The sequence below is a fragment of the Rhinatrema bivittatum genome, chromosome 8 (assembly GCF_901001135.1).
Source record: "Rhinatrema bivittatum chromosome 8, aRhiBiv1.1, whole genome shotgun sequence".
NCBI lineage: Eukaryota > Metazoa > Chordata > Amphibia > Gymnophiona > Rhinatrematidae > Rhinatrema > Rhinatrema bivittatum.
In genome coordinates this window covers 220,881,500-221,162,353 of record NC_042622.1, presented here as the reverse complement: position 1 = coordinate 221,162,353, position 280,854 = coordinate 220,881,500, and the positions used below count along the sequence as shown (strand labels likewise).

The 280,854-nt window shown below is 48.0% G+C and overlaps 3 protein-coding genes across 8 annotated transcripts; 2 read left to right on the top strand and 1 right to left on the bottom strand.

Moving 5' to 3' along the window:
- Window positions 1-37,685: 37,685 nt before the first annotated feature.
- PRSS57 (serine protease 57) lies at window positions 37,686-41,943 on the bottom strand. 2 transcript variants are annotated; one of them, XM_029613771.1, is made up of 5 exons: window positions 41,742-41,943; window positions 40,199-40,352; window positions 39,790-39,934; window positions 38,227-38,487; window positions 37,686-38,031 (listed from the first exon to the last, which is right to left on the bottom strand). In XM_029613771.1, the coding sequence occupies exons 1-5, from the start codon at window positions 41,806-41,808 to the stop codon at window positions 37,879-37,881; spliced, it is 780 nt and encodes a 259-aa protein (XP_029469631.1). In that variant the 5' UTR covers window positions 41,809-41,943; the 3' UTR covers window positions 37,686-37,878. The 2 variants fall into 2 exon arrangements, with proteins under 2 accessions (XP_029469631.1, XP_029469630.1); XM_029613770.1 differs by lacking the exon at window positions 41,742-41,943 and having other exon boundaries at window positions 40,199-41,140.
- A 17,251-nt stretch (window positions 41,944-59,194) lies between these two features.
- PALM (paralemmin) lies at window positions 59,195-140,649 on the top strand. 2 transcript variants are annotated; one of them, XM_029613585.1, is made up of 9 exons: window positions 59,195-59,361; window positions 79,907-79,952; window positions 81,146-81,226; window positions 84,132-84,262; window positions 89,939-90,068; window positions 94,734-94,755; window positions 106,902-106,961; window positions 135,746-135,877; window positions 136,751-140,649. In XM_029613585.1, exons 1-9 carry the CDS (start codon window positions 59,357-59,359, stop codon window positions 137,335-137,337), a joined length of 1,194 nt encoding a protein of 397 aa, XP_029469445.1. In that variant the 5' UTR covers window positions 59,195-59,356; the 3' UTR covers window positions 137,338-140,649. The 2 variants fall into 2 exon arrangements, with proteins under 2 accessions (XP_029469445.1, XP_029469446.1); XM_029613586.1 differs by lacking the exon at window positions 135,746-135,877.
- Window positions 140,650-143,786: 3,137 nt separating this feature from the next.
- Window positions 143,787-186,151, top strand: LOC115097651 (A-kinase anchor protein 2-like). Of its 4 annotated transcripts, XR_003858307.1 has the most exons (6): window positions 143,787-144,658; window positions 164,167-166,717; window positions 168,593-168,849; window positions 171,629-171,765; window positions 184,536-184,574; window positions 185,489-185,580. XR_003858307.1 is itself a non-coding variant. In XM_029613583.1 (5 exons), the coding sequence occupies exons 2-5, from the start codon at window positions 164,296-164,298 to the stop codon at window positions 185,573-185,575; spliced, it is 2,805 nt and encodes a 934-aa protein (XP_029469443.1). In that variant the 5' UTR covers window positions 143,787-144,040; window positions 164,167-164,295; the 3' UTR covers window positions 185,576-186,151. The 4 variants fall into 4 exon arrangements, 3 of the variants coding, with proteins under 3 accessions (XP_029469443.1, XP_029469441.1, XP_029469444.1); XM_029613583.1 differs by lacking the exon at window positions 171,629-171,765 and having other exon boundaries at window positions 143,787-144,040; window positions 185,489-186,151; XM_029613581.1 differs by lacking the exon at window positions 171,629-171,765 and having other exon boundaries at window positions 185,489-186,151.
- Window positions 186,152-280,854: the final 94,703 nt, after the last annotated feature.

The following is a 280,854-nucleotide window of genomic DNA, read 5'->3' as shown; positions in this document are numbered from 1 at the left end:
CTCTTTAGTCTTTTTTTCATAGGGGAATTGTTCCATCCCCTTTATCATTTTAGTCGCCCTTCTCTGTATCTTTTCTAATTCTGTTATATCTTTTTTTGAGATGAACTGCACAGAATACTCAAGATGAGGTCACACCATGGAGCAATACAGAGGCATGATGATATTCTCTGTTTATTCTCCATTCTTTTCCTAATGATCCCTAGCATTCTATTTACTTTCTTGGCTGCTGCTGCACCCTGAGAAGAAGATTTCAACGTATTATCAGCAATGACACCTAGATCCTTTTCCTGAATGGTGACTTCTAATGTGGAACCTTGCATTGTGCATCACTTTGCACTTGTGGAAGAGGAACCCAAATTATAACTACACAATGCAATAAATCCTCATACAGTTGAGCCATTGTTCCCATCTTCGGCAGCTCTGGAGCACTGGGGAAGTCAATTACACTATTCTTGGACTTGTCTTCTTCATGCTTATTTTTTCTCTTAAGCAAAGGAGGCATCACTTGCCACATAATTTATATTACATCCTATATGAGGATATTATGCAACACATTTCATAGAAGTGCAAGCGCCTGTCCCAAATATCTTAGAATCTAGTGTATATCTGAGGCAAAAGCAGCTCAGGTGACTTGCCTGATCTCACAAGGGATGCCAATGGGAGAAGCAGGATTTTACTTAACAGCCCATAGTTAAGTCCTTTCTTTTCTTTGGAATAAAACATCAAATCAAGGTGCTATCATTGGTGCAGGCAACATCAGTCTTGGACATGATAAAAAAAAAAAAAATGCTTTATCATATAGTCACTGACTGCGACAAAGCTCTTGATGTCTTGGGACATTCCTAAATCCCCAAAATGCAAAATTGCAAAACAGAAAGTAAGTTAGCCATGTTTTTGTTTACCTCTCAGCCTTTCCACCTTGTGCGGTAGGCTCATAGTCATACTGTATGTCCTGCCAATAGTTCTTGAAGCCTTCAGCTGTAGAGAGACGATTCACAAAACCCGGAATCCCTTTCAAAGCAAGATCCCCATCTCATGCTGCTGGCTACTGAGGGGTACACACTCGTAGGGGGAAGATGCATTTTCACAAAAGCTGACACTTGTTTTTAATGCCTCTGACTCTCTGCCTGACCTTGGACACAACACTTTATCTGCCTCTTCCCCAATTCATACCACTGTTCTTGAGTAACAATAATATTGAAATGTGTCTTTTGGTTGGAAGCCATCATGAGTTACAGTTGCTAAAGCAGGCCTTCCACACCAGAGCTGGCTGCATGAATATATCAGAGCGGCTGTGATTGTAAAGTACTACATGATCCTGTTTAGATGAAAAGGCTGTACAAGCAATACAAAAGCTTATTATTCCCATAAGAGGTCTGTTCTCTTTCTGCAAAACTCTATAGGCATCGATGGCTTTAGTTAGGGAAAAGGACTAATTGGCGGGGGAAGATTCTTTCACTTAAATTAAGGGAACAGATGTCCCCTGCCTATGGCTTGAAATGTGCTATACAGAACCAAAGCTTTCTGGCTCTTGGATGCAGGCTAGATTTCAAGCTCTCCTAATGACTTCCTTATGGAATGATCAGGTTACCAGCCCTGTGCTCTGAGCTCTCTTATGGAAGGGCGTAAATACCGTTTGTGACAGACTAGGGGGAAAAAAAAAAGGGAAAACTAGAGTGGGAGGCAGGATTTCAAACGCAAGCCGCTGAAGTGATGTTTTCAGTCTCACTGGCTCGTTGCAGAAGTTACTTGGCTGCCTCTAATTGAAACCTTCTGTACAATGAGGTGGAGGGAGAGCTGGGTGGCATGGGGAAATACAGCCGTCTGAACACCAAGGTGGAGGGAGAGCTGGGTGGCAAGGGGAAATACAACCGTCTGAACACCAAGGTGGAGGGAGAGCTGGGTGGCATGGGGAAATACAGCCATCTGTACACCAAGGTGGAGGGAGAGCTGGGTGGCATGGGGAAATACAGCCGTCTGTACACCAAGGTGGAGGGAGAGCTGGGTGGCAAGGGGAAATACAACCGTCTGAACACCAAGGTGGAGGGAGAGCTGGGTGGCATGGGGAAATACAGCCGTCTGTACACCAAGGTGGAGGGAGAGCTGGGTGGCACGGGGAAATACAGCCGTCTGTACACCAAGGTGGAGGGAGAGCTGGGTGGCAAGGGGAAATACAACCGTCTGTACACCAAGGTGGAGGGAGAGCTGGGTGGCAAGGGGAAATACAGCCGTCTGTACACCAAGGTGGAGGGAGCGCTGGGTGGCATGGGGAAATACAGCCGTCTGTACACCAAGGTGGAGGGAGAGCTGGGTGGCAAGGGGAAATACAGCCCTCTGTACACCAAGGTGGAGGGAGAGCTGGGTGGCATGGGGAAATACAGCCGTCTGTACACCAAGGTGGAGGGAGAGCTGGGTGGCATGGGGAAATACAGCCGTCTGTACACCAAGGTGGAGGGAGAGCTGGGTGGCACGGGGAAATACAGCCGTCTGTACACCAAGGTGGAGGGAGAGCTGGGTGGCATGGGGAAATACAGCCGTCTGTACACCAAGGTGGAGGGAGAGCTGGGTGGCATGGGGAAATACAGCCGTCTGTACACCAAGGTGGAGGGAGAGCTGGGTGGCATGGGGAAATACAGCCGTCTGTACACCAAGGTGGAGGGAGAGCTGGGTGGCATGGGGAAATACAGCCGTCTGTACACCAAGGTGGAGGGAGAGCTGGGTGGCATGGGGAAATACAGCCATCTGTACACCAAGGTGGAGGGAGAGCTGGGTGGCATGGGGAAATACAGCCGTCTGTACACCAAGGTGGAGGGAGAGCTGGGTGGCATGGGGAAATACAGCCGTCTGTACACCAAGGTGGAGGGAGAGCTGGGTGGCAAGGGGAAATACAGCCGTCTGTACACCAAGGTGGAGGGAGAGCTGGGTGGCATGGGGAAATACAGCCGTCTGTACACCAAGGTGGAGGGAGAGCTTGGTGGCAAGGGGAAATACAACCGTCTGTACACCAAGGTGGAGGGAGAGCTGGGTGGCATGGGGAAATACAGCCGTCTGTACACCAAGGTGGAGGGAGAGCTGGGTGGCATGGGGAAATACAGCCGTCTGAACACCAAGGTGGAGGGAGAGCTGGGTGGCAAGGGGAAATACAGCCGTCTGTACACCAAGGTGGAGGGAGAGCTGGGTGGCAAGGGGAAATACAGCCGTCTGAACACCAAGGTGGAGGGAGAGCTGGGTGGCATGGGGAAATACAACCGTCTGAACACCAAGGTGGAGGGAGAGCTGGGTGGCATGGGGAAATACAGCCGTCTGTACACCAAGGTGGAGGGAGAGCTGGGTGGCAAGGGGAAATACAACCGTCTGTACACCAAGGTGGAGGGAGAGCTGGGTGGCATGGGGAAATACAGCCGTCTGTACACCAAGGTGGAGGGAGAGCTGGGTGGCATGGGGAAATACAGCCGTCTGTACACCAAGGTGGAGGGAGAGCTGGGTGGCATGGGGAAATACAGCCGTCTGTACACCAAGGTGGAGGGAGAGCTGGGTGGCATGGGGAAATACAACCGTCTGAACACCAAGGTGGAGGGAGAGCTGGGTGGCATGGGGAAATACAGCCGTCTGTACACCAAGGTGGAGGGAGAGCTGGGTGGCAAGGGGAAATACAGCCGTCTGTACACCAAGGTGGAGGGAGAGCTGGGTGGCATGGGGAAATACAGCCGTCTGTACACCAAGGTGGAGGGAGAGCTGGGTGGCAAGGGGAAATACAGCCGTCTGAACACCAAGGTGGAGGGAGATCTGGGTGGCAAGGGGAAATACAGCCGTCTGAACACCAAGGTGGAGGGAGAGCTGGGTGGCATGGGGAAATACAGCCGTCTGTACACCAAGGTGGAGGGAGAGCTGGGTGGCAAGGGGAAATACAGCCGTCTGTACACCAAGGTGGAGGGAGAGCTGGGTGGCATGGGGAAATACAGCCGTCTGTACACCAAGGTGGAGGGAGAGCTGGGTGGCATGGGGAAATACAGCCGTCTGTACACCAAGGTGGAGGGAGAGCTGGGTGGCACGGGGAAATACAGCCGTCTGTACACCAAGGTGGAGGGAGAGCTGGGTGGCAAGGGGAAATACAGCCGTCTGAACACCAAGGTGGAGGGAGAGCTGGGTGGCAAGGGGAAATACAGCCGTCTGAACACCAAGGTGGAGGGAGAGCTGGGTGGCATGGGGAAATACAGCCGTCTGTACACCAAGGTGGAGGGAGAGCTGGGTGGCAAGGGGAAATACAGCCGTCTGTACACCAAGGTGGAGGGAGAGCTGGGTGGCATGGGGAAATACAGCCGTCTGTACACCAAGGTGGAGGGAGAGCTGGGTGGCACGGGGAAATACAGCCGTCTGTACACCAAGGTGGAGGGAGAGCTGGGTGGCAAGGGGAAATACAGCCGTCTGAACACCAAGGTGGAGGGAGAGCTGGGTGGCAAGGGGAAATACAGCCGTCTGAACACCAAGGTGGAGGGAGAGCTGGGTGGCATGGGGAAATACAGCCGTCTGTACACCAAGGTGGAGGGAGAGCTGGGTGGCAAGGGGAAATACAGCCGTCTGTACACCAAGGTGGAGGGAGAGCTGGGTATCATGGGGAAATACAGCCGTCTGTACACCAAGGTGGAGGGAGAGCTGGGTGGCATGGGGAAATACAGCCGTCTGAACACCAAGGTGGAGGGAGAGCTGGGTGGCAAGGGGAAATACAGCCGTCTGTACACCAAGGTGGAGGGAGAGATGGGTGGCAAGGGGAAATACAACCGTTTGTATACTGAGGTGGAGGGAGAGATGGGTGACATGGCAAAAATACAACCTTCTGTATACCAAGTGGAGGGAGAGCTGGTAGGCATGAGGAAATACAACTTTCTGTACAATGAGATAAAGTAAGAGCTGGGTGGCATGGGGAAATACAACCTTCTGTACATCATAGTGGAGGGAGAGCTGGGTGGCATGGGGAAATACAACTTTCCGTACACCAATCTAAGGGAGAGCTGGGAGGCTTGGGGAAATACAACCTTCTTCACATTGAGTGGAGGAAGAGCTGGGTGGTATGGGGAAATACAAACTTCTGTACACCAAGGTGTTATGGCTAACGTCAGTCTCGAGCAAGCACTCGAGGTTTGGCATACCAAGGCTCTCTAGGTGGAAGAGAAGTGAGGTGTGGCCTTGCAGTGGTGAATACAGTTCAAGTCCCGGCCACTCCACCGACCTACACGCCCCAGGAGACCACACTATTATGGTGGTCTCTGAACAGTCCTCTGACCATTCCCAGCCCTTTCGGATCTGCCACAGGGAGCAGCAGAGGTGGCAGGCCGGACGGAGGTAGGGCTGGCACAGGACTGAAGCAGATAAGGCAAGTCCTTGGAACTTGGAGCAAAGCACAAAGGAGTTCAGGTTGAAGACAGGAACAAGAGGATTGAGCAGGACCCTCAGGCACCTTACCAATCCATTGCCAACAGGCGGTCCCAATGGACAGTCGCGGACCACACTGTCTCCTTCGCACCCTACACAGCCAAGAGGCTGGTCGCAGACCACGAGAAGAGCAGAAGCTCGGGAAATCACTCAGCACAGGGTAGTGGAAACCCCTCGGGTCCTCCAGAGTCAGAACTAGGAATCAGAAGCAAGAGTCTAGGAACTCGGAACAGAAGCAGGAACTCTCGGAGGCATGGGTCCCACATCCTGGAGCATCAGGAAGTCCAAGGGAGACATAACCTAGGTAGACTAGTGCCAATGCTAAAGGAAGGACTGAGTGAAGAGGAAGTCCTTTTATAGGACAGGAAACAAGCAACTCCCTGGGAGGAGTCCAGATGGGCCACACCTGGCTGGCCCTATAACTGGAGAGAAGAGCTGTGGGCCGACCCCTAGGGAGAAGGGCATGGCCCAAACCAGGAAATCCAGGCAAAGACTGAAGCAGGCCTCAGGCAGGCCCCGAGGACGTCGAAGGCCTCCCAGGCCATGTTGCAAAACATGGGCAACCAGATCAGGCGAGGCCCCGGCTTCGGAGCGGCCTCCAGAGAAAGGTGAGAGGCCTCCCGTAACTCCAACTACGGGAGGGATCATAACACAAGGTGAAGGGACATCCAGGTGACAAGGGGAAATACAATCTTTTGTACGACAAGGTGGAGGGAGAGCTGGGAGGCATGGTGTTATGTGAAGGGAGGCCTTGAAAGGCCTTCGCAATCTGTGTTATGGCCGCTGGTCTCAGCAGTCCGCAACCGGGCCAGCCACTCACCCGCGGCATCGGGATGCTCCCAGGGCGCCTGCAGGAGCGGGCAGCCAGCTCCAACCCTCGACTCGCGGCCTTGGCCACTGCTGAGGCCTGGCCGCGTCCCTGACGACATTCTTCTGCCGCTGACTCCTCCCACGCCGAGCCTGCTTAGAGCCACGCGTGCAGCTAAGCAAGATTCTTAAAGGGACCACTACCGGATATAGTTGAAGTTCCTTCCGGGGAACTCCCCTGCTAGTTCACTATTTAAAGGCAAGGTCTGCTCCTCAGACCTTGCCTTGGTATCCTGGCTCCTGGTTGGTGTTGTTCCTGAGCTCCGAGTTCCTGTTTCTTGTTCCTGGACTCCGCTTCTTGTTTTCCTTGGTCTTGTCCTTCTGTTCCCAGTTCCTGCTTCTCCTCATGTTGGACGGACTCTTCTGGCTTCGACCACTGGACCGGCTTCCGACCCTTCTCCTGGCTTCGACCACTGGACTGGCTTCCTACCTTTTCCTTGGCTTTGACTTCCGGATTGCATTACGACCTGCTGGAAGCACCAGTGGCCTGGATCCCACGACCTGCAGGAGGTGCCTGCGTCCAGACCTATCTTCAATCTTCAGGAAGTCTCTTAAGTCCAAGTGGCTCGGGGCCCTACGGGCTCCTCCTGGGGGGACCGTGGCAAAGTAACTGTTCAACGTCTGATTTACCTGGCCTTGCCTTCCGACGGTAGGGACCTAAGAGAGTTTATTCTCCCTTAAGTAGCATCAACTCTACCTCGGACTAAGGGTCCACCTTCAGTTTCATAACAATCTGTTATGTGAAGGGAGGCCTTGAGAGGCCTTCGCAAACTCTTATATGTTATGACCAGGAGAGAAGTGAACCCTTGGACCGACGGGGAGTTGGTATGACCTGAGGAGATGGCTCCTTGGGTTCCCCTGTCGGGTGGCGAGGCAGAATCAAAGTAGGAGCTGGCCAGATCTTCGCCACTGGAAGCCCGCGGTACCCCCAGGAGGAGCCCATAGGGACCCGGGCCGCTGGGACTTAGGTGGACCTTTGAGAGGTTGAAGAGACGTAGAGTCGGTGCAAGGGCCAGTTGGATTTTCACCACTGGAAGCCCGAGGCCCCTCCGGGAGGAGCCCATAGGGACCCAGGCCGCTGGGACTTAGGTGGGCCCTTGAAGGTGGAAGGTCCGTTGAAGAAGTCCGAGGTCGAGTACCAGAGAGTCGCCGCTTGCCAGTCTGAAGTCACACACCGAAGAATCACCGCTTTCCAGTCTGAAGTCACACCTCAAGGAATCGATCAGGTAGAAGCAGGAACCAGGGACCTAAGGCACCAGGAGAGACTCACCGGAGCGAGCAGACTTGTTGCCAAGTCAAGGAGTGACTGGGGGTAGTCTCCTTAAGTAGTATTCTGTGCCTAGCCCATTAGGAGCAGGTGATAGCAATTTAGGGGACGAGGCCCCTTTAAATCTCCCCATGAGGCGCACCCTCGCACCTATGGGGAGAGCTGGCAGGCTGTGCCTGGAAGAGCCTTGCAGATTGGCCTGATGCCGCGGGAGGAGGCCCAGGGAGCGTCTCCCCTGCCGGAATCCCCGCGGAACCTCATGCCCAGGTTTTGGGAGTAAGGAGCATGCCGGGGGCCGACCCTGGTGCGTCTCCCAACCGTGGCCGCCTCCGCGGTGGCGGCCCCGATGTTGGGAGGCAAGGTAAGGGTTCCGGTTGCAGCCGCCTGTGACTGGGAACCACAACATTATGTGCACGCAGGCTTTGGCTAAATGTAGCAAGAGATGCCATGAGCAGCTGCTGCGCAAGAATAGGAGATGTGTGCCCTTGGACCTCGGTGAATCCAGAGAGGAGCTCTGGGGAAACACCGAGGCTGGTGAGACAGATCTGTGTCTGGCTTGATGCCAAGCCCGGGCCCCTGCCGACCTGCATACTCAGTGAGACCAACCATCCTTGCAGTAGGTGCTTGCGTCCAGACCTATCTTCAGTCTTCAGGAAGTCTCCTAAGACCAAGCAGCTCGGGTCCCTACGGGCTCCTCCTGGGGGGACCGTGAGCTTCCAGTGGCGAAGTAATGGCAGCAAGCCAGACAGGAGATGAGGGCAGATGAAGGCTCTGGAATATGAAGACTGAGACAGGAGACTTGGGACGTGAAGACTCAGACGAGAAGCTTGGGATGTGAAGACTCAGACGAGAAGCTTGAGCACGAAGACTCAGGATCAAGGTTCAGGAACAAAGTCAAGTAATGGGTTGAGGCTGCGACGCAGCGTGCCCTACACAGCCCACAGCCCATGGGCTAGTCGCGGACCATGCTTGAGTGCGAAGCAGACTCCAGATGAATACGTGGTAGTTAAAGCAGGAACATGGCGAAGATTCAATAGAAGCCTGTACCAATGCGCGCCCTACACAGCTGCCCGTGGCTGGTCACAGACCACGCTGGAATAGCACAGGTTCAGTCAGAGTCTTAGGCATGGACGGAGCAGCCACCAGAACATCCGAGGGCCGATACGCTTTCCAGGGTAAGGGACCAAGATGAGACTTGGCTTCGAGCATAGGGTGGGGGCCCAAGATGAGACTTGGCTTTAGGCATGAAACATGGGACCAAGACGAGACTTGGCTTCAAGCGAAGATGACCCTCCGGAGGCTAGCGCTGCAAACGAGAAGGCAGGCCCATGCCACGAGGTGACGAGACACGACATGACACGCCAGAGAAGGTAGCAATGAGGAACTAAGGGTCCAGGAAGCAGAAGCGGAGACGAGGCATCAGGAAGGAACTTCAGGAAGACCACGAGACATCAGGAAGACAAGGAATAATCCAGAAGAGACCAGGAACATGAAGAACAATGAGGTATCCCACGAAGAACAGGAAATACCAGCAGGCGTGAAGACGAGAAGTCCTGGAAAGGAACTAACTCCTTGCGAAGGCAACTAAGGACTGGAAGCTGGGCCCTAATATAGGGCTGAAGATCAGGAGACGCCCTGGGAGGAGTCCAGGTGGGGCCGGGAGGCTGGCCCTTTAAATCAGTGAAGGAGGCGTGGCCCGCATCTTAGGAGACAGGAGACAGGAAGCTACCGTGAGTAGCAGAGAAGCCGAGCAGGGCCAAGGAGCAGGCTCCGACTGTCAGCAGCGGCTCCTGCCGCTGTAGGAAGCACCAAGGGTGACTCCAGCCACCAGGAAAGCCCGGAGTCTGCGGCCTCTGGGCCGCGAGGCTGAAGATGGCGGCGGCAGCTCCAGCCGCATTGAAACCCCAAAGCTGCGGCTCCCTGTCGTGGTGAAGAGAGGAAACAGCTGACTGTAGCTCCTGCTGCGAAGAACGTTGGTGGCTCCGTGCCGCGTTGGTAAGTGTAGAGTCATAACACATGGGGAAATACAACCTTATGTATGATGAGGTGGAGGAAAAGCTGGGTGGCATGGGGAAATATAACTTTTAGTACAATAGGTGGAGTGAAAGCTGGGTCACGTGGCATGGTGAAATACAACTTTCTGTACAATGAGATGGTGGAAGAGCTGGGTGGCTTGGGGAAATACAACCTTCTGTACAATGAGGTGGAAGGAGAGCTAGGAAGCATGGGGAAATACAACCGTATGTATGATGAGGTGGAGGAAAAGCTGGGTGGCATGGGGAAATATAACCTTTAGTACAATAGGTGGAATGAAAGCTGTTGCAACCGTCGCGGCCCGACGGCTTCACTCCGCCTACCTTTCTTTTTCTGCGACTCCTCCTGCTCCCTGTGGACGTCTGCCCGCTGCGGCGTCTGCCTGCCGTCCTCTCTGGCGTCCCCGGACCGGCTTGTGCGCTGCCTCCCGCCATTCTCCTCAGGTACCTTAGGACGCGTGCACCGCGCAGCCCCCATTCTTATTTCCTCTATGGCGCGAACCTCTGAGGCATCCCCCTTGTGATGATGTCATGCTGCCCGGATATTTAAGCCTACTGTTTATTGCTAGCCTTTGAGTTAGCAAGGGTAATCCTACGGATGGGATTCGCTCTCCGTACCCAGCTACTCTGCCTCCAACTTCTATTTGGACTCTTTGCTGTTAATGAGGTACCCGCTCCTCGGGGGCCTCTCTGCTTCTTTCAGGTCACTATCAGGAACCGGTACTCGCTCCTCAAGGGCCTGCCTCTGTTCCAGCACCAGTACCATCTTCCACGGAGAACTGCTGCGTGAGTACTTGCCAACGAGTCTCTGTGCCCAGGGATCTGGTACTCGCTCCTCGAGGGCCAGCTCTCCCTATCTCAGGGCTTCTCCATACTGGGGACTCTGTGAATATTTCAGTGTACTCATTTTCTCAGTTCTTCTTCCTACAGCACTGCTACCGGAGAAGCCGCTGTTCCAGCGCCCTGAGGAATACTAGCCCAACTGGGCTCCATCTTCTACTCACTACCACCACCTCTGGTGGCTTCATAAACTGTCTAATAAAAGATATAATCTGTGTTTGTGTGTCCAGAGCTGAGCCTGACTTGTGGCCCCTCACGGGACTTCCCCCCATGGCCGTGGTCAGCTGCCACAGTGTCCAAGGGTCCACCCAAACCCTACAAAACATAACAAAAGCTGAGTCACGTGGCATGGTGAAATACAACCTTCTGTACACCAAGGTGCAGGGAGAACTGGGTAGCATGCAGAAATACAACCTTCTGTACAATGAGATGGTGGAAGAGCTGGGTGGCAAGGGGGAATACAACCTCCTGTACAACAAGATGGAGGGAAAGCTGGGTGGCATGGGGAAATATAACCTTTGTACACCAAGGTGGAGGGAGAGTTGGGTTATGTGGCATGGGGAAAAATAACCTTCTGTATACCAAGGTGGAGGGACACCTGAGAGACATGAGGAAATACAACCTTCTGAAAATGAGGTGGAAGGACAGCTGGTTGGAATGGGAAAGTACAACCTTTCATACAATAAGTTGGAGGGAATGTTGGGTGGCATGGGGAAATACAACCTTCTGTATACCACAGTGGAGGGAGAGCTGGGTCACGTGGCATGGGGAAATACAACTTTCCGTACAATGAGGTGGAGTGAGCCTTGCGTGGCATGTGGAAATGCAACCTTCTATACAGCAAGTTGGAGAGAGAGCTGGGTAATATGAGGAAATACACATTTTTGAACAATGAGATAGAGGAAGAGTTGGGAGGAATGGGGAAATACAACCTTCTGTACATGTTGGTGGAGGGAGAGCTGGGAGGCATGGAGAACTATAACCTTTTGTACACCAAGGTGGAGGAAGAGCTGGATCACGTGGCATGGGGAAATACAACCTTTTGTACACCGAGGTGGAGGGAAACCTTGGGCACGTGGCATGGGGAAATACAACCTTCTGTAGAATGAGATAGAGGAAGAGCTGGGTGGCATGGGGAAATATAACCTTTTGTACACCAAGGTGGAGGGAGAGCTGGGTAATATGAGGAAATACAACTTTCTGTGCCCCGAGGTTGAAGGAAAGCTGGGAGGTATGGCAAAATCAACCTTCTGTACACGGTGGAGGCGTTGCTGGTTGGCATATGGAAATACAACCTTCTGTACACCGAGGTGGAGGGAGAACTGGGAGGCATAGGGAAATACAAACTTCTATGCACTGAGGTGGAGGGAGAACTGGGAGGCATAGGGAAATACAAACTTCTATGCACTGAGGTGGAGGGAGAGCTGGGAGGCATGGGGAAATATAACCTTTTGTACACCAAGGTAGAGGGAGAGCTGGATCACGTGGCATGGGGAAATACGACCTTCTGTACAATGAGATGGTAGGACAGCTGGTTGGCATGGGAAAGTACAACCTTTCGTACAATAAGCTGGAGGGAGAGCTGGGTAGCATGGGGAAATACAACCTTCTGTACACTGAGGTGGAGGGAGAGCTGGGTGGCACGGGGAAATAAAACTGCTGTACACTGAGATGGGGTGGATGCTGGCTGGCTTGGGGAAAGACAACCTTTTCTACACCATGATGGATGGAGAGCTGAGTTGCATAGGGAAATAGAACTTTCTGAACACCGAGGTGGAGACAGATATATATGGGTGACATGGGGAAGTACAGGCTTATGTACACCAACATGGAGGGAGAACTGGGAGGCATGGTTAAGTAGTACAACCTTCTGTTCAATGAGGTGGGGAAGAACCTGGGTGGATTGAGGAAATATAAACTTTTGTACAGGGATCATGTGATGTATTGAGAGGACAATGACGTAAGCTTTGGTTGCTCCGGGGCCCCACTCCTCTAATGAAGCTGCATCTCCCATTTCTTTTTGCATCGCGGCAGAAGTGAGCCCTATTGAGAAACTATACCTTCCGCGGATAGCCTTATTGCAGTTTCCTGCTGCTGCCAGCTTGGGATAGCGGAAAAATTGAATGGAAAGAGAAACTCCGGCCCGGCATAAGTAAAATGGTGCCAAGCTGGTTGGCATTTAGGAGTGGTGAATCTGAGTGTGCCCCATCTCCGCCATCCGACACAGGACATGGCGGGCTGCTCAACATTCTGGCAACAATGAACTGAGAAAGAGCTGAGATGGCCCTCAAGGAACATCTGGTATCTCTGGAGCCATCAAAGACTATGACTTTTGGTATTTCTTATCACCTGAGAAGATCTAATGCTAAAGACTAGTACTCATACCAATGAGCTGATAATACATTAAACAGTTGGTGTCTTTTACCAAATGGGAGATCAAAGAACTGGTACTGAAATGCCTTTGAAACATCTAACTTGCAGAAGGATATATAAAGCATTGCATTTGCTTATTCTAGTTGGATGAGCTGAGAAGAACACAGAGCAAGTCGTTCTTTCAAAGTCCCCAGGCCCATAAAGTCCCCATATTCCCTATGAATACTGGCTTATATGAAGAGGACATATAAGGAAGGTGTTCTTTATTATTCTTTAATATTCTACCATTATTTCTGTCTGTCTCCTACTTACCCCTTTTGATTTATGTACAGTTTACTGTGATACTGTATTCAATGTTGATATTACTTTGCTGATTTATTATCCATATATTTACAACATTTAGTAAACTAAGTTTTGCTTTACCAGATTGTGTGTAGAGTGTTCTATGACATAATATAAAATATACCCTCACATGACCACCATGCACATTTGGCATCACGAACAGGATTATATTCATATTATGCCTTGTAACACAATATTGGGGATGGGATTAGTGATTGATTGTTTTTCAGAGTGTTAGATATATTCAGAAACTGACAAAAAGAATTTGAAAAGAAAATTCTTCTGGTTCTGAATCAACATAGCGGAACGTCTGTCACGTGACTAACTGTGTTTATAAATGTTTATTTTTTATCCCATTTATGTGTAATTAAATATTATAGATACTATTTATTTAGTGAAAGAACATGCAGTTAGTTTCTGAGTGCCTTGATCTTGAATAAAACAGATGTTTGAAGCTGTTTATATAGCGATCTGATATAAAAGATGAGATATTTGACAGCTTTTATTTATTTGACAGCTTTTTTATACCGACATTAAAATACACATCGTATCGGTTTACATCATAACGAAAGGTTGAAATTACATTGAACAGGGAGGGGGGAAACATGAGAACAATAAACAAAAGAATAGGGGCTCTGAGGAAGAGCCAGAAATCAAGTGAGGAAAAAAAGGGGGGGGGGGGGGGGAGGAGAGGGATATGAACATATTTACAAAAATTGAAAATGATAATACATAACAACATATTTACAAAAATTGAGGGTGGATATGAGAATAAGCTTCCTTCTTATCTTATTGCTTTTTTCTTTAAAAATTATAGAGAGGGATTTCCTTTTATCATATAGTTTCTTTTACTTAATTTTATTTTTGTTTACTTCATATCAGGTATTAATCCATACACATGCATCTGACTTAATGATGGGAGTGCAAAGGTTTTGCTTTAATGACAAGCTTCGAGAATGCTGCCTTGAGAGAACTGTACACACTATGACCGGGTGCAGGGAAACTCATCACATTCTTTGCCACAGAAAGACCCCTTCGACCTTTCTTTTTTGGACTGAAGTGCTTAGAATTTATGCAAAAGCTCTGTCCTCATGTTTTCTTGTTTTTATTTGTTTCATGAAGCAACATATCTCTACTTGAAATGTAATAACTGATTATCATGATGAAATATATTTATGATACACTTAGTTAATACTTAGTTACATACGCACTTGCAGATGCCACTATTTTGTTGTTCACATACATGATAAAGACTGAATTGAGGCAGTTTTATTAGTTCTTAGTTGCTATTCTCTGTGTTCCGGGTATAAGCTGTCTGTATGTTCTCACAACATTCAGAGAGTACTTTTTCTTTGTAAGAAAGAATCAGGATAGATTTTTGAAACAGGGGTTTGCTTTTGGTTTTCACCTTTTGTATAACCAGTGGGTGGAGAATGTATGCCACACCTGAGTTTAAATGTTCTGGATACCTAAAAATAATTAGCAAACTATGGGGGTCATTTACCAGACGGATCGCACGAGATAAGGGACGTTTCACATGCGAAAAGTCCCTTATTGCATGTGATACCAAGATGGGGGCGGAGTCGGCCCCGGAAGAGGAGGAGTTGGGGCGTCACCGGGGGTCAACTCCGCGAAGACGCCACGGCCGAAGAAAAGGTAAGGGCCTTTTCACGTCCTATTTCGCGCCCAATAGCTACACCTTCTATGGTGGCGCTATTGGGTGCGAAACCGGCAGCGATCGCTCCGTGGCGGTGCACTAGCCATGGGTGCACTAGCTGTGGCGGTGCACCAGCTGTGGGTGCGCAAGCCGGCAGTGCAGGACCGCCCCCCCATTTCAGCCCCCCGCCCCTCATTACCTAAAGTATCGCAGGCCTGCGATACTCTAGAAAATGAGGCCCTATACTGCCAGTGGGAGATGCTAATCGGACTGGAGACCATACTTCATCGCAGGGTGGAGAGACACCCCAATAACTGCACCTATTGAGCTTTTGTTATGCAGGCTACACTGAGCCGGACATTGAATACACAATGAAAGCTGACTTATATACTCAGGCGGGTGGCTCACAAACGTCAGAATAGGCTAACCATGTGTACAACTACCTGAGTGGAGACTGCAAAGAATGATAGAAACTGTGGACGCTTCTGGCAGATTAAAGGTACAATTTGCTATTTTAAATTGCTCAGTTTCTGGGTCAATTAAACTCCAGGTGTACTTAGATGGGGTTTAGGTAATAATTGATGAGGGTCATATTATCAATTACACAGACAGAGCAATAGACTGTGCTTTTCCTCTTTAGTTAAGGTACTTTGTACATTGAAGACAGACAGACATTGTTAGATCTGCTTATTTTTTATTTTATTTATTTATTATTTTTTATATACCGACATTCGATCTCAATCGAGATATCACACCGTTTTACATTCAGGTACTGTAGGTATTTCCCTATCCCTGGAGGGCTTACAATCTAAGTTTTTGTACCTGAGGCAATGGAGGGTAAAGTGACTTGCCAAGGTCACAAGGAGCAACAGCAGGACTCGAACCCTGGACTCCTGGTTCATAGCCCACTGCTCTAACCACTAGGCTATTCTTCCTCCCTCCGCGCCATTTTTAAAGATGGCGCCAGCCATCCAGTGCTCCCTCCATGTGACAGGGGCCAGCCAATGGCACGAATACCCTGTCACATGGTAAGGGCAAAGGCCATCGGCACCATTTTTATTAGTGGCAGCCGACGGCCCGAGAGTGGGAGATCGCTCCCAGGACCCCCACTGGACCACCAGGTACCTGTAAAAAGATTTTTGGGGGGGTCGGGAGGGTGGGGGAAGCTAAGGGATTCGTTTTAAAGGGTCGGGGTGGGTTTAGGGGTTATTTTTGTGTGCCGTTTTTCCCGCCCTCCCCCAAAATGATAAGAGAACCCCCACGAACAATTTCATGGGGTTTTCCTATCATTTTGGGGGAGCCCCCGATTTCTGAAGATTTTGAAAATATCGTATGATATTTTCAATTGTCCGAAGCCCGATTCACATCCCTACAAAAGACCTTCTATGCTGCATATTCTTGTTACATCTCTATTTTCGTGGACTACTTTATGAACATTCTATACAAAATGCTTCATTTGATTGCTTTAAAATTTTAATATTGCATTTTTATATGCTTAGTATTAGAATCATTCACAAATATCATAGATATAATAATTATGGTAACATGCCATGCAAACAGAGTAAGTGTGAAATAATTTAACCCTTTGGGATATTATTGGCTTTTTTTGATATTTCTTAGTTACACCATCTTATATTTGGCATATCATAGAATGTCCCATGCCATCATAGAATGACCAATAATGGCTAATTGTACATATAGTAATTTCTTCTCAAGGGGATATTAATTTAAGTTACTTTCCCTTTTGACTGAACTGAAAATGTATGCTTGTCTGCCCATTTCCTTTCTTAGTGCTTATTTCCAGACTTGTAATGAGAAATGCACTATCAGGCCGATTCAGTAAAGTCCGCGGGAGAGTGGGCGAACGCCCGCTTGCCTGTGCGCGCGATGCAGTATTTAAATTAGGTCCGGCGGTAGAAACGGGCAGAAGGAGGCGCTAGGGACACTAGCGCATCCCTAGCGCCTCCTTTTGGCCCGGAGCGGCGGCTGTCAGCGGGTTTGACAGCTGATGCTCAATTTTGCCGGCGTCGGTTCTCGAGCCCGCTGACAGCCACGGACTCGGAAACCGGACGCCGGCAAAACTGAGCGTCCGGTTTTTGACCCGACAGCCGCCGGCCGACTTCAAATTCTTTTTTCTTTTTTCTTTTTTTTTACTTTTTTTACCCTTCGGGACCTCCGACTTAATATCGCCATGATATTAAGTCGGAGGGTGCACAGAAAAGCAGTTTTTACTGCTTTTCTGTGCACCCTCTGTGCACTTTCCCGGTGCCAGAAGAAATTAGCGCCTACCTTTGGGTAGGCGCTAATTTCTTAAAGTAAAATGTGCGGCTTGGCTGCACATTTTCCTTTCTGAATCGCGCGGGAATACCTAATAGGACCATCAACATGCATTTGCATGCTGAGGGCGCTATTAGGTTCGGCGGGTTGGACGCGCGTTTTCCTCCCCTTACTGAATAAGGGGTAAGGGAAAACGCGCGTCCAATGACAGGTTAACAGTGCGCTCCGTCGGAGTGCACTGTACTGTATCGGCCTGTATGTGTTTTGTAGTCCGGTATGATTCCATGATCATTTATTTTTCTAGTACATTTTAGGATTAAGTACTCCTTTTGCTAGAAGTACTGGTAACTTGGTACCTTGCTGCCTACACAGGTCACAGTGCAAGGTCACATATACAAAGTGTTATGTCTGCCGGCTGCAGAGGGCTGTGACCGGCTTCCTGCACTCACCCCCGCCGCAGCGCGGCTCAGGCAGACCCCGGGACTCTGGGAATGGTGGGGAGCCGCTGCTGATGCAGCTCTTCCTCACTGGCTCCCTGCCGGACTGACGCAGCCGGTTCCTCCGGCTCCTCACTTTGCCGGCACACGATCGAACACCGCCTCAGGCCCCTCACTCCTTCCGGGCATCCTAGACGCACGCACGTGCCTCCTTTGAAGATTTAAAGGGACCGCGGCAGGAGAATGCTGCGGCCTCTCCCTCCGGATATCGGCGGCCCTTCCTACTTAAGGCAAGGTCTGGCCTGCACCCCCTACCTTGGCTACGTGGCTCCTTGCTCCTGGTTGTGCCAGGGATGCGTTCCTGAGTTCCTGACCCATTCCGTGCCCCGAACTGTCTTTGGACCTTGACCTTGCCTAGACACCGACCACGAGATTCGCTGCCTGCCTCGACCCTTGCCTGGACACTGACCACGAGCTTCGCCGCCACCCTCAACTCTTGCCTGGACATCGACCCCGAGAACTGCCGACTGCTATGACCTTCATCGGTACTCGGACTCCGCACCTGGCTCCAGCCAGGATCACCACTCCACCGGGATTCCCGAGAGCCCACGTTAAGTCCAGCCGGCCCCAGCACCCAAGGGCTCGACCTGAGGGGAACGTGGGCTGGTAGTGGTGAAGCTCCAGTGGGGTCTCTGCGCCTCCCCGGACTCACCTGCCTATGGTGGGGGGCCTCTGGGGTTCCTCCACGCAGGTGGTGCCAACTTCCCCTCGGCCCAGGGGTCCACGAACAGGACACAAAGAGGAAAACCTGTCTTAAGAAAACCACTTATTTAGAGTGAGACAGGATGCAACAGCTCTTTCCTAGTGCTGAGTGCTAGAATGAGTTGACAGAAATCTAAAATTAGTAATAAACTGATTATTAAGTTTTATGAACACAATTTAGTTTGGTGCATACACATTTTTAGACGTGATTTCTAGGAATTGGAAAGTAAAGTTGAATCTTTAAAGGTTGGGGTTCATAATTTTAGAAGTATTTTTACACATTACAGTGGAATCATAGAAACGTATCATTCAATTAAGAGAAATAACTTTGATTAGCACTGGATTTGCTGCTAATACCACCATGAGGCTTATCTCATACACTCTAAAACACTTATGCTTGTTAGTGTTGTGTAGTAGGGATGTGAATCGTTTTTTGACGATTTAAAAAAAATCGTCCGATATTTTTTAAATCGTCAAAAATCGTTAGAGTGGGCGATACAATAGAAATTCCCCTGATTTATCATGAAAAATCGTTAATGGGTTAGTGTCCACTAACGGGAGTTATTTGGGGAGGGCGGGAAAACCAGCACACCAAAACAACCCCTAAACCCACCCCGACCCTTTAAAACTAAACCCTTACCTTCCCCCACCCTCCCGAATCCCCCAAAAACTTTTTACGAGTACCTGGTGGTCCAGTGGAAGCCCCGGGACCGATCTCCTGCTCTCGGGCCATCGGCGCCATTTTGGCTGCCACTAATAAAAATGGCGCCGATGGCTTTTGGCAAGTCTTGGGGGACCCTCCTGACCCCCACAAGACTTGCCAAAAGTCCAGCGGGGGTCTGGGAGCGACCTCCTGCACTCGGACCGTCGGCTGCCAGTATTCAAAATGGCGCCAATAGCCCTTACTATGTCACAGGGGCTACCGGTGCCATTGGTCAGCCCCTGTCACATGGTAGGAGCACAAGATGGCGCCGGCCATCCAGTGCTCTTACCATGTGACAGGATCCGGCCAATGGCATGGCAAGGGCAAAGGGCCTTTGGCACCATTTTGATTAGTGGCAGCTGACGGCCTGGGAGTGGGAGGACGGCCTGGAGCGGGAGATCACTCCCGGGACTCCCACTGGACCACCAGGTACCTGTAAAAGTTTTTGGGGGGGGGGTCGGGAGGGTGGGGGAAGCTAAGGGGTTAGCTTTAAAGGCTCGGGGTGAGTTTTTGGTTTATTGGCTGGGGCCCAGCCGATAAACTAAACCGCGATCGGCCCGATGGAAAAAACCCCACATGTGAATCGCAACCGGAATCCAAACCGATTCCAGTTCCGATTCACATCTCTATTGTGTAGAAGTTACTGATGGCACCCCTATAGTTCTTAATGTAACCAAGCATTTAGAACACAATTATCAACTGTCCACTGTTGGCTGACCTGGACATTTTCCATTGACTCCCAATTGAGCTGCCATTATAGAACTGCCAAAAGATTTGATGTCACCCGCCGCCTACCGTCCAATCTCTTTGTTAGAATTTGGCATTAAACTTTTGGCAAAAATATTGGCCAACTGGTTGGCCATACTTATGCCTACTTTCATTGGGGAGAAGCAAGTTGGATTCATAAAGAGCCGTTATCCTATAAAAATATGCATAAGATAATTGTGTTCTTAGGGGTAGATTTTAAAAGAAGCGCGATCAGCCTACTTTTGCTTGCGCATCAGACTCAAGCAAAAGTACGCTGGATTTTAGTAGATACGCGCGGAGCCGCGCGTATCCACTAAAATCCTGGATCGGCGCGCGCAAGGCTATCGATTTTGTATAGCCTGCGCGCGCCGAGCCGCGCTGCCTCCCCCCGTTCCCTCCAAGGCCGCTCCGAAATCGGAGCGGCCTCGGAGGGAACTTTCCTTTGCCCTCCCCTCACCTTACCCTCCCTTCCCCTACCTAACCCACCCACCCGGCCCTGTCTACACCCCCCCCTTACCTTTGTCGGGGGATTTACGCCTCCCGGAGGGAGACGTAAATCCCCGCGCGCCAGCGGGCCTGCTGCGCGCCGGGCCGCGACCTGGGGGCGGGTACGGAGGGCGCAGCCACGCCCCGTACCCGCCCCCAAAACGCTGTCGACACGCCCCCGCAACGCCGCGCGCTCCGGCCCCGCCCCCCGACACGCCCCCCTCCGAGAACCCCGGGACGTACGCGAGTCCCGGGGCTCTGCGCGCGCCGGGAGGCCTATGTAAAATAGGCTTCCCGGCGCGCAGGGCCCTGCTCGCGTAAATCCGCCCGGTTTTGGGCGGATTTACGCGAGCAGGGCTCTGAAAATCCGCCCCTTAGTGTTACGACTATGGCTGCTCTGCAGCCTCCTCACCACCGGAGGTCCCTCATGAGCACGCTCTTGTGGCTAGCCCAGTCTGTCCTACCTATCGGCTCCATGTCCTGGACTTCCTATTTAACTCCGCTTAGCCCCTGCCTCAGTGCTTTGGCATCGAGTTCCTTTGGGCTCCCTGCTCTAGCCTCCTGTTTCCTTCAGTGTGCTTTCGGGTGTCTCGCTTCCTGTCTTGTTCCGTGGTCTGGGGCCCTGCCCTTTTTGTTCTGTCTCCTTGCCTTGCTGCCTTCGGGCTTTTGTGTTTTCTGTTCAGTGTAAGTCTTGTCTTGGTTTGTCTAGTCCAGTCATTGTCTGTCCTGGTGTCCCTGGTTCCCCCATTCCAGCTCACACTTACCTACAGTCAGCCTCACACTTACCTGCACGCTATCCTGACTCCACCCATACCTGCACCCAGTTCCAGTGTTCAGACCACGCTTACCTGCACTCACATCCACGCGTACCCCCATGCTGCTCCAGTGTTTCCCAAAGTTCACCCTTACCTCCACACACCTTGTTCCAGAGACTCCTTCCAGCCAGCACCTGACACCAGAGACTCCTTCAAACCAGCACCTGACACCAGAGACTCCTTCAAACCAGCTCCAAGCACCAGAGACTCCTTTCCAGCCAGCACCCAGCTCTACAGACTCCACACAGCCAGTACTGGAGATTCCTCTCCAGCCATTACTAGAGATTCCTGTTCGCCCTATCCTGAGTCACCCCTGTAGGTGGGGTTCACCACACCTGGATATCGCCCAACCGTAACAGCATGCCGAAGCCATCCACCTCCAGAGAGAAGGTCAGGACTCTGTACCCATCCAGTGAGTCAACTTTTTTTTCCACTGCCCACAACATGTCTCAGTCTCAATGGTTTTTTACCTGTGCTTGTTGCCAAACCCTGAAGTATCCAAGTTATCAAAACTGTCTAGCCTGTCAGCTCTCAGATCAGGAATCCTGGGTATGCAGTAACTGTCAAAGAAAGAATGCTTGAATTGCACCAGTCCTAGTCCAGGATGGTGGAAATGCTCCTGTATCCCTAGCCTATTACCCCCAGGCAAACCTTGCCCCCGTTGCACAGCTACCGGACCAGCTGCTTCACAAAAAACATCAGCCTGTTCAATTAGCCTGTGTTCTGCTCCTGGCCGGGTAAACAATGTAGTTACCATTGGCAGTATGTGGATAAAGAATCCTAGCACATCGTCTCATGAAACCTTGGAGAAAACCTTTCATAAAAAAAAAATCAAAATATCTCCCAGAAACTCCTAGTACTCACCTGGTCAGCAATGCTCCTGTGACTTCCATGCTAGGGCCTCAGAAACAAGTTTCTCTAGAGCAGAGAAGACTAATTAACCTAGCAGGGCTCTGCCTCCCACAGCTGCAGGTCAGTCAGGGCTGACGAGCTGCTTCCCGAGACCTTCCAGAACTGCCTGTGCTTTTCCTAATCTGCAACCCCACACATCAGGACCAGTGATCAGAGGACCGGCAGCTTGTCTCTATTCACCACGTGCTCTGCAGTCCGGTCTTTATCCTCCTTCCACTATAGCACAACCACTCCTACATCTTATGACCAGTCAACAACAGGCTTCTATATCCAGCCAGTTCAGCCTGCCGCAGTACCCCAGGAGGGGTTTGAGACTATTTTGTCACCCCAGGAAGGGGTTTGAAGTTGCCGTATCACCCCAGGAGGGATTTGAGCTTGCCGCACCACCCCATGAAGGGGTTGAATTACCCACATTACCCCAGGAGGGGTTTGAAGTTGCCGTATCGCCCCAGGAGGCGATACGGCATCACTGCCGCATCACTCCAGGATGAGTTTGGGACTGCTTCACTACCCCAGCAAGGGGTTTAATTTGCCGCATTACCCCAGGATGGGTTTGAGCCAGCATCAAGTTCTTTTGGGCTCCCTGCTCTAGCCTCCTGTTTCCTTCAGTGTGCCTTCGGGCATCTGGCTTCCTGTCTTGTTCCGTGATCTGGGGCCCTGCCCTTCTTCTCCTGCCTCCTTGCCGTGCTGCCTTCGGGCTGTGTGTCCTGCCTCCTTGCCGTGCTGCCTTCCGGCTTTTGTGTTTTCTGTTCAGTGTAAGTCTTGTCTTGGTTTCCCTGGTTCCCCCATTCCAGCTCACACTTACCTACAGTCAGTCTCACACTTACCTGCACGCTATCCGGATTCCACCCATACTTGCACCCAGTTCCAGTGTTCAGACCACGCATACCTGCACTCACATCCACGCGTACCCCCATGCTGCTCCAGTGTTTCCCAAAGCTCACCCTTACCCCCATGCACCTTGTTCCAGAGACTCCTTCAAACCAGCTCCCAGCACCAGAGACTCCTTCAAACCAGCTCCCAGCTCTACAGACTCCATACAGCCAGTACTAGAGATTCCTCTCCAGCCATTATCAGAGACTTTACTGAGATTCCTGTTCGCCCTATCCTGAGTCACCCCTGCAGGTGGTGTTCACCACACCGGGCTATCGCCCAACTGTAACACTTAGAAAGTATCAAAAATGGACAGATACAATATTTGGTGTTGAGCCTGAACGTGGAGAAGGCACTCAATCACCTGGAATGGGATTTTGTGTTTCAAACGTTACAGTGTTTTGGGATAGAAGGCTATTTTCTACAAGCCCTGAAACTATTGTATAATAACACGCAGACCTATATATCAGTCAATGGTTGTAACTCAGATCCTATTTATTTAAGTAGAGGAGTGAGTCAAGGCTGTCCACTATCTCCCTTGCTATTTATTCTTGCATTAGAGCCCCTCCTCATGATAATTAGAAACAACAAGGAGATTAAAGGGATCCCCCTTGATGGGAAGTGTAGATATGAGTTCAAACTAGTGGTCTTTTCTGACGATATTCTGTTACATATTGCTGACCCCAAAACATCTCTGCCTGTTTTGTTAAACGACATGATGGCATATGGGGCAGCAGCAGGACTGAAGAACCAGGAACTTGGAGAAACAGGAACACGAAGCAAGGCTCATGGAGAAGCAACGAGTACGAGGAAACCTGGAACAGGAGATCAAGGAGACCTGTTGCAAAGGCAATGCTTCAGTGTGAGGCCTGAGCATTTAAGCACTGAGGGAACTGATGTCAGCATCCGGGTCCACTGCCAGGTTCCCATCGTGGGCCCATTAAAAGTTTCACTGGTGTGTTGGCGGAAGTCCAAGGTCGGGACTGGCGGCCCGCCAGCGACGAGGAGCTGGAGCCCGAAGCTTGTGTAGAGAGGTGAGGGGGCTGCACCGCCCTAACCTAACAATGTCATTTCAAATGTCATTTCAAATGTCATTTGAAATGACAGGTACCAGCGCACCCAGGATACTGTATAGGCGCTGAATAGCGCTCTATACAGTAAAATGGATTGCGCGGGCCTAACCCTTCTCGGACGCTTCTCGGACGCGGCTTGCATTTGCAAGCTATTTAAATACAGTATCGAGCGGTAGGTGAGCCGGACTGTGTGTGCGGCAAACGCGGGTGCGCCCGGCACTAACGCAGCTCTTCCTACCGCTCCTTACTGTATCGGCCCGACAGTTATTGTGAGTTCTATTTCAGACTGCCTACAGGAACCAGTACTCGCCTGCGGCTCCTGTTCCTGAATACTGAAGACTCTCTGTTGCATAAGAAGACACTACAGATATCTACAATTGTGAGTGTATCATCTATCACTGGTTATGTATCCAGCATACCCTGTCTACTCACTACCTATAGTCTCTCCTTACAGCTCAGCAACTCAGAGATCGTAGTTCCAGTATCTGAGGTACTGGCACATCAGCTCACTACTGCTACCTCTGGTGGTTCTACTCCAGCCTAGCCGGTGGTCCTCTCAGGATCTCCACTTGAGGGCGCTGTCATCTGCCATCGGCCCATGGATTCACTATTTCTATTAAGTGTTACTCCTTACACTAATAGAGTGGTGTCATCATCTGCCACTCTGTGGGAGCCAACCCACATCAGACCATTACTCCTCTCACTGCGGAAGCTGATCCATATCAGATAGCTATCTCTCCGTGGGGATCATACAGGTTGCTGACTCATCTTTCTACAGGAACAAAGCATACAGTTGCTACTCCTTCCCTCTGGCTGAGCAGAGCACTAACAGATTGCTACTCCTTGGCAAGATCTGTAACAGATTGCTAAATGCTTCCTCCTACAGGAGCCAAGCCTATTAGACTGCTATCTCCTTCCCTTGGGAGGAGCTGATCGATACCAGATCGCTCACTCCGCCCTCCTGGCGGGGTAAGCGTTAACAGATTGCTAACTCCTCCTTCAACGGGAGTATCCAGCAGCCAAATTCATAACAGATTGCTAACTCTGCCCCCCTGGCGGGGAGATTCTTAACAACAAGTGAAAAGTCCACATTAAATTTCATCTGCCATTTGAAGCCCAATCTTCCAGTCTCATAAGTTCCTCCTGCAATTCATCACAATCCGCTCGAGATTTAACTACTTTGCATAATTTTGTGTCATCCACAAATTTGATCACCTCACTCGTTTTACCCCTTTCCAGATCATTTATAAATATATTAAAAATCACTGGTCCAAGTACAGATCCCTGAAGCACTCCACTGTTTACCCTTTTCCACTGAGAAAATTGACCATTTAATCCTACTCTGTTTCCTGTCTTTTAGCCAGTTTGTAATCCACAAATGACATTACCTCCTATCCCATGACTTTTTAGTCTCATTTAGGACTTTGTCGAACGCCTTCTGAAAATCCAAATACACCACATCTACCGGTTCACCTTTGTCTACATGTTTATTCACCCCTTCAAAAAAAATGTAGGAGATTTTTTAGGTAAATCCATGCTGGCTGTGTCCCATCAAACCATGTCTACCTAGATGTTTTGTGATTTTATTCTTTATAACAGTTTCCACGATTTTTCCCAGCACTGAAATCAGGCTCACCGGTCTATCGTTTCCTGGATCACCCCTGGATCCCTTTTTAATAGGTCTTACATTGGCCATTTTCCAGTCTTCAGGTACATTGGATGATTTTAATGATAGGTTACAAATTTTTACTAATAGGTCTGAAATTTCATTTTTTAGTTCTTTCAGAACCCTGGAGTGTATACCATCTGGTCCAGGTGATTTAATACGCTTCAGTTTGTCAATCAGGCCTAACACATCTTCAAGGTTCACTGTGATTTGGTTCACTTGATCTGAATCATCACCCATGAAAACCTTCTCCAGAATGAGTATCTCTCCAATGCCCACTTTTGCAATTTGGAAATCCTTGGGTTTGAAAATCATTTAAGAACATAAGAACATGCCATACTGGGTCAAACCAAGGATACATCAAGCCCAGCATCCTGTCTCCAACAGTGGCCAATCCAGGCCATAAGAACCTGGCAAGTTCCCAAAAACTAAATCTATCCCATGTTACTGTTGCTAGTAATAGCAGTGTCTATTTCCTAAGTCAACTTAATTAATAGCAGGTAATGGACTTCTCCTCCAAGAAATTATCCAAACTTTTTTTTAAAACAGCTACACTAACTGCACAAACCACATCCCCTGGCAACAAATTCCAGAGTTTAATTGTGCGTTGAGTGAAAAAGAACTTTCTCCGATTAGTTTTAAATGTGCCACATGCTAACTTCATGGAGTGCCCCCTAGTCCTTCTATTATCCGAAAGAGTAAATAACTGATTCACATTTACCCATTCTAGACCTCTCATGATATTAAAGACCTCTATCATATCCCCCCTCAGCCGTCTCTTCTCCAAGCTGAAAAGTCCTAACCTCTTTAATCGTTCCTCATAGGGGAGCTGTTCCATTCCCTTTATCATTTTGGTTGCCCTTCTCTGTACCTTCTCCATCTTTTTTGAAATGTGGCGACCAGATTCTTACTGATAAGGGGATGATTAAGAGCTTCCTGGTGTTAATGGAGGAATATAATTATTTAGATCAAAACCATTAATATGCTTTCTTACATGTTAGACACTATATTACATCCCTTGGAATACGGGACTGGGCTACAGACAATAGGGAGTACTTGTCAGATTTTTTTGATGTAGAGCACATGGTCAGACACACAAGCTCTTTTACCTATTGTTTTTTAATGAATAGAAAACAGGCAGTGGACTGTGCGCAACTATGCCAGAGCTGGAGCAGTGAACTAGAATTTGATATGACAGAGGAGCAATATATGGCCTGCTTTAAGCATATCCGCACCATAGCCTATAGTAGTGAATTTGTGGGAAATGCAATATAAATTTCTAATGCGGTTTTATGTATCCAGGCAGTTAGCTTGCAAAATGAAACTGACCTTCTCTGCAATATGTATTTAAATGTAATCAGGTAGGAGTGGTCTCAGCAGGCGTCAGACACAGCTGTGGAACAGAGTCTTTATTATAGAGTTAGAAAGCCACAGCCCGCGGAAAGGGGGGTGCAGGCGAAAGTAAACAGAACAGAGTACAGGGGTATACCCAGGAGGGGGATGCCTCAGATGTGGAGATCTGGTAGTGGCTTGCAAAGCGGGGTACGCTGATGAAGCCTCTCTGTAGTGGTGATGCGGTAGTGGCCTGCAGCGCAGGGTACACCGAGGGTCCTGTAGATGTAGCGGTAGTGGCCTGTAGTGCAGGGTACACCGAGGGTCCTGTAGATGTAGCGGTAGTGGCCTGCAGCGCAGGGTACACTGAGGGTCCTGTGGATGTAGTGGTAGTGGCCTGCAGTGCAGGGTACACCGAGGGTCCTGTAGATGTAGCGGTAGTGGCCTGCAGCGCAGGGTACACCGGAGCGGTCCCACAATGAGATAGGAGGTGGAGGTACTCACAGAGTAGTAATTGCAGCAGAGGTACCGGGGAGAAGAACAGATAGTGGACTAAGGCAGAAGGCCCTCCGAGGAGCAGATAGCCAGAGACAAGGAAAGGCCCCCCGAGGAGCGGGTACCCAGAGCGCCTCGCCAAAGTGTAGTAGCTGGAACAGGAAGTCCGTAAGATGAAGCAGATTCAGCAACGAGGGAATTCCTTGCTAACTCGTCAGTAGGCAGGGCCGGTCAGCTTAAGTACAGCAGGGTGAACACATCATCCGGAGGGGACGCCCCCGAGGTTCCCGCCATGATGTCTTTAAGACTGACCTGTGCGTGTGCGCGCACGCCTATGTGATCCCGAAGGCAAGATGGCGGTCGGCAGCGCCCACGCTGTGCCGGGAACGCCAGGAAGGTCGGCCTTCACTGGCGGAAGCCGCCATTCTCCCCATAGGCGACAAGGCAGCAAAGAAAGAGGTGAGCATCAGTGGTCGCAGCCGTCTGCGACCGACGGGCGTAACACTATGGGAGAGGGATAGGCGGATGCCATGGGGAAATACACTATCTGTATTCCATTAAGTCTTGGGGAAGTACGGGTCCTACAGTTCCCATCCAAATTAGGCAGGTGAAAGTTGGAATAATATTTGGTTTTCTTGTCTGACAGGTATGAGATATACTCATAGTCCACCAGATAGTAGGGGCAATAATGCAAGGACAACATTACTCACCTGCCGCAAGCCCACACTGCATGGCTCCCTCAACCCTGATATCACAGAGACCAATGTAAGAAAACTCTCTTTCCTCCTTTTTGGCAGTCGCATATGTGATGACAGGATGGAGCCCAGGATCCAAGCAGCAGAGAGGGCCCCAGCCTGACATCCCTGTCAGACTCCAGCTGGGAAACACTGCCAACTCTATCGTCATGATTTCAGGAGCTGACCTTGGAGGTGTGTTAAGGTCACCTCATACCCCACCAGTGTATGACCAGCTCAGCCACTACAGCAAGGCAGTGTGCACACAGAAATGACTCAAATCTGTTTTTCTTTGTGGGAGTGCCACAAAGCATTCTTTTAAAACACTGTTCAGTGGATATTTATTAACAATACTCTGCAGATGTGCCTTCAGGATGTGTGCACATGTGCATGAGGAAGAGGGTCAGGGTGTGCAACTGTATAACTGAGAACTGTGTTAGCTGGGATACAAAACGTGCACACCAGAGGTTTCACTTCATATAAAGCCTCTCGTTCTTCCCAGACCTCAACTCCTGCCGTCCAAAATAAACGTTCTCCCTACTGCTGCCCCTGCCCTCCTTGTCTCCCCCCTCCAGGATTAATCAGGTCGCGCAGTCTCTGCTCCTTCCTCCCACCCAAGATGAAGAATAAGGCTCCAAGCTCAGCATAAACGAGTTCTCTACCAGCGGTCCTGGGGGTGAGAACTAGAGGGAAGTCATGGCCTGCTTTCAAGGCTCTCCCTCCTCCACCCTAGTTATCAGTGTTAGCAGAGGATGCAAATCCCAAAGCAAAAGGATCCTCCCACTCCCCACATTTCACACACTTGCAAGTCACACCTGACCTGCCCGCCTGCAGCTCCCAAATACCAAGATCTCTGAAATTTGAGAGTCTGCCAGTGGTACCCACAGCACAGCCAGCCTTACGAGTGAGCGAGGTTTATTCCTGTTACGGTATGTGTGAAACTAACCCATCTGGAGCCACTACCCAGTGACAGGAAACATTATAGGCTCATGCTCATTGTATTATGCTTATTTATTATGCCTTATGTATGTAAATTATTTCAACAATCCTATACTTCAGAAGGGGAGCAAATAACAAATCCTTGTAATAAATTAATAAGCAGAAGAAAATCATCAGTAACCCCAGTCACAGTATTTAGATTGGAGAAGGGGATATTTGTCCATTCTGCTTAAGCCTTTGTCTATACACCACTTTGATAGGTATTTGAACAAACCCATCAATCTTTCTAGCAGCCAAGAATATGTTATTCAACTGTCAATCACAGCCAAAGAGTCCGTGAAACAGCCAAATGTCAGCCAATCATAGAGGAGCCATGACCTACAGGCTCTCACTAACAGTTAGCTGAAAGCCAATCATATCCAAAGAATCATTGACAGTCAACTATCAGCCAGCCTCACCCAAGAAATCAGTCACACAGACAACTAGCTGTTATGGTTTTGAGGTGTTGGAGTGGATTCTTGGGTACTGTGGAAGATGACCACGCCCATGGGGAGGAGCCCCGTGAGGAGCCACAGTACTAGGCTAGACTCAGGACGCACATACACAGAGATTTGTCTTTTATTGCACAGCTGATGTATACCACCAGAGGTGGCAGTAGTGAGGTGATCCAGAGGTAGCAGTCCAGGGGCCCTCGGCAGAGGGAACCCATCTCACCAAGATGGTACAGGGATATCCAGATGAAGGTTTCCCAGCACGGCAGAGCTGTAGATGAGACAGACTGAGAATTACAATTACTCACTAGATGGTAGCTGTAAGGTTGATGATTCCACCAGGCAGAAGTAGATGGTAACAGGCACCGAGGCAGGGAGAGCAGGCCCTCGAGGAGCGAGTACCTGATCCCAGTAAGGCACCTGAAAGAAAGCAGAGGGCCCCTGAGGAGCGGGTACCCAGGTTAGAGAAATACCCCGAAGGGCAGAGAGAGCTTCCAGCAGCAGCACGGAAGCAGCAGAGTAGCTTAGACCGGACAAGCCCAATCCTTGCTAACTCAACGAGCTAGCCAACAAGCATAGGCTAAATACTCGGATGGTGTGACGTCACTCGAGGGGGATGCCCCCGAGGTTCCTGCCATGACGTGGATAAAGATGTGGGTGGTGTGCACGCGCGCACCCTAGGAGGCCCTCAGGAGAAACATGGCGTGAGGCTTTACCATAGCCGTTCCGGGGACACCGGAGAACGTGGCTTGAAGACACAGCGGCAGCCATCTTCCCAAGGCTAGCGGGGAGAGCAGAGAAAAAGGTGAGGCACAAGGGTCGAAGCCGTCTGAGACCAACAGACACAACACTAGCAGCCAGTCACACCCAAGAAATCAGTCACACAGTCAAGAAATCAGTCACACAGTCAAGAAATCAGTCACACATTCAACTGTTAGCTAGTCACAGCCAAAGAGTCACTAATACATCCAAAAAGTAATTGACATAGTCAGACACTCATATCCAAGGAGTCACTGAAGCGCCCTGCCTGACTTTGGAATCTTCAAGTGAAAGTGATCTGCTCTGTTTAAAGACACTTTGTAGAAATGGGACCTTGTGCTAGTGTCCATGTTGCTCTTCTCTTTGTTTCTTTTCCCTTTTGAAGTTTTTCTTTTTCTTGTGTTCTTTTGGATGAGGTTTCTTTCTTCAGCTTGGTGGTTTCCTTCTGCTCCTTAGGGCTTCCAGCTTCATCAGAACCTGTCCCAGTTGGGGGATCCAGTGTTAAGGGCCTTCATTCACGGCTGCCTGCCTGTTTGCTCCTTCATCCTCCCGCTACTACTTATCATTTCTATTGTGCTACTGAATGCACTCAGCACTATACAGATATGCACAAGGGGGTTGTCCCTTCTCTATAGAGCTTACAATCAAATTAAGACAAACATACAGGACAAAAGAGACTCTGCAAATGTCTTTTATTAAGAAAATAGTTAGAACCAACAAGGCTGTGATCAAAAGAATCTGGGGTAAAGATTTAAAAGCAGTCTCAAAAGGGTGGATGCTGAATAAGGCCAGAGAGGGAGCCTGACGCACCAACTCAGGAAGCCCATTCTAGGTAGGCAGCACAGCAAGGAGGAAAAACATGGGAGTCAGGAGCAGGGCCGTTGAGGGTGGATGGGAAGAAGGGCAACAGCCTTAGGGGATCTGCACTGCCGTGGCTGCCCATCCCCATCAGTATAATTTCAGTGTACCAGGGCCCCGCACTCTCCTGAGGTCAGTCCTGGAGACAGATATGGATACGAGTGACTTGCCTGATGAGTGGAGTTCATGATGAGGGGTGGAGGGATAGGCAGGAGAGGAGGCGAGCAAGAGGAGCTTGAACTGTATGTGGAAACTGATAGGGGCCCAGTGCAATGAGACCGATCTTTAAAAAGGGCTCCAAGAGTGATCCGGGAAAGCACAGACTGGTCTGACTTCAGTGCTGGGAGAAATTGTAGAAATTTCTCTAAATAGCAAAATCACAGAGCATGTAGAAAGGCATGGTTTAATGGTTCACAGCCAGCATGGATTTACCCAAGGAAAGTCTTGCCTCACCAAGCTGCTACTTTTTTTTTTGAAAGGGTGAATAAACATGGATAAGGGTGTTCTGGCGGATTTATGTATTTATTTTATTTGATTGATTTATTTGCTTTTATATCCCGCCATTCGATCGAGATACCACATCGGTTTACACATAACTGAACGAATAAGGCAGGATCTGCTTATTTTACATTGTAACGTGGTAACTTGTATAAGAGCTGAGGAGATGCATAGACATTGCAACATTTATAATATATTTATATAATAACCTTTTACATTGTACCAAGGTAACTTGTATATTATAACATTTTACATTGTAACGAGGTACCTTGTATAAGAGCTAGAGAGAAACATTTCTATCATAACATAATATTGCTTGGGAAGATAAGTTTTAGATAAGGATTTAGAGAGAGTCTTAGGGAGGTTAACTGGGGTTGGAGTATTAGGGGAAGCTTATGATAAGTGGCTGGGGGAGAGGGGGGATGATGAGGGTGGGGAGGAGCTAATAAATATGGGGGCTGTAGGGGGGTTTCGCCGGGAGGGGGTTTCATTTTAGAGTCAGCTTGAATCCGGGAGGGGGGCTAAGTATCTGGCGAGAAGGCTTTTCTGAAGAGCCAGGTTTTGAGTTGTTTTTTGAAGGCTTGGGTGGAAGGTTCATTTCTGAGAAGGGGCGGGAGGGAGCTCCACAGTGTGGGGCCTGCCCTGGATATGGCTCGTTTGCGGGTGGAGGTGAGGTGCGCTGTTTTGGAGTTGGGAATGGAGAGGAGGCCAGTGTCTGAGGACCTGAGGTTTCTTTGTGTGGAGTGTGGGAGTAGGGCAGTGTTTAACCAGTTCATCTCGTTGTTGTTTATTTTTTTTTTTTTAGGATGAGGGTGAGGGTTTTGTATTGAATTCTTTGGCTGATGGGAAGCCAGTGAAGTTCTTTTAGTGTGGGTGTGATGTGGTTGCATTTTTTTATGTTTGTGATGGTCCTGGCGGTGGCGTTTTGTAGGACCTGAAGAGGTCTGATGGTGGTTTCGGGGAGGCCAAGGAGTAGTGTACTGCAGTAGTCGAGTTTTGAAAAGATTATTGATTGTAGGACTGTTCGAAAATCTTGTGCGTGAAGAAGGGGTTTGAGCTTTTTTAGTGTTTGCAGTTTGAAGAATCCGTCTTTGATCATGTAGGAGATGTGGTGCTTGAGGTTGGGTTCGTTGTCGATAGTCACTCCCAGGTTTTTTGTAGATGGATGTAGTGAATTTGGATTTTCAGAAGCGTTTGACAAAGTCACCCATGAGAGACTCCTGAGAAAAATAAAAAGCCATGGGATAGGAGGGGATGTTTTATTATGGATAGCAAAATGGTTAAAAAATAGGAAACAGGGAGAAGGATTAAATGGTCAGTTTTCTCAATGGAGAAAGGTAAACAGTGGATTGCTTCAAGGATTTGTACTGGGACTGGTGCTTTTTAATATATTTATAAATGATCTGAGAAGGGTATTACAAGTAAGGTGATCAGATTTGTAGATGACATAAAATTATTTCAAGTTGTTGAATCACAAACAGTTTGTGATACATTACAGGATGACCTTGCAAGAGTGTAAGATTGGGCATCCAAATGGCAGATGAAATTTAATGTAGACAAGTGCAAGGTGATGCAGATAGGGAAAAATAACCCTTGCTATAGTTACACAATGTTAGGTTCCACATTAGGAGCTACCATCCAGGAAAAAGATCTAGGCATCATAGTGGATAATACTTTGAAATCATCGGCTCAGTGTATGGTGGCGATCAAATAAGCAAACAGAATGTTAGGAATTACTGTATTAAGAAAGGAATGGAGAATAAAACAGAGATTGTCATAGTACCTCTGTATCACTCCATGGTGAAACCACACCTGGAGTACTATGTGCAATTTTGAGCACCACGGCTCAAAAAAGATATTGTTGAGTTGGAAAAGGTATAGAGAAGGGCGACCAAAATGATAAGGAGGATGGAATGCGTCCCCTATGAGGAAAGGCTGAAGAGGTTAGGGCTGTTCAGCTTGGAGAAGAGACTGCTGTGTGGGAATATAATAAAGGTCTATAAAATCATGAGTGGAATAGAATGGGTAAACGTGAATCGGTTATTTAAAACAAATCAGAGAAAATTCTTTTTCACTGAACTCACAATTAAGTTCTGAAATTCATTGCCAGAGAATATGGTAAAGGCAGTTAGCATAGCTGGGTTTAAAAGATTTGGACAAGTTCTTGGAGGAAAAATCCCTTAACTGTTATTACTACTTATCCCTGGATGTTAGCAGCATGGGATCTATCTTTGGTTTGGGATCCTGCCAGGTACTTGTTACCTGGATTGGCCACTGTTGAAAACAGGATACTGGGTCTGATGGACCTTTGGTCTGACCCACAGGCTGATACAGTAAAGTGCGGCCGCGGTTACCCTGCTTCTAAGCCGCTTTCTACTCACAATTTGGCCGCGTTAGTCCAACCCGCGATTCACTATCCCTTTTAACCCATCCTTACCGCTTCTTTAAATCAACTGGTAACCCTTTCTGCCCGCGGCATGTATTTGAGATGTAAACGCTCCGATTAGCTATTCCCTCCCATACAGCAATGTGCGCCCCGATTATCGCCTTTTTAACCTGCAGTTTTGCCGCGTGTTTAACCTGCTAATTTACCGCCTACCCTTACCCCTGCGTTAGTGTGGAGCGTCAGGCAAGCCCCGGCAGAGAGACAGCAATAGGCAGGCTCCGGTCAAAATCGACTCGACATGTTATTAAAGCAAATGTGAATAAAGTGCAACAAAAGTAAACTTACTGCATGTGAATGACAAACAGTCCTCTCTCCCCTCCTCCCGAGGCGCGCACCGCGGCTCCCCTGCCTCCCGGGGGCAGCCGGCGGCGAAAGCCGCTTCCAGCAGCCCCCGCCGGCGAAGGTGGATGAACGCACGCCTGTACGTGCAATTTGGGCGCTCAAGCCAGCAAAAGTGCATGACCGAACGCCGTGACGTCACGCATGGCATGTGCTCATGCGCCTTCGCTGCTTGAGCACCTCGGGAGGAGGGGAGAGAGGACTGGGGCTGCTGGAAGCCTGCAGTAAGTTTACTTTTGTTACAATTTCTATTTGCTTTAATAACATGTCGAGTCGATCTTCGCCCTGCGCCTTGCTTCGGGAGTGGGGGAGAGAGGACTGGCAATCCCCGATGCCTGAGCGTAGGAGAACCATCCACTTCCTGGTACCTGTATAGCGCTCTATTCAGTAAAATGGATTGCTCAGGCCTACCGCTTCATGGACGCGGCTTGCATTTGCGTCTAATTTAAATACTGTATCGAGCGGTATGTGATCCGAACTGTGCGCGCGGCAAACGAGGGTGCGCCCGGCACTACCGCACTCTTTCTAACGCGTCCTTACTGTATCGGCCTGTCAGTTTGGCAATTCTTATGTAGTGACTTGGGATGAGGGATTATATGGGTGTAGTGAACTGGGAATTAAACCCAGCTTTCTGCCACTAGCTTTGCAAAATTGTCCTGGTGATTCTCTCCTCCCCCCCCAAATTCGGGTTTTTAGTATATCTGCAAAGAATATTTAAGAGATTCATCTGTATGTACTGGATTTCCAAAGTATGCAAATCTATCTCCTGCCCAGTCACAGTGGATAGCCTGAAAATCTGACAGGGTGGGGGCAGGGGTCACTAGGCCATCCTGGAGACTTCTCTCTGACCTATTTCTGTTTCTTTGTTTTAGATTTGATCCTGCCTTTCACCCAATGGACCCAAATCAACTTACCACAATAAAAGATACATCTCTCCAACGTGCAGCTCTTATCTATGCAGTTTATTGGTGAAATAGCCCCTTGCTTTCCGCATGGAGAGCCTGCAGATGGGATGTCTGCAGCTCTTCCTTCGCTTCTTGTGCCGATCTCAGTGGGACTCTGCTTTCACTGCTCTTACCACTCAAAGCCGGTTTCCCAGCCTCCTCCCCTTACTGGTTCCATGTTTTTTGTTGGGGGGGAGGGGGGGGCAATGAATCATTGTACTATACATTCTTCAGACAGTTGGAAGCCGGAGAGTGGCTTGGAGCAATAACCCCGCCTGAGGAGCCTGGCAGAGAAAACTGAGCTAATGTCGCCCCCTGCTGGTAGGCTGAAAAACTTTGGTCTCTCTCTCTCTCTCTCTCTCCAATTGTATAGCGGGCAAGTCTCCATCACTTAAAGGTATACTCTGCAAGCACTCGTGACCTTGACCAAGTCGCACCCCCTCCATTGCCTCATGAACAAGCTTAAGCTGTGAGCTCTCTGGGGACAGAGAAATACCTACAGTACCTGAATGTTATCTGCTTTGAAGTGCCTGAAAAAGCTGAATATTAATCAAATAAATAAAAACAGTAATAACATTGTATTTGTTTATATTCACCTCACACCAATATACAAGATGTGTAATGCATCAACAGTGTACATTGCACTATACAAGATAATTCATGTCGCGATAATAATGTTCCACAGCGTAAGGAATACTGAGCCAGGAGTGACCCTGCCTGCATGGGTCAGCACTGTGATTGGATAACATCATTCTGCGAGCTAGATCTATTCTCTTCTAAAAACATAAGAACATGCCATACTGGGTTCAGACCAAGGGTCCATCAAGCCCAGCATCCTGTTTCCAACAGAGGCCAAACCAGGCCATAAGAACCTGGCAAGTTCCCAAAAACTAAGTCTATCCCATATTACCGTTGCTAGTAATAGCAGTGGCTATTTTCTAAGTCAACTTAATTAAAATCAGGTAATGGACTTCTCCTCCAAGAACTTATCCAATCCTTTTTTAAACCCAGCTACAGTAACTGCACTAACCACATCCCCTGGCAACAAATTCCAGAGTTTAACTGTGCATGGAGTGAAAAAGAATTTTCTCTGATTAGTTTTAAATGTGCTACATGCTAACTTCATGGAGTGCCCCTAGTCCTTCTATTATCTAAGTGGAAATGCAACTCTGTTTGGGTGTTATCGGCCAAAGGAGACAGCAGCTACGAAATGAATCACAGCAGGACTTTCATCAGTGTTTGACCAAAGAAGTTATCAGAATGAAAAGACCTCCAACATTAACAAAAGGAGGAACATCAACATTATATGCAACAGAGACAAGAACACTAAGATAATTCACAACCCATCAGAAGCAATTTAGTGTAGATTATTAACATCACATACAGCCTTTCATAATAACATCAAAAAGGTTTACAATTTAAAAATCATTCGATTCAACAATCAATAATAATTTTTTTTAATTGTCACATAAAGATTTCTTAATTGCTTATATTTGAGCCTGCCTGCAACATATAACTGATTTCTGTTTAACTGCGGCAACCATCGTCAAACAGAAGCCAATCCCAACCAAGATGGACAGTTTAAAAAGGCCTTCTGGTGTGCCAGGACCCAGTTTGGAAAGGAATCTGGGCCAGCCACAGCAGCACAAGATTCGGAGACTGCAACTGAACTTCCTCAGATCGGAAACCCATCATCAGTGGCTGGCTTTCAATCTGACCCCTTCCTTAATTCAGTTCCTTCCCTGGATTACTTGTATGGACATGATTTACACTGCAGTTTTACAGAATATTGCAAGGCTTGGAAAGGCAGTTTATGTAGACCTCCTCCTCGCTCAGGGATCCCGGAGTTTACCAGAACATCCCCAGCACTGCTAGAAGGCCGAAACACCGGAGAAGAAAGGACAAAGAAAAAGGCTTGTTTGCATTTTAGAATGTATGCGTCTAGCTAGCATTGTAAGTACTATTAAAGAAAAGGACGTATTTACCTTCATAACATTATTGGCTGACAGAGTGTCCCCCTGATCTTAGTTAATAGAAGGACTAGGGGGCATTCCATGAAGTTAGCAAGTAGCACATTTAAGACTAATCGGAGAAAATTCTTTTTCACTCAACGCACAATAAAGCTCTGAAATTTGTTGCCAGAGGATGTGGTTAGTGCAGTTGGGTTCAAAAAAGGTTTGGATAAGTTCTTGGAGGAGAAGTCCATTAGCGGCTATTAATCAAGTTTACTTAGGGAATAACCACTGCTATTAATTGCATCAGTAGCAGGGGATCTTCTTAGTGTTTCGGTACTTGCCAGGTTCTTTTAGCCTGGATTGGCCTCTGTTGGAAACAGGATGCTGGGCTTGATGGACCCTTGCTCTGACCCAGCATGGCAATTTCTTATGTTCTTATGATTCCTGTTTTTGCCTCACAATGCCTTTCCACTCCAGCATCAGTAGAAGAAGGGTCTGTAGCTGGCACTCCTGACCCGGAATCACCCGTCAGAACCTCTTCATGACTTCTTGCATCCAGCTGATGAAGTCTGAGACCCGTGTGTAAACATCTGGAAAGCGAGGGTCCGCACACCGGAATCCCGAGAAAGCCACAATCCCCACTGCTTGTCTCCTGCAGACGAGGGGTGCCCCCGAGTCCCCCTGCAAACCAAGGCCAGAGGCAGGTTAGTGCAGATCTTCCATGGAGAGAAGAGGGGGAGGTGGAGAGGAAGAGAGAGAAGAAAGGGTGGCAGGAATGGGGCATTTTGCTACCTGTAATGCTAATTTCAAATGAAAGAAGTGGAACTGTGCATGTAAATATAAAATAATAGAAAAGCACATCTCCCTGGTACTCACAGAGCAGAAGCCCCTGGGGACTCTGTCCGGGCTGGTGGCACACACCATGTGCTGAGTGATGCCTCCTCTCCAGGAGCTGTTGCAGGCTGCCCTGCTGATCACATCCGCGTTGGTTTCCATGAGGGCGCTGGGCTGTGTCTCAAAGTCCGACGTGTCCCCCCAGCCAGCAACTGTGCAATTAGTCCCAGGGGTGACATCCTCACCCTGGGTAGGGAGCGAGATTTTTCTGACAAAATTGTTCAGGGAAGCTGCCTTGTTCAGCTTAAAAAAAAAAAAAATCCCACAAAGACAAAACAAAACGGAAAATGATAACAAAATGTGCACTTCTACACAGGATCTGTAGGCAAACGCACCCAAACTTGGGAATAACAAGGTTTGCTGGCCAAGCTGCAGCTTTCAATCGTTCCACTAGAGGGGGCTCATTACACACCCTTCATCAGGTTAACCATGGCCGGCAGCCACCTCCAGGATGCAACGCCATAGACAGAAGCAGAATCTGTCAGACTAACAATCAGGAATTTGCTAACTCTAATTAAAATAATTAAAAAAAAATACATTAAACCTCACACATGGATAAAGTTTATGACTCGCAGAGCTCTGTGTCAGGTAAATCACTCAAGGTACACGGGGAGGATAAAGGGCTTGCAGAAAGCCATGTATTACCTGGGCACTGCAACCCCTGTTACACCCCACCCCCTCCCCCGTCCCTGCAACATGTAACAGGGCATGCAATAAGAGTCAGCAGACAGCCTCTTTGTGGAAGAATTCTGGCCGCAGCTTTATGTATAATTCCAAAGTACAATTACACCTTATGCATCCTAGCCATCTAAGGGTTCGGCTTACAATATATATATTCACTCAATTAATGGTCAACCTAGATCGTCCCGTGCAGCCGGCACGCCTGTCCGGCTGCCAGACCGACCCGGCCGCGGCGGGGAGTGCTGAAGCCTGCCAGACCGACCCGGTTATGCGTGCCCATGATTGTTTTAAATGCTTTTATGCGCGCAGCCTGCCAGACCAACCCAGCTGCTTTTTTTTTTTTTTTTTTTTTTTTGCTTGCGTCTTACAAGCTGCCAGACCGATCCAGAAGAGTTCTTAATTGAATCTGCTCAAATGAAACCTTCTTCCTCTGGCCTCATTCCAGGAGTCCTTAAAGTAGGTTAGGTCGCTCTGCATTCATCCTCCTTGAGACCGTTCTGCCAAAAAAACCTGCGATCTGCAACAACTCCTGCTAAGCTGCGACAAAAAAAAAAAAGCCGCCTAACTTAACCCAGCTGCGTGCGGAGGGCGATTCCCCCCAGCCAGCCTGCAGCAGAAGAAAGAGGAAGCCGCTGTGCACGCCGCATCCTCTTCATGCCGCTGCAAGGCTGCCTCGCCCCCTCTCCCCCATGGGTCAGTAGACGCGTGAGCAAGCCCGATCCTTCCCCCCACCCCTTCCTGACTCCCCCCCCTGCCGCGCTGGCCCAGCCACGTGGCCACGTTAAGGCCTCATCCCGAGCCCAGAGAAGAGCGGGGTCGCAGCTCCGCGCTCGCAACACGCGAGGAAGGAGACCCGGGACTCACTTTGAGCAGATGGACGTCATTCTCGCCGGTCTCCGGGTTGTAGTTCGGGTGACTGATGGAAGCCTGAACACCGAAAGTCTGCTGGGAGGATTCCTGGGCGGTCAGCGAGTGAGCACCGAGCACAACCTGCACAGACTCGGGCCTTCTGTGATCAACAACAAAAAAAAAAAAGAAAAGCCCCCCCAAAATGAAAGGGATTCCAGCTCTGGGAAGATGAAAACTAGGAGGGAGGCAGGCTAGGAACAAGCGAAAGGGGAGGAGAATATCAGGAGGAAGAGGGCGAAGAGATGAGTTCGTGTAACCTGCACTGTCTGCCCTTCCTCGGGATGTATCTCTGCTTAGCTAAGCAGGAATGGGGCTGTGTCACATGCTAGCTCTGGAGGGTAACTATAGAGCATCGGTAACTTACAGATTTTCAAAGCAGTGGGCAGCTGTAATCACCCACTTTCTCTGCAGCAGGGCACCCCCACAGATGTTCCTGCCCAGAGACTGGAGGGAAGCCATGTAGGGCAGGGAGTGTGGTTTGGCTTCTCTTCCTCCGATGATCCTGCCCTGCAGGGCACCTGTGGCAGATACAAGCAGCTTCTTACAGCTCAGCAAGGCTTCCTCAGTACAGAGACAGCGAACAGGACCAGCTCCAATACTAGAAGCAGCAACCACCCCCATCTCTAGCATTGCAAACAGAACCACCTGCAGCTCCATTAGCAGACCCAGAAAAAGCATCCAATCCAGTACCAGCTCCAGTTTCAGAGCCTGAACTAGCAAAGGCTCCAGCTCCCTCCAAGCCCAGATGCTGGACTAAAAAGACATTTCGGATGTGCTCACTTCTTTGACCTTAAGGACTAACAGTGCATTGCTAGATCCCCGAGTGCAAACATCACTCCATGTGCCAGCAGCAGGATGGTGTTCACCCCTCCCTCACTCGGGAGGCTTTTCAGAAAATCGCCTCCCTGTCCTCGACCTGAGGTCGCTGTAACGGTGTCAATGATTCCGCGCGGCGCCAGCGCTGTGACTTCTGGCAGGCAGAGCCCCCCTGCTCGTCGGCCTGGGATATAAACAGAGCAGGGCACCACATCTAAATTTATTCCGGTTCTGAATTCCTCAATAATCTCACTACAAGATGGGTTTTTTTTACATTGTTTATATGCTTAGAGTCATAAATTATGTGTTTCCTATGTGTTCCTATTTTGAGTTTGTCGCTTTTAAAAAGGTTTTTTTTAACAGTGAGCAGATTACACAAGGTGACATGTAAAAATGTTTTGCCAATAAAGTTATCTGAATTTGAATCAGTGAGAAAGATATTGTGAACTCACAAGCAAAGACTTTTGCAGTATGCAGAGAACAGATTCGCTACCCTAATCTGCATTATTAGCTTCAGATTACGAGGAGGGTGGCCAATTTACGCCAGATTTTTTAGTGCAGGCTGATCTGATCCTGGTTTTACCCCACTGCATGCAGGGACTTGAAGTCCTACTTTTCTAAAAAAACTGTAATAGGCAGTGCCTGGAAAAGCGGGATATAAATAGGTAAATAAAGCCAGAACTACAAGTCCCTACAGAACTGGATCAACCTGTCCTGAGAATCTCAATCCAGTTGGCAACCCCAATTACGAGTTACATCAATCTGTGTGCTCACTATTCTAAGCTCTTTGGAGCAGGTGATTTCTTGTGCACAGCCCTGTTCACTGTGTAGTGGAAATATACGTACAGTGGTGCCTCAGGGTTATAGCACATTGAAGTCACAGTCCCTGCAATAAGTTTTGTACGATATGTGTCACAGGGATCCTGTTAGGTATGACATATACTCTTTAGAACAAAGTGGCTTCAGGCTTGTTTTGTAATAAGGAGGAGGCTCTGCGACAGACAGTAATTGTCCATATTATTAGGTCAGTTGTCTGGCTCTACAGGTGAGAACAGCAGAGCCTTAAGCTTTCCGAATGCTATTTTGCTTACCTGCCTGCAGAGTGAAGAGGAGAGCAAAGATCCCCAGCACAAGCAGGAACTGACTTTGGCTGTCCATGCTGGATTTGGATACTGGAGGGTTTGTGGGATGTTCCACGCAGAAGTACGGGTGGCTCCCACGTGGCTCCTGTCTTTAAGTGACTAAGGGTGGACTTCGTGGTACAAGAGCTGCTCAGCACTGATCTTCCGTTGTCAGTGTTACATGCAGAAAGGTAGAAACCTCTACCAGCTCTCTCCCTCTCTTCCTTTTGGCCTCATACATTGTGAAATCTGCCGTTACACTCTCTTCCTCCCAGTGCTCTCTGGGAGCTGCTCAGTGTATCTTAGCAGGTAGAATGCAGAATTGTGCAACCTGTAGACCAAGATTCCAATCCCACTACAGCCACCAATTCACTTACATATCCTGGGCTCAGCATTTGACTGTAAGCTGTTTGGGGTGGGGGTGAAGGCCGGTAATCAGACCTGGGTCTAACAATCAGTACACAACTCAAGTCACCTGGGACCATCACCAGCGTGCAGGGAAGGAGAAGACAATAATGTGTATGGAGGGGGCATAAAGGTATTCAGCAGGGTGCAGAGAGTTTGCTTTGCTTTCACTTTCAGTAAGAAATTGTAAACCAGAAGTACAGATGACTGTTCTCAAGACCAGGTCCCTCTTGAAAGTTAGACAGGAATGCACCCATGAACCAATGGAAGTGGGCAAAAGTAATTATCAAGCAGAATTCATCTTGCATGCACTATTATTCACTCCCTGAACCTCAGAGGCAAGGGGAGAGGTGATAAGGAGATTTAAAAAAGGACACGATGTTAGGTTCCATATTAGGAGCTACCACCCAGGAAAAAGATCTAGGCATCATAGTGGATAATACTTTAAAATCGTCGGCTCAGTGTGCTGCAGCAGTCAAAAAAGCAAACAATGTTAGGAATTATTAGGAAGGGAATGATGAATAGAACGGAAAATGTCATAATGCCTCTATCGCTCCATGGTGAGACCACACCTTGAATACTGTGTACAATTCTGGTCGCCGCATCTCAAAAAAGATATAGTTGCGATGGAGAAGGTACAGAGAAGGGCAACCAAAATGATAAAGGGGCTGGAACAGCTTCCTTATGAGGAAAGGCTGAAGAGATTAGGGCTGTTCAGCTTGGAGAAGAGACAGCTGAGGGGGGATATGATAGAGGTCTTTAAGATCATGAGACATCTTGAACGAGTAGATGTGACTCGGTTATTTTCACTTTCGAATAATAGAAGGACATGGGGGCATTCCATGAAGTTAGCAAGTAGCACATTTAAGATTAATTGGAGAAAATTCTTTTTCACTCAACGCACAATAAAGCTCTGGAATTTGTTGCCAGGAGATGTGGTTAGTGCAGTTAGTGTAGCTGGGTTCAAAAAAGGTTTGGAGAAATCCATTAACTGCTATTAATCAAGTTTACTTAGGGAATAGCCACTGCTATTAATTGCATCAGTAGCATGGGATCTGCTTAGTGTTTGGGTAATTGCCAGGTTCTTGTGGCCTGGTTTGGCCTCTGTTGGAAACAGGATGCTAGGCTTGATGGACCCTTGGTCTGACCCAGCATGGCAATTTCTTATGTTCTTATGACAGATAAAGATTGCATGATCACCGGGAGCCGGGGTGGAACCAGTGGGCTAAAGCTGCCCAGAAACCAACCGTGTCAATGCCAGCAGGGTGGTGGTAGCTGGGTTCCATCCAGTGAGAGCACTGGGGGAGGGGGCATAAGTGGCCAGATGTTTAGACAACACTTGTTTAGACTATTACAGAGCTTGCTGGTAAAGCCTAGGGCCCCAGATGGAAAGGCGACAAAAATGGACTTGGCGAGCTTCTCTGGCTGGCAGCTAGGCGGCTGGGTTTTATCAGCCATCGTCTACTATGTTACTCTGTGTTAGGAGCGGTAAACCAGGGGACCAAAGGCGAACATGTGCAGCAACCAGTCAGCTTTGCTTTTCATTCGCAGAAGCAGTGCTTGGCTTGACGTGTTCAGGGAAAGCGAGAAGTCCAACTCGGAATGAAGAGGATTGGTGTCGCCTTCCTCTTGCACCCGGCGTTTGGCTTTCGCAATCCTCTTTCAGAATGACAGGGGGGGGGGGGGGGCCCTGACTCAGTGATCCAGCTCCTCATTTCCGGAGTCCGTTTATTGAAGGAAACCACGGTTGAGAAATTAAAAAAAGGGGAGGGGGGGGGGGGCTCGTCACTTCCCCCTCTTCAGCACCCAGCACGGAGGTTCAGTTTGAAGGACCGGGCCCAGGATGCTGTGTTTTATGTATAATGGCAGGCTGTGTGCGGGGGGGGTTGGGAGTGAATTTTTGAAGGAGAGGGAGCTGGTGTTTGTAGTCTGCTGAGGAATGGGGGAGACGAGCTACGGGAAAGTTGTACCAAGAATAAGCAGATGCAAGTTATGACCCAGGATTCTCGGGACACAGCCTGCAAATGAGGTGTTCAGGATATGTCCACAATTAATATGAATAAGATGGATCTGCGTACAACGGAGGCCATGCATGCAAATCTATCTTATGCATATTCATTGTAGATATTCTGAAAACCTTGTGTTGAAGGATGGGATTGAGAACCTCTTCCTTCCTGATAGCTTTTCCCTTTGTTGGTAAGTAATGCAGCAGAGAGAGATGGACACGGCTTCCAGAGCTCTTCCACAGGGCTATTCTTAGATCATTATCCATTAGGCCTTTCAATACACAAAACTTCTTGACTCTCCCCATTGCTGTGGCTGCGAATGCCTGCATCCTCAGCATTTCCAGTCTCCGGCAGTCTGAGATTCAAAAGCCTGAGACAGCTCTTGAGCTGCAGTGAAGGAGTGTGTCCAGCAGAGGGGGCTGCAGTGTTGGGCGCACGGAGTCAAGAGGCAGTGCTGGAACTGCAGTGCTGGGCAGTGGCTAGCAGGTGGCAGTGATGGGGCTGCAGTGCAGAGCAGTGTTGACAAGAAGCATAGGGAAGCAGTGCTGAGGCTGCAGTGATGGACAGTATTCGCCAGGTGGCACAGGGAACATAAGAAGATAAGAAATGCCATGCTGGGTCAGACTATGGTTCACTGCGCGCAACACCCTGTCTCTAATTGTGTCCAGTCCAGGTCAGAAGTACCTGGCAGGTCCCATAAAGTAGATCTATTTCCTGTTACTCACTCACAGGCAGGCTGATACAGTAAAGTGCGCTCCAGTGGAGCGCACTGTTAACCCGCGTTTGGCCGCGCGTTTTCGACCCGCTAGCTTTACCCCTTATACAGTAAGGGGTTAAGCGAAAACGCGTGGCCAATCCCCCCAAAACTAATAGCGCCCGTAACATGCAAATGCATGTTGATGGGCCTATTAGTTATTCCCGCGCGATACAGAAAGTAAAATGTGCAGCCAAGCCGCACATTTTACTCTCAGAAATTAACTCCTGCGAAAGGCAGTCGTTAATTTCGGCCGGCACCGGGGAAGTGTACAGAAAAGCAGAAAAAAACTGCTTTTCTGTACACCCTCTGACTTAATATCATAGCGATATTAAGTCGGAGGTCCCAAAATTAAAAAAAAAAATTAAAAATTAAAAAACCCAAATATTAAAAATCTGCCCGCGGCCCGCAAGACGGATGCTCAATTTAGCCGGCGTCTGTTTTCCGAACCCGTGGCTGTCAGCGGGTTTGAGAACCGACGCCAGTCAAACCCGCTGACAGCTGCTGCTACTGTCAAAAAGGAGGCGCTAGGGACGCGCTAGTGTCCCCGGCGCCTCCTTTTACCGCGAGCCCTATTTTACATACCTAGGCTTTCTGCATCGCGCGCCCAGAAGAGTGGCCTGTGCGCGCTCCGGGAGAGCGGGCGCTCGCCGGCTCTCCCGCACGTTTTTCTGTATCGGCCTGAGGGATAGCAATAGCTCTTCCAAGTCTACCTGGCTAATAAAATCCTATTAACTTTTCCTCCAGGAACTTGTCCAAATGTCTTCCAAAGCCTGCTATGTCCAGTCGCCTTAACCACATACTCTGGCAATAGATTCCACAGCTTGATTATGTGTTGGGTTATCCGTCTAACTGGCTTTTGAATATCGACCACTTACAGTCCTTTATTTCCCAAAGTTCAAAAAGCAAACTATTCCCTAGAATTGGCCCTGCTATTGAAATAGCACAGCTACGAGTAACCTGAAGATAAAATTGTTTAAAAGAGGGAACATTCAAGCTCTGCAGAGCAGAGTAACCGAAAGAGTATATATTTAACAAGCTGAGATGCATCATAGGGTGGGACCCACCCACCCAGGGTGGGACCCACGTGTTGTGAGCATGGACCCTTGGGCCGAGGGGGAGGTGTCGCTACTTGCAGGGAGGAGCCCTGCAGGTCCTCGCTGTTGGCAGGCAGACTCAGACGGGGGCAGAGGCCCAACTGGAGCTTCACCTTTACCAGCCCATGTTTCCCTTGGGTTGAGTCTTTGGGTACTGGGGCCGGCAGGTCTCAGGTGGGGGCCTCTGCTTGTGACGAGATTGTTGCGAGCGCGGAGGCGCAGTCGCTTTCTCAAGGGAGATCGTGAGCTCTTGGATCACGGCGTGGCTCAGGGAGGAGCCCCAAGACACACCACGAGAGGTGAGCGAGTACAAGCACGGGCGGAGCAGGAGCAAGGCTGGACTGAAGTCAAGGCAAGCAACGTCTGGAAGAGGAACAAGGCAGGCTCAGCCTTCCACTGGACCTATACGCACTAGTGAGATCCAGGAACGCAATGCTGGTCTCGAGAGTAGCCCTCCGGCCACTCAATAGCCTTTCTGGACCCGCCGCTTGGGAATGACAAGTGCGTGAGGCCAGACGGAGGCTGAGGGCAGGAACAAGACAAGACAGGAACTAGAAGACTCAGACGAAGACTCAGGATACTCGAGGACTCAGACAAGGTTTCAGGATGCTTGGAGGGTCTCAGGAGAAAGTACTGGGTGAGTGCTGCATCGCAGCGCACCCTACACAGCCGCCCATGGCTGGTCGCGGACCACACTGAAAGCAAAGCAGACGAAGCAGTGGAACTTGAAGCCAGGACATGACAAAGATTCAGGAGAGGCCTGCACCGAGGCGCGCCCTACACAGCCGCCTGTGGCTGGTCGCGGAACAGGTTCTGGCAGAGTCTTGGGCATGGACAGAAGCAGGCACAAGGAACTCCAAAGACTGGGACAGGATTCAAAACTCAGGATTCTCGGCATTTAAAAACAGGAGCCTTCCGGAGGCTTGCGCTGCAGACAAGGAGGTAGGCCTTGTGCCACGAGGTGCCCTACACAGCCCCCCATGGGCTGGTCACGGATTACAATTGTGGCACACCCAGAAAGGTGAACAAACAAGGAACCTGGGAACTGGATGAAGAGCTGGAGATGAGGAAGACGGAGTCAGGACTGGAGCATCGGTCAACAGAGACATCTGGATGCTGGGGCATCTGGAACATCAGGACATCTGGAACATCAGGAACAAGGAACAAGCAACGAAGGAGCTCCGACGAGGAACGAGACCAGGAACATCAAGACAAAGGAGACCAGGAACATGAACAACATGGAACGAAGAGCATCAAGACACAGGAAGACCATGGAGGACCTGGACCGTAAGGAAGACCACAGAACACTATGAAGACCAGATCCGAAGGCCCTGAGGGAAAGAAGCAGAGCCCTTTTATAGGGCTGATCCAGGTGAGGGCAGATGATGTCATCTGTTGGGGCCACAGGGCTTTTCCCACATTTGGCTCTTTAAATCTGTAGAAGAGGCAAACGCCCACGTCTATGGAGAGTCCAGGAGGAAGGCTGCATCAACGGCATCCCTACTGTGTGGGAGAGGAAGCAGGTAGCGGGGGCCGCACTATGCTGTGAAGATTGATGACATTGGCGGCGTCCCTGCCGCGTGGACGGAGTCAGCGGCGGCACCAGGCCACGGGAAGGGAGCGGCAGAGTTCTGGCAGCGGCGCTAGGACTGTGGAGGCACTGACCGAGGAGCAGGCCTCCAGCAGCAGCGGTAGGTGGAGGGTCTGTCCGCGGGATGGGGTCCATGGGCAGGTTCGTAACAGAGATCTGTGGACGTAGCAGGCTTGGAACAGGAGAAGGCAAGGTGTATCCAGTGGCAGGCTATGGATGAAGGCAGGCAGTATCTGGGCAGGTCCGAGAGTGAGGCCAAGGTCAAAATCAAGTATCTGTCCAAAGGGATCAGGAGGGACAGGTTGTCGGAATGGGCGGGCGAGGAGCAGAATAAGCAGGAGAAGGACACTGAGGAACTAAGGAGGTAATGACAAGGGCTGATGAGAAGGCAAGGTCCACGGAAGCTGGAGGCGAAGACTGAAGACATAGGACACTGGGCTGAAGACTGAAGACACAGGACATTGGACTTAAGACACAGAACTGGAATTGAAACTGGAGACGCAGGAACTGGAAGGCGCTGGCAACTCACACTCTGGAGACATAGATTGACTTGTGCTGAGGAAAGGACTAAGGCAGGTGAGGGCCTTTTGTAGGCCAGGACCTGTGAGGTCAATCTCAGAGGCCTTGGGCTTTTCCTGCCACGGTCCCTTTAAATCTTTGAGAGGTGCGTGCACACGTATGCCTAGGGAGACCTCTAGGAAGAGAGTGCTGGAGCGGCGGCATCTGCCACATGTCGGCAGCGTCTCATTGCATTCGCTGAAGCAGGCCTTGGTGGTGGTATTCCCGGGGCTGGAGGTAACAGTGACGGTCCGTGGGAGCAGCCCGTGGACTGCTGATTGCAACAGTATCCCCCTTCCTGAGATCCCTCCCGAGGGTCTGGGTTTGCGGAGGTACTGGTGATGAAAACCCCTGCGAGTACTCACGAGTTTCTTGGCTAAGGTGGTAGCTTCCACAACCAAACGATTGGTTTTCTCCCCATAGTTCATGCAATTCCGGGGACAGAAGCGGAGCAGCAAATTAAGGAATAGACTCCTCTTGGCTATATTGACGGAAGAGAGTCGCCTTCAGAGGAGTGGAGACAGAATTTGCCCTGATAGGACTGGAAAGAAGTATAGAGTTCCTCTCTTTCTCTTGCTGAAGTCAGATATAACTTGTTAGTATCTCTTCGGCTTTCTTACTGATAAAGGACTTGAGCTTTTTCTTGGCATAGTAGTATTCACTTTCCAGACTCTCATGCTCGGACCTCTCTGATAAAAACATAAGAACATATGACTTGCCATACTGGGTCAGACCACAGGTCCATCAAGCCCAGTGGCCAGACCAGGTCAAAGGGTGCCAAGGATCCCAGGGGGTAGACAGATTCCAAGCTACTTATCACAAGAATAAGCAGTGGATTTCTGAAACTCCACCTTAATAATTGTTAATGGACTTTTCCTCCAGGATCTTGTCCAAACCTTCTTTAAATGCAGCTACACTAATAGCTTTCACCACATCCTCTGGCAATGAATTCCAGAGCTTAATTATGCATTGAGTAAAAACATATTTTCTCTTATTGGGTTTAAATGTATTACCTAATAACTTCATTGTGTGTCCCCTGGTCTTCGTACTTTTTGAAAGCGTAAACAACTGATTAACATTTACTCATTCTATTCCACTCAATTTATAGACCTCTATCATATCTCCCCTCAGCCATCTTTTCTTCAAGCTGAAGAGTCCTAACCTCTTTAGCCTTTCTTCATAGGGGAATTGTTCTATTCCCTTTATCATTTTGGTCGCCCTTCTCTGTACCTTTTCTGATTCTACTGTATCTTTCTTGAGATGAGGTGACCAGAACTGAACACAATACTCAAGATGAGGTCGCAGCATGGAGCGATACAGAGGCATGATGATATTCTCTATTTCATTCTCTATTCCTCTCCTCGGTATATAAAAGTCTCAAATAAATAAATAAATAGATCTTTGTATTCTATTTGCTTTCTTGGCTGCTGCTGCACACTGAGCAGAAGATTTCAACGTGTTTTCAACAATGACACCTAGATCCTTTTTCTGAGTGGTGACTCCTAATGTGGAACATTGCCTTTTGTAGCTATAATTTGGGTTACTCTTCCCTAAGGCATCACTTTGCACTTGTCTACATTAAATATAATTTGCCATTTGCATGCCCAATCTCCCAGTTTTGCAGTGTCCTCTTGCAATTTATCACAATCTTCTTGTGATTTGACAACTTTGAATAATTTTGTGTCATCAGCAAATTTGATCTCCTCACTTGTTGTTCTCAATTCCAGGTTATTTATAAATATATTAAAAAGCAGCGGTCCCAGAACAGATCCCTGGGGCATTCAACTATTCATCTTTTTCCATTGAGAAAATTTTACCATTTAGCACGACTCTGTTTTCTATCTTTCAACTAGGACACTGCCCCCTATCCCATGACTTTCTAATTTCCTAAGTCTCTCATGAGGGTCTTTATCAAATGCTTTCTGGAAATCCAGATACCCTATATTAACTGGCTCACCTTTATCCACGTTTATTTATACCCTCAAAAAATGTAGCAAGTTTTTTAGCAAGACTTCCCTTGGCTAAATCCATGTTGGCTTTGTCCCATTAAACTATGCTTATCTATATGTTCAGTAATTTTGTTCTTTATGATAGTTTCTACCATTTTGCCTGGCACAGATGTCAGACTCACTGGTCTGTAATTTCCTGGATCACCCCTTGATCCCTTTTTAAAAATTGGTGTTATATTGGCCATCTCCAGTCTTCAGGTACCACAGATGATGATTTTGCTAGCTTACAAATTTCTAATAGCAGGTCCACAATTTCATTTCTCAGTTCTTTCAGCACTCTGGGATGTATACCATCTGGTCCAGGTGATTTGCTACTCTTTAGTTTGTCAAGGTTCACTAAAATTTGTTTCAGTTCCTCTGAATCATCACCTTTGAAAATCATTTCTGCATGAGTATTTCTCTTACTTCTTCCTCTATGAATACTGAAGCAAATAATTTATTTAGTCTCTCTGCTATGGCTTTGTCATCCCTAAGTGCCCCTTTTACCCCTTGATCATCTAATGGTCCAACTGAGTCCCTTGCAGGCTTTTTACCTCAAATGTACTTGAAAAAGGTTTTATTAGGAGTTTTTGCTTCTACGGCAAGCTTCTTTTCAAATTATCTCTTTGCCTTCCTTATCGATGCTTTGCATCTAACTTGCCAGTTTCCTGTTTTGTTCATTTGGATCCCTTTTCCATTTCTTGAAAGATGTTCTTTTAGATATTATAGCCTCTCTCACGTCACCTTTCAAACATGCTAGTAGTCATTTAGCCTTCCTTCCACTTTTTCTAATGCATGGAATACATGTTTAGTTTAGTTTATTGGTGTTTATATACCGGTGTATCAGACGAACCTTCACATCGGTTTACAAAAATACAGCACATTTAGAAATACATTAATTGATAAAATAGTAACAGCTAAAGACTACACATCTGTTCTCGGCTTCCAAGATGGTATTTTTAAACAACATCCATGCCTAAGCTAAACTCTTAACCTTTGTGTTGTGTTTGTGGCATTATGTGGACTCTTAGTCGCAGTGGAGATGACTCCTCCCACTGGGAGGGGGCCCCATGGGGAACCACAGCGATAGGCTAACCTCAGAGAGCAGACACTTGTAGGTGGAAAGCTTTATTGTACTGCTGTAGATAGATGGTATGAGGCAGGAAGGAAAAGCACTGAAGTCCGCAAGGTGCCAATGCGTTCAGACAGTCTCAGATGTAGAAGTCTCACCCAGATGTTCAAGGTAGCTAGGAACCCATAGTGCGGGCAAGGCCGAGTCTGGTGGGTGGAGTTGGAGCTCCGGATCGTAGAGATACCCACAGGAGCGTAGTGCGGCATCTTCCTGGTAATGAGGATGGTGGGACCGAAGGTCCATGGTGCAGGATACACAGACTGGTGGGCCCTCGAGGAACGAGTACCCAATAGTCCAGAAGATCCTGAAATAAATAGAGATAGAGAGACCCCCGAGGAGCGGTTGTCTAGTTAGTAGAAACCCCAAAGGGTGGTTGGAAGCGAGAGACCCCCGAGGAGCGGGTGGCTAGAGCTTCATAAGGAACGAGATCCCTGGAGGGTAGCGAGGCGTCTAAGCGAGCAGCGTAGAGTGGTCAGAGTAGCTTAAACCGAAGTCCTTGCTAACTCAATGATGGTAGGCGGAGGCTTTAAATACCCGGAGGTATCGACGTCATGCGGTGGGGATGCCCCCGAGGTTCCCGCCATGACGTGTATTTGAGCGTAGGCAACGTGCGCGCGCATGCCCTAGGAGGCCACGGGAAGGAGCATGGCGGACTGGGATGCCCATGCTGAGTTGGAGACGCCGAGGGTTTCGGCACTCGGCACCGGAGGCAGCCATCTTGCCCAAGGAGGAGGAAAAGGGAAGAAAAGAGGTAAGGCAGAGCGGTCGCAGCAATCTGCAACCGATGGACGCAACACTTTGCAGTTGCTCCTTTCAGTTTTTTCCTAAACATCCTGTGTTCCACTCACGATTAGGTCTAAAATAGTTTCCCCTCTTGTTGGTTCTTGTACCAGCTGCTCCATGAAGCAGTCATTTATTTCATGTAGGAACTTTACTTCTCTAGCATGTCCTGATGTAACATTCACCCAGTCGATACTGGGGTAATTGAAATCACCCATTATTACTGTGCTGCTGATTGTGTTAGCTTCCCTAATTTCTTTTAGCATTTCATTAAAATTCAACCTTGCATTTTATTTCCTGCAGAACTTTTATTCTGGTTGACTCAATGCTATCAAGAGAGAAAGAGAGCGAGAGAGAGACTATCAAACTAGGGCAAGATAACATAGTGGAAATCTCATCTTTGTGAGACTCTCCTCACTCCAAATGATGTCAAATCTTCACCAAGGTTACTGTGCAGTTCTTACATCTCACTCTGCATGGAAAACTGGCCCCTAAACTATCACCAACACCTCACCTCGAGCTATTAGCTTGCCCTCCTATAGGCATATAAATACTTGACTACTATAAAGGCCTTATAAATAGTCTCTCTCTCTCTCTCTCTCTCTCTCTCTCTCTCTCTCTCTCTCTCACACACAAAATAATTGCCATAATGCATTTTGATGAATGACCCTGTATATTTCTTGTTTTTATTAACAAGCTGCTTGTCAGTTGACAGGGGTAATTTGGAATCTTTCTGCACTTAAAGGCACCTGATCCCCTTTGGCATTTACTGCAACCTCTCTGCTGGGATGCCCTATTTTCCATGTTCTCTTAGCATCTTTCAAAGATACATCATTCCGAAACAAACGCTTATGGGCAACTTTGGCTTTTCCCCATTATCTAGTTTAAAAGCTGCTCTATCTCCTTGTCCCAAGCATGCTTGTATTTGCTTGTAGAGATCTTCAAATGTATTTTCCTGGAGCGGTTTGGGTTTCACTGGATTCTTTACATGGGATCAGAAGTCTCAGAAGGGTGGAGGCCACACTCAACGGACAGAATGACCTTTTGGAGTCCATACAGGATTCAGCACCTCTAGGGCCCCTCAGGATAGGTTCTGGAGTGGACCAGTCAAATCGCGGCTGGTGTTGCTGGAGCTACAGTAGGCCTAACACAACCGGGCTTACAGCTCTGGACAGAACCTGGAAGCTGATAGTCTCCATGTGGGAAGGGTCAATATGTAACATGAGTGGCACAGTAGACAGGATCAACCATCTTCAAAGACAGTATCCATAGACAGACAAGAGTGCCAGAGGAGAAGTTAGGGAACCGTAGGAATTTAGAATCGATCCACAAGTTCCTGCTGTATGAAATTATCCCCGGAGTCGGAGTCCACCAAGGCTTGAGTGGAAGAGTGCTGCAATGTGACTGGCATAAGCAACTGGGAGTCGAGGTAGTCAAGCCCAATGTCATTCCCCCGGGAGACTCTGGAAATGGCAAGGGTTTCCTTCTTTCTGGGCATCGAACTAGGAGGTGACCTTGAGCCGCACAATATAAACTGAGACCAAACTGTCAGCACTGAGTTCTCTCCTCGGGTGTCAAACAAGTGTGGCCCAATTGCATGGGCTTTTCTGGTGGCAGGGAAACTGGTGTAGCAGGCTCGGACAGAGGCAAGGGTTGAAATGATGGTGTCCAGATTACGTTCCTCTTTACTGCGTGACCCTCTTGGGCTCACTCCTGGAAGCGTCTATCCATCTTCCCCATGAGATCAATGAGCACTTCCAATGAGGTGGGCAGTTCTCAAGCGGCAAGCTCATCCTTAATTTGAGGAGAGACACCTTCAAGGAAGATGGTAAAGAGACAGTCCCCCTACCAATTGAGTTCTGTTGCCAGGGTTCTAAATTCAATGACGTATTCTGCCGGCGTTCTGGTGCCTTGCCGAAGGTGGTGCAGATCTGAGCTCATGACAGTCATGCGGCCAGGCTTCTCAAAAACTGTTTTAAACAGCTCGGTAAACTGTTGCAGGTTCTGTAGTAATGGATGTGTACGCTCCCATAGGGGAGGGGCCATTGCCAGAGCCTTCCCATCCAGCAACGAGAGGATGTAGGGTCGTCTTTGTCAGATCATCAGGGAGCAAAGGCACTCGTAAGGAGGCGTACACGAGGCACCGATTCAAAAATCCCTGATATTTCTGAGGGTCCCCGGCACACTGGGGTGGAGACGGTAGCTGATGTATTGACCTGTTAGTTCCTGGAGGTGGCACTGGTGCAGCAACTGGCAGTGGCGGAATGACGGGCGTAGTCAGGGCGTCTATCCGTGCGGGGAGGCTGTTCAGATCTATGGCTAGAAGCGCTACTGCCACCTGAAGTTCCTGGATGCTATGGGCTAAACCAGGGAAAGCCCGTAATGAGGACAAGTCCGCCGAGTCCATGGCCTCGGCAATCTGTTGCAAGCGTGGACCCTTGGGCAGAGGAGGAGTTGTCGCTCCCTGCAGGGTGGAGTCCTGCAGGTCCCCACCATCGGCAGGCAGACGCAGACAAGGCAGAGGCCCAACTGGAGCTTCGCCTTTTCCGGCCTACGTTCCCCTCGGGCTGAGCATTTGGGTACTGGGGGCCGGCAGGTCTTAGGAGGGGGGCCTCTGCTTGTGATGAGATCTGTGGACGTAGCAGGCTTGGAACAGGAGAAGGCAAGGCGTATCCGGTGGCAGGCTATGGCTGAAGGCAGGCAGTAGCTGGGCAGGTCCAAGAGTCAGGTCAAGGTCAAAATCAAGTATCCATCCGTCTGAAGGGACCAGCAGGGAAGGATAGACAGAATGGGCGGGCGAGGAGCAGAACAAGCAGGAGAAGCACACTGAGGAACTAAGGAGGTAATGACCAGGGATGATGAGAAGGCAAGGTCCACGGAGGCTGGAGTTGAAGACTGAAGTCACAGGACACTGGAATCGGAACTGGAGACGCAGGACATGAAGAAACTGACATCTCACACTCGAGACACAGATTGACCTGTTGCTGAGTCAAGGACTAAAGGCAGGCAAGAGCCTTGTGTAGGCCAGGGCTTGTGACGTCAATTTCAGGGGTCACAGGGGCTTTTCCCACCGCAGTCCATTTAAATGTTTGTGAGGTGTGCACGCGCCTAGGGAGGCCTATGCAAAAGGTGCGCTGGAGCGCAGGTGTCTGGTGCGTGTTGGCGGCATCTCGCTGCATTCGGTGAAGAGGGCCTTGGCGACAGCGCTGTAGTATTCTCAGGCCTGGGGCTGGAGGTAAGACTGGTGGTGTCTGCGGGAGCAGCCATGGACTGCCAATTGCAACACCCCTGAAGAGCTTTACAAACAAAGGTAATCATCATAAAAACACATTGCGCAACAGGCAACCAATGCAATTATTTTAGGCCAGGAGTAATATGATCCTTAACAGAACAAAATGCAAAGACTAGAGGACACTCCATGAAGTTAGTATGTAGCACATTCAAAACAAATCAGAGAAAATTCTTTTTCACTCAATGCACAATTAAGCTCTGGAATTCATTACCAGAGGACGTGGTTAAGACAGTTAGCATAGCTGGGTTTAAAAAAGATTTGGACAAATTCCTGGAGGAGAAGTCAATAGACTGTTATTAACCAAGCAGACTTAACAAATAGCCATTACTTATCACTGTGCAATAGCAGCATAGGATCTAATTGGGATCCTGTGTTTGGGATCTTGCCAGGTACCTGTGACCTGGATTGGCCGCTGTAGGAAACAGGGTGCTGGGCTTGATGGACCTTCGGTGTGACCCAGTATGCGTTCTTACTTTCTATGATTTGTTTTAAACCGGATAGTAGAAAGACTAGGGGGCACTCCATGAAGTTAGCATGGGGCACATTTAAAACTAATCGGAGAAAGTTCTTTTTCACTCAATGCACAATTAAACTCTGGAATTTGTTGCCAGAGGATGTGATTAGTGCAGTTAGTATAGCTGTGTTTGAAAAAGGATTGGATAAGTTCTTGGAGGAGAAGTCCATTACCTGCTATTAAGTTCACATAGAGAATAGCCACTGCCATTAGCAATGGTTACATGGAATAGACTTAGTTTTTGGGTACTTGCCAGGTTCTTGTGGCCTGGATTGGCCACTGTTGGAAACAGGATGCTGGGCTTGATGGACCCTTGGTCTGACCCAGTATGGCATTTTCTTATGTTCTTATGTTCTGTTGAATGTTAGTTTCATGGAGTCTCCCCTTGTTTTACTATTATTTGAAAGGGTAAATAATCATTCTTTATTTACACATTTCACCTCACTCATGATTTTATAAACTTCTCTCATGTCCCCTCTCAGCCGTCTCTTTTCCAAGCTGATACGTTCTAACCTGTGCAGCCTCTCTTCACAGTGCAGCTGTTCCTTCCCCTTTATCACTGTCGTCGCCCTCCTCTGCACCTCTTCTAGCTCTGCTAAGTCTGCCCACGATACTCAAGATGCAGGCCCACGATACTCAAGAAGCAGGCCCATCGTATATCAACACACAGGTAACATGATATTCTGCATTGTATTCTCCATTCCTTTTCAGATCATTCCTGACATTCTATTTGCTTTTTTTTTTTTACCAGCACACACTGAGCTGAGGATTTCAATGTATTGTCCATAAGGACTCCAAGGTTCTTTTCCTAGGTGGTGACTCCCATCAGAGAACCCAGCATCGTGCACCTGTCGTTGGGATTATTTCTCCCTATGTGCATCGCTTTGCACTTTTCCACATTAACAGGCCGATGCAATACCGTGCGCTGCAGCCAGCGCACAGCTCCACACGTGACTGGACATGCGTTCGTGACCCCCAATGCAAAATGGGGATTAGCATGTCCAAAACATGCGTCCAACTGAGCGCATAGCTAATAGCGCTCATCACATGTAAAGTACGTGTAGATAAGGCTATTAGCTAAATCCCGTGATGCAAAAAATGTCCCACATGGCCAATGTGCCCTCGCAATATGGCAAATTTTATGCCAGCCCTGGGCTGGCATAAAGGTCTGCTGCGTTCAAGGTCTCATTGTAAAACCCCAAAATTTCTGCTGTTATCCCTCCTATGATATCATCGTGATACAAAGTAGGAGGCACCACAGAAAGTGGAATCATGTAAAAAAAAAAAAAAAAATTGCGGAAAATTTTTTTTATGAGCGTCCAATGTATTCCCACAATATACACAGCATGGGTGGATATTGTGCTGGTAGCTGGAGAAAACAGATGCTCGTACTGAGCATCCGTTTCCTAACCTGCGTGGACAGCCACCTCTCCTGTGCACCCACTGTCGAGGAGGCACCAGGGACGCACAATTTCCCCAGCGTCTCCTTTTTACCACTGCAGCTAATTTTAATATTAAACCGGGCACCCAGGGGAGGTGGATTGGCACGCATTAGGAGAGCGGGTGCTCGGTCGGCCTGAATATGTCCTCTGCCAGACAGGTGAGCAGTCTCCTGTCTCACAAGGTCCTTCTGCAGTTCCTTGCAATCCGCTGCTGTTTTAACAACTTTGAATAATTTTGTGTTATGTGCAGATTTGATCTCCTCATTCATGGTTCCCTTCCAAGATCATTTATGAATATGCAAACCAACACAGGTCCCTGTGGTGCTGCACTAATGACCTTTCTCCTTTTGGAAAACTGACCATTTAGTCCAACTCTCTGTCTTTTAAGCAATTACCAATCCACAATAGGGCACTGTCTCCTATCCCATGACTTTTTCATTTCTTGAGGAATCTCTCATGGGTGACTTTGTCAAGTACCTTCTAAACATCCAAATACACTATATCAGTTGGCTCACCTTTATCTGCATTTTTATTTACACCTTCAAACAAATCTAATAGATTGGCAAGGCAAGACTTCCCTTTGCTAAAGCCATGTTGACTCTTCCCCTTTAAACCGTGTCTATCTACCTAGACAGTTATTTTGTTTTTAAGAAAAACTTCTACCATTTTGCCCAGTACCAATGTCAGGCTCACCAGTCTATAGTTTCCCAGATCACCCCTGGAACCCTTTTTAAAAATCAGTGTCACAATGGTCACCCTCCAGTCTTCTTGTACCATGGCTGCTTTACATGATAGGCTACAAATTACTAGTATCAGGTATGCACTTTCCCGTTTGAGTTCTTTTAGGACTTTAGCAGTGATAGGGTTGCAGTGACTGGCAGTGTTTGCCAGGTATCTGAAAATTTCTGTAACTTTGGGGACTGTGATGACAGGCAATGTATGGCAAATGACAGGGCTAGAGTACAGCAGAGGGCACTGTTCAGCAGCTGGTTATGTTGGAGAGTAATATCTGGCAAGTTGCGCTGCTAGGGTGCAATGGTCAGCAGATGGTAGTGCTGGGTTGCAATGCCAGTTAGTGTTGGGCGGGTGGCAGCCATGCAGTGCAGTGGCAGTCAAGGGTTAATGAGTGGCAGCACTGGGGTTAGCAGTGGTCAGTGACCAGTGAGTGGTAATGCTAGGAGGCAGTGGTGGTCAGTTGCCAGTGAGTGGCCTCAATGCAGTGCAGTGGCAGTCAGTGGCAGAGGTGTAGCAACACTATGGTGCAGTGACGGTCATTAATCAGTGGCTGGCAGTGCTGGGATGCAGTGGTAGTAAATAGTAGTGGGTAGCAGTTGTGCAGTGCAGTGGCGGACATTGGTCAGCATAATGGATAGGCATGTGCAGTGGCAGATGGGTGGCAGCCCTGTGGTGTAGTAGTGGTTAGTGGCTGGTGACTGGAAGCACTGCAGTGCAATGTCAGTCAGTGGCCAGCAGGTGGTAGCACTGGGGTGCAGTGATGGTGTATAGCCAGTGGCTGGCATTGCTGTGGTGATGTTGTGGCCAGTGGCTGGCATGTAACTTTAAAGACTATGCACAGCTGGAGTGCAGTGGCGTCAATAGCCAGCGGCTAGCAGTGCTGGGGTTTAGTGGCCGTCCGTGGCAGCACCGAGGTGCAGTGGTGGAGAGTTGCCGGTGGGTGGTAACCGCGTGGTGCCTTGGCAGTCAGATGCCAACCTGTGACGGTGCTGGGCTGGTGAGTGGCAGCGCCGCAATCAGTGGTCGGCAGGTGGCAGCGCTGGCATGCCGTGGCGGTCAGTGGCCGGCGGGTGGCAGCGCTGGGGTGCAGTGGCGAGGAGTGCCCGGCAGGTGGCTCTGGAGGCTGGGAAGCGTTGAGGCTGCCGCTGGCTGCAGGAGAACCGCTGGGGGATGCTGAGCTGCAGCAGCCCTTCGTCTCCGTCTCGTTCTCCGCCTCCCACCAGCGCAGCTCGGGGCTTTTGATCCTGCCGACGCCGCCGCCGCCGTCCCGGCCCAGACCGGAGCTGCAGGAATGGAGTGAGTACAGGGGCGGCGGCCGCAGCTCGGCTCGCGCTCCGGGGCTGCATCCGTAGCTGGGGCCGGGGCCGGGGCTGGGACTCTGCCTGTGGGTGTGGGTGTGACTCTGGCTCTGTCTGTTGCTCTGGCCGTGACTGTGTTCGGACTAGGGGGACACTCACTCCCCCGAGGCGAGTCGGGTTTTGCTGTCCCTTGGCTGACACTGGAGGAGGAGGGGGGGGGGACTAGGGGGACACTCCCTCCCCAGGGATGAGTCGGGTTTCCTGTCCTTTGGCTGTTCCTGTGTTTAGAGTTGGGGGACAGTGACCTCCCAGGTTTCCTCACACTGGCTAGCCCTGTGTGGAGGGAAGGGGGGCAATGGCTCCCTAGGTTTGAGTCGGATTTGCCTTCCCCTCCCTGACACTATGCTGGGGGGTCACTTACTCCCCAGGGATGAGTCGGGTTTCCTGCCCTTTTCTATTTCTGTGTTCACGGTAGGGGGGCCACTCACAACCAATGGTAAAAGGTCCCAGGAGGCGAGGGAGTGATACTGGATCTGGTATTTACAAACAGTGAAAGTGTCTCTGGTGTAGGAGTGACCCTCCGATGGAATGGTTTGATATAATGGCCAAGACAAGGAGGTGTCACCCAAAGCTCAAAATCCTGGATTTCGAAAATAATGAACCTGGTACATTGGGAAGCACCTTGAGGAGGAGGTGGGTGAAGCCAGGGCCAGATTTAAACTGAGCCATAGGCAAAACAGCACGGGGGAGGAAGGGGGGGGGGTGTCCCCTAGAAGTCATCTGAGGTGTGGGGGGGGGGGGGGGGGGCGCGCAGTCACCCCTATCCGGGTCCTCCCCTCTACGGGCCCCTTACCTCCATGTCACTGCTGTTCCTTTTCCTGTAGAGCGGCGCCAATCCCTCAGCTGCCACGCCAGAAAGACGGTTCAGCATGGGGCCGGTGGCAACGCTGCCCCCCTCCTCCCGCGTGGAGTTCCTGTTACCATGGAAACCCGTGCGAGGGATGGGACCCCGCCAAATTCTCTTGCTGGCACTGCAGCTGCTGCAGAGCTGGTGCCTTTCTACAGGACGAGTGGGGAGGGAGGAGCGGCAGGCCTGGATGGTGGTGGTGGCGGTGGTGGTGGCGGTGGTGACTCTCTGCTGTCAATGCTGATTTGGCACTGGAAACAGTTTCCTAAATTGCTTATCCCTAAATCCAGGCTTGGGGGAAAGTGGATGAAACAGGAGTTAAACTAAAGGGAATTCTAGGAACAGCAACAAATATTTATGAGAAGAAAGTATATAAAAGTAAGAGGAAAAAGAGGTACTGTAAAAATAGAAAGGAAGAAGATGAGCATTCGGAACATACAGGGGATCTCAGTGAAAGGAGCACAGAGGAAAAATATCTGGGAAAGGTGAAAGAGTCAGGGAAAGTCATCAGGGCAGCGCAGGTGAGAGTGGAAGAAAAGAGCAAGGAGGCGAGACTTTCAGGTATGTCAGGGAAAGGGCAGAGCTAGGATTGTGAGACTGAGAGAGAGAGAGAAAAAAAAAGGAGGAATGTGTGGAGGAGGATGAGGGAGGAGCAAGCAGAAACGTTAAACAAATAAATACTCGTGTTTGGTAGTCGCCAAAGAAAGGGATTGGCGGAGGGGGCACAGGAAGTTGGCCAGGAGTGAGGTGGTTGCCTCGGGTCCGCGCAGAACTGATAGGGTCCGTCCCAGACCATTAAGGGAGCTCAGAGAGGTTCTGCTGGGTCCCACTGAAGGACCCGCCCAATGGACCCTTGGAGACAGATGGGATTCCGTGGGACTGAAGCAGGGCAGGTGCTGTCCCTCTTCATACAACTGGTAATAGCGAAGCGATGTGGGGTATTAGAAGCCGGTTATTCAGGCCGCGGGGGTGGGAAAACGTAATGGAGACTCTGCTGAAGGAAAAGCCAGTGAACTATCTACAGTGCAGCGGGTCGCAGAATCCCAGGCAGCATGGATTTACCAGAGGGAGGTGGTGGGGTAAAACAAATCTGATCAGGGCCGTGCACTTGTGTGTGGTTGGCTTGCTTTCAGCAAAGCTTTGGATGCTGTCCTGCACAGGAGGCCCATGAATAATCTGAGCAGCCTGGGAGTGGCTCTCAAGGTGGCGGAGTGGATTAGAAGTTGGTTGACTGATAGACAAGGAAGAGGAGTGGAAAATGGAAGTCCCTCCGAGGAGAGAAGGGTGATTAGTGGAGTGCCTCAGGGATCTGTCCTGGGGGGATTCTGTTCGGTATCTTTGTGAGTGATAGTGTTGGAGGGGTTAGAAAGGAAAATGTATCTTTTGTAGACGACACAAAGCAGGGCATAGGAGCCAGCAGGAGTTAGTTTGGGTCTGAAGATGCTCCTTTGTGTTTTCGGCTAAGAAGCAAGCTGTAGAGGGGAGATGGTGAGGACAATTAAGATTAGCACCAGTTTTCGGTAGATGAACCTGGGACATGGATGCAGGCCACGATTGGAGGACTCTTGTGTGCTGACCTACCTAAGTTGCTGAGGTACGCAGAAGGAAGCCAAAAAGTGGTCGTGCGCTGTGGCTGGCAGCCGGGATATATCCTTAGCAGTGTGGCCAGGAGTGACTGGGGCGGATTGCATGTGCCTTGTGGTCTTTTCCTGCTGTCAGCTTTCTGTGTTACTCTCCAGGAATGGGTTGAGCTTGCTGTCCTCTGGCAGTGACTGTGTTTGGGGAGGAGGAGGGGAGGGGGTGGGACGTCACTCCTCTTGCCGTGACAGGCCCAGGGATAACAGGCCGCCTCATCTCGAAGGCGATGCACAGCTCTGTTGCTTTTGCTGGTCCCTCAGTCGAAGAGACTCGGAGCTGCTATTTCTGGTGCGCCTCAGCCATTGGCCGGAAAGCAGCGTGTGTCTGCCAATGAAGCCCCAGCAGGATTCTGTCTGCCGTGGCTCGGATTGGTTTCTTTTTCACCTGTTCTCCCTCCATCCATTCAGCTACTTGATCTGAGAAGGATTTGCATCTAACGTGACGTGCCTGTCTGCACAGCTCTGGGGGGGGGGGGGCGGAAAGTTGGAAGGGGGGGATGCAAAACTGTGTGTGTGTGTGTGTAGCGGCTGTGTGTGCAGGCAGGATGGCGACCTGGGATCTGTGCACTGGTTGCTCTGGGTGTGGACAGAGCTTGGTGGTCGCCATCAGGGTGGATTTTGTGGGTGTCGGTTCCTTCTTCCAGTGCTCCAAAGGTGGATGATCTGACATGTAGGAAAGCTGCAAGGCTCCAGCTGGCACAACCCTAGCCTGCCTCAAAAGGTTAACAGTAACGCCCGTCGGGTGGCTGTTATGGTATGGGATGTTCACTACAGTAGGGTCCTGCACTGTTGGGTCTCCCCTGGGACCTTGAATGGAAATCTGCCTTTGCAGTCCTGGAAGCCAGATCCCAGACCTGCACAGGCCCCCCCACAGTCAGCTGCTGACCACCTACGCCGCCCCTTCAGTCTTAGCCTACAAGTGGAGGGGCAGGGGGATTAAGGATAATGCAGGGAGTGCTGGCCATGGTGGGGGAGCTCACAGCTCCTGCAGTCCCCCACCTCTCCCAGCAGGTGGTGCAGGAGAGTTAGAAAGGGGGGCATTCACAGTTTTTCCCAGCAGGAGGCATGGGAGGGAATGGAGCAGGAGTGCTAGCTGTGGGAGATCTCACAGCTTCTGTGCTCCCAGCAGGAGGCGCTGTAGAAAGACGTGTGGAAGAGCCTTTATGTGAGGAGGCCTGTGGATCGAGTGTAAGAGATGTGGAGAATTCTCCCCCACACCTCCAAAATATAAAATACAGAAAGGCAGACATTGTGGCTTGTTGCAGGCTGTGCTGAGCTTTCAGGATGGAAACAGCAGCTGGTTTTTGGATCTGGAATCTCCTCCTGCGCTGTGTGGGTGTGTGAGGCAGCACAGGGAGGGAGGAGGCAGGAAACGGGAGATGCGATCGTCTCTTGTGCTGCTTGAGCCGTTTTTGGAAATATCTGTAATATTCTAATCAAACTCTTATCGGTTCCTTCCTTCATCAACCGTTTCTGGGATCCATTTTCTGCAGTCAGAAGCCTCTCTTCTCTGCTGTCTGCCTTCTGTCCTCTAGTTCACCTCCTCTCTCACAGCCCACAGTCTGTGACCAGCTTTTGGGGGGGGGGGGGTCCCTGTTTTAAGCAATGACCCCATCAGCCTGTCGCTGTGAATGTGAACGGACCTCCCTGACACTGCTGGGTGCTGGGAAGGTGCTGACTGCCTCGGGACGGTCCTGATAGGGAACCCCCTCCCTCAGACAGGACTGCTTACTGCTGCGGCTAGTGTTACTGTAGCACTATATCACTTCAAAATAGGCTGAGTGGCAGGGAGCGTGTGTGCTGCTGCGCCAGTCAGTCAGAAATCGACTTTCTGAAGCTCCTTCCTACCGGGCCCAGAAGGCCTGCCTAGCAGTGCTCCAGCACATCTGGCGCTTTTGCTTTTACGCACTGCACAGCTAGATGAAGCTGGAAAACCACTCGGCAGTCTAGTTTCGCTTATCAGGGCCCCTGCCTTTGGAATGCTTTCCAAGTCAAAGTACGCTTAGAGCTGAACTACCAGAAATTTAGGAGGAGCGTTAAGTCACGGCTCTTCGCTCAGCTCTTAAGAATTATTAAGGAGTCTGCGTGGAGCTTTATAACTGATTTATTTGCATGAGTTGGTGAACTGAACATCTTCCATGTGATGTTTTGTTAGGAATGTGTAAGTTTGTAGTCGGGGATCTTGTGGTTTAATATACTTAATACTTATCCATCAAAGGTCTAGGAAGGTGCAAAGAGCAAGATAAAGCACAGGGAAATTGAGTGGCTTGCTTGTGATCACTGATGGTAGGATTAGAACCTGGGTCCCAGCGGTTCGCATTAGCAGGGGGATGGGCTGCCAGCCCACAGGAGCGTCTGTGATAGGTCAGGAGGCAGGTCAGATCAGCGCAGAGTCCCAAGGGGATTATGCGGGTGTTTTACCTTCCCAAGCTTTCAGATCTAGGGTGAAGCAGGAGAGAGAAAGTGGAGGCAGCGTGAGAAGAAAGAGAGGGGCTGGATCTGGAGGCAGCGGCTCCTCAGACATTACCCAGTAGCAGAACTTTAGACCCATTCCTCCTGCCTGTGATTTCTTCTCGTAGGAGATTCTGCATGACTTCTCTGTTAAAAAAAAAAAAAAATCGGCGAACATCTGGAACGAGCTGGGGCGTGGGGGCATGCATCAGGCCGGTCATTGGAAGAGAGGACACTAGTTAGGGTAGTTTATTGTCTTCGATCACTTTTCTGTTATTACCTGTGTCAGAGACTTGCTCGTTTAGCACAGTTAAACCCTGTTGTGAGCTCTCGGAGTTTTGCAGGGCTGCTCTCGGGGAGCCCCGGTGTGGAAAAACCACATCCGAGCCATTTTTAACGTGTGCAGGCCCCAAGCCATCCGCAGGATGGGACCTGCAGAAAGCTGCTTTGTCCTCATTTGCCTTACGGTACAGCTGCTACGTCTTTCTGAGGACAGAAATCGCTGGGCGCTGAGGGTTGTGCCTGAGCAGTTCTGCTCTCATGACATGAAAGGAGGCTTCCAGGGTTACTGTCTCCTAAATGTTTGGGTTTAGAGGTCTGTGAGCAGAGCGCCTGCACTGGGGTGGGCGGACACAGGCTTTGTGATTAGCAACGTAGAAACAGGAAACGTGACGGCAGAAAAAGACCGTATGGCCCATCCTATCTGCCCATCCACCCAACTAATTTAGTTTTACAATTTCCATCACCCACTTACAGATCCCCTGTATTTATCCCATGCTTTCTTGAATTCAGATTCTGTTTTCCACTGGGAGGCTGTTCCATGCATCTACCACCCTCTCTGTAAAGAAATATTCCCTAGGATTACTCCTGAGTCTGCCTCCTTTCACCCTCACCCCATGACTCCTTGTTCTAGAGCCTTCTTTCCATTGAAAGAGGTTCACTTCCTGTGCATGGAAACCTTTAGATATTTGAATGTCTCCATCATATCTTCCCTATCCTGCCTTTTCTCTAGGGTACACATGTTTAGATCTTTACGTCTGTCCCTATGTGCTTTATAACAAGGACCTCTGACCATTTTAGTAGCCACCCTCTGGACCGACTCCATCCTGTTTATATCCTTGTGAAGATGCAGTCTCCAGAACTGTGCACAGTATTCCCAGTGAGGTCTCACTAGGGGCCTATACAGGGGCAATATCACCTCCCTTTTTCTGCTGACCACTCCTCTCCTTACGCAGCCAAGCATCTTTTCTGGCTTTTGCCATTGCTTTATCCACAGGAGATATCCAGCAATCTCTGGCCCCCTTCAGCAGTCTCCAGTCCCCATAAATCTTTGCAGGCTCTCTCTGGTTTCCTCCAGCTCTCTCTGATCCCCTCAGGGTCTTTCTGACCCCTTACAGCTCTCTTCAGCATCCTCTGGTTTTCTTCTACTTCCATAATCCCTCTTCATCTCTCTCTGGCTCACTCTCTGGCCCACTCAGGCTCTCATGCTCCGTGTCCCTCTCCACTTTCTTCTGTGGCAGCAGATGTCTTCTCTTGAGCTTGTGCTGCTTGTACAGCAGGACTTCCCAAACCTATCCAGGTGACTCCACAGTAAGTATACAGGGTGATGATTCAGATGGACTGAACCAAATCACGCTGAACCTGGAAGATGTGGTAGGCCAGATTGACAAACTAAAGAGTAGTAAATCACTTGGACCGGATGGTATACACCCCAGAGTTCTGAAAGAACTAAAAAAATGAAATTTCAGACCTATTTCAATTAATTTGTAACCTATCATTAAAATCATCCATCGTACCTGAAGATTGGAAGGTGACCAATGTAACCCTGATATATAAAAAGGACTCCAGGGGTGATCCGGGAAACTATAGACCGGTGAGCCTGACTTCAGTGCTGAGAAAAATTGTGGAAACTGTTATAAGGAATAAAGTCACAGAACATTTAGATAGACATAATTTAATGGGACACAGCCAGCATGGATTTATCCAAGGGAAGTCTTGCCTCACAAATCTACATTTTTTTGAAGGGGTGAATAAACGTGGATAAAAGTGAACTGGTAGATGTAGTGTATTTGGATTTTCAGAAGGCATTTGACAAAGTCCTACATGAGAGGCTTCTAAGAAAACTAAAAAGTCATGGGATAGGAGACAATGTCCTTTTATGGATTGCAAACTGGTTAAAAGACAGGAAACAGTAGGATTAAATGGTCAGTTTTCACAGTGGAAAAGGGTAAACAGTGGAGTGCCTCAGGGATCTGTACTTGGACCGGTGCTTTTCAATATTTATATAAATGATCTGGAAAGAGATATGACGAGTGAGGTTATCAAATTTGCAGATGACACAGAATTATGCTGAGTAGTTAAATCTCTAGCGGATTGTGATAAATTGCAAGAGGACCTTATGAAATTGGAAGATTGGGCGTCCAAATGGCAGATGAAATTTAACGTGGACAAGTGCAAGGTGATGCATATAAGGAAAAATAACCCTTGTTGTAGTTACACGGTGTTAGGTTCTATCTTAGGAGCTACCACCCAGGAAAGAGATCTAGGCGTCATAGTGGATAATACATTGAAATTGTTGGCCCAGTGTGCTGTGGCGATCAAAAAAGCAAACAGAATGTTAGGAATTATTAGGAAGGGAATGGCAAATAAAACGATGGATGTCATAATGCCTCTATATTGCTCCATGGTGAGACCGCACCTTGAATACAGTGTACAATTCTGGTCGCCGCATCTCAAAAAAGATATCGTTGTACTAGAGAAAGTGCAGAGAAGGGCAACCAAAATGATAAGTGGCATGGAATAGCTGCCTTATGAGGTGAGGCTAAGGAAGTTAGGGCTGTTCAGTATGGAAAAGAGACGGCTGAGGGGTACCTCAATGTGAAGGGAGCCATGGACAGTCTTTGGTGGGTGCAGATGATTTACTTAGGAGCCCAGAAAAAAATAAAATCTATTTAGTAATGATCTAAGATTGGAGTATCAGGTCAGAGATCAAGTAACACAATATAGCATTTTAAGGCATTCAATTTGATTAAACATTCCCCATTATAAGAAAATAAAAATGCTACAAGCAGTCCAGTAGCAAGATGGGAGCTATTTGGTCTTTTGCTCTGAATGCCACTTGTTCAGTTATCTGCCTGCAGGGGAGAGGTTGCATGTGTGCACCTAGTGCAAAGAGCTCTTGGCTCTCAAAGAGGCAAACACTAAAAACAACTTTTTCAGGTACATCAGAAGCAAGAAGCCTGCCAGGGAATCAGTTGGATCATTAGAAGATCAGGGGTAAAGAGTCACTAAGGGCCATAACATAAAAATAAATGAATTCTTTGCTTACGTCTTCACTGCAGAGACGTGGTCATTGTTAAAAAATACCATTCTAGAAGCACAGTCCAGATGTATTCCACACATTAAGAAAGGTGGAAAGAAGGCAAAACGATTACCGGCATGGTTAAAAGGGGAGGTGAAAGAAGCTATTTTAGCCAAAAGATCTTCATTCAAAAACTGGAAGAAGGATCCAACAGAAGAAAATAGGATAATGCATAAACGTTGGCAAGTTAAATGTAAGACATTGATAAGACAGGCTAAGAGAGAATTTGAAAAGAAGTTGGCTGTAGAGGCAAAAACTCACAGTAAAAACTTTTTAAAATATATCCGAAGCAGAAAGCCTGTGAGGGAGTCAGTTGGACCGTTAGATGATCGAGGGGTTAAAGGGGCACTTAGAGAAGATAAGGCCATCGTGGAAAGATTAAATGATTTCTTTGCTTTGGTGTTTACTGAAGAGGATGTTGGGGAGGTACCTGTAATGGAGAAGGTTTTCATGGGTAATGATTCAGATGGACTGAATCAAATCACGGTGAACCTAGAAGATGTGGTAGGCCTGATTGACAAACTGAAGAGTAGTAAATCACCTGGACCGGATGGTATACACCCCAGAGTTCTGAAGGAACTAAAAAATGAAATTTCAGACCTATTAGTAAAAATTTGTAACTCATCATTAAAATCATCCATTGTACCTGAAGACTGGAGGATAGCAAATGTAACCCCAATATTTAAAAAGGGCTCCAGGGGCGATCCGGGAAACTACAGACCGGTTAGCCTGACTTCAGTGCCAGGAAAAATAGTGGAAAGTGTTCTAAACATCAAAATCACAGAACATATAGAAATACACGGTTTAATGGAACAAAGTCACCATGGCTTTACCCAGGGCAAGTCTTGCTTCACAAATCTGCTTCACTTTTTTGAAGGAGTTAATAAACATGTGGATAAAGGTGAACCGGTAGATGTAGTATACTTGGATTTTCAGAAGGCGTTTGACAAAGTTCCTCATGAGAGGCTTCTAGGAAAGTTCCTCATGAGAGGCTTCATGGGATAGATGGCGATGTCCTTTCGTGGATTGCAAACTGGCTAAAAGACAGGAAACAGAGAGTAGGATTAAATGGACAATTTTCTCAGTGGAAGAGAGTGGACAGTGGAGTGCGTCAGGAATCTGTATTGGGACCCTTACTTTTCAATATATTTATAAATGATCTGGAAAGAAATACGATGAGTGAGATAATCAAATTTGCAGATGACACAAAATTGTTCAGAGTAGTTAAATCACAAGCAGATTGTGATAAATTGCAGGAAGACCTTGTGAGACTGGAAAATTGGGCATCCAAATGGCAGATGAAATTTAATGTGGATAAGTGCAAGGTGATGCATATAGGGAAAAATAACGCATGCTTTAATTACACAATGTTGGGTTCCACATTAGGTGCTACAACCCAAGAAAGAGATCTAGGCAACATAATGGATAACACATTGAAATCGTCGGTTCATGTGCTGTGGCAGTCAAAAAAGCAAACAGAATGTTGGGAATTATTAGAAAGGGAATGGTGAATAAAACGGAAAATGTCATAATGCCTCTGTATCGCTCCATGGTGAGACCGCACCTTGAATACTGTTTACATTTCTGGTCGCCGCATCTCAAAAAAGATATAATTGCGATGGAGAAGGTACAGAGAAGGGCTACCAAAATGATAAGAGGAATGGAACAGCTCCCCTATGAGGAAAGACTAAAGAGGTTAGGACTTTTCAGCTTGGAGAAGAGACGGCTGAGGGGGGATATGATAGAAATGTTTAAAATTATGAGAGGTCTAGAACGGGTATATTGTGAATTGGTTATTTACTCTTTCGGATAGTAGAAAGACTAGGGGGCATTCCATGAAGTTAGCATGGGGCACATTTAAAACTAATCGGAGAAAGTTATTTTTTACTCAACGCACAATTAAACTCTGGAATTTGTTGCCAGAGAATGTGGTTAGTGCAGTTAGTATAGCTGTGTTTAAAAAAGGATTGGATAAGTTCTTGGAGGAGAAGTCCATTACCTGCTATTAAGTTCACTTAGAGAATAGCCACTGCCATTAGCAATGGTAACATGGAATAGACTTAGTTTTTGGGTACTTGCCAGGTTCTTTTGGCCTGGATTGGCCACTTTTGGAAATAGGATGCTGGGCTTGATGGACCCTTGGTCTGACCTAGTATGGCATTTTCTTATGTTCTTATGTTGGGCAGATATCCACACCAGAAATCTTCTTAGAAGAAGATGATTCAGAAGAATTGAAACATATCCCTGTTAATCTGGAAGAGGAAATTGACAAACTAATTAGCAAATCACCAGGACCTGATGGTGTTCACCCCAGAGTTCTGAAGGAACTCAAATATGAAACTGCAGGTCTACTACTCGTAATCTGTATCCTATCATTACAATTTCCTACTGTACCTGAGAAATGGTGGGTAGCCAGTGTAAGGACAAATTTAAAAAAAGGCTACAGAGGTAACCAGTAAACTACAGATCAGTGAGCCTGAAGTTGGTACCAAGTAAAATGGTGGAAGCTATTGTTACGAACAGAATTACTTGGCACATGGCTTAATGGGAAGAGCCAAAATGGAAAGTTGTGCCTCACCATGGATAAAAGTAAGCTGGTCAATATTTGGAATTTCAGAAGGCATTTGACAAAGTCTCTCATGAGACTCTCAGGAAATGAGAAAGTCGAGGGATAGGAGACAATGTCCTACTGTGGATTGGTAACTGGTTAAAAGACCGAAAACAGGCTAAAACGAAATGGTCCGTTTTGCAGATGGAGAAAGGCCATTAATGGAGTAGCACATGGATCTGTGCTGTTTAATATATTCATAACTGATCTGGAAAGGGAAACGACGAGAGAGATGATCAGATTTGCAGACAACCCCAAATTATTCAGAGTTGTTAAAACAGCAGTGGCTTGTGAGGTACTGCATAAGGACTTGGTGAGACAAGGCGACTGGGCATCTGAATAGCAGAGGAAATTTAATGTGGAAAAGTGCAAAGTGATGCACATAGGGAAAACTAATCCCCACTGCAGGTACACAATACTGGATTCCCTATTAGGAGTCGTCACCACCCAGGAAAAGGACCTTGGAGTCCTTGTGGAAAATACGTTGAGATCCTAGCTCAGTGCGCAGCGGCGGTCAGTAAAGGAAAGAGAATGTTTGGCGTGATCTGAAAAGGAACGGAGAATAAAACCTAAGATATCATATTGCTTTTGTATTGATCCACGGTGCGACCGCACCTTTGAGTATTGTGTGCAGTTCTGATCGCCCCCATCTCAAAACGGACATAGCAGAGCTAGAAGAGGTGCAGAGGAGGTTAATAGTATAGCCCGAGTTGTTAAAAGGTTTAGCCAAGTTCTGGATGGACAGGTCCATTGATGACTGTAAAAATGTTAAGCGGTAGCAGGGATTGTTAGCCAGACAGACGTGGGGGTGGGGATTGTCCCCTTAGAATCTGCTGGGTCCTTCCAAGTGACCTGGGCTGGCCACTGTTGGAGGCAGGATGCCGGGCTCAGTGGCCCATCGGCACATCTCTGTAGACAGAAACAGAGGGTATTAATAGTGACTAAAGAGCCTGGGGCGGGGAACACGCCGAGATGTTTCTGACAAATCATCTTTTTCTGTGTGAGGGATCACAAGGTTGTTGTAAGGAGGGCGCGTGTGTGTGTGTGTGTGTGTGTGTGTGTGAGTGTGTGTGTGTGGCAATCTTGGCCCATCCCTTCTGCTCATCCCCTGCATCCCTGATGCCTGGTAAATCTCTGTTACCATGGCGATGTTACCACGGCACCCGCCTCCCAGCGGTGTAAGCTATGAATCACAAGCTTCCAGCAGGAGAGGGAGTGGGAAAGGGTGCCAGAGCCTGGATACGGAGCCAGCCAGAGGAGGGGCAGGAAGTCCAAATGCAGAGTGAAAACCTCCTGAGATCCTCGTGGGAAGGGGGGGGGGGGGGGGGTAAGAGGTCCTGCATGTCCCCTGCTGCCAAGCCCCCCTGGAGCCAGGACTCCCCGGCCTGTGAGCAGAACAAACATGCAGATGTGCTCCTGGCAACCTTCCTTTGGAAAACATCCCGTTTTTAGGGTGAGCTGGTGGGCAACCCTGGCCCTGGGGCCTGGAAGAGATGGTCAGGGAGAAAGCAGAGCCAGCTCCCAGGGGCAGTTCATGCTCTCGGCGGATCTTCTGTCCGCCCTGCATCCTGTAAGCGGCTGGCTTCCTGCACGCTGCAGTGTCACCGCCTAGCTCGCTCCTCCATGTGAGGTGGCCACTGATGGCCGCGCTGATGAAAGCCACAAGCCAGGAGGGCGCTGGTCACTGCTGCGATCTTTAGCGGCTCAGAAAAGTCTGTCGAAAAGTTCTGCCAGGGACACCCGGAAGTGTCCCAAGTTTTAGACTTCAGCACATGTCATTAAGCACCCCTCCCCCCCAAGGAAGCAGGGTGTCACAAGGGCTACTGCTCCCCTCACTCCCCCCCAAGGAAGCAGGGTGTCACAAGGGCTACTGCTCCCCTCACTCCCCCCCAAGGAAGCAGGGTGTCACAAGGGCTTCAGTCCCCCTCCCTACCTCCAAGGAAGAGGGGGGCTGGAAGGGCTGCCGTTCCCTCCCCCTGCCTCACAGAGCAGATTGTCACAAGGCCTGCAGCCCCTCCCACCCAGAGGAGCAGGGTGTCATGAGCTCCCCCCTCCTGCCAGCCTCTGCTGTTTTCGCTTTTCACTTACTTTCCGTGTCCTGCTTTTTGGCTTGCGTTTACCCTGATGTTTTGAAATCGCTCACACCCATGATCTCACTCGCCCAGGGGTGAACAAAACAACTGGAAAAGGAAAGGGAGCTGGCCGTCCATCTATCCATCCATCATGCAGCTCTCTGGGGCTCAGCGCCGCCGAACCATTTAAAAAGGGAGAGGAAGCAGCGGGGGGATGGGGGAGGGGGGTGTTATATATGCAGCCAGCTCTGCGTGTGACTGTGTAAGTAATTAGGCTCGACACTGCACGTCTGTGCCTGCGACTGGGTGCATGTGATCGTGCATACGTGACACCATGCGTGTGTGCCTGTGGCTGGGTGCATGTGATTGTGCATACGTGACACCATGCGTGTGTGCCTGCGGCTATGTGCATGTGATCGTGCATACGTGACACCATGCGTGTGTGCCTGCGGCTGTGTGCATGTGATCGTGCATACGTGACACCATACGTCTGTGCCTGCGACTGTGTGCATGTGATCGTGCATACGTGACACCATGCGTGTGTGCCTGCGGCTGTGTGCATGGGATCGTGCATACGTGACACCATGCGTGTGTGCCTGTGACTCTGTGCAAGGGATTGTCTCTGGTGCGTTTGCTGCTAACATTAGTGACCAGCACACAGCTGGAACGGGTTGAAGGCAAAGCCAGTCAAAGCTGGTTCTGTTCTTAAGGGCATCGCCTTGGATACCGGCACGAATGAGAGCGGGTCACAGGACCCAGTAACTCCTGACTTCCGGCCAGAGTTAACATGTGAAAGCAGCAGGTCCTCTTCCCCCAGGAGAAAGCCCAGCTGGAAAGGATGGACAGAGCCGATGTACGGGAGGGAAAAAAAAAAGCTGGAGAATTAATGGAACCCTCCAGCCCTGAAAGGTGGCCGAGCCCTGAGGCTCGTTTTGCAGAAGCTGTCTGACCTGTGGACAGGGAGCATCACTGAGAAGCTGGCACGTGCCCCCCTCTCCCACCCCTGTCTTGCCTGTCTCTTGGCTTTTCATCTGTTGGAAGGTTCCCAGTATAAGCTGAGGGTAGGGGTTGGGTCTTCACGGCTGACCTCTGGCCTCCATACAGAGTCAGTGCACGGCTGTTTGGCTTTTGCTTTGAGTGGCTGTTGCAAACGTACCCGGCCACGTCTGGTCTGGGACTTTAAAGGGCATGTCTTGGGTTTGGGAGCTGCTGTTTTGTTTGGTTGTTGCACGGACAGAGTGCAGATGTTGGCAGCTGGTGCCCTGGAGGCTTCGCCCTTAAGAGGCACGTGGCAGACAGTAGCTGGTGTGTGCTGGCGAGAGGGAGATGCACTTCACTGGGATTAATTCCTACAGGAGGCCAGGCGATGCCACAAATCCAGGGGAGGAATTCCAGCTACCGAAAGGCCTGCGACCCCAGGGGAGGGTTTTTTGTGTCTCAGTCCTTGGCACCGCACAGGAGACGGGAGAAAATCACACTGGCTCAGTTTAGCTGTTGTATCATCCGCGGGAAAGCGGTGATTTTAGGAGAGACACTCTTATGCTGATGAAAGTGACCACCCTTGTGCTCTTCAAATAAGAAGCATTTCCCCTCCGCTCCTCATAAGAAGGTCTCACTAATACACAGAGTATCAGAAATGACAAATGATAGAGCCAGCCCAGTGACAGTGCTGCCCACAGCCAGGAGGAAAAGTCCCCAGTCCAGTCCCTGGGTCGGGGCTTCCGCTCCCTGGGTTGGCTAGGGTCGGGGTCATGGTCATTGCTTGGCACCCAGTGGCCAGATCGAAGGCCCATGGCTGCAAGGCTCCAGAAGGAGGCCTGGTGCATGGTCCTCCGGCCTGTGACAGTGACTGGACTAAGCATTAATTAGGAGGAGAGAAATTAATAAGGGACAAATTCCCCAGGTAGCTGTGAACGAAGGCTCCTGGCGCCAGATCCCAGCCCTGGTGCTGATTGGGCTGGAAGTACAAAGGAGCAGAAGGGAACCGTCAGGTCAATAGAACTCCTCAAACTGATCGAGTATGAAAACAGAAGAAGGGCGGACATTTTTACAAATGTTTTCTACAATTTTTATGCCCATGGGAGATAACTCCAGACAGTTTTTTAACCAAACACAACAAAACGTAAGGCCAGAAAGTGACATCGTCACGAGCCGCACGTCCAATTCCAAACGCTATCTGACAATACAGAGTGCTGAGCAGGAGCAGGGCCTAAGCCCTCTCACGATGCCGCGCTCTTACTGTGTGCCGAGCTGCACCGGTTCTCAGCTCTGCTGTGCACTGCTGCAAAGCGTTCCCCACCCCTGCCCCTGGGACCTCTCGCTCGCTCTGCAGGAAGCAGGCGGCCGAGAGTGGTCACAGAGTATCTGGCACTGGAAAAATGAGAAGCTACTCCGTTAGGGCGTCCCAAGAACAATCTGCCCATGATCTGTGGAGAGGTGAAATCCCTGGACGCTGCCCTGACCCCGGCAGCCAGACTGCTCCCTGCTCTGGGAAATATCCTGACCCCAGTAGGGCACCTAAAGGTGCACGAGAAACCGGGTTGCACGCAGACGTTTGGGTGCACTGGGCCCGCTTTACTTTTCAAAGCATCACTTAACACGCGTGAAACCCAGCTTTCTGAGCGCAAGTCGCTGAGACAGTGCGGCCCATAAACAGGCCGATGCAGTATCGGCGTGCGGGAAAACAGGCGCGCGTGATTGAGCCCCGCTGTCCCAACGCGCGCCTGATCGAGCTCCCCGGGGGGGCCTGATGCAATATGCGAATGGGCTGATGCGGTAAAAAAGGAGGCGCGAGGGGAAATTCTGCGCCCCTAGCGCCTCCTCGGGCAGGAGAGGGGGCTGTCAGAGGGTTAGGAAAACGGACGCTCAGGTTTACGAGAGTCCCTTTTCCTAACCTGAGCGCCGGCACACTTTTTTTTTTTTTTGACAGTTCTCCTTTTTCAGTTCCTCCGACTTAATATCGCCAGTATTTTCTGCTTTTCTGAACACTTTTTGGGCTCCTCGAGAATGAATGCCTTCTCCAGGGCGGGCGTTAAGTTTTGAGGGTAAAAATGTGCGCTTCGGGCACACGTTTATTTGTTTACATCGGGGGAGGGAATAGCTAATAGCCTCCTCGATGTGAATTTACACGTGATGAGCGCTATTACCTCTATTGGACGCGCGTTTGGGACCCGCTAACCCCCGTTTTGCAATGGGGGGGGGGGGGGGTGTTATGGGCACGCGTCCAGTCGCGCGTTGAGCCGGGCGCCGCGGCCAGCGCATGGCATTGCATTGGCCTGAAATGTGTGAGGAGCCTTCCCTTGTGCTTGCCTGTCTGTTCTTTGGCTGACCAGGCACCAGCCTCCAGTGCAGCCGGAAAAGACGCTCCCTGGGGTCTGCGTTAATGGATGCGCACAGAACAAGAGGCACCTCCCCTCCCTGCTTACGCGTCATGGCAAACAGACGCACGTCTCACACACTCTCGCTTCTGCCCTCTCTCTCTGCACTGGGAGCAGCCAGGCCTGCAGGCATCCATCAGCCACAGCCATGCACAGCACAGGGCCGCTCAAGCACGTCCAAAGCAAAACTGACTGATACACGGGGGATAACCAGCACGGTGTGACAGAGGCTACCATGGGAAGCTTCCTGGGCAGACTGGTTGGGCTAATTGGTCCTTTTCTGCCGTCATTTCTATTTTTTCTCTGTTTCTATATGATGTGCTCGTCCAGGGGTCGGGAAACCAGCTTTGGCACTTACAGTCAGAAGTCTGAATCGAGATTCAAGAAACTTCCTTGGTCTGACAAGCTGTACGCGTGCTGTGCTTTAACATGCATTAGAGAGAGGATGCATGAGGCTATTAAATTACTCTGTGGATTTATAATGAGCTCGGAGTTGCAGCTCTGACATGTACCATGATATTCCCCTTAAGAGAAGTGACCAGGTTTATTGCTTATATACCCCAGAACCAGGCCGGATTTAAGACTGTGGGCGCCCCTTTGAAGCTGTGCTGGCACAGGGCACTCTAGCAAGCAGAAGCTGGCTTCTCATTGGCCTGGATATTTGGTGCCTTAAAAATTTGGCGCCAGGCCTATCTAGAACCAGACCCTAAGACCCGCCCAGCGCGGTGAACGTCGTCCTTCAGATCCAGTATTCCCAAGTGACTGTGTGTGTGTGTGTCTGTGTTTGCGGCACCTCTAATTCTGGGAGCGATATTCAGACCTTCTGCTTTTGGGGAAAGGTCTGTGGATGTGTTCTCCACATGGATTTTACACCCAGTTTTAAAGAGAAAGTAGCCGCATGCTTTCCCTTTGAAGCGTGCTGCAGGCGCACCGACATGCTAGTGGACTGTTGCCACCTGCCTTACGTGTGGCTGGATTTTGTAAGGACAATGCTGCCTGTAGAAAGCGTGCTCTTTTCCAGTTCCACCCAAACACATCCCCCTAGATGTGGCTAAAGCCCACATATCGTGGGAGGGCAGTTGTCGGCCTGTTTAGGCGGGTAAAATCCCTATTTACCCTTGGAAATGCCCGTGGACTGTTGCCCTGTGTGTGTGCTTGCAGGCGTGCTGATGATGTACCGGGAGTGAGGCTGGCTTGGCGCTGCACTTCGGCAGCTGGTGCTGGAAACTTTTGTTTAGATTTTGGGTGAAAAGCTGTTAAAAAGAAAAAAAAAAAAAAAAAAATCCTGAATGCTGTGATGAAATTAGTTAAGGCAAAGTGGCATAGTAGAGAAACCGCACAAGGCATACAAGCCAAACCTAAAATGTTTGTCTCTCCAGTGCAAATCCAAGGAGATTTCTACACACTCTCAGTTGAATTTTCCAAGGAGTTCAGCCTGTAAATGTGACATACTATTGTAGCAATTTTCAAAAGCCCACTTACACACACAAAGTGAATTTACATGCGTAAAATCCGATTTTAAGTGTGTAAATGCTTTTGAAAATCAGGCCCAGAGGGAACAGTTTGGGCTGGCAAAGGCCTCTGATGCAAAGTACATGCGTAGGGTTTAATTTAGTTCATTAATTTGCTAGACCACTTTTCCTGTGTTATGGTTTTGAGGTGTTGGAGAGGATTCTTGGATTCTGCGGTGATGGCCACGCCCACGGGAGGAGCCCCGTGAGGATCCGCAGTACTAGGCTAGACTCTATACACGCAGAGACAGAGAATTCGTGTTTATTATACAGCTCGGTGGTACTGCCCAGGAGGGGCAGCAGTGAGGTAACTTAGTAGAGGCAGTCCAGGGGTCCTCGACAGAGGAGATCACTCCCACACTCGAGCAGATGGTAGGCAGCACAGGGTAGTAGAGGAAAGTCCCGGATGCAGACTCTGAGCGCTGAAGCTGCAGATGAGACAGACTGATAAGATTAGTTACTCACCGAAGTTGATAGCTGTATTGATGAAGATCCTGGCAGGCAGAAGTAGATCAGTAAGGCCCAGAGTAGGGAGAGCAGGCCCTCGAGGAGCGAGTACCCAATATCCCAGATAGGCACCTGTAAAACAGCATAAGGGCCCCGAAGGGCAGAGAGAAGGCTTCCTGTGGCAGCAGGGAGGCGGCAGAGCAGCTTAGACCGGAGGCAATCCAATCCTTCCTAACTCACGGCCCGATACAGTACAGAGCGCTCCTGCGCAGCGCACGGTTAACCCGCGTTTGGATGCACGTTTTCGACGCGCTAGCTTTACCCCTTATTCAGTAAGGGGTAATAGCGCGTCAAAACCGCGCGCCCTCCCTCCCAAAACTAATAGCGCCCGCAACATGCAAAATGCATGTTGATGGGCACTATTAGTTATTCCCGTGTGATTCAGTAAGTAAAATGTGCAGCCAAGCCGCACATTTTACTTTCAGAAATTAGCGCCTACCCAAAGGCAGGCGTTAATTTCTGCCGGCGCCGGGGAAGTGCACAGAAAAGCAGTAAAAACTGCTTTTCTGTGCACCCTCCGACTTAATATCATGGCGATATTAAGTCGGAGGTTCCAAAAGTTAAAAATAATTAAAAATTAAAAAAAAATTTTTTTAAATCAGCCTGCAGCTTGAAAACCGGACGCTCAATTTTGCCGGCGTCCAGTTTCCGAACCCGTGGCTGTCAGTGGGTTTGAGAACCGACGCCGGCAAAATTGAGCGTCTGCTGTCAAACCCGCTGACAGCCGCCGCTCCTGTCCAAAACGAGGCGCTAGGGATGCGCTAGTGTCCCTAGCGCCTCTTTTTACCGCGGGCCCTCATTTGAATACTGAATCGCGCGCACAGGAGAGCGGACGCTCACCCGCTTTCCCGTGACTTTTACTGTATTGGCCTATCAGTTTGTTAGCAAACGAAGGGCAGGCTAAATACCCGGATGTCGTGACGTCACTCAGAGGGGTCGGCCCCGAGGTTCCCGCCATGACGTGGATAAAGATGTGGGTGGCTTGCGCACCCTAGGAGGCCCTCAGGAAATCCATGGAGAACACCGTCGCCGTTGCTGATCCGGGGACGCCGGAGAGAGCGGCATGAAGACGCGGCAGCAGCCATCTTCCCAAGGCTTGAGGAGAGAGAAGGAAGAAAGGTGAGGCACAGAGGTCGAAGCCGTCTGAGGCCAACGGACGCAACATCCTGGAGGGTAGGAAGGTGGATAATAAAGCTAAGCTTTTGACACATAATAGAAAATTAATTTAAAAAAATACAGCACATAGTATATCAAAAAACATGTAATAAAAAGTTCATTACAATAACCACCAAACATCTACAATAACCACTTTAATTAACAAAGTTGCCTACAAATTATTTTTTGACTAAAATTAATAAGAAACGGGAAAAGAGGAATACAACTGGCAAATAAACCATACTAGTGGTCTTAAAGCTAGCACAGTACATCGTAAAAACAGCAACTATATAACTGAGACAGTAAGTAAAACCTGACATGTATTGTATGAACGCACCGCTTCCCAGCATCGATGGTCTAACCTAACCACTGTGAAGCTCTGTGGGGGTTTGTCCCCGCTGAGGAGAGGGGGGATGTACTCGGGTAACTGCTTTGCTACCCCGGGCAGATCCAGTGTCTGCAGTGCTGAGATTAGTGAGTACGGCTTCTGCCAGAGAGCACGTCCTAGATCCTGAGTTTCCAGGACAGCTATCGAAAGACTTCGTGGGGCTTTCAGAGTTCTGTGGAGAGAGCTGACTAACTTGAGATGTAACCGCCGCTTAGCAGGCTAAAAGTGCACGCCATGTTTCACAGTGCATGTGCGCCTAGCCATGTTCCAGGGGGGCACGTTAAGGTCAGGGGAGAAAACCATGCATGCAGATTGGGTTTTCCGGGATGCACGTGTAGGTTTCCCCCTTGCAATTCAACCTGCAGAAGTTGGGGTAAGATACCTGGCTACTCGGTGCTCGCGAAACTTTAAAAAGAAACTATTAGGGTATTTTCTGTTTGAAAATCTTCTTAAAGTTAGGCGAGTAGCCGCCTGTGTTTCTGGCTTTAGTAAAACTTGCCTGCTGATGGATGGGTTTGTCCTGTCTGGTTGTGCTCCCTTTCTCACCTCCCTTCTGTCTTGCCCTGCAGGATTCATGAGGCCACCATCCAGCAGGAGAGGCTACAGGCCATCGCAGTAAGTCCTCCGGGAGGGATTCTCCGGGTGCTCTGTAGTCAGAGTTGGGGGGAAGCAGGCAGGGAATGGGTAGAGCTGGGCCCCGCAGGCTCCCTTTCCTGCAGCTAGCCTAGGAGTAAATCCCTAATTACTCCTCTCCTTAAAGGTTTTCCATCCTTCTTCCTCTCTCTCTCTCTCTCTCTCTCTCTCTGCAAATCTATCTGTGTGTCTGTAATCCTTCGGAGCTCGGTCTGTCTGTCTCTTTACATCTGCCTGCTTGTCTCAACCCCCCCCCCCCCCCTCTTCCTAGACCTGTGTCCATGTGTCCATAAATCTGTCTGTCTGTCTCTCTCCCTCTCTCTTTCTGTATATCTTTTGGTCTGGCTCTCTCTGTACTGTTACATCTCCTTGGGCTGATGTGATCTCCAGCTGTTTTTCCTGGGTGCCTGATGCCAAATTCAGAGCAGAAACATCTGATTAATGCCAGCCAGAATGAGCCAGTCTCACCTCCTCTGAACAGTGAGAGTCAGTCTGGCTGCACCTGCTGGGAGATCTAGAGAGAGAGAGAGAGCTCTAGGGAGAAGTCTCCTCCTGCTCTTATGGAGATATTCATCTAGTAGCATATTCACTTTATCATTCATTGCCATAACCTGTTGGATATCGCATGCCTGGTATTGTAGCCCACGGCTAGGAACAAAGAACCCTGAAACCTGGAGACCCAAGTTCCAATCCCACTTCTGCCACCACCAATCTCTCACCTTCAGCAAATCATTATTCCTCTCTATGCTCAAACTTAGGTTTGCATTCTTTGAGAGAAGACCTTGCAGTCCTGCTGTAGTGTTTACATGGATTGCTCTCTCCTCCCTCAGCCTGCTCCTGTGGCCAAGGCAAAACTTTCTGATTACCGGAAGACTCCAGCCAATCTCCCAAAGAGAAACACGTCCCACCCCTCCCTCCCTCCTCTCCCCTGAGAAAACTCCTATTGTTCAACCTTCCCCTTCCACCTAGGCCCAGCTGAAGGAAGCAGAGCTCAGATCAGTGTGTGAGGAGGAGATGTGAGGGGAAGGGCAGGGCAGGAGTCAGCTCCATCTGGGGATTACTCTGTTTTGGACACCTGTTGCGGTGCTGCTCCCGTTTCCTGATGTTTGCACTCTGCTTTGAGAGGGAGGGACTGCGCCTGGCTAGAAACTGACAGAGTTTCTCTGTGATTGCAGGAGAAAAGGAAACGGCAGACAGAGATGGAGAATAAGAGACGTCAGCTGGAGGATGACAGGCGACAACTGCAGCACCTAAAGGTGATAAAATATTCCAGGAGTATGCAGCAAGCACTGATCGGGGACTTTATCCATCTGACGGGGCTGGCAAGCGGGGAGACAGCAACCCCCCTATAAAACGAAGCGGATCCAGGCTCCCATTCCACAAATGGCACCCGCACGCATTCAGCTAAGTCAGAAGCAACCAGATTTTTTTTTTGGGGGGGGGGGGGGGGGGGGAATCACCTGCTGCCATTCTCCCTACGGTCCCAGCTCCAAACCCTCCGCCACCTCCCAACATTCCCAACTCCAAAACCTCTTCCATGCCCAACAGTGCCAACACCAAATCCTCTGCCCCCCATCCTAACCGTCCCAGTTCTAAATGCTTTGCCTTCCCAGTACGTCCAATTCCAAATCCTCTACCGCTTCCCACATTCCCAGCTCCGGGGCCTTAACACGCAGAGCCTGATCTCTGCAGTGCAGGTAAGCGGCTCTCTGGCTAGCTTTGTTCATTCCCCCCCACCCCTCTGGAGCTTGAACAAAATGAGCAGAGCAGACAGGATCTTCAGGAAGGAGGAAAAGGCCTGGGCTCAGGCAGGCTGTGTCCTTAAGTGCTTCTCCTGAAAGGTTTTTGTGGTGGAGCGGGGGGGGATCTATGCCTAATGCAAACCTTGCTGACAATCGCCGTGCTGTGCCTCAGGAGTGGCTGCTGGGGGGGGAGGGGGTTGTGAGGGTGCTGTGTCAGTTCTCATCCTCATGATTGCTGTGCTTTCAGAAAATACTTCAGAGCTCCGTCAGCCCACATTGCTAGTTACAGAGAGAGAGTGTGCAGCTGCCAGAGTGGAGCCCACTGCATTACTATAGGACGCAAAGGCTCCTAGAGCCAGGCTCTCAACCCGCTGAGACGTATGTGGCTCCTAAAGAAGTGGCCCTTATGTCACCGTGAGACATGCGTGGCTCCTAGAGCCCGGGCCCTTCTGTCACCGTGAGAAGTGTGTGGCGCACGGAGTCTGGGCCCTCATGTTACTATGAAATGCCTATGCCTTCTACAGTGTAGCCCTAGAATTCAACTAGCAGCTGGGTCTGTCTGGCAGGCTGCAAGCCCTGTAATAACTGGAAGACCTAGTGGAAACGCAGGCAACCATGCAGCTGGGTCTGTCTGGCGAGCATAGGAGGTTGGGTGTTTGGGCAACAGCCTTGTGGTTTGACCTGGAAAGGTACAGGGTGTGAAGTGAATAGGGACCCCCGAGATGATGAAGTACTTAGGAGGAAGACAACAACAGCCGTCCTGAATAAGGAGCCTGGCCTGCATCTAGAATATAACCCTGCAGTATGGACAGGAATAACTGGGCAGACTGGAGGGGCTGATGGGTCTTTGTCTGCAGTCATCTGCTGCGTTACTAAGGGGTAGATGATCGGACCCCTCGCAGGGTTTGCCAAAATAATCAAAGCAAAAAACTATCGCCTGGATTTTAAAAGCCCTGCGTTGCAGTAAAATCCGGGTTTTATGTGCGCCGAGCAAATTTTCGAAGGTGCCCGGCCACGTGCGTAAAGCCCGGTACATGCACAGGTGCCGGGCTTCTTCGAAGGGGCGGGCTGGGGGGGGGGGGTGATCTGGGTGGGGCAGGGGCAGGCCAGGACAGCGCCACTGTTTTCTGTCCCGAAGACTCGCGCGCCGGCAGCCGGCGCGCGCAACTTACTTCAGCTCGGGAGCTGAAGTAAGTTGCAAAACAAAAATGCAAAAAAAAAGGTAGGGTTTAGGGGGTGGGAAGGAGAGGGGAAGAGGGAGGGAGTTACGGGTAGGGGGGTTAGGGAAGTTCCCTTTCAGTCCGCTCCTTAATTGGAGTGGACTGGGAGGGAACTGGGGAAGGCCGGAATGCGTCGCCGTGCGGAAATTGCAAAAGTTAACCCCCCCTTGCGCACGCTGCCCGCACATACGTGTGCGGATTATAAAATCTGGCATGCATGTGTGTGCGGCCCTTGGATTTTATAACATGCGCGAGCGCGCACATTATAAAATCTACCCCAAGTGGGTAGTTTTGCTTTGCTTATTGCCCCATGAAGAGTACTCCCCGAAATCTGCGCCCGCTCCTTGTGTGGCTACATTGTTAGACAATTCACATGGGTGGCTTTGATCTTTCAAAAGTCTTTGCCTAAGTGCCTTCCCCCGCTCAAATCCTAATCCTTTGGAACGCGTGGCTGACGTGGGGGGGGGGGGGTGGTGGTGAGCAATTACCAAAAATTCCATTTCCACAGATAAATGACCTTTCGCTCACAGAAAGGCTTCGTATTGCCCTCTCTGTCATCAATTTTGAAAACATGCTCGTTGCCCAAATCTTAAGAGCCCTAATTTAGGTTGATTTTCAGCCGATTCTAAGGTTTAGGCCTGCAACTCGCCTGCCAAGATTTACATGCCTAGTGCTGGAAATCCAGGGCTAAGCTCCTGGCTTTTCCTCCCTGCCCTAACTCTGCCTCTTAGCTGCCCACATCTTAAGCTTCTAGATTTAGGAGCTCAGCTCCTAATCAGGGGGCCAGGTTAGGCCTCTGAACCCTTGGAAAATTCCTCCTTGTGTAAACAGCTAAGGATTCGACAGGGAATAAGGAGGCAGAGTTAAAGGAAGGAGATGTATTGTATGAAATTATATGTTACTGGTTATCTATTGGCACCTCTGTTAAAAGTACTAACATTTGTTTTGCCTATTTTGTGCCAGCCTGTAAACCGTTATGGTGGTAAATAACTTAATGACGGTATAGAAAAGATTTTAAATAAATAAAATAAATAAATGTACCTGATATTACGCTACTTTTCCCTCCCTCCCCATCACTGCTATAGCCGTTGTGGGGAGAAGACTGTACCATCGCTCTTACAGCTGTCCCTCGCCAGACGATCCGTATAGCTCTGAGGAAGGCTTGAAATAACACACTCTGTGTGTCTGTTCCCACCTAGTCCAAGGCTCTACGGGAGCGCTGGTTGCTGGAAGGAGCCCCGTCGTCCACCTCACAGGAGGATGAGGCCTTGAAGAACCAGATGCAGGAGGATGCGCTGAAGACCAAGTTGTTGGAGGAATCCATTCAAAGGTAAAGGGGCAGGGGTCCTTAGAGGGAGCAGAATGGGGTTATCCATCTTAAGAGGACTATGCCTTATTAATGATACCACGAACCATGGCCTGCTCCAGGTACTCCTCACCCCATTCTCTCTTACAAAGGCACTTCTGCTGGACACTTCTCAGCGTTCTTTGCCATTCGCCTTAGAAGTCTGTTAGGACAAAGTTTGCAGCGGGAGGGGGGGAAGGCAGGCACTTCAGGTTTCTGAGGGAAATCGGAGCTCAATTCCCTGTATGCATTCGCACAAAACCAGGACTGGCTCTGCCTGTCCCTGATGACCTGGATCCCTCTGCTAATCTTGGCCTCGCTCCATCCACGCCTCCTTTTATTCCTATGCACTATATTCAGCTCTTTCCCCTTCTCCATTATTCTCTCCATGCCAATTTACCAAGCATCAATGCCAGACAGAGCAGAAGTGAGTGAGACCCCCACTATCCTAACCTGGTTATCTCGCTGCCTAGTCAGCCCCTTTGCTGGGATTCACTAAGTCCTCTCCCTCTGCTCTTGCCGACAGTTTGGGGACTGATTTGGATTGCTCGGCTTCTCATGGAAGAGCAGCCCTCCTCCAGAGATGTGGCCGGCCTCAGGAAGTGCTCAAAGCAAAGAGTCAGTGGCAGAGGGAAGGGATCCGTGAGGCATTGCCCTGCATCTGGGTTTAATAGGTTGCTCTCACCCTCGCTGCTGGAATGCAGAGTTACTGGCACAGTCTCGCTCAGTGGCTGATGGAATGTGCTGAGTGTTAAAACTTTGCGCTGAAATTCTTAACGTACTGTCTAAATTTTGTTTTTAACCTCGATGCAGTAAGCTAATGGTATGCTAATGATATCAGGAGTTAAAAAAAAATGCATAAAAACCAGAAAATGTGTGCAAAGAAAAGGCTTAGTGTGCATAAAAACTTGATTTAGGAACACAAACCATATTTTCGGAGCATAAAATGACTTATGCGGACAAAATTTTTCAGCAAAGAAAGCATTTTTGTGTGCAAAAATCGTGATTACAGGTCCCAGCACCCATAGACTAACAGCCCTGGAAACTTTACTCCACCTCGGACTAGGAGTTAAGTATCCAATGCTAAAAAAAAACACAAGGTAAGCCAGAGCACTTCCATGTATTGGGGGCTAATAGCTAATGCCTTCATTAGCATGGGATTTGCATGAGAGGGCGCTAAGCAGTGCACACAGCTTTATGTTCACATTTCTTTTGTGCAAAACATCTGACTGCATTGGCAGTGAAGAATGCACCCAGAAATTGTGCACACAACTGTGGGTTAAACGCGGCAAGTGCACCTTATTACATCAGCCCCTCACTAGCCCATGAAATCCTCTCCTCCCATCTTCTCTCACTTCCCAGGGATCTGCACTGCCTCTCCCTCTCCCTGTCCCCCACGCATTCTCTGCCCAGGTGGGAGGTAGAGCTGCCATCTCAGCATTAACAGCCGGAGAGGATGGGGGCAGGCATGGGAGGGGTAATAAGGCACAGAAGAGAGAGCCTCCTTGCCAGGAAGTAGATTCCAGGGGAGGGACCTGTGCGTCTCTTTCCATCTGAGAAGGGGAGGAGGAAAAGATTGCTGAGAATCTGCTTGCCAGGTTGCCAGGAAACGAGGCCTTTAAAAGCTGTTAGTTGAACATTGCCTTGTAGCCAGGAACAGGGACAAGAGTCCCTTTCATACACAGGATCCAGCTGAATCAAACTTTTTTGAGTCTGCACTGGGATCCCCAGAAAGTCTCCATGACTGCAGTGTTAGCCTGATCAGTTCACCCCAGTGCAGGTCTTGTTTTGCACACTGCACTAAGAGAGCGAAGGGGAGTTAGGCTGGGACACCCTGCAATCATGTCCTGGATCTGAAGCCCAGGGAGGAGGGGTTCCCCTTGTGACTCTTATTTGTTGTGTATAAAAGGGCTTTGCTCAGATTTGCGGGGTGACCACTCTCAGGCTAGATTTGCGGGGTGACCACTCTCAGGCTAGAGCCATGTTACGCCAAGTTCAGAAAAAAACTTAAAACATGGCTCTTCCGACAAGCCTACCCTGATTAAGTACACCGTCTTCTGCAAGATCTTGCCTACGCCTTGTATATTCCTGTAAATAGTCCGTTGCAGTTTTTATTTATTGCTTTAATTCCTCCACCTCCTGCTCTTTGTATACTCCTCCTTGTTCGCCCTCCCTGTTCATTGTAATTTCTACCTTTAAAGTTACATTGTAAACCGGTATGATGTATGCATACTAATACCGGTATATAAAAGTTTTTAAATAAAATAAATAAATAACTATTGAGACCAGAAGCTGTCAGGATTCATTTGGAGGCACCTTTCTGGGAAATACCTGTGGGACTACAATGAATAGCACAAACCCTGGAGGTGAGGGCCTAAAGAGAAGGAAGAGGAGAGGGGGGGAGCGGTGAATATCACAGAAACATTCAAATATGTAAAATGCCGAAATATTAGATGAGAATTATTTTTCGGTGCATAGGAATTTCTAAAACAGGAAGCAGGACCGGATTTTGGTGTGGGTGAGCTGGGTGGTCACTCAGGGCGCCATTAGCTGGGGAGGGTGCCTGGGCATTGCCAGCATCACCCCTTCCCACTGCAAACGTGACCATGACGGATCCCAACCCGTCGCGGCCAAAGAGAGGCCCCGTGACCACAGCGATCCCATCCCACTGAGGCCGGAGAGAGGCCTAGGGGGTGCCATCAGGTGCGGGCACTTTTCACCTAGGGCGCCAGTTGTCCAAACTCCAGCCCAGGCAAGAAATCATGATATAAGATTGGAGAGAGGTAGGATCGGGCTAACACAAGGAAATATTTCTTAACAGAGGATGGTGGATACGTGAAATGACTTCCCATGGGAGATGGGGGGTGCAAAAACAGTACCAGAATTCAACAAAGCCTGGGGCAGACACAGAGGATCCTTAGCTGTGGGGAAGTAAGGGATAAAGCCTGGGATAAGCACAGAGGATCCTTAGCTGTGAAGAGTGAGGGGTAAAGCCTGGGATAAGCACAGAGGATCCTTAGCTATGAGGGTGTGGGGGGGGGGGGGGGGGGGAAAGCCTGGGATAAGCACAGAGGATCCTTAGCTGTGAAGAGTGAGGGGTAAAGCCTGGGATAAGCACAGAGGATCCTTAGCTGTGAAGAGTGAGGGATAAAGCCTGGGATAAGCACAGAGGATCATTAGCTATGAGGGTGTGGGGGGGGGGGGGGAGGGGAAAGCCTGGGATAAGCACAGAGGATCCTTAGCTATGAGGGAATGAAGGATAAAGCCTGGGATAAGCACAGAGGGTCCTTAGCTATGAGGGAATGAAGGATAAAGCCTGGGATAAGCACAGAGGATCCTTAGCTATGAGGGAATGAAGGATAAAGCCTGGGATAAGCACAGAGGGTCCTTAGCTATGAGGGAATGAAGGATAAAGCCTGGGATAAGCACAGAGGATCCTTAGCTATGAGGGAATGAAGGATAAAGCCTGGGATAAGCACAGAGGATCCTTAGCTATGAGGGAATGAAGGATAAAGCCTGGGATAAGCACAGAGGATCCTTAGCTGTGAAGAGTGAGGGGTAAAGCCTGGGATAAGCACAGAGGATCCTTAGTTGTGAAGAGTGAGGGATAAAGCCTGGGATAAGCACAGAGGATCATTAGCTATGAGGGTGTGGGAGGGGGGAGGGGAAAGCCTGGGATAAGCACAGAGGATCCTTAGCTATGAGGGAATGAAGGATAAAGCCTGGGATAAGCACAGAGGGTCCTTAGCTATGAGGGAATGAAGGATAAAGCCTGGGATAAGCACAGAGGATCCTTAGCTATGAGGGAATGAAGGATAAAGCCTGGGATAAGCACAGAGGATCCTTAGCTATGAGGGAATGAAGGATAAAGCCTGGGATAAGCACAGAGGATCCTTAGCTATGAGGGAATGAAGGATAAAGCCTGGGATAAGCACAGAGGATCCTTAGCTATGAGGGAATGAAGGATAAAGCCTGGGATAAGCACAGAGGATCCTTAGCTATGAGGGAATGAAGGATAAAGCCTGGCATATGCATAGAGGATTCTTAGCCATGGGTGAGAGAGGGGTAAAGCCTGGTATAAGGACAGAAGATGTTTAGCTGTGGGGGAGCATGAAGAGTGATGCCTGGGATAAGCACTGAGAATCCATGGGATGGGATAGAAGACCTTCAGACAGGAGGGGAGTTTGTGAAAATTTAAGCTTGCATAATTCATTTGACCTTAAATCTGGCCATGGGTCTCACATTAAGAGCTTTCCATGTTGGTGTGTCGTGTGCATGCTGGGCTTAAAATATCTTTCTATAGATGTGCTGGAGGAGCAGGAAGGAGAATGGGGAGGGGGAGGAGTAGAAATTACTAGAGATAAGAAAGCAAAAAGCAGTAAGAGGAGAGGCCAGTTAGTGCAGGAAATGCGGAGGAGGAGGCCTGCAGACTTGTGCACAGAGGGTCCTTAGGGCTCAAGTCTTCTCCTCGGGCCAGTGGAGACCCCAGGAAGCTTCCCGCAGTGCAGCAGCCAAGGTGGGGGAGCAGAAGAGTCAGCACAGGAGACCCACACAGGGTTTTGCAGGTGGACATGGAGAAGGTGTTTCTGTAGGGTCGGGTATTACAGATGTTTCCCTTCTGCTCCTGGGAGAGCAAGATTTTGGCAGGTGTTAGTGCCTGCAGGCAGAGGGAGGTGGATAGCTGTTCTTCACGTGCTCCAGAATAGAAGTGTAACTGTTTCATAATGAACTTTCTGCCTTTGAGAAGAGTGGCTGGCAGTGTTAGATGGCGTGTCCTTGAGCGCACGTGAAGGTCATGTGACTCAGAATGTAGCAGCCTCCTGGAGGGTGCAGCTACAGGCATGCCGGGGCCTTGTTAATTAATCACCCGAGTGGCGTTTTTCGCCTTTGTGGAAGGAGGGCCTGGCATGTAAGCACCTGAGCCATCTTGGGGAGGGCAGTGTGCGTGTGTGTGGGGGGGTTATGGTGTACTTTCCTCCATGTGGTCAATCAAACTGCATGTTCTCTCATAAGATGTTATTCCAGTCCTGGTTTTATAGCTCCTAAGCTAGTTGATATTATTTGCTTGCCAGTGCATTGGATGGATGTGGTCTCCCGCCCCTACCCTCCCACACCTGGACCATCTGGAATATCCAGTCTCAAACGTGTGGTAGCTATCAAGGGGCTAGCCATCACTTCTGCCTTTAGACCATCAAGGGTCACCCACGTTAGGTGGACTCTGCCCTTCTTCCTGCTGAAGCCTGATCCTCAAGCTCTGAGCTATCCAGTGCTGTCCCAGCATGAATAGTAATGAGAGAGACGCCCATGATTCCCAGGGCACCAGTCCTAGCTGTGCCCGCGCAGTTGCCCTGACAGCTACCCTCTGCTGACCCAGGAACCCAGGGCACCAGCCCAAGCTATTAGACTAGGGAAGTGCTCTGTCATCTACCCAGTGATGACACAAGAACCGCAAGGCGCTGACCCGAGCTGTGCCAGGGCAACAACCTGACAGGTACCCAGTGCTGTCCCAGCACCAATAGTAATGAAAGAGAGAGGCCCAGGATCCTCAGGGCAGCGGCCCTGGCTGTGCCAGCGCAGCACACCAACCGCTAACAAGTACTGACAACACTTAAGTATCGAAATTGTCTGGGTGGGAGATGATGGAAATCCTGTTTCTTCCAGGCTGGAGAAGGAACTGGAGGTGCTGGAAAATGGAGACTCAGCCACATCCACCAGAGAAAATCTGGCAGAAGACGCAATCAAAGAAGAGAAGAGAGAGGAGGTGAAGAAGGCGGCAAATGACGTGCAGAAGGTCAGGACAGCTTGTCTGTTTCCAGTCTTACACAAACACATACACACACATTTATATACCACACACACACATATACACACATATATACTGTGTTTCCCCTGAAAATAAGCCTTAGCTTGAGTTTTCAAGATTTTTGGAGTGGGCTTGAAATATAAGCCCTACTCCAAAAATAAGCCCTAGTTATAATTTAAACGAGGCTGTGTCTGTTATCGGCTCTTTGCTTCGCTACTTCCCGTCTTCCCGCCCAACGAGATTCCAGAATTTAGCCAAACTAAATATCCCAGCACCCAATCTGACTAAACTTTCTAGTACAAAAGAACGATCTTTCATCATTGCTGGATCAACAGTATGGAACACCATGCCCTCTGAATTAGCCAGGAACTCTGTCACAAAAAATTGAAACAAAACCTTAAAACCTGGCTATTTAGAAAAGCCTACTATCAATGATCTGAATCCTCAACTACTCTTCCTAACTGCCACAATCTCTCATATATTGCTTTTATTCTATTAATACAAAGTTATATACTATATTGTATTCGTTCAGTTACCATGTTATATTGTAAAGCGCAATGCTGAATTACTGTTTGAATGTAAACCGAGGTGATGTTATTTACGTACCCCGGTATAGAAAAATCTATAAATAAATAAATACTGGCCAGTGGGCCCTGCTCGCTCGACAGCGCGCCGCCTTGCATGACAAACAAGCTCTGATGCACACGTGGATGCACAGTTGCAGCACCCGCCGGTAACAGCTGTGTTGTGGTTGGCTGTCGGGCCCACTCGGTGGGTGGCGCTTCCTACCGTAGTTCCTTAGCTGATCTCTCACAGCTTAAGCAAGCACCACTCGCCATTGGACTCGGCGCCTAATCCGCACGCAGCTGCCATGATTCTCCACACAGTAAAGTACCGTGCATATGCGACATGTGACCGTGCTCTTCAGTCCTAATTGAATCTGATTGGTGCATGAAGGAGGAGGCGGGCTTAGCCTTGAACTCATTCACCAATCTCTGCTGCTCAAACTGCTTCTGTGTCTGGGGCTTGACTGCGGTGAGACGAGAGGACAGTTAGCAGTGCAGGGAGCTGGGGAAGTTGGGGTGTGTTTTGGGCAGGGGAGAATGATGTATGGGATACATTAAACTGTATTATTAAAAAAAATAAGACATCCCCTGAAAATAAGCCTAACCTTTTTTTCTGAGCTAAAAATAATATAAGACCCTGTCTTATTTTCGGAGAAACATGGTATATATACATCCACCAGTCATATATATATACACACACTCATCAGTCATGCACATACAAACATACACACATGCATGCACCAGTCATATATACACATACTTGTATACCAGTCATACACACACACAGTCACACTCACCAGTCATAAACCCATACTCACCAGCCACAATATACATACCCACATAAACACACACCAGTTATATACACAGTCACACTCACCAGTCATACACACACATTCAGCAGCCATATATATACACACCCACACCCACCCACCAGTAATATACACACATACTCACACTCACCAGTCATACTCACCCACATATTCATACATATTCACACTCACCAGTCATAAACACACATTCACCAGCCATATATATACACACACACATACTCACACTTACCAGTCATACACACACACTCATCTGTCATATGTATACGCACACATACATACATACCAGTCATACACACACACACACTCACCAGTCATACACGTACACCAGCCATATATATACCTACACACATACACATTCTCAGACATGTGTAATGCTAATAAAATACCAGGCTTTTCCTCAGTTTGGTCCTGCTCCTTTGGGTATCCATTTGAGTCTGAACCAGGGCTGGGATTTGTTGCCATGATCTCAGGGGATGTTTCCTGTTTTATAACACACACTTCCTGGCCCCTAATGTAGCTATTCTGGCCATTGCAATGATGGTCCTGGGCCGAGGGCCATACACCAGGGCTCTTTTCAAAATCTTCAGTCATGGCCTCTAATCTGGCCAACAGGTGTCACCCTTGAGCGATGACCCCCAGGAGCTCTGAATGCTTTCTCTGCAGGATTCCCAGCCCTGGATGACCCAGGAAGCAGATCTGACTCAGGGATTGAACTGGGGATCTTCCACATGGCCCCTTGCTTGTATTCCTAACCTTTCTTTACATTCATACATCTTCCATGGTAAATTCACTGATCCTGAAGGGATTTTTCTTGCCTTTTTAAAAACTGTATTTTTGTACGTACATCCAACACCGTGTCAAGATATACCTCTCACAGTAAAAATGTGATGAAAAGGAAAGAAAGCAGAGGAGGAAAGCAAGTTAATAGAATGAAACTATAGTTTATAAGTGAGCATTGATCCAAAAAGTCACAAGAAAGAAAACAAAATCAAACTTAAAATTAAGCAAAGATCGGAGACAAGTAGAGGGAACAGTTCCTTTAATTCAAACAGCAGGAACACTTGTCAGACTGGGAGAAGTTAGGGAGGGATCCAGTTCTGGCTTTAAGACCTTATTCTTCAGGAAAGTTTTCAAACCAAAAATCCAAGTCTGTCCCTGAAATACAACCCTGCATTTCCAAGGGGGCCTCAGAGGAGACAAAATTCTAATCTGAGGCATTTCTAATTGTAAGTCGGTATATTTTTTTAAAGTCTAGCTTGTATAGCCTGGGCTACATCCACATCTTCTGGTCATAAAACATTAAGGAGGCAATTTGCAGAAGGTCTGTGTGGCTGTGGAATCCACTCTGAGCTTTTAGCTCGTTTTGAAAGGGGAAGTGTGGGTGTAATTTTCCTTTGAAAATTACCTACAAGGTTTGTACCTGTGGACTTCCTGCAGGCAGCGACTAGATGGGAAAAGCAGCATGCTGTCCCCAGGTACACTGCCCCTCAATCCAGCTAACCGTACCGGTGCCCGGCATGGACTGAAGAGGGTAATCCTCAGCCAGGCCAGTTTCCCCGGGTAAACGGCTGAGAAAGGCCCGGATTTAGGCACAGGCAACATAGGCAACTGTCTGCTGTGCCAAACTTTAATAGGTGCTGGAGTGTTGCCGCTGCTCCCATGCCTTTCCCCCGGGCCTGCTTCCCAGCCGGCGGCACTCCAGTCTGGCAGCAGCAGCAGCAGTAACTTTAAAAAGGAAATTCAGCACAGGGCCTCCCGCTGCCCATCCTGCATGCAAGGCCCTGTGGTAGCTCTGCATGAGTTTCCATAGTAACAGGAAGCCTGTGTGGGAGGAAGGGGCTAGGTGCCGATGGGCCTCGAGGGTGCAATGGGCGGCGGGAGGCCCTGTGCTGAATTTCGTTTTCAAAGTTGCTGCTGCTGCTGCTACCAGTTTGGAGCACAGTTACTCTGGCAAACGGCTTAGATGTAAGGGGAAGGACCAGAGAGGAGAGGAAATGCACAAGGGCAATCTGGGATTTATTACCCCCCTCCCCTTCGCAATCCCACATACTTCTGATGACTTTGGGGGGGGGGGGCGGTGATTCAACCATCCCCTGCACCCTCCACTTAATTCAAGGGTGGGTGGGGGACAGAAACCCACAGCCCTTCCAGCCCTGCTGCCTCAGGGCATCCAAAATCTAAATCTGGCCCTGGGCTGTGAGAATTATCCTCTAGATCTTTTCTTCTTGAAACACAGTTTCAATTCCCAGTTACCATCAGGCTGTCATACAAAACTGAGCAGGAGAGTTGCTTTATTTCTTCACTAATTTGTAATCCTTGCATTGATGTAGCCCAGTTTCTCAAGCTCAGCCCTGTCTGATGGACACGGCTGAGCTTATCCTCACTCACCATCCATGTCCTAAAACAGTCCTTTGGAGCACAGGCAGATTGAGAGGAATCCTGCAACAGGCCAGTTTGATGCTTACCCTTTCCTTTTCCCCCATAAGCACTGTGGGGATGGCCAAAAAGGAACATTTTTAAGAGCTCCTTAGAGCGTCTCAGTAGCCTAATGCCAATTTGGCTCTCTTTTCGCTCAGTCCTAAAGGTTTTGGAGAGAATATTTTTAGCGCATCAGCTAATGCACCTGGTAAGATCGAGCCGAGTCCCAGCCACCCCTGGGGAGGGCAGATGCCCCTTCTTGCTGTAGATTCACTCAGATTCTCTCTGGTGTTCTGCTCTGGTTGAAACGGCAGCGCCCCCTGGTGGATCAGAGTTCTCAGATTCACCTGGACCTAGTCCATCTTTTCTCAGTTCTAACAGTAAGATGAGAAGTGATAGCACTTTCCCGGAACTGCTCACGTCGTCGTCATCTGCCTGTGGTTGGCAGATTAGATGACTAAGTGTCCCTGAGCCCGGTGTGAGAGGAGCCTGGAGCAGGGTTCAGTACCTGAGGGAGCAGGTGCCACTGTTATAAGGGTTTGAGACTCTTGTTGTAAGACTATTCATTTATTTAATTAAAAGATTTCTAGTCCACCAATGACTGCTGATCAAGGCAGATTACAAGAAAATAACATAAAACCCTTGAGACATGCATAAAAAATCAAACTGTAAAATCATGACACAAAACAATTAATAACCAATCATAAACAGTACACAATAAATAAACCATAATAAAATATGAGCAAACATCTCATAAATAACCTTATTCTCTCAATGAAGTTAATAGACTGGACACAGGGGGACCAGATTTACCATATTGTCTGTTTTTTCTTTTACAGACTCCTCTTGCCACAGTCAAAGGTAGGTCCTTTCAGAGGCACTTTTATTCTCAGTTTGACAACAGTTGGACTAGAAGAAGATTTTAATTGGGCACTGGGACTGGGTATTTCCTGCTGATTGGTAGGGACCTTTATTTATTGTATTTTTCTTGGGAATTTCTTGGTGTTTGTTTCAACAAGAACAAAAATGATGTTTACCTGGAGAAATGGCTGAGTCATTTTTTTTTTCCACCGATTTCTCCCATTTTTGTTTTTGTTGAAATCGAGCCTGATAAATTACCAGGAAAAATAAAAACTGAATACGAAGGTCCTCAAGGATGGGAAAGAAAGAGTAGGACTAAATGGTCAGTTCTCCTAGTGAAGAAAGGCAAACGGTGGCGTGCCCCAAGGATCAATGTTTAACTTATTCATTAATGATCTGGGAAAGGGAGCAAAGAACAAGGTGATCAGATTTGCAGATGGCAAATTCAAGTTGATTAAAACACAAGACTGTGAGGAACTGCAGAAAGGCCTTACCAGACTGGGGGATTGGGCATCTAAATGGCAGATGACATGTAATGTGGGAGAGTGCAAACTGGTGCACATAATCCTGGGTTCCCTGTTAGGAGTCACCATCCAAGAAAAGGACCTTAGAGTCCTTATGGAAAATACATTGAAATCCTCAGTTCAGTGAGCAGCAGCAGTCAAAAAAATAAAAAAGGAAAATTAGGTTCTTACCTTTGCTAATTTTCATTCCAGTAGTACCATGGATCAGTCCAGACAGCTGGGTTATGCCTCCCCTCCAGCAGATGGAGTCAGAGAGAAAACTGAAAGCACCCCCTATATACACTGGTGTGCCACCTGCGATCCTTCAGTATATGTGATATCAAAGCAGAAGTAATGAATTAAGCACTTTCAACACTGCCCCCAAGAATCCCTCTTTTTTTTTTTAACAAGTGACCAGATCACGTAGAAACATCCTTGAAAACAGATAAAACCAGACACAACAAATAGAACACCAAGAGTGTACAGCAACACACGATACACTGGTATGACTGTCAAGGGAACCTTAAACGTGCGGAAACCGACATAAGACCACTGAAACGGAAAAAATCAGAAAATACGAGCGGACTCCCAGAACCCTGTGGGCGGGCGTCTGGACTGATCCATGGTACTACTGGAATGAAAATTAGCAAAGGTAAGAACCTAATTTTCCTTTCCCAGTACGTACCAGGATCAGTCCAGACAGCTGGGATGTACCCGAGCCGCCTTAACTGGGGTGGGACCCTGAGAGTCCCGCTCGAATCACACTGCTCCCAAAGGACTCTGCAGGAGGTCCCCGGACATCCAGGCGATAATGCCTGGAAAATGTATGCCAGGATTTCCATGTGGCCGCCCTGCATATCTCTTGGCAAGAAACCAAGTGATTCTCTGCCCATGAAGTCGCTTGAGAACGCAGAGAATGAGCCTTAAGCCCAGCAGGAACAGGCTTACCACATCCAACATACGTGGACGCAATAGCACCCTTTAACCAGCGTGCAATCGTAGCTTTGGACGCCTGAAGACCCTTCCTGGGTCCATTCCACAACACGAAAAGGTGATCTGACTTTCTAAAGTCATTGGTAACCTCCAAATAGCGTAAGAGAATCCGACGGACATCCAGATGCCTCAAGTCCCGACCCTGAGAAGACTGTAGGTCCTCGTCCGAAAAGGAAGGTAATTCCACCGTTTGGTTGACATGAAACGCGGAGACCACCTTAGGTAGGAAGGAAGGAACAGTTCGTAGGGAAACTCCTGACGCCGAAATGCGCAAAAACGGTTCCCTGCAAGAGAGAGCCTGAAGCTCCGACACCCGACGAGCCGAGGAAATGGCTACAAGGAAAACAGTCTTGAGGGTCAGATCCTTCAAAGAAGCCGCCTTAAGAGGTTCAAACGGAGCCGCACTGTTACGGCTGTGGCTGCTGTGCTACCGCCTCACCACCAGGGGTCCCTCTAGTGCTGACTTTCCTGACAGGCCCAGTCCATCTCCTATGTCCACTCTATGCTCTGGGTGTGCCCTCTTAACCCTGCCTGACAGTTGCCTCGGTGCTTCGGCATCGAGCTCACCTGGGCTCCCTGCTCTAGCCTGCCTTGCGCGGCCTTCGGGCCATTCCTTGCCTTGCCTTGCCTTGCGCGGCCTTCGGGCCATTCCTTGCCTTGCCTTGCCTTGCGTGGCCTTCGGGCCTATCCTTGCCTTGCCTTGCCTTGCGCGGCCTTCGGGCCTATCCTTGCCTTGCCTTGCCTTGCGCGGCCTTCGGGCCTATCCTTGCCTTGCCTTGCCTTGCGTGGCCTTCGGGCCTATCCTTGCCTTGCCTTGCCTTGCGTGGCCTTCGGGCCTATCCTTGCCTTGCCTTGCCTTGCGTGGCCTTCGGGCCTAGCCTTGCCTTGCCTTGCCTTGCGTGGCCTTCGGGCCTATCCTTGCCTTGCCTTGCCTTGCGTGGCCTTCGGGCCTATCCTTGCCTTGCCTTGCCTTGCGTGGCCTTCGGGCCTATCCTTGCCTTGCCTTGCCTTGCGTGGCCTTCGGGCCTATCCTTGCCTTGCCTTGCCTTGCGTGGCCTTCGGGCCTATCCTTGCCTTGCCTTGTGCGGCCTTTTGGCCTTCTTCCGTGTGTGTGTGTGTGGCCTACGGGCCTTCTGACCTGCCTTGCCCCGTCTATGGTGTGTGGCCTACGGGCCTTCCGTGTGTGTGTGTGTGGCCTACGGGCCTTCTGACCTGCCTTGCCCCGTCTATGGTGTGTGGCCTACGGGCCTTCCGTGTGTGTGTGTGTGGCCTACGGGCCTTCTGACCTGCCTTGCCCCGTCTATGGTGTGTGGCCTACGGGCCTTCCGTGTGTGTGTGTGTGGCCTACGGGCCTTCTGACCTGCCTTGCCCCGTCTATGGTGTGTGGCCTACGGGCCTTCCGTGTGTGTGTGTGTGGCCTACGGGCCTTCTGACCTGCCTTGCCCCGTCTTTGGTGTGTGGCCTACGGGCCTTCCGTGTGTGTGTGTGTGTGGCCTACGGGCCTTCTGACCTGCCTTGTCCTGCTTACTGTGCCCTGACCCAGCCTGGACCCAGACACTGCTGACTGCCGCCTGCCCTGACCCAGCCTGTACTTGACACTGCCACTTGCCGCCTGCCCTGACCCAGCCTGTACTAGACACTGCCACTTGCCGCCTGCCCTGACCCAGCCTGTACCAGACACTGCCACTTGCCGCCTGCCCTGACCCAGCCTGAACCCAGACTCTGATTATTGCTGCCTGCCCTGACCCAGCCTGGTACCTGACTCTGTTTCGAGCCTCCTGTCTCTCTCCACCTGGAGCCACCCTGCTGGGTGGTGTGCACGACTCCTGTCCGGAGCCCAAGCGTAACAGTATGCCGAAGCCATCACATTTTCCAGGGGAAGAGATAAGTCTGTGTCCTGCCGGTGAGTCAACTTTTCACTAATTCAAGATGCCTCCTTCTTTACAGTTTTATACCTGCAGTTCCTGTCAAACTTTGAATTATCCTAGCTATCAGAACTGTCTAGCCTGTGAACTTGTTGGTCAGGAACACTGGTCATGCAATAACTGCAACAAGAAAAATGTCTCTGTCTATCAGGAGTGTTTGAACTGTCTGGCTCCTAAACCAGGGTGGTGGAAATGCTCCTGTCTCCCGTGTTTGTTACCTCCAGGCAAACCCTGCCCCTGTTGTTCTGCTCTAGGACCAGCTGTGCAATTAGAAAAGGCTATCAGCTCTCCTAACCAGTATTCTGTTTCTGGCTCAACTAAAACAGACATTTTTGCTGGCAGTTTGAGGGTAGAAAAACCCAGGACTTACCTGGCCAAGAAGGCTTCTGTGAGACCAGTGCTAGAGCCTCGGGAACAGGTTTCTCTACAACGGAGAGAGCTGATTAGCTCTAGCAGGGCTCAGCTTCCCACAGCTGCCAAGTGGACACTAACGAGCACCTTCCCTAGACGTCCTAGAACTGCCTGTGCCTTCTCTAAACTGCTCCTCCAGAAACAAAATCAGGAGCATCAGACTTTGGCTCGAGGTATCAAGCCCACGGCAGTACAATCTGTGTCTTCCATGCACACCACCTTTAACCATGCTACTCTGCCATCTGAACCTGCTGCACTACCCCGAGAAGAGCCTGAGTCTGCTGAACCAGCCCTGCTGCCGTCTTCAGAGGGGTCCGAACCAGTCCTACTGACAGACTTCCTGAGTCAGCCATCGGAGTCTGCTGAACTGGCCCTGCTGCCACCCCGGGAGGGGTCCATACCGGTCCTGCTGCCACCCCTGGAGGGGTCCATACCGGTCCTGCTGCCACCCCTGGAGGGGTCCATACCGGTCCTGCTGCCACCCCTGGAGGGGTCCATACCGGTCCTGCTGACGCCCCGAGAGGGGTCCGAGCCTGCTACAACGCCCCGAGAGGGGTCCGAGCCTGCTACAATGCCCCGAGAGGGGTCCGAGCCTGCTTCATCGCCCCGAGAGGGGTCCGAGCCTGCTTCATCGCCCCGAGAGGGGTCCGAGCCTGCTACAATGCCCCGAGAGGGGTCCGAGCCTGCTACAACGCCCCGAGAGGGGTCCGAGCCTGCTACAATTGCCCGAGTAGGATCCGAGCCTGCTGTACTGGCCCAGCTGCCGCCCCTGGAGGGGCCTGTACCGGTCTTAATGCCGACCTTGGAAGGGTCCGGACCGGTCCTACTATCGCCTCAAGAAGGGTTACGGACTATTTCTCTGCCCCAGGTGGGGTTTGTGTTCCCCTTGTCACCCCAGGAGGGGTTATGGAAATCTGCACCGCCTCTGCTACCCCAGGATGGGTCTCACCCTGCCGCCTTGTCCCAGGCGGGGTTATGGACTGCCTTTTTCCCTCGGAAAGGAGTTGAACCTGCCGCATCACCCCCGGAGTGGTCTCCCGTTATTCTTGACTACCTCCTGCACAGATGGGATCCAGGAGGAGGGGGAGGCCTTGAGGGGGGGGTACTGTTACGGCTGTGGCTGCTGTGCTACCGCCTCACCACCAGGGGTCCCTCTAGTGCTGACTTTCCTGACAGGCCCAGTCCATCTCCTATGTCCACTCTATGCTCTGGGTGTGCCCTCTTAACCCTGCCTGACAGTTGCCTCGGTGCTTCGGCATCGAGCTCACCTGGGCTCCCTGCTCTAGCCTGCCTTGCGCGGCCTTCGGGCCATTCCTTGCCTTGCCTTGCCTTGCGCGGCCTACGGGCCATTCCTTGCCTTGCCTTGCCTTGCGTGGCCTTCGGGCCTATCCTTGCCTTGCCTTGCCTTGCGCGGCCTTCGGGCCTATCCTTGCCTTGCCTTGCCTTGCGTGGCCTTCGGGCCTATCCTTGCCTTGCCTTGCCTTGCGTGGCCTTCGGGCCTATCCTTGCCTTGCCTTGCCTTGCGTGGCCTTCGGGCCTATCCTTGCCTTGCCTTGCGTGGCCTTCGGGCCTATCCTTGCCTTGCCTTGTGCGGCCTTTTGGCCTTCTTCCGTGTGTGTGTGTGTGGCCTACGGGCCTTCTGACCTGCCTTGCCCCGTCTATGGTGTGTGGCCTACGGGCCTTCCGTGTGTGTGTGTGTGGCCTACGGGCCTTCTGACCTGCCTTGCCCCGTCTATGGTGTGTGGCCTACGGGCCTTCCGTGTGTGTGTGTGTGGCCTACGGGCCTTCTGACCTGCCTTGCCCCGTCTATGGTGTGTGGCCTACGGGCCTTCCGTGTGTGTGTGTGTGTGTGGCCTACGGGCCTTCTGACCTGCCTTGCCCCGTCTATGGTGTGTGGCCTACGGGCCTTCCGTGTGTGTGTGTGTGGCCTACGGGCCTTCTGACCTGCCTTGCCCCGTCTATGGTGTGTGGCCTACGGGCCTTCCGTGTGTGTGTGTGTGGCCTACGGGCCTTCTGACCTGCCTTGCCCCGTCTATGGTGTGTGGCCTACGGGCCTTCCGTGTGTGTGTGTGTGGCCTACGGGCCTTCTGACCTGCCTTGCCCCGTCTATGGTGTGTGGCCTACGGGCCTTCCGTGTGTGTGTGTGTGGCCTACGGGCCTTCTGACCTGCCTTGCCCCGTCTATGGTGTGTGGCCTACGGGCCTTCCGTGTGTGTGTGTGTGGCCTACGGGCCTTCTGACCTGCCTTGCCCCGTCTTTGGTGTGTGGCCTACGGGCCTTCCGTGTGTGTGTGTGTGTGGCCTACGGGCCTTCTGACCTGCCTTGTCCTGCTTACTGTGCCCTGACCCAGCCTGGACCCAGACACTGCTGACTGCCGCCTGCCCTGACCCAGCCTGTACTTGACACTGCCACTTGCCGCCTGCCCTGACCCAGCCTGTACTAGACACTGCCACTTGCCGCCTGCCCTGACCCAGCCTGTACCAGACACTGCCACTTGCCGCCTGCCCTGACCCAGCCTGAACCCAGACTCTGATTATTGCTGCCTGCCCTGACCCAGCCTGGTACCTGACTCTGTTTCGAGCCTCCTGTCTCTCTCCACCTGGAGCCACCCTGCTGGGTGGTGTGCACGACTCCTGTCCGGAGCCCAAGCGTAACACGCACACAATCCACGGAGTACCAAGTTCAAGTTCCAAGACGGACAGGGAAGCCTGACGGGAGGACGCAAGTTTCTAACCCCTCGCAAAAAACGAGCCACATCTGGATGACTCACAAGGGAAGAGCCTTCGACCTTACCCCTCAAGCAGCCCAAAGCCGCCACCTGAACTCGAAGCGAATTATACGCCAACCCCTTCTTCAATCCATCCTGTAAGAACATAAGGATATCCGCCACGGACGAACGTCTGGCCGAAGTACCTGCCGTGTCACACCAATCATGGAAAACCTTCCAAACCCTTGCGTAGGCGAGCGTAGTGGAAGATCGACGCGCCCAAAGGAGAGTAGACACCACCGCGTCCGAATAACCTCTCTTCTTCAACTGCTTCCTCTCATAAGCCAAGCCGCCAGACAAAAACGATCCGCCAGATCGAAAAATACTGGACCCTGACGAAGAAGATTGGGAAGATGACCGAGACGCAGTGGGCCGTTGACTGCCAAGTTAACCAGATCCGCGAACCACGGGCGCCGCGGCCATTCCGGAGCCACGAGAATCACCGGACCGTGATGGGACTCTATGCGTCTTAGCACTTTCCCTACCAGAGGCCACGGAGGGAACACATAAAGAAGAATGTGACGAGGCCACGGAAGGGCTAGCGCGTCCACCCCTTCCGACGCGTGCTCTCTCCTCCGACTGAAGAAGCGCACCGCCTTTGCATTTTGACGGGTCGCCATGAGGTCCAAGCGCGGAGTCCCCCAACGCCGCGCGATGAGAGCCATCGCCTCCGACGAGATCTCCCATTCTCCTGGATCTAGGTGCTGCCGGCTGAGGTAATCCGCCTGAACGTTGTCCACGCCGGCAATGTGGGTGGCCGCGAGACGCTCTATGTGCCTTTCCGCCCAGGACATCAACAGCGCCGCCTTGGTCGCTACCGCTTGGCTTTTTGTGCCTCCTTGTCGATTTATGTACGCCACTGTGGTCGCATTGTCCGACAGAACTCTTACTGCTCGTCCGCGTACCAGTGGAAGGAGACAACGCAAGGCCAGGCGGACCGCTCTGGTCTCCAATCGGTTGATGGACCAAGTCGCCTGGAGTGCTGACCAGGTGCCCTGGACTGCACGGGACTGGCAGACCGCACCCCAGCCCGACAGGCTGGCATCCGTCGTCACCACCAACCAAGACGGGGGTTCGAGGTCCACCCCCTGTAGGAGATTGTCTGGAGTCAACCACCAAGAGAGACTGGAGCGAGCCGGCTCCAGCAAAGGCAATTCCATCCCGTACTCCTCCGAGCGGGGATCCCAGCGAGATAGAAGTGCTCTTTGTAACGGATGCATATGCGCAAAAGCCCATTGTACCATTTCCATAGTAGACACCATATGACCAATGACTTGTAAATAATCCCAGACCGTGGGAATCTCGAGCTCTAACAGGCGCCGTACCTGAGTCATGAGATTGAGCATGCGTTGCTGCGGAAGAAAAACCTTGCCCACCAAGGTGTCGAACCGAGCTCCCAGGAACTCCAGCTGTTGGGTCGGTTCGAGTCTGCTCTTCGCGAAGTTGACTACCCAACCCAACCTCTGCAGCTGGCGCACCACTAAGGAGACCGCCCGGGTGCATGCCGCGTGCGACTTTGCTCGAATGAGCCAATCGTCGAGATAGGGATGCACAAGGACGCCTTGCCGGCGGAGGGAAGCCGCTACCACCACGAGAACTTTGGTGAACACCCTCGGCGCGGTGGCCAACCCGAAGGGGAGGGCGCAAAACTGGTAGTGGTCTCCCATCACCATGAACCTCAAGTACCTTTGATGCCGTTCTCTTATTCCGATGTGCAGATAGGCCTCTGTCAGGTCCAAAGAAGCCAAGAATTCTCCCTTGTGGACGGCCGCAATAACAGACCGAAGGGTCTCCATCCGGAAGCGGGGCACACACAACGCCTTGTTTACTCCTTTGAGATCCAGAATGGGTCAGAAGGTGCCCTCCTTCTTGGGCACCAGGAAGTATATGGAATACCGACCCGTCCTGAGCTGGTCCCGCGGAACCGGAACCACCGCCCCCAGAGCCTGTAGATGGGCGACCGTTTGGGCTATAGCTACCTGTTTTTCTACTGGGCCACACGGCGATATCAGAAAGAGATCCCGGAGGGGACGTACAAAATCCAACTCGTAGCCGTACCGAACCACGTCGAGGACCCATTGATCCGAAGTAATTTTGGCCCACTCCTCCCAGAACCGGGACAGCCGACCTCCCATAACGGGCACGGAGGAGTGGGCCCGCGCACCTTCATTGTGCGGGCTTGATGGCAGGAAAGCCTTGGGAAGAGCCCCCGCGTATAGGCCTCCTGCCGCGAAAGGAAGAAGAAGACCAGGCCTGGGATCTTGTCGCCTGCTGCCGCTGGGGAAGGGAACCCCCTCTTCCCCCACGGAAACGCCGTTGCCCCCGAAAGCGAGCCCTAGCGTTACCAAACGACCGAGGTTGCTGAGGCTTATCCTCAGGCAACTTGTAAACCTTGTTGTCACCCAGGTCCTTAATGAGCTGGTCTAGCTCCTCGCCAAACAGCAACTTGCCCTTAAAGGGGAAGGAACCTAACCTCGCCTTGGAGTTGGCATCCGCCGACCAACGACGGAGCCACAGCAACCTTCTGGCTGAGACCGCCGAGGACATAATGCGAGCCGATGTGCGCAACAAGTCATACAAGGCATCCGCTGTATAAGCGACCGCCGCTTCAACACAATTTGCCTGCTCAGCCTCGCCCGGAGGGAGCTCCTGCATGGTCAGCAGCTGCTGAACCCAGCGGAGGTTGGCCCTCTGCACAAGGCTGCTGCAAGCCGCCGCTCGGACCCCCAGTGCCGCCACGTCAAAAATGCGCTTTAATAAGACCTCAAGCTTGCGGTCTTGGAGGTCCTTCAACGCTATACCCCCCATCACGGGGATAGTCGTATGCTTCACCACAGCCGTGACAGCCGAATCTACCGCGGGTGTCTTCAAAAGCTCCAATGAATCCTTGGGTAAGGGATATAGCCTTTCCATGGCTCGATTCACCCGCAGGGAAGCCTCTGGGAGCTCCCATTCCTTTGAAACGATCTGTAAGACCTTGTGGTGAAAGGGAAAGGTCTGCGGGGGAGCTCTAATCCCTGCCATTGCGATATCCCCTGTAGACGTGTCCGCCTCCTGAGGCGGAGTCGTCAACTCTAGCTCCTGCAACACGTGGAGAATAAGGGAGCTTAATTCTTCTTTTCCAAACAAGCGTAGTACCTGGGGATCATCCCCAGCTACGGCCCCCGGATCGTCGGTCGTCAGCAAGTCCGGAGCCCCCGGGGATTCCGGAGCGGCTCCTGGGTCTCCCAGGTCCTCAGCCCCACCCCCCCTCGGGCGGGGACCCTTGATCCCGGAGAACCCCTCGCCCGGTGGGCTCCCCCGGGATACGGGGGTGGTCTTGGGAACCTTCGGGGGAGCGGGAGCCTCCACCTCCCAGCCGGATTCTGCCTGCAAAAAGGCTTTGTGCATTAAAAGCACAAAGTCCGAAGAAAATGGCACTGACCGCTTTAAATTTTTCTTCGGGCCATCCGATGAAGGGGGGCCGCGAGGAGACCCCAAATCGGCCTGGGAGCACGGGCTCTGTGCCTCAGGAGAGGGAGGAGGGGAGATTTCCTCCTCCGATGCTGAACATGCAGCCTGCCGCGTGTTCAAGATGGCCGCCGCACTCCTCCCCGGTGGAGGAGGGGCCGGAGGATGGCTGCCTGAGACGCTGCTGTGCCGCGCCGGAGAGGGGAGAGGAGATCGGCTGCTGGCAGCGCTCGGCCCCCCCGAGGGTCCCTCGCCCCTGGGAACACATCGGGGGCAGAGACCCCCGCGGGAGAGTTGCGCCCCCGCCTCTCCATAGGTCAGGCAGACCGAAGATCGCAGCATCAGCACCGCGAGCGGAGCAGCAAGAAGAAATGGCGCCAAAAACCCTCGGAGATGAGAGCCCCACAGCAAACGCGCGCCGGGTGAGCTAGCCACCCCCTCCGGGGTCCGAGCAGGCACGGGCAGGCCGGGGTCAGGAGAAATGAGCGCACTGCCTGTCCCCAACTGGACTTAAATGGCTCTGTAACTAAAACTTTAAACTTTTTTTTTTTAAACCCCCTTCAGGACTAAAGCCTGGAATTGGGGGGGGGAGGGTGACCGGCCCACCGGTAAGCTCTCCCCCAGCCTGCGGACACTCTAACCCGGGAATATCAGAAGGGTACTACCCTCCGAGCCTGCCTCACACTAATCCCTAGCTGCGCAGCGCAAGACACTCACACAGACATTCACGCAGACCGACAGGCAGACAGAGGAGAGAAAGGAAGCATCAACTGATCTTGTCCCCTGTCCTACCTTACTCTTTATATTTTATTTTATTTTATTTTTTTTAATTTTCCCAGTACCGAGAAAATAAAAACCGACCGGAGCAGGACCGCAGGTTATGCCTCTCAATCTGCTGGAGTCAGAGATTATACTGAAGGATCGCAGGTGGCACACCAGTGTATCTAGGGGGTGCTTTCAGTTTTCTCTCTGACTCCATCTGCTGGAGGGGAGGCATAACCCAGCTGTCTGGACTGATCCTGGTACGTACTGGGAAAAAGCAAATAGGTTAGGAATTATTGAGAAAAGAATAGAAATTAAAACAGAGAATTTTGTAATGCCTCTCTATCAATTTTATTATTTATATATTTGAATTGGAAATACCACCTTGTTGTATAAGACCTCAATGCGGTTTGTTTACTATAAATCAAATACAGAATATATTCACCGCATTTATTTTTGCCAGAGGGAAAGGTAATTTGCCTTAGCAATCCCTGAGTGGGAACTGAACCCTGGCTTCCCTGGTTCAGGGCCAATTGCTCTGACCACTAGGCTACGACTCCACTCCCAGAATATATATAAACAACCCCCCCCCCCCCCCCCCACAAAGTAATTGTGTACTATAAATCAGTAAAAAAAAAAACAAAAAAAACATCAAATCATCCCTACAATACATAAGTTAACACCACGCCATGATGCCACGAGTATTGTGTGCCGTTCTGTTTGCTCCATCTCTTAAAAAAAAAAAAAAAAAAAATACAGCAGAACTAGAGAAGGTGAAGAGAAGGGTGACCAAAATGATAAAGGGGTCGGAACGGCGCTCTTATGAGAAGCTACACAGGGAGATGACTGACGGGAAATGATAAGAGGTTTATAAAATCAGGAGTGGGGTAAATATGGGATCCTTGTTTACTCTTTCAGATTGTACTAGGACCAAAGAACACTCCATGAAACTTAAGATTTAAATCACATTTAAGAAAGTATTTGTTTCAGTCAGCGCACAACTAAGCAGTGGAATGTATTGCCGGAGGATACGGTCAAGGTTAATAGCATAACTGAGTTAAAAAAAAAAAAAAAAGCTTTGGACAAGTTCCTGGAGGATGGGGGTCCTTTAACAATGATTAGCCAGATAGAGATGTGAACTGAGAAGCAGTATCTGCTGGATACTGCCTACTGACCCAGCTTGTCCACTGTCGGAGATAGGATGCTGGGCTCAGCGGCCCAGAGATCTGAGCCGGCATAGCCTATCTGGAGGGCAGTTTGAAGATTGCAGCCCTTGTGCTGGGCTGGAAAGGGTGAATGCTCTGCTTGTAATTTTGTGCTTTCTTCCTCCATCCAGAAAAGAAAATCTCCAACAGTCCAGTGAAAATGATTGAGGGATCGGACATGCTGCGAGCAGGTAAAAGCAATCCCCTTCCCCCCCCTCACTGCCCAGCACCACAGCGGTGGGTTGAGCTGCTGGCCCCTCCTGCTCTGCAAGGCTGCCTGGCAGCGGAAAGTGAATAGCGCAGCAAAACGCCCTTTTAACGCTTCTGTTTCCCTCGCCCGTCGGTGCCTCTCAGCAGTGGGGGGTTGGCAAAGCATGAGAAGGCTGGCTGCTTGGACTCCCCTGGTCCCTTTAAGCCTCGCGGGTGTCCTGAGACCTCCTTCATGCCCTCCTCACCAGGTCTAACCTGCCATCCACCAAAGGGAAGCTGCTGACTTCCAACATCTGGCAAGCTCTCTCTCTCTTTCTCCGGCGACGTGAGGTGTGGGGTGCCCGAGCGCAGCTCAGAGCTCTGCCTTGCATGAGAGGCAGGTTATGGATAACTATTGGGGCAGATTTGGTGGCTGAAAGACAGGAAGCCGTTAAGGGTTGGTGACGGAGGGTAGGGTGTGTATGGGGGGGGAGAAGGGTGATTCCCTTGTATGTTCTGATTTTCTGGTGGCCCTCTTCACTAGCCAGCATGACTAAAGCAGAGAGAGAAAAAAAAGAGAGGCTCCTGCAAGAGATGCAAATTCAAACTGAATGAGACCTGCTGCCGGACTCCCATTCTTCAGAGGAGCTAGCTCAGGCTCTAGAAAGGAACCCTTTACTTGTTACAGGGTTAGCAGAATATTTCTACAAATTGTGCCGACGCTGCCTGAAGGAGTAATGGACATTGCTTGAAGGAAGTTAGGAACGGTCTCTGGAGTTTCTTCCTGCTCACAACCTGCTGCGTCCTCAGTCAGTGACACTCGCCACATTGCACCGCACCAGGCTGAAGGTGCTGCGTTAGTCCAAAACATCTGGCCAGGGGCCTGCTGTGAATTCCTGTTCTCATTATTCAAACAAAGCCAAGAACATAGAAGTTAATTAAAATATACTGTAACAGCAAACATCGTGTGGTGTGGAACTGCACAAAATGTAAACTATTTTGTAATGAATCAAGTTAGCCTGGGGTTAGGGTTGTGACTAACAGTTCAGATTCTGAAAACTAGTTATGGTTATTGGTCCTGGTTATTCAGTACTATTTAAGATTATTAGTACAGATTAGAGTTCTCAGTATAGGTTAGGATTATTGCTCCCAGTTAAGGCTTTCAGTACTAGTTAGGATTGTTGGTACTGCTAAGGGGTTATCAGAACTGGTGTCTCGGGGCAAGTTCTGGGGATCCTTGATCTTTCTGTTTCGTTATTATTGGTTCTGGTGTCACTATCGCCAGTGTTTTTGGCCACATTACCTATACTGATGCAGGTGGGCTTTCTGACTAAGCCAAGTGCAGGAGGCAGGTGAAGAGCCAACCTTGAAGGTATTTTGAGATAGGATAGCCAAGCTGCTAATTAATATTTCCTTAGTGCCCAGTGGACCTGTTTAGACCTGTGGGAACATTCCTCCCACCAGCAGATGGAGGCAGAGAGCGAGGCCTGTCCCTGAAATCTTCCTCCTCCAGTATGCAAGGAATTCCCTCAGTAGTTCTCTGTCTCAGCAGATGGAAGCCAGCGGAGCAGCAAGCATGGAGATGGACCCCTAGGGCACAGATATCCTTAATGGGGTTCAGGACTGAATCAAGGAATTGTAGATAGCAGACTAGGCTGATCTTCCTTCCCTTGGATGTAAGGTGCCTGCTTGGACCATGTATACTTTGGACAGCAGCAAACCCCCAGGACATGTCTTCCATCAGCTGCAATACAAGCAATAAAGATTGTTGGAGGAGAGGGGGGAAGAAAATCAGTGTGGTGAAGGAAATGTGCCAGCAGGCAGATAAAATAGACCGCAGCACGGGCTGACAGCATATAGCAGACGATGTGGTTCTGCAGCCCCCTTCTCTTCATACCCTCGCCAGTTCTGTAAGAACAGTAGAGGAAACGCGGTCAGTGTGAGGCCTGGAGACGGTGCAGGATTGCCAGTTCTTTTTTGTTGGGCCCGAGATGGCAGCACAGCCCTGGGAGAAGCAGCTCAGGGCGCAGGAGCAGCAAATGCTGCAAGAGGGCTCACAACACCACCAGAGCAAAGTGGGGGGAACCCGGCACTGTTTTTTAGCACTGCCAAATGCCAAAGAAACGGCAGCAGCAAGACTGAGGCACTCCTCTGTGGGGGGTCACATCTTCCCCGTGCTGAGCTTCAGGCCAGCTAAGTGCCTAAAATCCCCTAATGCCATAGTGGAGGAGGGCTTCACCACCACATTTCTAATGGTGATGCATAAGCTTCCTTGCCAAGCAGGTGACAACTACAGTGAAATCTAGGCTGAGAAGCTGGTCGGCAGATTTATCCTCCAAAGCTAGGTTGAGGGAAGAATTGGAGAAGCTGGTGCTAGGAGAGAGTTACCCCAGAGACTCCCAGAAGATAGATTTAAGGGACCCTTGAAAGGAATCTTTCACTGGAACTGATTCAGGGACGCTAGGCAGTGTAGACCAGGTAGACCACGTAATCCCTAGAAGCAAAGACTTCCTACAAATTCATAGCCATTTTGGGGGAGTAGAAACAGTGGCGTGTAGTGACATTTATAGCAGGGGATTCAGTCTCGCTCCCTCAGTCCCCTTTCCCCTCCCACATGTGCTGCCCGTCTGCCCTCCCCCCCCCCCTCCCCCCCCAGTTCTACAGCAGTCTCACTCCCTCACCCCCTCTCCCCTAGATTCAAAAGACGCTTTCCTAGTGTGTAGCCAGATGGACTCAGGACCAATGGGTTATGCTCCCCTGCTAGTAGATGGAGATGGAGTCAGGTTGCAAAGCTGACGTCACAGTACATATAGCCCTGTAGTGACCTCAACTCTTCAGTATTCTCCATCTCCAGCAGATGCTGGACGTACCTCTCCCAAAGGGGATTGCTGTACTTTTGGAAAGAGAAAATCGACATTTTAAATTGGAGAAAAATTGAGCCCCACTCTCCTGCGGTGATACCTAAAGGTCCCTCCCCCAGTTGAGACTTCCTGAGGCGATTTACGAGATCCCTCAGAGGTGAGCCTTGGTCAGGTAGCCGGTTCCTGGCGTGGACTTTGCTGCTTAGGCAGCTGAAAGGCAGTGAGTGCAGGAAGCTGAGCAAGGTGGTAAAGGTCATATTCATGAAGTCTCCTTGCCACTCCCAGCACAAGAAGCAGGCAGTGGAGATTACAGTTCTAAGACTCCTCAGGATGAGGGTTGTGATCCCAGTAGCTATGCCCCAGAAATAATACGAGGCATTATTCCATCTATTTTGTCATACCCAAGAAGGAAGGTTCTTTTCACCCCATCCTGGACCTCAAGAGTGTCAAATGTCACTTGCGAGTGACTCATTTTCTCATGGACACCTTGCACTCCGTGATAATGGCCATACAACCAGGAGAGTTCCCAACCTCCCTGGACCTATCCGAGGCCTATCTACATATTCGAATCCAACAGGAATACCATTTCCTACACTTTGCAGTACTGGGTCATCATTATCAGTTTCGGCCACTGCCCTTTGGCTTAGCCACCGCGCCCAGAACGTTTTCCAAGATTATGGTGGTTGTGGCAACAGTGTTGAGAAAAGATGGGATCCTGGAGCACCCATACTTGGACGATTGGCTGATCCAGGCCAAGTCCGTGAAAGAGAGCCTCCTGGTGACCAGCAGGGTGATCTCCTTGTTACAGGAACTCGGTTGGATAGCAAACTTTACCAAGAGTAGCCTCAAGCCTTCCCAGTCCTTGGAGTGTCTGTGCATCTGGTTTGACACCAGGCGGGGCAAGATCTTTCTTCTGTCCACACGGTTACAGAAGTTGATGTATCAGGTGCATCAGTTGGTTAACATGGTACGCCCAACGGTGTGGAGCTATCTCCAAGTTCTCGGTTTGAAGGTGGCAACCCTGGAAGTAGTCGCAGAGGGCGAGGGTACACATGTGTCCTCTCCAACGCTCATTGCTCTCACATTGGAACCCACAGTCTCAAGACTATTTAGTCAATCTCCATTTATTGATGAGAGTCTGCTGTTACAGGAAGCTCATCTGAGCAGGGGTGTGTCCCTGTTCTCCCCAAACTGGCTGGTTCTCACGACAGATGTGAATCTCCGGGGCCGGAGAAGTTCACTGTCAGGAGTTGACGGCCATGGGATGTTGGACAGAAGAAGAGGCTCTCTGGAACATCAATTGCCTGGAAGCCCGGGCAGTCAGATTGGTGTGTTTACAGTTCAGCCACAGACTCCAGAGCTAGGCAGTCCATGTGATGTTGTACAACGCAACGACAGTGGTCTACATCAGCCGCCAGGGAGGAACCAAGAGCTAGCAAGTGTCACAGGAGATAGTCCTCCTCATGGAGTGGGTGGAAGTAATCTACAGATGATTTCAGCCTCCCACATTGCAGAAAAGACAATGTCAGAGCAGACTTTCTAAGCAGGGAGAGTTTGGATTCAGGAGAGTGGGGATTGTCGACCAAAGTATTTCAACTGATAGTAGATCGTTGGGGCCTCCCATCAATCGACCTGCTGGCTGCATCCCACAATGCAAAGGTTCCTCCATTCTTCAGCCATAGAAGAGATCCATGCTCCCTGGGAGTCAACATTCTCATTCAGATATGGCCGGAAGAAGAGTTGCTATACGCCTTCCCTCCATGGCCCTTGCTGGGCAGGGTCATTCGCAGAATTGAACACCACAAGGGGCTAATCCTGCTAGTAGCTCCAGATTGGCCCAGGCGTCCATGATTTGTGGACATGCGGAGACTCCTGGTGGAGAAACCCCTGCGCCTCCCACCGCACAGGTACCTATTACAGCAGGGACTTGTCCTTCACGAGGATCCAACTCGATTCTGTCTTACGGCTGGCCTTTGAGAGGGCTCGCTTGAAGAGGTGGGGATATTCGGTGGCAGTAATTGTCACCTTACTCCGTGTTCGGAAGTTCTACATGTCCCTAGGGTATGTGCGGTTCTGAAGAGTATTGAGGCCTGGTGTGAGGAACGGGGTGTCTTCCCTCAGGCGGTCAAAATCCCACTTATTCTGTAATTTTTGCAGAGCAGCCTGAATAAAGGTTTGGGCCTTAACTCTCCGAAGGTGCTGGTAGTGGCTCTCTTCTGTTTCAGGGGTGAGGTGAATGTCGGCTCATTTGGACGTGGCTCGTTTTCTGAATGGAGTGTTGCATCTTCGGCCTCCCTTGCAGTTGCCATTTCCCTTGTGGAATTTTAGTTTAGTGCTGGAAATTTTGGCAGGTCCTTCCTTTTAGCCACTGTGCAGTCTTTCCTTGCATTTATTGACTTTGAAAACAGTGTTCCTGGTAGCTGTATGCTCGGTACGTCGCATCTCTGAACTTCAGGCATTGTCATGCCAGGAGCCTTTCCTCTGGATGACTCCAGGGGCATTACAACTATGTACTGTTCTGTCCTTCTTGCCCCAGGTAGTCTCGGAGTTTCATTTGAATTAGTCCATTTTGTTGCCATCCCTAGATAAACTTAAGGACGTGGAGGAATATCGGCTCCTCCGTCATTTGGATGTCAAGAGACTTTTAGTGCTGCATCTGGAAGTCTCAGAAACAGTCCGAAAGATGGACTGCCTATTTGACCTTCATGGCAGAAGGAAGCAGGGTGAACCAGCTTTCCGGGCTACTATAGTTTGCTGGATTAAGGAGATGATCTTGGGAGCCTATGTAGAGGCAGGAAAGTCATTACCTTCTCAGATTAGAGCTCATTTCACTAAGGCTCATGCAGTCTCATGGGCGGAGGACAGACTGCTGTTTCCCGTTGATATCTGCCGGGTGGCTATGTGGTCCCCCTTGAACACCTTCTCTAGGTTTTATCGCCTGGACGTACAGGCCCAAGAGAACGCTGCCTTTACAAGGGCAGTTTTGACTGGATTGCGGGGAGCCTCCCGTCCCGATCGGGAGTAGCTTTTGTACATCCTGAGTCCATCTGGCTACACGCTAGGAAATGGAGAAATTACTTACCTGATAATTTTGTTTTCCTTAGTGTAGACAGGTGGACTCAGCATCCTGCCCTTGGCTGCAAATCCACTCCTGTGGTATGGGCCTCGAATCCAAGGGATCGTGGGTAAGTTTTCATCCAGTCCCTAGATTAAGGTACCTATATTCTTACTGGAATTCAGTGTTTATGATTGGTTGAGTACAGTTACGGTTTTCTGTTTTTTAATCATATTTGTAGTCATATTTTCAATTAAGTCCTTTCATTAGTATGTCCACAGTGGCTTTTGAAGAGAATACTGGAGAGCTGAGCTCACTACAAGGGTATATGTATGGTGACCACAGCTTTGCAACCTGACTCCATCTTCATCTGCTGGCAGGGGAGCATAATCCATTGGCCCTGAGTCCATCTGTCTACACTAAGGAAAACAAAATTTTCAGGCAAGTAATTTCTCCAATGAAACCCATATGGCATTAGGCCTCTTGTAACATGTAATGGCTGTGGGCTTGGCTCTCAGAAAGCCATGAATAAACACTTGCAATATAGTAAACTTCCTATACCAAAAACAGCACTTACTGCCAGCACTCAAACTACAACGTTACGTATGAAAAGGAAACACTGCAAATATTACATGAGGCTTTAAAAAATGAAACAAGCCTGACTGCCTAAAATACCTGTAAAATTTAAAAAAAATACATATACCTAAAAATATTGTACAAAAGCTTTTAAAACTACATAAGTCCCTTCTTCAGATGTCAGATCAGAGACATTCACATCTAAAGACGGGTCCTATATTGTCTCAGTAACTCATGTACAGTATTTCTGGATAATACATAGCTCCAATAAAAGCTATCACAGCCTGCCAAGAATACAATTTACTCCGAGACAAATTTGCCATTTCAACACAGCACTACTCCCAGGACTCAACAGCAACAATCCTACCCAGGAAAGAGCAGCACTGCAAATATTACATCAGGTCCTAGAAGACCAATACACCTTTTATTGAAAAAAGAACAAGACTGATTGCTATAGACCCCTAGAAACCATAAACTAGCAGAATCCCTCACTTCGATCACAGACAGACCCTTACCAAAGGCAAAATAAGAGAACAACAAAATAAAGAAATATAAAATGTCAATCATAAAAATAAAACCATAACAATAAAAAGAATAAATATTTAAAAACAGATGAATAGATCATCCAGTAATTAAAACCTTATAAAAAAAAGTTTATACAATTTCCCAAAACACCAATATAATATTTCAAAACAGCAAACATATCAAATAACATCCAATAATGAAACTAATAAAGATATAAAAAATCTTCCTTGCTTTGTTCCTGCGATGTTTCAATTTCCAGCCACTCAGACTATTGTGGACTGGGGGATGGAGAGCTGTATAAACTTTATCCTCTCACACACACACACAGGCTCTCCTCCACACATACAGGCATTGGCTCTCACACACACACACACACGCACGGGCTCTCACCTCACCCACAGGCAGTCACCCACCCACCCAAACACACTGACAGCCACCCACTGGCAGTCATACATATAGACACATGCTGTCACCTCCCCCCCCCCCCCCCCCACACACACACAGGATTCAACCTTCCACACACATACAGCCTCTCACCCACAAGCATGCACTCAGGCTAAACCCATACATCCAATCATACACACACACACACACACACACAGCCTCTCACCCACCCACATAAAAGCAGTCACCCATCCACTCCTACACAGATCTCATCTACCCACAAACACACACCTAAGCTCTCACCCACCCACCTTAGTAGTCATCCACATCCATACAGGCAGTAACACATACACCCCCACCCCCACCAGCTCTCATCCAGCCACATTCACCCACCCATTGACATCCACCCAACATAGGCTGTCACTCCTACACACACTCCTATACAGGAACTGTCACCCAGCCACACATACACATACCCCCACACACACATAGGGCCTGGGCCTCTTCTTCAGCTGCCAGCAGGATGGGATCCTTTGGTGGGCATTATGTCCTCCTTCTCTCTTTGGCTGCCAGCGGGATGGGGTCCGCTGATGGCCACCGCGTCCTTCTTCTCTTCGGCTGCCAGCGGGATGGGGTCCATTGGCAGCCACCGCATCCTTCTCCTCTCTTTGGCCGTCAGCGGGATTAGGTCCGCTGGCAGCCAAGGCTTCGTATCTCTCTCTTCAGCCGTTGCAGGACAGGCTACATGGAGGCCTGCTAAGTCATGGGGTGGGCAGCAGCAGAAGTCATTTATTCAAACATCATCTCCTGCTGCCTCAGGACTGATCTCACGGCAGCAGGAGATGACTTTTGGATAAACTCGATTCCTGCTACCCATGGGGGGGGGAGAGAGAGGTGTAGCCAGATGTGATGCAGTTGATTGGATGAAGCAGGGTTTTGGTTTATCCCTGCCTGATCCGATGTATAAATTTGGGATGGCACTTGCCACCCTGAAGCAACGCCTGGAGGCTGTGGAGATTTACTGAATCCCTTGAAGGCCAGGCCAGTAGAATTGAGGGAGGATCCAGGGGTCCTACAGGACTCAGGAGCATGCAATGACAGTTTAAGGTTTCACTCCCCCCCCCCACACACACACACCAGTAGGTGAACGTCTGAAACGTTTTTACAGGGAATGGACCTGTATTAGAAGGACTGGTGGATATGGGCAGCCACCTTCAAGGTGGCTGCCCATATTCAAGTGTCTTCTGTCACCTCTCTCTGCAAATCCCCGAGAAAGAAGAAGACAATCAGAAGTACCTTAGAACACTTGCGACAACTAAAGGCAGTAATGCCAGTAACCCCCTTGGAAAAACAGAAAAGAAGATACTCCATTTTGTGTTCCCAAAGAAAGAGGGAACCTTTTGCCTGGCACTGGATTTAAAATACATCAACAAATCCCTAAGGGATGGAATGGAAACACTGAAGTCAGTAATGATGGCAATAAGGCAAGGAGAATTTCTAACTTCTCTGGGCCTAGCAAAGGCATAATTACACATTCGTATCGGGGAACAGCATCAGTGGTTTCTAAAGTTCGTGGTTCTGGGTGAACACTATCAGTTCACAGTCTTAGGAGTAAGGTTCAAATCAAAGATAGGAAAGGTGTCTATGACTAAAGAGAGGATCACAAGTTACAGGAGCAAGTGATAAGGTTGAGGAAGACCCAGGCACTTCAAGTCTGGGAGTATGTGCAAATGCTGGGATCAATGGTGGCAGCCATATACCTCATGCCCTGGGTGAGAGCCCATATGCACTCTTTACAGAAGGCTCTTCTCTCAAGATGATCACTCCAGGGACAGATGTTCGACAACAAGATCCCAATGAGAGAGCAAGCCAAAAGGAGTCTGGAATGATGGCTTGTCTACAGTCTGCAGACAGGAGTTAGTCTGAAAGCTCCAGAATGGATATCAGTAACCACAGATGTGAGCTTGGTAGACACTACACAGGCCAGACAGCTCAAGGCCTTTGGTCGGCCATTGAATCAGCATGATCAATAAATTGACTGGAGACCAGGGCAATCAGACTGGCCTTAATCAGGTAAAACAGAAAGCAGTCAATGTTATCAGATAATGCCACAGTAGTAGCCTACGTGAACAGGCAAGGAGGCACCAATAGAAAGCTAATGGCAAAAGAAACAGAACATTTTAGTGGCATGAGCGGAAACCCATCTCAAGGGCTTCTCAGCAACATTCATAGCTAGAATCAACAACATGCAGGCAGCCTCTAGATGCAGGAGAGTAGGAACTAGCCAAGGAAGCATTCAATCAGATTGCAAACAGTTGGGAGCATCCAGTAGAAATGCCAAGGTGAAGAATTTTTACAATCGCAGGAGAAAAGCAGGATCAAGGAGAATGGACGCACTTGTGCAATTATGGCCACAAGACTGCCTACTGTACATTTTCCCGTCTTAGCCGCTAGTAGGGCAGGTGATAAGGAGGATTGTGGACCACCTAGGATGAGTGATAATAAGTAGCCCTAGGCTGGGCAAGGAGATCATGGTATACAGATTTGATCAGACTTCATTTAGGGAAACTGATTTGATTTGCCCACGTGCAGGGGTTGCTACACCAGGGACTAATAGTCATGGAGAAACCGCTCCATTCTCACTTACTGTCTGGCTCCTGAGAGGGTGAGGCTGTGTAAACAGTGGTAGTAACACTGCTGACGGCCAGGAAAGTATCAACATCCCTTGCCTACATCAGAGTATGGAGGACCTCTAAAGCTTGACTCTTTGCCCTTTAAAGCTCAACTGTGCAACATTCTGGAGTTCCTGGAAGATGGACTGGAGAAGGGCCCTAGCCCTGAATTCATTGAAGGTCCAGGCAGAAGCCATAATCTGCTATAGGGGAAAGCTTGGAAGCCACTCAGTTGCCTCAAATCCAGACATGGTATGTTTCTTCAGGGTGTCAAACATGTGCACCCTCCACTGAGACCATTGGTATCGGATTACTTTCTTAATCAAGTGGTTGCCCTGCCTGTCTTTAGGGCACCCAATGGCAAGAGAAGGAGAAAGGGGCTGCAATTACTGGGTGTCCAGGGCACATTATTGCTAAATTTAGGCTCTTAGGTAGGAAATTGAAATCCAGAACCTCCAGGGCTGCATTCTCAGAAATGCTTCCCATTCCATGCTCAGGACTTCAGAGACAGGCCAGCTCCAGAGTCAATGCGTGGATGAGAAAGTAGTGCAAGAAAGAGGATATTAGGTTTGTTAGGAACTGGGGAACATTCTGGGGAAGATTGAGTCTATTCTGATGGGATGGGCTCCACCTTAAGCAGAGTGGAACCAGGCTGCTGGCACTACCTTTAAAAAGGAGATAAAGCAGCTTTCAAACTAAGTGAAGGGGGAAAGCCGACAGTCACTAAAAAGCACATGGTTTGGAATGTTGTATCTTTGAAGGATACTAACAAAACAGAGGTTAGGGCATTCCAATAAACAGATTTCTATAAATGCTAAAATAGCCCAGGTGCCTTTAAGTAATGAGCAGACAGAGCAGAAAGATTCCAGATTCCTGACAATTGATGAGCAGGTGGTTAATATAAGCAAAACATATTTGAAATGTCCATTTCTAAATACTAAAAGTCTAAAAAAATAAGATGGGAGCATTAGAATGTATAATACTGAATGAAAAGGTAGAAAGAGAATGAAGCCCTCTACACATCCGTTTGACCAGATCCCAGCTAAATTACTTCTTCTGGTCCCGGAATCCATTGCCAGCTATCTGGCTGAGATTATCAACTGTTCACTCTCACAAGGTATCTACCCAGATGCCCTAAAATTAGCTACGCTTAAGCCCATACTCAAGAAACCAAATCTGGACACTGGTGACCCCAACAATTTCCGTCCTATATCCAACTTGCCTATCATCGCCAAAATTATGGAGAAATTAGTCAACAGACAACTATCAGAGTATCTGGAAGAACACAACATTCTCCACTCTTCACAATACGGCTTCCGCAAATCACGAAGCACAGAAACCCTGCTAGTTGCCCTCACTGACCACCTCAGCATGGGCTTAGATAAAGGGCATTCCTTTCTGCTGGTGCTTCTTGATATATCTGCAGTGTTCGACACAGTAAACCATACAATCCTGCTAAATCGTTTATCAGATATAGGTATAACAGGAATGGCCCTCAGATGGTTCAACTCCTTTCTCAGCAACAGAGGATAAAAAGTCAAAGTGAATAATAAAGAGTCTTCACGTATCAATTCTACTCTTGGAGTTCCCCAGGGCTCCTCCCTTTCACCCACCCTCTTCAACATCTACCTCCTTCCCCTCTGCCATTTGCTCACGAGTTTAAAGCTCAAATTCTACATATTTGCAGACGATGTTCAAATCCTGATCCCTATATCCGAATCCATTACAAAATCACTTAAGTGGTGCGACAACTGCCTACAAGCAATAAATCTCCTCCTCACTGACCTCAACCTGATACTGAACCCCGCCAAGACGGAACTCCTTCTTATTTCACCTGACGACGGTGTCCCCCAACAACAATCCCTCACTAACACTCTAATCACACATGCAAGAGCTCTGGGAGTTATAATTGACAGCCAGCTGAGCTTAAAGAAGTTCACCAATCACACAACAAAAGAGTGCTTCTATAAGTTACAGATACTGAAGAGACTTAAGCCACTACTGTTCTTCCAAGACTTCAGAACAGTACTCCAGACCGAGCTGTTCTCTAAGATTGACTACTGCAATGCTATTCTTCTAGGTCTCCCATCTTCCACCACCAAACCTCTCCAGATGCTCCAAAATGCAGCTGCGAGAATTCTAACAAACACCAACAGGAGAGAGCATATAATGCCTATCCTCAAAGATTTGCATTGGCTCCCTATAAGCTACAGAATTCTTTTCAAATCACTCACCATCCTCCATAAAACTATTCATCACCTGGTCCCGCTTGACCTACAAATCCCACTTAAACTGTACCACTCTTCCAGACCCGTCAGGGAGGCTTACAAGGGATCTCTATATGCCCACTCCTTCAAAGCCGCTCATTTCTCATCTACCAGGGACCGGGCCTTCTCGTTAGCTGGTCCCACCATCTGGAATGCCATACCTCCAGATCTTAGACTGGAACCCTGCCTACAGACTTTCAAAAAAAATCTTAAGACGTGGCTGTTCAGACAAGCCTTCCCCAACCAGGGCTAACAATAGACACATAGCATCAGCCACATCTAGATAAGATCATAACCCTCTTGCACTTACTTCTTCCTCGTTGTAATTAGTTCATGAGTTATCTGTCCCCCTCTATGCTCTTCCTTCCCAGTTACGTACCCCTGTTTTATTGTAACTTTAAACTTCCACTAGTTAGTTATGTTATTTCTTTGTTCCTTGTAAACCGATATATTTTTTCATGAATGTCGGTATATAAAAATGTTAAATAAATAAATAAATGTAATTGGCATCTCAGAGACCTGAATAACAAATGGAACACTGTCATACCAGGATACAAATTATATCGCAATGATAGGATCAAAATGGTGGAGGGGTGGCACTATATGTTGAAGAGGGCATAGAGTCAAACAGGATAAAGGTTCTGCAGGAAACAAAATGCACTGTAGAATTTTTATGGATAGGAATTCCATATGAGTGTTATGGTGTTGATGAATTGGTGAACCCCGGGCCGAGGTGAGAGATGTCTCTGCCCACAGGGAGGAGCCCTGTGGGCCTCACTGTCGGTAGGCGTGCTCTCAGCAACGTAGGACACAGCTGTGAGAGACTTTATTAAGGAGAAAGATAGAACATGACCCGAGGAGCGGGAAATGTAAATAAACACAGTCTTAGTAAATACAGTGGTCAGGATGATGTATATACAAGGGTCCTAGTAATGATCCACAGTGCGGGGTACACCCAGGGATTCCTGTAGGCTGATGCAGATCCGGTAGTGGCCCACAGCGCGGGATATGCCAATGAAGCTGTACTGTAGAAGTCAAGAAGCAGAGGTCGGTATTACAGGAACAAGGCCGTAGACCCAGTATAGGAGATGAAGTATCCTGAGGCACAGATAGCGTAGAGTGAATGGACTGAAGAACGGTTGTGGCCCGAGGAACGGGGTATGCCATGAATTTTCAGTAGAGATGATAGAAGTTGGAGAATGTACTCACTCAAGGAAGTCCCAGTAGATATACCCGAGGAGCGGGACAGGATGTCCCAGGCAGGAGGGCCCTCTGAGGAGCGGATAGCCAAGACATGGAAGAGTCCCCGAGGATCGGGCAACTCTGAGCGTTCAATTGCCCAAAGGAGAATCTGGAACAGATTCTCCTTTGGGCAATTGAACGCTCAATTGCCCGATCCTCGGGCAATTGAGCGAAGATCTAAGTAGAGCGCATTTAACAAACGAAAGAACTCCTTGCTACCTCGTCTTAGCAATGGGCGAGTCTGTATAAGTACACTAGCGGTGTTGACGTCATCGGAAGGGAACGCCCCGAGGTTCCCACCATGACATATTCATAAGAAGGCCCTGCGCGAGCCTAGCTGATGCCGGAAGTAAGATGGCGGTCGGCAGTGCCCATGCTGTCCCGGGGATGCCAGGGAAGTCGGCGTTGGTTGGCGGAGGCCGCCATTCTCCCAATAATTGACGGTGCAGGGAAAAAAGAGGTGAGCATGAGAGGTCGCAGCCATGTGCGACCAGGCAAAACAATGAGAAGGAGAATAGAATAACAGTGGGTGTGTACTACCATTTACCTGGCCAGAACGAACAGACAGCAATAAAATGCTAACAAATTAGTGAGTTAACAAAATTTGCCAACAGTAATGGGTGATTTTAATAACCTCAGTAGTGACTGGGGAAATGTCACATCAGGACATGCTAAGGAGGTAAAATTTTTAGGTGAAATAAATGACTGCTTCATAGAGCAACTGGTACAAGAACTGACAAGAGGGGGAAGTATTTTAGACCTAATCCGTAGTGGAACACATGATTTGGTGAACGAAGTAACTGTGTTGAGGCCATTTGGCAATAGTGATCACAACATGATCAAATTTGAATTGATAACTGGAGGGAGGACACTAAGGAAATCTACTGCAACAGCATTTAACTTTCAAAAAGGAGACTATGATAAAATTAGGAAAAAAATGAAAGGAATAATTGCAAAGTTTAAGAGTTTTCATCGGGCATGAACATTGTTTAAAAATAACGTCTTGGAAGCCTAGACCAAATGTATTCCATGCACTAAAAAAGGTGGAAAGAAGGCCATATAACTGCCGGCATGGTTAAAAGATGAAGTGAAAGAGGCTATTCTAGCCAAAAGAACATCTTTCAAAAAATGGAAAATGGATCAGAATGAAGAAAACAGGAAACAGCATAAGAACCGGCAAGTTAGATACAAAGCATTAATAAGGAAAGCAAAAACAGAACTTGAAAGAACTGTGGAAGCAAACACTCATAATAAAAACTTTTTCAGATTTGAAGCAAAAAGCCAGCAAGGGGGTCAGCTGAAGTATTATATGATCAAGGGGTTAAAGAGGGTACTATAGGAGGACAAGGCCATAGCATAGATATTAAATAACTTCTTTGCTTTCGTCTTTACTGAAGAAGATGTAAGGCAGATACCCATGCCAGAAGTGATATTTAAAGGTGATGATTCAGAGGAACTGAAACAAATCTTAGTGAACCTGGAAGATGTAATAGGGCAAACTGGCAATTAAAGAATAGCAAATCACTTGGACCAGATAGTATACATCTCAGATTGTTGAAGGAACTGAAAAAAATGAAATTACAGACCCATTATTAGTAATCTGTAAACTGAGGGTGGCTAATGTAATGCTAGCTTTTAAAACAGATTCCAGGGATGATCCAGGAAACTACAGACCAGTAAGCCTATAACAGTGCCAGGAAAAATGGTTGAAGCAATTATACAGAACAAAATTACTGAACTTATAGATAGTCATAGTTGAATGGGACAAACCCAACATGGATTTAGCCAAGGGGGAGGTCTTGCTTCACCAATCTGCTACATTTTTTGAAGGCATGAATAAACATGTGGATAAAGCTGAGTTAGTTGATATAATGTATCTGGATTTTCAGAAAGTGTTAGAGTACCTCATTAGGAATTTAAAAAGTCATGGGATAAAAGGCAGTGTTCTATTTTGGATTGAGAACTGGTTAAAAGTAGAAAACAAAGATTAGGGCTAAATGGTAGGTTTTCTCAGTGGAGAAAGGTGAATAGCGGAGTGCCCCGGGATCTGTACTGGGACTACAGCTTTTTAACATATTTATAAATGACCAGAAGATGGGAACAATGAGTGAGGTGATCGGATTTGCTGATGTTACAAAATTATTCAAAGCTGTTAAATCCCAAGAGGGTTGTGAGAAATTGCAAAAGGAACTTGTGAGACTGGAAGACTGGACATGCAAATGGCAGATGACATTTAATGTGGACAGGTGCAAAGAGATGAAGAGCAACCCTAATTAAAGCTACACAATGCAAGGTTCCAGATTGGGAGTCATTACCCGGGAAAAGGATCTAGGCATCATCAAGGATAATATGTTGAAATCCTCAGCTCAGTGTGCGGTGACACCAAGAAAGCAAATAGAATGCTAGGAATTATTAGGAAAGGAATGGAGAATAAAACAGAATATTATAATGCCTCTGTATCGCTCCATAGTGCGACCATATCTTGAATACTGTGTGCAGTTCTGGTCACCGCATCTCAAAAAAGATATAGTGGAATTAGAAAAGGTACAGAGAAGGGTGACCAAAATGATAAAAGGAATGGAACAATTCCCCTATAAGGAAAGACTAAAGAGGTTAGGGCTCTTCAGCATGGAGAAGAGAACTGAGAAGATATATAATAGAAGTCTATAAAATAATGAATGGAGTGGAACGGGTAAAGGCAAATCAGTTGTTTACTCTTTCAAAAAAGTACAAAGACCAGGGGACACACAGTGAAGTTATTAGGTAATACATGTAAGACAAATAGAAAACATTTTTTACTCAACATATAATTAAATTCTGGAATTCATTAGCAGAGAGGAAGTGGTAAAATCTTAGTGGAGCTGGGTTTAAAAATGGTTTGGATAAGTTCCTGGAAGAAAAGTCCAAAAACCATTATTAAGGTGAACTTGGGGAAATCCATTGCTTATTCTTGGGATAAACAGCATTGAATCTATCAACCTTTTGGGATGCTGCCAGGTACTTGTGGCCTGGACTGGCCACTGTTGGAAACAGGATACTGGGCTTGATGGACATTTGGTCTGACCCAGTGTGGCAAATTTTATGTTCTTATCTGAAGACCACAAATTCATTACAAAATTTGGAAGCTATTCTTTCTTTTTAGTGGTCCCCGCAAAGGGATGCGGTATCTAGAGCATCAGTGGCCTGCTGGATTAAGGGGAAGATAGCATCATCTTACATATTAAAAGGGAAACTTGTCCTGGAAGGCCTGAAAGCCTTCCAGGACAAGTTCCCCTTTTGTGCTCCTTTGCGCTTTTGCCTTCCAGACAGCACATAATGGACCTAAGTACAGATGGATGTCGCTGGCAGACATTTGCAAGACAGCAATGTGAGCTTCACTACATTCATTTGCTAAATAATACAGATTGGACCTTCAGGCAAAGGAGGACCCAGTATTCAGAGCATGCGTCCTCAGAGCGGCTTTCACTTCTTCCCACCCAGGATAGTTACCGCTTTGGTACATCTGATATGTCTGGACTGGTCTGGTGGATACTAAGAAAGGTGAGATTAGGCTTTACCTGCTAATTTCTTTTCCTTGAGTCCTGCCTGACCAGTCCAGAGCCCAGCCAGATACAAAAAAGATACATAGAACCACTGTGGTTGCAAAGAAAAAAAAAGCAAAGGAAATAAGGTGGAAGATCAGCTACTAAGGGCGAACATTTCCAGGGCTGAATGAAAGCCCAGAGAAGGAAGAGCAGAGTGTTATGCTCAGTCTTTTTTTTTTTTCCCAAATTGTGGGGTTGACTGTCTCTAAACAAAAAAAAAAAAAGGGAATTTCTTTTCTTTTTTTTCCCTTTAAATTACTTCCAGGGACTCAGGTATTGACTTGGGGAATCATAGGCGCCAGCACCATGGGTGCTTGAGCACCCCTAATATTGTCTTCCCTGTAGATTGGGAGCCGAGAGTTCCATGCTACAGGGGAGCACAGGCAGGAACTCCTTCTGCCTTCCCAGCTACTGCTCCCACGACCCCCTGCAGCGCATTGGCGGACCGTGGAGTATCTGACCAATAGCAGAGAGCAGTGCAAGGCAGACGGGCTTCCTGAGGTGCCCAGGCGATAGGGAAGGCTGCTGATAGAGGGACTAGGGAAAGGGAAAGAGGGGTTGAGACAACGGCTGGGAGTTGGAATGAAGAGGGGAGATAATGCAGGCTGGGAGATGGGAAGATTGGTTATAAAAGGGGATTCTGGCTGGGAGAGAGAATACTGCTGTGAGGGTTTGGGAGAGGAACTGAAAGAAGGAAGTCTGCCTGGGAGAAGAGGAGCTCAGGAACTGAGGGGAAGAGGGACTAGGAGAGGGAAAGGAGTAGAGGCCAGAGAGATCTGGGAGAGGACATGGGCTGTAATAAGAGGAGAAGCTGGGATGAGTGGTTAGGTGAGGGGGAACTTAAAAGAAAGAGAGAGATAAAGAGAATTTGGAAAGTAGCTGAGCTGACAGAGAGGAAAGGGAGCTGATAGGGGAGGTAAACCAAGAGAAGGGCTGTCAGAATGGATCATGATGGAGGAAAGAGGCAAGAAGTGAGCAGAGAGATGGAGGTGAGACAAGATAACGAGCGGCAGAGGATAAAAAGAGAGATGCACATGGAAAAAAAATGATAAAGAAATGAGAGGAAAACAAGAAAATAAGCTTTACAAGAAAAATGAGGTGCCAGAGGAGAAACCGAAAAAGCCAAGTGCAAGCAGAGAGAGAGGATAGATGGGAAATAGTTTTCAAACTTTGGTGAAGATTTCTGTGCTAGCTGGGCGTCATCATGGGTGGGGATAGGTGGTATCTGTCCATTACTTCCAGCCCTACAGTCACTAGAGTAAATAAGATATTTTACTGGACGGATGGGAAAGGGGAAGAGGTTGTAGTGGCACGAGACATCCTAGGTTTCTCATAAAAACTGATAACTCGATTATTGAGAGGGGCTGTGGTCAGGGCTTGAATTGAGGTGTTCCCCTCATTCGCAAAAATAAATAAAACATTCCCTTGTTGTATCCCACAGGAGAAAGCAGTTATCTCTGAGGTTTCCAGATTGAGAGTAGGAAAGGCCACATGCAGCTGTGGCCCTGGAGCTGCTAGGGCTCATGATATGCAGCTGGTAGAGTTTGGCCATTGCAAGCATTGGACTGGAATATGTGAGTCCTGGGAGAAGTGCTACAGGGGGTGGGGAGGCAGGAACAGATCCAGAAAACAAAGTGACTGGACTCAGGGAGCGCAGAACGGGGAGGGGAAGGAGGAGGAGTGGGTGAACCAAGCCTGCAGAGGAGAACAGCTGGCTAAGGATGGACAGGAGGGACCTGCTAGGGAGTAAAGGGATGGGAAGAGGAACTGATAGGGGAACAGAAGAGAAGGACAGGTCATGAGGTGCAGATCAGGCTAAGGGAATGTAGAAAGTGGAAGAGTGGTATTAAACCCCCCAAATATAAAATTCAAAGTTTGTCCATGTAGGAAGGAGAGAATTAAGAGTGCAGAGGGAGGAAGGAAAATGGAGAGAAGAGGAGATTAAGAGAATGAGAGAAAGGGGGTTTGAGAGAGAGTGGTGGTGAGTGAGGGAAGTGGATAGACTGTTGAGAGGAATGGAGCAGGAGGAAGGAGACTGAAGGGGATGAGCTGGGGTTGGGACTTTGAGTGCTTGCTTGGTTTTTGTTTTCATCCACATTACCTGCTTCTCTATGGATATTTAAATAAATATTGGCTAGTCAGTCACATTCATGTTCTGTATTCAATTTTTGTTGAGTTCAGCACCTTCCCAATTAGTTTCAAAAGTTGGCTCCTACGGAGGGAATCCTTTGCTGCACCAGAAAATATGGAGTAACACATCAGGAAAAAGTCTCGCTCTCTGTCTCCATCTACTGGTGGGAAGGATGTTCTCATATGTCTGGACGGATCTGGCTGGATTCAAGGAAAGGAAATTAGCAGAAAAGTCCTAATTTCCCACTAGAATTTCTGAGTATTAAATCTCTACAACCAGGCACCATATACTTCAGCACTTTCTGCAGTTAGCAGGGATTTTACACCTGCATCTACACTTGTTATGGCTGGGGTAGTGGAACCTTGGGCCGGCCATGCGGAATGAAGAAGTAACGTGAAGAAGACTCTGCAGAGATGAGATGGCCGGGAGGCGGTATGGAGCCGGGAAACCAAACAGGGGCTTCGCCACTGGAAGCCCGAGGTCCCCCTGGGAGGAGCCCGTGAGGACCCGGACCGCTGGGACTTAGGAGGGGTCTCCCGGAGCAGAAGGACAGCAGTACGGAGGACGATCCAAAATGAGGGCTGGCAGCAGACAAGGATAATCAGCAGACGAACCAGAATCAGGAACCAGGAAATCAGTCCGAGGGTGAGGCAAGGCTGGGACTGGAGCGGAGGCTGGATCAGGAGTGGAAGCTGGATTAGGAGCAAAGACTAGATCAGGAATTGCAACTGGACGACTCCAGGAATGAACCTCGTTGCAAGGCGATCTTCTGAAGCAGGGCTTGGGTTTAAATACCCTGCAGGCGTCTGGCATCACTCTGGGGGCCGGCCGAGGTTTCCTGCGCCTGCAGCTTTAAAAGCTGCCTCTTTGCGCGCGCGTATGCGGTGGGCAAGGCCATGCCAGAGAACTCGACGGCGTCTCCCTCGTGGAGATGCCGCAGCGGAGAAAGGCCCGTGTAGGCCCGGAACAGCGCCGGAGGGACCGTAGACTGTCGGGGCCGGCGGTGGAGGTAAGAGCCCGGTCGCGGGAGCCGCAACCAGGATCACAACACACTAGTACCTGCAGTTCCTTCAGATCTTCAAAGGGAAATTCCCTTTGAAAATTCCCTTGCAGGTCTCTGGGTACAACGTTCCTGTGGGCCTGCAAGCACTGCCGGGAGTTTGAAAATTACCCTCTGAAAGCTTTGAGTATTATACAGTGGCAATAATATGCTGTATCACTACTGAACCTCTCCAGCGTTACTAGCAGCAAAATGCTCAAAGCGTCTCAATGGAAGACCCTAGGTCACCTCAGAGTTGATGTCTGAACTGTACCGAGCACATTTTAGCACATAGTGATCTCCTTGCCCTGGCCTGAGAAACCTGCAGCTGGAGTCCCTGAGCCCTGTTTGTCCCAAAACACTGTAATGACGACAGAAAAGGATCAAAAGGTCCATCCAATCTGCCCAGCAAGCTTCTTTATGGTGGTAGTATTTGCTGTGCCATGCAAGTTACCCCATCTTTCTCTTAAGGATAACTGCATGCATGCAGTTATCCCCAGGCCTTATGATAACCCATAACAAATTTACTGCTAGCAATACTCGGTGATGAGCCTTCCTGTAAATTCAGACAGTGCTGGTTGACGTGCTTTGCTTATGGATTTGCCAGTAGAAACAGTCCTGGCTTTTTTCCCCTATGTCTGCGTATCAGTTACCCCGGACCGTAAAAGCCTGAATCCAATTCCCCTTTGCCCCACTGTCGAAGCAGAGAGCAATGTTGCAGTTGCATAAAAAGTATCAAGGCTTTTTAGTAAAGGAGAGTAATCCCATGCCTTCTGTTAAAGGTGGTAACTGCCGCTCTATGCAGGTTACCCCCATGGTTATCAGTTTCCCAGACCGTACATGTCAAGGCCCTCGTTGGTTGCTGACTGAATCCAATTCTCCTTTTCTCCTAGGACAAGCAGGATGGTAGTCCTCACATGTGGATGACATCATCTGATGCAGCCCAGCACGGAAAACTTTTGTCAAAGTTTCTAGAAGCTTTGACCGTCACACTGAGCATGCCACTATCCACGGGTCCACGCGAGGTCCCCCTTCAGTCGTTTTCCGCGGTGCAGTTGCCTCGCGGTTCATGGAGCTCTGCTCTTTTTTCTTGTTTTTCTTGCGAGAAAAGTGTCTTTTTTCCCATTTTCCATCATCAGGTCCCCCTTTGCGGTCGGTGCCTCCTTGGCATGGTAGGTTAAAACTCCTGTTTTCCCACTTCTTATAGTCAATTCCCGGCTTTCGCCTCCCAGTGACCGCCGGTCATCAACCGCGCATCGGACGTTCTTCCTATGGAATCCGGCTTTCATCGGTGCCCCCAATGTCCACGGACCATATCTATCATGGATTTGCATGAGGTTTGTATCCTCTGCCTGGGGGTTTCGCACTATGTCTGAGGGTGTCAGCTGTGTGACCAGATGACCCCCAAAGGCCGGCGTGCACGCCTGGATAAGATGGAGAAGCTTTTTGGTTCTAAAAACTCCACTCCATCCACACCCGCGTCAGAGTCATCGACGCTGAGGGGTCGAGGGGAGCCCCTTGATATGCTCCTTCTCACCACTCCTTCAAAGGATCGTGGAAACAGTGACTGATCCTCCCTGATCTCACCGGTTTCTAGGACATCGAGATCCTCCACCTCCTCGGCACCAGGAAAAGACTGGGCCGAGCATCGTGGGAGGTCCCACAAGCATCGACCTCAGTCACTGCCAGCGCATGGCTCCGGCATACCCGGGAGTCTCAGGGTTCCCCACCAATACCAGTGTTGGGCACCGTGCCAACTTGGAGGACAGAGGACGAGCCAGTGACCCCTTGTCCCCCTCACCAGACTTTCAGGAGGAGTTGGACCGCAGGGTGCAGACCACGGTGTTCAGAGCTCTTTGGAGCGTTGAGCCGCCTGCACCACTGGTCCCCATGCCGATGCTGGAGCCTCCACAGTCTATTTTGGCACCTCTGCTCGAGCATTTGGACGTCTTGTTAGGCATCCTACCAATGCAACCAGTGCCCGAGAGCCCTTTGGTACCCCAGCAGCCACCGATGCCCCCCCCCCCTCCCTCAGAAGTGATTCCTATCATCGGATGCGAGGAGGAGGAAGACGCGGCCGGTACCACATTCCAGAGGCCTCAGTTCCCCGAGCCATTACCCGGACCCTCCTGCCACCCGCGGCCCTATGTCCCCCCGATGCCGGGGGAACCATCTATTCCTGTGGTGCTCTCGAAGCCATTGGAGCCCAGGGCTGGGATCCCTCACAGGCCTCACCCATGCCGCACTGGCTTTAGTGACCCTTGGGAAGAGGATTCCTCGGAATCCTCATCCGACTATTTGGACAACCCCCCCTCTCCAAGCCTTCCTCACCCGAGGAAAGGAGTCTGTCTCCCCCCAAGGGACCTTTCCTTCACGGGGTTTGTCAGGGCCATGGCCGTGGCTATACCTTTCCAGCTCCTTACGGAGAAGGAGGCGTGACATAAAATGCTGGAAGTACTTCAGTTTGTCAACGCTCCTAATGAAATCATGGTGGTTCCCATCCACGACATATTTAAGGATCTTCTCCTCCAGATGTGGGAATACCCGATCTCCACATCCCATTAACAGGACGGCGGATGCCACCTATTTGGTGCAGCACGCCATGGGGTTCGAGAAGTGGCACCTCCCCCACCAGTCGGTGGTTGTGGAATCCTCCCTAAAGAAAGCCAGGTGCTCCCATTCCCATGCTTCTGCACCCCCCAGAGGCAAGAACATAGGGAGCTCGATGCCTTGGGCAGAAAGGTCTCCCAGGGCACTATGCTGGTCGCCCGTATTGCCACCTACCAGCTGTGCATGACCCAGTACCAACAAAACCTCTGGAAGCGAGTCTGCCTCAACAACAACAGGAGGCGCTCTCGGCTATCGTCCTGCTGAGTTTAGAGGCTGGCAAACATGAGGTGTGCTCCACCTGCGATGACTTTGAAACGGCGGCCCATGTAGCTACAGTGGGTACCAGCGCCTGTAGGATGGCCTGGCTCAGAGCTTCTGACCTCTGTCCTGAGGTACAGGAGAAGCTAGCTGACCTCCCCTGCACAGGTGACAACCTCTTTGGGGGATAAGGTCCGGGATGCGGTAGCACAATTGAAGGATCACCATGACACCTTTCAACAGCTTTCCACTAGTGCTTTCAACGCCACTTCCTCGGCCAGGAAACCTTCCAGGCCAGGATCCTGGAAGTCCTTCCCCCTCCCCAGCAGTGAGTTCCCAGGCCCCAGCCGGCACCCCAGCAAGCCCTGGCTATGGGCTTTTGACTGACGGCAAGGGAGCGCGGGTCAGTTGAAAGCACCCAGACACCGGATCCCCAGCGGGAGGCAGGCTTATTGGCTTCTCCCATCGCTGGGAGGAGGTCACTTCGGACTGATGGGTCATTTCCATAATCCATCAGGGGTACCTTCTCAACTTCAGACAGCTCCCAGGGACCTCTCCCCCATGTCCATCGAGGGGTTTGTCTGCCCAGCAGGTCATACTTCAAATGGAACATTCCGCCCTCCTCGCAGCAGGCGCAGTAGAACAGATTCCTCGCCCACAGCAGGACTGAGGGTTCTATTCGAGGTATTTCCTAATTTGAAAAGGAACGGCGGCTTATGCCTCATTTTCTACCTCAGGGCACTGAAAAAGGTTTCTCTCAAGAGAAAAGTTCAAGATGGTCTCTCTGGGTACGCTGATTCCCTTCCTCAAAAGAGGAGACTGGCTCTGCTCCCTCGATCTCAAGGAAGCTTACGCTCACATAGCCATTTTCCCCAGCCACAGAAAATACCTCCACTTCATGGTGGGGAAAGCTCATTATCAGTACAAGGTGCTGCCTTTTGGGTTGGCCACAGCCCCTTGCATCTTCACCAAATGCCTAGCTGTGGTGGCTGAGTATCTCAGGCGTCGCACGGTGCATGTCTTCCCATACCTATACGACTGGTTAATCAGGAGCGATTCCCGCGCAGGGGCACTGAGTACTTTAGCCTTGACAGTGCGGACTCTACAAGCCTTGGGGTTCGTGATCAACTACCCAAAGTCTCATCTCTGGCCGTCAGCTGGACCTCATAGGCGCCAGACTGATCACGATGCAGGCAAAGGTTTTTTGACCCCGATTGGGCTCTTGCCCTCACCTCGCTGACGGCCTTTGTCCACAGCAGCTGACAGCCTTTGTCCACAGCAGCTGGCAGGTGAACTGCTCACTTTCCGCTCTCAGCGTACCCAGGTGGCTTCTGTCCATGTTACCCCTCTCGCCCATTTGTGCATGCAGAGGGCTCAATGGAACTTGAGGTCACAATGGTAACAAGCCTCTTAGGATCTGGAGACTTGTGTTGCAGTCACGGAACCTCTTCGGGCATCTCTGTCCTGGTGGGAAAACCTCTGCAAACTGCTCCGCCTCAAGGAATCCTCACTACCGATGCCTGTCCTCATGGCTGGGGAGCCCATGTGGACGGCTTCCACATGCAAGGTCTCTGGACAACTCACGAAGCCCGTTGTCAAATAAACTTTCTGGATCTTCGGGTGATCCGTTACGCCTTATGGGCATTCAGAGACCGGTTGTCGCACAAAGAGGTCCTAATCTGGATAGACAACCAGGTGGCAATGTGATTTATCAACAAACAGGGAGGCACAGGCTCGTTCCTCCTTTGTCACAAGGCGGTGCAGGTGTGGACATGGGCCCTGTTGCATGCGATGTACCTGCCTGGGACTCTGAACATGCTGGTGGACCAGCTGAGTCGCTCCTTCCAGCCACACGAATGGTCCCTCAATCTGGAGGTAGCGGCCGAACTGTTTCATCGGTGGTGTACACCAGATGTGGACCTCTTTGCCTCCCTGCACAATCACAAGGTGAGCAGATTCTGCTCCCTGTTGTCGAGGGACGAGCATCTCGCCTGCGATGCCTTCTCCCTCCACTGGGGGAGAGGTCTGCTGTATGCGTACCCTCCTCTCCCGCTCCTCTTGAAGACCCTCCTGAAGCTTCAGCAGGCTGGGGGGGACCATGATCCTAGTGGTACCCTTTTGGCCCCGACAGGTCTGGTTCCCTCTCCTGTGGGACCCGTCGGTCAGGGCCATCCATTGGGGACCGCACCCGACCTGATCACGCAGAACCAGGTTACCCTGCGCCATTCTAACTTCCGGGAGTTGACCCTAATGGCTTAAATGTTGAGCACTTAGTCCTTCAGCCCTTGGCCCTCTCGGACAGTGTCTCTCAGGTGCTGGTGGCTTCCACCAGGAAGTCCTACAGTTTGAAGTGGAGAAGATTTTCCATCTGGTGTGCGGGGCATGGCTTGGGTCCATTCACATGCCCCCTTCCCCAGCTGTTGGACTACTTGTGGCACCTTTCTGAGTCTGGGCTTCAAACCAGCTCAGTCAGGGTTCATCTTAGCACTATAAGTGCGTACCATCAAGGTGTCGCTGGCACATCCATATTGACCTACTAAAGGCTGCACCACTTTATGAGGAGCCTGCTTCCAGCTGAAGTCCCCTCTTCGGCCTCCTGTTGCGTACTGGGACCTCAACATTGTACTGGTGCAGCTCATGCGTCCTCCCTTTGAGCCGCTGTGTTCCTGTGACCCGAAGTTCCTCACCTGGAAAGTTATATTCCTGGTAGCGATTACCTTGGCTCCTAGAGTCAGTGAGCTTCATACCTTGGTTACGTACCCACCATACACGAGGTTCTTTCACGATTGTGTGGTCTTGCGTACATACCCTAAGTTCCTGCCTAAGGTTGTGACTGATTTCCACCTTAATCGGTCCATCGTTTTACCCACCTTCTTTCCTAGGCCTCATTCCACCCAGGGGAACGGGCTCTTCATACTTTGAACTGCAAGAGGGCCTTGGCTTTCTGTTTAGAACACACAGCCAGCCACTCAGCTCTTTGTATCCTTCGATACCAATAGGCTGGGAATGGCAGTGGGTAAGCAGACTTTATCCTACTAGCTGGCGGATTACATCGCCTTCTGCTATGCGCAAGCAGGCCTTCTGCTGGCCGGCAGAGTTAAAGCTCACTCTGTGTGGGCCATGGCGATGTCGGTGGTTCATCTGTGGGCAGTCACTGTCATCGAAATTTGCCAGGCCACAACGTGGAGTTCTATTCACACATTTGCGGCTCACTACTGTTTGGACAAGGATGGGCGTCAAGACAGTGCTTTTGGTCAATCCGTCCTGCGCAGTCTTTTCCAGACCTGAACCCAATTCTTCCTGCCTTGTGCCCCTGGTGGGAGCAGGCAATCTCCTGCTGACCAACAGAGCCACAGTTATTGTTGTGCCCATTGGCACTTTGTTCGGCACCTGTTGGTCTCACTTGTTCATGGAGACAGCCTGGAGCTTGATATTCACCCACATGTGAGGACTACCATCCTGCTTGTCCTAGGAGAAAGCGCAGTTGCTTACCTGTAACAGGTGTTCTCTTAGGACAGCAGGATGTTAGTCCTCACGAGTCCCGCCCGCCACCCCAAGGGGTTGGGTTCTCCTTCCAGTTTGTTGTTTTATTTTTTTTTGCTTGTATTTTTCTATGTTCCTAGACTGCATGGACGCGCGGCTAGCGACATGCTGGGCATGCTCAGCGTGCCGCTAGAATCTTTGACAAAAGTTTTCCGTGCCGGGCTCCATTGGATGATGTCACCACATGTGAGGATTAACATCCTACTGTCCTAGGAGAACACCTGTTACAGGTAAGCAACTGCGCTTTTCCCTGCATTCGAAGCAGAGAGCAATGTTGCAATTGCATCAAGGCTTGTTGGTTAAGGGTAGTAATCTCCATTCCTTCTGTTAAAAGGTAGTAACTGCTGCACCAGCCAGTTACTCCCATGCTTCTCTTTTCTTCAATTCTGTCCTCCAGCCTTTAGGGATCATCAGTGTTTATCCCATGCCCCTTTGAATTCTTTCACTGTTTTTGCTTTCACCACCTCCTCCGGAAGGGCATTCCAGGCATCCCCCACCCTCTCCGTGAAGAAATATGTCCTGACATTGGTTCTGAGTCGTCCCCACTGCACCAAGTTTTGTACTCACTCCAGGGCAGAACACAGGTCCCTGCCTCGCACCTCCCTGAGAGTTTCAGTGATGAGGGTCCCAGGCCTGACCCCGAGCTGGGGCCTTCTCCTTCAGTCATGCATTTTAGAAGGAACCTCACCTTTCCTTCATTGTTTTTGTTTGAAGAAGCACAGCCAGGGAGAGCTGCTTTGTAATGAATTTGATCTTTGTCCTTTGCTTTTGCTCCGCATCGCTTAGCTCTGAGGCAAAAGACAGCTTCAGCTGTGCTTTGGACTGGGATAATCTGTGACAGAAAAGCTCAAGTGTCCTCCCTCCTCCCCCCCAAAAAAACAACAAACAACATACATCTTATCCCTTTAACTCTCCACATCTGCCCCAACTCCCTGCCCTCTTACTGCTTAACAGATGCCTCTCCCTCCCCGGCTGCCTAATTCTCTGCCCCTCTCTCCCTCACCCACCGTCTTCTCCTTCCCTTCCTCTCCTGCCCCTCCCTCGCTCTGCCTCAATTACCGACACCCCCTCCCCCCACCCCAATCGCACTCCCTTCTGTTAAACAATGAATCTTTTCAACTGGCAAAGGAAGAGAGGCATAAACTTGGTGACCTCCTGCCTCCTCGCCCAGCCCCCCTCTCCCTTCCACCATCTCCGTCTCTTTGTCCCAGGCACAGGGACCCTCCGGGCCAGCAGCAGGATGGTGTTCACCCCTCCCTCACTCGGGAGGCTTTTCAGAAAATCGCCTCCCTGTCCTCGACCTGAGGTCGCTGTAACGGTGTCAATGATTCCGCGCGGCGCCAGCGCTGTGACTTCTGGCAGGCAGAGCCCGTCGGCCTGGGCCTGAGCCTGAGCCGCCGCCATTGAATCCGGGATATAAAGGCAGAGGCCCTGGGAACCGAGGGTGGTGTTCTCGTCTCGCGCGATCTTGGGGCTCCCGGAACGTTCCCCGAGTCGAGGGGTTCCAGTGACCCCTCACCTGGCCAGCAGGAGGTCTGAAACATAATGCATCCCTCACAGCCATCGCCACTCCAGTTTATCCAGTCCTGGGTGGGGGTTTCCCCCTTGTAGCATTTGCGGACTTACGGTCTCCTGCTTTTGCAGGCCATCCTCTCACTTTAAGTTTATTGTTTTCCTTTCAGCCTCTGATAAGGGAAGCTGAGTGGTCTTGCCTTGTTCTATAAAAGGGGCACAAAGGCCACACAAGGGGGCGCTGTGGAGGGCTGGGGAAGTCTGGAGGATTAGCCAGACTCGGGGGTCGAAAACTTCCAGGGGGGCGTCGCAGGCTCGCTGCAACAAGCTGCTCCAATCTGCTTAAATGGGTCTAGGCACCTCACCCCCTGAGCTCCCTGTCTTCCCCGCAAACACCCCTCTCTCCATCCCGCCCACCCATGCTTGCTGCTTGCTCTTGCTTTGAGCACTCAAATCGGAAGATCTGCATGGGGTGGGAGGGGCGCGGAGCCTGGTGTTTAATGATCCCTGTGCTCTTTGTATCTCAGCCATGTACTCAGTGGAAATCACAGTGGAGAAGGACAAAGTCACAGGGGAGACCAAGGTCCTGTCCAGCACCACCCTGCTCCCTCAGGACCTCTCCTTGCAAGGGGTCAAGGTGTACGAGGATGAGCTGAAAGGTAGGGGCAGAAGCCAAGACCCACTCTGTAGTGAGAACGGAAGCTGTTCATTGGGGCCAGCGTATCTCCTGAAATCTCTGCCAGGAGCCATTCTGCAGGAAACTTTCATCTTGAGCCAGAGAGAGAGAATAAGGTCCCTAGGCAATAGTGGGTCCTCACAGCCAGGGAAGATTTAGTGAGAAGCTGGATTATCAATTGCTGAACCATATGAGAAAAGCAAGCTGTCTTTCCCAGGGAATTGGTGTGTGTGTGCATGATTATATGTGTATGTGAGAGAGATTGTGTATGGGGGGGTAGGAGTGTGTGATTATGTGTAGGGATGGGTGTGTGTGATTTAGAGGGGTATATGTATGAGTGTTTGTGATTGTAATTGGCGGGAGTGTGTGTGTGTGTGAGGGAGATGAGAGCGTGTGTGAGTGTTTGATTTGGAACAGTATATGTGTGAGGGGCATAGGGTATGTGTAATTGTGTGCAGGGGGATGGGTGTGTGTGTGTGGGAGATAGTGTGATTGTGTGTAATTGTGTGCAGGGGGAATAGGGGCGTGGGGATGGCTGTGTGTGTGAGGTGGATGGATGTGATTGTGTGGAGGGATAGTGTGTGTTGTATATGGGAGACGAGTATGTGATTGTGTATGGGGGATATGGGTATGTGGGTGTGTTGTTATGTGAGCTTGTGAATATGAACATTCATGTATATATGTCTTGGCTTTCCTGTTTTAACTCAAAGCCTCTTTGTTTTGTTGAGTGTCTGTCCTATTTAGATTGTAAGCTCTGTCTCATTGTACAGCACCGCATACATCCGATATGCGCTATACAAAATGACTAATAACAGAGTTTCTTTTTTTTATTTTCTTTTCTTTTATTTTTTTGCAGTGGTTCACGAGGTCCGTGTAGATGACAGCGTCAAGCACAATGGGGTCCATCTTCTCAGTTCGTCTGAAGTGGAGGATCTCATTCATAAAGCCGACGAGGCGAGTGAAATCGAGAAGGGGGAGGACAAGGGCAAGGGAGACGTGAAAGACTTTAAGAACGACACGCCTTCCAGCCGGAAACAGACGCCAAGGAAGGAGATCACAGGCGTGCAAGCCAAGCCAGCGGAGAGCCCGAAAATTCAGGGCACCCAAGAAGGGGCAGAGCCCAGCAAGGAGCAGCCAGTCACCATGATCTTTATGGGCTACCAGAACGTGGAGGATGAAAATGAAACCAAAAAGGTCCTGGGCCTAGAGGGCACCATCAAAGCTGAGCTGGTGGTGATTGAGGATGCAGATAAAGCCGCAAGTGCGGACAGCAAGGAGCATGCCCCACCCAACGGGAGCACGGCCGAGCCAACCATCCTGGCACAGAAGGAAGGCAAGCCGGCGGCCGGGGAGAAGCCAGAGGCCAACGACAGGGATGCGAAGGGCGGGGAACAGGATCTGGATATGAAGAAACATCGCTGCAAGTGCTGCACGGTGATGTGAGAGTGCTGACACCCACTGTACAGCCAGACCCCACTAATACTCCCCTCCCCCCCCCCCCCCCAACGAGACCTTTTCCCATTCCACAACATGTAAGGTCCACAAACTTCAAATACACGGGATTTTCCTTATGCCAGAAACACACTTTTTTTAAAATAACGGGGATGCCGTGTCTGTAAAGTGTTCAATATCAGCATCACAGCACTGCTGGAGATGGTGGGCTAGGAGCCCAATTCCCTGCAGGAGGTGGCAAACTGGTAGCCCAGTTCCCTGCAGGGCTGGTAGACCATTACACTCCTCTGCTCACTGTTGCATGTTTGGGCTCATGAATCTTTGTTGCAGCGGCTCAGCGGATGTTGAGGACTTCCAGGCCATTCAGTGCCGGCGATGTCTTCGCTTCCAGCTTGTGCGATTTATCCTCTCCTCTGTCTCGTTCTTTCAGTTCAGTTCATTGGATAAATATGAGAGAAGATCTTTTCCTTGTGGTTTTGATCACTCAACGGCTGATGGGACTGTAAGGGAAGACAGAGTGAACGGTGGAAAGAGTTCCCTTATTGCCCACTGAGCTTCACCCTCTCCATTTCTTTTCCGCCTTTTTTTGGAGTAGTGGGGGTGCAGGGGGCGGACGGACTCCGTGACTTAAGCTGCACTCCTACCAGCTCTACATTACCTAAGCCTGGCCCGGTCCCATCTCACCCTGCTGCCAGAGCACCAGGCGTGGGCAGCATCCGTGCAGGCTGGGCCTTCCATTCTCACCGTCCCATGTACTGCTGCTCTCCCCCTTCCCCCCACACCATCCCATGTACTGCTGCTCTCTCTCATTGTTGCTTTCCCCTTTCTCACCAGGAGCCTGGCCCATCCCACTTTCAGGATCCACACGTACCGCTGCTCTAGCCCTTCCCACAATCAGTAGCGCCACGTACGGCGATTGTTTCCCCCCATTCCTACCACCAGCACGGTGCAGCTCAGAGATGTTACTGTGTGCGTAAGGGAGATCTGCATTTTAGGTTTTGACTGCGCAGAGCAAGCCCCCGCTGTTTGACGTCTCTCTCCTAGTTCTGCTGTTGTCTGTCTGTGGTCGCCGGCGTTTATACCTCGGAACTCCTTGCAATGGCTAATGAAGAAGGCTTTGTCCTTGGGCTGACCTCTTCCCATCGTTTTTGGGCACAAGTTCTTCAGAAGGCTTTTGTGACTTTTTTTTTTTCTCCTTAGCTGGACTCACGAGGCCATTGGCTCCTGCAGGCTCCTTTTTCAGAGCAGTGACTAACCTTAGCGTGCCGGAGAGAAATGGGTTTAAGTTTTAGCCAGTAGGGGAAGGTGACGTCTACTTAAAACCTGCACGGAAGGAGCTGAAATTCTTCCCCCAGAAACAAGGGAAATATGTACCAGGAGACCCCTGTATTACCACTGATGGTATCACATCTACCCAGCATCTCCCAATGCAAGTCTATGGGCAAAAATCTCATTCAGATGCTGCCCAGATGGGATCTGTGCACACAACCACCTCTCGTTTGCAAAAGTCCTGAGCTGAGTAAATGACCACTATCTGTGAAGAGGTTCAACCTCTGGCCTTTTTCTCTTGCTGCAGAAAAAGTATTTGGGCCCATTTGAGAGATGTTTGGCTCCAACCCATAGAGATTTCCTCCGGATGATGTTTTGCACACCTCCATATTTTGCAGATTAAGGGCCAGTAAGAGTCTGCAGCCCAACCTTCCCTGCAGATTGCTCTTTCCGCTGGCATCTACCTATGAGCACTGAGCCTGACCCAGGTGTCTGACTAATCTTGAGAGCAGTGCGCAAGCAACATGCCTAATGTATTGTTGCATGTTCTGCTATACATATTCCACTGGCAGAAAATCCATTCCAGGTATACAGAAAATTGAAAATTTTCTCTGGTATTTGGTGTACCTTGCAGTGCTCAGATTAGTGATGGGGGAAGGGTGAGACATTCTCCATGGTATATGAGATCAGTGATTGGAGAAGTGAGTAAGATGCCATCATGGTGTGTGAGGTTAATGATGGAAGGAATTTTGTGAGACTCCATTGCAGTGTATGAGGTCAGCGATGGGAGGAATGAGTGAGACTCCAATGTGGTTTGTGAGGTCAGCAATGGGAGGAATGAGTGAGAATGCAGTGTGTGAGGTCAGCAATGGGAGGAATGAGTGAGAATGCAGTGTGTGAGGTCAGCGATGGGAGGAATGAGTGAGACTCCAGTGTGGTTTGTGAGGTCAGAGATGGGAGGAATGAGTGAGAATGCAGTGTGTGAGGTCAGAGATGGGAGGAATGAGTGAGAATCCAGCATGGTTTGTGAGGTCAGAGATGGGAGGAATGAGTGAGAATCCAGCATGGTTTGTGAGGTCAGAGATGGGAGGAATGAGTAGAATCCAGCATGGTTTGTGAGGTCAGAGACGGGAGGAATGAGTGAGACTCCAGCGCGATCTGTCAGGATAGGGATGTGAGCCCGACAGTGTTTGCACTGCGAATATTACATATTCGGTATGAAAAAAAGAATATTCTGTTTCAAATATTGGTTCTTCGCCATAAATCTGAAAAAAATTAAATAAACAGAGTTGAGTCTGTTAAGAGAAGGCCATTGGAATCCCGGATCACTGGTTTTATTTGGACGCACCAAAATGGGAAATGAGAGTTGCCAAAGTGGTAATCTGGGACCACCAGCCAGGCCAAACCCCGGACTGGGTGGGGGGAGGGGAGACAGTGTTCACTTCTGACGGGGCTTAGCCAGCTACACCTGCCCAGACTTAAGGCGGACAGATCCACAGTATGACATATCTCCAGCTTTCCCTCCCCTCGCACGTCATTTATAGAGGACCCCAAAGCAGGGGAACCAATGGGATCAGTCTCCCCCCTCCCCCCCCCCTGCCTCCTTTCACTAGTGTTATGAAATCACCCCTTGGCTTTTAGTCCTCAGAGATTAAAACTGTATGTCCCCCACCCCCCATCCATCTCCTCGGGCTGTGGGAGACAGGTTCACTCTTGCACCCTTTGGGGTCGGGTACAGCTGTGATGGAACGAGTGAATGGCTTGGTGGCTTACAGAGGTTTCCTGCTGTGACCCGCCGCAGGAGGAGAGAAAGCGGGGGTGGCAGCGCTGGGATTATGACGGAGAGCATGGGAAGGCTGTGTGCACAGTCGTCGAGTCCCACCTGTCCTGTATGTAAAATTGAACACCATTCGTATTTCTCCCTCTGCCCCTTTCTTGCTCTCCTGTGCTGTTTCATTGTGACAAGGCATTTGAAGTTAGGCTCACTGTAATATACCTGAATATGCAAATAAACGGTGTCATTTAATCAGTGAACAGCTGCCTCCTGCCTCTGCTTTTTACCCCACACAGGGTTCGAGTCCCGCTGTCCCTCCTTGTGACCCTGGGCAAGTCACTTTACCCTCCATGGTCTCAGGTACAAACTTAGATTGTGAGCCCTCTGGGGATAGGGAAATACCTACAGTACCTGAATGTGATCCACTTTGAAGTGCTGAAAAAATAAAGTGCGAAAAGCGGAATATAAATCTAAAATAAAAAATAAATAAATGTAAGACAGGGCTTGGGTATTAGCAATCAGTTTGCTAGATTCTCCACAGTGAGAAAAGCTGATGCTATAGTTTCTCTTTAAATAAATACCAAATTAAGATTCTTTTCCAAAGCATCATTTTCTGTTTTATTAAAATAGGATTGGCTAAAACCTCTCCAAGTCGGAGTTTCTGAAATGAATTAAAAGCTGTAAAGCCCAGCTACAGGCAGCAGATACAGAATGTAGGGAGTGGGGAAGCTTCCTAGGCTTGAATCTGAGCAGTCCAGTCCTGGTTTCTTGCATTGCACGTATGGATTTGTATCCCTACAGGTAACTCGGAATGGAAAAAAAGCCGGACTGGATCTACCTGTCTTGCAGAAGGGCAGTCAGCTGGTCACCCCTAGGTCCAGAGACTTTGCCTGGGGAATGCAATGCTGGGATCCTGACTCTTCCTGCCAGGACCAGATATTGGCCTCTTCTGAACTTGTAAGCATCATGGAAGTGATTTTGCCTTGCCTGGCCTGGCCTCCGGAAGCTCTTGAAAGGGAGTCGGCCAGGCAAGCTAAGTGTCATCCTTAGTGAAAGGGGCTGATCTAGGAATTCTGTCCCTCTACTTGCCCAGCCCTCAGCGCCAGTTCTCTAGGCTAAACTGTTGCCCTGTGCGGAGATTGAAACTGAGCAGCTTTACTCTTGCCACCACCCGCAAGCTCACTCTTGCCTTCCATCTCTGACCCCCTCCTCATTCTCACCTTTCATTCCTGCCTCAGCCTTCTTCTCCCCCCCCCCCCCCCCTCCGCTGAGCTGGGGATCCAACCCTTCTAAATGTATTTCCTGCTAATTGGCATCTCTCTGTCTCTCCTGCACTGGAGAGAGAGAGAGAGACACCAGAGGCTGGAAGCGGTATTTAGAAGTGCTGGGACCCCAGCTCTGCTATTGATGAGGGGGGCAGCACTGGTTCCATGGGTCACAGGGAAAGGGGCAGAAGTTGGCAACAATTCTTCTTCGCCCTCTTTTACTCTTAATCTAAATAGCATTTCATAATGTATCACAATAATGCTGAGACAAAACCAATGTGAGTGTTGGAACCCGGTATTCTATAATGCTCCCGCACCACATTCCCATCCTTTCTCTCCATGCTTTGCATTTGATTTCACCACCTTTCTCCCACCAGTCTCACTCTGTAGCAGGGACACCCCGCTCTTGCACCAGTGTAACATGGGCAGACAGGATCATTAGACCCCTCCCTCAGTGAATGACAGACGGGAGATGTCCTTGGCCCCATGCATGTATTAGGAAGAGCATCAGCACTAAATCAGAAATTGACATTGTAGCCAATCTACTCTGGTTTAAGGAATGACGTTCATTCTTGTCATGGTATGTGCAAAAGAAACCCTTTTGGAGATGCTGAGCCCAGAAAATTCAGGGCTCAGCATGCTCTGTTCAAGAAGGTGACTGTGTCTTGCACAGAGGAAACCATAAACAAAGCAAACCAGGGCTAAAGGAAGAGGAAACAATTCCATGAGTCCTGTCATCTGGATCCTATGAGCCATTATGTTGACGCGAGGGTTCTAGGAATATCCTGAGCTCTAGCGCCCTCCCTGGTTGTCCATGTCTTCTTGGCCCCACCTCCAGCACAGCTTCATCGTGTTATGGCAGGGAAGCTCAGGGCCTGGAGAGAGAATGGCTGTAACCTGTTGCTTACACCTAAGATGTGCAACTGCCCATGAGACAGTGGAAAAGAGGAACCCCAGGGCACTATATGCTAACAGGGGCAGGAAGCTAGGATGAAATGGGGCACATCTTTGCACAACACCCACACCTGTCCTGAACACAGCCCTTGCGGGAGTTTTGTCTTTTACTTATCTAGCAGGTGGTGTAAGGGTTTGCTTGAGGTAGGGGCAGAAGCTATCACAGAGGACGTAAGAAAGCAAGAGGTGGAAAAGGCACAGACGGTGTCTGCTTGTGTGTTGTGGATGAATGTCTATCATTCTGTCGCTGCACAGAGCTGGCAGGCTGCAGGGCTCCTCCTGCTCATCCCCTGAACCCTGGAAGTCATTCATTCATTCATTTTCATTTATTGAAACTTAATATTCCACTTGATAAAACATGTTACCCAATCGGCAATCCATTAAAAAGAACAATCATAAATTTCTAATAATAAAATAAATACAACATAAAATAATAAAACCCAAACAATACAGAAATCATCATATTTTAAGACAAAAATAAAAGAATTTAAATAATTCAGACTGGCTCCCCTTAGAGGAACCAGCTGAATGATAGCAGGGAGGGATTTTAAAATATACTCCACCATGGCAAGTCCTTTGTGTCAGTCTGGGACAAAGGGCACAGGTAAGAGCTGACAACAGGGGTCAATCCCACATAACTTCTGCTCTTGTACAAGTTTGTGAAGGGAGGCTGAGGTGCAAAGAATCCTTGTAGCATCCTAGCCCGCTAAGCACAACAGACCCCCACGCTGCTAGAGCCAGATCATAGTAACATAGTATTGTCGGCAGAATATGACCAAATGGTCCATCCAGTCTGCCCAGCAAGCTTCCCATGGCAGCAACTGCCGCTCCATGCAAAGTTACCCCATACCTAATGTTAAGGATAGTAATATTTACAATCAAAACTAAGCAACTGTCAAAACCATAACAAAATTACCGCTAGCAACATTTTTAGGTGGTGAGCAGCCTGCCTGATAATTCAAACAATGGGCTCAGGAGTCAGACCTTTCAGCTGCCCAGTTTGCACAGAGTGGTGGAGGGCACTGGTGGTAGAGAACCATCTTGGGTAAACTGGTGCTCCCCACTCCAGGGGGGGGGAGCTTACAATGTATCTGCTGCATCGGTGGCCTCTGGGCACGGTGACTCCAGCTTTCTGCAGGAACCTCTTCACAACCTGCTCTCCCCACCGAAGCCGCAGTTTGTGGCATTCAGTCTGTCCCTATCAGGTACCAGAGTAGCGAAACCAGATGCCAGCCTTGAAACGCTGCCCTTTCCCCTCTGTCTGAGGGTGGGGCACCTTCCTTTTTCCTCATTAGTAAGGAGCATGTGTGCTGGGGTTTGAACTTTGAAAGACGCCTCATGCACAGGACACACCTGCTGTATCTCTGAGTACGTAGAAGAGACCAGGAACGGGGCCAGCCGCAGAGGTGGTGCCGGTGCCAGGGCACAGTGGGTAAGTGGCAGGAAAGCGGATCAACTAGCAAGGACAGTCCAGTGAGCAGGACAGCTGCGGATCCTTAGGGGGGGTGGGGGGTGGGGGGTGTACAGAACCCTAAGTGTGGAAAGAGATTTTCACCCCTGCGTTCTGAAGTGTCCCAGTCTTTCCTCTCGTCCCAGGGTACGCCCGAAGCATTCTCCCAGGTGAACATGACTCGCCGGGCCACCTCCGTTGCGAGTCTGCTGGCGCGCTTAAGCGGGCTTTAAGCTGCCAGCGCTGCGCGCTCCCTGGGTCCTCTGATGCGCGGATGCTTAGTCCTTGTTGAATTTAAAGTAAAGTGCTGGGAGGCAGAGATGGTGAGAGCAATGAACGCCAGGGTAATGTTCATCACCGAAGAGAGATTCTTGGAATTCCTGCTGTAACCCACGGTCCAAGTGGCTTATCAGCTGTGCACAGCCCGCTGCCTGGCCCATCGCATCGCCCAGCTCATGTCCGTCCTCGGCCCCCGCCCCCTCATTCTAGTGCTCTGCAGCCCAGAGGGAAAACATACTGGGCCTCTGAGAGCACCCTAGGGATCCAGCCAGGCTCCCTCACAGACGACCGGCGCACTCCTTCCACTGGCTCTCTGCTCCTGTGAGTATTTGTGACTTGGGGGTGCGGGGGGGGGGGGGACGGGACCTGCTGTGGGCGTCTTCTTCCATTTCCCGCCGAAAAGAATGGATATCCTGAGGAGAATCCCACTGAGGGACCTGAATAATTGACCGGTCCATTTTACTGTTGTTTCTTTCGCCTCGGTGTCCTGCACCTCTCCCACGCAGTTCTGCGCTCCCCACTCTGCGGGGGGGGGGGGGGGGGTTTGGATTATTGGTATCTACGAGTCACCTGTGGGTTTTCTTGAAAGAGATTCTTGAAAAGCTGAATTTTGGGATTACAAATGGTTGTGTGTGATCCTGTACTGTCACTAAGTACTTGGGGTAATTTTGGTACGTGTCTAAGAAGCGCTTAAGTAGATACATTTTATTAATTATTATTTTTATTATATGTAAATATAAGCATTAGACACTCTGGGGGGGACGGGACCATTGCTCTAACCTGCCCCAAAATACTAGCTTTCCATTTGTAACCTTGGTTCGTTAGGAAGAGAGACTTGCCAGATAATTATTCTGCTGACTCTGTGTGTGTGTGTATGTGTGTGTGTGTGCATGCGTGCACCCCCATTCCCCTAACTTTTGAACGGCTGGACCTGGCTCAGCCATACATGGAGTGGGGCTAGGTTGTGGTGGAGATATCAGACAGCTTTTCAAACCTGGTGAGTGCTTTCAGGGGGAGCAGGCGGGTTAGAAAGTTGGGAATTCTGCCACAGGCAATGCACTGGGACCTGAATGGACAACAGACAGATTGTTGCTCCTTCTTGCTTACTTGCGTTCCAGTGTTATGTGGTAGTGTAGGTCATGGTATATACATACACTATAGAGAATTTGGTTTTGAAAGGGAGAGTAATTCTGTAGCTGTTCAGGAAAGGTTCTGTCCAACTTTGTAAAGTTTTCTCATTAATTAATTTAATGAACTTTGGTCTGAACTTCTGATAAGAGGCGAAGGCAGAGTGCTAGAGTCCTCCCTGGTGACGACATTGTTTGTTCACCATCGGACTGGAAGCTTGTACGCACAGCACGCCGGGTTATGGGGAGAGCTGGAATGATTTACATTATCGGATACTTGCCCACAATCAAGTGCTGTGAAATTTCAACAAGTCTGGAAGGATCTGTGGGATCCAACTGACTCTCGTCTCTGCTTTCCGTCGCGTTTTTCCTTTTTCACTGTACACATGAACACTGTGGGACCTTATCCGGGCCTTTAGGGTGCTTTGGGATAAAGTATGTAAGACAGATACTGTGCATTATAGATTCTTCCCTCTCTCGTGTTCTGCTAGTTTGCTCACCCTCTTGCCCAGTCTCTGAAATGTTTCAAGAAATAAAAAATAATTGTGCAATTTCTATTACTCCTTTCAAACCGGAGGCGTCCCAAGGTACCTCTCATGGCACACTGGGGCTCTGCTTGCTCCCACCAGCACCATTCAGGCCGATACAGTACTGAATAAGGGCTAGCTTTACCTCTTATTCAGTAAGGGGTAACAGCGCGTCGAAAACGCGCGTCCAACCCCCCCGAAACTAATAGCGCTCGCAACATGCAAATGCATGTTGATGGCCCTATTAGTTATTCCCGCGCGATTCAGTAAGTAAAATGTGCAGCCAAGCCCAAAGGCTGGCGTTAATTTCTGCCGGCGCCGGGGAAGTGCTTTTCTGTGCCCCCTCCGACTTAATATCATGGCGATATTAAATTGGAGGTCCCAAAAGTTAAAAATAATCAAAAAGTAAAAAAAAAAAAAAAAAAGTAAAATTGGCCCGCGGCTCGCGGGTTGAAAACCGGATGCTCAATTTTGCTGGCTTCCGGTTTCCGAACCCGTGGCTGTCAGCGGGTTTGAGAACTGACGCCGGCAAAATTGAGGGTCGGCTGTCAAACCCGCTGACAGCCGCCATTCCTGTCCAAAAAGAGGTGCTAGGGATGCGCTAGTGTCCCTAGCTCCTCTTTTTACCACAGGCCCTAATTTGAATAATTTTATTTACTGAATCGCGCGCACAGGAGAGTGGCCTATGTGCGCGCCGGGAGAGCGGGCACTCGCCCACTCTCCCATGATTTTTACTATATCGGCCTGGGATTCCTAGGTACTTTTCTGTCACCACTGTTTGGGTATGTGGCAAGCATGGACACTTTCCAACAACCAACCAAAGCATTCTCTCAGATAGGGAAAATCTTGACGCTCCTGTGGTATTGCAATCTAAACTTTTTTACTTTGGATTTGATAATTCACAATTTAGCAGGTTAGAAGCCTCTCTTTCTCTCTGTGCCTAAATACGTATGAGATCACTCTGTCTCTCATATTCAAATACAAGAAACTTTCTTGACCTGACAATTTGTACATGTGTTGCCAAAATAATATATAAAGTGTCTGTGTAGATAAGAGGCCACACTCTCTCTCTTTGTTCCTGCACAGGTAAGTAGGGTCACCAATTCACCTCACATCAACTGAACACTATGATCCAGGCTTGGTTTTGCCCCATTGCATGCAGGGAGTTGTAGTTCTGATTATCTAAAAGAACTCAATGGGACAATCATAACTACAATTCTATGAATGCACCGGGGCAAAACCTGTCCTGGATCAGCTTGTCTGGTCGAGCTCAGCTGAACTGGCAGCCCTACAGGTAAAAAGTTGTTGTCTCCCCTAGTACCTGTGTAGCTAAAAGACCATTCTCTTTACCTACGTAAGAGTCCTCTCTCTCTCTCTGTGTCTGTGCAGGTGAGAAGCCCTGATTAGCCTGCTAAAGTTCACTTTAAAAGCTAAAAGTACTACAACTGGTCTGCAGCAAGAATCTTAAAAAATTCTCACAAGTCTCCCAAGGATGATGCAGCAGCTTTGAATAAGATAATTTAATAGATAGGGATGTCACGTATGCAGGCAGAGGGGGAAGGGTGAAACACTATCTGTGAGAGATGTGAAGGTACAGGGCTTTAGATCAAGACCTGCTCTTTGTTTCGATTCAGGTTAATGTTCTCCTTTTTATGAGCAATGAAACTAATTATGAACCCCACCCTCCATTTCCTGCATACTAACATCCAGAGCATAACTTTATTATCAGTGGAAGAGAAAACCCATGGGCTATCTGACCTATAGGGATCCTGGGGAAGGCAGGGAAGGAAAGGCGCTCTGAATTTTGTCATGGGGAATGCAGATGATCCCTGTCCTCAAAATTCTACAAACGCTTCCCTATGGGTGCTGACCTCCCTGTGTGTGTGCCCATAAGCAATACCAGGCACTGGGCAATCAAACAGGAACTGATGTCATAATAGGAAAATGCTTCTTTAGGACTAAGGCTCACATATTATGACATCACTTCCTGTCTGTGGATTCTATGTGGTAGTGGGAGAGACCAGTAATGTGGACATGGACAGTTTTACACTGTTCTTAATAAAAACTGATTTGCCCTTTCTGTGTTTTCTTTTCCATTTATGGCCTTTCTGCACAACTGCAATCTGTAACATGACATTATTCCCACAAGCAGCATTGACGCTGGGTTGTGTTAAATTACCACAATCCTGGCAACAAAACATGGGGAGACATTTGCAAATAATGCATTTTTGTGCATTGCTGCTCTTTGGTGTTATCTGCATAGCAGACAAGGAACCCCTAATAAGTGTTGTTTACAATATGTATACTAGGGAATGCCTTATGCACTTGACCATGTCTATCCATATTGGTTTTTAACTTACAAGCATAAATTTCCTGTCAATTAAAAGCTGCATTGTAACACAAAATTACTTCCTCTTCATCCTGCCAGACCAGTCCAGTCAAGTGGATTATACTTTTGTACCAGCAGGTAGAGGCAGAGAACAACTTCCTTTCCCAACATCATCTGAGCCTATATTTTCTGGGATAGCAGGATAACTTGCCAGTAGTTCTTGGGGCAATGTCAGTGTTGCGTTCGTGGACCCTTGTGCAAGGCAGGATTGGTGCAACCTGCAAGGAGGAGCCCTTCAGGTTCTCACCATTGGCAGGACCCAGACAAGGCAGAGACCCAGCGGGAACTTCGCCTACACCAGCTCTCATTCCCCGCAGGTTGAGCCTTTGGGTGCCGGGCCAGCAGGACTTAGGTGGTGTTTCTGCTGATGGCAGAAGGGGAGGTCCTAAGGTTGCTTGGATCATAGGCAAGTCCAAGGTCTGGATAAAGGTCAGAGACAGGTAGCAGTCAGACGTATCTAGGATCAAGCAGAGGTCAAAACCAGGGAATACTTCCAAGAGGAGAGGAGGTACAGATAGGCGGGGTGATGAGGAAGAAGCTGAAGGACTGGACAAGGATTGTGGAGATGAAGCTCTGAAGACAATGTTGCTGGAACTGAAGCCAGGATGCTGGTGGCAACATGCTCTACTGGGTGTGCATATGCCCAGCCCTCCCCTTTAAATAGGGGAACGCTGGGCACGTGCACACCCAAGGAAAGGAGCATCAAGATGGCTCGGCAGCGTCCTGTGACAGAGTGAGGTGTCCAGGCACGCGGTGGCTGGAGTCTGCAGGCCAGGTCGGAAGAGAAGTGGTCCGAGCAGGGAGGTGAGCACAGAGGTTTGCGGGGCCAGCCCGCGGACCTCCAAACGCAACAGTTGGTTTCCCAGGGAAAGGAAAGTGAGCTGAGGATAGCTGTTCTTCCTCTCTGAAAAGAAAAAAAAAAGGGGGAGAGAAAATCCATTTCCTATTTAGGCCTGTTTGAAGGACTGTGAACCGTGATCCACACAGTGCTGGACACACGTCAGGCGTGAGAGAAGCGCCGAGAGAGTGAAAGAATTTACTGCTACATCTTCCTTTCTCCCTTCTCCCTTTCCAGCCCCCCCCCACCCGGCCCATGGAGAGAGGTAGGAAGCGCCTATAGTGCAGCGATAGGAAGCAGAGTGCCACAGCAGGCCCTTTCTGCATCAAATGTCTTTCGCCCGAAACCCCAGTGGAAAAACAGGTATGCAGGGGCATGCAGGAAGCAAGCGGGCCCAGCTAACGCCGCTGATGCGAGAGCACCTGGGGAAGAGCCAACACCGGCAGGGAGGAAAGCTTGAGAAAAGAATGTCAGCCGGGAGGCCAGCTCAGGGAAGGAAGCAGGCTCAGGGAAGACCTGCAGGGACATGGGGTTTTCAGCATCATTTATTCTCCTTATCCATAAGGCTTGCAGAGAAATTAGAAGGGACACTGGAACAGGTAATAGAGGACCCAGGTCTCCCCCAGGCGCCTCTAGAGAGGGCGAGGCAGAGCCTAAAAGGCCCAGACTGGGGGTAGAAAGACAGAGTCGGATGCCACACTTAGGGGGTCTGTCGCAGAGAAGAGCTGCGCACCCTCATTGTTAAAGTGGAACAAGCCTTAGATCTAGCAGACGACCGGAAGGAGGGAAAGAAGTCTTGGGGGGGGGGGGGGGGGGGGGGGCTTCTGATCCTGCCGGGTATTAAGCAGCCTGCGTTCAGTCATAAAGGATATGATTATGGCAGAGTGGGATACCCCAGATGCAGCCTTAAAGGCTAGGCATGTAGAGGGTCATGTTCAGTAGGCCGGGTAGTGGACAAGGTGTCCAGCTAGAGTTAGCCAGATATAACTCGACCTGCATGTTCAGCGGGAGAAATGTCCCACGGACTATGCTTGCTTAAAGTTATCCAGCCGCGGGTAGCCGGATAACTTAAAAACCTAACCAGCTGTGCTTGAATAAAGCCGATTAGGTTTTTAAGCTGTCCGGCCTTATGTGTCCAGATAACTAGCCACTTAACCGGATATCTCTTAGAACACCTACATTCAAAACCTCCTTTAGTAAAAGAGCCTTTTCCACCGCAGGCCCCAAACAGTGGAACCTGCTCCCACCGGACCTTAGGCTTGAACAATGCCCAATTACATTCAAGAAGAGACTAAAGACGCTACTATTCAGACAAGCCTTCCCAGAACACGCGTCCTTGCCTCATCCTCCACGGACCTTCTCTTCCTAAGCTCAGATGCCTAAGCACTTTTTCTTCCGCTGACTAAGCTATTTAATATATGTATATTAGTTTCATTAAATCTATGGTAACCCTCCGCTACCCTCCCCCCCCCCCCCCCCCCCCCCCCACCTTCCAACCCCCTCCCTCGGAATACCTTGTTACCCCTAAAAGCCAACTCTTATCAGTTCTTACCAGTTTAGGACACGTTACTCCCCATGCTTAAGCTGTATCCAAGTTTTTCTCTCCCCCTGCTCTATGTAAGACAACTTTGTCACTGTTTTTTATGGTTGCAATGTAAACCGGAGTGATAATTAATTCTGTTATTTGAACTTCGGTATAGAAAAGCTCTAAATAAATAAATAAATATCTTCACAGACGTCCGGCTAAGTAGCGCCGTCAGAATTAAAAAAAGAAAAAAAAAAGAAAGGAAAGGAAAAAAAGGTCTTGCATCCCAAATCTCTGCCTTCTCCAATTTAAATAACAAAGGGCCTTCTGTGGCTCTCCCCAGTTTTCTCCACCCAACCCCCAAACATCTCCCATATTACTTAAAATATCAGGGTCTGAAGATCGGAACCCCCCCCCCATGAGCCCCCCTTCCCTGTTTCCATTAATACGTTAACAATCTTTCCCCCCTCAGAACCTTCCCCCAGTCCCCATGGGCCCAGCACAACCCCCCTCCCTCCCCTTGGACCCCCCACCAACCCTGCCAGGAGCAGGGTCTTAACCCCCCCCAGCTCCCGGCGACTCAGCCAGCACTGGAAGCCTAAACTATGCTCGGTGTTGGCTTCCAGAACTAGAAGTGCTGCACAAGGCTGGATAACTTTAGATCTGCTGTGAAAGACACCTACAGCTGTCCGGCTAACTTAGCTAGAGAGCATGGAAAATCGGCCCAAGGGAGCCGGATAACTTCACTCTTCCCCGAAATGCCACCGGAACGCCTCTTTTATATACGGCTAGATTTTAGCCTCATAAGGAACTGAATTTATAAAATCTTGCCATTTAGATGAACTAAGCTCTCCGTCTAAATGGCTTTTCAATATTGACCTTATAATGACCAAGTTGTACCTCTGTAGCAGGCAGAGACAGAACAATTCTTTAAAGTGCTTTAAGGTAGGCACCCCCAGTAGCCACAGTAGCAGAGAAAACAACCATTCTGCTTGAAAGAGACTTAGCCCTCAAAGATTGGCAGGACTGTCAGCTCGAATGATTAAAGAGGTCCTTTGAAATTGCTAGTCTCTGCTTGCCAGCAGCAGTTTGTCGGGGATATGTAGCCAGGGCATTGGTAAGTTAGCTACAGCAGAAGCGGGCGTTCAGAATGGAAACAGAGGACCCCAAGGAAGCCATCAAGTTGGAGTCAGGGGCAGCCTTTGTAGATGATAAACCCTGTGTGATCTAATCAGAATCTCGTCAAAGCGGATGGCAACAGTAGTCGTGGCGAAGAGATTTTGATGGCTGACACATTGGCTGGCAGATTAACCGTCTAAAATTAGGCTAAGCAGGATTCCCTTTAAGGGACGCCTGATGTTCAGTGATGAGCTAGAAAAACTGGTGAAGAATCTGAGCGAGTCAAAGCCCCAGAGGCTGCCGGAGGACTGAGTCAGGGGCACTATGAAATCCTTTAAAGGATAGTCTAAGGAGCCTAGACAGTACAGGACAAGTAGAGTTCTGAAACCACAAGGAGGAAGAGGAGTGAAACCAACATTTTGGGATACCCAGAAGGGTTTCAAGACAGAAGCTCCCGAAGCTCAGGGGGGCATAGAGGGATGAAATGAAAGTTCAAGGGACCCCTCTTCACTTTCCCCAGTGGGCGGTCAGCTGGCAGATTTTTACAAGGAGGGGACCAGTATTACCAATGACAAATGGGTCCTAGAAATTATCCAAAAGGGCTATGTTCCCATAATAGAGGCATGCATAATATTACCATGCAGAGCCCCAATAAAGAAAGAAGCCATTCAAGCAACCGTAACCCGATTGCTTGCCTTAGAAGCAAAAGTCCCAGTTCTCGAAATAGAAATTGGAGATGGATGCTATTCCATTTACTTTGTAATACCAAAGAAGGAGGGGACGTTTTGCCCTGTATTAGGCTTGAAGAGGGTCTACAGAAACATGAGAATAGCACGTGTCAGGATGGAGATGATGACCTATAATGAGGGTAATCCAAAAAGGATTTAATGGAGTTCATACTTGCATATCCCCATCAGGAAGATACAGGAGAATGTCCTAAGGTTTGCAGTCCTAGGGAGCCATTATATATATATTCAAGGTCATTATATATATATTCAAGGTCATGCTCTTTGGTCTGGCCCCAGCACCTTGTACCAAGGTAATGACAGTAGTGGTGACGGTACTAAGAAAATAAGGCATTCTGGTCCATCCGTATTTAGACAACTGGGTCAAGACAAAACAAGAGAGCAAACTGTCCACTTGAAGAGTTAAACAACTCTTGGAGTCATTGGGCTAGACCCTAAAAGAAGCCAAGAGCCAGATGTAGCCTTTGTAGTCCCTGGCCTATCTAGGAATGTGCTTTGACACAGGGACAAGGAAGGTCTTTATTTATTTATTTACTTATTTATTTACTTAATTTTCTATACCGATGTTGGTATTTACCTTCACACCGGTTTACAATGTTTTTATAACTAAAAATCATAAAAATACAATAAAAATTTAAACCAATCAAACAAGTAAATGTAAGTATAAAGCACTCTTAAAATTATGTAAATGAATCAAATCATAAAATAAATGTTAGGAATTAGAAGAATTAATAATCACATTAAAACACAGCCATTAACATAAAAATAATTAAAAGAAAGCATCAAAATATAAAAATATGAGAATTACTGGCTGACTTCTAATTGGAATGCTTGTTCAAAAAGCCACGTTTTTAGTGCTTTCTTAAACGCTTTTAAATCTTTCTGGAGCCTTAATTCTACGGGTAACATATTCCACAAACCTGGACCGGCTAATGAAACAGCTCTCTCCCTAACAGAGGTAAGTTTAGCAGTGGCAATAGAGGGAATTGTAAGAAGACCTTTACCTGCTGAGCGCAGGTTTTGTTGTGGAGTGTGTATGCGTATAACTGCATTCAGTCCATGTGTTCTGCATAGATTGCTTTGTGTATCAGGCATAAGGTTTTAAATTTAATTCTGTACTCGACTGGTAGCCAATGTAATGCTAAAAGAACAGGGGTAATGTGATCTCTTTTATTAGTACCAGAGAGGAGCCTAGCGGCGGAATTCTGTAAAACTTGCAATGGTCTAAGTGATGACTGTGGGAGACCAACCAATAAGGAATTGCAATAGTCTATATTAGTGAATAACAAAGCTTGAAGAGCAGTTCTAAATTCATCATGATTCAACAAAGGTTTTAGGCATCTAAGAATTAACAATGTATGATATCCCTCCTTATCTTTATGGAAATGTGTTCTTTTTAATGTGAATTCAGGATAAAGCCAAACGCCTAAGTCTCTAATTTTGTTCCCTAAGGGGCGGATTTTCATACTCCGCGAATAGGCCTACTTTTGTTTGCGCTCCAGGCGCAAACAAAAGTACGCTGGATTTTAGTAGATACGCGCGGAGCCGCGCGTATCTGCTAAAAACCTGGATCGGCGCGCGCAAGGCTATCGATTTTGTATAGCCGGTGCGCGCCGAGCCGCGCAGCCTACCCCCGTTCCCTCCGATCGGAGCGGCCTCGGAGGGAACTTCCTTTTGCCCTCCCCTCACCTTCCCCTCCCTTCCCCTACCTAACCCACCCACCCGGCCCTGTCTAAGCCCCCCCCTTACCTTTGTTGGGGGATTTACGCCTCCCGGAGGGAGGCGTAAATCCCCGCGCGCCAGCGGGCCTCTTGCGCGCCGGGACGCGACCTGGGGGCGGGTACGGAGGGTGTGGCCACGCCCCCGGACCGCCCCGGGCCGTAGCCACGCCCCCGTACCCGCCCCCAAAACGCTCCTGACACGCCCCGAAAACACTGCGCGGTTCGGGCCCGCCCCCCGACACGCACCCCGACACGCCCCCTCCGAAAACCCCGGGACTTACGCGAGTCCCGGGGCTCTGCGCGCGCCCGGATTTGGGCGGATTTAGGTGAGCAGGGCTCTGAAAATCTGCCCCTAAGGGAATAGTAACGTTTTCCATATTGAAAACTTTGCATTGGTTGGATGGAGTTAGTTTACGTTCTAACAACATAATTTCAGTTTTTTCACAATTGAGACTAAGTTTCATTTGTTTTAGCAATTGTCTTACAATATTTAGTTAAAAATTGGTAATTTTAAAAGTTTTTTCGATGGAGTCATTTATTGGTATAATGATTTGAATATCATCTGCATAAATATATTAAATAAGCTGCAGACCCAAAGGTAGTAGACAAAGAGGCAACATCTATATTGAACAAAGTAGCCGATAGGGCAGAACCCTGGGGTACTCCTGTTTCAAATGGATATATTTTAGAGTATGAATTATTGATGAAAACTTGATATGATCTATTAGTTAGATATGAGGAGAACCATTCTAATGTTTTGTGCTTAAGACCAATTTCTGAGAGTCTGTTTAGCAAGATGTTATGGTTAATTGTGTCATGAGCTGCTGACAAGTCGAGAAGAATTAATAGATAACGTTGTCCTTGATCAAAACCTTTTAAAATTGTATCAGATAAAGATAAAAGAAGAGTTTCAATGCTAAAAATTTTTCGAAATCCGAACTGTGTTGTTTTAATACCACTTTTTCAATTACTTTAGCTATAAATGAAAGATTGGAAATTGGCCGATAGTTAATCAGGACCGCTGGTGTTATGGAGTCTCAGTTTAGTGGACCCTTGGGCCGGCCTGCAGGAGACTGGGAAAGGTGTACAATGTCTCTGGTATGCTGCAGGTCGGGAGGCAGATGTTCAGGCAGGACGTAGAAGTGCTCTTCACCCTGGAAACTGGTGCTCCCCCGGGAGGAGCCCGTAGGAGCCCAGCCGCTGGGAGTTAGGTGGTTTCACCCTAGGAAGCCAAAGTCCCCCTGGGATGACCCCGCAAGGGCCCGGCCGCTGGGACTTAGGCAGGTTGATGATCAGGACTGAGAACTGGAACCAGATTAGAGCAGTAGACAGGAACTGTAGCAGGACTCGGGTACTGGAACCAGGCAGGAACTGTAGCAGGACTCAGGTACTGGAACCAGGCAGGAACTGTAGCAAGACTTGGGTACTGGAACCAGGCAGGAACTGTAGCAGGACTCGGGTACTGGAACCAGGCAGAAATTGTAGCTAGCAAGCAGGAGCCAAGCAGGCACTGCAGCTGGCAAGCAGGAATGGAGCGAGTTCCAAATGCAGCTCACTCTGGGGCACGGAGCAACAGGGAACCGGATGGTAGGCCCGTTGCAAGGCAAAGCCAGAATGAAGTTGAAGTCCTTTTATAGGGCTGCAGACCAGCGACTCCCTGGGGGGAGTTTGGCAGGCCCACACCTAGCTGGCCCTATAACTACGGAGAAGTGCTGCGGGCCAGCCCCTAGGGAGAAGGGCGTAGCTCAAACCAGGAAGTTCATGCAAACACAAGCAGCCTCGGGCAGGCCCCAAGGACATCGAGGCCTCCCAGGCCCTGGAGTAAATCCTGGATAGTTCGCAGGCGAGACCCTGGTTCCGGAGCGGCCTCCAGGTAGAGGTAAGGAGCCTCCCGTAGCACCGCTACAGGAGGGTTCATAACAGCTGGGTCGAAATTATTCTTTTTAAGAATAGGTTTAATGATAACCTGATTAAGTTGGTCAGGCAAGATACCTTCATGCATAGATTTATTAGTTATATCAGCTATATAAGGAGCTATTAGCGTAGATATTTGTTTTAGAGTCAGAATGGGAATTGAATCATTTGGATGATTGGCAGGGTTAAGATTGTTAATTAATATTTCAATTTCATTTGAAGAGACTTTCTCAAAGCAAGGCCAGTCTGTATCTTTTGGTATTAATTTGATTTCCTGAGTAGGTGTATTGTCGAGTTCAGTTTTTATTTTATCTATTTTGCTTTTAAAGAATATCGCCAATTGTTGGCTAAGCTCTTTATTATTCATATTAGTTGCAACTGATGAATCATTTGTTAACTGTTTAACGATCTGAAAAAGTGTTTTTGGACCTTTTGCATAACTAATGATTATCTTGCTGTAATAATCTTTTTTTGTTCTATTAATTAAGTTTTTATAAAAAGCTAAATGTTTTCTATAAGATGTTAATGATTCTAACGTTTTCTTCGTTCTCCAGATTCTTTCTTTTTTAAGGAAACTAAATTTAGTTTCTTTTAACTCATTATTAAACCAAGGATTAGATTATTTGTTTTTATTTGAAATAACCTTGGTTTTCTCCGGTTAATCTTATTTGCGGTTTCAGTGGTAATTTTATTCCATTCACCAAGGGTGTTATTACAATCTAAGTTATGAATTCCAACTAGTTGATTCTCTAATTCTTTCTGTAGTTCGTCTATTATAAAAGGAGGTCGAAAAGAGAATGTTTTCTCTTCCATAGTTTCATTCTTAATTTCATTCTCAAATATAACATCTGCTTGTAATAATGAGTGGTCAGACCAAGGTACCTGTTGATATTTTATCGTAGAATTATACAAAAAGGCTTGATTTGAAAAGATCATATCTATCATATGACCCGCTTTGTGAGTAGGTTGATTTGTCAGAAGAGAGAAGCCTAGAGCATTCATTGCATCTATTAAAATTTGACAAGTTGTTGAAAGTGGAGTGACATTCATGTGCAACTTAAAATCACCTAAGATGATCACAGTTTTTTTTAAATTTAACTTTGTAGCAAAACATTCGATTAAGGGAGAAATATTATGGTCTAAAAGCCCCGGTGGGCAATATAACAAGCAAATCTGGAATTTTGGGGAATCAAAAAGAGCTACTTCATATTGCTGAGGAATAATTTTGATAATAAGTACAATTCCCCCCCCCCCCCCCTTTATGACTCAGGAAAGAGTGCAGAAGCTCTGGTCACAGATGAGAGAGTTAATGGCAAGCAGGAGCCCCAAAGGAAGGGACTATCAGAAGGTACTAGAATCAATGGCAGTTGCACTAGATATAATGCCACGGGTAAGGGCCCATATGTGCCCTCTACAAATTGACACAGTGGTCTTCACAGAGACAGGATTATGAGAAAAGACTCCTGCTTTCAGGGGAGGCCAGAGTCAGCCTCCGGTGGTGGCTGATCAATGCCAATCTGTTCAAAGGGGTAAGTCTGGAACTGCCAAGATGCATTACCTGGGGCCGATGCCAGCCTGGTAGGCTGGGAAGCCCACTGCAAAGGATAGATGGCTCAGGGCATATGGTCAAAGGTAGAAGCCAGCTGGTCCTTAAATCATCTGGAGTTAAGAGCAATCAGATTGGCACTCAACACCTTTCTCCCCAGGCTGAAGGGGAAGACTGTGAGAGTACTATAGGACATTCCTATGGCAGTAGCATATTTCAACAGGCAAGGGGGCACCTGAAGCTCACAATTGGAGAAGGAGACAAGAATTCTGATGAGCTGGGCAGAGATGCACCTCAATGGCTTGATGGTGAGACACATAGTAGGAGTAGATAATCTGCAGTCAGTTGGAACAAATTAGACCCAGGGGAATGGGAGCTATTAGAAGAGGTGTTTATGGGGATAGTAACCACATGGGACAGCCCAAGTGGGACATGATGGTGACCTGAGAAAACACCAAAACCGAGAAATTCTACAGCTGAGGTCTCAAGGGGGATAAATATATTGGTCCATCTGTGGCCAGCGAACAAGCTGCTCTACATGCTTCTGCCACGGCCAATGATTGGAAGGCTGCTCAGGAAGGTGGTGGATTACAATATTTGGGTCATTTTAATAGCACCGGACTGGCTCAGATACCCATGGTACATAAACCTGGTGAGCATACCTGGGAACTTTGATTTCCAGTCACCCTGATATTGTCTAGGATTATCAAGGTAGGGGTGATGCACAAACATTTTCCTCTCTCAAACACACACATTCTAACTCATTCATATGTTCTCTTTCACACACACATACATGCTCATTTTCACTCACATTCCTCTCATTCTCCCATACACATTTTCTCTCATATGCAGGGATTTCCCATCTTCTTGCCTCAGCCAGTGGACCAGGCTCATCCTCCCTTTTTACTTCTCATGCAGGCAGACCAGACTGCTCTTCCCTTGTTCCTGCCTGTGTGGGCCAACCAGACTCCTCCTTCCTTCTTCTGCTCTGTGGACTGACAGAACTCCTTCCAGTTTGTGTGAGCCTGCTCAAGCAGCAACAGCAGCAGCAGAGCACCTGGAGTTTTCCGATGTTGACTCAGAGTCCGGGCAATTCCTTTAGAATTCTGGGGTCTCCGGGACATATCTGGAGAGTTCTTGGGTATGTTGTTGAGGTAGAGCAGGGCGAAGCCTCTCTGGCTCACAGGAAACAGGGGACTACTCCATCAAGGCCTAATGGTGATGAAAGATCCAGGTCCTTATAGTCTTACGACCTTGCTATTGAAAGGAGGAGGCTAAGGAGATGAGAATATTCAAACGTGGTTGTCTTATGCTCTTAAAGGCAAAGAAATGCTCCATCTCCCTTGCATATAGCAGAGGTCTGGAAGGTGTTTGAAGTCTGGTGTACAAAAGAGAATAGTTCCCTGTTTAAGGCACAGATAGGAACAATCTTAGAATTTCTTCAGGAGGGCCTGGTCAGGGTCTTGCATTAAATCTACTGAAGGTGCAGATAGCAGCTTTGACATGTTTAGGGGCCAGTTGAAGAGAAGTTCAGTAAGTTTTTATCCAGATATAGCATATTTCCTTAAGGCAGTAAAACACGTGTCCCCTCCATTCGACATGTTGTGCCAGAATGGGACCTAAACCTTGTGCTGAAGGCCCCATAGAAGGCATCCTTTGAGCCCCTAAGGAAAGTATCAATTAAAGATTTGACTCTAAAGAGAGTAGCAATCTGCTCAGTCAGAAGGATCTCTGAAATCCAGTGTGCCAAGATTCATACTTGATGTTTCATGAAGATAAGGTCACAATTCACCTAGTCCCTTTCTTTCTTCCTAAAGTAGTGTCACAGTTCCATACTAACCAATAGATATCTCTACCCGCATTTAGGAAGGTGGAATGTGTGGGTTCAAAAAGAAACCTTCACTTGTTGGATGTAAGGAGGATTTTGTTAAGATACCGCAAGGTCATGAATGACTTCAGGAAGTTGGACAGAATGTTTGTGTTGTTCGGCAGCCAGAGGAAGGATTGGGCAGCATCCAAAGCATCTGTCGTAAGGTGAATCAAGAAAACGATCAAGGCAGCCTACTTTGGAGCAGGCAGACAAGGGCCACCCAAGCTGAACACTCATTTGATAAGAGCCCAGGCTTCGTCCTTGGCGGAATATAAGTTGCTTTCCCCACAAGATATACAGTGACATGGTCTTTGTTACTCTCATTTGTAAAGCATGATACATTGGACACACATGCAAGAGAGGACTCAGAATTTGATCGGAGAGTCCTAGGAGCTATCAAAGCCTCATCCCATTCTGGTAGATACTGCTTGGGCATATCCCACTTGTCTGGACTGGCCTGGCAGGAGGAAGAGGAAAGTGAAATTTAAACTTACTCATTAATTTCCCTTGAGTCCTGACAGATAGTCCAAAACTCGCATGGGAAAGTAAAATTGTGCTAGTTATTTTTGCAATAACAAATAGAAAGGAAAAATTAAATTTTAATTATAATAATTGTATTTATTGTTTTAACTTTTGCTGTCTTCTCTGCTAATCTAAAGGAAAAAAAAAGAGGGTGGGGGGAGAATACACGCAGTTAATTTAGCCCCTTACTGAATATAAATGAAGGAGATCCAAGGAGAGGAAGAACAGAAGAGCCCGTTTATAAGAACATAAGAACATAAGAAATTGCCATGCTGGGTCAGACCAAGGGTCCATCAAGCCCAGCATCCTGTTTCCAACAGAGGCCAAATCAGGCCACAAAAACCTGGCAAGTACCCAAAAATTAAGTCTATTCCATGTTACTGATGCCGGTAATAGCAGTGGATATTCTCTAAGTAAACTTGATTAATAGCAGGTAATGGACTTCTCCTCCAAGAACTTAACCAATCCTTTTTTGAACCCAGCTACACTAACTGCACTAACCACATCCTCTGGCAACAAATTCCAGAGCTTAATTGTGCGTTGAGTGAAAAATAATTTTCGCCGATTAGTCTTAATAGACTAGATGAGTCCATAAATTGATTTTTTCTCTCTCTCTCTCTTTCTATCTACTTGTCCTTGCATAAAAGGGGGTGAAAAAGAATCAGCAATATAGGGAAAAACTAGGGCAAGAGGCACCTGACAAGTTATTCTGCTATCCCAAAATATATAGGCTCAGATGACATCAGAAAGGAAGTTGTTCTCTGCTTCCACCCGTTGGTGCAAGAGTGTAAAGCACTTGTCTGGACTGGTCGGTCAGGACTCAAGGAAAGGAAATTAACGGATAAGTTTAAATTTCACCATTTGCAAGTTGGAAAAAAAAACAGATGGAGAACAGCAAGAAGAACTGACAACCAGAGCAGCAGGGTTCCCCAGGCTCCACCGGCCAAACAGAAGCAGGATGATTCAGCCGCTTGAGCTACCAATAAGGAGAAGCCAGAGGCCAGAGCAACATTATCAATGTGGTTTACTGGGCCCAACCGGCCAAAGAGAAGTAGGAGGAGCCAGCAGTGTTAGCAACGGTACTGGCAGGTCTCCTCAGGCCCTGCCAACTATTTATTTATTTATCTATTTATTTATTTATTTAGAATTTTTATATACCGACATTCTCGATACAAATATCAAATCAGATCGGTTTCCATAAAGCAAAACAGTCACGGTAAAGGCATTACATTAAAACAGGGTGTCTGAACATTAAAACGTAAATTAGATAGTCATAAATAAATAGAACATTAAAACGAAAAAATTAGATAGTCATAAATAAACTAGACATAAATAAATAAACTAGACATAAATAAACATAAATAAAAATTAGATAGTCATAAATAAACTAGACATAAATAAATAAACTAGACATAAATAAACATAAATAAAAATTAGATAGTCATAAATAAACTAAAGAGAAAGAAGAGAAGCCTGGGGCAAGAGGAGCAGGGTTAGCAGTGCTAACACTGCTGGCTTCTCCTGCTTCTCTTTGGCTGGTTGGGCCCAGTAAACCACATTGATTATGCTGCTCTGGCCTCTGGCTTCTCCTTATTGGTAGCTCAAGCGGCTGAATCCTCCTGCTTCTGTTTGGCCGGTGGAGCCTGGGGAACCCTGCTGCTCTGGTTGTCAGTTCTTCTTGCTGTTCTCCATCTGTTTTTCCCTATCTTGCTGATTCTTTTTCACCCCCTTTTAGACAAGGACAAGTAGATAGAAGGAAAGAGAGAGAGAAAAAATCAATTTATGGACTCATCTAGTCTATTAAGACTAATCGGCGAACATTCTTTTTCACTCAACGCACAATAAAGCTCTGGAATTTGTTGCCAGAGGATGTGGTTAGTGCAGTTAGTGTAGCTGGGTTCAAAAAAGGTTTGGATAAGCTCTTGGAAGAGAAGTCCATTAACTGTGGACATTTTGTGGACTCCATGAAGTACAGTTTTCTAATCTTGTTGAAAACAGATCCTGTGAAAATTAAAATCTCCCATCTGAACCTTTACATATTTACTCGGTTTGTTCATTGTCAGAGACCATCTTCAGAGGAACATAAGAACATGCCTTTACTGGGTCAGACCAAGGGTCCATCAAGCCCAGCATCCTGTTTCCAACAGTGGCCAATCCAGGCCATGAGAACCTGGCAAGTATTAAGAATGGCTGCAATCAGAGAGCGGTTCTCAAAAGGATAGGCTAAATGGAGATTATTATTGGCCCTGGTAGATTAGAAAGCACATTCTTTCTGAGCTTCCTGCACATCTGAGATTATTGACTTAAGCTTCAGAAAGCAGATTTATTGCTGTAGAGAGAGGTTTTATGGCCCTTTAGGAGTGTGAAGGTTGGTAGGTATCTCTAATGGCTGTTGAGTCACTTTTTCTGAGATCCTCTCAGGTACTTCCCATGCCAGCCAGGCTTGTACACAAGTCACAAATTACTCAGCACACATTGGACCGAAACTGGTTCATCATAATGTCTATGGTGATGAATAAAATACTGTGGTGGTTGTGTTTTTCCACTTAGAAATAAAGGTCAGCGCACAGGTTTGCAGGTGAGACGAGCTCCCCTATGATGAGAGGTTACACAGGGTAGGGCTCTTCAGTTTGGAAAAGAGGCAGCTGAGAGGCGACATGACCGAAGTTTACAAAATCATGAGCGGAGTGGAACAGGTAAATAAGGGATGGCTATTTATGCTAAAGCAAGGGGACACGCCATGAAACTAACAACCAGAAGATTAAAAAACAAAACCATAGCAAGTCCTTTTTCCTTCAGTGCACTGTCAAGCTGTGGAGTCTGTTGCCAGAGACCCTGGTCAAGGCGACTGATTTAAAAGATGTTTGGACAGGTTCCTCCAGAAAGCAATCAGGTAGTCTAGGGAAAGCTATTGCGATCCCTGGGAGTGAGTAGTATGAATTAGATCGAAGTTTTGGGATCTGCTGGGTACTTGTGACCCGAACTGGCCTCTGTCAGAAACATGAACCTGGATTCGGTGGACTTTAGTCTGACCCAGTATTTCCCGTGTTCTTTTTGGATTCATTTATTACATTTGTGTCTAGCTTTGGAGAGCTGTCCTTCCTTCATCTCACTTCTTTGCCTTATTCATTGACCTGTATTTCTCTTTGTCTATGATATCATCAGTGATGCCACCACATTGCATAAGTATCTCATTGGCCAAGTCCTTCAGAGATCCAAGTGTAAGAGAGAATTTCTGATTCTTATACAAAGGTCTTTAGGGGAATCGCAGGTGAACAGCTTCATGAATCTCAAAAATAACGACTTGTCAGTAGCGTTTTTAGTTGATGCAAAGGTGCAGCTTTCTTTTAATCTCAGCAGCATTTTTTTTAACTCATTCTTAGCTCAGCTTCAGACTGAGCTCCTATTATATATGTTCCAATGGGTTTTACCAATAGAAAGATCCTAGCTCCAGACCGATCGGCAAAGGGTCTGTGCCCAAATGCAAAGTTTGCAAGTAGTTATGCACCTGCGGACCTGGCGGGCAGTTTCCACATAAAAGTCTGCATGTAGTTTTTCTATTGAAAATTCACTTACACAGGTACCTGGTAGAATGCCTGCCAATTAGAAAATGCTATTCTGTGCAAGCACTTTACTTCCCCGACTCTAGGAATGCCCCTTTCTCAAAAGGCTGTGAACCCCACGGGTATTCCCCTGACCTAAGCATTTCTCCCAGAATGCCCCTTTCCCAAGGGGCTAAAAGTTGGACGGCCTTGTGAATCCAACGGATACTTTTTAGTTGCACTAAGGAGGGTGCTTTTCAGGCAGGCCAGTGTACCTGAGTAAATTGCTATTTACCCAGGCAAATAGCTTGGAAAATTGCCATCAGAATTTCACCTTTTATCTTGACTTTGCGGTTTGCAATCTGAGGAGTAAGAACAGAAACAGAAAAAAAAAATCCCATAGTTATTTTCCATCTAACATGAATTTTTTTTCCTCTTGATAGTGCAACACTGTTGGACTTGTAGAAGAAGATCTTCAGGTTAACAAGAAAACAGAAGCCAATCCAGCCCTTGCTGGACAGGCCCAAGTGCCTCACGAAAGTGCAGAGCAAGTGAATGAACTACTGCCAGCAATGGACAGAGTCACTAGAAACCTGATCTTCAGCATCCCGCACCATGCCACCCCACATGAAGTTATTTCTGGAGATGGGACCTACTATGCTGTGCAAATGAGCTCCAGGCAAGCTGAGAAAGATCCATACTGGATCAACGAGACCTCCAAGCAGATGAGTGGGAAAGAAGAAAATGAGATCAGCTCTCCTAGTGCCTATATTGCCATAAAAGCGGTCCCAGAAAGCCCTGAGGAGAGTACTCTTTCCAACTCAGAGAGCATGTCTGTTCTACAAGAGAAGAAAGCAACTCCCAGTACAGCAGAATGGACCGATTCATCTGCAGAGAATCCAGATATGTGGATGCCACCCCCAGACAGAGATCCCAAACTTGGGCTGATGAGGCAGGAATATTCATATGGCATATGGGCATACAAAGAGGAGAAAAACCCCTCTAAACTCTTCTCCAGTACAGACCATGAGATGGAGAGCACACTGGTCAAGACAGACATCTCACCTGAAAAAATTAAAGAGCTTGAGGAGGAAAGAAAGGATATTATCAGAAAGCAGATAGTGAAAAAAAGATCCGCCATGGCTGAGAAGTGGCATTCCATGGAGGACCTGTATTCTGGAAGCACCAGCTCCCCCGGCAAATACAATGCAACTTCCAGGGAGACCAGGGGCAGCTATAATACCGGGTTTGCACTCTGCTTTGATGAACCTTCCTCATTGCAGATCGACACTCCCACAAACTCAGAAAATATAGACACTGAACAAATTAATTTCACTGCCGCTCGTGAGCAATTCATGAAGCTGGAAATGGAGAATCAAATTGCTCTGCCCAGCCCAAAGCAACAGCTCAGAAATCCAAGAGTGGTAACATTGACAAGAAACTCCTATGAGAGAAATTGGCAAACCCCAGAGGGACAACCTTCTGCTGCCCTGGATGGTCCCAAAGGAGACTGCTATAGAGTGGCTGATACTTATGATTCACTGCCCAAGGCAGCACCCATGAGATATGAGGTATATGCCCTGCAGAACAACACCAGATCAGTGGCAGAGCCTGGAAGCAGAGCAACAACCGAGGGCCTAAAAAAACACTCCCTAGTCACTACGTCCAGGGAAGATCTGGACTCCGGTCTGGGGGAGATGCCCCTTGAGAACAGCACTGGTTACGCCAGTGACGGAAGCACATCCCATGAACTGTTTGACTCCACGCAGGAACTGGGCATCTATTCGGCAGAGCAACAGTTTCTAAGCGAGACTCCCATAGAGCGAGAAATACGTTTAGCCCTGGAAAGAGAGGAAGATCTTCGGCGAGAGAGGGGGATCCTGAGACCACCTGACACCGAGGACTTGATGGAGATCCCAAAGAAGCCTCTCTTGTCACTGGCAAGCCCCTCCTCTCCTTCCTGGAAGGCAAGGGACAAATGGAGGGCTGACATTTTCCTTCAAAGGGAAATCGAAAGGGAAGCGAAAAGAGAGGATGATCTAAAAAATGAAGGGAAAGTCATGGGCATGTACGACAAGGGGATGGTTCAAGAGCTTGGCGAACGCAGGAAGCTCTTTGAACAGCAGGATGAGGTCCCTGTGCTTCCCTTTAAAACAACTCTGCCAAAGAAAGCAGACCTAGAAGGCCCTGAGTGGGAAGGAGGCGTACACCTCAAAGAAAATGTAATGCAACACTTCAACAGAGCAGAGAGAAGAAACCTAGATACGAGATTTGAGCCTTATCAATCCTTTTCTACTAAAGCAACAGCAGAGCCCTCTTCATACGAAGCATCTTTTATGCCCAGCAAGCAGACCTCTGAGCACTTCGTGGAATCACCGCCCCTCAGCAGCAGCAGGATGAGAGAGGATCCCAGCGGAGGAGCTGGGAGAGAATCTGCCTCACGTTCTGCAGAAAAGGTCTTTCTACGGAAAGATCACTTTTGCTTGAGACCCTGGACGCCCAAGTTCACAGTAACACCTAAACAGGAGTGGCCAAGAGTTTCTCAGCAGAAAAATGAGCAAGAAAAGGCTGTGTTCCAAATAGACCGCTCCAACCACCAGCCTAAGACATCTTTCATGGCTGCGCAGGAGAGGCCGAATGGTTTTGTAAAGGAAAAGGAGCCAGGAGGAACTTCCATTGTGTACAAGGAATACTTCAGGCTACAACCCTGGAAGCCCAGTCTGAGAGTGAAGGAGGTTGAGAGAGAAGATTCTCCTCAAACGGGAAGCCAGCAAGAAAACCTTTTTTTGCAGCAGGAAAACTTCAGGCTGAAGCCCTCAAAACTGCACAGGTCGTCTTTGATTGAGAAAGAGATCCAAGAAGCTTTGCAAAGGGAAGAGGAGCTCCAGGAGCATAGGCGGAGGAGGACTCTGCTGCCCAAGAGCATCTCTGCGCACAGTGACTTTGACAGCTCATGTGTTGATGGACCCCCATCCTGGCATTCTGACAGCTCAGGTGAGCAGATGTATTCTTGGGGGGGGGGGGGGGGGGGAGGTCCCGTCCAGGGATGAAGTACAAATGTGAAGTCTGAGTGGAGATCAAAAGTGGAAGTGCTTTCTCCATGACTCTCATAAATCCCATATGTGTGTGTGTGTGTGTGTGTGTGTGTGTGTGTGAATGATATGTGCAAGTCATGATGCTCACACACACTACGGCTGTATTTGGGAGTGGGTTGCTGTAGTTTTTTTGTTTGGTTTTTTTTTTAACCAGATCTTTGTTCTGAAATCATAAGGAAGACTTGCTGTCAGGCAAAAACATTCCCACTTAACTGTTAAAAAAAAAAAAAAGAAAAAAGATTCTCCTGTTTTCGGCTGGAACACACAATAAAAGCCACGGGAGACAAAGGGTTTCCTAACATACAACAATCTACCTTATAACGCACCCTGAGAGTCCATGCATTTGTTATAAAAAGAGATTTTCAGAGCAGAATCTGACACACCTTGGGTAGGGGACATCACTCAGGGGATCATTTACTAAACCACAGTATTTTCCCCACAAATCTTGTGGCATTTTTCCTTTTGCTAAAACACTTCTCATGAAAAATATCACAGTCAGGCAGCACTATACGATGGTGGCCCCACATCCAGGGGCCACCATTGTTTAAAGGGGGCCATACAACCCTGGTTGCTCCCTCCCCAGCCTGAGTGTCGAAACTGGTGGTGGTGGGGAGGGGGGGGGGGGTGTCTAATGAGACATTTTCTTTTACAACCTCACCACCACCATCACACCCTGAGGTGCACAAGTTTCAAAATTTAAAAAAACAAATGCCCTGCTCCCCAACCCCAAGCCCTTCCATTCATTTGAGAAAAAAAAAAAATCCCTGACAAACCACAGCCCCATACCCCCCCCCCCCCCCATGAATCCCAGACCCACTTACTATTATTCACTGGTGACCTGGCAGGGGTTACTGGAATGCCCACTAGGCCTCTGACTGACACGGCGTCACTTCCAAAATGGTGCTAAAGAGCCTTGGGCATCTCATTACCCTTGGATAAGGCAAAGGGGCACCTGAGGCCAGCCAGCACCATTTTGGAAATGATGCCATGTCAACCAGAGGCCTAGGAAGTGCTCCAGCAGTCATCGCCATACCATCAGGCGATGTTTGTTGGTGGATTCGGGGGTTCAAGGTGGGGGGGGGATTGGCGGATGGAGAGGGGAGGGGGCTTGGGGACCGGGGCCAAACGCCGGGCACTTTTTTAAAATTTTGAAACTTGTGCCACCTCAGGGGGGCAGTGGGAGGGGGGAGGGAGGAGGGATAGGAGAGGAGGTCGCCTTAGACCGCCACCGATTCAAACACTCAGGCTGAGGAGCAGGACCCTTTAAGAAAATTCCCAGGAGCATTGGGATGTGTGTTAGAGTATAGCTAACTTTCCATTAAATTACACAGCTTGCGCACTTCACCGCAACCTGTTATTTTTATTACTACATTAATGAGCTGATTTCCATGCATTTGCATGCAAATCAACTCATTTTAATAACCACATTACACTGGCCTTTCTTGAGGAGTGTCTAACACGTGGAATCTTTAATTCCTTACATTATTTCCACAGTAAGGTATTTACCATGTGGTAAAGCCTTAACACGTCTTAGTAAATGACCCCCTTATACCCAAGGTTTGTTATAGCGAAGGCATGCTGTGCATATATTGCTGTCAGTTGCCTGAATGCGTGTGGTTGTGCTGTCAGTGTGGTTGTGCTGTCAGTTGCCTGAATGCGTGTGGTTGTGCTTTTATTTTTGGGCTTTTATTATCTTTGTTTCCTTTTATATTTACCAGCATTACAAAGAACAAGCCCCCCCAGGCTCATGTTTCCTTTTCGTATTTTCATCTAGGGGTCAGTGGCAGCTATTTGGTCTCTCAGTCCCCCGTATCACCTTATCCTCAGCTGCAGAAGGCGGTCTCGGCCTCTTCTGATCCCAGCCTGCCTTCAGAATACTCATCGCCAGCCTGTGTGTTCAGTCCAGGCCCCTTTCCAAACACCTCCTGGGAAAGAAGCTCAGCCGCAGGCCCAGGAAGTCCCCAGAGTGTGAGCGAGAACCAACTGCAGGACGCTGAGACCAGGCCGGGGAAGCACAGCATGGAGATCTGTGTAAGTCATCCTCCCTGATCCACCTGCCTCGGACCCTGGGCTTTTTTTTTTGTAACTTGTGTTTATTAATTTTCCAATATAAACAAGGAGCGAGATCAGACATATACGTAGTATCAACGAATACATACATTCAGGCCGATGCAGAAAAACACGGGGGAGAGCCGGCGAGCACCCGCTCTCCCGGCGCACGCACAGGCCACTCTCCTGGGCGCGCGATTCAGGAGGGTGGCCTATGCAAATTAGGGCCCGCGGTAAAAGGAGGCGCTAGGGACACTAGCGCGTCCCTCGGAAAACGGACACCGGCATAATTGAGCATCCGTCTTCCGACCCGCGGGCCGATTTTTAATTTTTTTTTTTAATTTTTACTTTTTTTTTACTTTTGGGGCCTCCGACTTAATATCGCTATGATATTAAGGCGGAGGGTGTACAGAAAAGCAGTTTTTTCTGCTTTTCTGTGCACTTCCTCGGTGCCGACCGAAATTAACGCCAGCCTTTGGGCAGGCATTAATTTCTGAAAGTAAAATGTGTGGCTTGGCTGCACATTTTACTTTTTGTATTGCGCGGGAATAACTAATAGGGCCATCAACATGCATTTGCATGTTGCAGGCGCTATTAGGTTCGGGGGGGTTGGACGCGCATTTTCAATGTGCTATTACCCCTTACTGTATAAGGGGTAAAGCTAGCACGTCGAAAACGCGCGTCCAAACCTGGGCTAACGGTGTGCTCCACCGGAGTACACTGTACTGTAATGGCCTGATAGTATCAATGAATAGCAAGAGCCAATAGGTCAAAGCAACTGTCATGCAACATGTCTCGTCCGAAGATTTACATCAGCTAAAACAGAAAATATACACATCAACTGACCGTCCATATAAACGATTATGCAAGTAAATTACTATCAAAAGATGTTTAGCTCATCTATACCATCTAGCCTCCACAACTCCCCCCTTTCCATCCCTAACCCTCCCCCCAAGCTAGTGCTATTCCAAGGAGTATGTGCATTAGGGAAGAAAATTAATGAAGCATGAGAGAGGAGGGAAATAGGTATATTCTTCTAGAGGAGGTTACCCAAACAGGATCAAGTATAGGCTAGTTACATGGTTTTATTGGTATATGATATATGATATGATATGCAGTGGGAACCAGTTGGAGGGGTTCTCAACCACTTTGTTGTAGTGTTTCTTATTATGTTCAGAAGCTCCAGGCCTATATCGATCCTTTCCTTGCTGAAGAAGGGTATATCCCTTTAGCCAGTTTTGGGTAATAAGAACATATGGAATTTGTCCCACTGAGCCTGCATATCATTGAAGCGTTTACGAGTGGAAAGCTTGGCAGATGAGAACTCAAAGGTGTACAGTTTCACTAGTAGTCAAAACCAATGGTCTTGTTGAGGGACAGAGGTACCCACCCAATTGGAAAGGATAACATTTTTCCTCATGAGACCAGCCTTCTGTAAAAACTTTTGGACGAGAGAGTCCTCTGCTGCTGATGAGTAGGGTAAAATTCCAAAGAGCCATAGGGCAGGGTCCATAGGTAACATTATGTTAAGGATCTGACTACTTGTTTGGATGACTTGTTTCCAGAACATCTGAACTACTGAGCAAGACCAAAATGCATGAAAGAAAGAGCCAATATATTGAGTGCATTTTGGACAATTTGGGGATTCAGTCAGTTTTGCCAAGAAGGCCGCATGTGGAGAGAGATAGAATTGCCTTAAGAATTTAAACTGTAACTCACTATAGAGCCTGTTTTCTGACAGTGTCGGAATGGTTATAAAGCTTTGGGAGAATTCCTGGTAAGAGAGAGTAAACTCCGGCCATTACTGCCACATTTTGAAGAGCTGTTGTAGATCCCCCAGGTCTAAAGATTCCCGCAGCACCCTTGAGAAACGGGCTATAGATGGTGCATACTTCCTGTTTTCTAAAAGGATACGCTGTAGAAGTATGGTTTGTGGTGTACATTTGAATGAATCTTTATGTGAATTGTAAAATGTTGCAATTGCATATAGGCAAAAAGATCTGAGGCAGGTAACTGATATTGTTTTTGTAGATCTGAGAAGCTAAGAATTTGCCCTGAAGTTTGAGAGGAGAGTTGACATATGAAAGTTAAACCCCATTCTCGCCATCTATGGAATGAGGAACACCCTTGAGCAGGAGGAAATAAATCGTTATCACAAATACTCAATAAGGGCATTAAGCGAGTTGGGAGTTTGAGAGATTGACACAGATAAAACCAAGCTCTGCGACCTGAAATTATCAGAACATGGGATGAAAGATTGTGCAATAATACTGAGTTGGGTGCTTGTAGGAGATAGTTAAGGGAGGAAAGATCCAGCCAGTCTAGAAGCTGCTGGTGGGGAAAGAAAAATGATGTACTGAATGTCCAGTCATATAGGAGCCGTAACATGCAGGCGAGGTTATAAAAACACAAATTAGGACAGTTTATTCCTCCCTTTGAGAGCGGCTGCATCAGGACATGTAATGATATTCGGGCTTTCTTCCCATTCCATAGGAATCTTCGAAGCATTTTCTCTACTTCTTTACAGTCTTTTTTGGAGAGCCAGAGCAGTACCATCTGGAGTATATAAAGCCACTTGGAAAGAACCATCATCTTGAAAAGCTTGACCTTCCCGAAGAGAGATAGAGGCAAACCTTGCCATTTGGTTAGAAGTTGAGAAGTAGTTTTTAGTAAAGGGCATATATTAGCTGAATAGAAGTTGAAGAGACAGCTTGGTATCTTAATCCCCAAATACTTCATTTCTTTTTCAACCCATTTTAAGGGGATAGGGTCTGTCCAGGAAGAATGCACCCAGCCTCCAACATCTAGAACCTCTGATTTATCATGATTAATCCGTAAACCTGCAAATTTACCATATTCAAGTTGAAGATGCAATAAAGGCCCGAGAGTTGTTTCCAGGTTAGTAAGAAATACCAAGACATCATCTGCGAAAGTGGCTATTTTAAATGTATAATGCTTTTTCTGGAAATCCATAATATCTTCTGCCGAACTTATTTTCCACAATAAAGGATCAATAGCTAAAATGTACAGTAGAGGGGAGAGAGGGCATCCCTATCGTACACCCCAATGAACTTTCACATCCTCCGATTTAAATCCATTGGCTATGATATATGAGGTTGGGTTGGAATATAATAAGGAAATATAGTTAGTAATATTCCCTTGGAATCCAAATCTTTCCAGCATTGAAAATAAGTAAGGCCATGAGACTCTATCGAATGCCTTTTCCGAATCAAACCCAATGGCTAAGGCGGGGACATGGTGATAGGTACAAGTGGACATAGCGGTAAGGAGTATGGCAATGTGGGAGCAAGTGATCCTGCCCTTTACAAACTCCACTTGGTGATCTGAAATAAAATGGGGAAGAACAACTCCTATTCAATCTGCTAATACTTTGGCTAAGATTTTGAGATTGCAATTAAGAAGTGAAATGGGCCTGTAGGAGGCAGGAAATAATGGGTCTTTACTGGGCTTGGGCAAAACTGTAATATATGCTGTATTAAAGTTGGAGAGAAATGCCTGCTGCTGTAAAGCTTCTGTATAGAAAGAAGTCAGCGGGCCACTAACTTGGGTTTTTAAAAGCTTATAAAAATCATAAGAAAAGCCGTCAGGGCCGGGGGCTTTCCCGGGTTTATTCGTAGATATTACATTCAGAATCTCAATAGTTTGAATTGGTTTGTTTAGAAATTGGAGTTGGGCCTTGGATAGTTTGGGCAAAGGGAGATGTTTAAAAAAAACCTCCTCCGCTTGGGAATCTCCTGAGATACCTTCGGTATACAAGGTTTTGTAAAAACCCCAAAATACCTCACAAATATCCCTTTGTTTGGTTACAACATCCCCCTGGGGCATTTTCATATGAGGGATAATGGTTTTCCCCTTATGGGAGCACACCAAGTTCTCTAAATGTTTACCCACCTTATTTCCGAAACGGAAGAAGTTATGTTCAGAAGTTTGTAACAATTTTTGTGCCCTCTGATGGAATAAAAAGTTTAGGTCTCTCAGAGTATTGAAGTAGGCCAATCTACTGTGATCAGATGGTTGTGCTATTAATCGTTGTTTGGCTGTGTGTAGCTGGGATTCTAACTGCAATATGTTGCTGTTTATTTTACACCTACATGCAGATACATAAGAAATGATTTCTCCTCTAATTACCGCCTTCCCGGCTTCCCAGAACAATTGGGGGTTAGCCATATGTTGCTGATTGAATGTGGTGAAATCTTCCCATTTCCTCTGTAGGAAACTGCAAAATTCAAGGTAGATAGCTAGGGAATTTCCAAAACCGTTCCTCAGGTTCTAACACCGAGAACTGGAGATCAATCCAAATTATGGCGTAATCTGATATAATTTGAGGGCCGATAACCACACTTGTAAGGAAGGAGAAACCATTACTTGGAATCAAGATATAATCAATGTGTGATAAGGAAGCATGGGCTCGGGATATAAGCATTTAATCCTTTTCCTCTGGGTGCAAAGTGCGCCAGGAATCAAGTGGGTCATATTCTGCACAGAGGAAGGCCACCCCCCTTATCCACCTTGTTGGTTAGGTGAGGGCCAGGGGGATTCCTGTCTCGTTGAGGATCATAGATGTTATTGAAATCTCCAGCAACTACCAGGTATCCCCATGCATGTGATACTAGTTGGGTAAGAACATAAACAAAAAAGCTGTGAGTATAGTTTTTGAGTGCATATATATTACAAATGGAAACCTCCCTTCTGTTCAGAGAGCCTATCACCATCACAAATCTGCCATCTTCATCATGAATGGTATTTGAAATATGGAAGTCAGCTGATTTGTGAGTTAATATTGCTACTCCCGCTTTTTTGCCTTTTGCGGCCGAAAAGTAACAAGTGCCCACCCAGCCTCCTACCAACTTTTGACTTTCTGTTTGAGATAAATGAGTTTCCTGCAGGCAGGCAATGGTGGGTTTGCACTTTTTTAAACTGGAGTAAGATCTTTTTCCATTTGATAAGGGAACCTAGCCCATTGATGTTCCAGGAAACTACTCTCACAGAATCCCCCATTTGATCGATATCGGGTAGGTCAGAAAAAGAAAACCATTCACAGTTAGACCATATAGGGACTGTATTCGGGCTCCCATCTTACCCCACAGCTCATAGATGAGCTGAAGGAAGGTAAACCTCTGCTGTATTGCCATTGCACCTTTTTGTCAAACTGAGATCGAGGTGCCGGAAGTCTCTCTAGCCAAACTTGATAATCAAACCGTAGGATATTACCTATAGCTTTCCCCCCCTCAGGTTGTCTGTGTTCCCCTAAAGAACCCGAAATATAAAAATTGAAACCAACCAACAAACTCCCCTCTCCCCCCCATCCCATCCCACCCCACGTCCCCAAACTCATCTAAGAATGAAATAACCCCCATTATTACGGGGGTGAGAGTCATGAATTCTATGCGTATGGGTGCCACGCTCCAAACATCGTTAAAGAAACAAATACAGCTACCAAAGAAGGAGAGAGGAACAAACAATAAAGAAAATTAACTAAAGGATACACAAACATTAACTAAGAGTTAGCGTGGTGCATAGGTTGAAGTAGTACAACCAACGTTCCATGAAATGGACTGATTCCATGCGGCTGAGCAGCAGGAGTTGCTGGGTTGCGGCTCTGATTTTATCTGGACGGCCAAGGGAGAAAAGACAAACGATACTTTGAAAGTACTAAGCCACTTCTGGCAAAAATAATATAACTTCGAGGTTTCTGCTCATAACCTCTGGAAATTCTCACAAGGGTGTGAGATAAGATATGCAACAGCCAGAAACTTGAAACTTGGCACCTTGTCTACCATAAACCTTGAAACCATAAAATGGCAATATTCCAACCTTGTAGCTGTAAGTCTCAAAGACGTACCGAACCGTCAGAGAAGTAAATAACCTTCATGATGGTCCAAGATCAGCAGATTGCCGAGTCCAAAAATTGTTTCACCTTCTCTGCTGAATTGAAGAGCTTGATTGTATCTGCATGCCATATTTTAAGCCTTGCTGGGAATTGTAGCGAGAATTTAATTATTTTTGCAAATAGAGCTCAGCAGACAGGGGAGAAACCCCGCCGCAAGGCCGACACACGGGCGGAGTAGTCCTGGAAAATTTGGATTCTCTGAAATTTGTAAGAGAGATCCATGGTTTTGCTGTATGCTTGTAGGATAATTTGTTTATGTGCGAAATTTAAGATCTTCGCAATGATTTAAGAAATTTAAGATCTTCGGTCTGGGGTCACATTCTTTTGGTAGGCCTAAGCAATGAGCTCTTTCGATCCGAAAGGTAGATTGTAGATCTGGTATGTTTAGAGCCTCTGGTAGCCAGGATTCTAAAAAAGATCCAAGGTTTCGCTCCGCTATCGTTTCAGGTAGGCCGGTAAAGTGAAGATTCGAGCGGCGCTCCCTATTCTCTAAGTCATCCAGCTTAGCAGATTGTGCCTCTACTGTTTTCTCCAGTGCCATTATCCTCGTGCTTGTTGCAAGGTTGTCATTCTCCAACACCGCCACCCGGCCCTCTATCTGCTCGAAACGGGGGTTTAAATCGGTCAGTGCGGATTGTACCTCTGTTATTTGCGAGGAAATTGCTGCCAGCTTGAGGTCCAAAGCTTCTAAGACTGCTGCCTTGAGGTCTTCTGCTATGGTGGTTTTCGTTCCTATACCGCTGACTTGATCCGGGACAGTCGCCATCTTGGAGTCTGTGGTTTTGAGTTTGTCTTTCCTCCCCGATTTTAACGGCATACCCGAAGGCGATCGGTTCATGTAAGTGGTGATCGACATAAACGTCTCTGGGGTCGGTTTTTATTTTGGTTGAAATGGCTCAACACACTAAAGAAGAAGTGGAATTGGTAGCGTGGCACCCGGAGCCCTGTGCCTCAGCTCACCGTATCACGTGACCCCCCGGACCCTGGGCATTTATCTTAATTTTACAGAGCTAAAGATGTCTCAGGTCCAGAAACTGTGTACAGGGCTTTATTTCTGAGGGAACAACCTGGAATGCAGATCTGGCATTTCTTTTCAGATGTAAGAGGCAGATCAGCAGGGGTGTTCTGCTCCAGCTCCTCCCCTCAACCTGCAGGGAAGCGGAGAAGAGAGAGTGAGCCTGGAGCAGACAGAGCTACCTAATTCAGCCCTTCCCCACCTGTTCTGCAGGAGGGAAAGAGTTGTTACTGAAGCAGAAAGTGCAGAGCAAGGAATAATAAAGGGATTGAGTTAGCACAGGTTTGAAACTTATGAGCAGCAGTGCCAGTCATCAAGATGTCAACCATGGCCTTGACGATTTGCATTACAGCTTGAAAGTTTCAAGTTAATACTAATTCTGCCCCTTTTTGTGTCTGTTACTTAGGGCTTAATTTCTAATGGAGTAACCCAGAATGGCATGCTGCCTCATTTTTTCTGGGATCTAAGGAGACAGAGTAGAGCTAATGGTGTAACTTGGTTCTGGAGTCCCCACAGAATTGGGACAGAGCTGCTACTTAAATCAATTCCAAATCCCTTGCAGAAATGGAACAAAGCTGATGGTGGTATGCATCGTCTCTAGCCCCAGAGGAAGCAGAGCAGAACAAGCAGGATATGCTTTTAAATTTCAAGTCCTCCCACATCCTGGGGCCGATGCAATAAAAAATGTGCAGAGAAAATGCGTTCTTTAGGAATGCACGCGGTTTTAATGAGCATCTGCCAGTACCGCGCATGCAATATTTAAATTAATCAAAAATGAAAAGCGTGCGAAAAAGGCACGTAGCACCATACATCCTATTGCATTAGACGTTCAATATTGCATCGTGAGTGCGATCAGTCTGCATGTAGCTGTCAAAAAAGACTTTTGTCAAGTGTTATACAATTGCTGAAGTACAAAATTAACGATATTTTGATTAGAAAAGCAATATTTGAAACCGGTTTTGCTCCCCCACTGTGACGACAGCAAGCGGGTCATAATCCTATCTGCAGGATATATAAATCGCTGCCATAAGGCAAACTTTTCTTTTGTGCTGAGTTCAATTGGATCTGTACTGGCTACAGACTGGTGCAAACTGGTCTCTTGAATTCACGTGAATTCTGCTTTACTTATTCTCTTCATTTCCTCCATTTTCCAAAGGTAAGAACTGGTTGCTTTCTACTTATATAAACGTTTTTTATATTTTATATATATTTTTTTTGTCGACGTGTAGTAAACGTACGTCCTTGAATAGGACGTCCATAAAATGCATTCTACCGATCGACGTCTGAGGATAGAGCATGTATAACACCGATTGGTGCATCAGAAAATCGATGTCAGGGGCCCGGGATGTAAGGATACTGAAAAAGTAGATAAGAATGTTTTAAGTGTCCAGGGGCTGCCTATCCACCATCCATTATCTAACTTTTTTCAGTGTCTTTATATTCCGGTTCCTGGAAACTGATTTACCGAAGTCGAAGTCTCGAACACCAAACCTTTAACGAGTTATTGATACTCTATTATCAGCCATCGATTGTTGGAACATCCCTATGGATGATTTTTGGATGTGCATTTTGTTTACTTTCTGCTTATTTAAATTTTTTAAATATTTTTTTGAGTAGTAAATGGACGTCCTTGAAAGCATTCACAAACAGTTTTTATCGATGTCTGATTCCTGAGTGTCCGTCTGCCCATTATCCTCGACATATAGTAATCGAATGTCCATAAAATTGTGTTCTACCGATTGATGTCTCATGATTTAATGTTTATAATATGGAAGGACTGATGTCCAAGAATTGGGTGTCTCTAGATCAACTTCAGGGGGCTGGGATGCAAGGACATTCCGATTCTGGAAATGCTTTATAAATGGTGGGCAGCTTGCGTCCCGGCACCGAAATTCTTATCCAGTTTTTCAACGTCCTTGCATTCCAGCACCTGGAAATCAATATAGCGACACCCTGCCCTTGGTTTGGTAACTAGTTAAGGACATCTATAAACAAGCCTTTTTCTTAAAGGACGCCCAATCCTTGTACACCAGTGGGTTCATATTTTGGTGCCATTATAGCCTGCCTTTTTCCTGCTTCTAGGGAATCCTTTGTAATTCTGGGAGGCCTTTCTCTCTCTGTTCATAGTTTTGGAAGACCTGTGTCTTTGTCCTTCCTATAGTGCATACCTCCACTCTCCATGGCACAGAATAGCTGGTTGATTCCAGCTCAGAGGAGGTTTATTCTGTAATGGTCAAGGAGGGCTGCTGTAGAGGAAAATTTTCCAGACAGGGGTAATTAGTGACCATGCGAGAAGGGCTCTAGGATCAACAAGGATTGGGGGTAACACTTGGGAGCTCTAGGACCACTGGGTGACAGATGAAGACCCATTGGAGGAACCATGGAAGTGGATGTTTAAAATCATGAGAGGTCTAGAATGGGTAGATGTGAATCGGTTATTTACTCTTTCGGAAAATATGACTAGGGGGCACTCCATGAAGTTAGCTTGTGGCACATTTAAAACTAATCGAAGAAAGTTCTTTTTCACTCAAGGCACAATTAAACTCTGGAATTTGTTGCCAGAGGATGTGGTTAGTGCAGTTAATATAGCTGTGTTTAAAAAAGGATTGGATAAGTTCTTGGAGGAGAAGTCCATTACCTGCTATTAATTAAGTTGACTTAGAAAATAGCCACTGCTATTACTAGCAACAGTAGCATGGGATCTTCTTGGTGTTTGGGTACTTGCCAGGTTCTTATGGCCTGGATTGGCCACTGTTGGAAACAGGATGCTGGGCTTGATGGACCCTTGGTCTGACCCAGTATGGCATGTTCTTATGAGTAGTGTAATGGTTAGAGCAGCTGCAGGCAGAGAAACAGGGAAGCCAGTGTTCAGATCACTAAACCCTTGGGCAAGTCACTTCACCCTTCTTTGCCATGAGCTACCAATGAAAAGGTGAAATCTAAATAAGGGGAAGTGGGGCTTGGGATGGGGAACCAGGATTACCAAGGCTAAGAGGAGGAGGACAGAGAGAAAGTGTCCCATTCCTCCTTACCTCAGTGACCATAAACATCAGAAAGAATTGGACCACCTGGCTCATGGCCCCACCGACATTTTATGGCGCTATCCTGGAAGAACTCGTGCAGGCCCGGCATAGCTCTGCAAGCTTGAGCAGCGCAGTCCAAGGCCTGTATTCTTGCGAGATTCTGCACAAGTCTACAGGAGCCTGCAGACTTAAACCCACAAGTCTGAGCCATGCTGGTGCCTATAATCTTGCGAGACTCAGGGTAAGAACACAAGGCATCGACTGCGCAGCTCTCAAACTCGCAGAGCTGTGCCGTGCCTGCAGGAGTGCTTCCGGGTTGGTGCAGGGTAAGTGGCTGAGGACTGGGGGTCCGAGGCTGGGGCTGTGGGCATGGCAGAGATCTAAGGGGGCTAAGGGATGGGCGTCCGAGTTTGGCTGGGGGGATCTGAGTGTCCTGAAGCTAGGGGATGGGGTCCAATGCTAGCTGTGGAGTTTGAGTGTGGGGGCTGGGGGGGCAGCAAGGGGCGAGGCTAAAGGTTGGGGATCCAAAGCTCGCTGAGTGGAGTCTAAAGCTAGGGGCTGGGGGGGGGGGGGGGTCTGAGGCAGGCTAGGGGGTCCAAGCTGGCTAGGGGATGGGGTCCAAGGCTGAGGGTTATGGAGCTGGAAGTTCAAGGCTAGGGGTCTGAGGTAGGCTGGAGGCTGGCATTCTCTTCCCATCCTTGGTCCACTGGTGGTGTGGGGTGGGCAGAAAGAGAAAGGGAGGGTTTGGGGAGATTCTGGAAATATGACAGCGGAAAATACCATGCGGCTTACTAGTCTGCCTATCCACACTAACTATTCAGCTTTACAATCTCTACCACTCCCTCAGAGATCCTCTGTGTTTATCCCATGCTTTCTTGAATTCAAGATACTGTTCTTGTCTCCACCACCTCCACGAGGAGGCTAATCCATGCGTCCACGTCCTCCTCTGTAAAGAAACATTTCCTTAGATAACTCCTTTCACCCTCATCCCCTCCTTCTAGAGCTTCCCTTTCTTTGAAAGAGGCCTGCCTCCTGTGCATGGAAATCTTGGGGGTATTTAAACATCTGTATTATATTTCCTCTATCCCACCTTTTTTTTCTCAAGGATATACGTGTTTAGATCTTTAAGTCATCCTCATATGCTTTAAAATGAAGACCACTGATGGTTTTAGTAGACGCTGACTCCATTCAGTTTAAATCCTTTTGAAGATGTGATCTCCAGAATTGTGCATAGTATTCAAATCAGGTCTCGCCAGGGACTTATACAGGGGCAACATCACCTCCTTTTACCTGCTGACCATTGCTCTCCCCATGTTCTTCTTGTGGGTGTTGGGGGTGAGTGCTATGTAACAAAATACCCCTCATTCTCCACATGAACAATGACAGGAGCTGGGCAGCCCCCACATATCACCTTCCATCTCCATAAGAATGATGATGGGGGCTTGGCTTAAGCATGGAAGGAAATGCATTTCTGTTTCTGGTTTTCCAGTTTTGCACTGCCTACAGTGTCTGGCTTATTGGAGCTTCTATCAGAGTTTTTTGCCTACACATTTGTAATTTGTGGATCTACTTTTAGGATCTGCCGGATCCTTGTGACCTGTATTGGCTGCTGTTGGAGACAGGATGCTAGGCTCGATGGACTTTGGTCTGACCCTGCATGGCTTCTCTTACGTGGTCGATTATTCAGTTCTTGGTTAAGGTCTCCCTGTGTTCTGCAAATGAGACTGAGCTGAGATATTCTGCTAACAAGTCTTGTTCATTATCTTTTCCCGACTGGAGGTATATTGGTATTCTAGGGCCCGGTGTCGTATTTGCAGTGCTGCCGTTTCATTAGTAGGGTTTTTGCTGTTGGAATCCAGTGAGTTAGTGCTGCTATGGTGTGGCAGCTTTACTACACGTGTGCTGAGGGGTTGTTTGGTTTTTGCATTTCACAATGTGCCTGGTAGTGGAGGGGAGACTGTGTTATTGTTACTTAGATGGCACCAGAATCTTGTATGGTGAGGTGTACAGGGAAATATCCTGCTCTGCCCCTGTTTTTGGAGGTGTGTTGTGGGGGGAGTTTCTGTGGATGCAGAGTATATATTTACAGAACTGGAGGTACAGGATTTATATTGACTTTGTCCTGTGCTACATTGACAAGAATGAACCTCACTCTTAAGCCAGGGTATGTTGGGAGCTATCCCAATCTCTCAAATTTACTGCTGGTGAAAGTAATGCTTGCATTGTGCCAAACGACTTCTTTCTGAAGCGTGTATGGTGTAATACATACAGGCAAAGTATTGAGGAGAGCTTGGAAGCGCTTTTTAATCAGGTGAGCGGCATCCAAACAAATGGGAATGTTTCTGTATCTTTAGGCCTCATTTTCTTGGTCTTTGCTTATATCTCTTGGCATTTGATGATCTTCTTTTTTTTTTTAACCTGATTTTTATATTCAGCTTTTGTTTGGTACTTCAAAGCGGGTTGCATTCAGGTACTGTAATTATTTCTCTGTCCCCACAGGACTCTCTCTCTAAGTTTGTTCCTGAGGCAATGGAGAGTAAAGGTTACAAGGAGCGGAAGTGGGATTTGAACCCTGGTCTCCCCGGTTCAAAGCCCACTCCTCTAATCACCAGGCTAGTCCTGCGTGGCTCCGTGTGTGCAGGTGCTTAGAAATGACGCTTCTATTGGTAATGCTGGTTTTGTCGTTTTCTCCTCTACCGTTACATCTGGTTTTCTACCATCAAACTTTTTAGCGGTTGGTCTTGGAATGAATAATTACGCTCTAAAATGTATGCAAAGAACTTGTGTAAGAAAGATAAATGTAAAGCAGTGGGAGTCGAGGGTGGAGCTGGGGTGGAGTTGGAGCCGGGGCTTAGCTGCCCCCCCACAAGCAAAAATGCATTCCAGTGCCCTTTGTCAGGGACCCTCCATCCGCAGCCCCCACCAGGGTTCAACTTCAGTTGTCCTTCTCCCACCAGTGCTTACTGAGCACTGGTGGGCAAACAACAGCACTGGTGGGAGCTGGAGACGAAGGATCGCTGGGACGAGGAGGCGTGTGAAGAGCATGTTCACATGTATGTGTGTGAGAGAGAGAGTGTGTGCGTTTACAAGAGAGAGCGAGAGAGAGCACGTTCACACCTGGCCCCGGCCCGCTCCATGCTCTCTGCCCCCCCACAGCTCCATTTCATTTTTGTCTATAAATTAAGCCTTGACTTGGGTACCTGTATAGGAAAATATAAAGAGCAAACTACTGATCGTTCTACCAAGAGGTCTGTGATCTTAGAAATGATGGAGGGCCAAACCTCAAATGATCTAAGTAAGTCTCTAGAGCAGTGGTTCTCAACCATTGTGTCACCAGGGGGTGGAAGGTGCGTCACCAAATATTTGACATAGCAAGCCTGTGCTTTCTATAATAGCCACGTGCGCTTCCGCTGCTTGAGGAGAGTGCAGAGTAAGGAGCTGATGCTTAAAATCCCTCATCACCGCTCCCTGTTCCTGCTTTTCCCTCACCCCTGGCAGTCACTGCCACCACCAGTCCAAGCCAGAAATGTTGCAGGCACGCTGTATCCTGCCCCCCCCCCCCAGCTTCTTGGAGTTTCAGTTTTTCTCTGTATGCTTCATTATAATGTACGGTCTTTTATTCTGTATTAGCTAAGGGTCAATCTCCATTCTGCATGTTTGTCAGAAGTGAGCGATTCTGCTAACTAGGATGCAGATTCTGTGTAGGGATCTAGAGCAGTCTGGCTTGCTTTGTTTCTGCAATAGTAAGTGTACTGGGTTCTATATTTGCAGTCTTGCTTTCTCATAGGTAAGCTCGTTGCTGCTCAAGTCCTGAGTGTTGGAACTCTTATGATATGGCTGGTATACTATATAATTTCTAAATGTCTTTTTAGCAAGTTTTCAGGTTATTTCACAAAGTGCCAGGCAGGGAAGGGATTTTGAAGTGCTATTACTGAGGGGGATATCAGAATTTGAATATATTTTTTGTATGGTGAATTGAAAAGGGACATTTCCTAACTCTGCTCTGCATAAACTCCAGAAGAGGTCAGAACTTCCTGAGGTTGACAGTGAAATGCCCGAGAGTTTGTCTGTATCGAAAAACTGTGTGCTGCATGTGTATCAATCCCAGATTTCTCACTGATGCAGTAAGGAAAGATTAAAAATAACATTTAATAATAATATTTTATAAGCAGGTATTGAAATTAGAGAATGTTATCTTTCTCTTGCATCATTTTCAACAATAAAATAATATCTAGGAATTATTTTTTTTTTTAGTAAAGCTGTTAAATGTAGTGTGCAATGTGTCACGTTCGTGAGCATCGTCTGTCAGGTGTGTCATGACGGAAAAAAGGTTGAGGACCACCGCACTAGAAGCTCTAAATGTTTGCTTTTGTTTATGTCTTGTTATGGAGTGTTTAAATGTATCTCCAGTGCTGAATTTCTGCCCCTGATCCGATAAGAATTCTGTGTGATAAGAGATGAGCGTTGTGAAGCAATAGCCTTGTTATGGATTTATTTTAAGATTTTTAATAAAACTCCCTGAAAGGGTGCATCAGTGTGTCAGAAATGCAAATGCACATAAAACATTAACTAACATAGGGATTCCAGACTTGCGCTTCTATACCTTCCCTCCTCCCCCCACAAAAGACATGACTACATCATGGCTTTACGAAAGGCCGCAGTTTATCAAGCAAAACCACCTAACCCAAGCCCTCTTAACACTAACAATGAAACAATACCTCGTCATCTCGCTTCACCCACCCCACCCCCAATTCACGTGCCAACACGCCCCCATTGGCATAGGGATTAATCAGTCCTGCAGTATTGCCTACCCCGCCGCATCCCAGCGAGGGTAAGTCAACAGCTTGAACAGCTACCCCCACTGCTCATCAGCTGTCTCGTGAGGCAGCCCCCCAGCTAAACAATCTCCCCCCCCCTCCCACCTCCAATGGTCCCCTATAACTCACAATTATTAACATTTGATAATATTTTTGGCTCGGGTTTCCGCTTCGGAACTGCGACAAAACACCAAACCATCACATCGAAATCGAAACACACCACAGTGAGGGAGGGAAGAAAAGATCCGCACCCCAATGCTTGGTCCCCGGACTGCTGCAAGGGACTCTGCTCGCACGACGGCAGAAAGCCCGCGCTACCCTCGGGAACCAACAGCAATCGATCATTTCAAAAATCGTAACGGCTCCCAAGGCGTAGCACCCTATCCCCCACCCCTCCCGTCAAGGCAAAATTAAAAGCCGCAATGTGCATCCCACCCCCATGTTAATTTTGACTGGGGTGGGGACGAGCCCCCCAACCTTTAAAATACATCAAAATAAAAATACAACAGAAACATAAAACGCTATCAGCACTGGAGCCACTCCCCATCCCTCAGTCTCCTCACATTCCCACTGGCAGGATAACAGCACGCTCCCCAATCTCAGCCTTGTCACTCATCATATATCGCAACCATATTATATGAATTCCTTCTCCTTTACTTGGAGCTTACTGTTCACAATTACAGCATTCGGGGCCGGAGTCACAAAGGCTTTTCTCTCTTTCTGTGTCTGAGTGAGTCGGGCCCTGGGGAAGAGAGAAGGCTTTTTCCCCCCCTCCGATGTCACGTGTGTAAGAATGGTGATCTGACTGCTGGCAGGGCACACACTCCCTGCACGTCTGCGGTGTGTTCACAGTGGCTCACTATTCCCTGATCACACTTTGATGGCTCGTCTTTCTCTTCCAGTATGCAGGCATTGACCCCAGCGACGATGTAAATACCCAGGTAAAGTACTGAACGAATGAGCCGTTACGTGTTTTGCATCAGTGGCTTCACGCTGCTCGTGCAAGCTTACGACCTGTGTGCACCTCTCCTTCCCTGCAAGCTTCTCTCGAGCTTCGTGAGCCTCGCAGCCTTCTCACCAACCCTCTCACGGCACCTGCCTCTTATTTAATCACAGAGGGGGCAATCTGGAAAGAGTCCGCCTAGATGCAGCACCTGCTGGCCTTGCACTTCATTTTCAAAGGGAAACTATGCCTGTACTTTCCCTCTGAAAACTGCCCAAGGGTACAAATGAACCATAGACGTTGCACCTGTTGCCCCACCCACCGTGGGCAAATCTGTGTTTCCCAACCAAACCCTACCTAAGGCCCTCAGTCTAGTTCAATGCATGCACCCTCGGGAACACAGCGCCTATGTGTAACCAGACTGAGGGAACTCTTCAGAGAGACGATCCACCCAGGTAAATGATTCTTCATATTGTCTTCCGAAAATCCAGGGTGGTTTCCAGCCTCCTGGCAAAGAAGATTTATTCTCATTAGCGTTTTGATTTCCAGCAGGTCAGCTGGGAAGAAATGAAAGACCCTGCATTGCCCAGGAAGCTCATTCGCATGCATGAATGTCTGATTTGCCACTGCAGGCAAAACCGTAACAGCAGGGACTGTCGCGCTGTGGAAATTCATCACACTTAGGAAACGCTTTTAATTATAGACAGGGGGGGTTGGGTTGTGGTGCCTGGAGAATTATGTCATATTCTGCGCCAGAGCAACCAGCCAAGTGCTGTCGGCTCTTCTCCCTTTGCACAAGAAGCCATCCAGCGCCTCCTCTGTTTTCCCCTCGTGTGGCAAGGGGGGGGGGGGGGGGATGCAGCTCTCCTGACGTCACTCTTACTAAAGTTTCCCCTTTTTCCTGTTCCCTAGATCGTAGAATCCACTCGCGTGAATCGCCACAAGAACGCCATGGCCTTACGCTGGGAGGCAGGACTCTTTGCGAACAAGAACGTCTAAAGGCCAGCCACCAAAACTGAACTTCAGGAACACTGTGAAAACTCCTTTTTACACTGGATTACAAAGCAGACATTTCTAATCAAGGAAATTAAGATTGCATTCATTTGACAAGAAGGAAAAGCAACATTGTATATATTTAAGCCTTCTCGTCTCTCGCCTCATGATAAAAAGAAATTCTTTTCTGGTTGACAGAAACATCGATTGCTCAGTTTCATTGCCTTGCACAGGTCTATCGCTGACGTTGGCGGTTCAGCATCACCAGAGGCAGGAGCAGCAGGGGGACAGCTTGTGTAATCACAGACTTACATAACCCCGCAAGGCCTTGTGTTTTACCCAAGCAGTGTGGTAATATCTTCACAGCCCCACGTCCTGACATGTGCCATTTCACTACCCTCTATTTCATTAAATGTCTGTAAGTTATTTTAATAGATTTTATTTTGATTAAATAATATAATATGGATCTATCAGAATTAACACAAAATGGAAAAAATGGTTTCTTAAATTTAAGAAACATGCTACTAATAATGCATTAAATATAAATGTAATTAATACATTCATTCACTAATTTCAACTACAGTCGAAATGTCTAAATCTTCTATTTACCAGCAACCCTCAAGGGAGGATGCAGGCAACTAGCGAGTGTCTGACAGCTTTGAAAGTCCCTGGGGCAGAATGAGAGGTCTGGGTGGTTTTTTATTCCTGGGCTTTCAGTTCAGACAGGGATGGTGCTTCCATTAGGCAAACGAGGCAGAGACTGAGAGCAGCAAAATTATCGGGGTGGCAAAATCCCGAAGGGCGCAGTTCTACAGAGTCACTGCTGCCAAAGAAGGGTGTGTCGGGCTGCGGCCACTACCTCTGGTGAGAGGGAGCGCTGTGCTGGACTTGCTGCCAAAGAGTACATTGGGGGAGAGGGCACTAAATATTCTTGCACCAAGCCTGAGTTCAGATCTGCTTCCTTGGCTGGCACTGGAGTAACAGTGAAAGAAACTTGCATTGCATTTCCCCCATTACCCGTGAAGTGGTGGAGAATGCTCAGCCGGCCGCCTCCTGAGGTCATAAGCAGAGACAACAGGGCCTGAGTGACATATATGTGGATTTGTCATTATCAATGGTAAAATTAGCAGATAATTCCTGGAAGGCAAAAGGTAGATGACCCCTCCTTCCACCCCTTTCCCAATGCCCAAGATCTCAGGTGTCATAAGAGCATAAGAAATTGCCATACTGGGTCAGACCAAGGGTCCATCAAGCCCAGCATCCTGTTTCCAGCAGTGGCCAATCCAGGCTACAAGTACCTGGCAAGTACCCAGATATTAAATAGATTTCAAGCTGCTATTGCTTATTAATGAATAGCAGTTTATCAATTTTACCTCTAGGAACTTATCCAAACCTTTTTTAAACCCAGTTACACTAACTGCTGTAACCACATCCCCTGGCAACGAAATCCAGATCTTAACTATGCACTGAATGAAAAATAATTTTCTTTGATTTGTTTTAAATGAGCTACTTGCTAACTTCATGGAGTGCCCCCTGGTCCTTCTATTATCCGAGAGAGTAAATAACCAGTTTACATTAACCTGTTCAAGTTCTTTCATGATTTTAAACACCTCTATCATATCCCCCCATAGTTGTGTCTTCTCCAAGCTGAACAAGCCCTAACTTCTTTAGCCTTTCCTCATAGGGCAGCCGTTCCATGTCCCTTATCATGTTGGTCACTCTTCTCTGCACTTTCTCCACTGCAACTATATCTTTTTTGAGATGTAGCGACCAGCATTGCACACAAAATTCAAGATGTGGTCTCACCAAGGAGCGATATAGAGGCATTATTACATCCATCGTTTTATTTGCCATTCCCTTCCTAATAATTCCTAACATTCTGTTTGCTTTTTTGATCGCCACAGCACCCTGGGCCAACAATTTCAATGTATTATCCACTATGACGCCTAGATCTCTTTCCTGAGTGGTAACCCCTAAGACAGAACCTAATATTGTGTAACTATAGCGAGGGTTATTTTTCCCCTATATGCATCACATTTCACTTGTCCACGTTAAATTTCATCTGCCATTTGGACGCCCAATCTTCCAGTCTCACAAGATCCTCCTGCAATTTATCACAGTCTGCTTGAGATATAACTACTCTGCATAATATTTTGCCATCCGCAAATGTGATCACCTCACTCATCGTACCCCTTTCCAGATCATTTATAAATATATTAAAAGCACCAGGCCAAGTACAGATCCTTGAGGCACTCCACTGTTTACCTTTTTCCACTGTGAAAACTGACCATTTAATCTTACTCTCTATTTCCTGTCTTTTTTTTTTTTTTTTACAAAATCCTGATAGTGGTCCCAGTATTTTAGGCGGGTATAATCCTCCCTTCCCTATGGATGCCCCACCTGCCATGTACATTACTTTGAATTGTTCACAGGAAGGTTCCAGCCAGAAGTAGAATTAGTTTTAGTAGCTTGCTCTCCAGTTACTGAAAAGCAAAACAGGTATAAGAAATAGTAAGTTAGGGTTCAGTTTTCAAATGACCTAGTCACCTAACTTTAAGAGCTGGTGGCTAGGCTGTCCCAATTAAAAACTGAGTGCTAGGTACCCAATCCTAGGCACTGCATTAGCAGGCCAAACATTTAAGTGGCCAAAATCAGGCAGCGGAGATCCAGGGCTCAGCCAAGGCTGAAAATCGAGCTCCTTGGTGTTTAGCTTTTCTTTGCTTATACTCGCCCAGAAATTGGCAGTTTTCATTGTGAGGTTTGGCAATACCATGCAGAGGCTGGGCGTCCCAGTCCACAGGACGATTGTGGAAGCAGTAGCCAGGGGAGGCACCGGTGCCTGAAATGATTCTGGGGTTAGTAAAGCCCAGGGAGGCTCCCATGCCTCATGTCCATGAGATAATCCTAGGGCTCACCTGTCCTTGGGATAATTCTGGAGGTGATAAACCCAGGGAGGTCCATACTCATAGGATGATTCTGGTGTCAGTAAGCCCACCGAGGGCCATATCAATAGCGTGGCCTTGGGCTCACTAAGCACGGGGAGGTTACATTTGGAGGGAAGGCTCAGGTTGTCAGAGGCTGTGTGGTTGAGGCGCCTTTCATCAAGGCTACAATAGTAATTGCTGCCTTCTGGGGGCTTGGTTGGTGTGCACAGATTTACAGGACCAGCAATGGAGGATTTGTTGTGGGAACTAGGAAGTACCCAGGTTTAGGGAGGCGAAATAGATTTTATATGCCAAGGCCTCAGGGATGTATTCAGATAGATCTATATCTACATAGAAAGGGGGGAGGACACATTTCAAAGTGATGTACACAGGTAGAAAGCGTTCTACCCACATTAATCAGCTGCCTGAACATTGCTCTCTCTCCCTCGATCAGGCTGATGCAATTCAGTGGACTCGCATTTTGCATGCGCGTCCACAACCCCTTATGCAATAAGGGGATTAGCGCGTCCAACACCACCCCTGCCCTCCACAAAGCTCATCCCTTGTACATGCATGTTCATGAGGCTATTAGTTATTATCTCCCAATACAAAAAGAAATGTGCACCCAATGCGCACATTTTTACCCTTAGAAATGAATGTTTGCCCTGGAACAGGCGTTACGTTCTGAGGAACCCCTAAAGTTGACAGAAAAGCAGAACGCATACTGCTTTTCTGTAGTTCCTCCAAGTTAATATCATGACAATATTAAGTCAGAGGAAATGAAAAAGGAGTAAAGACGTGCTGGAGGTCAAGTTAGGAAAAGGGACACTCAATTAGCGAGCAACCCTCTGCTCGCCACCTCTCCTGAGCGCCCGCTGCCGAGGAGGCGCTAGGGGCGCATAATTTCCCCTTGCGCCTCCTTTTTACCACGGCAGCCCCTTTGCATATTGCATCGGGCGCCCCGGAGAGGTCGAGGAGAGCGGGTGCCCAATCATGAGTGCCCGTTCTCCGTGTGCCGATACTGCATCGGCCTGAATGTCTGCCTGTTACTGATTGCCACATTAAGAGAAGGCATTCCGGGGGTTGCGTTTAGATCAGGAGAGGTAAAGCTTGCCCATAGGTGGCAGCTGCACTTCATGTCCTTTCTTCCCGTGGCGAATTTCAACGCATACTTTCACTTTAAGAACTGGGTAAAAAGTCTGTTCAGTCTTTAAAAAGTGTCCCCACCATATGTCCTTTTTCTAACGAGCTGGGGGGGGGGGGGGGGGGGGGGGATAGGCGGGTTTCAGTGGATGTACAAATAATCATAAGCAGAAATTATTTTATGTAGACTCAGACAAATAACTATGGAATATGAAGATTGTTTAATCTGGCTCTTCTGATCAAACAAAATTATAAAATAAATGCTATTTTCAGCTGGATCCAAGAGGCGGACTCTGAGTGCCTGTCCTTAAACTCTTGTAACCTGAGAGTTGTGTGCAGCCTGCATTAAAGATGGAAGGAGGGTTAAGAGTATGGAGGTGATGGGTGCAGTCTGCATCAGGAGATGGAGGGGAGAGCTGAGTATGGAGGTGCTGTGTGCAATCTGCATCAGGAGGTGGAGGGGAGAGCTGAGTATGGAGGTGCTGTGTGCAATCTGCATCAGGAGGTGGAGGGGAGAGCTGAGTATGGAGGTGCTGTGTGCAGTCTGCATCAGGGGGTGGAGAGGAGAGCTGAGTATGGAGGTGCTGTGTGCAATCTGCATCAGGAGGTGGAGGGGAGAGCTGAGTATGGAGGTGCTGTGTGCAGTCTGCATCAGGAGGTGGAGGGGAGAGCTGAGTATGAGGTGCTGTGTGCAGTCTGCATCAGGAGGTGGAGGGGGAGCTGAGTATGGAGGTGCTGTGTGCAGTCTGCATCAGGAGGTGGAGAGGAGAGCTGAGTATGGAGGTGCTGTGTGCAGTCTGCATCAGGAGGTGGAAGGGAGAGCTGAGTATGGAGGTGCTGTGTGCAGTCTGCATCAGGAGGTGGAGGGGAGAGCTGAGTATGGAGGTGCTGGGTGCAGTCTGCATCAGGAGGTGGAGAGGAGAGCTGAGTATGAGGTGCTGTGTGCAGTCTGCATCAGGAGGTGGAGAGGAGAGCTGAGTATGGAGGTGCTGTGTGCAGTCTGCATCAGGAGGTGGAGGGGAGAGCTGAGTATGGAGGTGCTGGGTGCAGTCTGCATCAGGAGGTGGAAGGGAGAGCTGAATATGGAGGTGCTGGGTGCAGTCTGCATCAGGAGGTGGAGAGGAGAGCTGAGTATGGAGGTGCTGTGTGCAGTCTGCATCAGGAGGTGGAGGGGAGAGCTGAGTATGGAGGTGCTGGGTGCAGTCTGCATCAGGAGGTGGAGAGGAGAGCTGAGTATGAGGTGCTGTGTGCAGTCTGCATCAGGAGGTGGAGAGGAGAGCTGAGTATGGAGGTGCTGTGTGCAGTCTGCATCAGGAGGTGGAGGGGAGAGCTGAGTATGCAGGTGCTGGGTGCAGTCTGCATCAGGAGGTGGAAGGGAGAGCTGAGTATGGAGGTGCTGTGTGCAGTCTGCATCAGGAGGTGGAAGGGAGAGCTGAGAATGGAGGTGCTGGTGCAGTCTGCATCAGGAGGTGGAAGGGAGAGCTGAGTATGGAGGTGCTGGTGCAGTCTGCATCAGGAGATGGAGGGGAGAGCCGAGTATGGAGGTGCTGTGTGCAGTCTGCATCAGGAGGTGGAAGGGAGAGCTGAGTATGGAGGTGCTGGGTGCAGTCTGCATCAGGAAGTGGAGGGGAGAGCTGAGTATGGAGGTGCTGTGTGCAGTCTGCATCAGGAAGTGGAGGGGAGAGCTGAGTATGAGGTGCTGGGTGCAGTCTGCATCAGGAGATGGAGGGGAGAGCTGAGTATGGAGGTGCTTGGTGTAACCTGCAGTAGGAGATGGAAGATAGTGTAAAGAGTACAGAGGTACTGTGGTTCTTCCTTATCTGTAAAGAGGGAACTGGTATGTGTGCGAGAAGCCATATTTTTGTATCTCTAATTCAAATTGCTGTTTTGGATATTGATGGCATCCCAATCGGGCCGATACAATACAGTGCGCTCCGTTAACCTGCCATTGGATGCGTGTTTTCCCTTACCCCTTATTCAGTAAGGAGCGGAAAACGTGCATCCAACCCGCCCCTTCCAAAAAAAACGCCGCATCCCCTGCTCTGATTGTTTAACGTCCTTGGACTTCAGCAAAAGCACCAAGTTTTGGAAGACATAAAGCCACTTTGGTAAGATGATCAACTTAAAAAGATGTATGCGACCACCCAAAGGTAACGGAAGAGAGTGCTATTGCCGGACGCATTCCAGGGTAAAGTCCATTAGAGGACACATTCAAATCATAGATCTTAGTGAGCTCAGTGTTGCGACCATCGCTGCTCGACATCTCCACTCCACCCACCTTACCTCTTTTGCGACTCCCTGTTTGGTTGATGGAAGTTTGGCTGCCGCGGCGTCATCTTGGCTTTCTCCTCTGGTGTCCCCGGACCGGCTAGACGCTGCCTTCCGCCATGTTCTCCTGAAGCCTAAGGGCGCACGCGTGGCGCGGCCCCGACTCAAGTACCAGCATTGGCGCGAACCTCAGGGGCTTCCCCCTGAGATGACGTCATCCTCACCGGATACTTAAGGTCTTTCGTTTTGCTAGCTATTGGAGTTAGCAAAGGTTTAGGTTAAGGTTACGTTTACTTAGCTTCCTCCAGGTATCGCTGCGGATGGGATTCGCTCTCCGCATACCTTGCTACTCTGCCTCCTTGGACTTTACCAGGGGTACCCGCTCCTCGGGGGCCTCGCTCTCTCTCTCTCTTGCTTTTCAGGTCGCAGTCTGGAACCAGTACTCGCTCCTCGAGGGCCCACGTTCCTGGACCTGATACCGAATACAACTTCTGCCTGGAAGTCACCGCTGCCTACAACACCAGTGAGTTACCATCTCTCTCTCTCAGAGCTTTCCCTGGAACCAGGTACTCGCTCCTCGAGGGCCTACTTCATTCCACCTCCTGGGCTGCTTCTAAGAGACTATTGTGTGAGTGTTACCATCAAGGTTCTGTTCCTGAACTCTGCATACCCTGTCTACTCATTATATTCAGTTTCTCTGCAGCTCAGCCATCCTGGGATCGCTGTTCCAGTGCCTGAGGGACTACAGCCCAGCCGGGCTCTTCCAGCTCACTACTGCCACCTCTGGTGGTTCAGTATACTGTTTCATAAAAGAACTTGCGTGTGTCTGTCTCCATACTCTGAGCCTGACCGGTGGTCCCCCTCGGGGTCTTCCCCCGAGGGCGTGGTCATTTGCCACCGGCCCAAGGATCCACCCACAATTATCACAAACAATAACACTCAGTGGACAAGTTGACACCTTAGTACTGTATTCGCGCTGATGCCCAAAGTAGGGGAAACTGACCCTCCCATCTATCTCGCAGCGCATCGGGAAAGGCCAGGGCTTCAGATTTTTCTGGGTTCAATTTAACGCCAGAAAAGGATCCGAACTCCCAAAAGAGAGACAACAGATGAGGCAGAGAATGCTTTGGGTGGGTGAGAAAAACCAAAATGTCGTCAGCAAAGGCGGCGTATTTGAAAGTAGTGGTTTGGAAACGGACGCCCTTAATCAACCCAGCATCCTGCAAAGCCCTAAGGAGAGGGTCAAGTTGCAAAATAAACAATAAGGGAGATAATGGGCACCCCTGTCTAGTCCCCCCGACGGATGGGGAAAGTTCTCTGAATGAAATTGGTTAGCCACGATTAGCGCGGTAGGGTCTCGATAGAGGAGCTGGAGTGCCTCTTGAAAGCGGCCGTTAATATTCATCACCTCTAAGATATAAAACAAATACTGCCACTCCACCCTATCAAAGGCTTTTTCTGCGTCACAACTTATGGCCAGGAAAGGTACCTTACTCTGCGTGCAGAGAGCCATGGCCGCCATTGCCCTACGAATGTTCGTGAGCGTGTAGCGTTTCTGCACAAACCCTACTTGATCTGGTCGAATTAAGGAGGGCAAAATTGGAGCTAGCCTGTCAGCTAAAATCTTAGCTAATAATTTCTGATCAATGTTCAACAAGGATATAGGCCGGTAGGATGCCGGGGAATGCGGCTCTTTCCCGGGTTTAGGGATGAGCGTTATATGAGCTTCATTACAGTGAAGCAGGGTATGATCCTGCATCAATCAAGGCATTAAAGGTTTTTGTGAGTAGGCCAATGAGAGCATCAGTCAAAGTCTTATAGTATTCTGCAGTAAACCCATCGGGGCCTGGGGCTTTATAGTGCTTAGACTGCCAAATTACCTGCCTAGTCTCCGCCTCCGAAATCGGTTGATTCAACTGTTGTTCCTGTTCACATGTGAGTTGGGGTAGCTCAATGCTGTCATAAAACTGGCAGCAAGTCTCCTTGTCCCAGTGCCCTGCACTATAAAGGGTGGCATAGTAATCTCTGAAAATCTGATGTGCGCTGTTATGGTTTTGAGGGGTTGGAGTTGATTCTTGGGTACTGCGGTGATGGCCACTCCCACAGGGAAGAGCCCCGTGAGGAACCACAGTACTAGGCTAGACTCAAGACATGCAGACACAGAAAATTTGTCTTTTATTATACAACTGTAAGATACCACCAGAGGTTGCAGTAGTGAGGTGATCCAGTGGTAGCAGTCCAGGGGCCCTCGGCAGAGGAAACCCGTCTCACAATGGTAGGGGTATAGGGAGTTCCAGATGCAGGTTCCCAGTGCTGAGCTGTAGCTGAGACAGACTGATAAAGGTTAGATTACTCACTAACAGCTCGATACAGTAACGTTCAGTTGAAGATTTCTCGTCTGTAACGAGCTCGCTGCGCACAATTCGGACGCGTAAGGCGAACCAGCGATACAGTCTCCAGTTTCGCGCGTCCGTAGCGCTTCTTAAAACAGACGCGTAACCCTTCCCGCACCCGGCATGTAAATGAACGAATTAGCTGTATAATGAAGGAATTAGCTATTCCCCTCCGATACCGTAACGCGCACGCAGGTTATCTCATTAGTAACGCACTGTTTTGCCGCGGCCGTAACGTGCTAGTTTACCGCCTCCCCCTAGTAGGAGTTAAGGCTGTGAGTCTAGTAACAAATCCATCGACACCGCTTAAGACACTCAAAAACAATAAAACACAATTAAAAAAAAAAAAGCGATACAGAGATGATCGAGAAAATGTAATGATGTGGGACACATAAAACCTGTCAGAAGAAAAAATAAAAATTTTTAAATACCTGTCGGAGGGCCGCGTGGGTACAGGCGGCGGCGGGAGCCGGGTGGTCGCGTGTTTAATCTAGGCCGCGGGCGGGTGGGCGCCTGTTCCAGGCGGCGGCGGCAGCGGGGGGACACGCGTTAGTTCGAGACGGCCGGCGGGTGGTCGCGTGTTAAATCTAGGCCGGGTCGCACAGGCGCGCATTCATTCACTGCCGGTGGGGGCTGCCTCTCCGGCAGCCCCCACTGGCAGTGAATGAATGCGCGCCTGCGCGACCCCTGCGATTCGGCGCTCAAGGCAGTCACATGCCGTGACATCACGGCATGTGACTGCCTTGAGCACCGAATCGCAGGGGTCGCATTCATTCATCCAGGCGGAGGAGCCGGCTGCTTTCGCCGCCGGCTCCTCCGCCTGGATGAATGAATGCGACCCCTGCGATTCGGCGCTCAAGGCAGTCACATGCCGTGATGTCACGGCATGTGACTGCCTTGAGCGCCGAATCGCAGGGGTCGCGCAGGCGCGCATTCATTCACTGCCAGTGGGAGCTGCCGGGGCAGCCCCCACAGGCAGTGAATGAATTCATTCATCCAGGCGGAGCCGGCTGCTTTCGCCGCCGGCTCCGCCAGGATGAATGAATGCGCGCCTGTGCGACCCGGCCTAGATTTAACACGCGACCACCCGCCGCCGCCCGCCGGCCGTCTCGAACTAACGCGTGTCCACCCGCCCCCGCCGCCTGGAACAGGCGCCCATCCGCCCGCCCGCGGCCTAGATTAAACACGCGACCACCCGGCTCCCGCCGCCGCCCGCCAGCCGCCTGGACCCACGCGGCCCTCCGACAGGTATTTAAAAATTTTGTTTTTTACACTTCCTGGTGCCTGTCATTTCAAATGTCATTTGAAATGACAGGTACCAGCGCACCCAGGTTACTGTATAGGCGCTGTATTAAGCGCCTATACAGTAACCTGGGTTGCGCGGGCATAACCCTTCCCTAATGCAACATGCGCATATTTTATAATGTATACGTGTATGTGCACGTACATTATTTAATCGCTGCATCCCTAGGCGCACATCAATGCAGAAGCGTCAGTGTGCGCCTGGCGCTTTGAAAGTTACTGTCCAAGTTAACAATATAATGAGAGAGTTACAATGAGCATAGAATACAACGTCAGAACTGGGCGTAGTTCCAGAGGATTGGAGACAGGCGGATGTGTTTTCTCAAATAAAGGGGAGGCTGGAAACTGTAAACCAATTAGTTTGACCTCAATGGTAACAAAATAAATGAAATAATGGAATCCAGAGTTTCTGGAATCCAGTGGATTACAAGATTTAGGGCAGCATGGTTTTACCAGAGGTAAGTCTTGTCAGATGAAATTGAATAATTTCTTTTGAGTAGGTGACTAGAGAGTCGGATTGGGAGAGAGCACTAGATGTAGTGTACTTGGATTTCCGTAAAGCCTTTGCCATGGTTCCACCGGTAACTTATAAACTGAGCGCCCTTGGTATGGGCCCTAGAGTGACGTAGGAGACGACAAAAGGTAGTGGTAACTGGTAAATGGAGTTCACACCGAGGAGAAGGGCGTTAGTAGTGGTGTGCTGCAGGGATTGATCCTTGGACTGATTCTTTACAACATTGTTGTAAGCGATACTGCAGAAGGACTATCAAGAAAGGTTTTCAAAGAAGATGTGAAAAACATGAGAAGGGATCTAGCAAAGCTTGAGGAATGCTCTAACATCTGGCAGCTAAAATGTAATCCTAACTCGGGCACGCCGTAGCTTACGGACGACCGCCCCTCCCACCCTTGACCACACGACAACAGAGTAGGTAAACCAAGATAACCTTTATTGAGTGGAAGAAACGGCCACAGCCAAAAATAGCACTAAAACATTATTACTTTATATTGCAGCAGCTTAAACGCAATTGGCATTAACTAAAGCCAACGCCCTCACCGGTACCTTCCTTGTTCTTCCCACCCCTCTGTTTTTTGGAGACGGCAGCCCTCCATCCTTCCGCTCCATGAAGGTGGTATACCATTGGCACCCCGCTCCGTGAATGCCAATCCCGCCTTCCGCTCCGTGAAGGGGAACACCCGCCACTGGCATCCCGCTCCGTGAACGCCTCCGTGGCTACTGCGCTCCGTGCAGTATTCTGCCGCCTCCTCCCACCCCTGGCCTTGCGGGCCGCGGTTATTGCTTATGCCAGGCCTTCATTGGGCCACCCCCAGACCGGCCATTATCTCGGTCTCCGCCATGCTTAGTTATATCCATGCCCCCGCTTTCCCCCTATGCAAAGTCCTTGGTGCTGTGCTCCTCCCCTTCCCCCTCCCCCAACACCAAAAACTTCCCCCCTATGCAGCGACACATCCCCTTATGCTCCGGTGAGGGCACCCGCCAAAGTAGGAAACAGTAAAACCTTATTTGTTTCCTACCCCCACTAATTACTAAAGCTGCTGTGGCCGTTTGCAGGGCGAGGATGAAGATATCTACCCCAACGTCTGATAAGTGAACCCCATCTGGCCTATACATGCCTGAACAGGAGAACGAAATATCATCATGTTTGATGACATAGCCCCCTATTGCTCTCAACCACGTCCCCACTTCTTTATTTAATTTGCGCCTGCTTTTTTCGATGGCTTTTTGCCACCTCGCGTCCCGCCATCCCAATCGGAGGATAAGGATAATGTGGGACCACACTATTTATTTATTTATAAGTTTTTATACACCGCCGCTCATCAAAGATATCACGTCGGTGTACAGTAAACAGGAACTTACGCCGGAGCGTTTTACATTTAACAGAGTTATATAAGCGTTATACAAATAAAAAAAGGTAAGTATATAAATATTTGAACATAAAACAAGTAGAATATTTTTAAAAAAACAGAACTATCATTTAGTTGTATCTTAACTGAGCTGAATTAAAAACAATACTATAGAGTAAAAGGGTTCAAGGGGAATAGGTAAAAGCTAAGGGAGATGGTTAGAAGGTGATGGAGTTCTAAATTAGAAGTGGTAAGAGGGGAGAGATTGTGCTAATCTTAGATTAGGAGCAATTATATGGTAAGATCATTATAGTAGGAGTAGAAATAGGGGAAGTTAGAGATGGTATATAGACAGGGGGTGTCGGGTAGAAAGGCAGGGCAGGTAAAGGAGGGAAGGACACTAAATACCACGGATGGCCATATAGCCTTAATTGCAGTCAAGTCCTTCTTGATATTGATTATTAGGTCAATGTTTTTGACTGTGACCAAATCGTTACCTCCTAACTGACAGATGATAATATCAGGCCGTGGCAATTGCCTGGCGTATTGGAGGATGCAAGGCCTTAGTTGGCCCCACCTCATCCCTCGGTTGCCCAGCCAGAATATGCTGGCCTTGCTATGAGGTATGCCCATCTGATCGCTGGAGGTCTTTTTCTTGGTTCTAATGTGCGCCCAATAAATGTACGTGCGCCCAATAAATGTACGAGTGCCCCATGATCCATATCACTTTCGCACTCTCGGCTGACGAGTCTATGATAGACAAAATAGGAACGGTTAAGGGGAACAGGATGTTAATTATATGCCGTATAGATTTCCTAGTGAAACTGTTTATTGGGCCGTATGTAAGATCTGAATTTACCGGATTTCCACCGCCCTACAGCTTTAATTTGATCTTCGCTTAAACCGCTGCTGCTGGCAAAGGATGCTGCGCCTATTCGGAATGAATGTGTGTGATAACCTCCCGCGTCTTCCCCTATCTTTTCTAATCCTTTGCGCAGTATGCTGATAAACTGGTAACGCGATAGTGCGTTGCCATCTTTGTGTTTTAGTAACGGACCCCTCCCGGGCGGGCGTAATTTAAGGTATTCTCTCGCGGCCCTTAGGGCATATATCCCCCATACGAGCAGGGTATAACGTAATCCAACGACCTACTGCCCGCTGATCATTTTTTGCTCGCCTAATAAAGATCTGTACTGCCTCCTTAACCATCCTTATGTTTTCTATCGGGAGACCCCCATCAGATGGCCTGGTGGTCACCTTTGCCCTCGGGATAAGCTCGCTGTTTCTAAATGCCCCCAAAGAACATTAGTGAAAAGGCCACGGTCCATAGCTTTACCTCGTAATTGTCCCAAACTAGGCTAGGGAGCTCCTTTACCAGTGCTTGAAGCAGCATCGGTGTGATAGGCTTTCTGGCGTCCATTCTACCTGGTTCTTGTCTCCGCCAACCCTCTAATATCTTCTTTATGAGAAAGGAGTTGCTAATGGCGCTTATACCCCATAATTTGGCAATGAAAACAATAGCCGCTATGTGCTGCCCTGCCTGTGCTCTGGATACACCCGCGTTCTTGAGGTAAAGTAAGAACTCTGTTACATTTTTCTCTGTCATTGTCCCCTGAATGTGTGTGTTTTTTGATTGGCAAATTGTTGGAATAAGCTCCATCCGCGTGAATATGCTCTCCAAGTACTCTCTGCCAGAGCCGATCTCAATAAGGAGTCGATCCCGGGCACCCTAATTCCCAGATCCAAGGTGGGATGCGATATGGTTGATGTTCTGCTTCCAGGGCCAGGAATCTGAAATGATACCACTGACAACGAGACAGTACATCAGCAATGCAGTTAAACTCCCCCGGTACGTACTTAGCCTTAAAGACCAGGTTAACGCACAGGCAGAGCAGTACTAAATCCTGCAATAGCCTAATGCCCTGTGGGCGTAGGCGGTGAGAGAATTTATAGCCTGTACAACCGCCATGTTGTCCGACCAAAAAACTACTTTTCTATTCTGGAAACATGCTTTCCACATGTGTATCGTTGCAACACTGGGGAACAATTCGAGAAAAGTGATGTCTCTGAGCACACCCTTGGCTTCCCACTGCACTGGCCGTCGTTCAGCACACCATTTCCCAGCCAGATAGGCCCCAAATCCAACGCTCCCCGCTGCGTCGGTGTAGAGCTGTAACTCCCTATTGGTCATGAGTGGGTCCCTCCAAACCGTCCGGCCATTATAATACCCCAGGAATGTCTTCAATACTATGAGGTCCTCCCTGAGCTCCTTGGTGATTCTAATGAAATGATGGCTCTTGCGGATGCTGTGGCTTGGGACAATCTTCTAATGAAAGGGCGACCCATGGGCATGATCTTGCATGCGAAATTGAGATGACCAATGAGTGACTGCATTTGTTTTAGCGTGATTTTGCGTGAGTGTTCAGTAATAGATATGTTGGCGCGTAACGCTTCCAGCTTTGCGGGCGGTAGGCGTGTGACCATTTGCAGGGTATCGATTTCGATTCCCAGAAATGACAATTTTTTTTTTTTTTGACGGTCCTTCTGATTTGTGCTTGGCTAGCGGAATACCTAATTCGTCCGCTTTTCCGCGTGAATGCTTCAAGGGCTTGTGCACAGGCCTGTGTGTCCCTATGGCCGGTAAATAAAAATCATCCAAATAGTGTATGATTTTTTCCCCTCCCGATGTCCTGCTCTACCGCCCACCGCCCATTGCACAAATGTGCTAAACCTCTCAAAGTAGGCACAAGATACGGAGCAGCCCATCGGGAGGCATTTATCGAAGTAATATTTACCTCAGAATTGAAACCCTAACAGATGGAAGCAGCTGGGATGTATTGGAAGCAAGCGAAAGGCTGATTCAATGTCGGCTTTTGCCAACCATGCGCCTTGTCCCCAATGCCTCACCATGTCTAATGCCTGGTCGAATGATGCGTAGGCGACAGAGCATGCGTCGGGGTCCAAGTAATCATTCACTGAACCACCCTCTGGGAAGGATAACTGGTGAATCATTCGGAATTCCCCTGGCTCTTTTTTTTTTTTTTGGGTACCACCCCAAGAGGGGAAATCCTAAAATGGGGTAGTGGCTTATCATTGAATGGGCCTTCCACCCTACCCATGTCGCCTTCTTTTTTTTTTTTTTTTTGCGCTATGACCTCTTCATTACTCCTTGCAGATAACAGATTCTTAGCCTCAGTGTCGGTTTCTGGCCCCATGAAAGGTATGCGGAAACCTTGGGAAAAGCCTTCGTATAACCAGCTTGCCTCCTTGGGCTGATAACCCTTTAAACAGTTATATAAGCTATGTATATTAATGGGGGGGAGCTCTATTGAATTTAGTGGTGCTCTGTATGTGGGATGTTACCGCCCCTTGTGCATTTTGTTTGAGGGTGGCCTGCACCGCATCCCATGCAGGCGTGCCTGAATTTGCAGGCAGCAGCGAATCTGCAAAAACCGGAGTTGAACAGCCGACAGATGGGAGCCCCCCCGCCCCTGAATCTAGTGGGTTGACCGAACCTATGCCGAAATGGGAATCTTCCAGGAAAAGTGTGTTGGTGAGGGGCTGACCATGTACTTGGATGGTATGCATTACCAGCGAAGCCAGGGATGACCTCCTGAACCGGTCTGTACGGGGTGATTTTTGAGAGCCAGAGATCAATATCTTTGCAGTCCCAGTCTAAACTAGGGTTCACCGCCATATTCCTTCTGAACTGCTCATCATACTCTAACCAAGCAGTACCCCCGTAAGTGCGATACGCACCGCGAATGACGTCTTGGTAAGCGAATAGGGAGCAACACTTTTCAGGGTATTTCTGAGCTATGATAGTTGACAGAATTCTAAAACCTGCTGACCAGTTTGCTAGCGTTCTAGCGATGAAGGGTTCCTCCCTAGCTGATAGTTTGCACGCTTCGTGGCATTTTGGATCGGATCCCTCCCCTCTCTCCTGAGCAACTCGAATATATCTACATATTCGATGCGCCATATTTTCCCTTTTATTGCTTCTGAAACATGCACGGTTAGGGGGCCCACGGTACATGTGTATTGTGTAGCGTTATTCACTTTCGTGGCTGAGCTACCAGTGAGATTATGCCCATTTGTCCCCAACTGACCCTCCGTTGTTCCACCAGCTGTAGCTTGGGTTTGTGTCACCGTTAAGGCCTCCCCCCTGTGTTGTCCTGACTGCCCTGGATCCTGTGTAACAGGGTTTTGTGGTGGTCTTGTGTTAAAATTACCCTGTCCCTAAAAGTTATCAAAAATGCTTTCATAGCAGAGAAAATATCGCTTGGAGCGCCTTGTGGCCACAGCCACACTTCGCTGCCATTCGTTAGTGGTGCGTAACTGGGCTGTGTTTGGGGAACCTGCGCATTAGCCTGGCCCGTGTTTACAGCAAGGTACTCACAGTTCTGTCCTTGTGGGTGCCAGTTTAGTTCATTAGCGGTCTCGTGATGTGATGGTGGCTGGGTGCTGCCAGCTGAACTATTGGCGCTGCCTGATGAACCTTGGTGTGGACCGACAGGTACTGAACCGTACTGCTGGGGGGATGGGTTATCGGCATGCATTAACGCAGCTAGCAATGACTTCACCCTGTCAGTGCCATGGATAGCAGCCGGTGCCAAGGTTTGGTCCATGAGCTGACATAGCTCTCTTTCGGCTCCTGCGTTGTAGACCGGTTGTGGCGGCAGGGCCGGTCTCAGAGCCCGTAGGAGAAGCGGCAAAGTGGAGAAATACATGTCGGGCGTGGCCGAGAGGAATACCTGGCAGGGAGCATGGCAGGGATAGCATAGGGCTCTGCAACGGCACCGGAACAAAGGACTGGAAGCAGGAGGACGGAGAAGGGGGGGGGGGGGGGGGGCGGGCCAGGGCAGTAAAAAACACCAATGGGCAAAAACACAAAAAAGAGAGGGGGGGGGGGGGGGGGGTGCCCGAAGCAGGATCAAAGCACACATGACATGAAAATTCACCAGCCCCACATCAGCTAGGAGAACCAAAATCACAAGCCCCAGAACCAGCAATCCAGCAAGAGAAAACCCCCCACAAACGCTTACCACAAGTGACCTGAAGGCTGTCAATCTGCATGCAGGAAGAAAAAACCGCCAATAGGAAGAGGCATACTAGTGGATAAAAGGGGGGGGGGGGCAACAGCGACCCAGCAGGGTCACTGTGCTCAGCTCTGAAGGCCCTGTCCCGCAAGGAAATAATGATGGGGCCCGGGACCAGGGCTGGCGGCAAAATGGCGCCAGGCGGGGCTCTAGGCGGGTGGGTGCGCGGGAGCAATCGAGGGTGGTGGGGGGGGGGGCAAGGACCAAGTGTGCCGGGCCGCCATCGTGCAACTGCGCAGGGCCGCGGGTGCGTCGGGGCAGCAGGGGGCGGGGGGCCTTTGGCTGGCCGGGGGGGTGGCCGACCACGTGGATGGAACGCAGGCCGGCGGCCGCGCAGGGGGGTGGGGGCGGCGGGCGGAGTCATAGGAGGGTAACTTGGGGGGGGGGGGATATCGGGGCTGGGGCCGCGCGTGGAGGGAACGGGGGCTCAGCGGCAATCTGGGCGGGGGTGCAGGGCGAAGCGGCGGATTTGAATTGTGGGGGGGGTCCAGAGCGGCGGGGGATGCAGGGGGGGGGAACACTCGCCGGAAAGGCGGCCGCGTGGGGGGGTGGCCTGCAGGCTCCCGGAAAGGGCGAAGCTGGAAGGCAGGGCAGGGGGTAGGGTGGCCGCATGGCTCGGAGGCCGGGGGGCGGCAGGGGCCTGCCAGGAAAAATTATATATAGTGAAGAAGGAAAAGAACAAGAGGGTAGCAAAAAGGGGGGAATGAGCAGGGCATATCAACTGCGAAAAGCATGCATAGCTTACTTGGTAGCTCTGCTAGCAAAGTTTTCAGCAATGGTAGTCCGCTTGGAAGCTGCAGTCGGAGAATCCTCTGTCTCTGCTTCACCAGCACTGGACTAGATCTAGTCTCTTATGCCGCTGCTTCTCCTGCACTGGAATCGGATTTGGTGAATCGGAGAGAAGAATTCTTCTGGCTGCTTTCCTGTACTGGGATCGCCACGTGGAGCTCTGCTTCCTCTTTGCTGTTGCTCTCGATCCCAGGCTGCAAATGTGCTCCCCCCACCCAGCACTACCTCTAAGTACCTGAGCTCGGAGACGCCGGCTCATGCTCAGGTTTGAACTGGCCCCACTAATCCTATTGTCCGCCCCTTTCCCCACCTAGCCCAGCCCTTGGACTGTGCCCCCCCCCCCCCGACTGTGCCCCCCCCCCCGACTGTGCCCCCCCCCCTTGCCTACAGCACGTCTGCCCAGTTATACGGCCCTTGCCTCAAGAGGCAGGGCCTCCTTAAAAGATGCAGAGTCATGCATTTGGGAAGAATAACTCCAAGGGAGTAGTACAGTATAGGGGTGAAATTTTAAACACGAAACGAGAGCGAGACCTGGGGGTGACTGTAGCTGATGATCTAAAGGTGGCCAAACATGCAGATAAGTTGATGGCACAATCCAGAGATATGCTTGGGATTCAAAGGGAGAGGAATGGTCAGCAGAAAAAAAAGGAGGTGATATTTCGCCTACATAAATCCCCGGTGAGACCTCATTTGGTATATTGTGTACAGTGCTGGAGATTACAGCTTCAAAAAGATATAAACTGGATGGAGTCGGACAAGAGAGTGGCTATTAACATGGTCAGTGCTCTTTGTTATAAAGCATATGGGGACAGTTTTATCCATCTAAACATGTGTACCCTAGCAGAAAAGCAGGATGGAGAGATATGATAGAGACATTTGAATACCTCCAAGGTACCAATGCACAGGTATCAGTGGAAAGAAGGCGCTGGCGGGAGGGCTCATGGGATGAGGGTAAGAGAGGAATCTAAGGAAATATTTCTTTACAGAAAGGGAGGGGGATGCATGGCACAGCCTCCCCGTGGAGGCAATGGAGACAAAGACAGTTTCTTGAATTCAAGAAAGCATGGGATCAGCACAGGGGATCTCTGAGGGCGTGGTAGGAACTGCAGAGCTGAGCAGCTGTTTTCCATGGGCAGATAAGATAGGCTGATTAAGTCTTTTTTTTCTGCTGTATTTTTCTCTGTTTCTTAAACCCTTGCGGTATTTTGTGGAGGAAACTCAAGGGCACTATGTCGGAGATGCGATTGCCTAACCTCTTGACCCCCAGAAATGTGTAAAAAGAGGAAAGTAAACACAAACTGCTTTTCTGTTCCCCTGGTCAGAGTCGCAGTATCCTTCGGCTCTTGACCATACACCGAGGTAGTTCCCTGCCAGAAGCGAGGGCCTCCCCTGCTGGCATGAGTATTACAGGCATGTATTTCAAGCTAAATCCCAGCAAAATACAAATATCCTGTCCACGCAGAACAAGACATAAGATGCCAGTTTTCTGGAAGCAGAGTGCGGAGTTATTCCCGTGCCCCTCTGGAATATCTCCTAGTTTGATAGGGAAACATTCCTCACATTCAGGCCTATCCTGTAAAGTGCGGCCGCGTTTACCCTGCTCCTAAGCCGCTTTTAACTCACGTTCCGGCCGCGTTAGCCCTTCCTGCGATCCCGAATCCCCTTTAACCTACTCCTACCGCGTCCTAAATTCCCCGGGTAACCCCTTCCGCCCGCGGCATGTATATTGCATGCAAACGAGCCAATTAGCTATTCCCCTAGCATCCCGTAACCCTCGCCCCGACTAACGCTACCTTTCCCTGCCGTTTTGTCGCGCGTTTAACCTGCAAACTTACCGCCTACCCTGACCCAGGCGGTAGAGGCATGGGTAAGGGTAGGTGGCAAGCTTTCCCCCAGCCCCCGCTCACCTGCCCCGGCCGCGATCATGGGTGCCGGTCTCTGTGGCAGCCCCAGTCCTCTCTCCTCCTCCCGAAGCCAAAAAAAAAAGCTTTTTTTTTTTGGCTTCGGGAGGAGGGGAGAGGACTGGGGCTGCCACGGAGACCGCTTTCCCCGTGCAAGTAAGTTGTTTCGCCGCTTGTCTCTTCTCCCCCCTCCCGGAGCAGGGCGCGAAAAGCTGCCTTGCTCCGGGAGGGGGGGGGGGGAGAGATGACAGCGGCGAATCCCCAAAAAATAAGTGAAAAAAACTTAAAAGCTAAAAGTAAGTTGCTTCGCCGCTGTCATCTCTTCTCCCCCCCTCCCGGAGCAGGGCGCGAAAAGCAGCCTTGCTCCGGGAGGGGGGGGGGAGAGATGACAGCGGCGAATCCAAAAAATAAGCGAAAAAAACTTAAAAGCTAAAAGTAAGTTGCTTCGCCGCTGTCATCTCTTCTCCCCCCCCTCCCGGAGCAGGGCGCGAAAAGCAGCCTTGCTCCGGGAGAGGGGGGGGGGAGAGATGACAGCGGCGAAGCTTTCCCCCAGCCCGGACACCGGCAAAAACTTACTTTTTTGCAGCGATCAGATCTTCTCCTCGCCTCTCAAAGCTGACCCTCTCTCTCATTCATTTTACAGGCCCTTGATCCTTCTGTGACTGCTTCTGCTCTGAGCAAAGTTGCTCTTCCTCTTTCAAGTTGCCATCAGCCCTGAGCAGGAACACGATCTGGCCTCCCTTAGCTCCTCCCAACAAGATGGCCGCCTGCACGGGGGAAGCGTACAATTGGCCGCTGAAGACGTGACGTCACGTCTTCAGCGGCCAATTGTACGCTTTCCCGTGCAGGCGGCCATCTTTGTCTTCGGAAGGAGCTACGGGAGCCAGATCGTGTTCCTGCTCAGGGCTGATGGCTGCAAAACAGTAAGTTTTGCCGGCGTCCGGGCTGGGGGAAAGCTTCACCGTTGCTAGTGTCCCCCCTCTTCCCGGAGCAAGGCGGCTTTTCCGCCCTGCTCCGAGAGGAGGGGGGACACTGAAAAGTCGTTTCGCCGCTGTCAGTGTCCCCCCCTCCTCCCGGAGCAAGGCGGCTTTTCGCGCCCTGCTCCGAGAGAAGGGGGGGGGCACTGAAAAGTTTTTTGCCGGTGTCCGGGCTGGGGGAAAGCTTCGCCGCTGTCAGTGTCCCCCCCCTCCTCCCGGAGCAGGGACATCTTTGTAGTTGCTGAAGTGAATCCAACAGAGAAGCCGGACCCTGATTCTGACCCTTCTGGGTCTGTCCCTGTTTGGCAGAGATGGTGAGAAAAGGTTAAACTTGCAGAGCACACAGTGAGTACCATGCAACGTTTAACGAGGTAGGCAATACAAGGTCAGCAGGGAGAACAGCCCGGCCTGGGCTAACATCTGCATACAGAAAGCGAGCGCAAAGTTCAGCCTGAATCGTCAAAGCGTACTTGTGCGCATAAGTTGGCTTTGAAAGTTAGCGGGCGTGTGCAGAACCCTGCCAGTGCGCACGCAGATTTCCACTGGCAATTGAACATGGAGATTTTTAAAAAATAGAAATCGTGCGCACAAGTGGGTTTTCTGCCCCCCCCCCCCCGGAATGCCTCTTTCTAGGGCTCGAAAAAATGCACACAGAGTCACTTTTGCATGTACTTTTATGCGCACAGCCCCCTGGTCAATTTTCAAAAGCCCATTCCCATACACACACAAAACCGGGTTTTATGCACGCACAATTCAGTCCTAACAGGATAATTTTCAAACAGCCCACAGAGGCTGGAGTCTGTGGGTACTTTTCACTTGCAGACCTTTAGCACATAAATCCACTTTGAAAACTGGCAGGTGTGCCTGGAAACAGTGCCAACATACCTACATGCACAAAATGCCTCCCTCGCAAGAGCGGATTTCCACGCAGACTTTCCAAGATCTAAATTATGTTCCTGAATCCTTTCCTGCCCCAGCTCTGCCCCCTGGAATGCCTAGTTTATGTGAGAACTTACATAAATACCTTCCGATTTGATTTTCAAGTGAGGATTAAGGCTGCCTCACAAAATTCCTTCTGAAAACTACCACCTAGTTTAGGGGTCCACCAAGCATGGCCCGAGGGCCAGATTCAGCCCTTGACTGAATTCCATCGGCCCCCAGCTGCACTGGCAGGAGGAGCCTGATCTGGCTTGCAGTGGCGGCAGGGGCAACACACGCCACCGCTGCTATTTGCTCAGATACTTGAAGTCAGAAGTGCAAGTGGCAGCACCTCACAGCTGGTTGCATTATGCATTGCTAATGTTAGTACTGCTACAGCAGGTGGGCCAAAGAAGGGAAGGAGGCTGCAGCACAGCCATAAGGACCTTTCAGCCGCTATGGAGGGTGGTGCAGGCCATGGGGAGGAAGACACTGGTGGTACTGAGCCATACGTGAGGACTTGGTGGGCAATTCTTGCCTCCCACCAAGAAAGGGCCTCAGTAGGCTTCTTGGATGGCCTCATTAGTCCTTCCAACCACATGGCCTGCTGTCTAGACACTCTGGTGAGTCCTCCCAGCTGCATGGGCCTGTATGTCCTGCTGCAGCCATCTTGTTCCTGCTTGGACTCTTGTTACATTTTGTTCTCACAATCAGCACCTTGTCAGAGCTTGGTACTGCCTTCTGTCTTAGTCTCTCTTGTAGACTCTGGCCCTTGTTGACCCTAATTTTCAGCCTTACATGGGCCATATGGGGCCTCCTTCTCCTTGGACAGGCAGACAATAAATGCAGTCACACGTCTGGGTGATGCCATCTGACAGTGTCGAATTGGGTGCTGCTCCCTCCTAGCGCAGAAAGTTTCCAAAACTTTCCCAAGCATGCATGGGTCCTTTGGCACCCTTGCCCCCTTGCGATCCGACTCCATCTGAAGTCATCCACTCAATGGGGTCAAACTGTCTCTCTCCCTTTGCGTCGCCACAATTAGTGAGTATATTAAAAAAAACCCAACATTTAAATAAAAGAGCTTATTCTAGCTTAGTTTATAGTTTAGTTAGATTATTAAAAAAAGAAAAGAAAATGCTTCAGAAAGAAGAGGCAGTGCGGAAAGAAGGTAAGAGCCCATTTAAACTTTGTAAGAAATACGGTCACAAAATGGCAACCAGAGGTCAGCACGATTGGTACCTGCAATGTTTAGGGCCTGACCTCGATTCAGAACACTGTGGCCCTTGTGGGAAAAGCTCCCCAGAGCACGTTCTTACCGAGAACTAAAGCTCAGGTACGCTGTACTGAAACTGACAGAGAAGAGGAAAACTGAAGGAAAAAAGTGGAAGCTTTCGGCATCGCCTGAAAAACTGGCACATAAAGAGTGGCATAGGTTTCGTGAGTCAAAGCACTTAAAAAGATTTCCTCGGCACACACAGGCGGTAGCACCAATGTTCTGTCTCCACACATAGGCCACAGCTCCAAAACAGCACTGACGCTGGGCACGGGCAGCGCCAAGGAAATCAGTGGCACAGGCTGTCGATCTCCGCCGGCTATTGGTGCAAACACAGTACCGGCACTGATATACGCTGCGGTTCACAAAGCGGCGCAGAGGCGCACTGCGTTGGTGCCGAGGTGCCAAAGCATGGCTTGGACAGGTTGGTGCCAAAGAAACATTAGCACGGAGGAAACACAGTGCAAAAAGGAAACGTGGTATAAGCAGTACCTCATCGTGTGACCAAGATCACGCTCCGCACCACAGAGAAACAAAAAAAAAAAGATAAAGCACGGTCATTATCGACAAAGTGAAGGATCGGATGCTTTCAGTAAGTAGAGGGTCTCCACCAATACTGGAGCCACAGACCCCGTCACGAGATGCCCGAGGGAACATGCCTGCTTCTCCACTTTCAGAACATCACTCCTTCGTGCAAAAAAAATAATGGACAGACTTTGATTCCAATTACATGGCCACACAGCCAAGTGGGAAACTACATATGGAAAACTCTCCTTCTCATGAAGAGTGCAGGGGAAAGAGCAACAATCAGAGGATTCCCAAGACTTAGAGCCTTCATTTCAATTTTCAGAAGACACTGCTTGGGGAGGCTGCAAGGGTGGAGTGAAAGGAGGGGAAAAGGGATGAGAAAAAGGAAGGAAGAAGAGAAGGGAGCAAGAGTGCATGGAGTGGGAGAGAGACAGGGCCGGCGCATCCATTAGGTGAACTTCGGCGGTCGCCTAGGGTGCCGAGATGTAGGGGGCGCTGAAGAGCCGTCACCTGGTGCCGCAAGTGGGGCCGTGGCCCTGAGAAGCCCACAGTCTCTATTTCTCTTTTCCACGAGCGGGATAGGCCCCACTTGCGGCACCACGTGGCTGCTCTTCGGCGCCCCCTACGGCTCGGCACCCTGAAAAGCACACAGTCGGCACCGAAACAGGTAGGGGGGGGGTGTGACCGGGGAGGGGGCGCGACCAGGTGGGGGAGCGGGGGCGGCAGCACAAGGGTCGCCCAGGGGGCCCAATACTCTTGCACCGGCCCTGGAGAGAGAGAGAGCACCACATGCACACAAACATCCCATCCTGCCATTCATCCACCTTCCACCCTCCCTGACCCACACTTCCCTAAGCTGGCAGAGACCGAGGGCACGGTTGCACAGAGTGTGACAGAGTTGCCAACTTGGGAGAAACCTAGAAATATTATCACTGACATTCTACTGACAACCCTATACCCCTGGAAATCCTATCCTCTGCCTTCCCCCTTCCCCCGCATTTTGAATCACCGAAAGGATCATAACGCCCCCTCCCCACCAAAACCTTCTCAGTAAACTCTGAAGGGCACTCCCCCTGGATCAGCAAACTCTGAGGAGGATGTCACCTCCCCCCCCCCCCCCCCCCCCGGCCCTCGTGATAATTAGAAATATCCTATGTAGCCCTTCTCTTGAAAAGTTTGGGAACCCCTGCCATAAATGTATTAGATTCAACAAAGTTCGTCAACATTATTCACTCAATTCCTGTACGTTTTCTAAAAAATAGAGCAAGACAGTGCAGTTTCTGTAGTAATTAAAGGATTCATTTTCTCCACTCGGGGATTATTATAAGCCTTATATGAAGTTCTATTAGCTGATGAGTGGAGGTGACCCACCTCCTACAGTAGTAGCAAAACTATTGTTGGGGACAGTCTGGTAAAAAGGAGGCAGCAGACAATCATCCCTATGCTATGTTCCAGAAACTTCTCTGGGCCCTGGGCCTCCTGAAATAGTGAGTTACTAATTCACAAGTCGATGCAGGAATCTGGGCATTAGAACACTGGATTTCAGTGTACAGTTTTAATACTCAGATAACATTTTTTTTAAACTTCTGCTGTAGCAAGCTAATAAAAGCAAGTTTGCTTACCGTAAACGGTGTTTCCGTAGATAGCAGGATGAATTAGCCATGCTGTCATGGGAACTGTCCATCAGGGTCAGGAGGCGGAGCTTCTTAGTAGAATACAGAGCTTTGCTCTGTGCGGCTGTGCTTGCCTTCCAGTCTCTCCTCAGTCTGTGATTTAGCAGTTCATGAAATGATTAGTAGACTATCCAGGGAGGTGGGTGGGTCAGCATGGCTAATTCATCCTGCTATCTACAGAAACACCGTTTACGGTAAGCAAACTTGCTTTTTCCCCATTGATAGCAAGGCTGAATTAGCCATGCTGTCATGGGAGTCCTAAGCTCCCGATTACGCTGTGAAAGGATTTTTTTTTTTTTTTGCATGATCAAACGTGTGGATAGTCAGTGTGAACTCAGTTGGACATTGTTTGCAATACGACTCTTCCCAGCTGTAGAATATGCTGATGAAAAAATACCAAAGAAACACCAAGCTCTGAGGAAGAAAACTAGCATGAACTAGTTTTGCAAGGACACCACAAACATCAGCAGAATCAAGATGGAACATAACAAATGAGTCACAGGAAGAGCATAAGATAACGCCTAGGGCACGAAGGAAATAATCTGTGAGAAAGAATGTGCGTACGAAGGGAAAGATAAAGGGGAACAAAGGACAAGCTGTGTTGGCAGTTAGGATTAACAAAGAAATTGGGACCAGCTAGTCTCTAATATATCAAATGGAAAGTTAACTAACTGTATATGATAACAAGTGGTACGGACAAATTCTATTAAAAACCAATCTTTATTCTACTGTGGTCAAAAATTTGAACAATATTTTTTATATGGAGACAGAAACCTCAGAACTGGTAAACCTTGTGATTTTTTACAATGGTTTTTTATGAACCAGTAAGTTCAATCATAGGTTTCTTGTTGTCTCTTTTTTTATAATTTTTTCTCTAAAAAGATTTTTAACTTGTATGTGTCTTATTTAACATGATTTTCGAAATATTCAATAAAGCTTGACATATTGTGTTTAAAATGAACTTCCCTTACGGTTTTATGTTACCGTTAATAACACGGCCTGTTGTTTTCTTGCTTGTAAATTACAAGCGTGTTCGGCTGATGTGCCGTGAATTAGTATGCCGTGAATTAACCTTTATGTATATTTAATCCAAGTTTCTTCATTGGGAAAATTCTTCTGCTTTTTTATACATCACAAAATGTCTTTTGAAAGCGATATCTGTATCAACTTGAAAGTACAGCCTGGGTTAGAACAGGCAGAATAGCTTTTATAACTCTATGCCTTGAACAAAATAACATGAATTTTGAAGACTTATTGCTTTGCCTTCTACAATGTAGCACCGAATTTCTAGACTTGTTACAACATAAAGTGTTTCTAAACAAGTCTGTGCTTATAGTCCCCGCCACAGTGTTGCACTTATCTTTCAAACTTGTTGCGATCTTTTTCAACGCTTAGGACAAGTGTGTGCCTAGAATCGCCGCCAACGTTTCACATGTAGTTTCTTCAGGGCGGATTCTAAGAGACAGCAGGATAACGAAAGAACATTAATATCTTTAAAGCAATAACAATTTTAGTCGTTTTGAAGAATATTTATACTCACGAAACTGTCTGTGGCTAGTAACACGCGGGCTTCTAACTGCCGACTGTCTCGGCTAAACTTTTTATAGTACTCCTACGTTTTGAGAGGTGACCAATCAAATCGTTCCAAATGAACGTACTGCACGTAGCAGCTAACTTTATTGTATGGTTTTTCTTGAGACAATGGACATCTTTAAATCCCCATCAGAATTAAATGGGAAAAATGGCGTCGTCATGATGTGCACATTTTTTATACAACTATGAATGTCAACATACGCTAGTACTGTTATACCAGTAAAAATGTTTTTCAACGAAAATGATGTATGATTTTCTTCAACCAGAATGTCTTATTGTGTAATCAAACTGTTCCATTCAATTTTGCTGTTTAATCCCGAGGGTTCCTCCGCACCCAACTTAAAAATCCATTCTTGTTCTCTACTATATAGTGTCTTTTCTCTATTGCCACCTCTGGCATCAGCTGTTATGTGATCAATGGCAAACCAACGGAGTTCGTGGATTTGATGATTTTTTATTAAACAGTGCTCTACAATCGGTGCAGTTAGTCTCTTGTTTTTCAAGCAACTCTTATGTTCACTAATACGGGAACTTAGATTTCTACTGGTTTGGCCCACATATATCATATTACAAGGACATGAGATGACGTAAACGACGTGAATGGTTTGACAAGTAGTGAATTGATGTAGTTTGTAGATGTATCCAGTTTTGACGCATTTGTATTCTTTTAGTTCGATGGTTTGACTGCAGATTTTACAATGGCCACATGGGGATTTTACAATGGTCACATGGGGATTTAAAGATGTCCATTGTCTCAAGAAAAACCATACAATAAAGTTAGCTGCTACGTGCAGTACGTTCATTTGGAACGATTTGATTGGTCACCTCTCAAAACGTAGGAGTACTATAAAAAGTTTAGCCGAGACAGTCGGCAGTTAGAAGCCCGCGTGTTACTAGCCACAGACAGTTTCGTGAGTATAAATATTCTTCAAAACGACTAAAATTGTTATTGCTTTAAAGATATTAATGTTCTTTCGTTATCCTGCTGTCTCTTAGAATCCGCCCTGAAGAAACTACATGTGAAACGTTGACGTTGGCGGCGATTCTAGGCACACACTTGTCCTAAGCGTTGAAAAAGATCGCAACAAGTTTGAAAGATAAGTGCAACACTGTGGCGGGGACTATAAGCACAGACTTGTTTAGAAACACTTTATGTTGTAACAAGTCTAGAAATTCGGTGCTACATTGTAGAAGGCAAAGCAATAAGTCTTCAAAATTCATGTTATTTTGTTCAAGGCATAGAGTTATAAAAGCTATTCTGCCTGTTCTAACCCGGGCTGTACTTTCAAGTTGATACGGATATCGCTTTCAAAAGACATTTTGTGATGTATAAAAAAGCACAAGAATTTTTCCAATGAAGAAACTTGGATTAAATATACATAAAGGTTAATTCACGGCATACTAATTCACGGCACATCAGCAGAATACGCTTGTAATTTACAAGCAAGAAAACAACAGGCCGTGTTATTAACGGTAACATAAACCGTAAGGGAAGTTCATTTTAAACACAATATGTCAAGCTTTATTGAATATTTCGAAAATCATGTTAAATAAGACACATACAAGTTAAAAATCTTTTTAGAGAAAAAATTATAAAAAGAGACAACAAGAAACCTATGATTGAACTTACTGGTTCATAAAAAACCATTGTAAAAAATCACAAGGTTTACCAGTTCTGAGGTTTCTGTCTCCATATAAAAAATATTGTTCAAATTTTTGACCACAGTAGAATAAAGATTGGTTTTTAATAGAATTTGTCCGTACCACTTGTTATCATATACAGTTAGTTAACTTTCCATTTGATATATTAGAGACTAGCTGGTCCCAATTTCTTTGTTTATCTATATATTGAGGGATGGCACACTCTTGGCAGAGCGCCTTTAGTTACTCCCACGAGTACGTGACCAATCTTTTAAAGACCACCACACTTCTTGAGAATACCACTTTTAAGACCTCTTCCAGCACTTGGTCAGATTTATTGAATTTATCTAAACGTATTACCAGAAGTGAATTACACGGTGCAACACTAGTTGAGTACTGTAAATTGGAAAGAATACCAAGAGGTTTACGTATTCAAAAAGAACCCAAATTATTTACAGATGATAGAAACATAGAAACATAGAAATGACGGCAGAAGAAGACCAAATGGCCCATCCAGTCTGCCCAGCAAGCCCCACACACACTTTCTCTCATACTTATCTGTTTCTCTTAGCTCTTGGTTCTATTTCCCTTCCATCCCCACCCTTAATGTAGAGAGCAGTGATGGAGCTGCATCCAAGTGAAATATCCAGCCCGATTAGTTTGGGGCAGTAGCCGCCGCAACAAGCAAGCTGCACCCATGCCCATTTGTTTTACCCAGACTATGTTATTAGCCCTTATTGGTTGTTTTTCTTCTCCCCTGCCGTTGAAGCAGGGAGCTATGCTGGATATGCGTGACGTATAAGTCTTCTCCCATGCCGTTGAAGCAGAGAGCCATGCTGGATGTGCATCGAAAGTGAAGTATCAGGCCCATTTTGTTTGGGGTAGTAACCGCCGTAACAAGCCAGCTACTCCCCGCTTTGTGAGTGCGAACCCTCTTTTCTTCTCCCCTGCCGTTGAATCAGAGAACTATGCTGTATATGCATTGAAAGTGAAGTATCAGGCTTATTTGATTTGGGGTAGTAACCGCCGTAACAAGCCAGCTACTCCCCTCTTTGTGAGTGTGAATCCTTTTTTCCACATTTCCTCTTGCTGTTGAAGCTTAGAGCGATGTTGGAGTCAAGCCTGTGTATGTTTATTTAATAAGGGTATTGACTCCAGGCAGTAGCCATCATTCTGGCGAGTCACCCACTCTTCATTGGCAGCCTCTTGACTTTATGGATCCACAGTGTTTATCCCACGCCCCTTTGAAGTCCTTCACAGTTCTGGTCTTCACCACATCCTCCGGAAGGGCATTCCAGGCATCCACCACCCTCTCCGTGAAGAAATACTTCCTGACATTGGTTCTGAATCTTCCTCCCTGGAGCTTCAAATCGTGACCCCTGGTTCTGCTGATTTTTTTCCTTAGGAAAAGGTTTGTCGTTGTCTTTTGATCATTAACACCTTTCAAGTATCTGAAAGTCTGTATCATATCACCTCTGCTCCTCCTTTCCTCCAGGGTGTACATATTTAGATTCTTCAATCTCTCCTCGTACGTCATCCGATGAAGATCCTCTACCTTCCTGGTCGCCCTTCTCTGTACCGCCTCCATCTTGTCTTTGTCTTTTTGAAGGTACGGTCTCCAGAACTGAACACAGTACTCCAGGTGAGGCCTCACCAAGGACCTGTACAAGGGAATAATCACTTCCCTTTTCTTACTCGATATTCCTCTCTCTATGCAGCCCAGCATTCTTCTGGCTTTAGCTATCGCCTTGTCGCATTGTTTCGCCAACTTCAGATCATTAGACACCATCACCCCAAGGTCCCTCTCCTGCTCCGTGCACATCAGCCTTTCCCCCCCCATTAAATACAGTTCATTTGGATTTCCACTCCCCATATGCATGACTTTGCACTTCTTGGCATTGAATCTCAGCTGCCATATCTTCGACCACTCTTCCAGTTTCCTTAGATCCCGTCTCATTCTCTCCACTCCTTCCGGCGTGTCCACTCTGTTGCAGATCTTAGTGTCATCCGCAAAAAGACAAACCTTACCTTCTATCCCGTCCGCAATGTCGCTCACAAAGATATTGAACAGGACCGGTCCCAACACCGATCCTTGCGGTACACCACTTAAAACCGCTCTCTCTTCAGAGAAGGTTCCATTTACCATCACACATTGTCTTCTGTCCGTCAACCAATTTGCAATCCAGGTCACCACCTCGGCACTCACTCCCAAGCTTCTCGTTTTATTCACCAGTCTCCTGTGCGGAACCGTATCAAAAGCTTTGCTGAAATCCAAGTATATGATATCGAGCGCTCTTCCTCTATCCAATTCCTTGGTTACCCAGTCAAAAAAGTCAATCAGATTTGTCTGACAGGATCTTCCTCTGGTGAATCCATGCTGCCTCTGGTCCATCAATTCTCCGGACTGTAGATAGTTCTCTATTCTCTCTTTCAACAGTGACTCCATTACTTTTCCCACCACTGGTGGGATAATACCTTTCTTGAACCTTTCTTGAACGTTGGAACTCCATTCTTAACAAATGTTCCCTAGATCTAATGATCTTAATTATAGAATCATCTCAAAATGCATGTAATTCTCTCCGACAAGAACTAGATGAAAAACTAGTTACTCTCAAAGCTGAAATTGAGGTTGAACAATTTGACATCAATTTTTCAGAATTACAAAAAAACATAGAGAATTTTAAAAAAGATCTTAAGGAATACAAGTTATCGAAATTAGAGATGAACGTGATTACAAACAGGGAAGTATATATAACTGGATGCAACCTAAGGACAAAAAGAAGAAACCAGTTTTTAACACCTCTTCTAGCAGTTCTTCTGAAGAAGAAGATATGCGGAGTTCCACGGAGAATGTTAATTTTTTAGGCAACAATCCAAGAAACAAAAACAAGGGAAAAGTAGGATGGCAAGACCAACAACAAATGCCAACTTTGAATGTTTGGACGAGGTCTCGGGGAATATCCAGAGGGAAGAGAAAGTAATAATCAATCTCTCAGATAAACAGCTTACTAAAGATGAAGAGAGAATTCTCAACCTGGGGCTATCATTTGTCCCGACTGAAAGACACAATCCTTTCCAGTTTAGAATCGATTTGCAACGGTTCATTAGAAAGTTGATATTAAAAAACATTTTTCAAATTGATACTTTTTCCACTGATTCCAGTGTTATCAGTAATCCCTCTATTTGGATACCTCCAGGTCCCATCAACCCTTTGATAGATTCATTTCATCGTTTAGTATTAAAAGATGTCAAGAAGCTGGAAGATCAAAAACTTAAATATGTGGACAACTTAGATAAAAGTTCCCGTTCTACTTTATATTCAATGTCACATGATTCTTCTTATATAATAAAACCAGCCGACAAAGGCGGCTCTATTGTTATCATGAATAAAGATCTGTACATACAAGAAATCAGACGCCAGATTGATGATCAAACTACTTATCTTCAATTGTCCAAAAATCCTACAATAGAATTACAAAAGGTTATTAAAAGACACATAGATCAAGCAAAAGAAAAAGGTTTCCTTACCAATAAGGAATACAATTTTTTGAATTCTAAAAATCCCAAAGTACCTACAATATATGTCCTCCCTAAGGTACACAAAACCATCATTAATCCCCCAGGACGACCTATAATTTCCTCAAATGATTCTCTACTAGAACCACTTTCAAGATTCGTAGACTGTTTTCTCAAAGATTTTGTCCCACATATTCCGTCATACATCAAAGATACGGGTCATTTTTTAAGCATCTTAGAAGAAGTTAAAAATGAGATTTCAGATAAATGGTTGGTTACATTGGACATAAAATCTCTTTATACCTCTATACCACAAACTGAGGCATTGAAAATAGTCAAGAAATATCTGGACAAAAGAAAACAACCTCATAGGATACCCAGTGAATTTCTGCTGACATTAGCAACCATTGCCTTAACAAAAAATTTTTTTATTTTTCAACAAAAATACTATCAGCAAATTTCTGGGACGGCGATGGGTGCGACAATGGCTCCATCGTTAGCAAATTTGTTTATGGCAGAATTCGAAAAAGAATGGATTCAACAATCTCCATTCATTTCAAGGATACATCTATACAAGAGGTATATTGACGATATTTTTATACTCTGGAATGGGAGCGAACCAGAATTAAATTCATTCTTTAAATGGTTAAATACCTGTGATGAAAATATCCAGTTCACACTAACATACCATTTTAAAAAGATTTCTTTTTTGGATGTCACAGTTGAAAAAGACGAAAATGGAGGTCTGCAGACATATGTATACAAAAAAAGCACAGATAGAAACACCATGCTGCACTACAGTAGTGCACACCCAGTACCATTGAAAACAAGTTTGCCGTTTTCTCAGTTTCTGAGGTATAAAAGAAATTGTTCAGAAACTCATATTTTCAGGGCCCAGGCAACACATCTTTCGAAAGATTTGAAAAACAGGGGATACCCCAAGAAGGCAATCACCAGTGGGTTCAAGAGAGCTCTATATTACGACAGAGATGCTTTACTGATGTCAACTCCAAAAGAAGAGGACGAAAAAATGATGACATGTGTAATTAAATATTCTCCAATGTCCAAACAAATTGTCCAAAATATGCGTAAACATTGGCATCTCATCCAATTAATTCCGGGATTAGAAGAACTCGAATTTAGAACTGCTTTTTCGAGAGGAAGAAATCTTAAGGAGATTTTATGCCCTTCAACATTAAAGGAGAAAATTGCAAAATCTACAGCTTTGGATGGTACCATACTTCGAGGCCATTATAAATGTGGCCATTGTAAAATCTGCAGTCAAACCATCGAACTAAAAGAATACAAATGCGTCAAAACTGGATACATCTACAAACTACATCAATTCACTACTTGTCAAACCACTCACGTCATTTACGTCATCTCATGTCCTTGTAATATGATATATGTGGGCCAAACCAGTAGAAATCTAAGTTCCCGTATTAGTGAACATAAGAGTTGCTTGAAAAACAAGAGACTAACTGCACCGATTGTAGAGCACTGTTTAATAAAAAATCATCAAATCCACGAACTCCGTTGGTTTGCCATTGATCACATAACAGCTGATGCCAGAGGTGGCAATAGAGAAAAGACACTATATAGTAGAGAACAAGAATGGATTTTTAAGTTGGGTGCGGAGGAACCCTCGGGATTAAACAGCAAAATTGAATGGAACAGTTTGATTACACAATAAGACATTCTGGTTGAAGAAAATCATACATCATTTTCGTTGAAAAACATTTTTACTGGTATAACAGTACTAGCGTATGTTGACATTCATAGTTGTATAAAAAATGTACACATCATGACGACGCCATTTTTCCCATTTAATTCTGATGGGGATTTAAAGATGTCCATTGTCTCAAGAAAAACCATACAATAAAGTTAGCTGCTACGTGCAGTACGTTCATTTGGAACGATTTGATTGGTCACCTCTCAAAACGTAGGAGTACTATAAAAAGTTTAGCCGAGACAGTCGGCAGTTAGAAGCCCGCGTGTTACTAGCCACAGACAGTTTCGTGAGTATAAATATTCTTCAAAACGACTAAAATTATTGTTGCTTTAAAGATATTAATGTTCTTTCGTTATCCTGCTGTCTCTTAGAATCCGCCCTGAAGAAACTACATGTGAAACGTTGACGGCGGCGATTCTAGGCACACACTTGTCCTAAGCGTTGAAAAAGATCGCAACAAGTTTGAAAGATAAGTGCAACACTGTGGCGGGGACTATAAGCACAGACTTGTTTAGAAACACTTTATGTTGTAACAAGTCTAGAAATTCGGTGCTACATTGTAGAAGGCAAAGCAATAAGTCTTCAAAATTCATGTTATTTTGTTCAAGGCATAGAGTTATAAAAGCTATTCTGCCTGTTCTAACCCGGGCTGTACTTTCAAGTTGATACGGATATCGCTTTCAAAAGACATTTTGTGATGTATAAAAAAGCACAAGAAGTTTTCCAATGAAGAAACTTGGATTAAATATACATAAAGGTTAATTCACGGCATACTAATTCACGGCACATCAGCCGAACACGCTTGTAATTTACAAGCAAGAAAACAACAGGCCATTTTATTAACGGTAACATAAAACCGTAAGGGAAGTTCATTTTAAACACAATATGTCAAGCTGTATTGAATATTTCGAAAATCATGTTAAATAAGACACATACAAGTTAAAAATCTTTTTAGAGAAAAAATTATAAAAAAGAGACAACAAGAAACCTATGATTGAACTTACTGGTTCATAAAAAACCATTGTAAAAAATCCCAAGGTTTACCAGTTCTGAGGTTTCTGTCTCCATATAAAAAATATTGTTCAAATTTTTGACCACAGTAGAATAAAGATTGGTTTTTAATAGAATTTGTCCGTACCACTTGTTATCATATACAGTTAGTTAACTTTCCATTTGGCAGTTAGGATTAACAAACTTGTGGTTGGAACATGCGCAACAGAAAACAGATAGCTTACTAAGTAAAATGTATATAAGCAGGACCTGCAAGAAGAAAAATTTAAGCAAATGATCCTGAGACTGAGATGTGCTATGTACATTGTGTGAGTATAATTATGCTTTTGCTTCCTGCGTATACCTTTGATGATACGCAGTGTATTAATTAATAAAGAATTACCAGATTTAGAAAACAAACTTTTGGAGTCGTGCTTGAGTAATAAAACAAACAAACTGGCGACCGCGGCAGGACCGCGAGTGTTTTGTGTGTTTGTGCAAGAACGACTCCGTGTTGTTGTGGGTAAAATATAGGAGATTCACGTTCTTGGTGATTCCCTTGACTCGGAGTGATGAACCGTGGTCCAGGAGTAGTCAGTTTAAAGCCAAGTCCTGTGTGAATCTTGTTGAAAGGCGCGCCAAGGGTTTAATGCTGCACGGGTTACTATTTTTCTTGTACTTATTGTGTGGAGTGATATTAGCGTGTATATACTATTTGTTCTTATTTTGTGTTGGTTACTATATTCAGTTATATGTGCGTAGAATAAGTAGACGAAACTTTAAGATGGCTGAAACTTCCCCAATTTTAACCCTTAAGAGAGTCCCGGAAGAACAAATAGGACAGCCTAGTACATTACATACGTTATATGTTAATAGTGATGATACATGTACGGCTGTCCAACATGTGATTAATTTATTTCCATTTGATAAAGATCTTATTAGGAAAACAAATGACAAATGGGGTAAATACTCTGCTAAAGATTCCTTTCTTTCGTGGCCCGCGGAAGGATCTTTAAAACCGAGTCAGTTATTGCCACTGTTAAAATTCTTACAGGATAAAAAGAAAAAGAATAGTTTGGAGAAACATCTGCATGTCTGGAACTTATTTTCAGTGGCGGGTGACTTATATGCAGCCGACAAAGAGATAAAAAAGAGCAATAAAGTAATAAGTGAAATAGGATCAGAAACTTTAAAGTTAGCAAAGCCACCTCCTTATGCGACAACGTATCCTCTGTTAAAAGAGGAAGAACACGAAACCCCGGTACCAACACCGGTGGGTTACGGTTCTTTAAGAGGACCTCAAGAGGAGGCTACCCCGGTACCAACACCGGTGGGTTACGGTTCTTTAAGAGGACCTCAAGAGGAGGCTACCCCGGTACCAACACCGGTGGGTTACGGTTCTTTAAGAGGACCTCAAGAGGAGGCTACCCCGTTACCAACACCGGTGGGTTACGGTTCTTTAAGAGGACCTCAAGAGGAGGCTACCCCGTTACCAACACCGGTGGGTTACGGTTCTTTAAGAGGACCTCAAGAGGAGGCTACCCTGGTACCAACACCGGTGGGTTATGGTTCTTTAAGAGGACCTCAAGAGGAGGCTACCCTGGTACCAACACCGGTGGGTTACGGTTCTTTAAGAGGACCTCAAGAGGAGGCTTACCCCGTTACCAACACCGGTGGGTTACGGTTCTTTAAGAGGACCTCAAGAGGAGGCTACCCCCGGTACCAACACCGGTGGGTTACGGTTCTTTAAGAGGACCTCAAGAGGAGGCTACCCCGGTACCAACACCGGTGGGTTACGGTTCTTTAAGAGGACCTCAAGAGGAGGCTACCCCGGTACCAACACCGGTGGGTTACGGTTCTTTAAGAGGACCTCAAGAGGAGGCTACCCCGGTACCAACACCGGTGGGTTACGGTTCTTTAAGAGGACCTCAAGAGGAGGCTACCCCGTTACCAACACCGGTGGGTTACGGTTCTTTAAGAGGACCTCAAGAGGAGGCTACCCTGGTACCAACACCGGTGGGTTACGGTTCTTTAAGAGGACCTCAAGAGGAGGCTACCCTGGTACCAACACCGGTGGGTTACGGTTCTTTAAGAGGACCTCAAGAGGAGGCTACCCCGTTACCAACACCGGTGGGTTACGGTTCTTTAAGAGGACCTCAAGAGGAGGCTACCCCGTTACCAACACCGGTGGGTTACGGTTCTTTAAGAGGACCTCAAGAGGAGGCTACCCTGGTACCAACACCGGTGGGTTACGGTTCTTTAAGAGGACCTCAAGAGGAGGCTACCCCGTTACCAACACCGGTGGGTTACGGTTCTTTAAGAGGACCTCAAGAGGAGGCTACCCCGTTACCAACACCGGTGGGTTACGGTTCTTTAAGAGGACCTCAAGAGGAGGCTACCCTGCTACCAACACCGGTGGGTTACGGTTCTTTAAGAGGACCTCAAGAGGAGGCTACCCCGCTACCAACACCGGTGGGTTACGGTTCTTTAAGAGGACCTCAAGGGGAGGCTACCCCGGTACCAACACCGGTGGGTTACGGTTCTTTAAGAGGACCTCAAGAGGAGGCTACCCTGGTACCAACACCGGTGGGTTACGGTTCTTTAAGAGGACCTCAAGAGGAGGCTACCCCGTTACCAACACCGGTGGGTTACGGTTCTTTAAGAGGACCTCAAGAGGAGGCTACCCTGCTACCAACACCGGTGGGTTACGGTTCTTTAAGAGGACCTCAAGAGGAGGCTACCCCGGTACCAACACCGGTGGGTTACGGTTCTTTAAGAGGACCTCAAGAGGAGGCTACCCCGGTACCAACACCGGTGGGTTACGGTTCTTTAAGAGGACCTCAAGAGGAGGCTGTTATTAAACAAAAGAAACCAAAACCTGGATTATATCCTAATTTGGGAGAATTCGAAAGGCAACAAAAAGAACTAACAGAGAGACAGGACGCTGAACCATTCCCTGGTAATAATGATTATGAGATTAAAGGCATAATACATCTAACAGATGTGCCTGTAGACAGCTCGTACTGTCAGCGAATACGATCTGATGCCTATGTCCGAACAAGCTCTGAAGGAACTTCTGGTAAGGAAGATGACAAACTGTCCGTGCCCACCATGATTAAACGTAGAATATTAGACATGGATAAGGAAAAATATGGTGTCCCATGGTGGGCCACCGTTGTAGATGAATTTGCTCAACGCAATTTGAACATTCCTTGTAGCAAGGAGGGACCGGGTTCTGAAGAAGAACTCCAAGAATTACTGAGGATGATAAATTCACACTGTAATGACTCGGACGAGCTGGGTTATATGCAAGATGGTTGTAAAATATGGAAGAAATGTATGCATGAGATAGAACAGCCTCCAGCAAAAGGTACTAGATCACAGACACAAATATATCCCATTTTCTTACCGTCTGGTCCTCAGAATCAACCTATTGCGACATATAAGCCATATACACCGGTAGATATCAGTACTATCGTACAGAAGCTGCCAAGTATACATAAGGGAGCACGGTTATGGCTAGAGGCAATAGATACTAATACAGCAGGCACGCAACTAGCAATAGGTGATTTTAAGGCGTTATGTGCAGCTTGTGGCATTAGTTTACCACAACTATCGGTGGTAAGCGCTCGTCCTAGATTAGTGACCCATACCGCTGATGGACTTCCATTTCAGGGACAAGATAGAATAGATTTAGTAAATGCTTTAAATGTTCTATATCCAACTAGTATAGATTTTACAGCCATCACTGCATCTAAATGGGATGGCTTGGCTGATTTTTCAATGCATTTGATGAAATGTATGGATATGTACAAGGCGCAAACTGGGCAGGATGCTGACATTCAACCAAACATTCCAGTATTTTTACATTTATTTTATGCCACCTTGCCGGCAAACATGCAGACTAATTTAAACAATGTAGTGGCGTTGTCTATGAAGACATGGCCAGAAGTGAGAGCCACTTTATTGCATTTTGCCTCAGTGCATTGTAAAATGATAGGGACGCCGAATAAAGAACAACAGAAAATGGCCAGTAAATTAATGAGATTACAGATAGCAGACTTGGAAGAGAAAAAGAATACAAAGACCAAAGGAAACCTTCCAGGCGGAGACATGCGGGATTGCTATGTGATCCAGGGCCCACCTCGCTCCCCGTATATGGGGATATACCAGGGAGGACATCCCTCCTATATCCCCCGCGGTCGAGGAATGAGAAGGGGGAGAGGCGGAAGAGGTTATACACAAGGGATAATGAATAGACCGTCCCCGGATAGAAGAGCTCATGTGCAGTGTTGGAACTGCCAGTCATTTGGCCATTATGCAAACGAATGTAGACAATCAGGAGTTCAGGACCATGCACAACAATCATTGCAGGCATTACCACCTCAGACATTACTACCGCCACCACTACCTGCGCCGGACCAGTTACAGACTGGTCAGCAACCCTCACAATACCCAGTGTGGGGTCATGATAGTTATTGACAGATCGCAGGGAATGAAGGGATTGTTCAGGGAGATACTGTGTTTCTGCAAACCTCAGAACCATTTGTTCAACTATTAGTAGGTCCCCATCAGGTTCCAATGCAATTTTTGATTGACACAGGTGCCACGTCATCTGTTATTTGTGTAAGGCCAAGTGCTGTACGAAGATCCCTTGAAACTAATACCACTATTGGCTTTGATGGTAAACCCAGTAAAAAAACATTTGACTGAACTAACCCCAGTAGTAATTGAGACTACGCAAGGTAAAAGGGAGTCATCGGTATAGTCCAGTGGAATTGGCTTTACCTGAAGTCCCAAAGTTATTAACCGCCATTGTCGCAGCCATTGGTAAATGGCGAGCTATTATGCCATATGGCTCGTTAATATTACATTGCCCTCATTCAATACATCATTTATTAACAACTAGCCAGGCTGCCTTGACAGTAACTAGATTTGGTAAATATCAAGCAATATTGACTGGCCAAGATATAGTAACTGCGCCTCTTACGAAAGCCCAGAATAAATTATTAGACGGATTTTTGCCTAATGATAATACACAACGCCAAACCAAAGGAAAAGATATCCCAGAACTGTTATTGACACAGTTTGATCCCCTTGATAAGGGGCTAATTTGGTTTACAGATGGTGCACAGAAAGATCAGCAAGCGGCTTTTGCAGCATTAAGTGTTACACCCAATTTAGATATTATTACCAAAATACAGTATCAAACAGAAAAAGGTGTAACAGCACAAGAAGCCGAACTCCTTGCTGTGATAGCAGCTCTAAAATCATCAGGAATAAAAGAGCACTGTACGATTTATACTGATAGCTCATATGTAGTTAGTTCCTTGCAATACCATTTATTGAAATGGAAAAGAAGAGGAATGATAACCGCCACAGGTCAGCCCTTACAACATATTCATAATTGGAAACAAATGCTAAAAATATTATCAAAAAGAGAAGGTATAGGTTCCAAAACGGCTATAGTATGGACGCCAGCACATACAGGAAGTACGAGCTTTGAGGCAAAAGGCAATGACCTAGCAGACAAAGCTGCTGCAGAGGTCCTCACTGTGAATATAATGACTATGCAAACACGATTTAGCTCAGAATTAATCCATACCCCATATCCTATGCCCCTTGACATATTCCATGAGCAACCCAGTGGTGAGGAATTACAGAAATGGAAAACGATGGGATGTTATCAAACAGGGAAAGAATGGCTCCACCCGAATGGAAAAAAATGTTTGACAACATCAGAAGTGTTGCGATACTTCTTTGCATGGCATGCAACCATGCATCTGTCTGCCACTGCATTATTAGCTGGCATACAAAGTAATCATTGGAACCAGAATCTATATGCTTTAGCTGTACAGATAATTCATAGCTGTCTAGTTTGTTCTACTCATATAGCTCGTCGAGGCCCAGCTGTGAGTCCTGGTAGCTTGACTATTCCCCAGGGACCAGGTTTGGAATGGCACATTGATTACACTGACATGATTGAAGCAATTAAAGGAAAACGGTATGTATTGGTATGGGTGGATAGCTTTTCACATTGGATAGAAGCTTTCCCATGTACAAAAGAAACAGCTCATGTAGTTATTGACACCTTTTTACATAGAATTTTACCAACCCATGGATGTCCGATTAAAATTGTATCTGATAATGGGACACACTTTAATAATCAAATTATGAATGAATTGCAGGAAATTTGTAATATTATCCATCGACGTGTGTCTGTTTATAAACCAACCTCAAATGGTTTGGTAGAACGATATAACGGAATATTGAAGACAAAATTAAGAGTGTTGTTAACAGCATTAAATAAAAATAAGACATCAAAATTATACACCTGGTTGGATGTATTACCATTGGCTTTGATGAATATACAAAACACGCCAGGCACCATCCATGAGATCACTCCATTTCAATTACAGACAGGACGGATTATGAATCCGGTGAAAATAACACGGATCGATAATCCTGTGGAGTATTGGAAAAAGGTCCAGCCCTTGGTGGCAATGGCAGCGGATTTAGTGCAAACTGAGTCAAAGAAGGTTCCTAAACTGTCTTTTTGTGCTTCTTTCTCCATAGGAGATCAAGTATTGCGGAAGAATTACACACAAGACTTGGAAGGATCCGATCTATGTTGGACCCTTCACTATCAAAGAATTGAGCCACACCGCTGCTAAATTGACAGGACATTCAACTTGGGTACATTTGTCGGACATTCGAACATTTAATCCAATTCTCTAAGACAACGATTGTGGAAAAAGAACTCTTTTCAATTCAGAAAACTATTTGAATAACCAGCAGTATTTGAAAACCAATCACTGAACATTAAGTGTGAGAAGTACTGAGAAAGTAACAATGGTAATCTTGATTAATAGCCTATATATTTTACTATGTGCATGGCCAATGGTTAACTTCCCTATTAGGCAGGGTCCTTTTTCAGGACTAAACAATTTATGGGTTCAAACCATTCATGAATTAATGAAAACTCTCCCGTCCAATATTAGTGATTGCATTATTTGTACCCCACATCAGAAAGCACATTCATATATTCCTGCCATTACTATGCCAGTCCCATTACATCATATTTTAGGCTTTAATTACAGTAGAGGTAACACATTCGCTGTAGATCCACTAGCAGGAATAACATGGGCACAATACTTATATAACAACTCATATCCCCCATTGATAGCCGACCTACCCCACAGCGGTTATCTGTATCTTACTAATACCTCTTCCATGAATCCTATTGTCTGTAATTATACCTATTGTACTCATAATGCCACATGGATTATCCACAAAGGCACCAAGTTGCCGCGCTTTAACATTAGCCAAGTCAAAGATATGTGCAACTGTTCATCCAGCAATAAGGACAATAATACAGAGTGTCTGAAGTGTGTACTCAAAATAGCTGCGACTGATAATATTGCTGAAGACCACCAATACACTGATATGTTTAATTCTACATATGTTGCCTGTACAATCCGTACGTGGCCTGAAAACAAAACAATTCCAGAAGCCCCATGTATCGCGAGAGGTAGTGGAAAGCTTTTTCAGTCTCCATTTGTTTATGGTCCTTACAATAGTAATAATCTGACAGTCATACAAAATTTTACTAATTTATATGTTGGTCACTACTGGTTATGTGATGGAATTGTCTTCCTTATACTCCCCTCATCTTATGAATTTTGTACATTAGTCACGTTTAATTATTACTCCCGAATTATTTCACTAAAACCAAATTCACCCTCACGGGTCCGAAGAAATATTCCCTCAGCGGTTCCTGAAGATCAGGCAATTCGACTCTCTTTGGAATATATAAATACTACTTATCCTTTAACTAAGACTCGCTTGGACGCAGTTAGCTACACTTCCTGGCTACCCTTTGCTCAACCTGCAGTAGCAGCTGAATTAGGAATGGCTATCAGGCGTCTGCAGTCTGTGTTACATGTAGTAACGCATGAACTAGGAATAGCCTTAAAAGCCCTTCAACAAACTGTGGACGAGTTAACTGTGGTTTCCACATATAATCGACATGGTTTAGATTATATGCTTGCTGTTCAAGGAGGTTTGTGTACGGTGCTAAATAGTTCAGAATGTTGTACTATAGTGGTAAATCGCTCAAATATAGTTCGCAACGCCATGCAAAAGATACAAGAACTTGCTAAGCTTCAAGTTAGTGATTTTGAGGGAGGAATATCTTTTTCTTGGTGGGACTCAATTGTATCCTGGTTTATTGGTTTGTCAGGTCACCTACGAGGATTTATAAGTTTCCTAATTGGTATTTTTATCCTGAGTATGGTATTATGCTTCTGCATCTACAAAAAGACAAAGACAAGATGGAAGCGGTACAGAGAAGGGCGACCAGGAAGGTAGAGGATCTTCATCGGATGACGTACGAGGAGAGATTGAAGAATCTAAATATGTACACCCTGGAGGAAAGGAGGAGCAGAGGTGATATGATACAGACTTTCAGATACTTGAAAGGTTTTAATGATCCAAAGACAACGACAAATCTTTTCCGTAGGAAAAAAATCAGTAGAACCAGGGGTCACGATTTGAAGCTCCAGGGAGGAAGATTCAGAACCAATGTCAGGAAGTATTTCTTCACGGAGAGGGTGGTGGATGCCTGGAATGCCCTTCCGGAGGATGTGGTAAAGACCAGAACTGTGAAGGACTTCAAAGGGGCGTGGGATAAACACTGTGGATCCATAAAGTCAAGAGGCCGCCAATGAAGAGTGGGTGACTCGCCAGAATGATGGCTACTGCCTGGAGTCAATACCCTTATTAAATAAACATACACATGCTTACTGTGACTCCAACATCGCTCTAAGCTTCAACAGCAAGAGGAAATGTGGAAAAAAGGATTTGCACTCACAAAGAGGGGAGTAGCTGGCTTGTTACGGCGGTTACTACCCCAAACCAAATGTGCCTGATACTTCACTTTCGATGCATATCCAACATAACAGCATGGGAGAAGACTGATACTTCACGCATATCCAGCATAGCTCCCTGCTTCAACAGCAGCGGAGAAGAAAAACAACCAATAAGGGCTGTATAACATAGTCTGGGTAAAACAAATAAGCATGGGTGTAGCTTGCTTATTGCGGCGGTTACTACCCCTAACTAATCAAGCTAGATATTTCACTTGCATGCAGCTCCATCAATGCTCTCTACATTAATGGGGGGTGGGGGGGGGGAAAGGGAAATAGAACCAAGAGCTAAGAGAAACAGATAAGTATGAGAGAAAAAATGTGTGAGGCTTGCTGGGCAGACTGGATGGGCCGTTTGGTCTTCTTCTGCCGTCATTTCTATGTTTCTATGTTTCTATTTGTTCTCTGTTGCAATACTGTTGACCAAAAATACCAATGCCTAAATCAGTAATGACAAATATGATAGCTTATAATAACATTGATCTGGAGACTGCTCGCATGCTCCGAACCACAAGTAAGAAAGAAGATAGAAGGGACGAGGAAAGTGAGAATAGTTAAAAAAGGGAGGTCTCAGGGTAAGTTTTCCACAGATATGAAAGAAAGCCCTAGTCTCTATGCTAGTCCCCTGTGTGAAGAATGAAGAAATCAAAGGTGAGCCAGGAGTATACCTGGCTCAAGGGAGGATTGTAGAATATGCTGATGGAAAAATACCAGAGAAACACCAAGCTCTGAGGAAGAAAACTAGCATGAACTAGTTTTGCAAGAACACCACAAACATCAGCAGAATCAAGATGGAACATAACAAATGAGTCACAGGAAGAGCATAAGATAACGCCTAGGGCACGAAGGAAATAATCTGTGAGAGAGAATGTGCGTACGAAGGGAAAGATAAAGGGGAACAAAGGACAAGCTGTGTTGGCAGTTAGGATTAACAAACTTGTGGTTGGAACATGCGCAACAGAAAACAGATAGCTTACTAAGTAAAATGTATATAAGCAGGACCTGCAAGAAGAAAAATTTAAGCAAATGATCCTGAGACTGAGATGTGCTATGTACATTGTGTGAGTATAATTATGCTTTTGCTTCCTGCGTATACCTTTGATGATACGCAGTGTATTAATTAATAATTAATAAAGAATTACCAGATTTAGAAAACAAACTTTTGGAGTCGTGCTTGAGTAATAAAACAAACACAGCTTAGCGTCTTCGGTTGTCTGTTGGTCCAGACAGTAGTGGGAAGTGAATGTGTGTAATAAAGACCACGTCACTGCCTTGCAAATGTCAATGGGCGGTACTTGAGAGACGTGTGCCATTGAGGTTGACACTGCCCTGACTTGGTATGCATTAGGGCAAGAATCTAAGGGTAGGTTCTTCTTTTTGTAGCAAAATTGAATGCACTGGGCTATCCAGCTGGATATAGTCCTTTTTGCTACCGGAAGGCTGGAAACATTCGGGTTGAAAGAAACAAATAACTGAGACACCCGTGTTTCCGAATGTGTTCATCGTTTGTAATACGCTAACGCTCTTTTGCAGTCCAATGTATGCAATAAACGTTCCCTATCGTTCCGATGCGGTTTGGGAAAGAACGTAGGTAACTCAATGGATTGGCTCAAGTGGAATTGGATGACCACTTTTGGTAGGAAAGATGGGTGCATTCGTAGCATCTGTTGCGATCCTGCCCGCGCCCTTACCTCCACGCGGCCAGTCGGGCCGCTGACGCTGTTCGCTTCGCGGCAGGCCTGCTGCCATCGCCGGGTCCCTTCCCAGCTGCCTCCAGCCCTGCGCGGCAGGGTCGGGCCACCGGGAGCTCCTCCATGCGGCTGGGTCAGCTGCCACCGCTCCGGTGTTCCCTGACGCTCTGCAGGCTTCCCAGGGTCTTCAGCCAGCAGGGAGGCCGTCCCTGCCGGTGCCTGCTTTAGCCCGGGTCCTTGGCAGGGAGGCCGTCCCTGCCGGTGCCTGCAGCCTCTTCAGCTCCCTGCAGCCAGCCTTACCTCTCTATGCCTTCCTGCTTCAGTCTTCGCGGCTGGGAGCCGCTCTAGCAGCCTGCCACCTCTCCAGCTTCAGGGCAGGGCTGCCCCTCTGCCTGCCTAGCTTCCTTGGATTCTCCATGTGGCCGGGAGGATGCCACCAGCTTCCAGCTTGCCTCTCCAGCTTCCTAGGGCGCGGGCGCGCGCCTCTCTACTCCTCTTCAAAGGCCAGCCAGGTGTGGCCCCCTGCTGGCCCCTCCCTGGGCGTTGTCATCATCAGCCCTACTAAAGGGCTCAGCTTCCAGTCTGATGTTGCCTTCGCAAGGAGTTGGTCATTCCTGGGATTCTACCATCCTTGCTCCAGGAGTTGTCCGTGTTCCAGCCTTCTGCAAGGTCCAGTGTTACTTGTTCTCTGTCGGAGCTCCTCATCCTGTCCTGAGGTCTACCTGCTGTTCCAGTCCTGATGTCTGCTTGATGTTCCAGCCCTGATGTTTGCCTGTCCATGTTCCTGCCCTTGGCCTGTCTTCCAATCCGATCCCGTGTTCCAGTCCAGTTGATGCCTTTACCTTGCCTTTGGCTGCCGGTGTGCAGCAAACCCTGCTATAGGCTGCCAGAAGTGCAGCAACCTGCTTCTTCCCTGTTGCCTCCATGACTGTACCTGATCCAGTCCCAGATGTTCTGCCCTTCGTCTTTGTCTGGCTCCTGAGCCTTCTGTCCTGTTGGGCCCTGGAGTGGCCAACAGGAGGGATTCGTCCCTGTGCTCTGGAGCTTCCCTTCCTGCCAGCCGACGGGGCTTCGGATGTCATTTGTCCCGGCATCGGAGTTCTTCTCGCCTGGACCTTCCCTGCACTCTCCTGTTCTCAGCGTGGTCCGCAACCTGCCTTCCAAGGCAGTGTAGGGCGCGCATGGGACAGGGTGGTCCGCGACTCAGTCCCGCGGGTGGTCTGAGTAGGGCGCCCTGTGGGACAGTGCCCATGTCTTCCTTCGGCCCTCATTCTTGAGTTCTCCTCTACACATCCAGCACCTCATCTCTGAGTCTACGTCTGCACTTCCAGTACCTTGTCTCTGAGTCTACGTCTGCACTTCCAGTACCTGTGCCTGAGTCTACGTCTGCACTTCCAGTCCCTCGTTTCTGAGTCTCGTTTACATCCATGTTCCAGTCTTCGCTGCCCTGGCCTCTATCCGGCCTGCCGCTTCGTGCCGTACCCTGCAGCAGGTCCGAAAGGGCTGGGAACGGTCGGAGGACTGTTCACAAGACCAACATAGCGTTGTTGGGTCTTCCGAAGCGTGCAGGCCCGGAGGAGGGCCTGTCTTCCAGTCTTCACTCCAGCTTGCTTCCGTCCAGCCCATGCTCGGGCATGCCACGCCTCCCGCGGCACCTCTTCAGACTTCTCTGGCTTCGAGCCGCGGCCCAAGGGCACACACATCTCCCAGGAGTGGGATCGCTCTCCTAGCGCTCCCCAACAGCATCACCTTGTTATGGAAGAATTGTAGGTATGGACTGTAGTGCACTAACGCTTGGAGCTCACTGACTCTACGCGCTGACGTTAGAGCGACGACGAATACTACTTTCCATGTGAGATATTTGATGTGGGCTTCATCCATTGGTTCAAAGGGTGCCACCATCAATTGTTCCAGTACTAAATTCAGATTCCACGCACTGGAGGCTTTGAGGTTGGAGGTCGTAAGTGAGTGAAGCCTTTTAGAAATCGTGAAATGAAAGGATGGACGGAGATGGGTTGTCCCCTATACGGGCGGTGATACGCTGCTATCGCACTGAGGTGTACTCTAATAGACGAGGTTGCGAGGCCCGTACTGTATAAGGAGTGAAGACAGTCCAGCAACTTCTCCGGTGAGCATTCTAAGGGATGTATTCCGTTAGACGAGCACCAAGCCGTATATCGTTTCCATTTGAAGCTATAGTTACGCCGGGTAGAAGGTTTCTGTGAGGCAAGGAGTATAGCTTGTGCGGACAGTGATATTCCTTGTTCTGTTAAGAGGATCCGCTCAATCTCCATGCAGTCAAGTGCAGGGAGCTGTGCATGGGATGTAGCAGAGATCCCTCTTCTTGCGTCAAGAGATCTGTGCGGTCTGGTAGCAATACTGGGTCTGCTACTGACAGATGTACATGAGTGTACCACAGTTGTAGTGGCCACACTGGTGCTATCAAGATTAATTGAGCTGCATCTCTTATGCATTTCTGTAATGTCCTTGTTATGAGGGGTATTGGCGGGAATGCATACATTAGTGGTTCTGTCCATGGGAGGAGGAACACATCCTGTGTTGTTCGGTCTTTGCTGGGCCACACCAAGCAAAAACGAGGGAGTCTCGTATTGAGTTCCGTCGTGAACAGGTCTATGGTTGGTGTTCCCCAGGTTTGGAACAAGGTGTCCACTACTTGTTGATTGAGCGTCCACTTGTGAGGGTAAAAAATACGACTGAGGCGGTCGGCTCGAGTGTTAATGACTCCCAGTAGGTATGTCGCTTGAAGTTGTATTGAGTGACGTGACGCATGATCTAGTATTTGCATTGCAAAGGGACCAGGAACCTGACCCTCCTTGTTTGTTTATGTAGAACATTGCCACTTGATTGTCAGTGTAGATCATGATCCTTTGTCCTTTTAAGTGTGGAAGGAATGTCTGGAGTGCATTTTTTTATTGCCCTGAGTTCTAAGAGGTTGATCTGCAGGCATTGTTCCTGGGTGGACCATGGCCCCTGGGTTTGTAGCTGATCCAAATGTGCCCCCCAGCCCTTGTGGGAGGCATCTGTAGTCAGTACTGCATTGTGAGGAGGACCATTGTAAGGGTGTTCTTTTATTCGGGGTGAGTTTTTGGGAAGTAGCTTGTGGTTAGGGAGGTGGTGTTACAGACTCAACCTCCTCCCACGTGATACAATTGCCCCCCCCCCCCCCCCCCCCGCTCACCTTATTAGCTCTGCGCTGGCCCCTGCCTCCTCAGCCTTCCCGTTCCAGGCCGTGCCCACGTGCTCCCTCTCCACCTTTCCCCCAGGCACTGCTTCACAGGCCTTCCCCCACTTGCTAAACACACAAAAATATATAAATAAATAAAATTAATAATTTATTTAAAAAAAAAAAAAAAGATATCCATAACAGAAACTTCCATATGGATGTCCCTGTTTCACAGTTCCTTCAGATCCCAGAGCCTCAGCGATCCCGGATGGAAACCCCTGCACCTCAGCTCCGCTTTAGGGAGGACACAGCCAATCAGCTCCACACGATGGAGGTCCCATTGCCACAGCCATTCCTGCCAGGATATGGAAACCACCAGGGTCCCCCCCGGTAGGCCCTGCATGGCTCCTAACCTTTGCCTACGTGAGGTTGAGTCCGAGGAGGCCACAGTGGCACCGGGAGAGACAATGGGCGAGTCACTGACAGTTCAGGAGATTTGCGGGAAGGGACGCCAGGCCAAGCCCCGTTGATCCGAGGCCAAGAAAGTAGTTTCAGCTTGAGCACAGACTTCGGACACCTCAGAACCCCCGACCCCAAAAAGAGGAAGAGGTCGCATGAAAAGAAAGACTGATCGTGAGACAACGTCGCCTGCAGCCCGGCCCAACGCACTGCGCACTACTGTCCCATGTGGCACTGACGTCCCAGGTAGAGGATTCCACGTCACATCTGGCCCCATGGAAACAATGAGAGATGAAGCATACGACGTACAGACGGCAGAAGGAGGCCCTAACAATCCCATGAGAGGCACTTTCTTTGGCCAAAGTACTGTACGCTAGAGATGTGAATAGGAACCGGAATCTGATCGGTTCCGGTTCATATTCAAATCTTAAAATTTTTATCGTCCGGCCTGATTGGGTTTTTGTTTATCGGCTGCGCTCGATCCGATAAACAAAAAACCCACCCTCCCGACACCCCCAAAAAATGTTTTTAAATTACCTGGTGGTCCAGTGGGGTGCGGGGAGCGATCTCCCGCTCTCAGGCCATCGACTGCCATTAATAAAAATGGCGCCGATGGCCCTTTGCCCTTACCATGTGACAGGGTATCCGTGCCATTGGCCGGCCCATGTCACATGGTAAGAGCACTGGATGGCCGGCGCCATCTTTAAAAATGGCGCGGGCTGTCTGCCGCAATGTCCAGAGTCAAGAAAAGTTTCCACCATATACGCATCTCAAAGAGAATTCGCGAGGATTTAATTATCTGGAACAGATTCCTGTCCAACTTCAATTGAACGTTGTTGTGGCAGTCTGAAGCAGTTTCAAATTATGAGTTAGAACTGTTTACTGATGTGGCAGGATCGGTAGGATTTGGTGCATATTTTCAAGGAACATGGTGCGTGGCAAAGTGGCCTGAGGAGTGGGTGCAGTGCGGCAGTACCAGGAATATCATCTTCCTAGATCTTTTCCCCATCGTCGTAGCGGTTGTACTATGGGGCGAGCGGATCAGGAACAAAAAAGTGATTTTCTGGTGCGATAACCAGGGTGTAGTCGAGGTTATCAACAAGAGAGCAGCAAAAAACATGTTAGTATCGGATTTACTGCGCAAATTTATTCTTCGCTGCATGGAATTAAATGTGACTGTGTGGGCACGGCACGTGCCGGGTGATTCTAACACTTTGGCTGATTCTCTTTCTCGTTCAAAGTGGGACATGTTCCGGAAACTTGCGCCAGAAGCGGATCCACAGGGAGCTTCAGTGCCTGCTTTCCTTGGGCAGTTTGGTATCCAGAAGCCTGGAGGTTGCTACAAATTTCACTAGCCCCCTCCACGTGGTCTGCATACGTGAAAGGGGCTGAGAAGGTGGTGTCCTTTTTCTCCAAATGGGGGTGGCACGGGGGACCAGTTTCAGAGTGGGGCATAATGCGCTACATAGAGGCAGCAAAAGCGGAAGGGACATAAAGGGTAGCAGTGGCAAGACACCTAACGTGTTTTTCCTTCTTTATGAGAGCTCATGGTTGGGGTTTCCCAGGCAGACATTTTTTGATACGTCGTGTTTTGTTGGGTTGGGCAAAAGAAAGAGCACGAGCAGTAGAGGGGACATGAGCGGTAAAGGGGAAACATCCCATTACCCATTACACTCTACTGAGACTATGGGACAGTTTAACAAACATATGTAGCTCTGAATATGAAACACGTTTGTTTCGCGTAGCTTTCGTTTGTGCATTCTTTGGAGCTTTTCGGGTCAGCGAACTAGTGGCTAGGGCCACCAAAGGTTGGGAGTCTTCAGGTTTGCGCTCTCAGTTCATCACCCAGGAGGCAGATTCCATCATACTGTTTATACCTCGTTCTAAAACAGATCAGATGGGGAAAGGTTCATACGCAGTCCTTCGTGCCATCCCCAACTGCAGGACCTGTCCTTTGGCTACATACAGGGCTTTCGTGGAACTTCACCTGTCTGAGGGATCCAGATTTTTGGTTCACTCAGATGGCAGATCACTCACCAAATTTCAATTCGAGGCGGTGCTACGCAAGTGCTTAACGTACCTCGGATTGGACTCGTCCCATTTCGGAACACATTCCTTCCGAACAGGTGCAGCTACCTCAGCAGCTCAAGCCGGATTATCGGGAGGTGTGATTCAGTGGATCGGGCGCTGGAAATCGGGCGCCTTCAAAGGTTACATACGCCCGGGACATCTATAAACAATGCAATATACTAACACTTCTCTCTTTTCAGGTCCTAGAAGTCGGGGTTGCCGAATATGGATTGTGAGTCACTCCTTCATCACGTGGGCTTTCAAGCATGCCCAGGAGCGTCCTTATGGGGTGCATTTGGACTTAACACAGTATAACGCGACAATCCGTTGGCTGGGACGCAGAGGCATGGGCTGGGATGAATTGCTTCCCTGCCTGCAGAGGAGTGTAGTGCGATTCGGGCTACCACAGATTCTGATTATCCACCTAGGTGGTAATGATTGGGGTTCGATGTCTGGATGCAAGTTTATCGCTATGGTACAGAAGGACTTGACATCTGCCATGGCCTTGCTTCCGTCTACAATAATTTATTGGTCAGACATTAGTCCAAGGCCTGCTGAAATGAATAGAAAGATTTAGAAACGCTGCCGGGCCAAAGCAAACAGGCAAATTGGTTCCTGGCTTACATTCAGGCCGATACAGTAAAGCGTGGCCACGGTTACCCCGTTTCTAACCCGCTTTCTACCCACAATTTGGCCGCGTAAGTCTAACCCGCGATTCACTATCCGTTTTTACCAATCTTTACCGCTTCTTTATTTTTTATTTATTTATTTTTAACTTTTCTATACCGATGCTCCTGTATAGGATACATATCGCACCGGTTTACATGGAACTCAAAACTGTCGCCGGAAGGCGTATACAATGAAACATAGGAACCAAGAACGTGTGGGGAAAATAAAACAGATATGTGAAAAACTTTAGCAACATAAGAGAAAACACTATCATATAATGTAGTAGATATAACATAATATAAAAATGAGTAACTTTAATAATAAAAGAATGGGAACGAGGCCAAGGCCTTTAAATCAACGCGTATTCCTTTCCGCCCGCGGCATGTATATGATATGTAAACGATCGGATTAGCTATTCCCTCCCATACAGTAACGTGCAGCCCGATTATCACCTTTTTAACCAACTGTTTTGCCGCGTCTTTAACCCGCTAATTTACCGCCTACCCTGACCCTGGCGTTAGAGGGAAGTGACAGCAATAGGCAGGCTCTGGTCAAATAAGTGGGTGGGTTGGAGCAAGCGAGTAACACTGGCCTGGTTCTCCTACGCTCGGGCCTGGTTCTCCTACACTCGGGTATCGGGGATTGCCAGTCCTCTCTCCCCCCCCCCCCCCCCCTCCCGAAGCAAGGCGCAGGGCGAAAATCGACTCGACGTGTTATTAAAGTAAATAGAAATTGTAACAAAAGTAAACTTACTGCATGCTTCCAGCAGCCCCAGTCCTCTCTCCCCTCCTCCCGAGGCGCCCACCGCGGTTCCCCTGCCTCCCGGGGGCAGCCGGCGGCGAAAGCGGCTTCCAGCAGCCCCGCCGGCGAAGGTGCATGAACGCACGCCGTGACCTCGGACGTCCATCCAGACAGACTACAGGGAGGAGGGGGAGGGGGAGTGAGCCTGGAGCTAATTGCTCCCTAATTGAGCTCCATCTCCTTTTCTGAGAGAGGGGGGTAGGGGAATGGTTCTGTAGCAGACACTGAAGAACAAAGAAGGAACACAAAAAGCAGTTCAATCAGCACAAGTCTGAAACAGGTGAGCAGCAGTGCCGGCCATTTAAGTCAGGACTGCTCACAAGCTTTCTACTTTTTTTTGTCTCTGTTACCCAGAGTGACTCAGAACAGGTGTTCTGCCACCTTTTCCTGGGACCCCCGATGAAGAGGAGCAGAGCTGGCAGTGTAAAATCAGTGTGCAAATCAGCTGGCAGGAATGGGGCATGAAGAGTGTGTTTGCACATGTGTGTGTGAGATAATACGATGCTTGGGGGGGAGGGGGGAGAGAGAGAGTACACACCTGGCCCTGGCCCCCTCTTTCTACCCTACTCCACAGTCCGCTTCCTTTTTAGTCCACAAATGTAAGCCCTGGGGGACCCCATGAATCCTAGGTTGGAGCAATTTGCCAGAATACGGAAGCTTGACAATCAGAGCGGCAGTGAAATCCACGTGACTGCGTGCAGGAGGGGTGCGTGCAGCTATGCACTGCACGACTAACTTCCCCTGTGGGCTCCTGGTGGTATTTATAAGCCCTCAAGGTGAAGTCTGAGAAGGCAGGCAGAGGATTTACAACCCTAGTTAACAACTATTATGTTGCGGGAGATCAGGAAGGCGCACACTGGTGTCCTCCCCCCCCCCCCCCCCCTGGAGCGAAGGACATTCATTTCCTGATCCACTATAATACACTTAAGCAGTAGATGGCATCGAAGCACCACAGGTAACTTTACTATTGGGAGGGCTGTAATGTCATCATGACCTACTTTGAAAATGATGCGAAACATGACAAAAGTCCTGAATGCAGGGTAAAACTCCTTACAGTCACACACATTTCTAATTTGTATTTAGACCCCTCCTCTTCTCGCAAAGGCTTTGCTTACAAGCATGACAATAAGAACAGAACAAGAACAGAAAGCATAACATTACAAAGTTAAACCCTTTGTAAACAATCACTTTCCTGATAAGCATTTTCCCAACCCACTGCAATACCACAGACCCTGTCTGATCTCCGCCTTTCCCTCACGTCCCCCGCCACCGAGGATCTTTTGTGTAAGTCCCAAGCTTTCTACAAGGCGGACACCGTTGGCTGCCCCTTCCTCCCATTACTCCCAAGTCCCCCCTTCACACTATCACCCCTTTTTCTGGAACTTTCTTCAACTTCAGGCAGCCAGTCCACGCTCTGGAGTCCAATTTCCAACTTCCCTTTGGACTACAAAGAATGACTGCGCTCCACAATCAACTGACCTTGTGCTGATGCCAACTTAATTTTGTTCTTGCTTTAATGCAATTTAGGGAGTAAATTTTCAAAAGCTGAGTCAGGATGTACCTGCAAAATTTAGACAGTCACGAGCTTAAGTGGATTTTCAGTTGTCTAAAACTGAGGGGTAGATTTTTTAAAACGCGTGCGCACGTTCATGTGCACGCAGGACCTGGCGCATGCACATGGATGCGCGTATTTTATAACATGCACGCATGGCTGCAGAGAGGGTAGATTTTGGCAATTTACGAGCAGTGTCGAGATCAGGCCTCCCCCATTCCCAGTCCCCTACCAACTGTCCCTCCCTCTTCCCCTCCTCCCCAACCCCTTAAGAGTTTCTACCTTGTTTTTTTTTTTTTGTTTAAGAACTTACGCCGAGCTCTCTGGGCAGGAAGACTGCCTACAAGCTATCTACCTGGATGGACTATCTCCTCAACTGAAGGACGAATTGGCAGCTCGGGAGCTCCCTCTCTCACTTGAGGATCTTATCGATCTGACTGGATGAATTGATCATTGTCTCCAAGAGCGCCATCAGGAAAATTGGATGCCCAGAAGGTCCACTCGGGTATGCTCCCGCTCTCCTCCGACCACCAGCCCTGCCACTGGTAGGGTCCCTCTTGAGGCCAAAGCGGAAGAACCCATGCAGTTGGGCCATGGGCGTCTGGCGGAGATAATCAGGCCTATGTCTGTATTGTGGAGCACCAGGCCACCGTCTTCAGACCTGCCCAGTCCGTCCGGGGAAACTTCCAGGCCTAAGTTTAGTAGGGGTCCTGAACTTGGGCGCTACCTCACCGGCCCCTCAGTTGTCCTTATCAGTCACCCTGACCTGGGATTCCTTGTTCTGGAAAAATTGATTCATTTCATAGTCCTGTGACTACCTTGGCTCCAACGTCATTCTCTCCAGTTTGACTGGGGGTCGCTCCAGCTGGTTGAGTGGAGTCCAACCTGCCATCAAATTTGCTTGAAAAAGGTGGTACCACCTCCTTCAGTTCCCTTAGCTACCACCACCTCTGGTATTCCAGCTCCTTATGTAGACTTCGAAGATGTCTTCTCAAAGTAGTGTTGCGTCCGTCGGTCACAGACGGCTGCGACCGCTCTGCCTTACCTCTTTTCATTCATCTTCCTCCTCCTTGGGCAGGATGGATGCCTCCGGTGCCGAGTGCTGAGGGCTTCGGCGTCTCCAACGTAGCATGGATGTTCCAGTCTGCCATGCTCACTCCCATGGCCTCCTAGGGTGTGCGCGCGCACATCTCCTATGCTCAAATACACATCATAGTGGGAACCTCGGGGGCGACCCCACCACATGACGTCAATACCTCCGGGTATTAAAGCCTCTGCTTCGCTACCACCTTTGAGTTAGCAAGGACTTCGGTTTAAGTTACTCTGACCGCTCTAAGCTGCACGCTTATGTGCCGCTCTACACTCCAAGGGCCATGCTCCTTTAGAAGCTCAAGACACCCGCTCCTCGGGGGTCTCTCTCTCTTATTCTTTTCAGGATCGCCGGACTATCAAGTACTCGCTCTTCGAGGGCCTACCAGTCTATGTATCCTTTGGTCCCACCATCTCACTACCAGGAAGACGCCTACATGCCTGTGAGTACCTCTACAATCTTGTGCTCCATCTCCACCCACCAGGCTTGGCGTTGCCCTCACTGCGGGTCCCCACCTCTCTTGAACATCTGGGTGAGATTCTACATCTGAGATTGTTGAATGTATTGGCACCTCGCGGACCTCAGTGCCTTACCTTCCTGCTTCATACCATCTATCTACAGCAGTACAATAAAGCCTTCCATTCATTCCGTGTCTGCTATCTGAGTTTAGCCTATCGCAGTGGTTCCCCACTGGGGTCCCTCCCCGTTTGCGGAGTCATCTCCACAGTGACCAAGGGTCCACAATGCCACAGACTCAACAAGCAGAAGGCAGACATCCTTCCACCTTTTCAAAGATTTGACTGTTCCCATTGAGCTCTTGCCTGGAACTACGCTTCTTCGAGGACGGACTTACCTTCTGTCACTACCAGAGACTAAAGCTATGAAGGAGTATATCCAGGAGAACCTAGCTAAAGGGTTCATTCGACCTTCAATTTCTCCCGCCGGAGTGGGATTTTTCTTCATTATGAAGAAAGACGCTCTCTAAGGCTGTGTATCGATTATCGAGGCTTGAATGCCATCACTCGCAAAGACAAGTATCCATTGCCCTTGATCTCAGAACTGTTCGACCGTTTACAAGGAGCCTCCATCTTTACTAAATTAGATCTACGCGGAGCCTACAACTTGGTACGCATCCGTCCCGAAGATATCTGGAAAACCGCCTTTAACACCAGGGACGGGCAGTATGAATATCTAGTGATGCCCTTCGGCCTTTGTTAATGCTCCAGCAGTATTTCAATGGATGATTAATGAGATCTTCAGAGACCTCATGTACATCAAGGTCGAGGCTTACCTTGACGACATCCTTGTCTTTTCCAAGGATCTCACTATGCACCGTGCAGATGTGCGCACGGTCCTTCAACGCCTCTGTGAGAATCATCTCTTTGTAAAGTTGGACAAGTGTTTTTTGAACAGTCTAGTTTGCCCTTTCTGGGATATATAATCTCGCAGCAAGGATTCTCCATGGACCTTGAAAAACTTAGAGGAATCCGAGACTGGCCTCAGCCTGTAGGCCTCAGAGCGCTGCAATGATTCCTTGGATTTACAAACTATTACTGCCATTTCATCTCCCATTACTCAACCTTGGCAGCTCCCCTCACTGCGATGACCCGCAAGGGCCAAGATACCTGGAACTGGACCCCAGAAGCCATTACAGGTTTTCAGCGCCTCGAAGAGGCCTTCCTTGCTGGATCTTGCCTTCATCATCCTGACCCAGACTGCCCCTTTCAGGTCGAAGTGGACGCCTCTGCTATTGGGGCTGGGGCGGTCCTGAGCCAATGTTCCACGCTGGATCTTTAGTTCCATGCTTGTTCTATTCTCGCAAGTTCTCCCCTGCAGAACAAAATTATAGTATTGGAGACTGAGAACTACTTGCTATTAAATTAGCCTTGGAGGAATGGTGCCCTTGGTTAGAGGGCACTCAGCACAAATTCACGATATTTACTGATCATAAGAATTGTTGCATCCGTCGGTCTCAGATGGCTTCGTCCAAAATGCCTCACCTCTATTTCAGCCTTCTCCACCAGCCTCGGGAGAATGGCATCCATAGCATCTCCTTGCCGCACCCTCCGGCTTCCCCAGAGTGGCTCTGGCACGGCGTCCCGCCATGTTGACCTGAGGCCTCCTAGGGCGTGCGCGCGCACGCCTCACATCTTATAGCAGTGTTGGCACGAACCTCGGGGGCGTCCCCCTCGAATGACGTCACTGCTTCCTTCTTCAAAAGGTTGCCCATTTGCTGACTCTCGCCGAGTTAACAACAGATTGGATTCGTTCTGGTTTGAAGCTGCTCTGCTGCTTCTACTCTGCTGGAAGCTACCTTCACCCTCCGCGGTTCTACTAACCTGGGTACCCGCTCCTTGGAGTCCTTTTGATTATTTCCAGGTGCCTATCCTAATTACAAGTACTCACTCCTCGAGGGCCTATTTGCCTATCCTGGTGCCTGCTACCAATTCTTCAACCTGCTGGAACACTACCTATCAGCTACAGAGAGTGAGTACTACTTCTCCCAGTCTGTCCATCTACAGCTCCTCACTGCCCATCTGCATCGGGCCCTACACCATCATTGTGGAACAGGTCTTCTCTGCCGAGGATCACAGACTGTTGATATCTACCTCTCTGTACTGTTCACTGGGAACTCTACTCAGCTACAAGGGAATATTTATTTATTTATTTATTTCGAGGTTTTTATATACCGAAGTATAGCGGGATGCCTTCACTCCGGTTTACAGGATAACAACTTAATACATATTGGTAACACTGGAACAAAATTAATAAACAGTGAACAAGATAACAACTTGATACAGTTTGGTAACACTGGATTGAATTTATACATAGTGAACGGAGAAATGTACGGATTTAAAAGGGGAGCAGCGAATACAAGCGATTAGAAACTTAAAAGGTTAAGAGGGGGAGCGGTGGTTACAAACTGAAAGAGGGCGCTTTACATCCTATAAAGTCGGGGGACAGTGGGCAGAGCTCAAAGAGGGGCGGGGTAGAACGGGGAGGAAAGTGTCAGGGATGGGGAGGGGGGATCTGGTAGGGGCAGGGGGAGGAGGCAAAGGGGGGAGGACATTCGGGGGGAGTTGGTGCGATGTTCTAAGTGGTGGAGATAGGTGACTGCTTAACCGACTCTGTCACGGAAGGTTAGATTGAAAATCCAGGTTTTGAGTTCCTTTTTAAAAGATTTAATGTCACTGAGAGAGCTTAGGTATTGAGGTAGGGAGTTCCATAATTTGGGTCCTGCAATAGAGAAAGCTCTGTTCCTCGTGGCGGTCAGTTTGGCAATACTGGGGGAAGGTATGTCAAGGTTCAGTTTGCAAGCAGATCTCGTAGGGCGTTGTGTTTTGTGAAGGTGGATCATGTCGTTGAGGGCGGGGTTGGATTGTTTGAAAATTGTGTTGTGGACAATTGTTAGGGTTTTGAATTCAATTCTTTGTGCTATGGGTAGCCAGTGGAGACTTTTCAGGACGGGAGTGATATGATCAGATTTCTTCTTGCCAGTGAGGATTCTAGCGGCAGCGTTTTGCAACATTTGGAGTGGCTTTATGGTGGATTTTGGGAGGCCGATCATGAGAGAGTTGCAGTAGTCGAGGCTGTTGAAGATCAAGGACTGCAGCACTGTACGGAATTCTTGGTGGTGGATCAGTGGTTTTAGATGTTTCAGGATGTGAAGTTTCATAAAGCCTTCTTTTGTTTTCGCGGTAATGTTCTTTTTTAAGTTGAGTTCATTGTCAATCCAGATACCGAGGTCTTTTGTTGTGTTTTTGAGTTGTATGCAGGTGTTGTCGATTTGTAGGAAATGTGGGGAAGTTGTCGGCCAAGGGTTGTGTTTGCCTATGAGGATGCATTCGGTTTTATTCATATTGAGACACAGTTTAAGTTGGCTTAGTTTGTCTCTGATGGCAATTAGGTGTTTGGCTGTGGAGGTTAGAGCCTCTTCAATGGAGTTGGAAACGGGGATGATTAGTTGGATGTCATCTGCAAACATAAAAAAAGTTAGGCCGAGACTTGAGATGAAGTGGCAGTTTGGGAGTAGGTATATATTAAAGAGTGTGGCAGATAGGGCGGAGCCTTGTGGTACCCCAGTGTCGAGGGGGAGGGGGTTAGATGAATTGTTGTTAACGGTGACCTTGAAGAATCTGTCTTTTAGGAAGGAAGTAAACCAGCTTAGTGTTTTGTCGGCCAGGCCAATGTGCGTCAGGCTGGAGATCAGGGTATCATGGTCAACCGTGTCGAATGCTGCGGAGAGATCAAGTAGGATTAGTAGGTGATTAAGTTTGTCGTCGAGGCCTCTAATTAATTTGTTTGAAAGGTTGATTAGTAGAGTTTCTGTGCTTCTGTTTTTTCTGAATCCGTGTTGTGATGTGTGGAGGATATTGTTGTCTTCTAAATGCTCGTTAAGCTGTATCAAGGCTGCTTTCTCCATCAACTTGGCGAGTAGTGGGAGGTTTGATATGGGGCGGTAGTTATTCAGGTCATCAGGGTCAAGGTTCTTCTTTTTCAAGATAGGAGTGATAGTTGCTGTTTTTAGTTAGGAGGGGAGTATCCCTTCTTCAAGGGATTTGTTTATGATGGCTGCGATGGTCGGGGCAATGACATGTGCCATTTCTTTTAGGTATCGGGTTGGGATTGTGTCTAGCTCGTGGCGTGCTGGGTTGATTTTTGATAGTAGGTTTTCGGCATCTTTGTTGGAAATTGGGACGAAGTTTGTCCATGGAGTTGTGTTATATTTAGCGTTATGATCCTCCGTGTTTGAAAGGGTGTTAAAGGCGTTTATTTGTTATATGTTAAAACAGACAACTGTCAGTCTGTCTCTCCTACAGTGCCTTATTGGACATCTGCATTGGGACCTTACACCACCATTGTGGGATGGGTCTCCCATGCCGAGGATCACAGATTGTTGCTATATAATCCACTCTCTACTGCCACCTCTGGTGAACCAGACAAGCTGTATAATAAAAGATATATTCTCTGTGTTTGTGCATCTGAGTCTAGCCCGGTGCTACAGTTCCCTACGGGGCTTCTCCCCGAGGGAGAAACCATCATTGTTGCCCCTGAGAATCCATCAAACACCTTGATATCATAACAAGAACCTTGAACACTTGAGTCATGCTCAGCGTCTTAATGCCCGTCAAGCCCAATGGGTTTTGTTCTTCTCTAGATTCAACTTTGAACTCCGGTATCACCCTGCTGAAAACAATCTCCGGGCAGATGCCCTATCTCGTTCCTTCCAACCCGAAGATATTACCGAAGAACCCGGTCATATTAATGACCCAGCTTGTATCTGCTTGTCTGCAACTCATCCAGTCCCAGCTGGGAAAACTGTTGTGCCGTAGGGGCCACCGTTGGGAATACCTCCTCTCCTGAGAGGTATTCCCAATGGCCCAGAAGAGAATTCGTGGGAACCAGCTTGTAATATCCTAGATAAAAACCTCCTCGTCCAGTTTCATCATGCCCATCCGGGCAAACCATGACCTCCAAGGGGGGGGGGGGGCATAAGAGGGGGTACTGTTGCGTGTGCTGGCCGTGGCAGGCTCACGGCCAGGCCCTCTTACCCTCTGCTGCCTAATCCAGCGTCTGGATCCACTTCCCTTGCGGCTGCAGGCCACTGGCTCCATCCCCAGGCTGTCCCGGAGCTCCTGGTTCTGCTACTGACTCCTGTGCTCCACGTCTGAATACAACAGAAAATGGGGAGACATCTGTGGTGGCAGCAAGATGCGTATTATGAGATAATTTGGCCCAAGGGAGCAAGTCGGACCAATTATTTTGCTGGTAGTTTACGTAAGATCTGAGAGAGGCTTTCAGGGTCCGGTTAGTCCTTTCGGCTTGGCCGTTCGCCTGAGGATGGTATGCTGAGGTGAAGCTTAGCTGAATATTAAACTTTTGACACAAAGACTGCCAATACTTCGCAGTGAATTGGGGGCCTCTGTCTGATACAATTTCCTTAGGTAGCCCATGTAGTCAGAAAATGTGTGTCAAGAACAGCTTAGCGAGTTCAGGAGCCGATGGGAGGCTCCGGAGTGGGATGAAATGTCCCATCTTGGAAAAGCAGTCAATAATGACCCAGATGACAGTGTTGTTTGAAGACGGTGGAAGGTCACTGATGAAATCTGTAGATATGCTGGCCCATGGTTCAATGGGCACTGGTAGTGGCTGCAGGAGTCCCCATGGTCGGCCGGTGGGTGGCTTCTGTTGTGCACATATTGGGCATGAGTCCACATAGTTATGAGAGTCTGTCACCATGCTGGGCCACCAGTAAAAACACCTCAGCATTTCTAGGTTTCGTGCTCGACCACGATGTCCAGCTAGTTTCGAATCATGGGCTCAGCGGAGTATGTGTTCACGTAGCTGTCGTGGGATGACTGTTTTACCAGCCGGTACTGTTGTAGTTACTGCAAGGGACACGCAGGCCGGGTCAATGATGTGCCTTGGGATGTCTGGGGTGTCTTCAGGCTCAAGAGAGCATGAGAGTGCTTCAGCACAAAGGTTTTTTGAGGCTGGTCGGTAGCGCAGCTCAAAGTTGAATCGTTCGAAGAATAATGCCCAGTAGGCTTGTCTTGGGTTTAATAATTACGCTTCCTTGAGGTGCTCCAGATTCTTGTGGTCTGTGAATATAGTAAATCTGTGTTGGGCGCCTTCCAGCCAGGGACGCCACTCCTGGAGTGCAAGTTTAACAGCTAGGAGTTCCTGATCACCGATGGTGTAGTTCTGCTCTGCTGGCGAAAATTTATGAAAATAAAAGGAGCATGGTACCAGTGTACCCTTGGAGGAGTACTAGCATAGTACTGCACCGGCTCCGATAGCGGACACATCTACCTCAATGACAAATGGGTGGCTGGGATCAGGATGTCGTAAACAGGGTCCAGAGCAGAATGCTTCTTTTAGCACATGGAACGCTGATTGAGCTTGAGGACTCCAAACCCGGAGATTGATCCTGTTCTTGGTCATTGCGGTGAGTGGCGCGGCTAATGTAGACTAGTTGGCTATAAAGCTTCTGTAATAATTCGTGAATCCAAGAAATCTTTGTAAGGCCCGAGGCCGACTGGTTGGGGCCAGTCACGAATTCCCTGAAGTTTTTCGGGATCCATAGTAAATCCTTGATTAGAAATAATGTACCCTAAGAATGGTAGATGATTCTGCTCGAAGATGCATTTCTCAAGTTTTGCATAAAGGTGATTTTCTCGGAAGCTTTGGAGAACGGTTCTGACATGGGAGCAATGGGACTTCAGGTCTTTTGAGAATATCAGGATGTCACCTAAGTACACCACTACGAATGAGTAAAAGAGATCTCTAAGGATCTAAGGATGGATGCTCACGAGATTGTACACTCCTCACAGCTCGAGCTTTGTGAAGATCTGGGCCCCTTGTAGATGATCAAATAATTCGCTGATGAGAGGTAATGGGTAGTGATCTTTACGGGTGATGACGTTTAGCCCTCTGTAATCGATGCAAGGACGAAATCCTCCATCCTTCTTCTTAACAAAGAAGAAACCTGCTCCTGCCAGGGAGTCAGAAGGTCTAATGAATCCCTTCTCGAGGTTCTCTTTTATATATTCGGACATCGCCTGGGTCTCGGGGAGCGAGAGTGGATAGGTCCTACCCTTGGGAGATGTAGTACCGGGTAGAAGTTTGATAGGACAATTATATTTTCAGAATGGAGCTTTTTGTTTCGAGAAAGCGTCCTCAAAGTCAGAGTACTAAACCAGTATGCCAGCGAGGGTGGTGGTCTTCAGGACGGTCACTGTTGGGGATACTTGCTTCAAGCAGTGTTTCTGACATTGTGGGCCCCACTGAACTAGCTGGAGGCATTGCCAGTCAAATTGGGGTCCATGAATCTGGAGCCAGGGGAGACCCAGTATGACTGGGTGTGTTGAATGCTTTAGAACATATAGGGATATCTCTTCTTCATGTAGGGCTCCCACGGTGAGACGGAAGGCCACTGTGCGGTGCATGATATGTCCGGGGAGATGTTCCCCTTGAATAGAGGCTATGTGAAGAGGAACTTCTAGGAGTTGTACTGTGTGATGTAGTGCAGCGCCGCTAGGGGCAGGAAGGGATAAGATACCATAAGGCGGCTAGTAATACTAGAGCCAGCCAGCAGGGGGAGCAGGTGAAGGTGAGAAACTACAAATCCCAGGTTCCTAGAACCATCACCTGACCCGTGGGGAGAGCCTGGAGGCGAGCAGGTGGCAGATTTTGACACTAATGAGTCAGACACAGGTGAACCTAGGGAGCTAGAGGAAGGGGGCGTGCCTAGGTGGTGGCAATGGCCAAAAAAAGCCAGTGCCAGGAGGCAGAGAGGAAGGAAATGGAGGTAGGTTCCAGGGGAGAGGAATCCTCCAGCTGTCTCATGGGTACAGCCTAGCCAGAAAAGGGAAACGGATAACCTGTACCCTAAGGGAAGTTAGGGCAGGGGTGTTTGCTGGTGAACTGGAGAGCCGGGGGGGCTCAAACAGTACCTTTGCTCCAGCACGTATGTTAAGGGATTAGAATGCTGGAGAGCGGGGGCAGGGTCATTTGTGCAGCTCCTGAAGTGACGGAGCAAATGTAATAGATTCAGCTACTTTGCTTTATAAAAATGCTTTGAGGAATCTGTCTCTCTCCGTGTTATCTTTGGGGGGTTGGGGGACTCCTTCAACCCCACTCCATACAAGGGGAACACAGAAGCCCAGCAAAACCAGTGCCTGCGGAGACCTGAACCCAGGGAGTCCTGTGCGACTGACGGACTCCAGGGATATCCAGGACTCGCGAGGGGCCTGAACCAGAGGCAGAAGAGCGGCACCCAGGGCAGCACGGTCGGTGAGCCTTCACAACTGGGATTTTCAGAAGGTTCACTATGGCATCCATTATGAAGCTACCACTGGCTCCTGTATCGATGAGAGCAGTAGTGGCGAAGGAGCGAGATTCCATGGATAGGGTAACAGGTGGTAGAAGTTGGGGGCCGGTGACAGTTATGCCCAAGCTCAGGACCCCCGCCGGGCTTAGGTCTTGAAGTTTTCCGGACAGACTGGACAGGATTGCCTCAGATGTCCGGAGGCACTGCAGTAAAGGCAGAGGCCCTGCTTCTTACGCCGGAGATGCTCTTTGGAGGACAACTGCCCATGGTTGACTTGCATTGGTTCTTCATTGGAGGGAGGCGGTGCCAGTAGAGCCTTCAGCTGAGGGCTAAGGGCACGTGCTGGGCGTTGAGCAGAAGGCTAGGGTGCTTTCACTTCATGGTGCGGTTGTCTGAGGCGATGGTCAATTTTCCCAGCGAGGGGAAATCAGGTCCTCTGAGATATGGGAATCTCACGGACAGCAAGTTCGTCTTTGAGAACAGGTGATAGACCCTCGAGATAGAGTGCCGAAGGCAATCTTTTGCCATCCCAGTTCCGTTGCCAATGTCCAGAACTCCACCGTGAACTCCGAAAGGGATCTGGAGCCTTGACGAATGTGGAGCAGATGATGGCCAGCAACTGCCTGATGACCAGGATCTTCAAAGGTCCGTTTGAAGGCAGAGATGAACTGGGACAGTTGCGTGAGGATAGGGTCAGAACGCTCCCAAAGTGGAGAAGCCCATGCCAGGGCCTTCCCCTCAAGGCGAGAGAGAATGAAGGTTATCTTTGTTGATTCCTTCAGGAACAAGGAGGGTTGGAGAGCAAATTGCATGAAGCACTGATTGAGGAAGCCTCGGCAGAGGCGTGGATCCCCATTGAAGCGAGGAGATGCTGGCAGTGCTAGTGATGATCTCAGTAGCAGGGTAGAGGTTAGGCCCACTGGATTGGCCATTGCAGCGTCCTGCATTTGAGAGCGGAGTTCCTCTACGGAGGAGGCTAGAGTCTCTATGGCTCATCGTTGTTCTTGAATAGTTGCGGCCAGACCCGGGATGGTACGTATGGCAGGAGACTCCGCCGAGTCCCTGGCCTTGGCAACCTGTTGCACTAGGAAGTGGACCCTTGGCCTACTGTAGGATTGGTAAGCTCCCTGGTCGGACCCAGAGAGCGCCTGCCACCAGGAGGCGGAGCACAAGAGAAGACAGAGGCTAGCTGGAGCTTTGCCACTAGCAACCCAGGTACCCCCGGGTTGAGCCCTTGAGTACCTGGGCCACCTGGTCTTAGGTGGGCCTCGCAGGATCTCCTTGATAGGAAGTTCAGGGGTGTGCCCACCACGATCAAGGGTGCGTGGTCGATACTCAGGCCAGAAATCCTGGGTGCCTGAGAAGGCCAGAAGAGAGTCTCTGAATGAATGACAAGGATCAAGGCCAGATTCAAGGAAGCATGGTCAGCCAATGCAAGGATCAGAGCCAGTAATCAGTCCGTGGATAGTCAGCCAAAGCAGTGGTCGAGTTCAGGCAGAGGTCAGTTCCAGGCAGCGTGCAGAAATGGTTGTAGAAACAGGCAGAAGGTCAGAGGCAGGCAGCAATCAACGTAGTCAAAGGGAAGCCAAGGTCAGTACCGAGAAGACAGTCCGAGAGGTACTACCTGGGGAGTCGAGGAGACAGAAGGACGCTGGAACGGAAGGACACTGGAACAGAAGGACGCTGGAACAGAAGGACGCTGGAACAGACTGAAACAGGACTGGAACGAGACTGGAAAAAGGCTGGAATGAGAATGGACCACAGACTGGAACGCAGAGGTAAACTAGAAATCACTAGGATCGACCCAATTGCCAAGGCAAGGAAGTGAGGGTAGGAGCTTCCTGTTATAGTGAGATCAATCAGGGCATGCCGCGGAGCTGGGATCCTCCCCTTGCCCTTTAAGGCGTCGGGCAGTCTGCACGTGCCTAGGGGCAGGGCCAACGCCATGGAGGACGCTGAGCCCCCCACTGTGAGGCCTGGCTGGAGGACGAAGGCCCAGCGACTGCCGCCGCGGGACGCCGAGGCCTAGCTGTGCTTGCCACCGTTGCAGGGGAAGACAACCCAGGACCCTTGGAGGAGCTGGAGAAGTAATCAGGCCCGGGCGTGGGCCGAGCGGGGACGGGACGCGCAACATTGGTAAATCTATGAAACGTGTCAAAACTGACTGTGGCAGATCTATGGTTCCATGGTCATCCTCAGAAAAATGAATGATTAAGAACATAAGAACATGCCAAACTGGGTCAGACCAAGGGTCCATCAAGCCCAGCATCCTGCCTCCAACAGTGGCCAATCCATGTAACCATTGCTAATGGCAGTGGCTATTCTCTAAGTGAACTTAATAGCAGGTAATGGACTTTTCCTCCAAGAACTTATCCAATCCTTTTTTAAACACAGCTATACTAACTGCACGAACCACATTCGCTGGCAACAAATTCCAGAGTTTAATTGTGCGTTGAGTAAAAAAGAACTTTCTCCGATTAGTTTTAAATGTACTCTCTTTTCCCTATAATTCCTCCTCTCGCTATGCATCTCAGTCACACATTCCCTCCTGCTGGAGCTCTGCCGCTGAGTCGGGTTTGTTAACCAGGAGGTCTATATTCACACACAGTCTGGCTAGTAAAATTAGCCAGCTAAAGTTGGAGGTATATTCGGTAGTGCAGTCGCAATATTGAATAGAACCAGCTATCTCAAAAGTTAGCTAACTTTAGGCCAGCTGTTTGGCCTGACCAGACTTAGCTGGCTAAGTCATCTGGCTAACTCTGAATATCGGAATTAGCTTGTTAATTTAGCCGGCTAACTCAACGCCTCCCAGTGTTGCCCCGGAATCCCCCATCTTATCTGGCTAAATTCTATCTCCCTAACTTATTAGCCAGCTAGAATTTAGCTGGATATGTGCCCAAATATTAATTTCACCGGCTAACTTCTGAGTTAGCCAGCTAAATGCTTTAGAATATAGACCTCCAGATGCCTTCCTTTGACTATGGCAGGGCTTTCCAAACCTGTCCCGGGGTCATCATAGCCCGTCGGGTTTTCAGGAAATCACAATAAGAACATAAGAAATTGCCATGCTGTGTCAGACCAAGGGTCCATCAAGCCCAGCATTCTGTTTCCAACAGAGGCCAAAACCAGGCCACAAGAACCTGGCAATTACCCAAACACTAAGAAGATCCCATGCTACTGATGCAATTAATAGCAGTGGCTATTCCCTAAGTAAAATTGATTAATAGCCATTAATGGACTTCTCCTCCAAAAACTTATCCAAACCTTTTTTGAACCCAGCTACACTAACTGCACTAACCACATCCTCTGGCAACAAATTCCAGAGCTTTATGGTGCGTTGAGTGAAAAAGAATTTTCTCAGATTAGTCTTAAATGTGTTACTTGCTAACTTCATGGAGTGCCCCCTAGTCCTTCTATTATCCGAAAGTGTAAATAACCGAGTCACATCTACTCGTTCAAGACCTCTCATGATCTTAAAGACCTCTATCATATCCCCCCTCAGCCGTCTCTTCTCCAAGCTATCCCCAGGACAGGATTGGGAAGCCCTGGTCTATGGTCTTGAAAGGCAATAAGTGCTCCTGTGGAGGATCCTGATTTCCCGGAAATCATGGGAGATGGGTTTCTAATATTGCTAGGAGAGCACACCAAACCAAATGTAGATGATTTTCTATCCGCACTCTAGATGATTCACCCCACTGTAGATGATTCACCCCACTGACTGCAAAATGTCATCATTATATGATAATGATTGATACCATATAGTAGAAACCTGGCTTTCTATGTAAGAGGTTGTTACGATCCCCCCTGTTGCTGCGCTACAGGTGGTTCTCACCTTCCACTGGAGGCTGCTTCGAAGCCAGGGCCTCGCCTGTGTTCCATCCAGGATTTGCTCCAGGGCCTGGGAGGCCTAGCTGTTCCTGAGCCTGCCTGTGGCTTGCTGGCTGCTTTTGGACTTCCTGCTTCGGCCATGCCCTTCTCCCTAGGGGCTGGTCCGCAGCTCTCCATCTCAGTTATAGGGCCAGCAAGGGGCGGTCCAGGTGAACTCCTCCCAGGGAGTTGCCCACATCAGCTGTATAAAAGGACTTTCATTCCAGTTCCAGTTGGCCTCCGGATTGAGCATTACAGTCGTCTGTGCCTCTTCCTTGATCCAGGTCCTCCGTGGTCTTGCTTGCTTTGATGGCTCCTTGTCCTGTCTCTGCCTTGATGTCTGTTCCTGTTGCCTGATGTCTGTTCCTGATCCAGTGCCTGATCCAGTTCCTGCTTTTCCTTCCTGCTTTAGGCTGCCAGGAGTGCAGCAACCTACCCTGCCTTGACTGCCAGGAGTGCAGTAACCCACCGCTTCCTCTTCCCTGCATGTGTCCGCTCCCGCGATTGTAGGACAGGGTGGTCCGTGACCAGTCCAGCCATGCTGGCTGTGTAGGGCACCCTGAGAGACAGTGCCCGTGTCTTGCTTCAGCCCTTGCCTTGATGTCTTGTTTCAGCCCTGTTTTGGATGTCTTGCTTCAGCCCCCATCGGATGTCTTCAGTATGCTAAGGACTCTGTCTGCCCTCATCTCTGTCCGGCCTGCCGCCCTATGCCGTACCCTGCGGCAGGTCCGAAAGGGCTTGGAACAGTCTGAGGACCGTTCATCAATCAACATCCCAGTGTTGGTTGCTATGGGCGTGCAGGTCCAGCTGAGGGTCAGACTCCGCTCCTTATCCCCTGCTTCTGTTCCTGCCTGCCTCACCATGCCTGCACCGGCTCACCTCCCACGGTGTGGCTTGGGGCTCCCCCTTGAGTCTTGCTGTGGCCCAAGGGCTCACCACCTGCTATGGAGGCGACCGCACTCCGCGCGCGCTCGTAACAAGAGGTGTTTGCAGTGAATGAAGAAAGCTGTGAGAGATTCAGGCTCTGGACATGAATAGGTTTGTCAGTCTCTAACACTACACTTTACACCAGGAATAGGCAACTCCCATCCTAGAGAGCCATAAACAGGCCTGGTTTTCACGATATCCACAATGAATATGCATGAGTTAGATTTACATATAGTGGAGGCAGCACAGGCAAATATATCTCATGCATATTCAGTGTGGACTCTAAAAAGCAGACCCTGTTTCTGGCACTCCAGGCCCGGAGTTGTCTAAACTTGCTTCATACAGTAATTTGTGAAGTTCATGCTGCTGTTTCTCAGCAGATTCCATGACAGGATATATTTCGACTGTGTACCTTTTGCTTTGTTTTGCTTCTCAAAGTTTTTAAACAAAAGCTATGCCCTTCTGTTTAAGACTAGGCAGAAAGCAGCCCCCTTTTAATTCTCTCTTAAATAAAAGCAACACGCCTAAGCAGGAATGAAAGTCATTTCCTGGAAATCTGAAAGCATCCCAACCAAGCAGCAGAGGGAGCAATGACGTTACCAAATCGTGACTCACACAAGGACAACTGACTGCAGCTGGAGCCTGTTCCTACCGACCTCAGAGAGAGGGAAGGAATTTATTTGCCATAAGCCAGAATCGGTCATGGAAAGAACCTTCTTTTATCCCTGCCAGACGTGCCAGCAGCCATGGCCCAAAGCAGGCGGAAGGCTTGCAGCCCCGCCAGGGGCTTTTGTCACGATCAGAATCCCTGGAGGCCCTCATTCCTCCCTCAGACTCATCTGTGGAGCAGGAATTCAATGTCTGGTCAAGGGGGGTTAAGCTCCGAGAGGCAGCAGGACTATACAGAATAGAGAGACAAGTATTCCAACAGGAAACGTATCCAGGTGCCCAGAACTGTCTTTCTGATAGGAGAGCAGAGTAGCCCGAGCCCCTGTACTCACGGTACGCTGTAAGGTGACTTCTTGTTAGGCAATTAGGAATAATTAATGTTTTTAAATGCTCAGTGTAGGATCAACTCATCCCTTATCACCACCTGCCTTCCAGTTAACAAAGGATCAGACACAAAGGGGGGCAGTCTTCACTAATCTGCCCAGCAGCACGATACACCGATATCATAGGTGACTTTTCAAAGACAGCCCATGATCCCACCTATTTACTAAGCTTGATAATGGGCATTTAACACTGATTCTGGCGCTCAGCACGTGCTAACACACTTTTGCTAACACTTGCATAACCAGGCCAGATGTGTGCAAAATATCAATGGGCTGTCTTGCGTGCAAAGCAGCTCGTTCATTTGCCAGTGAATTAATGCGGATCGCGACAAACTTTGTGATCTGTGTTAAGCTTCGGTAGTTAATTGTACCTCTTGGTGCAGTGAACTAGTGCCGGCAACGCTGCCAGACTAGTGTTCCTGCCGATGGTCTGGGGTCCTCTTTCACCTCTGCCCTAGTAAAGGCTAAAGGAGCTCGAACCCCTGAGTTGCACCTAAACCCTACCCCAACCATACAATGTGGAGCCCGTCCCCCCAGAGACTTAGTTACCACAGTTTAGTGAATACCGCAGGAACTAATGCAAGGTTTTAACACGCTTTAGTAAATAGACTCCTTAGTTAGCCAGCTGGATTGTTTTGAAAATTGCTCTTAAAACAGGGAAAACCTTTTTATACATGGGGCCCTGTGCTTTTTTTGTAATGGGCGGATTTGTGTTCCTTTCTATAAAAACCTAGTCCTTTCTGCAAGATGCAAGGACTTCTTGCTGCTATTGCCCAAGGTTTAAGTGACCACATGACTTGTCTGTTGCTCAGGGTGACCTCTGAGCCACTGCTCAGGCTTTCTTCGACTGACATCTTGCTAAGGCTGCCCGGCCTTTGTGAGGCACTGACGGCCCTTTGCCACACATGTTTTCTTCCTCAGTTCTGCAATCCCAGTGAATGAAAGGATAGATGCAGAGCAATCTGCCACGTTAACACCACTCGACTCCAGGTTTTTCTGTCCCGGGCCCACCAAAAAAATGCCCAGCTCCCTCCAGTGATACAAACTTTAAAAACTGACACCATTTCCCCCCCCCCCCCCCCCCCCCCAGACCCATGGCTGGTGCAAGGGTATTAGGTGCCCCAGGCGATCCTTATAGCCTTGCACAACAGCCCCCGCCCCCATTCCACACACAAAGTAAAGAGTTATGCATTTATATTTTACATGAACAATATCAAAGTACAGTATTCTGCGGTAAAAATATCACTTACATTATATTTGCATGCACTGCTGTGAAGCTAACCAGAAATCCCTACAAAAAAGACACTTGGAACCCATATGGTATTAGGCCTATTGTGATGTGTGTTGAGTGAGGACTTGACGTTCCGAAAGCCCTAGAACACTAATACACTTCCTATTAGGAGGATGCCTCACCTCAGTCACATCTGCAGAACATAATCCTACCTACCCTCACCAAATACAGAATAGAGCAACCATCAAGTAGAAATACAAATGTGCAGACAAAAACTGAACTGGAAACCGCAAGAAGCCAGACACTCTATGCAGTGCAACAATGAAAAAATAGAACCATCGCCATTCCTCAAATATCAAACAATAAAATCAAGAAATAAATACATAATCATAATACTAAAAACATACTAATAATATTTTTTAAAAACTGATGAATAAAAGATCAAATAATTAAAAACTCATAAGTTTTTTAAATGTCACAAGCACCAATAAAATCTTTCAAAACAGCAGACATATCAAATAACACCTGAAAAATAAAACTAAAAAGGATTTTAAAAATTCACGCTCTCCATACCTGGGAACTTTGATTTCCAGTCACCCCGAGATTGTCATGAATTAGTGGAAGAGGAATGCACAAACTTTCTCCTCTCTTTCTTATATAACACATACATACAAGCTCATAAACACATACGCACTCTCACAGACAAACCCGCAGGCGTCTCCAGCTTTTCTTTGGTTGGGATCTACCAGCAGTGTCAGGCCCTCATATTCATTTCAGCTGCTGACAGGTTGGAGTCCACCCGCAGCACCCATTCTCACACAAACACACACACACACACACACACACACACACACACACACAGCTCCCATTCATGCACATGCACACACTGAAGGCAGACCCCCCTCTCTTTTGCTAGCAACCTCAGAGCCTCTCTCGTTCCTCTGCTGCCGATGTCACTGCTGCCGCGTGGCTGTTGGGGAGGCGCTGATCGCTGCTACTGGCACTGAAGCCCGTTCTGCTGCCTCCTCTGTGCAGGCCCCGCGGTATTAAAAATTTGCGGGGCTTCCAGTTCCTCCAAGGAGATTTCATACATTGCGAGATCAATATAGAGAAAGTGCTACTCTTGCACATTCCCAAAGATAACATATGCCAATCACTGAAAATTCAAAAATGATTGCTGTCTGATCTTAGTTTTCTAATTTGTTGCTCACAGGCTTTTTTTTTTTTTCTTCCTTCCCTTTCTTGATCTTTTGCCAATTCCTCTCTCTCCGCCTATCTTCTTCTTTTCTTCCCTCAAACACACACTCAGGCTCTCATTCTCACATACTGTCTCTCTCACATACACACAGGCATAGGCTCTCACACTCACATGCTGTCTCACACACAGCTCTCTCAAATGTTCTCTCTCATACATAAATACACAGTCTCTTTCATATGCTGTCTCTCTCACACATACAAAGACTCTCACTCTCACATGCTGGCTCTCTCACATGCTGGCTCTCTCTCTCACATGCTGTCTCACACAAACAGGCTCTCACTCTCATATGCTGTTTCACACAAACACCCAGGCTCTCACTCTCACATGCTGTCTCACACAAACAGGCTCTCACTCTCACCTGCTCACATAAACCCACAGGATCTCACTCTCACATGCTGTCTCTCTGATCATACAGGCTTTCACTCCCACACACAGTCTCTCAACTCACTTTCTCACACATAATCTCTCAACTCACTCTCATACATACACACTATACAGGGCATCAGCCTCTCTCTCACCTCTTGGCCTCCTCTTCGCGGGTCACCACAGAATGGGCTCCCACGGCGGCTCTGATCTTCTGGGGCCGCTGCGAGGTGGGATCCACAGTGGCCCTGCTACCAGGTCTCATCTTCTCGGGCTGCCGCAGATGGGCTCTACAGTGGCTCTGCTACAAACTCTACTGCTCCTCTGCACGCGGCCGATGCTCCTCCTCCTTCCTGCCCGCACGGCTCCAGCAACATTTTTCTTCCTGGGTCGCGCAGGCAGGAAGGAGGAGCGGCACCTGGGCATGAATTTTTCTTCAGGTCATAGTGAATGAGCTGCACCACGGCCCCGCTGATCGTCCTACCGTGTGCGGCCAGCACATAGCATCAAAGTACATTTCCCCCCCCCCCCCCCCCCCCCCCCCCCCCCCCCCCTTGGTACGAAACTGCTTCCTGCTTTTTCTGCTGCCGGTGGATCAGGGCCACTGGCGGCAACACAGGCCCTCTCCCTGCTCCCAACACTGCCTTCCGGGTCTGCCGCCCCATGCAACTGCACGGCTTGCAGATGAGAAGCAGCTTCTAGCCCTGGGACCATCCCCTTCCTTTTAGGAAATCTGTTTGTAAAATGAAATGTTTCACTGATGCACTACTCCTACCGAATCAAGAGAGCTACAGGTCAGAAACGAACCCACCTCCTCTCCTGATAATTTATTACAATTCTTAAAACAGGATTCTTGGCAGGCCTTCAGCCCTTTTATTGGACCAAAATGAGAATCCGCAGAAGGCGCTGTACATGAGCTCACGAGACCACATCAGGGCCTCCCTTTAGAGGTGGGAATTTTGTTCAATGAGAAAAAAGAAACATTAAATGGGGTGATTTTCAAACATCCCACACAGTTGCCCTTTCAGGGGATAATCCTGTAACATTGCGCATAAGGTAGCTGACAAACATGCGCATAAGTTACATTGATTTTCAAAACGAAATTACACGAGTTAATTTCACTTTGAAAATGATCCCATCAAACCTACCTGCACACAGGTGAGGTCGGGTCTTCCGGCAGCAGAAGAAAATGTCACATCCAGGTGCTCCTCCTCTTTCCTGTCTCTTTCTCTGGAAGAAAAACATTGCTGGAGCCACACAGACAGGAGGAGGGAGGAGGAGCATTGCGACTACTGCAGAAGAAGAACAATGTTTGTGTCAGGGCTGCCGCATAACGAGGAGGCCCAGTAGCAGGGCCACTGCAGATTCCACCTTGCAGCGGCCCGAGAAGATCAGGGCCACCTCGGAGCCCATTCTACAGCGACCCGCAAAGTGGAGGCGCAGAGGTGAGAGAGCATCTGAGGCCCTGTAGAATATTTTATTTATTTATTTATTTATTTATTTTAATTTTTTCTATACCGGCATTCGTGAAAATATCACATCAAGCCGGTTTACAATAAACAATGGGTGATAACCGGAACAGAGAACGAAATAATATGAACTATAAATAATATAGATGCAGTTACAATAAACAGGGAGACGTACAACTAGGAGCAAGAAGAAGACAAGATAGATATGTGTGTGTGTGTGTGTGTGTGTTTATGTGTGTGAGTGTAAGAGAGTGAGTTGAGAGATTGAGTATGTGTGAAAGAGAGTGAGTTGAGAGACTGTGTGTGGATCTGAGAGCCTGTATGATTAGAGAGACAGCATGAGAGCTTCTGTGTGTGTGAGAGAGATAACATGTGAGAGTGAGAGCCTGTGTTTGTGTGGGACAGCATGTGCCAGTGATAGAGTCTATGTGTTTATGAGAAACAGCATGTGAGAGTGAGAGTCTATGTGTGTGTGTGGGATTGACAGCATTTGAAAGAGAGAGCATTTTAGAGTGAGAGGTATGTGTGTGTGTGTGACTGCATTTGAGTATGAGAGCCTGTGCCTATGTATGTGAGAGAGAGAGAGAAAGCAGAAAAAAAGAGACCCTGTAAAAGGAACTGGCAAAAGACTAAGAAAGAGGAGGTAGAAAAAAAAGCCTGTGATCAACGGATTAGAAAACTAAGATCAGACAGCAAAGGTAAAAAAAAATCATTTTTTAATTTTTAGTGATTGAGAGCCTGCCTGGGATGGGTGGGGATATGTATGTGGGTGTGTATGCGCACGCACATGCATGCATGGGAGTCTTCCTGGGATGGGCAGGGAGTATATGTGTGAGAATGGGAGCCTGCGTGGGATTTGAGTGGATATCAATGGGAGCCTGCCTGGAATATGTGGGTGTAAATGGTAGCTTTTCTGGGGGGTGTGTGTGTATGTGTGTGTGTGAGAGAGAAGGAGAATGGGTGCTGCGGGTGGATTCCAACCTGCCAGCAGTTGACATGAAGATGAAGGCCTGATGCTGCTGGTAGATCCCAACCAAAGAAGAGCTGGAGACACCTGTGGGTTTTTCTGAGAGGGAGCGTATGTGTGTACAAGCTTGTGTGTGTATATATATAAGAAAGAGGGGAGAAAGTTTGTGCATCCCTCTCCCACTAATCTTTGACAATCTCGGGGAGACTAGAAATCAAAGTTCCCAGGTATGGAGAGCGTGATTTTTTAAAATCCTTTTTAGTTTTATTTTTCAGGTGTTTTTTGCTGTGTCTGCTATTTTTAAATATATTTTATTGGTGTTTGGGACATTTAAAAAAATTGTATATGAGTTTTTAATTATTTGATCTTTTATTCATCAGTTTTTTTTTAAATATTATTAGTATGTTTTTAGTATTATGATTATGTATTTATTTTATTTCTTGATTTTATTGCTTGATGTTTGAGGAGTGGTGATAGTTCTATTTTTTCATTGTTGCACTGCACAGAGTGTCTGGCTTCTTGCAGTTTCCAGTTTTTGTCTGCGCATTTGTATTTCTACTTGATGGTTGCACTATTCTGTATTTCGTGAGGGTCACTTTATGTTCTGCATGTGTGATTGAGGTGAAGCATTTTCCTAATAAGAAGTGTATTAATGTATTCGGTCTTTCAGTGGGTCAAACTCACACCAACACACATCACAATAGGCCTAATGCCATATGGGTTCCAAGTGTCTTTTTTGCAGGGATTTCTGGTTGGCGTCACAGCAGTGCATGTAAATATAATGTAATTGATATTTTTACCTCAGAATATTGTACTTTAATATTTTTCATGTAAAATATAAATACATAACTCTTAACTGTGTGTGTGGAATGGGGCGGGGTTGTGCAAAGCTATAAGGTTTGCCTAGGGCACCTAATAACCTTGCACCAGCCATGGGTCTGGGGGGAATGGTGTCAGTTTTTAAAGTTTGTGTCACTGGAGGGAGCTGGGTCTATTTTTGGTGGGCCCGGGACAGAGGATGAATGAACGGTGGGTGAGTGCATTTACAGTAATTGTAAGCCAGGGCAGCAAAAAAGCTAGCACCGGCCCTGCTCGTGTGTATATGTGTGTGTGAGAATGGTAGCCTGGATTGTGTATGGGTGAAAGAATGGGAGCCCGGGTGTTTTGTGTGTGTGAGAATGGGAGCCTGGGTGTTTTGTGTGAGTGAGTGAGAGAGTGAGCTTGTGCGTCTGGTAGAACATGTGAGAGTGAGAGCTTGTGTATGTAAGCGAGTTTGTGAGAGAAAGCATGAGCCTGTGTGCCTGAGAGAGAGAGGAAGGGAAGAAGGTAGGAGAGAGAAGAAATAGAAAAAAGAGTGACCCTGGAAAAAGAATTAGGAAAAGACTGACAAGGGGAAAGTGGGAAAATGAGACCGAGACCAACTGATTAGAAAAATAAAAAGATCAGACAACAAAGGTAAAAAAAAAATATATATATATATTTTGATTTTTTAGCAACTGGAATAAGCCATCTTTGGGTATGTGTGTCTCTAATATTTTTGTGTTTTGCTCTTTAGAGTTCCACTGTTCAGATTCTGGTTTCTCAGGCTTTCTTTTTCGGTTTTGTTTCCATGTTTCTATTTCTAAATTGTAGTGCATTATTTCTGTATTAGGTAATGATCAGTCTGTGTCCTGCCCTTGTGTGACGGAGGTGCAGTATTGCTGCTAGTGTGTAGTTTCTCTGTAGGGACTTGTAGCAGTCTGGCTTTTTCTGATATCTCAGTAAAGTGGTGTAATAATGTTCTAGGGCCTGGTGTAGTATTTGCATTGCTGCTTTTTCATAAGGTTGCTGCTGTTTGAGTCCTGAGAGTCAGTGCTGTGATTGTATGGTAGGCAAGGTTCTAGGCACCATTTTTTATTTTTGCAAGCGTTTGTGTTACTTCACAAAATGTTTAGCAGTGGTGAGAGTCTTTTTTTTTTTTTTTTTTTTTCTGAGGTGACTCCAGAATTTGAATATAATTTTTTTTCGTGTTGGGTTGTAATGTGAACTGTCCTAGTTTTCCTCTGCACCCATTCTTATGATTATTGCTATTTTATTGAGGTTATGGTGATCTCTGCTTTTCTGGAAAGAGGATTCATGAAAGAATACATGGATATTTCTTTTACCCCTCTCCTCCAGATTCACATAACAATCAATGCCACCAACTCTATTCTGCCCCGCATGGTCCATTGCTGCCAGGTCCATCCAGAAGTAATGGAGTGAACCTGCAAGCCTCCGCCAGCCACCTGCTCTGTTCTGTTCTCCATCCTCTGCCACAGTTGGGTCTGTCGGGGTCTGCTGCAGATTGCAAGCAACACCCTACCAGCCACCAAAGACAGACATCTGGCTAAACTTATTGGGGTAAATTTTAAGACCTGCGCGCGGGCCTACATGTGCATGCGCTACCCGGCGCGCACACATGTAGGCCTGATTTCATAACATGCACATGCAGGCGCGCACGTTATAAAATTGGAGGTCAGCGCACGCAAGGGGGTGCGCAATTGTGCTCCTTGCGTGCGCCAAGCCCGCGCTGCCTTCCCCCGAAATCGGAGAGGCCTGTGAGAGAACTTCCATTCCCCCTAAGCTTCCCACCCCTTCACCTAACCTTCCGCCCTCCTAGCCCTACTCTAACCCCCCCCCCCCCCCCCCCCGTAAATTCTTATCATACCTTTTGCGCCTGCCTGGAGGCAGGTGCAGGTTGTGTGTACCGGCAGCCTGCCGGCACGCGATCCTCCGACACAGCGGCAAATGGCCGCTGTGTCAGAGGCCTCTGGCCCCACCCCCTCCCTGCCCCTTTAGTAGCCCCGGGACTTAGATTCCTTTATAAAACAGGCCCAGCGCGCGTAAGGCACTCTGCTCGGGTAAATCCACTGGATTTACACGCGTAGAGAGCTTTTAAAATCCGGCCCATTATATATATCTAGAAGATTATCAGACAAAGCGAGAAGAGTGTTTCAGAAGGTAAGATGAACAGACGTACAGGGTTCCATGAATTAAAAAACAATCTGAAAAATACCTATTACTATTTTATCATTATATTATCTTCTTTTACTCCAGATTTGTTGTTCTGTATGGCATTTTATTTCATATAGAAAATGAAAAATTATTACAGATTTTGAAATAGGTAAAGAGTGAGAATGTGTATTCCTCTGTCATATTCTCCCAGGCAGGGCTTTACTCAGACTTGCAGGATTCTTGCCTTTATATTGAAAGCGGTTTTGCCAAAAGCGCATCTCTGATCCCAATGGGAAATAATGTGAGACACGGTACAGGACATAAAACATGGGGTGTTCATATTTCAGCTGAGGAAAGCAAGATCTGAGGTGCTGCACTGCCCAATCAGAAGGAGAGCAGCTATCTGAACCTCAATTTCTTTGTGCCTATCAGACAGAGAGGAGACGGGCACGTGTAAGCAGGAGGTGCTCCCGACTCTGCAGACTGAAAGGAGCCAGTGAACTTCACAGGCTGTCAGGAACTATGCCGGTAAAAATGGGGGTGATACGGACACAGTGGCTGACTTCACCTAGGTGGATTTTCAGCCGGCCAAATTATGAGGCCAAGACAGAAAAATGGAGCTTCAGGCCTGAATGGTGTGCAAGAGAAAGGTGTGACTGTGTGGTTAATGTTGCGACCCTACCCCCTTAGACAGAGCTGATGAAAAAGCCTGCAGCTAAACTGTAAGCCAATAACAACAAAACCAGACTCTCGACAATCCAGCCTCTGTGACAGACACCTGGAAACCCAAAACAGCAGGAGGAGTAAGCAAAAAAAAAAAAAAAGTCAGTAAAACCTTCCAGTAGCCACAATTCCAGCTGGGCGACATTCCAAAAGCCCAGGGCTGCGCACAGCGCCAGCTCTCCAGAGAAGGGGGTATAACAGCAGGAACAGTGCAGACACACACGTGCGAAGAAGGGGGTGCTGCTGCTGCTCTTTGAGACACTACACAAAGGCCTGGTGGTGTGTACGTGGGAGACAGTGAACTAATCGACTGGCGATTTCTGACATCCGGATATTAAATGCCATGTAATTTTGTGTCAGGAGGGCAATAATCTCACTGCTCAGGGAGGTCGCAGGTCCATGAGTACTTTGCGCCCTTCCTCCATCCCATGGCAGCATGGGCTATTTTACCCCCAGAACGGAGGGTAATTTCAGCTCCAATTTTGCCCAGGTAATTGCTTAGTCGCCCGGGTAAATGCTTTTGAAAATGACCCTTCCCCTGTTCTGTAACTGGTTTGTATAGTGACATCAAGGAGTGCTGTTGTTATTTCAGCAAAGGGAACGGCCCTTAAATAATATTACTAATGAACTTGTGGTAGAGTTATTAGTGAGGACTGGGGTTACAGATGTGCTTTATGGAGAGAGGACAGCTGTTAAGTGAAGGATGCAGAATAAAGAACATTTTTTTCTTTTCATCTGGACATATGATGCTCTTTCATACCAGCAGTTCCTCACGCTCTCAAGCTATCTAAGGCATTGGTGGTTTGTTTTGTGACTGCAGTAAGCATTTTTTTTTTCATGTGTGGGTATGCCGGGGGTTTTCTCCCATGGAGTACTATGAAGCCAGCGTAAGACTCGACAGTTTTGGCTTCTTGCCCTTACATCGTGCTGACATCACATCTGAGCATGCTCAGTGTGGTTTCCTTGCCTTCTTTTATAGGGGACCTAGGACACCAAAGTGATGCACATCTAAAATAGGATTAGGTTCAGGCAAAGGGAAATGAAGCAAGGCAGACCGGAAATTCCTCAATAAAATTGTCATTTAGCTGGATAACCCACAGGTTACCTGGCTAAATGCTGCTGAATATGGATCCCTAAAAGCGATTCACATCAGCCTCCTGACCAACTGCAGAATGGATGACTGGACTGGACCCTATAGTAAGCCAGAGAGAAACTGGATCTCGAGATTCGTATTTGAGAGGCTGGTAACCTCATCTCTGTGACATGCCAGGGAAAGGTGAGGCAGTGACTTTTGGGCACAGCTGACATGCTAGCATTTCAGAGAATGATACTGTGGTCTGACAGATGAACACTGGTGCGCTGTCACCAATAATGTATGAGGCTTGCATGCACACCTGGCGGGTGCTGTTTTACCTAGAATGCTGATCAATTTCACAGGAGGAACTGCATGGAAATAAAACACCAGAGGAGATGGGGAAAGGTAAGAGAAGCCGAGAGATGCCTGGCTGAGTGCATGGGTTAGTTGAGTTCATTTTTTTTTTGACCACCTTTCATACCATATCAAAGCAATCAAGTGGGTTTTATTCGTCTTTATTTAGATTATACTGAAAAAGGAGACTTTCAAAGAAAACCTTGCAAACTTTCATTAGAATCACTTTTACTAAAACAATGAATGATAATTTGATCTTAAAATCCTTGTCACTAAATGCTAAGACTGAAAGATAGGAAGAAAGTTTGGGAGGTGGAGGGTGGCATTTCTATCCTGAATTAATAAGGTCCATTTATTTTTCCAACTTTACTTTAGCTATTACTGAGAACTTGCCATTTAGAGAGGCAGGATTACAGATTCCAGGCTTCTTCTCTTTGACTTTACTTTGGTAGACTCCACAGCAAATTCTCACTCTTTGTCCATCCATCTTTCTTTTTTTTACGTTTGCTTATGTGAAAGGTCTTTGTGGCCTCATTGGGAAGGGAGATGTCTCTTGTCTTCCTTGCTCAACAACTTATTCCTCCTCTGACTGGTGGAGGCTTGTGAAGCTCTTGTGGGAATGCACACTTATAAGGCCTTTTGCATATATCGGGGCCTGAGTTCATGGTTATCAGGATTACCTGAAGTCATTCAAAAGGGATCTGGATCCCAGCATGAATCAAACTTTTCTAAAGCTGACCTGCCAATTTACCATTGTTTCCGACTACTTTCTAGTGGTCCGGGGAGGGGATAAAGTCTGGTCATTGTAGATAAATGCAAGCATGCTCTCATCAGATTTGCAGGCACACGGTTGTGATGGAATCACTTGAATCTTGCCTGCGAGCGTGGGTCAGGACAAAGCAAAGGGAAATGCCCGTTTCTTCTCTGCTCTCATAGCACACACTGATCTGTGTTCACTGTGGGGTTTGTTTGGATAAATAAATGTTCATTCTTGACTGTGGAATGCAAACTATGCTGCAGAGTTTGAAATAAACCACTCTGTACAGCTGAGGCCAGAATAAGGGAAGACAAAAAGGGAAGAGGGAGGAGACTCCAAGGAGGAAGTTCACAGTCACATCTTCTCTTCTGAATGTTTTCCATACTTTTTTTTTTTTTTTTTGCAATGGCCTGTGTATTCCATTGAGGTCAGGCTCAGATTTCCCACGAGACAAAGTAGGCAGATGCCTAGGGGTGCTGGGCTGAAAGAGGCTCAGCGGCGCTTTCTCACAAGCTCCGGTCAGCCTTAGCGGCAGCACCCCATCAAACTCGCTCCCTTAAAGGAGCAGGAGTTCACGGGCATTCACAGCACTATAAACTAGAATCCTCATCGACCCACGCCTGCTCCTTTAAAGGGGCAATGCCGACAGAGTGCTGCAGCTCGGGCCGAGCAGTGCTTGGGAGAAAGTGCTGCCTGCAGCAGAAGAAGAGGCACAAGTCTGGAGGAAGACGCTTCCCTCCCCAGCTCGATCCTGCTGCTCTGGCTAGATGCCCTACCATGCCTTTCCTGCATCTGAGCTTATCAAAGTTCCTCCTCTGATCACATGCTAAAAGCTAAGGCAGCAGGTGGTCACTGTCATGGCCACATTTTTTTTTTGTTAGCAGGTTGTATTCTGCTTGGCGATGGTCCATACATCATCGCGTCCTCAGTGGGGTCAGGTGATGCATCATTAACCCCTTCTCCCCTCACACTGTACACGTCCTCAGGTCAGTCAAAAGGCCAAGAAGGAACTGTCCTTAGCTCGAGATTCAGACCTTATTCTTCAATCCTAACCAAAAGGCTGAGAAGCAAATGTTCACTGCCAAAGAGAAGGCAAGAATACACACCATGAACTCTGATGCACTGCCTCCCAAACTCCTCCAAGCTTAGAGAGTTAGAGAGCAGTGGTCACTCCCAAGCAAGCATCCCTGAACTCTGATGCACCGCCTCCCAAACTCCTCCAAACTTACAGGACGATACAGAAAAACGCGCGGGAGAGCTGGCGAGCGCACAGGCTAATCTCCTGGGTGCGCGATTCAGGAGGGTGGCCTATGCAAATTAGGGCCCGCGGTAAAAGGAGCGTCAGCTGTCAGCGGGTTTGACAGCCGACGCTCAATTTTGTCGGCGTCAGTTCTCAAACCCGCTGACAGCCACGGATTCAGAAAATGGACGCCGGCATAATTGAGCATCTGTCTTCCAACCCGTGGGCCGAATTTTAATTCTTTTTTTTTTTTTACTTTTGGGGCCTCTGACTTAATATCGCTATGATATTAAGTCGGAGGGTGTACAGAAAAGCAGTTTTTTCTGCTTTTCTGTACACTTCCCTGGCGCCGGCAGAAATTAACACCAGCCTTTGGGCAAGCATTAATTTCTGAAAGTAAAATGTGCGGCTTGGCAGCACATGTTACTTTCTGTATCGCGCGGGAATAACTAATAGGGCCACCAACATGCATTTGCATGTTGCGGGCGCTATTAATTTCGGGGGTTGGCCACGCGTTTTCAACGTGCTATTACCCCTTACTGTATAAGGGGTAAAGCTAGCGCGTCCAACCCTGGGCTGTGCTGTATCGGCCTGTTAGAGAGCAGTGGTCACTCCCAAGCAAGCATCCCTGAACTCTGATGCACCACCTTCCAAACTCCCCAAATCCTCCAGGTTTACAGCAAGCAGACTTCATTCTTGTACACACAGCCAATGTCACATAGATATGAGACATTGACTCTCCCGTCTCTTCATAATGTTGGGAATCTTTATGATGTACATAAGTTTTCTTTGATGTTTCTAGCCTTAAGCTTTCGCTTCCCAGTTCTCTGTTAACCTGGTTTTTTGTAACTGCTCTCTTCCTGCTTTATTGTTTACCCTTGTTACATGTAAACCGGCATGATATCTCTGATGATGGTCGGTCAAGAAAAAACACAAATAAATAAATAAATCCTCTGAACTCTGATGCATCACCTCTCAAACTGGAGAGTCAGAGAGCAGCGGTCACTCCCAAATATGCATCTCCCTTGCTGAGCTACTGCCCTCAGCCTCTCTTTATAGCCTGAAGAAACTAAACAGGTTTCTTCCAGCTGCACCTTTTGTGCTAGGTGAGGTAACAGGTGTGCCACAGTGGCCCAGCTTTTCAGCAGACCTTCTCGTTACCTATTATAGGAGAGTTAATTGTCAGGGTTACGAAGGGGGGGACCCTGCTCTTTCATCCATGAATAAATTAGAAGGTTACTGAATTATTCAGGTGCTTTATTCAGATGCAAAACCAATTTGAAACTCTGCTTTTTTTCTTTTTGGCAGAGTGAGATCCAGGTTACAAAGCAATCTAAAGTCCGCTTGAAAGATGGGAGACAACAGTTGCAGAGGCAAAAGTAAAATAAAATCCAGAAATAAGATGGTGAACTTGCCTCCACATCTCTGGATCAATTGCAACAGTTATATCCAGATAATTCTATTAAAAAACTTTCTTTGAACAATCTTTCTGAAACCTTTTTTTTTTAAGGGGACTCTAATTCACAGAACATTATTTAAAGCCATTTATGTGTGTTGTGGTGCAGCAGGGGCTTCTTGTTTTGCTTTAGGCCTTGTGTTTTTCTCTAGAGATAGTTAATTTCCTCTAGCTGGCCCACAAGTGGTGTTTGACATTTGCATTGTTCAAAAGGAGGCTTGGGATGCTGGCCAGATTCAGTATGAGGCTTTGATAGCATACATATATCCCAGTATTCTTGAGAAATCTGTAAGGCTTTAACAGCCTGCAATGCCACTGGCCAGAAAGCTATTACTGGTCAGAAGCCAGAGAGCTATTATTAGTACTTTGTACACTGAGTGGCCCTTCAGACAGAGAACTAGCCCTGAAGTGGCTAGAATTCTCTTAATTTGACTGGGAGTGCAGACAGATCACTTCTATGCAGAGCACCTGTACCAACTCTGGTGGACTGCACATTTCCTGAAGCTTCTAGGCACTGATAAGTACAGTGAAAATGTGTTTTCTTAACTATTGCTGTGTAATCCTTATTTTACCTGTTCTGGTTGCAAATTGAATCTTTTTATCCTTCACTGTTCCTATTTTTTTTTTATTAATAAACTCAATAGTTTGTTAGCGCTGTGTGTTCTGAGACGGACTCAGGATCTTTTCTGTAATTGGTCTGTGGGTACATTTCTGGGAACTGTTTAATCCCTAGGTTTGGGGAGGTCTCAGTGTCCCTAGAAACCACCAAGGAGTAGCTTGCAGGCACTTCCCCAGCTGGCGGGCGGGGTCTGCCAGTGTAGGGGAATGTGCACAGGTGCAGGTGGACCTGAACAGGAGTGACCACAGGTAAGTGGGGTAGCGCTGAGGCATTACATGACGTACGTACATTAGCCTCTCTCAGACCAGCTCAACCTCTGTGCATTGTTCCAAGCACTTCAACATGCCTCAAGTCTTTGTTGATCATCTCTTCATCTGGAGTATCCACCCTGCTGCAGATTCTAATACCATTGCAAAAACAAAAACCTTTTTAGCCTCCCCTGCAGTATCACTTCTTAATATACTGAAAAGAATTGGTCCTAGAGCTGACTGAATTCAGCAAAACCTTTAAACTTCAATAACCAGATTGCCACTTACTCCAGGAAGTGACTCAGAGCATCCAAAGAGTTGGGCAAACCAGGAAAAAGCTGAAATAACATAAATAACAGCCAGAGACGAAAACACAAGAATACTGAGCCTTTACATAGACTATTGGTATAGTGTTCAAGCTCTGCTGAATGGGCGAGGTCACCTTTAGAAGGCCATATCCAGCAGTTGGGCCACTTTTGATCAAAAATGAAGAACTGCTTTTAAATACATGACACTTCCATCTCAGCAGCACGCTAAACACTACTAAACCAGTCAGGCTACCCAAATTCTAAAGACATTTCCTAGTACTTTTATCAACCTCTGCAATGTGCTTTAAACTTGATTTATTCCTACAGTGCTACAATGTTATTTACAAAACAGTGCAATAAACTTTCTTAGTCTGTTACAGAGATATCACATCACATTCTTCAAGATATCTTGTTTATTAAGAAGGCAGACTAAAAACCTTTATATTCTCCTTTCAGATTGCTCATGTTTTCTTGCTTTTTAGTTTCTGATCTAATTGTCCTAAACAGACAGAAATGGGGCGCCTCTTTAACGTGCTACACAGCTTTTAGTTTCTAAATGTCTGCGTTATGTTGAAAGAGATCTACTTTGGGCATATTAGGAACTAAATAAATATGTAAAAAACATGACAGCACAGACTAACGTGTTTAGATGTACAAGAATACAATGCTTCTCCCCAGAAGTATCTTTCTGTGTATCTAAACTTAGTTCATCCTCTAGGGCAGCGAGGGAGCTACCAGGTAAGCAAGAATGTGGGCGCTGGGTGTTTCAGTGCAAGAGAGCTGACAGTCTAAACACACAGGAGATAATTTTCAAAGGAAAATGTAACCGTAACATACTATCATAGCAAATTTCAAAAGCCCATTTACCAGCATTAAATGTACATAATGCAGGTAAAACATTAAGTGGGTTAATGGACTTTAGAAAATTGTTTTAGAAAATTGCTTTGATAGTATGTTACGGTTACACTGTCCTTTGAAAATTAGCTTAACATAAGAAATTGCCATGCTGGGTCAGACCAAGGGTCCATCAAGCCCAGCATCCTGTTTCCAACAGAGGCCAAACCAGGCCACAAGAACCTGCAATTACCCAAACACTAAGAAGATCCCATGCTACTGATGCAATTAATAGCAGTGGCTATTCCCTAAGTAAACTTGATTAATAGCAGTTAATGGACTTCTCCAAGAACTTATCCAAACCTTTTTTGAACCCAGCTACACTAACTGCACTAACTACATCCTCTGGTAACAAATTCCAAAGCTTAAATGTGCGTTGAGTAAAAAAGAATTTTCTCCGATTAGTCTTAAATGTGCTACTTGCTAACTTCATGGAATGCCCCCTAGTCCTTCTATTATTCAAAAGTGTAAATAACCGATTCACAGCTACTCGTTCAAGACCTCTCATGATCTTAAAGACCTCTATCTTATCCCCCCCCCCCCCCTCAGCCGTCTCTTCTCCAAGCTGAAAAGTCCTAACCTCTTCAGCCTTTCCTCATAGGGGAGCTGTTCATCCCCTTTATCATTTTGATTGCCCTTCTCTGTACCTTCTCTATCGCAACTATATCTTTTTTGAGATGCGGTGACCAGATGTGTGCACAGAATTCAAGGTGCGTTCTCACCATGGAGCGATATAGAAGCATTATGACATTTTCCATTTTATTAACCATTCCCTTCCTAATAATTTCTAATATTCTGTTTGCTTTTTTGACTGCTGCAGCACACTGAGCCGACAATTTTAAAGTATTATCTACTATGATGCCTACATCTTTTTCCTGGTTGGTAGCTCCTAATATGGAACCTAACATCGTGTAACTACAGCAAAGGTTATTTTTCCCTATATGCAACACCTTGCACTTGTCCACATTAAATTTCATCTGCCATTTGGATGCCCAATCTTCCAGTCTTGCAAGGTCCTCCTGTAATGTATCACAATCCGCTTGTGATTTAACTACTCTGAATAATTTTGTATCGTCCGCAAATTTGATAACCTCACTCGTCATATTCCTTTCCAGATCATTTATATTTATATTGAAAAGTACCTGTCCAAGTACAGATCCCTGAGGCACTCCACTGTTTACCCTTTTCCACTGAGAAAATTGACCATTTATCCTTGACAATGTATTTTAAATATATAACGTCACACGAAAAGCATGATCAGTTTCAAAAACACACGAACCTTAGTTATTTCCTGGTTATGAAGCAGTGAGAGGAAAGACAAAGATTAACTGGGGTCTGGCTCAATGCAGGACCATCACCAGGGAAAACAGTACTCCAGGGGACCCCTCCTGCTGATGCCCTGGGGGAGCTTACTTCTACCGCTGTAGCGATGGTGATGGTATGGCACACTGGTGCTCCCTGGGCCGGTGCCCATCTTGGCTCTGAGCTTATAGCACCGCACGAGAAATGGAGTTGGGCAGGCTAGGTAGGCCATAAGGTCATCATCATCTGCCATCATACTGCACACTTCTCGAGTAGGAAATTAGATGAATTTCAGAAACATTTACAGGAAAGGGTGAAAAACTAGAGGGGCCTGGGTGTGTCACCCTCAAGATCTCCCACAGGATGGCCAAACAGCCACCAGGTTCAGCGTGCTAGGAGACATTCAGCTGTTCAGGCAGGGATGACCAAGAGAATCAGGCTCCGCCTTGGACTGTTCCCGATGTTTTCAGCGTTAGGAAATTATATTTTCCACTGAATTTACATTGCGGATGGATGTTTCTTGTGCCTCCCCATCCTACCGGATGACTCAGAGATAAAGGCAGAACGTGGAATTTTCAGACTGCTCAAAACACAAGACAAGCTTTGCCGTGACAAGAAGCAAACTGTGGCAGAAAGAAACGGAAAGCAAACCTCTTTATTACCACCTAAGCAAAGCACTTACAGCAGTACAGTGCACCACAAATAGCAGCCCATGGGAGGGAACGGGGGGGAGGGGCAAGCTGTCTCACAGAGAAGTTTGCCATGACCTCGCTGATCCGACCAAACCAGCTCCGAGGTCTGTGGGGGAGGATAGTCAGAGAGAAGAAAAACAATGAAAGGAAGTCCCTCATTGTTCAGCTCCAATAAAGACTTATGCTAGCAATGCTAGTGTTCACCAGGAAATTTGCTAGGCAGGACTATTTTATCTAGGGAGCAAAAGGGGGTTCAGTGCTGCATCGGTCTGCCTTGCCAGACACTGGATTTGGCAGTTAGGGCCAGGCATCACCATGTCTTACGCAGCATGAGAGCACAGGGGGAACACCAACAACACGTGGAGGACCTTCCTCAACAAGGCCGTGCCCAAGTAAGAAAACAAGCTCCTCGCTCATGCAAATTCCAAAGGGGTCTGGGGGCCCAGCTTTGGAATTTAGCCACCTAAAATGACCCCTATGAAAACTGTCTAGGACTAAGCTCCTAAGTTCAGGTCCCCAGGGCGGGGAAGAAAAGTTAGGTGGCCTAAATCTAGGTCTAAATTCCGGGGCCTAAGTTTTAAGTTCCTAAATTGGGCTGGAAATTTCCTTAAAAAGTATAGTGACCAAGACAAAGATAATCATTTCTGAAGAGACTCTGAATTTGGAGGGGTACAAAACACTTTGACAACTGCCTTCTTAATGGGCTTCGAGGTACAGAATGCAGTTGTGGAGGAAATGAAGCAGTCAGTTCTTAATGGGAGATCCCCAGGTAGGCCCCTGGGGCTGAAAGCTGCCTCCCCCTCTAGCAGCTGAGTTTCACAAGGGCGTTCCTGGGGCAGGCCAAGATCAGGGGAAGGAATGTGTCAGCATTTCATGTTCAAACCCCTGCACACACTCTGCCTTCAGGTAAAGCAGGTGCAGAGTCCCCCAGAGGTGATCTTGCCAAAGTTCATTTGCAAGGGGAAGTAAGGCAGAGAGTGATTTTTCTCTTTAGGTGCACAGGTACAAAATACCACCCGGCCTTCCACAAGCTGTAAGGACAGTATGTTTTCAGATGGGTGGATTGCACGCTTGATACAGGTCATGATTACGGGGATAGAATTAATGGTGAACCATGGGAGAGTTTTCTAAATGTCTTCCAGGGAAATCATTGGCCAATAGGATTATTAAGACTCTGGAAAAGAAGCCAACGGTATGGTGTCTTCTTAAAAGTGAAAGAAAGCAAAGATGGTGGTAAGGGATTCACTAGTTTCTGTCTAGAGGCCACCAAGGCTTTGACATGGCCCTAATGGGTTGTCATAATCTGACCCAGAAAACCATGGTAAAGCACAGGTTTTCCGCCAGCCAAACCTTACGCTAGCGCAGCCTTAGAGAGCAGCACGTGAATTAGACGGGTTGCAATAAATTAAACGGCACCATTCTGAGCGCCTTAAGCATGCTGCTACAAACTCTTCTGCTGCGATGATATTTATTTATTTCAAACTCAGTGTTTGTGCAGTTTTTCAAGCCTAAGCATTACTGATGTCTTATCTTGTGTTCATGTATTTATCTTCATTTTATTTACTATTGCTGATTTATTTCTACTTCAGTCCTTACTGAACACCAACTTCTGTTCCAATATTACTGATTTCTGATTGTACACTGCCATCCTTTGGGCGAATTTCTTACTCAAAATGCTGGGTAATAAACCCAAATAATAAACAGTCAGAATTTGCTGCTCTGCACAAACTGTGTACTGGAAGTGGCCAGGTAGCAGAGGTCCGTATGATGACCCTTCAGCCTCTCTCGTGATCATTCTTGACTGTTTCTTCAGACTCCGTGTTTGACAGGCGTGGCAGCTCTCTTCTACAGTGGGTGACGCTCCCTAATGTACTCACAGAGTGCAAAGTAGGATGCTTTGCACCTCTTCTCACCAGAGAATAAAGCATCCTTTTTACATGTGTTTGACTTGTGACCAAGAAGCAAAGTAATACAAAAGAAACAAACATCCAAACTTTTGCTTCCCCGCCCCCCCCCCCCCCCCCCCCCCCCCCCCAAGGAGGAAAAAGAACGTTTTTGCCAGAGCTCTTACATGGGATGTAGCAATGGAACTGTTTGAGGATGGTAAGTGGGGTGAAAATATTCACGTCCAAAGGGGACAACAATTTTAAAAAGGCATCGTCCAGATAAAACAAGTCTAAGAGAGGCATTCCTTGGGTTATGTTTGGGAAAAGAAACCAGCATGTGTATGCAACCCATGCTTCATCCGAGCACCCCAATGTAGAGGTTGCTGATGGTCTGATCGTTCGGTGTTATTCTGAGCACACTCCAATTTCTGGCGAGAGCTGAGAGTCTGGAAGGGTGTTTTCTGTGGACCAGCGAGGTAACAGTCACACGATTGGATGTTGTCATCCGATGGCTGTTTTGGGCACTAGCCTCCCCAGCTCAGTATTCTAGACTTTTCCTGAGCATGCACAGTAGATCTGCACCAACATCACTGCAGAGTTCTTCTCAATCCTATTCAATTTCTTTCTGTCCACCATCACAAACAGTTGGGTCACTTGGCCACTCTCTGATTCACAGCAATTTCTTTCCACTGTTTCAATGTCTGCTGAGGAAGGCCTTTCCCATAAGCCCCTTTAAACTGCCCCTTTAAACTGTTCAAAGATTGCTCCAAAAAGATGGCCAGCAAGGATCAACACTTCTTATGACTCCTCTGCCTGGATCCCAATCATGATTCGGCCTCCTGCACAGCTTGAAGAATTATGTCCCCCCACTTTAGCATGCTGCTACTGTGATCTGAAACTTAAAAATATGAATCTCTGAATTCTAAGTGGGCTAAGACGTCTAAGTGGAAGCATTTGGACTCGCCAGATTCTTCTCACAAGCATCCTAAGTCCCATAGCTCTAGTAGTAAGGGCAGCATTGCTTACAGATAATCACCGGTCTTATCCCCCATTGTGGACTTGACAATCGGCCACAAAGGCAGATGATGTTCTTCCTCAGAGTGAGTTTATGGCGCAGAGAGTGACTCTGGATCACTGGCACCACAGTCTTCCAGCCCCATGCTTTGCTCTTCCCCACACCGTGCTAAGGCTATGGACCCGAGTCAGAGTGTCGACACCAAGACAGCCAAGCACAGTGCTGAATCCAAAGCGCCGAAGTGTGGAGCATCAAAGTGCAGCGCTAAGTCTAGGATGCCAAAGAATGAAGCTAAACTCACAACATCAAAGCATAGTGCTGAATCTAAGGCACCAAAACGCAACACAGACTATGGCGCCAATACACTGCACTGCTGTTAAGATGCCAAAGTGCAGCCCTCCTCCTGAGGTGCTAAAAGAAGCTATTGCCAGCTCGGCACCAATGTTAAACATCAATCCTTTCATCAGCTTCAGAGATGTCCTTGCTGAACCCTTGCCGGACTGGACTGTTCACCCTTATACTCTCTCTGACTTATCAGGCAGTACTAGCCCTATGGGCTGGCCAATCTGTTCACCACCAAAGCTTCTCCAGATCTTCATGATTCAACCATACAAGCCCTTTGGAATTCTTTTCTCAAGCATTACAATGTCTGATCACCCTCTTCCAGTGAAGTCGCTTCCATTTGATAATCATGCTTCTTTGAATCATGGGTCACCAACTCTCAAGGCTACACTGCCTTCTCATTGCTATCATTCTCCTTCTGGGGAATCACTGGCCTCTTTATTCACCTGTTCATTCGGATGTTCTTTCTTCACCAGACTGTTCTCTGCCTTCATCTCCGGACCCCATAGGGGGTTCCACTCCTCCAGACCATTCTACTTACTCCAGGTTCTCATCAAGATGTTGGAGACCAATGGCTTCAACCTTATGGTTGACGATGACACCCTCAAGTCCTATGAGGGCGTCCTTGAATTCTTCCAACCTCCAAAGTGCTACAGAGCTGTTCCCATTCACGACATTCTCCTTGAAATTCAGCACAAAATGTGGGCCATTCCCTATTCCATCCCTGCGGTCTCAAAAGCTCTATGGTCCAATAGTGTTTGGGACTTTCCAAAATCCAGATTCCTCATGATTCTATCATTGTGGAAACCACTCTCCTGCAGGCAACATGCTCTAGAACACATGCATCTACTTCTTCTGGCAAAGAACCAAAACTTCTTGATACAATAAGCAAGAAGATATTGTAGTCTATGATTCACACTGCAGCTCATCAAATCCAGATGGCCCAGTATCTATATAAAACCCTGAAAAAGCTAGAGGATGTGTCTCTTTGTGTCTGTCCCAAGGTCCTGTGAAAGGTCCAGTTGACTACTGATATGAGGAATTGTACCAAGCATCTAACCAGATTCTCCTACAATGTCTTTAATTCTGCCTCTCAAGCCTCAAAGCTTTGCTTTGCTCAAGGCATCAGGTCTGCATGAAGATGTCTACAAAAAAAAAAAAAGTGGACTCCCCTTGTTTGGTGATAAGGTCAAGAATGCCATTAGATACTTGAAGGATCAAGCTTCTGCCATTCAGTCTCTGTTGGCACCTCCATATTACCAGTCTTATAGCCATTACTATGCTCCATGCCCTATCTGCATCCATACCCTATCTGCATCTTTCCAGACCCCAACTGAACCTTAACTAACCATTAATAGAGCCTTAACTCACCAATAACAGACTCTCAGACTTTACCTTAACACGGTAAAATAACAACACTGCAAAACACCATAACTTAGCAAATACCAAAAAAATTTTTGTAAATTTTGTTCGTTCTGTTAAACTTCCTATCGCCTTTTCTGCTCTCAGTTGTGTATTTCCCTGTTTTATTGTAACTGCAACGTTTTTAGTTTAACACCTTTTAATGTTTTTATTGTATCTTCTTTTGACACCCCTTTGTTAATTGTAAACCGGCATGATGTGATACCTATTGCGAATGCCGGTATAGAAAAAAACACAAATAATAATAATAATAATCTGCATATACCTTATTACCCTTCACAGAGGCATCATTATCAGCCCTCTTGCTATCAAATCAAGCAACAACCAGCCCAGCAGTATTCTCACCAGCCATCTCAGACTCATCAGCACCAGCCTCTTTGACGGCGTGGCAGGGATAACGCAACCTCAGCAATCTTCGCTCCCCCCCCCTGCCCAATTTTTGACAATTACCTGCTTCCTCCAAACCCATTTCCCCACATACCTGTTGGGGACAGACTTCAATTCTTAATAGAGGCTTGGATTTGGATTTGGATTATGACAGACAAGTAGGTTCTCAATATCGTTTGAAAAGGTTACTTTCTCAATTTCACATCTCAGCCTCTATTGTCCCCACCTGTTCCCCGCACCCATCCACTGAGCCAGTTCCCATCCTGTGGCAAGAACTTCATCACCTGCTCAACATCAGAGCCATGGAGCTGGTGCCTCTGGAGCAAGTTGGAAAAGGCTTCTATTCCCGATTCTTTCTCCTTCCCAAAAAGATGGGGGACCTTCACCTCATTCTGAACCTTCAGTGTCTGAATTCTTATCTTCCCCTGGAAAAGTTCAAAATGAACTCCTGCACTACTATTTTTCTACTTCATCGTCAAGGAGACTGGCTCATGTTCTGGACAGGATGCCTACACCCATATTTCCATTCATCTCATTTACAGGAAATATCTTTTCTTCACTCTACAAGGATACCACTTTCAATCCCAGGTCCTGCCATTTGGCCTGTCCTCCACCTCATGAGTTTTCATGAAGTGTCTAGCAGTAGTCGCCACATATCTCCATTGACAAAATGTGCACATTCCCTTATCCAGACAAATGTCACAGTCCACACTGCTCTGAAGACCAGGACAGACTGGATGGTCTTCACCTTTCAACAGCCACCAAACCCCACGAGTTGAGCTCATGTGTTCAGGTGGCTGCCAGGTCTTCCGGTGGTAGCAAGAAACAGGCTGAGCTGAGTGCATGACTGAAAACAGGAACAGGCAGGTAGCGGAAGATGGAAACAAGCAAAACAGGATCCACAGCCAAGAGACTTCCATGAGAGCAGGAACTGTGACACGGGCTTGGCAAGGGAACATGAAAATGGCCAGATATCAATAGCTAAACCGATAGCACTTCTGTGGGGCAGATGCTAGCTGAACCATTGAACCAGCAAATGTGCTACACAGGATTTCTATCTATACTGCACTCTAATTGGTTCACACCTATTGCTGGGCCAATAGGGAGTTGTTGTGGGTGGTTCTTCCTGTCTTTTCTTCTCCTGAACTTTACCAGGAGGTCTTTGTAGTTTCTATAGTCAAATCCTCTGGCTCAGAACTCCAGAGGCCATGGGTTTGAATCCCACTACCCCTAACAGACTATCCCCTCCCAGTAGCCCCTACTTGGGCTGTTAACCTTGCTATTTCCTGGTGTTTTTTATAGAACTCGGCTGTTATGTTCTGCGGGACACCCTGCAAGCCATGTCCCACCCCACCCCCCCGGCAGCACGTCCTCAGACACTGTCAGTTCCTCTTCATGGTGGGACGCTGCCATTGCCAATGCTCCCTCCTGCTCCTTAGGCACTTGCGTGCCCAACATTCCCTGATATAAAGGGCCTGCGGTGAGAAAGGGCCACGGCGCCGATCAATGACATCATGCTATTCAGCCCTTTATCGCACTCAACTGTTGCAGGATGCTCCTGTGAGCCGTGTCTCTTACCCCTGGCAACGCAGCTTCAGATGCTGTTAGCTCCTCTTTGTGGTGGGACGCCGCCATTGACGATGCTCCGTCCTACTTCTTAGGTGCTCGCGCGCCCAACATCTCCTGATATAAAGGGCCCGCGATGGGAAAGGGCCATGGTACCCATTAATGATATCATGCTCTTCAGCTCTATAAAGGGTTGCAGACTGTTCTTCCTTGCATCAGCAATGGGTCGTCTACACCGTAGTGTAGTATGTTGCTGCTTCGTCCTGCATTCCTGCTCCTGCATCTGCCTCATCTTCAGCCCATCCTCACCTCATCCTCTTCAGTCCAGCCTCCCTAGTCCTCTCCAGCCCAGCCTTGTCTCCTCCTCTTCTTCTGCCCAGCTTGTTCTGTGTCTTCTCCTCTTCTTTCCTTGGTATTGACCTGGACTCTTGTTACTCTCACATGCCACTGACATTAGCCTGAACTCTCATTACCCTGGTCTGCCGCCTGCTTCTGACCTTAGCCTGGCCCCGGATCTGCCTATGCCCCAGAGACTGCCACCTAAGAACTTCCAGCCACCAGAACCCAAAGGCTCAACCGGAGGGGAAAGGGGCTGGTATAGGCAAAGCTCTCCCATCCCAGTTCAGAATGCCTCTTTGTCTTACCCTTTTTTCCAACTTTTCGAATACAGCATCAGGGCTCGTTGATTCATCCCAGTCTCTTTGTTTCATGTTAATCAGTCTATTGTTCTACATTCCTTTTACCCTCTTCCTCACCACAATCTGAAGGATAGTAAGATCCATAAGATGGACTATAGCAGACCATTGCATATCTATCTTTGTCGCACTCAGCTATAAAGGACAGCTTTGCAACTTTTCATTTCCTACCATTCTAATAGATTAGCTCCTCTAGTCCGGAAACAGACTATTTGTGGCTGGCTCTTGAACTGTAACTGGTAATGCTACATCAAGAAAAGTGTCAATCGCCTGGGTCGTATTACCACCCATCAAGTACGATCATGGGCTGCAACTGCAGCCTTTTAACAACTCGGCAACCCTCACAGACCTCCATGTGGTCTCCAGTTTAAACATTTACTCGACATTATGGTTTGGTC

Excerpts from the sequence above, each read along its gene's own strand:
- PRSS57 (XM_029613770.1), bottom strand. The coding sequence starts at position 40,512 with ATGCTTTTTCTGGGTCTGCTAATGGAGCTGCAGGTGGTTCTGTTTGCA. Across the intron at positions 38,488-39,789 it reads ATGACGTCCATCTGCTCAAA|CTGAACAAGGCAGCTTCCCT; the intron begins GTGAGTCCCGGG and ends TTTTTTTTTAAG. Across the intron at positions 38,032-38,226 it reads TCCCCAGGGGCTTCTGCTCT|GGGGACTCGGGGGCACCCCT; the intron begins GTGAGTACCAGG and ends CTTGGTTTGCAG.
- PALM (XM_029613585.1), top strand. Across the intron at positions 81,227-84,131 it reads GACAACTGCAGCACCTAAAG|TCCAAGGCTCTACGGGAGCG; the intron begins GTGATAAAATAT and ends GTTCCCACCTAG. Across the intron at positions 90,069-94,733 it reads CGGCAAATGACGTGCAGAAG|ACTCCTCTTGCCACAGTCAA; the intron begins GTCAGGACAGCT and ends TTTCTTTTACAG.
- LOC115097651 (XM_029613583.1), top strand. The coding sequence starts at position 164,296 with ATGGACAGAGTCACTAGAAACCTGATCTTCAGCATCCCGCACCATGCC. Across the intron at positions 166,718-168,592 it reads CTGGCATTCTGACAGCTCAG|GGGTCAGTGGCAGCTATTTG; the intron begins GTGAGCAGATGT and ends ATTTTCATCTAG. Across the intron at positions 184,575-185,488 it reads GCGACGATGTAAATACCCAG|ATCGTAGAATCCACTCGCGT; the intron begins GTAAAGTACTGA and ends CCTGTTCCCTAG.